Source organism: Rhamphochromis longiceps, linkage group LG23 (assembly GCF_057381845.1).
Source record: "Rhamphochromis longiceps isolate RC_006_pf linkage group LG23, R_longiceps_female_GT1.1, whole genome shotgun sequence".
Taxonomy (NCBI): domain Eukaryota; kingdom Metazoa; phylum Chordata; class Actinopteri; order Cichliformes; family Cichlidae; genus Rhamphochromis; species Rhamphochromis longiceps.
The window spans coordinates 46,672,107-46,955,409 of NC_140578.1; the positions used below are offsets into that span (position 1 = coordinate 46,672,107).

General features: G+C 44.2%; 15 protein-coding genes, 2 long non-coding RNA genes and 1 pseudogene across 31 annotated transcripts in view; 8 read left to right on the forward strand and 10 right to left on the reverse strand.

Annotated features, from left to right (window-relative positions):
• Positions 1–25,030: 25,030 nt before the first annotated feature.
• Positions 25,031–117,797, reverse strand: LOC146642922 (diacylglycerol kinase zeta-like). Of its 6 annotated transcripts, XM_085399124.1 has the most exons (37): positions 98,080–98,181; positions 89,392–90,534; positions 79,001–79,109; positions 78,486–78,581; positions 75,667–75,744; positions 75,129–75,191; positions 74,310–74,366; positions 74,101–74,169; positions 73,901–73,972; positions 73,705–73,821; positions 73,424–73,489; positions 71,754–71,852; positions 71,289–71,371; positions 69,807–69,867; positions 66,909–67,022; positions 66,210–66,347; positions 65,837–65,915; positions 65,689–65,744; positions 65,433–65,495; positions 64,575–64,648; positions 64,074–64,185; positions 62,797–62,883; positions 62,428–62,540; positions 62,199–62,299; positions 59,301–59,380; positions 59,050–59,088; positions 47,658–47,724; positions 45,911–45,951; positions 45,674–45,816; positions 37,829–37,918; positions 36,726–36,782; positions 33,956–34,005; positions 31,437–31,477; positions 31,071–31,191; positions 30,741–30,777; positions 30,310–30,409; positions 25,031–27,645 (listed from the first exon to the last, which is right to left on the reverse strand). In XM_085399124.1, exons 2-37 carry the CDS (start codon positions 90,315–90,317, stop codon positions 27,529–27,531), a joined length of 3,816 nt encoding a protein of 1,271 aa, XP_085255250.1. In that variant the 5' UTR covers positions 90,318–90,534; positions 98,080–98,181; the 3' UTR covers positions 25,031–27,528. The 6 variants fall into 6 exon arrangements, with proteins under 6 accessions (XP_085255250.1, XP_085255249.1, XP_085255248.1 ...); XM_085399123.1 differs by lacking the exons at positions 59,050–59,088; positions 89,392–90,534; positions 98,080–98,181 and adding exons at positions 116,951–117,054; positions 117,171–117,797; XM_085399122.1 differs by lacking the exons at positions 59,050–59,088; positions 89,392–90,534; positions 98,080–98,181 and adding exons at positions 99,598–100,138; positions 100,488–100,922.
• A 9,965-nt stretch (positions 117,798–127,762) lies between these two features.
• Positions 127,763–129,897, forward strand: cryaa (crystallin, alpha A). Its single transcript, XM_085398343.1, has 3 exons — positions 127,763–128,285; positions 128,502–128,624; positions 129,216–129,897. Exons 1-3 carry the CDS (start codon positions 128,088–128,090, stop codon positions 129,423–129,425), a joined length of 531 nt encoding a protein of 176 aa, XP_085254469.1. The 5' UTR covers positions 127,763–128,087; the 3' UTR covers positions 129,426–129,897.
• A 255-nt stretch (positions 129,898–130,152) lies between these two features.
• hsf2bp (heat shock transcription factor 2 binding protein) lies at positions 130,153–143,129 on the reverse strand. Of its 2 annotated transcripts, XM_085397997.1 has the most exons (10): positions 142,999–143,129; positions 142,773–142,843; positions 141,861–141,996; positions 138,956–139,053; positions 138,625–138,774; positions 137,838–137,982; positions 137,600–137,717; positions 131,169–131,272; positions 130,780–130,979; positions 130,153–130,369 (listed from the first exon to the last, which is right to left on the reverse strand). In XM_085397997.1, exons 2-10 carry the CDS (start codon positions 142,815–142,817, stop codon positions 130,340–130,342), a joined length of 1,026 nt encoding a protein of 341 aa, XP_085254123.1. In that variant the 5' UTR covers positions 142,818–142,843; positions 142,999–143,129; the 3' UTR covers positions 130,153–130,339. The 2 variants fall into 2 exon arrangements, with proteins under 2 accessions (XP_085254123.1, XP_085254122.1); XM_085397996.1 differs by lacking the exon at positions 142,999–143,129 and having other exon boundaries at positions 130,154–130,369; positions 141,861–142,859.
• On the forward strand, positions 143,043–153,670 carry ankrd10a (ankyrin repeat domain 10a). Its single transcript, XM_085397995.1, has 6 exons — positions 143,043–143,415; positions 144,263–144,415; positions 144,991–145,082; positions 152,266–152,492; positions 152,566–152,628; positions 152,726–153,670. The coding sequence occupies exons 1-6, from the start codon at positions 143,218–143,220 to the stop codon at positions 153,040–153,042; spliced, it is 1,050 nt and encodes a 349-aa protein (XP_085254121.1). The 5' UTR covers positions 143,043–143,217; the 3' UTR covers positions 153,043–153,670.
• A 317-nt stretch (positions 153,671–153,987) lies between these two features.
• Positions 153,988–154,869, forward strand: LOC146642926 (uncharacterized). The gene is made up of 3 exons (XR_014909681.1): positions 153,988–154,365; positions 154,452–154,569; positions 154,701–154,869. It is a non-coding gene; the product is annotated as an uncharacterized LOC146642926 (long non-coding RNA).
• A 617-nt stretch (positions 154,870–155,486) lies between these two features.
• On the reverse strand, positions 155,487–159,650 carry ccdc14 (coiled-coil domain containing 14). 2 transcript variants are annotated; one of them, XM_085399040.1, is made up of 11 exons: positions 159,504–159,650; positions 159,377–159,420; positions 159,216–159,291; positions 158,800–158,872; positions 158,523–158,624; positions 157,301–157,798; positions 156,912–157,014; positions 156,724–156,785; positions 156,381–156,524; positions 156,134–156,236; positions 155,487–156,031 (listed from the first exon to the last, which is right to left on the reverse strand). In XM_085399040.1, the coding sequence occupies exons 1-11, from the start codon at positions 159,525–159,527 to the stop codon at positions 155,587–155,589; spliced, it is 1,674 nt and encodes a 557-aa protein (XP_085255166.1). In that variant the 5' UTR covers positions 159,528–159,650; the 3' UTR covers positions 155,487–155,586. The 2 variants fall into 2 exon arrangements, with proteins under 2 accessions (XP_085255166.1, XP_085255165.1); XM_085399039.1 differs by having other exon boundaries at positions 156,718–156,785.
• A 3,764-nt stretch (positions 159,651–163,414) lies between these two features.
• LOC146642928 (uncharacterized) lies at positions 163,415–171,026 on the reverse strand (annotated as a pseudogene). The gene is made up of 2 exons (XR_014909790.1): positions 170,675–171,026; positions 163,415–166,192 (listed from the first exon to the last, which is right to left on the reverse strand). The product of XR_014909790.1 is annotated as an uncharacterized LOC146642928 (transcript).
• Positions 171,027–171,052: 26 nt separating this feature from the next.
• ddx4 (DEAD (Asp-Glu-Ala-Asp) box polypeptide 4) lies at positions 171,053–180,191 on the reverse strand. Of its 4 annotated transcripts, none has more exons than XM_085399645.1 (23): positions 180,083–180,191; positions 179,430–179,460; positions 179,290–179,341; positions 179,126–179,173; positions 178,992–179,045; positions 177,818–177,838; positions 177,680–177,739; positions 177,378–177,422; positions 177,268–177,297; positions 177,141–177,185; positions 176,775–176,810; positions 176,664–176,699; positions 176,536–176,577; positions 176,310–176,452; positions 174,373–174,525; positions 174,143–174,297; positions 173,923–174,052; positions 173,677–173,843; positions 173,428–173,573; positions 173,227–173,326; positions 172,626–172,896; positions 172,424–172,531; positions 171,053–172,350 (listed from the first exon to the last, which is right to left on the reverse strand). In XM_085399645.1, the coding sequence occupies exons 2-23, from the start codon at positions 179,448–179,450 to the stop codon at positions 172,264–172,266; spliced, it is 1,950 nt and encodes a 649-aa protein (XP_085255771.1). In that variant the 5' UTR covers positions 179,451–179,460; positions 180,083–180,191; the 3' UTR covers positions 171,053–172,263. The 4 variants fall into 4 exon arrangements, with proteins under 4 accessions (XP_085255771.1, XP_085255769.1, XP_085255770.1 ...); XM_085399643.1 differs by having other exon boundaries at positions 177,674–177,739; XM_085399644.1 differs by lacking the exon at positions 180,083–180,191 and adding an exon at positions 179,657–179,762 and having other exon boundaries at positions 177,674–177,739.
• A 5,741-nt stretch (positions 180,192–185,932) lies between these two features.
• On the forward strand, positions 185,933–197,527 carry LOC146642930 (ubiquitin-protein ligase E3A-like). The gene is made up of 11 exons (XM_085397506.1): positions 185,933–186,223; positions 186,827–186,871; positions 187,585–187,889; positions 187,969–189,218; positions 189,369–189,513; positions 190,247–190,452; positions 190,614–190,778; positions 191,743–191,898; positions 191,980–192,053; positions 194,472–194,615; positions 195,195–197,527. Exons 1-11 carry the CDS (start codon positions 186,147–186,149, stop codon positions 195,313–195,315), a joined length of 2,688 nt encoding a protein of 895 aa, XP_085253632.1. The 5' UTR covers positions 185,933–186,146; the 3' UTR covers positions 195,316–197,527.
• A 2,905-nt stretch (positions 197,528–200,432) lies between these two features.
• On the reverse strand, positions 200,433–206,057 carry LOC146642931 (cyclic nucleotide-gated channel alpha-3-like). The gene is made up of 6 exons (XM_085397507.1): positions 205,831–206,057; positions 205,187–205,243; positions 204,146–204,338; positions 202,389–202,492; positions 202,203–202,309; positions 200,433–202,108 (listed from the first exon to the last, which is right to left on the reverse strand). The coding sequence occupies exons 1-6, from the start codon at positions 205,902–205,904 to the stop codon at positions 200,754–200,756; spliced, it is 1,890 nt and encodes a 629-aa protein (XP_085253633.1). The 5' UTR covers positions 205,905–206,057; the 3' UTR covers positions 200,433–200,753.
• Positions 206,058–212,367: 6,310 nt separating this feature from the next.
• On the reverse strand, positions 212,368–219,277 carry atp1b1b (ATPase Na+/K+ transporting subunit beta 1b). Its single transcript, XM_085397874.1, has 6 exons — positions 219,080–219,277; positions 217,087–217,215; positions 215,578–215,733; positions 214,115–214,299; positions 213,892–213,975; positions 212,368–213,802 (listed from the first exon to the last, which is right to left on the reverse strand). Exons 1-6 carry the CDS (start codon positions 219,171–219,173, stop codon positions 213,542–213,544), a joined length of 909 nt encoding a protein of 302 aa, XP_085254000.1. The 5' UTR covers positions 219,174–219,277; the 3' UTR covers positions 212,368–213,541.
• A 15,679-nt stretch (positions 219,278–234,956) lies between these two features.
• On the reverse strand, positions 234,957–239,148 carry LOC146642933 (uncharacterized). The gene is made up of 3 exons (XR_014909683.1): positions 237,880–239,148; positions 235,154–235,281; positions 234,957–235,067 (listed from the first exon to the last, which is right to left on the reverse strand). It is a non-coding gene; the product is annotated as an uncharacterized LOC146642933 (long non-coding RNA).
• A 1,551-nt stretch (positions 239,149–240,699) lies between these two features.
• ddrgk1 (DDRGK domain containing 1) lies at positions 240,700–244,842 on the forward strand. Its single transcript, XM_085399068.1, has 8 exons — positions 240,700–241,461; positions 242,003–242,152; positions 242,492–242,610; positions 242,721–242,822; positions 242,903–243,025; positions 243,096–243,134; positions 243,210–243,315; positions 244,520–244,842. The coding sequence occupies exons 1-8, from the start codon at positions 241,374–241,376 to the stop codon at positions 244,678–244,680; spliced, it is 888 nt and encodes a 295-aa protein (XP_085255194.1). The 5' UTR covers positions 240,700–241,373; the 3' UTR covers positions 244,681–244,842.
• Positions 244,843–245,713: 871 nt separating this feature from the next.
• On the reverse strand, positions 245,714–250,730 carry cars2 (cysteinyl-tRNA synthetase 2, mitochondrial). 2 transcript variants are annotated; one of them, XM_085399064.1, is made up of 15 exons: positions 250,376–250,730; positions 250,250–250,300; positions 250,050–250,167; positions 249,902–249,973; positions 249,629–249,734; positions 249,463–249,543; positions 249,231–249,360; positions 248,291–248,424; positions 248,075–248,142; positions 247,902–247,968; positions 247,653–247,791; positions 247,309–247,432; positions 246,631–246,726; positions 246,294–246,509; positions 245,714–246,218 (listed from the first exon to the last, which is right to left on the reverse strand). In XM_085399064.1, the coding sequence occupies exons 1-15, from the start codon at positions 250,588–250,590 to the stop codon at positions 246,132–246,134; spliced, it is 1,704 nt and encodes a 567-aa protein (XP_085255190.1). In that variant the 5' UTR covers positions 250,591–250,730; the 3' UTR covers positions 245,714–246,131. The 2 variants fall into 2 exon arrangements, with proteins under 2 accessions (XP_085255190.1, XP_085255189.1); XM_085399063.1 differs by having other exon boundaries at positions 249,451–249,543.
• A 4-nt stretch (positions 250,731–250,734) lies between these two features.
• atg3 (autophagy related 3) lies at positions 250,735–257,097 on the forward strand. Its single transcript, XM_085399067.1, has 12 exons — positions 250,735–250,942; positions 251,090–251,131; positions 251,221–251,270; positions 252,935–253,005; positions 253,236–253,343; positions 253,544–253,596; positions 253,856–253,934; positions 254,005–254,039; positions 254,114–254,266; positions 254,404–254,531; positions 255,028–255,096; positions 255,581–257,097. The coding sequence occupies exons 1-12, from the start codon at positions 250,871–250,873 to the stop codon at positions 255,660–255,662; spliced, it is 942 nt and encodes a 313-aa protein (XP_085255193.1). The 5' UTR covers positions 250,735–250,870; the 3' UTR covers positions 255,663–257,097.
• A 1,127-nt stretch (positions 257,098–258,224) lies between these two features.
• slc19a2 (solute carrier family 19 member 2) lies at positions 258,225–263,177 on the forward strand. The gene is made up of 6 exons (XM_085399066.1): positions 258,225–258,408; positions 259,843–260,409; positions 260,507–260,753; positions 260,864–261,053; positions 261,504–261,645; positions 261,735–263,177. The coding sequence occupies exons 1-6, from the start codon at positions 258,286–258,288 to the stop codon at positions 261,936–261,938; spliced, it is 1,473 nt and encodes a 490-aa protein (XP_085255192.1). The 5' UTR covers positions 258,225–258,285; the 3' UTR covers positions 261,939–263,177.
• A 10,525-nt stretch (positions 263,178–273,702) lies between these two features.
• On the reverse strand, positions 273,703–276,735 carry LOC146642938 (ADP-ribosylation factor-like protein 6-interacting protein 6). Of its 2 annotated transcripts, none has more exons than XM_085399397.1 (5): positions 276,670–276,735; positions 276,157–276,304; positions 275,618–275,671; positions 274,972–275,104; positions 273,703–273,877 (listed from the first exon to the last, which is right to left on the reverse strand). In XM_085399397.1, the coding sequence occupies exons 2-5, from the start codon at positions 276,296–276,298 to the stop codon at positions 273,784–273,786; spliced, it is 423 nt and encodes a 140-aa protein (XP_085255523.1). In that variant the 5' UTR covers positions 276,299–276,304; positions 276,670–276,735; the 3' UTR covers positions 273,703–273,783. The 2 variants fall into 2 exon arrangements, with proteins under 2 accessions (XP_085255523.1, XP_085255522.1); XM_085399396.1 differs by lacking the exon at positions 276,670–276,735 and adding an exon at positions 276,418–276,595.
• A 1,330-nt stretch (positions 276,736–278,065) lies between these two features.
• The window catches only part of arhgap1 (Rho GTPase activating protein 1), a 17,150-nt gene continuing 11,912 nt past the window's right edge, over positions 278,066–283,303 (forward strand). For both annotated transcript variants that reach the window (XM_085397579.1, XM_085397580.1), the window contains exon 1: positions 278,066–278,194. The gene's annotated coding sequence lies outside the window, so the exon portion shown is untranslated. The remainder of the gene's footprint in view (positions 278,195–283,303) is intronic.

The window sequence follows — 283,303 nt, forward strand, 5'->3', positions numbered from 1 at the left end:
GGGGAAAAGATTAATATTCAAATAGTTGGCAAGGACAGCTCACCTGCAGAAAGTACTGGCATAAAGGACTGCGGGTGGTTATCTGACATATCTACAGTGGAGTTATACTGAAAGCCTGACTGCTTCACTGAGCATCCTTTATGACAACCTAAATGACACAATTAGGCTATAATAGTGCCAAACATTGACCTTATTTAGTTAAATGCTTTTGTTGTGGCCATAAATACAACTCAGACATTTGTCTTTAATCATATTTACCCTGTTTATGCCATCTCCTATTCTCTCCTGTCAGGTATTTCTCCATCCAGGTGACTGCAATATATATATATATATATATATATATATATATATATATATATATGTATATATATATATATATATATATATATATATATATATATATATATATATATATATATATATGAACCAATCAGCTTCTCTGATTTAGTGTTGAGGACAGTTCAGAGTTGCATTTGTGAAAGCAGTTTACCCCATATAAAGAAATGAGGTCCTCTCTCTCATACTTCATGGGCTAAAAGCACAACAACATGTGTAATATCAAAGTCTGTAATTTAACAACATTACAGTCTTTTTCAAGCAACCACAGTGAGGATAAAAGGAACTTTGTGTGTGTTTACAGCTTGTGCTGTCTGTACTTTCACCTTCGCTCTCCATCTTATCTGATCTGCAGTCAAATGCTTTGTAATGATTTTAGTTTATCAGCCATTAGCCAATAAATAGCCAAAGAAAGACTCAGGTAGTAGCCCCGTGTGGCCTGTCTCATGTTTAAGTTTAACTTCATGACTAATGAGTTTTTGTGTGGTGACTGTTTCTTTCCTCTGAATTAGAAAAATTCACCAAAAGCATTTTTTTTCCAAACAAGACAGAAAAATTGTGCCATGACAGTTAAAGATCATATTCTCTGTTTTACACTTCACGAAGAATCCTGTACAATGTAACTACAACTACCTGAAGGCTAAACAACTTAATGTAATACTTTGTTTAATTTCACACATTTCAGAGATCTACATATATACATACAAATAACATATAAATGTACTATATAATATAAACGTAGTAAAAGGTGACTACAATAAAACAGTGCATTGCTGTAAATACACAACGTACTCACATACTGAATCATTCCAAAGAGACATGATCTTAATGTTAAAATATATTAACTGTATTTAGCTCCTAATGTACAGAGCATGTACCTATGTAATCTATATAGGCATTGTGAATTGTTGTCCTATCTTTGTTAAATTAATGCTATAAAACTTCTACTCTGTGGCATCAGTTAAGTGACAGCAGACATTCTATCATTTTGAAGATCAACAAATACATTTGTTTTTTAATGTAATAAAAATAGATAAATGAATAAATACATACCTGCATTAAGACAGCCAGTGTTACGTTTTTAGCTGAGCATGTAATATAGACGCCAAAGCAAAGGAAACACGCAGGTGCAAATTCTTAGTATGATGTTTCCTTTGTGCTGGTAACCATCTGTATATGTACTGTACATGCTTTCAATCTGCAAACAGTATAAAAGATGGATGTGGAAACACTGATGTTAGTCACCAGTTTGTGAAGAGCTTGAACTGAGTGATGAAACTGGACATGATGGGTGAGGGGTGTATCTGACTGTGATGCTCACAGTCCTGTGAGTCTCTGAACATAATTTACCAGCTGAATTTCTTGTGTTTTTCACTGTCACCTGGAACCCATGATGATGTCATCATAAAAGTATTTACAGCCAGGAAGCTGAGATGTTGACGTCATGTCCATCGTTTATATTCTCTATGTCTGCAGCTAAACTAGAACCGTGTTCCCAAAAACACTGTTAACATAATGACTCTTAAAGGGACGATGGAACTGACCACGAGTCACGCTGTGTTTCCAGTAATGACGTTTTTCTCCCAGTAAGCTTAAACCAGATACAGAAACATCTTCTTTTTTAAAGATCGTGCTGCGTCAGGTAGTTGATTCTCTCTGATTTTTCACTTCACCTCTTTGCCTGAGATTCAAGAGACAATCAAGCACCCAGCTTTTTACAGTAAGGAGAAGGAGAGAGACTGAAGGACAGACTGTCACCAGGGTTGGCTAGTCTCATCATGTTCTCTATTACGTGCTACTTCCATCTGTTAATCTGGATGTTTTTACGTGTAAACGTTTTGCGTTCTTGCACTGCTACAGTGACCTACTTTTGCCTTTTTGGTTTTTGAAATCCTTTGAACCTATAGAAATGTATTTCCTTTTGTAATTGGTACCAGGTAAGTATGTGGTCCTGAAAATGAAAGCACTTCATAATGTAATGGCACACTGAACATGTATGTACAGTACTTTGGTTACCTTGGTTTCTAGTGGTGATGGGAAAACCTTTGTCTGCACAATGCTTTATGGCTGTGTGTAATTTCTCTTACTACTTTTTCATGTACAACTCTATTTAAACAGCCATATCATTTTCAAAGCAGTCGAGTAACATCTGGCAAAAAACACAGTTGGCATTATTTTTTTTTAATGTACTGTAATATATGTGGAAAAGAATTTGTGCTGATACAGAACTGTAATGCAAATAAACATTTGGTGTGGAAAAGCTTGTATTATGTGTACTGTCTGAGGTGAAGCTTGTCATGAGAAGGAAAAAGAGAGAAAAGTGGAATCCGTCAGTTTGTGTGTGAGGTGTGTTTGTTTTTTCAAGTGTTCCTCCAGACTACAAAACACACACACACACACAGGTGTGTATTCATATCCTTGTGGGGACATCTCATTGACATAATGCTTTTCCTAGTCGCTTACCTTTACCCTAACCATCAGAACTGTATGCGTAACCCTTACCATAACCCAACTGTCAGCCTGACACTAAAACCAAATTTTGAGTCTCAAAAATGCCTTCAGACTTGTGGGGACCTGGATTTTGATCCCCATAGGTATAGTAAACTTCCAATTTTTTGTGGTCCCCACAAAGATGTCTAAACAGGCACACGCACACACACACACAGGGAGAAGAACATTAGTCAAAGAACATTTGCAAACGTTGTCTGACTAAAAACCTGTTTCACTGATGCAATCATAATGTCATTTCTTATTGAACAATGGAAAACCACTGATCCAAACTAGTTGTGCAAAATCCTGCAAAATCCTGCAAAATCCTGCATTACTCAGCTGAGAAAAACAGGGGTACTTATAAGCTGCAATGACGAAAAAGAAATCAGAGACAAAGGAAAACAAAGATGTTACAAACGTGTCATTTTTCTTACACGCGTAAATGGCATTGTGATATTTTAATGCAATTTTCTTTCCTCCATTTTAAGCAAGCATCTAGGATGGAGACAAGCACTAGCCCCTCCCACTGGCACTAAAATGCCAACGTCAAACTGTAGCCATGGCAACACACATATAAAACTGCACACATAATTTATTCCAGTGCTGTTTTCAATGAAATGGAGCACAGAGATCAGAACATGAGAGCTGACCTAGATCGGGAGGAGCAGGTTGTTAACAGAAGGAAAACAGTGAATCCAATGGACATAAAGTTGATTGTTACCCATAAAGTCATTTAACATTCACAAATCATCATAAAGCATGTAAACATTCAGGGACACACTGAAACTGTATGGCTTTTATTTTTCTGCTACTTCTTGTGTTTATGGACAACAAAAGTATAAAACAAAGATGATTTTATTTAGTGGTCACAGACACTAATACTGAGGAGAAAACTGATGCACATGGGCTTCTGATGTGCTCATTGGTCTGCACTAGAAATGAGAGCAATATATTCAGTGGAACATCATCTTACTGTTGGACTTATTGCTACTGCTTAATGGCTGATTTTAAAACGTGCTCCCTGAGGCTTTAGTTGTATGTAAATGCAGTCAGCCCAAACCATTCACTTTATTTCACCGCAGCACTAAATAACAACAACAATCGCCTGAAGTTACTTTATATTGTAAGGTAGACCCTACAAGTCACGACAGTCACGAAAAGTCGACTCGTATTTTCTTTCTATTATGTCAATGCCTTGAAAGATGACAGGTGTGATCTAGTATATTAGTGTTGTGTCTCACAGAATAATTGCAGTGTCACAAAAAACAAAAGAAAACAAAAAACGCCGGTCACTCAACCACTGATGACAACATTTATATTGGCGGAGAACGTCCCCAACAAAAGATCTTAACAATACTGAAAAAGCTTTGTTTGTTTGTTTGTTTTTTCAATCTAAACCACGATTTATCAAAAATGAATCCGGGCTGTGGATTGAAAAAGCAAACAAAATAAAGGGGAAAGAAGATTTTATTAAAACGTTATGAAGCAGAGACAGCTAAGCTATTAGGTTCATCAAAGCCATCACCAAAGGAAAGTTGACAGTAAATCCTCAGGCGGAAAGAAGCAAAACTGTAGAAAAACATCATAATTACAAAATGTAAAACTATATAAATAAATACTTTTCATCATAAAGAGACACTTAAAACTGCCAGAGAAGACTCACTGGGGCTGGGCAGTGCTTCTCCCCAGCTTTTCCTTTTTGCTGAGTGGAGCCAGCTGACACCAAAGGAGACAGGAGTGTCACCTGAGTAGGGGGGAAGGGAGGGGTACACCATTCAGGGAAAAACCACAAACAAAGCTCTAGGAAAAAAGCCTTTTTAGCCAAAAACCCTGAACTGCTACACTTGCACTGCCATTGAGTGCATTAGGTACCACATGGTCAGCTCCACTTCAGCTCAATTTCAAGGGTAGCTATAGGTTAAAACTGTGCCATGGTATTTTCTGGTTGTGTATATACATCAGGGAAGTGGTGTTCCATCATCAAAAACCGACATTAATTAAAACGTACCAAAACAAAAGCGATCTCTCTCTCTCTGTCATACCAGACAGCAGTCATAGCATTAGCAAGTAAACCAATTGAAACACATGAGTTTCCTCTTGCTAACCACCCTTGGTCAAAATGTGTGATGTACCGACGTTTGAAAAAGCTGTTAATAACTCGTTTAATGCATTAGTAAGGAAAGCAGTGACGACTATGGACAGGGGACGATTCCATTCATTTCACTAGGTATGACTGTGCAATTACAATAAAGAGTCTGCATAACACACACCTCAACCCTTTTATTTCAGATGATTGTTATTAATATTTGAATATGCTTTTTGAAAAATCGAGATGTAGGCCTGTGTTTCTCAGCTCATGAACAATTAGTGTTCAGGGGACATTCACTACAAACATGTGACTTATACAATTTGATGCTGGGCATTAAACAGTAATAAGTAAAGCTCAATAAAATGAGCTCAGACTTAAATTCTATTCCAGTGGTCCAAATCTTGCTTTAGCCTTGACAGCAGATGCTGATAATTGGCCTTATAAAGCTACCCTTGTACCTACATATTTTCATTTTCCATGGCTAATCTTGAAAAGGTTAGATACAATATGTGCCTCGTATGCAGAGATGGGCATTCACTCACTTTTCTGAATATTAACTTTATGACCCAATATTTCTCCAAATTTCAAAACAATAATCAACAATTTAGGGGCGCTCAAACAAGGGTCTGATATAAAACAACATGTGATCTGCATGCTTCCTTCTGCTCTGTCTATTGCAAGTGGCTCAATTGCTCAAACTTAAATACGTACTTAAGATCATTTCCGGAGCCACCGTTTCTAGATGACGTGCCAACACCTTTGCAAGGATTTTGACATCTGTGTCAGAAGAGAAACGGGGCATTCAAGAGGGTCCGTATCCTTTTTAGGCAACGGAGAAATAACAGACGGGGGAATCATTTTTGCAGTGAGGGATTTTACAAACACAGACAGCAACAAAGGAGAGTAGACCTGGAAATATTTTGAAAAATTCTGCCTGAAAGCAGCAATTTTCCATTATGCATGTCTCTGATCGCTGATGTTATTTCTGTGTTTGAGCGGTCCCACTCCAACTTAGTACCCAAGTCAACATCCACAGAGGGACTTTTCATTTAAAAGAATTTCTACCTCAGACTTGTTGGTCGATGAATCTGAGGTATAATAATGACTAAAAGAAATCTCTAAATTATAAAACATAAATGAATCTCCTTATTATCTGAATGCTCTACAGGGTGGGCCATTTATATGGATACACCGTAATAACATGGGAATGGTTGGTGATATTAAAGTCCTGTTTGTGGCACATTAGTATATGTGAGGGGCAAACTCATCAAGATGGGTGGTGACCATGGTGGCCATTTAGAAGTCGGCCATCTTGGATACAACTTTTGTTTTTTCAATAGGAAGAGGGCCATGTGACACATCAAACTTATTGGTAATGTCACAAGAAAAACAATGGTGTGCTTGGTTTCAATGTAACTTTTTTCTTTTTTTGGAATTCTAGAAACAGTCGATCATGTTTGTTTGTCAAAGCTGAATTAGCGTTTTTAGCTAACAGCTACAGTAAGCATAAAAGTTACCGTACGGCTATCATTTGTTAACATGACGCTTGTTCTTATACATGTAATACATTTATTACCAACCTGAGAGTTCATCCGCTGGTCATTCGACATGACGAATGACTTCTGAAGTCTTAATTCAGCTCAAGACGCTGTAGATTCCCGCCAGTCCGCCAGTAAAATGTAGTTCTATTAATCTGCCCTCGATTACTCTTGAACCGGAACCGGATGTAAGTCCCAAAAAACTGAATTTTGGAACTGAAACTGAACGGTGAGAAGTGAATCTGAAATTATTCGAGAGCTAAATTTTTAAAGGATAAAATACGGTTTCAAAGTAAATGAATTCATTTTCAAAATATAAAATTCAATTTCAATTCAGTGATGATCATTTTCAAACCAATAAATTGAATTTCAAATTAGGCTAATTCATATTCAGTTTGTAAAAGCATTTATTCAAGTTACAATTCAGATTCAATCTGAGCAATTCAAATTCAAATTTAACTTATTCAAATTCAGTTTCTGATGGCACAGATTTCTGCACATAGAAACTCTTCAAATAAGATACTGTCATGGTTCTCAAGACCTGGAGAGGTCGTGGTGTGTGTTTTGGTCTTCGCCTCTCCCACCTGGGCAGAACTGGACCTTGATTCCTCGCCTCTGAACCCGCCCTGAAAACACACCTATGGCTCATTCACACTGATGCTGGCAGACTACTTATGATGGTAAGAGAGGCTGCTTCCTCGCTGGATCGTCACACTACCTAGTCCAGTGTAGCCTAGCCTTTTGAGCATTCCTTGTGATTTCCTAGAGTTTCCTCCTAACGTTGTTTTCCTGTGTACAGGCCTTCTAGATTCCCTGCCCGTCTTCCCTGCTGTCTGGATTCCTGTGGATGTGTGAGTGAGCATGAGCATTTTGGAGTGGACTATCTGAGTGAGTTGTGGATTGAGTTGGTCGGTGTTTACATCCCTCCTCAGGCCAACGCGAACTGAAGTCAAAACTGTGAAGAAGTGGACCAACGCAGCAAAGCAGGAACTGCAGGACTGTTTTGACTGCACTGATTGGACTGTTTTTGAAGCTGCATCTGAGATCCTGGATGAGCTCACGGACACTGTGACATCATACATCAGTTTTTGTGAAGACGTGTGTGTGCCAACAAAGACCTTTTGCACATACAACAACAACAAACCATGGTACACTAACTCTACACTAACGACTGTACCTCCAAGAACTCGGCTGTTAAACTCCTAAAGTTTGCAGACGACACCACCGTCATTGGACTCATTCAGGATGGTGATGAGTCTGCATACCGGCAGGAAGTTGAGGTATAGAAGCCTGCAGACCAGGACCACCCGACACAGGACCCTCGCCATCTCCCTCCTATACTGCTGAACTGTCACACTGCTCCCACTGCCAGACTGAAACTGACCTTATGTACATTCTGTGGTATTCATTTCACTTCATTTCATTTCTGTCATCCTGTATTTTCTGTATATAAGATTTAGATTGGTTATTTGTGGTTGGTTTACACAACTTGTGTATGTTTGTGTATGTACGTGTATGCATTTGTAACTGTATATATCCACACGTGTGTGTGTGTGTGTGTGTGTGTGTGTGTGTGTGTGTGTGTGTGTGTGTGTGTGTGTGTGTGTGTGTGTGTGTGGGTGAATTGTGTTGATTACATTGTTGAGATTTACATTGCTGTGCCAAGGAACCAAATTCCTTGTATGTGTCTGTGCATATACATGGCCAACAAACGCGATTCTGATTCTGATTTGAAGAGGAGCGTGTGTGCACCTGCCTTGGACCTTCCCTCCACTTCTGACACCCCTCCACTCCCTGGAGCCCCGTGTTATCTGTCTCACTGTATATATGTATATATCCTCACTTGGTGCCACATTGTAAATAAACCCTTACCTTCTCTCTAAAACTTCAGAGTCCTGCGAGTGAGTCTTCTACCTAATAATCTGTGACAGATGATCTGTTAGCTGTTTGACTCTTTCAAGGATGTTTGATATGAAAGGAAGGTTGGAGATTGGCCTATAATTAGCTGAGACTGCTGGGTCTAGAGATGCTTTTTGAGTAAAGGTTTAACTACAGCCAGCTTGAAGGCCTGTGGTACATAGCTGATCATTAGAGATAGGTTGATCATATTTAAGATCGAAGCATTAATTAATGGCAGGACTTCTTTGAGCAGTTTTGTAGGAATGGGGTCTAAAAGACACGTTGATGGTTTGGAGGAAGTAATTATTGAAGTTAACTCAGAAAGATCAATTGGAGAAAAAGAGATGATTTTGAGTAATTTTTTCTCTAATGATAAGAATTTTATTTGTGAAGAACTTCATGAAGTCATTACTAGTTAACGTTGAAGGAATGGTTGGCTCAACAGAGCTCTGACTTTTTGTCAGCCGTCAATCAGTGATGAGTAGTAAGATGTTCTGGCTTTCTTATAAAGCCCCAACAGGTAACACTTTATAATAAGTGCACACTATTAAGCATTAGTTAATCATCTGTTAAGCAGTAGTTAATCATCTGTTAAGCAGTAGTTAATGGTTACTTAATTATCCCTACAGTATCTACAAAGTATTTCTCATAATCAGTTAATAGTTTACAAGCACTGCTATTAACACTTTATTCATGATGATTAAGCTAATGTACAACACTTTTTATTAATCATGTTTTCATGTTCTAAAAATCATTGATTAATCATTTATAAATACTACTTTGCATCAGTTACAAACCAGTCATTTCAGGATGTTCAGTGGTATACAAAATCATTGGTAAAAGGTAAGTAGATGGTTAACACACCCTATATAACACTAAAAACTCTACATGTACCACACAAACTAGTTTCATACTAGACTTTTTATAAATACTGGATATCAGGGTTACATCAGTCAGCTGCTATATCTTAACAGATGTCTTACAATTTATTTATAACTGTCACTTAAAGGCTGCCAAAGCTGTAACTCACTATCGACCAACTTCTTTTTCGATAGATTATCTATAAATACTCATAAATACCTTAATAAACTTTAGGAAGTTACAAACCATTGGCTACTTGTTAGTAAAGTATTTTGAGTGAGCTCATCTAAAGTGGGGACCATATATACCTTACAGCCTATTTATAGATGTGAAAGTTTCTAAAATATATTGTAACAAAAAATAAATGACAACACACAGGGTAGATCCAGAAAACACTGTATTTTAAAGATGCCAGTCACAAAAACATCAGAACAATGCTTACAGATTGGACACACAAATACAAAAATGAAAACAGTGTAATAAACTATCAGCCAATATTTGAAGTAATACAGAACATGGCTGAATGCAAACTATATGACCTGTAGCTCTTTACATGAAGTGTTCAAATAACATTTTCAAAAAGGTGAAAAAAATAGCAGTAGCAACATTAACTTTTATAATTATCTGTATTTTTTGGAAATGTCAGTCTCACCAATGTACCATTATTGTGCTTTTTTGCGAGCCACTCGTTCCACTCAATAACTGTGAGGTGATCTGACAGTAGTCTGTTACCCCTGAGTCTCCAGATTTGCTCTTTGTAAGGCCTCTAGGCTCTCTCCAGATGTTGGGTGTGGGCACCTGTACGATGGTCAACATGCCACCTGCTGTGGTTAACAGTATGGTGTTCATACCCTAAATTTGGGAGTACACGATAGGCCCGCCATTCATCACTTATCACTGAGGAACCAATCCGGACATGAAGGGTAATCACAGGAACAAGATGTCTTCAAGATCTTTTCTCCAAAAGTTGCAAGATAGGTCTTGTTTTCCCTCGATGTTATTTTCTTCCTCTCCCCTACTGATGCAGAAACAAAGAAAAAGAACACAAGAAAATCTTCAGAGAACAAAAAATCCTTACAAAGAGTAATTTAAATCTATTTCTGTTGTATTCCCTCCTATGGTGTCGGCACACTAATTAGGGCTTATAGTCAGACTGATACACACGGTAGCTTGTTTATATTTCGACTTCATCTCTTTATTAACATAACACAGAAATTACACACACACATATAACGGGGGGTGGTGCCCACTACTGGTGATAGCTTGTATAGCACACCATATATTTTGGTAACATCTCCTCCCCACTAAGCTATGCGACTGTGGCACCGCGCACAGAAACATTTCCCTTAACTAAAGGGTTACTTTTTTTTCTTTATTTTTCTTATTCTTTCTTCTTCTTTTTTTGGTTTTTACAACATTCATGAAAACTGGAACTAATGTTGCTTCCTGTATTAAATTGAGAATAATGTCTCTGAACCCAACATTCTCACAGAACTACTTCAATATACTCACCCATCACGATAACGAGTGGGCGGCTTAGTGACTCTCACTGGGTAAGGTCTCCTCTGTAACCTGTGTACAGTCAGACGGTGGTGGTTTAACAGACTGGGGTGTTTCTGGAGGTATTCTGGTCCCCAGAACTTGTTCAACAGTCTCTTCCTGCGGGGATGTACAAGGGTGAAGCATGGTGTCACTACCACTCTGGGCTGGTGACATTTGAGAGCTTGTCGGAGGATCCACTGCAACCTGCTGAGATACTGGCTCAGGTCGTGTCAGCATCTGATCCACATGATGTTTCCACACTCCTTGTGCTCCCACATTCACCTTGTATGACACTGGCCCAGTCTTTTCCAGTACGACACCGTGCATCCACTTGTCCTTGTCCTAACAGAACTAAGGAGCTAGGACTACTAGAGACAGAAATCAAAACCAAGAGAATCAAAACACATCATGAAATCAAGGATAACTAATACAAACAGAAAAACACTGAGTCCACAGACTGAGGACCGTGACAGTGGAGATACTGGTGAAACTTGCACACTCCAAAAATTATCGCAAACCCCTCCCACTCGATCTGAGCATAGTTTCATTCTGCTTTGCTGAGAGTCCGTGAAGCATAAGCAATTAGCCGTTCTTGGCCATCAGACATGACATGTGAGAGCACGGCTCCAACTACATATGGTGAAGCATCACACGCCAAGCAGAGAGGCAGTTCAGGATTGTAGTGGGTGAGTATTTCTGGTGAGGCCAGATGTTCTTTAGCTTTCTGGAAAGCTGACTCACAGGCTGATGTCCATTTCTTCTCTTTACTGAGCAGCTCATTCAGCGGCTTCAGGACTGTAGCTAAATCAGGTATGAAAGGTCCAAAATAGTTGAGCATTCCCAGAAAAGAACGTAACTGGCTGACATCAGCTGGTGCTGGAGCTTCCATAACGGCACGCACCTTTTCTGGTGATTTGTGTAACCCTGCCGCATCAATTATGTGGCCCAGGTATTCCACTGATTCTTGGAAAAACAGGCACTTCTGTTTGAGACGCAGGCCATACTCCTCCAGCCTGCTCAAAACTGCCTCAAGGGTTGTCTGTTTGTCAGGACCACTGACGAGGATGTCATCCAGATAACAATGGGTGTATGGCAGGCTGAGAAGCGCTTGATCCATAGCCTTCTGAAACAACGCAGGTGAAGACGCCACTCCAAAAGGTAAATGATTGAAACAGAACAGCCCTTTTTGAGTCAAATTCAAATTTTATTTGTCACGTACACAGTCATACACAGTACGATATGCAGTGAAATGCTTAGACAACTGCTCGTGACCTAAAGAAAAAAAAAGGAAAAGGCTATGAATAAGATAGGAAATAAATATGAAAAATTTAAAAGGGTAAAAAGGGTAAGGGTGAGTTGAAACAGTCAGCAGCTTCTTAGACTGCTCTTCTACCTCCATCTGTAGATAGGCATTTGCTAAGTCCAGCTTACTGAATGCTGACCCCCTGCTAGAGAAGCAAACAGGTCCTCGATGCGTGGAAGTGGGTACTTATCCGCACAGAGCTGTGAATTGAGAGTGACCTTGAAATCGCCACAGAGTCTCACGGAGCCATCCTTCTTGTTGACAGGGACCACAGGCATAGCCCAGTCACTATGCTCCACTGGTGTGATCACCCCAAGCTCAGTCAGGCGTTTCAGTTTCACCTCCACCCATCATTCGATCTCATATTCACCTCCAGTCAGTCCCAAACCATCTGAGAGTATCTTCTGTACATAATCAGATAGATCGCGCCCGGCCTCTCTTCCTTCTTTTAATCCGACCAGTCTAAGGTTCTTTCGACGAGCCCTGTTTTCTTGATCATCAATCTGGGCACATAGTTGATCAACTTTGTTAATTGGCTTGGCATTATCTTTAGCCAAGACAGCCACCTGTTCCTCTGAGATACGACTTTCAGCTTCTGTTCGCCTCGTTTGGATAGCAGCTACAGAATTTTTAAGTTCTGTAGTGTCAGTTTTAATCAACGTCACATCAGCTGCAACCCCGTTCAGCGTCACTCCGATCTTAGCAATCTCAGCAAACAGGGCCTCTATATCGCTTCTTCCAACCTTCTTCTTGGTTAACAGGTCTGGCAGAGCTAGCTTCTCCAATGGCGACAGTTGGTAGGCACAACTGCACAATACACTTTTTTTGACTGGATGCCATATTTCATCCCAAATTTACTTTAAATCTTTTCCAGTTTAGTTAGAGTGCTCCCCAACGTCGAGTGGTATCATAGTAGGAGTTGTTTCAGAATTTAATTTTCATTATAATATCGGCTGGGGTTCAGAGCTTTTCTACGACGCAGCCATTCCCAATACCTCACCATGTGACTGGTTTCTGAGTTTTACAGCTGGGGTGGACAAGGCTAAGCATCAGGCTTTCAAATGAATTAAAAGTCTGTCTGGGTCTTTGGTTGATTAATAGGCTGGTGTGAAAAATTGCTGCCACACCGCCCCCTCGGCCTGTGCTTCGAGGTTTCTGGTAGTTAGAATGACTCGGGGGTGTTGATTCATTTAAACTAACATAATCATCCTGCTGCAACCAGGTTTCTGTAAGGCAGAGTAAATCAATTTGTTGATCAATTATTAAGTCATGTACTAACAGAGACCCTTGATTGACCTTTGACATAGTTCACTCCTGACTGCATGCAAGTGATGCAATGAAGATAATACAGCATGGGCCAAAGGAGAGCAAGGCTCATGTCAGCTGATATTTTCTTTACCAAAACGTCAAACAATGTTAAGAAAATTATCATTCTCTTTTTTTAATTATTTTGGTAGGCTATTAAATCCTTTGCTTAACATAAAACGGGCATAAAATTTACCCAATGCATCAAGAAATTTCTCATGAACCAGATAGTGTTGTTTTTTTAACAAGCGTTACATTGCACCAGTTTCCTTTAAAGCTTTTAATACTATTCATAAGAATTATCCATGCTGCCTACTGATCATTCTGTGATAAATCATTAGTTTATTTCTAATCCAGTGAAAGTGTCAGAGGTGCATAAAGCTGCTAACTTTAATCTGGCATATCCTGATCTTTAAATATCTTTATTTTGAAAGCTAATTATTTTATTTCATGATTCTTCTTGCCTAATTTGAACCTTTTAATTAATTATTATTATTATTATTTTGGATTGACTCTTATTTCAAAAATTTACAGCCCCATGACCAGATTATTAGTTCTGGTTAATGTCCTGGAAAGTGGCAAGTGAAAACAGAGCTACAGTGAGCCAACTTTCAGTGTGGGAGTTTTATAAAGCCCACTTTATTTGTGAGATAAATGAAATAACACTTCTCACTTCCCTGTAACTTCTATTGTTGACAAGTTCCATAGTCTCCTCAGTATAACTAACATCTGTCTGTTGCTCAGGGATCTTCTGCTGGGCTGCTTTTGTTTCACTGCTCACAGTCTGTGTCCCTTACTATTTCCCCCTCCTATCACCATCAGATTCATCTGTACTGAATAGCACAAAAAAGTCATAAAGTCACAGCAGAGATATGAGATAAGATGGTCATAGATGCCATTACCTAATATTGTCACAGAAATTCTAAACTATTATTTGATCATTTACCTTCTGTAGTAATGTAGGGCTGTGTAAAATGTGCTGTACAAATAAAACATGGCACCCTGATTGTCATCTCTACAGTCTTGTGCTCCACTTGGCCCCACCTTATCTTTGCTATTATCACTCTCAGAAGAGAACTTCATTATTTGGTATTAGTGGCAACAGACTTATTTATAAAGGAAAGTAGCCCCATAATAATAATAGGAATAATAATAATAACAATAGCTTATTGTTGGACCTTAACCAGTTGTTGTGCAAGCATTTTATTTTCTTGACAAAGTATGAGGAGGTGACATCCATCCAATTTGTTTTATACTTTTCAAAGTTAGTTATGTAGCCTATTATTAGGATAGATTAGCTCCTGACGGCCACCCTAACCTTGGACTTTAAGATATCCTATCAACTCACAACATGTAGTGACCTTCAGTGAGGCTCCAAAAATAAAAACAACAAAAATAGACACAGCAGGCTTGTAAGCGATCAGCGGTTTTATGTATGCTCTGCAACACTACGTAAGTGGCCAAAGGCTGGATCACACAATATTTAAACAAAGACTTGTCTGAGTAGTGTTGTCAAAAAACAAAAGCTGTTGGGTGCTTTCAAAATGATCTGTTGTGCAGAATGAACTTTAGGCTTTGAAACCACTTCTAGGACCACTTCTGTTTATTTTCCATACTAACAATCTTGGTCGAGATTTCAGAGCAAATGTTTATTTTTATGCTGACTGCACAGTGTTCTGCTCTTCACAAGCCTCTAATTACACTATTAAACTCTTTGTTAAGGTTTTGCAGAACAGACTCAAGAATGCCAGGCAGAATAAAAGTTCAATAGGTTGTGTACAAGTTCACTTAGCAGGTGCAGTGTGTGTGTGTGTGTGTGTGTGTGTGTGTGTGTGTGTGTGTGTGTGTGTGTGTGTGTGCGTGTGTGTGTGTGTGTGTGTGTGTGTGTGTGTGCGTGTGTGCGTGTGTGTGTGTGTGTGTGTGTGTGTAAGAACACAAGGAAGTAAGTCAACAATTTTCAAATAGGTTTCTTTGCTATCCTAGTCTGAGCCCCAGACATCTGAGGTGATCCAGGCGGTAAGATCCACTGAGGCCCTTTAGGCACGTGTTGTGATTTGGTGCTTTGTAAATAAAACTGAATTGAATTAGGAGGTGGAGTGTATGCTACTGCACCATAACACAGAGGTATATCCCGTTCACTGTTCCATGCTGATATTAGAAATGGTTTATCTCATATTTGGTCAATGATAAATGGACTGGTGCCTTTATGGTGCTTTTTTACTCTGAGCACTAAAAGTACTTTACATTCACCAACTGGCACAAGCACTCTTTTCTATGTTCTTTCTATCTGATATTCACACACATTCATACTTTGATGGATGCATCGGAGAGCAGCTTGGGATTAATATCTTGTCCAAGGATATTTTGCACGCAGACTCTGAGCAGAACCATCAACCTTCTGATTAGTAGGTGACCTGCTATACCACCTGAGCTACAGCGACCCCACCATTGTTCAACTGCTGTAAAAAAATTATTTTGCTACAGCAGTTGAAATGACGAGGTATAAACAAACCTGCTCAGAAAACTTGATGAAAGAGAGCTCAACGAGTGAAAGGAGTGCAGCTTGCCGTTCTTGTTAACAGCCAGTGGTGTAAACCTGCTCACATCTCTATCAAAGATATTGAACTGTATTATTTGCCCAATGAATTTACCCATGTGGTCTTGGTGACTGTCTATGTTCCTCGCTCTGTTAACCCCACACCTGGTAGGTCTGATCATAAACTGTCCCAATGCCGTGGAAGACGTCATGCCTCATTCCTGTACCAAAGGTGCTTTGTTCCAGTGGCTTCCACGATTACAGACCTATTGCACTGACTTCCTACATCGTAGATGGCCTGTAACTGTATAGCACTTTTACTTAGTCCCTAAGGACCCCAAAGCGCTCTACACTACATTCAGTCATCCACCCATTCACACACTGGTGATTGTATCCACAGCTGCCCTGGGGCGCACTGACAGAGGCGAGGCTGCCGGACACCACCGGGCCCTCTGACCACCACCAGTAGGCAACGGGTGAAGTGTCTTGCCCAAGGACACAACGACCGAGACTGTCGGAGCTGGGCTCGAACCGGCAACCTTCCGATTACAAGGCGAACTGCCAACTCTTGAGCCACGATCGCCCTAAGTGAAGACTGTGGAAAGGGTCATCGTAGATCAGCTCTGACCCAGGCCAGATCTGGACCCCTTCAGTTTGCTGAAGGCGTCTCCCCTTGTGATAATCACCCTCGTGTGTATGTGTTATGTGAGTTCTCCGTTGTTCCTTGCCGGAACATCTGTTCTCCCTCCTAGTTTCTCATCCATGTTCATGACCTTAGGTTTCAGGTTTCATGTTCTTGGTGTTTAGTTGTACCCAGTTTAGTTTATTGTCAGCGATAGCTTCCTTTTGCCTTTGTTTTGCATTCATGTTTCCTCCTAGCTTAATAAGCCCCACTCTTACTTAAGTCCAGTCCTGCCACCATTGTCTGCATTTAGGTCGTCTCTCTCAAAACACAATCTGCACGTGCAGCTCTTGTGTAGCTGAGCCTTAAGATGCTTAAAGTGAAGTACCTTAAGGCAGTTGTTGTTTGATTTGGCAACAACAGTTTTTAGATTGTATAAATAAATGAAATTAAACATAACTAAATATTTTGAACAAACCGCAGTAATAACTGTATATAGGCTTCATGATAGGCTTGTTGATAAATCTTTGTTGTTCATATATATACACGTTAAATCTGGTAGTTTTTTATATTTATTTTCACATTTTTACAGCTCTTTATTTTTCATTTATTCAAAAAGTTTCTGTGACTCATGCTCCCACTCACTACCTGTGGTTTCTTCAGTAGAGACACAGACAGAAACCAGGCTGAGCATTAAACAGACTTTCATGTGTCACTGTTCACACACACTGCAAGCAAAAAAACGAATTAAAAAGTGTCCTCTGCTGTGGTGACTCACACTTCATTCTAGACAACATTTTGGTGAACATCTCAGCATCACCTGTAACATCCCTGTGTGTGTCCCTTCCAGTCCAAGCATACTACTGCAAAGCAAAAGCCAGTTTGCAAACTTGCACCAGATGTGCCAATAATGCCACCTGGCACTGTTGTTCCTACAGCTGGAGGACAGAAAAAAAAAGACACCCCACTGATTTGTAACTCAATCACCTGTAGTCAGATCAAAACCCAAGGGAACGCATGTTCTGTGGATCAGAGCCCAGATTTACTTGGGCAACCTTCATGAGCAGACAAGCATTGCAAAAGTGTTTGCATCTCCAGCACTCGTACTCTAATGTGTGATGAGCCTCCTAATTTTGAAAGTAGTTGGAGCTTGAAGCTTGGAATATGTTGAGGCCTGGACAGGAGAGGAGACAAGAAAGTATTGCTGCTGGTGTTCAGAGCTGCTGACTCTGGGTTAACTGGCTAAACAGTTAGATGTTCCTAAACCAGAATGACAGTCACTGACAGATTCACAGACCTGCAACCAACTATTCCACCATGCTCTTTTCCCTAGTCCAATCAACCAGACTAGGCTGGGAAACGCTGTTGCTGGGGAAAAGGAGAGTTGGATGGCCTGAAACTGGTGTTCCAGAACAGTGGAAACAGTCCTCAGGGGAGAAATCCATCCTGCCCAGAATACCTTGAAGTTTCCCCAGCAGCAGATAGACTGATTGCTGCAACTTGAGGTTCTCTAGTTTGTACAAATTATCTAAAAATAAAAGGTATCCGTACCAAAGCTATCTTCTATATCCCTAACAATAAATCTCCTGACTGTGGTAACTAGCCTGTAGAATTTTAGACAGCTGTTAACAGGACACTTCTTTTGGATTTTCCTCTGGGTACTTTGATGTCTGCTACGAATATGGGTTTCTCAAGAGCAGACATACATATGGTGTGACCTAGAGAAGAATGAACAGTAGGAGGAAGTCAATTACAAGGATCAATTTTCACTCACTAGCTTGCAGTTAAAAGTGAGTAGAGTTAAACAAATATGATATTCCAATAAAGTTTATTATTTCAAGTAAGAATGGATGGATGGACAAATGACTATTTAAGACGATATGGTGTTTGTAAGGTTGCCCTTATTCTAGTCTGTTTTAACTTTAACTTGCAACATCTTCCAAATTCAAATGCAATAAAAAATACACACATCGGTCTCCCTGTGGAAAGCACATACATTTTTTTCTTTTTCTCTTTTTGTGTCAGAAACTCACAGTGGAGGCGAAGCTGGTGATGCATGGTGGAGTGAAAGATTCAGACACCAGTTGCAATTATGCGTTGCTGCTCTAATAACCTGTCCAGGGACTGGAGTTGCTGCAGCATCCCATGAGGATTCCCTCCAGTCGTTTGCAGGATTAACTGAAGTAAATCTTCATCAAGACATTGGGCAGTTAAACTCTCCTCTGTGTGTTATCCTGAAGATAATGATTTTTAAATGACAAGGCTGATTATGATGGGATCAAACAAATGAGGAATGATGGCAAACTGTAATATTGTTACTTTTATGAACAATATAATTCAACCTTTTTCCCCATTGAAACAAGCTAGTAACTAAGTGTCATGCATCTTTTCTGTTTTGAGGAAGAAAACAGAAGAATTCATGCGATATATCATTATTTATATTATTTTATTATATTTTGTGTAATTGTTATCCTATGAGTTACTTAACTATTCATTTACTGGGGCAACCCCCACAATTTGTCAAAGTAAGAGCTCCAATTAAACAAACACAGCTACATGTCTATTTACTGTCAGCCACGTTAAAGGCCTCGTTTTGCTGTCACTTGTAAGAGAGCCTAAAGTGTGCTTTCTGGAGCCAAAAATAACAGGCATGTATAAAAGTGCTTCCAGCACCAACATGACATTTGGCTACTTATTGCTGCTGCTGCAGTGAAGCTGTCCAATACGATGTGCATTACGATGAATGTTTTCATCCTATTACAGTATTGTTTGAGGCTTGCTCTCACCTGCAAATGACAGGCATCATGTGGACATACAGTATTTGGCTTATTGAAGAACTAGTTCATTTTCTTGATCAATCCATCATTTAAAAAGTATAAAATATTGTGTTGTATCAAGACAAAATTACATATAATACCTGACTAATGCTTAATGGTGTGTAGTTATTATGATGTGTTATCAAAAACAGCGAGAACAGAAAAACACCAACAGAAAATGGAAGTCAGAACGACAAAAGGGGAAGTAGTCTGTCTCAAACCGGTTTGACCATAACGCACAATCTTGTCTTTAGCCCACTGAGCGAGAAACACACTGCAATCACATACACCGCAGGGCATGCAAGTGGGTGAGTCTAAGTGCACAAAAAGCAGAATGTAGTGACCAGTTGCATTTATATCAACCCATAAATATAATGTTTCATGTTTTCTTGCATATATTTACTTTTCAGATCATAAATAAATCAACAGAATTATTTAACCATGTTTAAAGCATGAATTTGGTACAATCCTCGCCCGTGTACTAGGCTGTAGCTTCTTCTGGTTGGCTTACATATTTACCCAATCCAGTTTTTAGATTTATTTTTAGGTTTGCAGAAAACCCGTGCATTTGAGTTACGTTTCAGTATCTAAACATATGTCAGCATAGTTGTATATCATCTAGCAACATTTGAATTGTTGCTTATGTGGCAAGAATTGTTAGTGAAAATCACACCCACCGAATAATTCGATATCAGTTCATTTGCACCATCCATTAACACAGACATCATCAGGAGCAGGTTTGAAGGAGTGATAATATCAGCTGACAGAAAGAAAAGGAAGCAGAATGAAAAAATCCTGCTCAATGAGCACTTGGGTGACTTTGTTCTCTCTGCTCTCATTATCTGTGTCAGCGCCCAGAGCTACATCTGCCATAAGACATAAAAACATAGTAAGAAAAAGAGTCTTGAAACCCCATTCTGACTTTTTGCTTGAAACAAAAGCAGATTCCTGCTTTTTTCTTGGCAGATTTCTTTGGGGTCGTGATGAAAAGTGTTTTCAAATGCCGTGAGTGTGTCAGAGAAAGGAAATGCAAAAAGGCTTTGCTTTTCTTTTTCGGTGGCTGTAGTGTTTTATTCATGGATGTGCGGTCCTCCTCCATGACAGAGATTAAACTAAGATGTAGCCAGGAGCGATTTAAAATTCCTTTACTGTGTCATTTGAGAGTCAGTCAACTGTACCTTTCAGATTTTCTAAAAGTCATCAGAACATACTCCATTGAGTGAAAAGTAAGGAAATGGAAAATGATTAACTTTCACCCTAATAGACACAGCTGCACCTGTTTAGTACATACATGCATTTTAAAATGTTTGCCTCAGTGTAGTTGTAGCTCAGGCGGTCGAGCAGCTTTGTGGTTCGATCCCTAGTTCACTGGTATCTTTGCACATACCTCATGTTTCCATTTTTATCTGTACAAATGTCTTCAGTGACTCGTTTATTTGAGGCCTTCTTGTCTTTTCAACACAACACTGCGTTGGGGCTCCTAATGACAATTTTGTTTATTTATACAACACATTTTATTACATGTAAACTGATTGTGCTTAAGACAGAAAATAAAGACATACCAACCTGTGTAATTTGAAAAGTGCCAAAAGACTGAAAATGGGAAGACACCAAACAGGAACACCTATCAAGCGTCAGCCTGTGTGAACAGAAAGGTCTTAAATGTCATGGTCCTGGGTCATTGAGAGTTTTTGAGTTTGTTCTGGACTTCTGATTCACTTTCTTGGATTCAAGCTTGTGTAACTTAGAAACACTAGTGAAATAATGAGTTTATTTTTAGTCCCTGGCTCTTGTTTGTTTGTTTGTTCCCTTTGGTCTCCAGTCTGTCTCTGTCCCATCTCCTGCGTCTCCCCAGGCACGTCCTCGTGTCTGCCTGCTCTCCCTGTATTATCTAGTTAGGATGTCTGTATTCCTGGTTCCTGTGTCTTTCCCTTTCTGTTCTCATGTCTCCCTGTCTGTTTGTCCCCAGTCCCAGTGTCAAGTTCACACCTGAGTCTGAGTGTTTGTCTTGTATCTGCGATGTTCAGTTTTGCTTCCCGTCTTGTCAGTTAGACATTGTTCAGCTGTGTCCCCCGGGTGTTTACACTCTGCCCAAACTGGAATTGGTACCAGGTTGTAGTGGCCGTGAAAAGTTGTATCACATGTGCTACATGTGATACATGGCAGGGGATCAAGACACTCACTGGCTACAAAGACAGTCGCACACAAACAAACTCCCTGGACATCACCTTACCTGATACCCTAAACCAGTTCTTCGCCAGCTGGTCCTGATGGTGTAGCAGGAAGAGCTCTTAAAACATGTGCAGACCAACTGGCAGCTGTTGCTGCACAACTGTAGATAAGATGGGGCCTGATTATTTAAGAGCTTGTATGTGAGGAGGAGGATTTTGAATTCAATATGAGTGCAGCCCCACCAAGGCTGAAGACGGAGCAATGGAAGAACACATAAGAGAAGGACGCAACACACAAACTCAATGCTCAGTGGATCTAAGAGCATACCATTGCAACTTCCCTGAACAGGATCCAGTAACAATCACAGTGACAAACATCCAAGACGGATCCCAAAATGTCGACTGGGGAGAAACGTTTCGTCACTCATTCAAGTGACTTCAGTGTCAGCTGACTGCAGGTCAGCCTTATAAACAGGACACTTGCATGACTGAAACTAGCACGACTGACGAACAATGGGCTGCCAGGTCTGTCTCATGATCATTAATATGAAAATTGTCATGACCACCCAGTGTTGGGGAGTGTTGTACCACCACATGTATTCCATTAATACATGTACCGCCGTTACGTATTTAAAATACAAAATATGAGTAACTGTATTCCGTTACAGTCAAAGGAGCTTGCAAAGAAAAGCGTCTGGACTTCTTTAAGTTGCTTGAAGACGTTTCACCTCTCATCCGAGAAGCTTCTTCAGTTCTAAGGTCAAATGGTGGAGAGTCCCAGATTTCTCACAACAACAGTCGCCTCAAGGCGCTTTATATTTTAAGGTCGACCCTACAATAATACATACAGAGAAAAACCCAACAATCAAATGACCCCCTATGAGCAAGCACTTTGGCGACAGTGGGAAGGAAAAACTCCCTTTTAACAGGAAGAAACCTCCGGCAGAACCAGGCTCAGGGAGGGGCGGGGCCATCTGCTGCGATTGGTTGGGGTGAGAGAAGCAAGACAGGATAAAGACATGCTGTGGAAGAGAGACAGAGGTTAATAACAAGTATTATTCAGCAGAGAGGTCTGTTAATACATAGTGAGTGAAGTAGAAACTCCCATAGCATCATGGGAATCCCCGGCAGCCTACGTCTATTGCAGCATAACTAAGGGAGGATTCAGGGTCACCTGGTCCAGCCCTAACTATATGCTTTAGCAAAAAAGGAAAGTTTGAAGCCTGATCTTGAAAGTAGAGATAGTGTCTGTCTCCTGAATCCAAACTGGAAGCTGGTTCCACAGAAGAGGGGCCTGAAAACTGAAGGCTCTGCCTCCCATTCTACTTTTAAATACTCTAGGAACAACAAGTAGGCCTGCAGAGCGAGAGCGAAGTGCTCTAATAGGGTGATATGGTACTACAAGGTCATTAAGATCAGATGGGTGAAAGATGGTGGTGGATTGGGCAGCTCGGTGGTTAGCACTGTTGCCGCACAGCAAGAAGGTCCTGAGTTCAATTCCACCATCACGCCGGGGTCTTTCTGTGTGGAGTTTGCATGTTCTCCCCGTGTTTGCGTGGGTTCCCTCCGGGTACTCCGGCTTCCTCCCACCGTCCAAAGACATGCAGCTTGTGGGGATAGGTTAATTGGATAATCCAAATTGTCACTAGGTTTGAATGTGCGAGTGAATGTGAGTGTGAATGGTCGTCTGTCCCTGTGTGTTGGCCCTGCGACAGACTGGCGACCTGTCCAGGGTGTACCCCGCCTCTCGCCCTATGACAGCTGGGATAGGCTCCAGCGCCCCAAGTCCAGCACTCTGAGACTGTAAACGGAAGGGAGGAGGCCAGAACCACTATCCAGGATGAGACCATGAACATCCATCTTCCATAAGGAAGATGGCCACAACTGACCACATGCTTAGTGAATACTTCAGGCAGCGCAACCCTGAAAAAGAAGACCAGCAATGAGAGGAATCATCATAGAAGAACAGGCCCCTGCACAGCATGTGCCACCGGCAAATAGAAGAAGTGACATCCAGAGAACCTACCAGTGGCTGGATAAAGTTGGACTGAAAGATAGTACAGAGGCACTAATCATGGCAATACTGGAACAAGGTCTACCATACCAGGCAAGACCCCAGGTGTAGGCTGTGCAAAGATGCTCCAAACCGGGGGTCTTGTCCCTAGATGCGGGGCGATCGTGGCTCAAGATCGCCCCGCATCTAGGGACAAGACCCCCGGTGCGGGGCGATCTTGAGCCACGATCGCCCCGCATCTAGGGGGCAATCGTGGCTCAAGAGTTGGGAGCCTTGTAATTGGTTCGAGCCCCGGCTTGGACAGTCTCGGTCATTGTGTCCTTGTGCAAGACACTTCACCCGTTGCCTACTGGTGGTGGTCAGAGGGCCCGGTGGCGCCTGTGTCCGGCAGTCTCGCCTCTGTCAGTGCGCCCCAGGGTGGCTACAATGTAGCTGCCATCACCGGTGTGAATGGTGATGGCATGGGTAGATGTGTGAATGGGTGGATGACTGGTTGTGCAAAGCGCTTTGGGGTCCTTATGGACTAGAAAAGCGCTGTACAAATACAGGTCATTTACAAACCAACCAGACATAGAAGCGCTGCACAAGCAGAAGACAACGGCTGCAGTGATAGCTGTAGCTATACTGCGTGAGGAAGAGGGAGCTCTAGAACATTCTGAGAGAGGAGCTCTGAAAGACACGGAGGGTCAACAACAGTGACCCCCATGCTGGGCATGCCAGGATTAACATTTGACAACTCCTGTTAAACGATATCACAGCAAAGCATGTAATCGACACGCTGGTCCACAGTGTCCAGTGTGAAATGGACATGCAATCTAGTTTTGTTTGCACCCTTTTCTGTTTATTTAATGTTGTGTATGTAACGGTGACTTCAGTAACAGCAACCAGGGAAACTGGTAAAAAAGAGAAAGTTGACTTGTTGCTTACTGGACTCTGACATCTCCAGTCCAACAGCTGAAACCAGAAACGATGCAAATCAAATTTCAAGTGAATCTTTCAGATATTTGAATTATTGTGTGCTTACAAACTGAATGAGTTTGACTCCTTCACAAAATAAATAACATCTCTGCATCAGAGAGTCAAGTATCACACGAGCAGGCTGGCATGCAGGGACTGCATTTGTATTCACCTGGCAGAGCGCATCCTTCTATCCTAGCGTCTGAAAATCAGATCGTAGGAGCAATGGTAGAGTTAGAAAGCATGTGGAGAGGCCATTAAACTTGGCAACAAACAATACATTTTTGTCAGTCCACAGCTTCAAGGCATTCGCAATCTGATATTTACATGCATTTATAATAAAAGTGCTGTTTGAATATGAAATGTTTTTGTGTAAATATCATCACTCGTGAGCAGGAAGAAATTGAAAAACTTTAATGGCTTTTTGGGTGTACTTTTACATGCATAAAAAGCAAAAGACACCATGAAAAAACAAACTACCTCTTTGTTTTATTATCTTTACATTCCTCTCAAAAACAAACTGGAGTTAAAACCAATTAGTACATGCGGAGATAATGAAAGATAAAAACACATAATTGTTGATAATTGCGATTTAAACTATTTCATACAAATGTTTGAACAAAGAATTGCCTTGAAAAAAAACAACATTGGCAACAGATGATTGAAAAACAAATCCTAACTTTACATCACAAGAATTCCAATGCAAAGAAACCTTAAGACATCAAAAAAGCTCAAATGCTGGAAGTTACAGGCAAAACAAAAAAGTCCGTAAACTTGGGCACAGACTTTTGGTTTGAAAGGATTCAGTAGGTGCTGCGCTCGGGTCTAAACTTTGTACAGTAAATTCTATCATACACTTTGACAAAGTCACTGAAATCCCCCAAAAGTAAACTAACATTAAAATAGACAGGTTTCTGCACATATTTACTTCATGTCAAAGCAGTGTGAAAAACTTTATTTTGTAATTCTTCCTGTTTCCTGTTCAAATATTTTAGTATTGCTGGAAAGTCTGGACATAAAACTAAAATCAATCAAAGAGCCATGTAATGAGTGGTGACATGTTTATTTGTTGCTTGTAGATGTCCTCACCACGTTTAGAGTCATTTTAAATTTTGATCTTTTGTCTTCATACATAAACAAAAAACACGAATTTTCTTGATCTCTATGCTGCTCCCGTGCTGACTACTGCATCACTGTGCCAACGTGTAATTACTCATTCATTTAAAACATTTAAAAACAACACCTTCTTTTCTTTGTTAGGGGACGGCCTAATAGTTACTGCACTTTAAAATACACAGAAACAATAATAAAGATGAAACTAAGGAAGCTCTCGATGAGCTACGTCTTCATTTGCAGTCGCAAACCGCTGATGAAATCAATGTTACAGATGTAAATATTCCAAAATATATTTCTTAATTGCTCCATCTGTTATATCTAATTAGATTTGTTTAACTTAAATCGATTTGATCTAATTTGACATTATTATACTTTAATATAACACCTCCCCCACAGTCACTGAATGAAAAACCACTCTAATCACAGTTTTTTCAGTCAATGGTTTTGGCAGACATGCAGGTGGTGAATCAACTTTATTAACAGGAATGATCAAAGACGTGAAGGCTTTAATTCTAGATGTGTTGAATATTTAGGGCCTTATGATCCATGTCTTATAATAACAGTCAGTGTTGTGTGTTCTACCAAACCACGATCACAGCAGTGGTGACAATGTGCAAACAACACACATCAGTTCTGCGCGTTAAACCTGGAAAGGACTGCGTCTCCAGTAAAGCCTCGACTCATTGGTGGTTTCCTGCAGGTTCTGTTGGGGTACTGACGTCTGCGACACGCACAGCACTTCCTGTGCCACCTACTACAGCAGCAGCATGCGTCTGCCAATCCACTGTTACGTCCATTCAATACGTGTGGTTATTTGTGCTGAAATTATTCAAGAGGAATCACGAGGGTAGTGCCACCAGTTTGAGTTTTGTGGCTATAAATGAACATATCACCATCATTTATGAAACAAAAGCACAGAACTGGAAAATATTTTAAGGCTTAGTTCAAGTATTAATCTAACAGCATTTATACTGATGACGCCAATAACCTTGATAAAATGAACTGGAGGTATTCATGGTCCCAAGAGGATGAACACTTGTGGTTTTGACCAACTCTTCTTTTCACCAGTATCCAGCCCTGCGAGGCCGAGGCTGCTCTGCTCTCAGTGTCCTTGTTGGACATTCAATAAATGTTAAAGCGGAGGATGTTGGACATGTTGAACGTGCCGTCCTAACACACATCTGTGAATTTGGTAGATGTAAAAGTTTTCTGTGTCTTTCAATATTCAAATCCAAATGAATTTTTAAAAAATGAAAGAATTCGACACTGGAAAATGTTTAATTTCTTCATGCTTTGTATCCTGTTAACATCAGGTCACAATATGCGTCTACAAAGTGTGTGTGGTTTTTATCCAGCTAGTGATTCGGATGTTTATTAGTCACATGTGTATTTTACTACAAAGAACTTTGGCCTTGAACACATCAGCAGGACATTTAACTTTTTAATCATCAGTCTGCATCCTGTGTGATCTATACACATACAGTGTCTGTAGCTTCTGACAGTTTTAGGTTTTGTGTTTGCTGTGTATTTAATAATCATAAGAAATAAAGTAAATCATTACCATATGAACATGACTCTTCAAAGCCCCACCCACCCCGCAATCCCCCAAACTGATGTTCCAAGTCAGAGAATTTCACAAAATTTCTAAATCAATATTATTATTCTTACTAAGCTATTTAACATCAAAATATCAAAACGACTTAATAAACTTCTGAAAATGTGCGTCGCTTCACCGCAGTTAACGCCAGCCCTGCTATTTAAACCACGTTTGGCACAGCTTCACTCTCCACCTGTTTTTGAGGGCTGTCAGCAGTAAACTGGGACCTGTGTCCAGTTCAGCTCGCACAAAGGCATTAAACACGTTGTGTCTGGTCAATATGAGGAAGGAGAAAAAACCTTCATCCATGTCCAGTTCAAGGAGAGTTCCAATATCTTAGACAGCCGTCTCCTGATCCTCTCTCTGTATCATCTGGTAATGCTGTCTGTTCTCCAGGTACGCTGCCAGTTCAGCATCTTCAGCCTTCTCCGCCCTGTTCTTAGGAGTATCACCCTGAAAAAGAGACATTACACTCAAAAATGAATATTTTTGCATGACAAAGAGCTTTGTGTTAGCCCACTAAACTTGGTTTGCATTAAACTGTTTACATGATCAAAACAAACAAACAAAACTGTGTGTTTAATGCTGCTCAGTAATGCTGCCTTCACTGTACAGGTTCCTCCCAGTTTCTGAAATGTTGCATTGCATACAAAGAAATGTAAACGCAGAAAACGAAGCTTTTTAGGAACGTTTCTCATTTGCTTCCCTGTGTCGGAGGCGGCCCAACACAGAGCAACCAGCTCACCAATCAAGACTCGGCAGTGCACTGAAAACCAAAGAACTGAGGATAGAAGCTGCTTTACAGTGTGGGTGCTTCATTTGTGTCGTATTCATGTTGTTGGGACATAAATCTATTTACTTAATTACAATATATGGTAAAAAAATATGACCGCAACTAGGGCTGGGCGATATGGCCCAAATTCATATCTCGATCTTTAGCTGGATATACGATATATATCTCAATATTTATTTAAAACCATAAAGTACGAACAAAACGAGAGTTTAGTCAAAGCTGTGTCCCAGATCTCACATAGGCAGTTTTATTAACATGCAGCGCAGATGTACGTGCAAAACTTATATAAATGATCAGCATTTGTTAAATAATAATGCTCCATAAATAAAATAAAACTATGTTGTTTTTGTGCACAACAAAAACATCACAATCGTGCAGTCAAAATGTAAACTAACAGACGCTGAGTGTAATGAGCTGCTGTTCTACTGCGTGACTGACAGCCTGGAGTTTGAAACCCTCTTTGTAACCGTGTCTCTTACAGCTGCCATTTGTGGCCCTTATACGCACACAGTACGGTAACATTACGCTGAAGCACAGTACGTATCACTCCGCTCCTGACTACGGTATCTGTAATGCTCCAACAATCCATCAAGCGCTGCAGCTTCGTAGCAAAGTCGTACCAAAACATTTTTGACAGATTGCTGAGCGCCGTGTACATAAAATCGGTTTGCGGTCAGTAAGCACAACCAGAACTCATGCATAAGGCGCGCTGATGATTTTTGAGAAAATGAAAGGATTTTAGTGTGAGGTTATAGTCCGAAAAATACGGTATACGAGTTTTGTAAGGTGGTTTGTTTCGGGGCAGGATGCTGGGAGACGGTCTGGGATGCAGCTTGTTTCACACACTCTTCATTTTGCACTTTTGTTGCTGTTGTAAATGGTGAAAATACTGGTAGTGCTACCTGCACGGCCGTGCAGCCCCACGCACGGGCGACCTGCGGTAACTCGTTAACGGAGATTTGTCGGGTTAATGCAGTTACGGCGTTAACGTCATTTTAGAGTAGCACTGCAGCACTAAAATAATAATCTTCAAATGTTTTCTGTTTGCCGAGCAGCTCCTCTGTGATAGCTGCCGTGTCCGTCCTGTCGCTGCCTGCAGGTGAAGCGATGGGGGGGGAGAGGCAGAGTAACGCAGCGTGGAGACAAAAGTGGACGAAAGAGGCAAACTTGCAGCTCCACAAGTATAATTATAACGTAACAGACTACATCGACATAAACAATATTGTCACATCTCATATAAAAAGATATCGATATATTTAAAAACTCGATGCACCGCCCAGTCCTAACCACAACCATAACAGTGGTCGAGCCATGGGTAGGGTTTACGCTCCAGGAAGAGCCAGAGCCAAGCGGGAGAGAGTCCAAGTGCAGAGACGTTTTAAGATGAAACAAAGTACTTTATGGTGAATGTTAAAACTTCTCGTGTTTCCTCTCTCTACATCCTCCCCCTCTCCTCCCCTCAGTATCTAGGTCATTGCTGAGTCCAGTGAGTTAAGAGCTTTTCCTATGCAGTTAAAACCTCCATAGAAAAACTAAAAGAGAAACATTTGAGACCAGAACACAAACATGTGCTAAAGCCACTGCAATAGTGCCATTTTTGCACTGCATTCACCAAAACGTGCAGTCGTTCATCAGCTCCCCTCTGAAATGCTTCCTGAGCGAGTGTTTCCGACACATGTTCTCCACATACGTGTTGTTCACTACACATTTGTGTTGGTGCTTTATTCTCTGAAAAGGCAAATTCTAGCTGTGTGGATTGTGCTCCTTCGCTGAAACGATTAAAGTAAAGAAGACTCGACGTACTCCGGGGCTGAGAAAGACAAAATGGAACAAAATGTGTGTGAAGCTTTGAAAGGATTTCTGCACAGATTGGTCACAACATGCAGTTTTCTTCCTTTTAAACCACTTCGTTGTACATTCACCTGTGTGCTTCAGCACCGTCTTCTTGCATCACCCGACCTCTCTTAAGCTTTAGTCATGCCTAAAGCTTAAGAGAGGGGTGAGTCACTTATTTACCCAGAAGAGCAGACTGTGCCAGTATACGTCTTTATGGGAAAATCTACAACCCACTAATTTTATCTCTGTGACTGAAACATCGTCAAGTAACTTTTGGACATCTCCATTTTGCAGCCAGCATCGGTGATACTCAGTATATCCAGTAACGAGGGCAGAAATACTGTTTGTATGTAGTTCTGTCATTGTGAGCCACATGAATCAGGAGTCCGTCTGCAAGTATAAAAAGCAATTTGACACTGACAAAGAAGGAGGGCGTTTCCTTTTTGTTTAACAGAGTCGTGGAGAACTGTAAATACTACTGAACCTACCAGCAGGTCTGTTTTCATGAGTGAGGCTCCTGCTTCCACCAGATAATGACAGATAGTCCTGTGACACAGCGACGCAGCCTGATGAAGAACCGTTTCCCCACTGGTGGTCCACGATGCAGCACCAGAGAGAAAAGAAGAGAGCGAGCTGTATTTCATGTATGCTGGGAGTGAAACACAGCTGATGAAGAGGCACCCAGCTGATTCTGTTTGGCTTTTATGTTTATTTTCTACACTTGTTGGAATGCCAGGCAACAGAAAGAGACCAGAGCTAATTGGCATCATCATCAAAGCTTGAATACAGTCAGTTTATTGCAGATAGAGAACACACAAACCTCGTTATTATTCTAAGATTAGTGTTAACATGCAGCCCAAAACAAATCGCCTCAAGTTATTTGTTCCTACTGTAACATCTAAATGTTTCACATACTCACTGTAGCTTTTCAGTGACATCAATCAGCTCACTTGGTGCTGGAAAACAGAGAAGGAGGAGTGACTGTAGAGACACGGGGTTCATCCAACTATGCAAACTGGTTTTTTAACCTTCAGTTTGCAGTATCATCTCATTATTAGCAACAGTGGTGGCAGTATTTTCACAGTCATAGCGCTGTGAGCTGATCCCACCGACTTGACAAATAGAAAAAGACGGACGGACGGACGGACGGATGGATGGAGCTCTGCCACAGCCTGACAGAACTGCACCAGCATGTTTTTCATTACTGTAAATACTAGATCTTCATCTCCACTCGATGCTTTTCTGTTACCATTGTCAAGGATGTAGCGCACCATGTCCTTGCTTCCTGTACTAACAGCATGGTGTAGCAAGCTCCACCCTGACTGGTCCAGGACCGTGAGGTCTGCTCCCCTCAGGTGCAGCTCCTGCAGCTGCAGGTGATATACAGGCGAGATAAACGTTAACAGAAAGGCTTTTTTAACACGATGACAAACTAAATTTGTAATTAAAGTCTAAATGCATCACAGTGAGATGTTAATCCTACTGTTAGCTGTTAACACATGGAAAGGATGCGAAAGGTGTGAGAGAGGTGTCTCAGAGGAACGTGTTTCCATGCAACTTCCTTAAGTTAGCTAGGAACTAATAAATAAATCTGCAAGCACTTATCAGTACTTACCTTCTTCAAGTCCTTGTTCTTCACACAATCCATTAACATTTCTATGAGACAGAGAGAGAACGCAAACACAAAATCACAGCTTCATTGTCACGCTACAGAAAGCATCTGCATAAACAACCAAACATCGTATCATCGTGTCCGTACAAAAAACATGTACGGGCAGTAAATTACATCCACGAGGGTCAGAATATTAGAAACACCTGAGCAGCATCACAAACAACAGCTTCAGTGCTGTGACACAATAATTATTTTATTACATGGATAATTGGTATATTTACTGAGTCATGTTTGTAGTGATAGCTGGCATTTTCTGTTCTAATGGAAATTATGAAGCAAACAGGGATCAGCCACTCTGTGGCTACAGTGCAGTAGCTGAGTGATTAGATAACGCCACAAAGGATCATCATTATATTGAACATCCCCATGAAAACTGTTCAGAGTTGTTACTGGGTGAAACAGTTGGTTGGTGTGTGTCTGTCTAAGCCGAGATATGAGATGAATGTTTATTAGGTTGACCTCAATACTTGCTTTCACTCCCTCTCTCTTTAGTAGCTGAGTCTTAATCCAGTTATGTTAGGCTTAGTGTGTGTGTGTGTGTGTGTGTGTGTGTGTGTGTGTGTGTGTGTGTGTGTGTGTGTGTGTGTGTGTGTGTGTGAGAGAGAGAGTGAGACAGAAAGAGAGAGAGGGGTGCAAAGAGTGAGTGAAAGGAGGGGGAGAGAAAGCGAGCAGACTTCAAAAACCTCTAAGAGCGTTTGTAGCTGTAAGACAAATCAAAAACAACACACACACAGTCGCACACACACAACAAAACCAAACACACACTGTGAATTAAATGAATTTAGCCGAGGGAAAGAATTAAGTAAACCAGAGAAAATAAGATTCAGTCTTACGACACAAGAGAGGAGAAAAGGTAGAAAGAGGACACACAAACACACAAACACTCGCACACGTCACTTGGTCCATTGAACTCTTCAGTTTGATGCAGTCAGCCTGTCTGACCCTTATGGGAGCTGCGTGTGTGCGTGTGGATGAAAGCAGATGTATGCATGTACGCAAGAAAGAAAGCCTGGAGTCACATTTCATTAAAACAAACGGAACGACAACAGGACAAAGCCGAGCCTCACATGTTGAACATCCACTCGCAATCACGCACACAGTGCTGCACCTGAAACTGAGGCTAGTGTTTTACAGTCTGCAGCAGCCATAGAGTCACATTCACTGATGGTTACTGTTTTGCATCACATTAAACTAAATGTGTTCATTTCAGAGTAAAACGCTGGGACATGTTTGCAGAGTGCTGGATTCCTCTTAATCACAGAGGAGTTGTGACAAATTTGGAATCGTCAGACTGCAGAGCAGAGTCACACTCTTCCTGGTGAAGATGCTGGGATTTCCTGCCTTTGTTTACAGTAAATGGATTTTTGTCTTCCTGGCTGAACTATGAACAGCGACAGAGGGTTGGATGTGGAAGCGTTGCTAACCCCACAACATCATTCCTTTTAATCACATGGTTCGCTGTGGCTCATGAAAGAGAACTTATTTGTAGAATAACTGTTGGGATGCATTATTTTTTCATTACTGAACGTGAGTAATCCCTCCCTATTTTTATTTGTTGTCCAGTCTTTTTACAGGAAATCCTCTTCCTGACCTTTTGTCAGTGTGACATTCTTCTTCAGGTGTTTTTGGAACTACACAATTTGTACAGACTTTTGTTGCCTCTGTTTTTTCTGAAGCAGATGCTGAGCATATGGTTGATGTAAAAATACCACAAACAATGGGATACATGATATCCAAATTTCTGGCAATTCAGTAGGTGTAGCGGCGTAGCTGTAGGTCAGGAGGTCGATTAGAAGGTTGGTGGTTCGATCCCTGGCTCCCTCAGTCTGCATGAGCACGACCCCCCTCTGTGATGCGTCCATCCACAGTGTGTGAATGTTAGCTAGAAGCACTTAAAGCGTAGAAGACGGTGCTTGTGTGGCTGAATGTGGCGTGTTGTATAAAGCTCTGAGTGCAGAATAAGAATCAGTCCATTTTAAAACACGTGACCAGTGGAAATATGAATGTGTCCCTATGCAGCAGCTCACTCTCAACTGGCATTTTTCATGAATAACACTCCTGTATTAGCAGTTATTATTGTTATTAATGATGGGACTAATAAAGGTTATCTTATCTTATCTTTAATAACTGACAGCAACAACTGGGTCGTATTCATCTAACACACAAACCTGCTGCCAAGTGAAAACATGCAACATCCCAAAGAAACACAAGCACAGAGGTGCTGACAGAAGAGGAAGCCACGGCCACGACTCCCAGCATGCTAGAACGAGTGCAGGCAGAGCGAGTCGGAGGAAATGTGTCAGAGAAGAAAAGAGTCTTTTTGAGTCTCTTATCTGTCTTTCACACAGACTTGTCAGGTACACGTTCAGCTCTGTGTGGAGCGAAATGTTTGAGTGAAGGAATCAGACATCATTCAGTCAGGTCCTACAAGTTAAGCCCTCGATACTGTGTGTGTGCATTACCTTTTTCTCTCTCCTTTTCTGTTTCGCTCATCTTTTGGCTCTTTTCCCATCTGGAGAAACAATGACAGCAAACACGATGATCACCTGTTCAAAATAACTACTGTGTTCTTTCATGGTTCAGTCACACTGTAGTAAAAACAGCACAGCAACCTGCTTTCAGCCAGGAAACATCAGTGGCTGCACTGAATCTTTTTGGATTCGGTGATTCAAGTAGTTATGGCAACAATTTCATTACCAAGAGTCTGAGCATGCAACCATCACAAGATGACTGCACAAGTCGCCTGGTCAGAGGCAAAAGTGTCTCCAAACAATCACGGCCTGACTCGGACTGCCTACAAATACACAGACTGCAGCCAGACTAGCAGCAGCGTTCTGGTTTCTGCCTCCAGTCTGAATGTTACTGCTCAGTCAGGTATGAATAGGCTGCATGCCAATAATCATCTGTCAGAGAGCAGGGGATGGGTTATATCTGCTTTAATGCAACCTTGAAACCTTTGTCTGAAAACAGTTCAGTTGCTTTGTTAGCTCTTTGTGGAGAGCGATCAGCTGGCCTGGATATTCCATCGTAATTTCATTGTTTTCAGTGAAATCAAAATCGAGGTTTTGGCAGAAAGTGAAGGAATCTTGTTGCTGCCGTTTGGTGTTTAACACTTTCAGTACATATGAATATGAAAAAATAAGGATAAATTATAACAAAGAACAGATTGGGTGGGTCAGTTCAAGCCGGCAGTGTTTCCAGAGTAAACGTTCAGTCTGCAGAAGGTCAGTCTCTGTGAAGTTTGAGCAGACTCTACATGCCATCCCTCCGTCTCCTCACCTGCTCTGTGCAGCTTCATGTATCTTTAATTCAAAAATAACCCCATGTTATTTCTGGGACACTTTTGAAACCCTCTACTTCCACTTCTGCTGGAACTGTCGTATGATGCAAGCAGTGCTTTGTGTGGGATCAGCTCCAGAGGCAGCATCAAAGCAGGAATGTGATATAACCGCGCCCATTGTCTTCGCAGGGTGAAGCATCCTTCAGTATGTTACAGGGCCTTTGGCAGGTGACACAGCTGGATGGCGCTGGAGACTGCGCTCAGGGTAGAACCAGCCAGCGTCGTGTCAGTGATGACGCCTGATTCCCAAACCTGACTTAACAAGAAATGTCTAAAAATGGAGTCCAATAACAAACTCATTCACACTATTGAGATCCTGTTTCTCTTTCTTCTACCTTATTCTAGCTGCTCGGACCTTTGCTGGTTAACTCCTCCCTCAGTTTTCAGCCGATTTTCACCATTCAAACTTTAAACTGTTCTTCTCCTTCCGCTAATTCCTGCTATATCTTTTGGTGCTCATAACTGTTATACTTTTTGTGCCATTTTCTGGCCCATTTTGCTGAATAGGACCATATTATCAGTGTGATCACTAGTTTGGCTTGCCGGGCTGAGCCGTGTTTTAGCTCAGTGAGATGAGCAGCCGTTCTCAGAGCGGGAGGCCCGGGTTCGAATCCCGCTTATGGCAACAATTTCTTCAACTTTTTTTTAAACTGTTTTCAGCAGAATTTTCAGTTTCTTCACCTGTTATCAGTTACCTGAGAACCAGTTTGGCTCAGTGAGATGAGTAGCTGTGACACCAGGAGGCCCGGGTTCGAATCCCGCTCATGGCAACATTTCCTTCCAGCAGACAGTTTAACTTTTTCACCTCTTTTCAGTACAAATTTCTGCTTCTTCACCTGCAGAATTTTCAGTTTCTTCACCTCCTCTCAGCACATAGTTTTACTTCTGCTGTTTCCAGCAGATTCCACTACGAGGCATTCACACTGCATTTTCGCAGGAAATGCAACTTTTTCTAGTTGAATTTATGTTTTTCAACTGATGCCACACATGTTACACCAGTCTGTTAGGAAAGACTTTTTATACTTCCTCATCCAGAAATAAACTGCTCTACTGCAAATTTGTGCGTGTACAAAAATGTTTTTTTTCCCAGACTGAGAGCCAGTGTGCTGTGTAAACAGAGACTATAGCCTAAGATCACAAGTACAGCAAGTGATCTCTCACACAGCTGTTTAGGGTGCAAAACCACTTGTACTCATTACTCAGTGCAAAAACGTTTTAATGAGCACGTTACTTTGTCGCTTTAATGAGTACTATTATGTTTTAATGAGCAGAGATATGTGACTTGACTCAAACTGACTGGTTTCATCATTAATGGATGAAAACTATTAGCAAAACATTAACTCACATCACACCGTCAAGAACAGTCTTCCTCAAATCACATCACACTCCTGAGTGCCCATCATGTCTCCTAGTGCAGCTTAAGTAGAGTTACATGAGGGTTAGAGGAGGACAGCCATTTGTGACCGAGCTACCAAATCAGAAACCTGCCTCATACATATACATGAGAAACTGTAAATGCATCGCTCACAGTTTCTAACGTATATAAAGATAAAGGAGGCAGGCTTCAGAGACACAGAGATATCCTGTATATGATCGACAGGGTTTGTCTGTATTATTGATCTCAGAGTTGTTCTGATTTGGCGCTATACAAATAAAAGTGACCTGAACTGAATAAAGTGTATTTGTGGACAGCATCACACACACACACACTCGGGAGGCTTGGTTTCAACATCAATTATATAAAATCATTTAATACCAAGCTAATCTGGTCCTAACCAAGGAGTCAGTGTGCTATGAGGCGTTCACAGCCTGATGAAAGGTAGAAAAAACTGTTTGTGTAGAGGTATTGTGTACTGATGAAGTGGTTTAAAAGTGTTTTTAAGCATACTTACTTTTGCCTTTGGTTGGTATCCGCAGCTGTTGTGTTGGAACGATGGATACAGCCCGCTCTGCAGAATACATTTAAAAGGTTTCACTGATGCTAAATAGTAAAATCAATACTCTTTGCTGTAAATAGATGAACACTGTTAAAGCTATATGGCCGGCTTCGATGTGTGTGCATTTTATGTTTTATATTTGGAGTAATGGTGTTTGCTGATCGCGTTCCTTCATTTCAAGCATCTTGTTAGTAGTTTGAATTTTTATTACATATTTATTTTTTACATGGGTATATGTGTTTATTCTTTTATTATTGACAAAAGCTTAGAAGAAAATTACATTTTCAAGACTTCGAGATGATGAACTGAACATAATACATGCAGAAATCCAAACATGTGGAAGTTATAATAAATCATTTAAAAAAATATAGATGTTCGTATTCTTTGCACAAACATCATCACACAGACAAAGTTTGGTTAAGCTGAGGAGACGATACAGACATTTATACATCCATATACTCTGATCATCATCGCTGTTATCTTCAAGATCAGTGTTTATCTCGGCATCGTTGGCTGGATGCACCAACAGGGCTTCACAACGTCTGAGGGTTGACGTCAGCATCAGTGATAAACCCAACCTGCTGCTAGCAGAATAGATCAGTTGTTCTTTCATGTCTTGGCAGTCGGTGGACGAGGAAAATATTCACCGACACGAACCAGAAAGATTTATTTATTTTCCAAGTCAAAACTTAGGGTTAGGATTTGTTTGGGGTTATCACTGATGATGACTTAGACCTCCAACGGTTAGCTTCAACAGTTACATTACCATCCACGCTGTTCTGCTGTGCAGTAACACAACACATGGCCAGATTGATAGAAAAACAACTTTAAGAGGATAAAAAGAGCCACAGAGCTGAAGGGTCTTAGACTGCTTAGACCCTCCTCCTCTTTCTCACTGATTCCTCTGTGGTCATTAACCTGACTATCCCTCATCTCTAGTTCTGGAGAGAGACACTGTTAAAAATATAACCCAGCAAGCTGCAGGCTGGAAGCCAAACAGACGAGAGCTGCGACACCAAACACGTAAAAAACACGGTGCATATTTAAGAGTCACTAACCGGCTGAGTTTGCTGGTCACAGGTTCTTTGTTGTGCATCAAAACTTCTGCTTCTGTGCTGTCACTGTTCATGTGCTGCCTTGGGGAAGAACTACAGCAGAACACAAAGGAAACAAAGGTAGAGTGAGCATGCAGCCAGGACTTCGTGTTGCCTGGACAGAAGAAAGAGGCACAGTTCACAGATCCACTGAGCTCTGAAGCTTCACGTATGCATGAAAACACCTGCATGTGAGATCTCAACAACATCCCTGTGAATATTTGACACAGAGAGAGAAATGATGAACCAGTCATGACTTTACAGAGAGACGTGTTTCAGACAGATCTGAGATTCACAGGGACGTTATGAGGAACAAAACATCTTCAGCCTGTCTGCAGCGTCTTGGTCGGTGTGGTTAAAGAAGTAAACGGTGTGATAATGAGCATGATTGAGGTAAAGGCATGGGTAGAGAACAGAGGAAGGAAGTATAAAGCATTTTAAGGGCTGTGAAAGTAGGACAAGCTTAGGGCAAAGCAAGAAGAAACAGCCGCTATGTGAAATTCTCTGAATTTTCAAAACATATGAAACTGGTAGCAGCCGAGGGAGTCTCACAAAGTCCCAAATCTATGGCACCAAGAGAAAATAGAGAGCACACATAGTGCTTTATCCCAGCACTGATGTGGTTGCTCTACCATTGTTCCCATTTTCCTGAAAAGCAAACCTTTGTGGTCATCTGTGTAATACCAGTTCTCTGAGGTGGGAGCAGCATCATGTTGCTGTATCTGCACAAACTCTCAGCCTGCCTTAAAAACACATTGTTGTGATGTGTTAACATTGTTTTTACTCTACCTCACTGTTAACACCAGTATGATGGCACGGTATCCATCAGTGGCATCCAAGCAGGAATCAGTTTAAGCACAGAAGTGTGAGTAAGAGGACTTAACTGACTGTTCATTGATGCAGCAGATTCCTGATGGTTTGCTTCTTCATCAGGTTACATTTGGATATGTTGAGTTGTTGTGTTATTTTTAGTTATCATCAAGCTCCCTTTAGTTTTGAGTCTTTGTCTGTGCAGTCTGTCTTGTCCTCTATGGACTGTTCTCATGTGTCTCTTGTGTTTCATGTCTCCCCAGTCTGTCACATGTTTCATGTCTGTGTGTTCCATGTTGTCAAGCGTGTGTTGTCATGTCATGTCCCATTATGTTGCCTGTGGTCCATGTTCAGTGTGTTTAGTTTTGCTCCCCCTGTGGCGTCATGTTCATGTGTGTCAGCTGTGTTTCCACTTCCCTCATTACCCTTCAGTGTATTTAAGTCCTCTGTCTGTTTTACGTTTGTATGCAGAGTTTTCCACGTCTTCGTTTTCGCCATTGTGTTTCTGTTTTTCTAACAGAATAAAAGGCTGACTCATCTCACCAGGATAAAGAAGCTTTAGGTTTGTCTGAGGTTAACCAGCTGGTTACTACACTGTGTACCCTGCTTGAACCTACCAAACACAATAACATCTGATCATGGATGATACTGCAAAGTAAAAATCTATGTCAGCAGAATCTTCTGTATGTGTGATCAACAGCTGCATATATAAGTTTTGGTCATTTAGGTGAAATGTCTTGTGTAGCAGCCACAGCTCCAAAGCTGCTGCTCCCAGCACAAAACAGAGACTAAAGTCAAGGATTTGTACTGCTCAGCTGTCTTTGTTTATGTTGTTAAGCTCAGCATCATCTTTGTGTCTGTGTCAGTCTACACAAAATAGAAACTTTCTTACAACGGTTTTAAGTTTTTCCCACAAAACAGACTCCAATTTTCCAAAGATTTCCAATTCTTGAGCTCCTGATTATGTCAGTCTTGATGCCAAACTGACAGTAAGTGAAGCTTTCAGGTCAAAATTCATTTAAAAAACTAAATGTTTTGTGTGTAGGTGTCCTTCAGTGTGTTTGCCAGAGAGACAGGAACGGAGAGAAATAGAACAGAGAAAAGTAATTGTAGTGGGAGGAATAACGCTCACCTCTGGCCCTGCGTGGGCAAACCGCTGTGCTGCGTGTGTGTGTGTGTGTGTGTGCTGCGTGTGTGTGTGTGTGTGTGCTGCGTGTGTGTGCTGCGTGTGTGTGCTGCGTGTGTGTGCTGCGTGTGTGTGTGTGTGTGCTGCGTGTGTGTGCGTGTGTGTGTGTGTTGCGTGTGTGTGTTGCGTGTGTGTGTGTGTGTGTCTAAATACAGTAGATTGGTGCGACTCTGGAGTGCTCTGACATGCATTACGTTTCTCTCTCCATCCACTGTTTTCCTGACTATCTTCCTCCTGAACCTCTCTCTCCCTCACTCTGCCCCTCGATCTCATCTCTCCTCCTCATCCTCCCACTCGGTGCACTCAGCATTGCAAATCAACCCGCCAACACTCACACACGCACACACAGCCAAAGGGATTTACTGTCAGGATCAGCAGGTTGTGTTGCTATGCTTATACTCATGTTGTACCTGTTACTTTATTTACTGCCTCTTTCTGTTCCACATGCAAATGTGTGTTCACAGTTTGTAGCTCACATGGCCACAGCCGCTCAGCTGCCAGGAGAAACAGTAAACAGGTTTTTTGTAACATTTTTTGTAACATTTGTTACTTGATGGTCATAGTTTGTGACTGGGACACATCAGATCACACAAAAGACAAGAAATAGAATTCAGGCTCTAAGCTGCCTTCTAACAGTTTGTTAAAACTAACATTAGTAATGAAATCAGTTCTTTATTAACTAACTAATTATGAGAATCTTCATGGGAGCTCATGCTGCTTTAGCTGCATTTTTGTGGCATTTATGATACTGTACGGACGAGAATGTCAATCCAGGATAAAAATGAGTGAAAACCTAAAGTGCTTAGAGTGCATACCACAAGAACTAAATGAATCCCCGGGCGAATCCCTTGCCAGGCCGCCCCTGCTAACCCTCCCCACATTTCTTGGCTGTTTCTATACCGCTGGGGTAAAATGCCAAAAAAGCTTTTTTGATACATCATGGCCATCAGAGGAACTGGTAACAGGAAGTAATAGGCCACAAATCCCAGGCCTACTTAGACAAATGGCAAAAGTCATTTTACAGGCATTTTCCTTCCTTTCATCCAGTACAGAGTCGCAGCAGAGCTGAAGCCAGTCACAGCTGTCACAGGGTCCCAGGGAGGAAGCTGAACTACCCGGGAAGAACATGCAAACTCCACACAGAGGAGAAGCAGCCTGGCGTCAAACCCAGGACCACCTTGTGTGAAGTGACGACCCACTGTACCAGTTTGCACACTGTGCTACACAAAACTGATGTAATCTGTGCAAAGACTGTAAAAACATACAGTGGGTGTGAAACTAGTGAAAAGATGATGAAAGAAACATTGCAATACATGCTTGTATAATAATAATAATAATTAGTGTTCTAAACATACTGATGTGTATTTGTGCAACACTTGATGAGCAGAAAAACATGACAAGTGCACTGCTCTGTAGAGAATGGATAATAGTCTGAGAGTGAGCATCATATTATATTTGATGGCTAGACATTTATAAAATTAGTTATTTGGATTTTGGAGTGATAGCAAATGCAATTACGCCCACAGTGCTCTACAAAACATTGTGTTGTTTGTGGCAATTGTTAGGAGTCTAAGTGTTTTAAAGCCCTAGATATGGATTCATCTACTGTCAGCTGGCTTTAACTGGTTATAGTTGCTGTAACTGAAATAATAAATATCTGAGATACTAACCACAGATGTGGCTGTCACAGATGCCTCAAATGAATCTGCATGCAAGGACATCTCAGACATCTCTGTTGTTTAGCCAGTGAAGCTTAGTTCAGACCAGTGAAACAGGCAGCACGAAAGGGTTAAAGCATTCCAGTATTCAGTAAACTGGTTAATTATTTATTATTCATTAGCAGTTTGTTTCTTTGTTAAGTGACTCCAGTAATTATATTTATACATTTTAATTTGAGATATAAATTAAGTTTCATTTGAAATAATCTTTTCCTTTAAAGAGCAACCAATCCTTCAGAGTCAACCCAACACGGTTCCAACACTCTTCTGTTGTCTAAAAACATTAGAAACACTTCATAAAGCCACAGTCTTGCACTGGGTGTCAAGTTACTTCATGATGATGACCATTTATAAGCACTGTATTTCAGCACAATCTGATGAATTTCATGGTTAGAGGGCTTCCTCATACACAACAACCACAGCCAGGTTTGGAGAGGCATCCTCAAGAACTTCAAAGGCCATGGCTCCAACAGTAGCCTCACACTAGCAGAGGAGCTCAACAACTTCTTTGCTCAGTTTGAGACCAAAGAAGTTGATTATCATATAAATGGCGGTAAAAAACGGCACGATCGTAGACTCATGTTTTCAACCCAGCTGCGACAGTCGCGGCACAGCTCGCCATCTTAAAAAAAGTACAGAGCTGCACGACCACCCGATGTGCCACAAAGATTGTGTCTTGTGAAACAGGATGTGATGTGAAAATTATCACCAGATACCCGCAACACAAGCGACGCGGCAAGAACAAAAATGGCTGGAGAGAGTTCAACCCCAGGAGAGCTGCTGACCTTGACGGCATCCCAGCGACTGTGGACAAAGCCTGTGCGGATCAACTGGCAGGTATCCTTACCAGGCTGTTCAGCCTCTGACTCATGCCACTGTTCCCACCTGTCTGAAGGCCTCCACCATCATTCCCATTCAAAAGACTGAAATATACACCGTCAATGACTACAGACCTACAGCCCTCACATCAAGTCATCAAGTGTTTTGAGTGGATGGTGTCAACCGGTTTGCTTACTGAGCAAAAACGGTCCATGGAAGATGCCATCACCACTAAACTGCCCCGATCAGTCAGACTCGGCCACCACCTCGCCACTCTACTGTGACTCAGCACCGGATCTCTACAGGGCTGCCTTCTAAGCCTCCTACTGTACAGCCTGTCCACACATGACTGTACACCACCCACCCAACGTCATCAAACGTATGTCGACAACACCTCCGTGGTTACACTCATGTCTGACGGAGATTAGACAGCCTACAGGGCGGAGGTAGAGAACTTGTCCCACTGCTGCTCAGAAAATAACCTGAAACTGAACGAGCTTAAAGCAAAAGAACTCAACATGAAGTTCAGGAGGCACAGACAGGTCCACTACCCTCCCATTAGAGGGAGAACGAGTGGAATCGGGCTCCACCTTCAGGTTCTGGACACCTAAATCTCCGCTCATCTCATTTGGAGCCACAACACCATAAACTCTGGTAAAGAAGACCCAGCAGTTGCAGCACTTCCTCTGTGTCATGAGGAAGAGTAACTGGGACCAGAGGCTGCTACTGGGTTTCTACCACTCCTCAGTGTTTGGTATGCAGGGGTCACAATTGAGAACAAGAAGGCTGCGCAGCCACCAATCGGAGACTGGGTAACCTTCATCACTCAGGCCACTCACACCGACTCTACTCAGACCGAGTCCTTTACACTACTCCCCAGCACTTTGCAACCTGCTCTCTATTTGTGCTTCTCTCTTATTTTGTATATTTTTTCTACTCTTTCTATTTGTATATAATTTTCTTGATGTCCTACTATTCATATTTTATTACTGCACAGTTGGTGTGGAGCACCCATAATTTTACTGTACATGTACAATGACAATAAAGAGCTATTCTATTCTGTTCTATTCTAAGTGCAAAAAAACACATTTAAGGAAGACCAATAGGAAGACCAGAACTGCTTAAATTCCATTAAAAGGGATGGAAGTTAGACCATTAGAAACTTCGACTTTGTTCTGATGAACACTAATTTGAAATGGTGTAAAACATGGAGCTGGAGGTAGGATGGATTTGGGAGTCTTTCTCACTGACATATTCAGAATTCAAGACAGCACTTAACCAACATCTTAAAGAGACATAACATGCCATGTGGTTTCTGCTTTGTACCTCAACAGGAAAACGAGCAATAATCCCACCTCTGCCTCTGTAAGACCTGCGTGACCAAGAAGTACCATCAACCAAGCAACTACTTTCAGCTTTCCTACCCTTACAAGCTCTGGGTAGTGTGTGTCTGGGTAGAAATGAGCTTCCTCCAAAAAGTGTCTGGGCTCTTAGTGGTAGGATGGAGAGTAGAGCTGCTACTCCTCTACACTGAAAGGAGAAGGTTGTGATGGTTTGAGGATCTGATTAGGATGCCTTGTGTATGCTGACCATGTCCTACAAGGAAGAGGCCTCTTGCAGGTCCCAGACACACTGGGGAGATTACCTTTGTTACCTTGCTTGGGAACACTTTGTTGCCCCCCCGGGCTGGCAGGGTGATCTGAACTCAGGTGAGTGACAGATGGATGAGTGAACTACAAAGTTTGAGGATTTTCATGTTTTAGAAAATTCAAATGTGTTATTCAATTATTTTGATCTTTTTACTCTATAATGCAAAACATGAGTAAAAAACAGTGGAAAGTCTTATAATAAATAGATGTGCTGAAACCTTTCACTGGTGCTGTATTTGAGGAATGTTTTTCAAGATTTTCATCCTTAGATCAAACCAATGAAGCCGAGTGCCACAGGCAAACACAGAGATGTCAGGAAGATGAAAACACATCTTTGGCTTGGTTCTTTTCATGGGATTTCTTTACTGTAAGAAAATATTGAATAAAACCAGTTTTCTCCCCAGAAATTCTTGATCCTCTCACTCATAATCTGCTTACCCTCTTCTCATTTTGCCTCACGAGAATTGTTTATGGAGCATCAACAGACAGCTGTAGGTAAGGAATTAACCTTCACGAGTCTATGGTACATGGTTAATAATATGAAAATACGAGTAGAATACAAACGTGTTGTCTACAGATCTCAAGACCCACAGACACAAACATATGCAAACACAAGCTAACATAATGATGACAGATTTTCTCAGTAGGAAAAGAAACTGAACTCATCCATTTATGCACGATTAGATTTTATAGGCACTAAAACACAAAGTGCCACACTGAACTAGGAACTTCCAATCCCCCAAATCTACATTTTTATATATTTAACTAAAATTATGAAATAAAATAATAATTAAAACTTTAAAAAGGACCCAGGTTTTTGACATCAATCTATACTTTTTCCCCAGGTCTGGCCTGGCCCACTGCTTTAGTCTTTGAAACAACAGACTGACTTTCATTACTGGACCACAACACAACATTGGCTTCCTTGTTTTGTTTCATTTTTTAGAACCAGAAACATAGAAGCAGGGTGAGAGCAACAGACACACATTAAGGACGCATTTGTGTTTAATGTGCGTCTTTACCTGGGAACAGAGCATGAAGGTGAGTCGGAGGAGGAAGCAGCAGTGTAGACTAAAGCATCAGTGGAGCTCTGACTAGAAGTGTTGTCCCTGGAGAAGCTTTTAGGTCATGAAATAGGCCCTACAGAGTATTTCGTTTGACAGCAATACGAGATGACTCTTGGAATCAGCTTATTTTGTGTATAATAATAGAGGGTTTCTTGTTGGTTATTTAACTTTTACAGAGAGTGAGTGGGGGAGACTCACAGCCAGAGCACGTAGGTCGGACTCGAGCCCAGGTGGCTGCATTTCAGCCGCATGGTATCATTGTAAACATCTATATTTATGGACTGTCGTGGTTGTTGTCCAACTACAGAATTCGCCACAGAATTATTTAAAAGGCTGTAATAAGAAAATTATCAAAGGAAGAATAATTAATACTTTTCTCATGTAAATTTTGGTTGTAAGTAACTGTAATTGGCAGACTATTTCTATTGATTTATTGATTACTTCAAGGAGTCAAAGTAAGGCCACGCTTTTCCTTCTCCTCCTCCAGCGTTATGCACTGCAATGTATGGAACAAAGAAAAAATGTTTAATGAAAATTCAGCTTAGTCACAACTGATTTACCTGCTGTTTACTGGGCTAGGGGCGGGGTTAACCAGGTCGGCCATGGCTGAGGGGGAGGTGCCTACAGTTGTCATGACAACAAGTTCAGGGTCCAGGATGAAGATCTCTTCCTGGGAGATTTCTGATACGTAGTTGAGATGTTCCTGAAGGTTTTAGCAAAGAATCAAACGAGAAGGCATCATTAAGGTCACGGAGTGAAAATGACTAAAAACTAGAACACAGGTGGTGAAACCTTACCTGTGCTCGGTCGATCCTGTAGAAACGATCGGCTGTCGTGGCTGAGGAGACACAAAAGACGGTTTTAGCCAAATAAAGACAACGTGGGAAAATTACTATTCCTGTAAGCATGTCTCAAACTCAGCTCATTTAAAGCAGATTGCTGCAGGCGGTCATTAAGGTTCAGGTCAGCAAATAACTTTGAACATTGTTAATCTGTACATATGCTAGCTCCCACCTCCTGTGCCAATTACTGTGGGAAACCAATAGCCTGCAGAGTAACAAGATGAGACGCTGCCCCCACAGGGTGAGAAACTGCTGTTTCTTACACCATAAAATAATTGTATTTTATTTCAGTGTAATAGGGAACTCGCATTCATTTTGTGAAGACCAAATCAATGACTACTGTGATGCAACAATGACTTTCTAACCAGACTGCATTTTTGTCCCATTGCACCGAGTTCACCTTTGTTCTGCATCATTATAATGAACATGGACCAGTTTAATTCATGGTCCAGCACAGCCCAGCAGCTGGTAACACAACTCCTTTCACACCATTCTAGGAATGTTATTCTAAAGCCAGATTCTGTGCAGTTTGTCCATCTGAGCAGCTGGTGGAGGAAATATAGTCTAATATAGGAAGAACTGATGAAATTCTTTGATGTCATGAATACAGTCATACAGTGAAATAACTTAATAACAAACAAATGTGAAAAGTACAAACAAACAATGTAGTTTTTCAAAAGCACTTAAACATATCAGCCATGTGTGTAAATCCTCTGTTGGGTTAGAGCAGAAGTAGCACTGATCACATGCGCCCTCCTCAAACACATCCTCCTTATCTCTCTGTCAGGTAGATGCTGCATCTTTTTAAATCCAGTTTTCTGCTCAATGCCAACAGGACACAACCCAGGCAGAGGTGTGTGTGTGTGTGGGGGGGTTGTGTTAATGTGCATGCACATTTAGCATTGTGTAGGAAGCCTGGTCTTTCTCTATGATATTTTTGGCAAGTTGCTCTGAGAGATAAATATTCATGACATTCTCCAAAACCCAGGATCTGATGGGACTATGTTTTATGTTATTTTGAGGAAGTGCTAACACAGAAACCTGTTTACATTAGAGAACTGTGTCAGCATTTGTCCTGCTCACACTGCCTGTGATAATGCTGCATGGACCTACGATACGATTTTCTAACAATTTGAACATTTGAAATCTACACAAAACAAAAGCAGAGTACAGATCTTGATTGTAGGTCACTGACTGCGTTCTTACAATCAGATACACATTTCACAGCAACATGTGGTGCGAGAGATCTGGTATTGCTTGCACAAGATTGAAAAGGGGCACTCAAAATGTAACAAGTTGTGTGTTTGTCCATTTCTCCCAGTGGAACACAAAAAAACACCAGTAATGTGACTTCATCACTGCCTTAGAACAGAAGACAGTAAACTTAATCTGCAACATTTGTAAATGACTATAAACATGATTCCTCTGCCATTATGCTTATGAATGCATGCATTCATTATATGACACATCCATAGCAGCAAAAACATGCATGACTGATCTGAGCTTCATTAAGTTAATTAAAGACCAACAGGCAGCTGATCAAAACTGAACTGGTAACTGCCATTTCAAACAGGCAAGATGAGTGTTGATAAGAGTATTTATGTATAAGTCATACTCATGAAACAGGATGTCACCATAATATCATCATACTGGGTAAAGATTAGCATAAAGGTAAAAACTACCATTATTAAGTAATACTTACAGTCGAGGAAACACCACTTTGGAGACAATCTCTGTGAGCAAAGATTCTTCGGCTTGGCTGCCTCCTCCTGAATGACAAACAGACACCTGATTACAGGTCAGTGGACGAGAGAGTAAACAGAAGCTGAGCCGACGCGAGGACGAGATCCTCTGGTAATACTGAGTCTTGTTTTTCAAGCAGTCATGGCTTCTTGTTCAGCTCAAAAGTAGTCGTTGCAAATAATCTCCTCCAAATTTACTGCATGATGAATATCTGTTTCGGGCCACATATAAAGCCATGAAAATATAACACGATTACCAGACATCACAACATTGTTGGGATTTGGTTTTAAAATGAATAAATAGAGTCATTTTTACACATTCTCCTACTGTTGAATCTGGAGAAACACCTGCGAGACCTAACAAGCTGCATTCACATTTAAAGTAGATTAAAGTAGATTACTGACCCTCATCAGGTCTGACTGTTAGCTATTTAGATTTAATAAAGACTAACACAATATACATGAACAGAAACATGCACCAACAAAACACTCAGGGACTATCACACCTGACCATCAATACATCATTCAATTCAGTTTTATTTATACAGCGCCAAATCACAACAACAGTCGCCTCGAGGTGCTTTATACTGTAAGGTCGACCCTACAATAACACACAGAGAGAAAAACCCAACAATCATATGACCCCTATGAGCAAGCACTATGGCAACAGTGGGAAGGAAAAACTCCCTTTTAACAGGAAGAAACCTCCGGCAGAACCAGGCTCAGGGAGGGGCGGGGCCATCTGCTGTGATTGGTTGGCGTGAGAGAAGGAAGACAGGATAAAGACATGCTGTGGAAGAGAGACAGAGGTTAATAACAAGTATTATTCACTGCAGAGAGGTCTGTTAAGACATAGTGAGTGAAGTAGAAACTCCCATAGCATCATGGGAATCCCCAGCAGCCTACACCTATTGCAGCATAACTAAGGGAGGATTCAGGGTCACCTGGTCCAGCCCTAACTATATGCTTTAGCAAAAAGGAAAGTTTGAAGCCTAATCTTGAAAGTAGAGATAGTGTCTGTCTCCCCAATCCAAACTGGAAGCTGGTTCCACAGAAGAGGGGCCTGAAAACTGAAGGCTCTGCCTCCCATTCTACTTTTAAATACTCTAGGAACAACAAGTAGGCCTGCAGAGCGAGAGCGAAGTGCTCTAATAGGGTGATATGGTACTACAAGGTCATTAAGATAAGATGAATGATGTCATCGCACATTAGGGCCAAGTCCCATGGATGGACATGCATTCAAGAAGTTGTAGCTTACTTTTCACTTCACATCCAGCTTTAGTTGTAAGGGGTCTCTGCAACAGCAGGTTGTCTTTTTAATGAGCCTTTACTGAGTGGGCACATCCTGCCTACTGAAGACCTTTAAATTGTCTTTGGCAATTTAAAAAATAAAGAGCTGTGACAGGTTTAATCCTCACATCCTACAGCAAACAACGTACAATAAAAATACAAAATCGTCTACAAAGCAAACCAGTTTAGTTTTAGTCATAAAAATAGATTTCAGTTTGCAAACAACAAACGTCGCATCAGGATAAAGCAGACGTAATCGCTGTTCCCTGTGAGCAGGTGCGATACAGCAGGCCCTGGATGTGTCCTGTACACATCCACTCACATTATCTTCTCGAGTCATAATGTCAAAAACTTGTGACAAGAAGAAAGTTGCACTTCTTTATACAGCCTCATTACTGCAACTTTTTGTATGTTGATATGGCGCAGCCTTTTTTACATCCAGTCTCCAATTAGTTTAGAATGCAGCAGCAGGACTTTTTAACTAGATCAAAACACAGACAGCACATTACTGAGATTCCTGCCTCCCTGCTCAGTTTCCCTGTTAGCTGTAGACTGAAGTTTGAACGCTTGTTCTCTGTTTACAGAGAAGCAAATGGTCTGAGCCTGGTATCTGTGAACTCCTGCCCCCGTACAACACAGTCAGACACCTAAGATCTCCAGACCAAAGCCTGCGTCTGTCCCACAGATACACCGGATTATGAGTGAAACAGCAGAATCAATCATTATTTTTCACTGACTAAAAACACACCATCAGTTCTGGCTGACTTTGTCTGACTTCTCAAACAAACGACTCAACCCCACAGGAAATCCTTTGCTGTGTTTTCAATCCACACCACCTTTGAAAGTATTTGAGGGTCAGGAATATTTGTATATTATAGGTTTATCTTCATTTATGGCAAATGAACATAATCTAATTACAATCTGTGCAGAAGTTTATTATAGAGCTCGTGACCTCCCATCAGTATTTCATTGGAAACTTGTCAAAATATAGATATATACTGAGTGACCACCTGTAGGTTTACAGATGTGCTGCTTATAAGGTTGGAAATCTGCAGTCAGCTGGATGAGGGACGAAACATTTCTCTCACAACGCTGCGTCCAGATGAACTTCCTGGGATTTCCTTACCCGCAGGATTTAAAGTCACTTGTTGCATGCTCCGTTTGTTTATAGATGTATTTAAAGTACTTCTAAGTTTCTGATTCCAGGTTTCTACGTGTAACAAGAAGATATGAGAGATGGGGTGGACGCGAGCTTCAGGGCCATTATGTTGTCCCCCTGTAACATTTCCAGAGTCGTTTGAAGTATAAGGAATCCTACAATCAGAAGAAAGCAAATAAAACTGCTGTTACTTTATGGGGTTTTTTTGAATATCACTCAATAAACTCAGTTTGTTTGTTTGTTGTTTATGTTTCAAGCTTTAATGTGTTTGAGAGCATTTCTCTGTACAACTATGGGAGTGTGCGCCAGATTTCAGCCCCTAGCTTTGAAAAATGTATTTTTAAATGCCAAAGATGGTGGTGCCAAACTATTGATTTTTTAAGTGTAGCTGAAGTTAAGCTTGACTTTTGAAATCCCATCTTTCTGAGGTCATATTTGACCTAAAACTATCTGCCTGACATGGATTAAATAGTCCTCTGGCTCCACTGAAAATTGTACTTTGAAAATATTTGTATGTGCACATTACAAAGAGCTCAAATTTATAAAGAAATGTATCATCATCCTACATGTTTTTCAGGGAGATCAGAGAGGACCTGGTATGGAGTGGCCCAGCTGAATGTAGACTGTGACTTGTGTGGCTCCTAGTAAATGAAACCATTTAATGATTTGCCAGGTAACCCATTTGAGTTCAGCACTGCAGAAAGAAAAAGTCACCTTCCAGTAGAAGTGGCAGGAAGAGGACAGCTAAAGAAAGTTGTGGTTTTCTCCTCTCAAACGGTAACAGAAAGGTTCGCTGGAGTAAACACTCCTGCTCTCCGCTGTTTGTCTTTACTTGCCTAATCCTGCTGTCATGTTCGGTACCAGTCTCAGGCTGAGTAAAATGCCTGCAGGCTTTGAAAGAAAACCTACAAACGCTTCTAAAAAGTTTGACTTATCTGAGTGACTGCGTCTTCTTTGCTTTCTCCGTCTTCACTGTCCTACTTAACCCTTATTCTGCAGCAAGTTCAAAGAAAGCAGACAAAGAATGAGTGAAGTAAAATGCCGACAGTACTGTAGGAACAGATACCGGAGTGAATAATAAGCAGACTTCGCTCAAGTGAAATGCTGGTTTTAATTGTCACTGCTTCAAGATGCCTCGTCTCTCATTTTCTCCTGAGATGAGACAGGATCAGCCAATCGCTGCAAACGATGTAACACATGGCAGCAGCTTTACCGGCACACAGCAACAATAAACTGCCTTACTGTAACACAGTCCTTTTCTAGTCAAATTAGATGACAGGTTGCCAAGAAAGGTTCGCCGAGATACACAGAGAGATGCGACTGCCAACCAGAACAGCTCCTCAATATGTTTTCATTTTGTGGACACTGAATGAATGCAGAGGGCATTACTAATATATTTTGTGAGGTTTTTAGCTGTGGTATCAGCTGTAGCAGCAACAGCCTAACCAAGGTGATCCTTCTCCAATAATATGTTCCAGCTCTTCCTCGGTGGATCCTGAGGTACTCCCACAGTTCAGACTGGATATATAACCCCTTCAACGTGTACTAGGTGTACTCAGCAGGTGAGAGCCTGCAAAAGCTCCACTTAAAGAACAGATTGGATGGACTGGCAGAAGCCAAGCTCTGTTTTACAGCTGTTATGTGGGCGTATGCATATTATAGAGCTCTGCTTTGCAAAGAAAAACATTCAAAATACTGAATATCCTGCAACACACAAAAAGTTTACTCGGTAGGTGGTTGTAGAAGCTATTTTTTCTCCCGCTCCATCACAAACTGCACCAGTGAGCATCAACAGTCACCAGAGAGCAGGAGATCAAACTGCGAAACAGGCGTTCATTATTCTGGTTGCTACGCAACACAAAGTCTGACAGCAACTCCCAAATTCTCTCCTATTAATGATCTCGCCTATTTAAAATTAGGATGTTGTTAAAAATAACATTTACAGTTAGTGCTGCTCTGATTTCACCTAATGAGGAAGATGAAGAGCTTGTGATGTGGATACATGGTGTCCGACAGGCTGAGTTCATCCAGTGTTTGTCTAAATACAGCATTCACTAGATTCACACTCAAGTAATGGACTTTATCTGCTTTTCAGCAGAGCACAGAAAACTGTTTTTCTTTATCAAGTGAATGAGCTCTCTGCACGCTCTGTGAAACCTGCCTGAAAACTGGGTTTCACCTTTGATCAACAACTGCACAGCTTCTAAATGGCGAATGATGCCGTTTATATTGAGTAGGAAATGACTTCTTCTTCTTTGCTTCATAAATTTTGGACTTTATACTCAGAGTCAGACAGACAGACTCATTTACCAAAGCACTAATTATTGTGATGCCGTCTGTCTCTAAAGTCTGTTAATATAAACCACAGGAAAAGAGAAGCCGCACGCTTATGAACACAACTCAGATTGCACTGGCTAGCGTTCAATAAAAGCGCAGCAGCTACATCCCATACAACACACATATCAGGGTGACAGAACATGACAGTGTGGCATCTCATCAGCAAATCCCCCTCGGCTAGCACAAGCACAGGAAGAGCAGAGAGGGAGGAAGAACAGAGGATCCTTGATACAGACTCGCTGGAGCGCTGAGCAGGTGAGCTCGCCGAGTCCTGAGACTTGTCATTAAGCTTTGTGATTCAGACTAACCTGTTACAGTCGTAAAAAAATGTGTTGAAATGCTCGTGCATCTTCAAAAATGCTGAATATAAAAAAGTTCACATTGTTCTTAATTCAATTTTAAAAGTTTCATATATTCTATATATTTATTACAAGCATAGTCATTTTCATTTGATGGCTGTGGTTTATACCCCCTGAATATCAAAATCCTGTAATACTAATGAAAACAATCAATTACTCGTTTTTAATGAAGGCTGGCTCCATCGCTCTGGATGAGAGATGTGGTCAGAGGTTGACTCATGGTGGGCATGAACGTCGCGGTAATGTCTGGCTTTCTTTGAACTGTTTCCAGCCTGGTATGATTGTACAGCATCTTTAACGACTTTAAAAAACAATAATTGGGTGCAGTTTGAATTTATTTTGGATTTTCTCTAATATGCACAAGGTGAACAGCACTTATACAGTACAGGCTCAAATATATATATATATATATACACACCGCTGCTAATATTTGGTTAAATATTCACCCCAACCAATCACAGCAGATGGCCCCGCCCCTCCCTGAGCCTGGTTCTGTTGGAGGTTTCTTCCTGTAAAAAGGGAGTTTTTCCTTCCCACTGTCGCCAAAGTGCTGCTCATAGGGGGTCATATGATTGTTGGGTTTTCCTCTGTATGTATTATTGTAGGGTCGACCTTACAGTATAAAGCACCTTGAGGCGACTTGTTTGGCGCTGTATAAATAACATTGAATTGAATTGAAATGTCCCTTTAACTACACTTTCGGTGGCCATCAACAAGCTTCGGGCATAATTAACGTTGGATATTCAGCAATTCTTCCGAAGAGTTGACAGGTTAATTTAACCAAGTTTCCTGGCACAAATTTGCAACAGTTTTGAGATCAGCGCTTTGGGACCATCGTCCCAGGAACTTAATGTTAGCCTACTTTAGTCCAAAATGGCAGTTTCACAATGTGAAACTAGCTTCACTGTGCAGAGTCACACTGGAGTTAAAACAGTTCATTACGGGTTCAGGTGTTGCTGATGCACACTGTAACCATTTCCCTCTGATTTCAAGGTGACGATACGGATCTTCTTCCAGACTTCCAGGCAAAACTGTGACATATCTGAGTGTAACACATGTGTAGTGTACATTTGTTTGAAATGATGAATTTAGAAATGTCTCCAAGAAACATTCCCAACTTGTGTAAATCTACACTTGACAAGGAGAATTGTCCATGAGGTGTAGTCAAACTTCTGACTACAACTAGAGTTTTTGTGTAGATTTCTTAAGTAATGGGTAAAGCTGGAATTGCAGTAGCCCAGCAACCTCACTAGTTGTTCAAACTACTCTAACTTCAGTTTCATTGATTACCTAAGATGCCCATTGGAAACCTAGTTCAGAGTGATTCACTCCTAGAACCTGAGCAATTACCTGTTGGCTTTGCTTTGTGACTAGTCCTTCTGGAGCTTCAGGTAGTTTAAAGGTTTTCTAAAGCACAAGTAACTAGAATTAGCTGTGCAGATTTAATGGTTTTAATCTTTGCTCAACAACCCTTGATATCTGAATACAGCTATAAATAGACCTCTCAAATCAGAACTGTACTGTGTAACTGTTTGATTGAGTCAGAAGAACAAAATCATCGACTTGAAGAGACCGTGAGCAGGCAGTGCAGTTTAGTACACGAATGAACGAAAAACATCTACCATTCCAGGTAACTGAGTATTCATGCTAACTTTTTTAATAATTTGGGGATTATATGACAAACCCAACATACTTTGCACACCAGGTCAAACTCAACTATTAACTTTGCTGCACACAAACGACACCACAGATACCACACGGAAATACACAAGTAATCAGAATACTTCAAGGTTACCAACACATGAAGAAACTCAAACCGAGTCAGATACAGCACAGCATGCATCATGCAGTCACACTGAGACACATGGGGAAAGTCTCCTTGAAAACAAAACGCTATCAGGAATCAAAGATTACATTATGTCACCTCACGGTGCGTTTTAGTTCCCCATCTCTCAGATTCTGTTTGTTTTGAGAGTACTTTTATTCATGTAGGTGCAGCCAGTGTATAAACACAGAGACGTGTGGTAATTCATTCTCTGACAGTGTTAGGGGTTACATGGAGAATAAAGTGTAGTGAAGACGTGTCCGGATGGTATGAATGGAAATAGCGCTCAGCAATTTGCAGCCATGCTGACGTAAACTGTCATTTGAGGAGAGACTGGAAAGTTGGTTTTGTTTTCTATGTATAATGTTGCCTTGTTTTGTTTTGCTAAACAGCCATTTTTATAAAAGCCACTTTCCTGAATCGGTTGCTGGCAACAATACTGCTCAGAAAGCAGCGGTGGATGACAGAAAAGCTAACAAGAATTAGCTCTGCAGAGTGTTATTAGCGGTTGTCACCGAGCTTAGAAGCGTCTGTGAGGCACCGGAAGAGACCTGGTTGTGTTGACATCACACATGAGTTGGGGAATATATAGTACGGGATATAATCTGGGAGCTAACGGCTGCACTCATTTCTGAAACAAGATGAATGCTGCAGTTTCTTGAAAAGGGGGATTTTCGCTGGATGTCCCAATTGAGTCAATCTTATTTAAGTAGAACTGGAGTGATAAGGCCAACACTGACTATGACAACAACATTAACACAGATAGCTCTACCAGAGTTGTTAACAAAATGCTGCATTAGGTCTGAATGAGTGAAGAAAGTCACAGCTTTCAACACCTGGTGTAAAGAAGATTACCGATCGTGGCTAAAAGAGACATTTGGTTGGTTGATGGTGGTAGACGGGGAGGCCAGATTATTCTAGTTTTATGTTTTGCGTGAGAGAACGGCCTCTGGAAGTAAGAGAGCTATATACAGACAGCCTGTCAACCACAGATGGAACTAGGTTGGTTTCAAGGCTGGTGGTTGATCTGCTAAAACTGGAACACCTGTGTAAGACTCTCACACCTAAAATGCTGATAAGAATCTGCAGTCATAGTTTTGCAGACTCGGTGCAAGACCTCGTTTTTTCCCACAGTAACACCTGACTTGATGCTGACTCATTAAAAATCCATTTCATCTATTGTGCTCATCCAACATCTGTAAAAGTGTCACGTCTGACTTTTTAAAGCAAGAAAACAACATCTAACATCTCAGCCTGGCTTTCATATACTGTGTGGCAGTATATGTTGTTTGTTTGAATCATTAAGCCTTTCATTAACAAGATGGATTCAGGATGTAGTAAACAGATCCCAGAGTTTGGCAGACTAAAAGCTGGTCAGACAGGAAATCTGTAAGGTCACTGGCTTCATTTCTTTGGTAGCATAACTCCTTTTCTCTTTCACACATACAGTACAGCAGGTTTCCATAGAAACTATGTGCACATTACGCAACCATAATGGACACTGCTCGTGCTCATGTGATATTTAGCATCTGACACAAAGAGGAAGGTCTACAGACATTTTTTCCATCCTGGCCGAACTGAAAACTGAGCTGGAAACGTGGTGAGAAGAATATCATGAAAGAAGATGCTGCAGCACATAATGAAACTTCTCTGCAGTTTCCAGGAGAGTCTGTACTTAAACATGTATGTGTGTATGTTTCAATGTTGGCTTCCTTTATCGTGTAAACTCATGTGCTCGTCTCCTTGTACTGATTGATTGATTATACTAATATATCGTTAGCTTCATAGCATAATTGCCTAAGTCATTTGACTAAGTCAATGACTTAGGCACTTATGCTATGAAGCTAACGATATGACTCACAAATATTCTCCAGTTAATTAGTTTCAATCTAAAGTTGTGCTTCTCATTTACGAAATGAAATCTTGAAAGCAAAAAAGTAGAGCAGCTGAGTGTAACTGACTTTAACAGAACGTATTTAGCTCATCTTCTGTTATAGATGGGAGGATATAATACAACACTCGCTTTAATAACTGTGTCCACGTGCCTTCGAATAAACAGCAAGAATGAGCAGCAAATATCGATCAGACTTTATGTGGAAGAGAAACTAAGTCCACGTGAAATGTCTGAAGCTCATTGTTAAGACACACCACGTGGAAGTGACTGTGTCACGGAGCCCATACTGTCTTCTTATTCTTATATCTGTGTGCTGTGTCTGGTGCTTGTGTGATGGAGTAAATATTCCATCAGGGACGGAGGACGACTGATGCCTTCAGCAACCCTGCTGTCAGACGTTACCGCTGCTCTGGCTCTGCTCTGCGGAAACCTAAAAATGAATGTTGTTGTATTAACTGATATTTCCTAAGGTCAGACTTTGCATAGAAATGTTTCTACTGAAGGCTGAACCCACACTCGTTCACATTTTTACCACAGTTGTCTAGTGTAGAGCAAAACCTACATATGGTACAAACAGATTTTTTATTTTGAGATAACAAATCTTCATCAGCTAGAATGATGCGATTTGCTCGATTATGTTATTTGTCTAACCTTCCATCTTTTTCTAACACGTTTACCTTTTACCAAGTAGGCCTGCAATGTGAGAGCGAAGCGCTCTAATAGGGTGATATGGTACTACAAGGTCATTAAGATAAGATGGGGCCTGATTATTTAAGACCTTGTATGTGAGGAGCAGGATTTTGAATTCTGGATTTAACAGGAAGCCAAAACAGGAGAAATCTGCTCTCTCTTTCTAGTCCCTGTCAGGACTCTTGCTGCAGCATTTTGGATTAGCTGAAGGCTTTCAGTGAGTTTTTAGGACTTCCTGATAATAATGAATTACAGTCGTCCAGCCTGGAAGTAATAAATGCATGAACTAGTTTTTCAGCGTCACTCTGAGACAGGATATTTCTAACTTTAGAGATGTTGCACAAATGGAAGAAGCAGTCTTACATATTTGTTTAATATGTGCATTGAAGGACATGTCCTGGTCAAAAATGACTCCAAGGTTCCTCACAGTGTTACTGGAGGCCAAGGTAATGCCATCCAGAGTAAGAATCTGCTTAGATACCATATTTCTAAGATTTTCAGGGCCGAGTACAATAACCTCAGTTTGATCTGAATTAAGAAGCAGAAAGTTAGCGGCCATCCAGGTCTTTATGTCTTTAAGACATTCCTGCAGTTTAACTCATTGGTGTGTGCTATCTGGCTTCATGGACAGATAGAGCTGGGTGTCATCTGCATAGCAGTGTAAATGTATGCTATGTCTTCTAATGATGCTGCCTAAGGGAAGCATGTATAATGTAAACAGAATTGGTCCTAGCACTGAACCCTGTGGAACTCCATAATTAACCTCAGTGTGTGAAGAGGACTCTCCATTTACATGCACAAACTGGAGTCTGTTAGATAGATATGATACAAACCACTGCAGCACAGTACCTGTAATACCTACAGCATGTTCTAATCGCTCTAATAGGATATTATGGTCGACAGTATCGAACGCTGCACTGAGGTCTAGCAGGACAAGCACAGAGATGAGTCCACTGTCAGAGGCCATAAGAAGATCATTTGTAACCTTCACTAAAGCTGTTTCTGTGCTGTGATGAGCTCTGAAACCTGACTGAAACTCTTCAAATAAACCTCTGCAGATGATCTGTTAGCTGTTTGACAACTACTCTTTCAAGGATGTTTGATATAAAGGAAGGTTGGAGATTGGCCTATAATTAGCTAAGACTGCTGGGTCTAGAGATGCTTTTTGAGTAAAGGTTTAACTACAGCCAGCTTGAAGGCCTGTGGTACATAGCCGATCATTAGAGATAGGTTGATCATATTTAAGATCGAAGCATTAATTAATGGCAGGACTTCTTTGAGCAGTTTTGTAGGAATGGGGTCTAAAAGACGTTGAGGATTATTCTGGATGCTTCTATCAGTAGTAGTCAATAACCCAACTATGGTATTCTAGTTTTTCTATAAAGTTAAATAAAACTGCACTCAAAGATAATAGAACAACAGAACAAGTCAGTAATATTTTGGCCAATAGTCACACTTTTTACTGCAGATGTCTTTGTAGACACACTCACTCTGGATGCTCTCATATTCAGGCTATGCACACCATAGAAATCAATATTACCAAGATGAACCTCTCAGGGGGATTCTTAACCAACCAAAACGTTCAAGCTAATAAAAAAATAATCAGTTTCATTAACAACAAAAGGAAAAACTAAATTTTTAAATGTTCTTGATTACTGTGAACATTCGGCTTTCGTTGCTACAGGAGTCCGTTTTCCGATTAAAACTAGAATACAAAAGTGTTGAGCAAGCTTTTATTTCCCATGTGTCTCTGAGCCAAACAAGTGTAGAACATAAAGCCCGACATTTTACTACCAACCTGCAGTCCCACAGGTATAGGATGAAGAGAGCAGAAGTCCTAAAGGTAAAGATAAGAGCAGGAATGTAGAAGGAAACGCACTCACACACAGACACGGAGCTTAATTAGCTTTACTCCAACTTTTAAAAAGAGTTTTCGTGCTTCTTCACGATTTTGTGTCACTGCACTTTTCTATTTAATAACACAGAACAATGACCCTTTCATCTCAACGTATCTCCTCTGCCACTCTTGTTCTCTCTTCTTCTTCTTACCTCTTGTAATCGCTGGATGTGTTCTCTGCAGGTCTCTAAGTCACTGTCACCAGGAACCACGATCAGTCCCAGAGGAATGGCTGGAGATACAGAGGAACAGGACAATTATCCACCAGCACTTTGATATCTACTTATACACTCTGCAGTCCTCAGGACCCTGAGAGTCTAATTCTGGTCATGTAGCAGCGTGACTCAGAGCTGGGATCGCACTTAAATGGTACAAAGTATACATGTGAGCGGTCGGCAGTACTGTGGTTCCTATGGGCCAAACTGGGAACTGCAAACTGTTTCCCCCACTGTAAGTAAACACCTTCATTCAGTTAACGTAAGAATTTAATTTCCCTGTGACAAAACGAGCAGCACAAGCAGGAGCAGAAGACGTTTTCTTTAAAATGAGTCATTGAGTCCGTAAAATGACAACATATTGGACAACTGCACATCAGATGGTTTTCATCCAGGGCCAGAATTTAGTATTTAGTGCCAAATTGATAATGGCACCAGTAACTTTTATTTTAATAAATAAGCCTGACCAAGCTGGCTTCCCATCAGTAAGCCGATGTGGATGCTGAAAGAAAAAAAAGTGCCCCACGAGGCAGCCCAGGCCAGCAGCCTGCACCAGCACAGCACTGCTGGCTGAACATCACACAGCTCATTGTGCTGGAAAAGCTGTCAGACTGCGTGAAGACTTGAACACACACACACACACACACACACACACACACACACACACACACACACACACACACACACACACACACACACACACACACACACACACCTCAGCGAGGGAGACAAAGTCGACGGTTGCTTCACTAACAGCAGCCCAGTGAAAGCTTGACAGGTTCAAGAAAAGTGTGGCTTGTTTACTTTTTTGCTAATTGACTTCTCTCACAATATTTCTTGAAAGCAGGCGCGGACAGCGGTCTATTAGCCAGACACACCTTCAAACAGTCACCACAGCGCTGCTTTCAAAGGCAGCTGCTGCATTTGTAGCCGCACACACTGACCTTTTCAAGTAACAGACAAGGCAAAAACATGTAGAACCAGTAAAACAGGCAGATTGTTTTCCAGGGAAACTGTGAACCTTCAGACAAAGAGAAGAACGCCTTCGTTCTCAGACTGCAGTGTTTACCTCCAGTTAGCCATAATTCCAACACTTCTAAAGATCCCTGCTAGTGTTTGGAAGTGTTAGTGCAAACAGTACTACAGCACTGCTAACTTTACGTTTCTATTCTCTTTCTATTGTGCTGTTTTCAGTGGTTTCGATTCAGCAGCTTGCACATTCGCAATTTCTCTTCTCTTTTATTTCCTATTGACTCGGCGCCTGACTGGAAACACAGTCACAGCTTACAGATAATAAGCTACAACTAAAAGTGAGCTGCTGTTTTCACATTTCACAGATGGTAGTAACAATAAATGTAATGAAACCGTATAGTTATTAAACATCCTTCAACCTTTATTAAGAGTCTCTATTCTGTGCTTAGCATGCACACAGAGCCACAGGAGTGGCATTGAGATGATACACTGAGCCTCTGGCTATGAAATGTTTTTCTTTTTTGAATCGTCTCCCTGAGTGTGACACATCTACAAGCTGAGAGCAGTGATGGACTTACATAATGAAAACTTCTGCAAGCGAGAACAGAGAACGAGGCATAAAATATGACGCTAATTATCTGAAACCAAAACATGCTGGAAATATATTGAAAACAAAGCAATGAGGTAATGCCACTATGAATTCTTAATAAGCAATGAAAAACATTAATATCGATGTTTCCACTTTGGGCAAAGACCTGCAATCATATGTTGTCTTTGCAAATGAAACACATAAAATTTACCATTATTACCAGTTTACAGTGTTATGAAACGTGCTGTTTGTAACAACAAAGGTAACAGCGCCACCATGTGGTCTGACATAGCACTGCATGTGCACGCCTGCAAAGCCCACTGACTGTAATTGTCTCTAATGAGGAAGATCATAGAGCCGTCCCTTTCTATATTCCTGAAACATCGGAGACGTGCGCTGTTCTCTGCTGTCTGTGCAGCATGAACTGAAACGAGGAGGTCTGACGCGAGCACAGCGATGAGGAACGACTGAGATGGCTGAAAATGAGCATGTTGACCTTCACGCCTCTTCTCCACCTTTCAATCATCGAGCAGTTTTTATTTCCTTGTCAGCCTGAAGATGCTGCTGTCATTCAGCTACGCTACATAAGCCGACGGTTTATTGAATCTCCAAGCCAACTTTTCATTTAATTACATATTTTTAAAAAGTTGGTGTGTGGCAGGTTCATCACTATGTACTCCTGTCTCTACTTCTTTGAGCTGATGTTATCAAATTCAGTTACTTGCATCCCAGCCAGCAGGAAATTCAGCCAAATTCCAGGTGTTTGAGTGTTGTGTTGGCCAATCAGCAACACTTTACTTGATAAGTGACAATACAGCCACGAGACCAGAACCCATACATGAGATCCAACAGTACTCTTGGTACAGTGTCCTCAGCTGAGTCCCTGGATGTTGACTGAGACGGATGAAAATATTTGTTTGGCAAACAGCTACAGAAAGCATGTGGCAGGCTGGGCTGTCCCGCATGTTAAACTGAAGGGATCCTCAGTTATCTGGCAGCCTCATAATAGTGATATAAATATTATTGTCCTAATAACTTAGACATACATGTCTGTGCGGATCAACCCAAACTGAGTAACTTCATCATGTTATAAACTTCCAGTAAGGAAGCCACGGCATATTCTTGCTAAGTACAGGTCATATGATTAAAAACATAGGAATATTTGTGACATTATGAGTGAAGCGTGCATATGAAGACAGAAGCAGAATGCGTTCACAGCGTCAGCAATGTGACCGAGTGGACACACAGATGTTAGTGAGGGTGTCTCTCCTTACATGCTTGCCGTAGTTTGTCCTTGTCGTAGTGCAGAGCCTCGTAGTCACTCATGCTGATCCGGCTGACTCTGATCCTCAGCCTCTCCGGGACCGGCTGCTGACTGAGACACAAACACGGCCCAAAGACTTTTAGCAAATGCTCAGTGAAACCCGCACGTGTCATATAACGCACGCTGCTCACAGGGTTGGATTTGGCTGCTGCTGCAGTGAGTGACTAAAAAGAACGTACTCGTTGAGGTGTGGTATAGAGGTTCGCCGTTTGGTTTTCTGAACCATATTGGCCTGGTTTCTGAGGCTGATATGGATGACTGATGGAGCAAGTCTGCAAGGTTCACCGTCCACCTAAAAGCAATACAAAAGCAATAGCCTCAATCAAAAATGCAATCAGCTAAGCAGCCCACAGATTGATACCCAAATGTACTTAGACATCAGCAGAAGACCGAGGTGTTACTTGAGAGCCAGTCAGTGGGAACGATGGGTACAAGTGTAAACAGGAAGCAGGTTCAGTGACAGTGCTGGATGTTACCTCAGCCCAAAGGTGTACATTCAATATTAAAAAGCACATGGCTACAGAACGAGGCTCATGTGCACCATTTACCTGCACCGGGAGAGGTTTAGTAGTGGTGAGGATCACTTCTCTGCACTGGTTCAACCTCTCACCATGACCTCCAACCTGAAGAGTAGCCTACACACACACACACACACACACACACACACACACACACACACACACACACACACACACACACCAACTTGAGTTCAGACTGCTTGGAATACAGTGCTTTTACACAACACTCCCACTTATGGGGGAAGTTTCAAATCACTAAGTCCAATTAAAGCTCCTATTAAAGAGCTCTGCATCAAAGGACTTCAGCTGTACAACATAATAATAATAATAATTATGTAATAATTAGGACAGATCCTTGCTTCTATCAGAAAACGTAAACAGAAAAAGCTAAATGTAGACCTGTCCCATCGAAGTGAAACTCTAAGTTCAACCAGGAGGTTCCACCTGAAACATCTGCAGCCCACAACAAACATTACCAGCTGGTTAACTAGTGAGTTTAAATTGGCCATAGAGCTGAATTCAAGCGTGAATAGCAGCCTCTGATAATAAAATAACCTGACGTTGACGTATCAGGTCAGGAGAATGTGCTTCGAGCTGATTGGTAAATGACCACATGTTACAACCAAGGATACAGAAGAGCATCTCTGAATGCACAACACACTGAACCTCGAAGCAGCCGGGCTATAGTAGCAGAACACAGCTTTTGCCCCTCTATCAACCAAGAACAGGAAGTTGAGTGTACAGTTTGCAAAGGCTCACACTGGACAGCCAGACTGGAAGACGATGCCCGGCGTGATGATTGATGACACAGTGTGGTGTAAAGAACAAAGAGCACAGTTCCATCCTGCCTGGTTTAAACCGTTCGAGCTGCTGCTGGTACATATCCCCTCGCCACCCTTTGGGTCCCAAGTTCCAAACGAGCATTGTTTAAACTCCACAGCCTGCCAGAGTATTGTTGCTGACCACGGGGTCCTCAAACATGAAGGTGGGTTCACTGTACTCATCAGCCCCACAGCACCTTTGTGATGTACTGAATGGGGTTTGGGATCAAGAACAGGCAGCTGACAGATCTGCAGCAGCCATGTGATGCTATCATGTGAATATGATGATGTTTCCATCTCTTTGCTGTATCTATGTGGTAGTAGCAAGGTGTACCTAATAATCTGTCATAATTCTGTAATTATGACAGATTATTAGATGCGTTCTAAATCAAAAACAAAACTGAACACAAGACAAAGGCTCTCAGGTGGGAGCTGGTCATCCTCCTTTGTAACCATGGTTACCAGGACACAGAGAGAACGCCATACCAGTGAAGTCATCGTGAATCCGATAACTTCGATGTATCCGTCGTCATGGCGTTGAGGTTCAAAGTCATGATGCTCACTGGGGTTACCCCACGGTGTGGTGCCTGCACAATACCTGGGAACACAACAAGTACCATCACGAACACAGAAACACCTGCTTCAACGTGAGTGTCCAACGCTCTGTATTTGTTTGAATGAACGTTGCTCAAACACCACAGCTGCAGTTCTCTTATGATATTTACAGCTGCTCTGCTTCTCTTTAATCTGAGTAGGAAATGTGCCTTTGGACTCTCGCCATTAATGTAACAACACATGACAAACACAACATGCTTTTGTAACCAAAGCTCTCCTGATAGGGCTGACTTAGGATCTAGCACCCTTTACATTTGTTAATGCTGCACACCCGGCAGCCTGACTGGCATGTATGTCTTTGTGTTACTAGTCACAGCTTACATAGATGGTAATGTGTACAACTAGCAGTTTTCTGTCAGTACACTGACTGACCTGGGGATGTTGAGGAAGACCAGGCACTGTAGCTTCAAGTCCTGAACCTTTGATGTTAAATCTGTCCCATCACACTGCAGAGGGAGACAAAGAGAGGAAGAGAGATACAGATGGACTTAAACTCATCACTTTGGCATCATCGTGGAAAAAGTCCTAAAATGCCAAAGAGAAGCACAAAGACTAACCGCCTCACTCAGCTGATCCTTACTCACACTTCTCCACATAGCAAAACTGGTATGGCCCGGATCCAGCCCACACAATGTGCTTACACATGGCCCACATACTGCAAAGAATGACGGCCCTTTGGTGGCCCAGATCAGGTTTGCCAGAGGTGGCCCACACATAGGCCAGCACAAGGCCAGTTGCAGACACACTGGTGGTCCTGAGCTGGCCCATGTGTGGATTACCTCTGGCAAACCTGATCTGGGCCACCAAAGGCAGTATGTGGGCCATCTGTAGGTGGTGTGCAGCCACGGGCCAGTTGCAGACTCACTGCTGGCCCAGATGGCAGCCTAATCTGTGCCTTAATCAAGCCCTGTAATAACAACATGCGCCAGAACATGCATAACAGTGCAAACGTAACATGACGAAACTCTGTTCAGACAGTGAATGGACTGATTCTTATATAGAGCTTTTTTACTCTCCCAATTACTCAAAGTGCTCTATACAACATGCCACACTCACCCAATCACACACTTCCTCTTATCTGAGTGCTCCATAAACCTCTGACTGGGTGTGTGCACACACTGCAGTTACCAATGATAAGTACTCTCTTGCTTGGGCCATACTCTACTGTATCTGAATACGGTGTATAAGATCTGAATCGGACAGACAGAGGTTTGGCTGACAGCTACTCACCACCACCTTGATGTGCTTTGACAGGTCTTTGGAGCTTCCCATCAGGAAATCTGAGAATGCCGTCTGTGTGAGACAAGCAGGAGTGCATCATGAAATCAAAGCAGGCCCTTATTCTTTGCTTATTGGTTGCACCAGTCACACAGACATGATTGACTTATTGGAACAGAGTTTGAAAAACGAGCAGTGGTCCTTTAAGTTGGATCATTATTAAAGACACATGCTTCCAACATGATTTTAAACTTGAGGGTAAACTCACCCCAGCGTAGAACATCTTATTCCTGAAACGACTGTTAAACTTCTCTGGGTTGGCCTCTGAAACAGTCACAGACAGTAAATGAAGCACATGCAGAGCCACCAAACAACAAGTCAGAATGTGAATCTTTGTGTCACAGTGGTGTTTGTACCTCTCGACTCGTGAAATTCAAGAGTCACATGGGCATCAAATCCAAGGCTGAAGTAATTGTTGAAAACATCCAAAGGAAGCTGAGACCATGCAGACACACACACACAGGTTAGCTGAGGTCACATTGGTAAAGCCATTGCTTGAGAGTGTGTGTGTGTGTGTGTGTGTGTGTGTGTGTGTGTGTGTGTGTGTGTGTGTGTGTGTGTGTGTGTGTGTGTGTGTGTTGTAAGGAGCTTGGAAAGAAAGCATCTGGAGTTCTTTACATTTCTTGAAGATGTTTCACTTGTCATCTGAGAAGCTACTTCAGTTCCAAAACCAAATGGTAGAGAGTCCCAGGTTTGTGTGCGTGTCCATGTGCGTGCGTATGCACTGACCTTATCAGTTTGCTGTTCATCTGGCTCAGCCCCTGCACTGTGGTTTGGTTCAACCAGGAGGTTCCACCTGTCTAGCTGGACAACTGTTCCCTCCTCCACATGAGACAGGATCTTAGACAGAGGTTCATCTGTGTAGCCCTGAATGCATTCACATACAGAAATGCACGCACAAATATACAGATATGTGACACATTTAAGGAAAGTTCTGAGGGTTCACCTTCATCATAGCATGCTTTCCAGCGTGCAAACATCCGCAGAGCACAAAATTAAAATACATCAAAATAAATAAAAAGCTATGGCCCCTCCTGTGGCTGATTATGTGCCTATGTTTAAGGCACCACCACAAACCAAAATAAATTTGGGGAGAATGTTGTTCCATCCATCCAGCACTTTGCAGACACTTGTAGAATTCATGCCAAGTCAAAGGCTCACTAAAACACTTTGCATTTTTACTTCATTCTTTACTTTTAAAAAAACTGTCACTTCCAAAATCAAACGCTACAGGAGGTGAAACTCAGGGTTAATCCAAACCTATAAACAGACTGGAGGTAAATCTAAACGTAAAAACATGGCACACACACAAGAGTTAGAAGACATGATAAATGTTGATACAAAGGAGTTTGACTTCCAGCAGCCAGCGACTGGAGTCTGGATTTATTCATGTTAGATGTGTGTGTGTGTTTCTTAGTTTGTACCCACCCCTCCCCAGTTAAGGGTCCTAGCGAGGTCATTTCCTGTCCCAAGTGGTAACACAGCAACCGGAGGCTGGGGGGTTAATGCCAGTTCATCAAGACAGGATAGGATCCAACCCACCTGGTTCAATGCACACACACACACACACACACACACACACACACACACACACAAAATGACTTTAACACCACAACCGCATTAATATGGCAAATCTCCGTTAGCGAGTTAACGCAGTCTGTCCTGTGCGTGGGCTGTACAGCGCTAACACGTTAACGAGCTAACCACGCTAACGGTTGTTTAGCCGCTTGTTTAGCCGCTTGTTTAGCTTGTCAACATGAGGGGGGAGACAAAGAGTGATTCAAAAGACCACTATGAGTAGAACATTGAGGAAACAGTTCACACTGCACGGGATAGGGTTACCGGGGCCCCACCCTGGAGCCAGTCCTCGGGAGGATCCTCGAGACAAGCGTCTGGTGGTCGGGCCTTAGTCCATGGGGCAGGTGCAGCTCGACAAAGGACATGGGCCCATCCTCCTGTAGGCCCACTACCCGCACGAGGCACTGTTGGAGTCGGGTGCAATGTGTGTCGGGTGGCAGCCAGGAGCAGGCCCTGGCAGACCGATCCCTGACTACCAAAACTAGTGACTGGGACATGAAATGTCACCTCCCTGGTGGGGAAGGTATAGTCGGGCTCACCTCAATGCACATCTTGGGCTCTGGAACCAGTCTCCTGGAGAGGGGTTGGACTCTGTCTTAGTCTGGAGTTGCCCCTGGTGAAAGGCAGCTTGTATCCCCTTGGCTTGCTGCCTCTACGTTGGGGTTTCTCCCGGTGGACGAGAGAGTTTGCTCCCTGCGCCTACGGGTCGGGGAATGGGTCCTGACTGTGGTCTGCACTTATGGGCCAAACAACGGTTCAGAAACGCAGCCTTCTTGGAATCCCTGGGTGAAGTGCTTGAGGGTGCTCCACCTGGAGACTCTGTTGTCCTACGCGGAGGACGTCCAAAAGTGCACGTGGCACCAAGACACCCTAGGCCGCAGGTCGATGATTGATTTTAGAATCGTATCACCAGACCTGCGGGATATCTTCTGGTCAGTCGGGTGAAGAGAGGGGCAGAGTTGTCAACTGATCACCACCTGGTGGTGAGTTGGATCAGGTGGCGGGGGAGGATACTGGACAGACCTGGTGTAGCAGAGGCCCTGGACCACAAGATCTTCAACTCACACCTCCGGCAGAGCTTCAATAAGTCTGAATGGGCCATGTTCAGCACCTCCATTGCCCAAGCTGCTGCACTGAGCTGCAGACACAAGGCAGTTGGTGCATAGTACGGGTGGAGTACTGATGACTGCAACTGAGAACATTGTTGGGCGGTAGAAGGAATACTTCTACCGCCCGACGAGGGGGACGAGTCGTTTATCTCTGGGGGTGATGTCACTGAGGCAGTGAAACTGCTCCTTGGTGGCAGGGCGATGTGGTGGATGAGGTTCGCCCTGAGTTCCTGAAGGCTCTGGATCTTGTAGGGCTGTCCTGGTTGACACGCCTCTACAATGTTGCATGGAGGTCAGGGGCAGTACCTCTAGATTGGCAGACTGGGGTGGTTGTTCCAACTATAGGGGGATCACACTCCTCAGCCTGGGAATGTCTATGCCAGGGTGCTGGAAAGTAGAGTCATTCCGTTAGTTGAATCTCGGATACAGGAGGAACAAGGTAATGTTCCTGGTCATGGAACACTGGACCAGCTCTTTATCGGCTCAAGGATACTTGAGGGTGAATGGGAGTTTGCCCAACCAGTCTACATGTGCTTTGAGGACTTGGAGAAGGCATGTGACCATGTCCCTCGGGCCATGCAATCCTTATACAACCGTTGCAGCTCCGCAATAAGCTGGACTTGTTTCCGGTTGGTGATGTACTCTGCCAGAGCCACCCTCTGCTCTGCATCTCTAGGTGTAGCCAAGTGGCACAAGGCTTTCACTTTGGAGGTCTCAGAATCTCATCTCCGCTTTTCGCGGATGATGTGGTTCTGTTGCCCTCATCAGGCGAATGGAACAGTTCGCAGCAGAGTGTGTTATAGGATATGAATGACATATTTATTGTTTGATTGTTTAGTCCTGTTGGATTATAAATAAAGACACTGCTCAGAAACGGACTGTTCTGTACTACCTGTCTAAACCAATCAAATGGAAGCTAATTAGTGGCTTTGAACATTTTAACTCCTTAGTACAAAAAGTAAGGTTTTCTTGAAGCAGTGCTCAGATGACACTCATGCATTTATTCTGCCAGTCAGAGGTTCATTCAACTAAATCAACCTGCAGCTAGTGTAGCCTGCAGGGACAGCCCTCTAAAGCGCTCTGCAGAAAGTTGGGCTCTTTATGCTCAAAATCTCTAGTGATCAAGTCTCCAGTCAGCAAAGGTCTGAGACTTTGTGATGTCAGAGGAAGAACAGCATCACTAAACCAGATCTCATGAGGGGAAGCCGAGCCAAAAGCTTGAAACTGGAAATCTATCCATCCATCTATCAACTTCTAAATAATATGCAAATTAAATACACATTATAATTCATTTGATTTGTAGTTTTACACCCTGATTAAAAGCAAGAACGGTATAAGCAGGGCTCTGTACTACTATTACAGTACTGTTTTGTCCAAGCATGAGCTCAGACAAGAAGCAAATGTGCACATTTAAAAAGCTTGGTCCAGCAGGTCCTGGGAGTGCAAAAACACTCGTAGCTAATGATCAGCAATTTACCATATTTTCTTATATCTGAGACTATTTTCAAATAGAGGTAAGAGAAATCATTCCACCTAGTAAATAATTTATTCCCAGGCGGCAGCTGAATGCAAATGCACATGACTTTTGCAAAGTGAACATATTAATGGTACATGTCTGTGTGCATGTGGTCATTCTTACAGTGCCGTCTCCTCCACAGGCCAGTATCCTTAGGTTATGGACTTTACGATACAGTTCCAAACTACAAGACAAAGGTCGATGGTTAATTCAGTTCATTCTAACACAGCAGATATACAGTGGTGTGAAAAAGTGTCCGATTTCCTGAGTTTTTTGGTATGTTTGTCACACTTAAATGTTTCAGATCATCAAACAAATTCAAATATTAGACAAGGACAACACAAGTATCATCTTTGTAGAATTGTTGTAATTCAACCTCATTTGAGGGTTTTTGAGGATGAACAGCCTTTTAGATCGGATGCAGGTCAGGACTCCAAAGTCTTCATTTTGTTTTTCTTAAGCCACTCAGAGGTGGACTCGCTGGTGTGTTTTCGATCATTATCCTGCTGCAGAACAGAAGCGTCTTCGAGGTCACAAACAGATGGCCGGACATTCTGCTTCAGAAAGCTTCAGCAGAACTGATGCTTCCATTTGCTGCAGCCAGGCTCCCAGGTCCTGCCCCAGACCATCACACAACCACCACCAGCCAATTTTACTGTTGGTATGATGTTCCTTTTTCTGAAATGCTGTGCTAGTTTTACGCCAGATGTGATGAGGCACACTGAAAAAATTAAACTTCTGTCTCTTCAGTCCACAGAACACTTTTCAAACTGGGGGTCATCAAGATGTTTTTTTGGCAACACTGAGACGAACCTTTATGTTCCTTTTTGCTCAGCAGTGGGTTTCATCTCAGAACTCTTGCAGGCCAGTTGTGCCCTGCGTCTGTCTTATGGTGGAGTCAAAGTGAGGCCTGCAGTTCTTTGGATGCTTCTCTCTTAGATAAATCGTTACTGTGCTCTTGGGGTAATTTTGGCCAGCTGGCCACTTCTGGGAAGGTTCGCCGCCGTTCCTTGTCTTTGCCTTCTGTGGATAATGGCTCTCATTCTGGTCTCGGTCTACTTCCCTTTGTCAGGCTGGTCATAGTTAAGTGACTTCTTGACTAAGAACAGGTGGTGGCAGTAATCAGGCCTGGGTTTAAGCTTCACCACAGTAAACCACATATACCACAGTTAATTTACGTTAAACGAGGGTGGGGTGGAATTTTTTCCCTTTAATAATAAACAATGATAAACAGCTTCATTTAGTAACTGTATTTAGTGTTTACTCATATTATCTTCTGTTTATCTAATATTTAACTTTGTTTGATGATCTGAAACATTAAGGGTGACTAACCTTGAACAACAAATAGGAAATCAGGAAGGTGGAAAACATTATTTCACACAACTGTACATGTGTATGTGCATGTATATGTGCATGTATATGTGCATGTATATGTGCATGTATATGTATATGTGCATGTATATGTATATGTGTATGTGCATGTACATGTGCATGTATATGTGCATGTATATGTGTATGTATATGTGCATGTATATGTGCATGTATATGTATATGTGCATGTACAGTACATGTGCATGTATATGTGTATGTGTGTGAGACACTAACCCCTCCTTTGGTCCTCCTTGGCTCAGGTCAAACACCTGTCTGGGGTTCAGATACCACATGAAGGACTGCAAAATCTTAGTGCCCTGACCAACAGAGAAGCAGTCAGTCAGACACACTTCGTCACAGTTTTTGTTCCTGTGAGTCCACAGATATGTTCATGTTTGTTTCATTGTGGCCTCAAACATCAACAGTGACACAATTGATCACTAATGTTCTCTCTTTGGTAATGAGTTAGTTAACTACACCAAGTTATTATTTTACTTTTGTTTAGAATTGACTTTGTTTTAGTTTATATTTTAGTTATTTTTCCAGCTTTTGTCCTGTGGTTTACTGTTTTTATTTAAAATGTAAAACTTTCTGTTGCCAAAAACACTAGATCTAAATCATTTTGGACAAAAAGAGGACTACTACGAGGCCACTGACTGCATGCCTGCACTGGTGTGGATCTGTTTCAAATCTGAGTACCTGGTTTCCTCCACTCTTGGGATTGACAAACACAAGCAGGGGTTTCATAAGTGGTGATGGGATGGGTCGGATTATGAATGGCTTCCACTGCCGCCCGTCCTGTCAGAGAAAAAACAGGATCTGCTCAGATGGTCAAAAGCACAGCAGCTGTTGTTCACTGCAGTATTTAAAAAATAGAATTAAGGACCGAAAACTAAAAGCTATTTTAGCTTCTCATTAGAAGACATCTGAAGGTTTCCTGTGCCAAACTAAAAGCAAGTCATGTCCTAAAAAACAGGCTTTATTAACCAGTCATCATCACAGAAACAATATTTAATGTGTGACTGTAGAACAGTGCAGACTGTTCCCGATTTGCTGCCTCCTCATAAACGTCCTGTTACACATGAAGTGAACATGGAAGAAGCTCTGCTTTGACTTTATGAGAATTCAATAAACTGAGTGCATCTTACGCACACTCACATCAACCTTTTACTAAAACAAAAAACTAAAATAAAAATAGAAGAAAATAGAACTAGAGTTAGAAAACAGACTGATTGTGGTATTACAATCAATTACAATCATCTATAGCTATTCGTAAAAACATCCATCCATTCATCCTCTTATCATTTTCAGGGTCACGGGGGGGCTGGAGCCTCTCCCAGCTGTGGCTGTGAAGGTCCTCAGCCTCCAGGTCATCGAAGTTTGAAGGAGGAGTGAAAGAAGCATCTATGTCCGCTGTGACGGAACGACCATCTTTGAACAGAGGGCGGGGCTTATCACACCAACTGTCTGCCATCTATGATACAGCTTTGAGATCCTTCCCAGACGCCTTAACGCCCACTCACATCCTGGGCCACTTGACCTCAGGAGATCACATGATAGGGTGGGGCCAGGTTTCACAATGGGCCTTGGGGACACGCATAGGGCTTAAATCTGGGACTCTCCACCAATTGTCTCTTAGAACTGAGAAGTTTCTTCGGCTCTAAGAAACGTCTTCAAGAAACTCGAACGTCCAGACGCTTTTCTTTCCAAGCTCCTCAGACTACGATGGCCTGGATGACCGAGAAGCTTCACAGACGCTGGCTGTGTCTGTCCCAGCTGGGATAGGCTCCTCCCTATATCAGCTGTCTTAGGGGGAGGGGCAGGGTACACCCTGGACAGGTCGCCAGTCTGTCGCAGAGCTAACACGTAGAGACAAACAACAACTCACACTCACATTCACACCAGTGGGCAATTTAGAATGACCAATTAACCTGACCCCACTAACGTCATGGAGAGTGGACGGAGGAACCCACGCAAACCTGGCCAGGTGGTGGAACTGAACTCAGGACCTTCTTGCTGTGAGGCAACAGTGCTCACCACCGCACCACTGTACTGCCTTTAATGGCGTCATATAGCATCTTTACAACGTGTATAAATGTAGGTAAGGCACTAACGTTGATGCATGGACTGTACAAAGATGTCAGCATGTGAACCGGGGCTGAGCTTGCCCTCCGTGTTTGGATGATATCATCGGAAACGTGCTGTTCAAAGGTTCTTTTTCCAAAAATAAAATATATAAAGTGTTCGTGTGTTGATTTAAGATGACAAAGACTCACAAACACTAGACAGGCTTCGCTGTTTGCTTAAGACGCCAGAGTTCAAGCTTCCTCTGCAGTGTGCCTTAGCCCACCCTGTAGCACAAGACTAACCTCTTTTTTGCTGCTTTTCCTCTTGAACGATGTTCTCTTTTTCTTTTTGCTGGACTTCATCGATGACTGTGAGATGGAGAAAAAGCAGCTGATTTCACATCATTTCATCATTTGTACTGCCATCACTACTCCCCACAGTTCCTTTTATTCTATCCACACACCACTTAAAGGACCTGCAGTAACATGAAACCACTGATCTGACTGATGGCTGCCTGAATGACAGCAGACAACAAAATGACCTCATAATTGAAGCAGGATGGAAGCACTAAGAACAGCGTTACCTGATGGCGTTTGACCCGAATTATCCATGTTGGTGGAACTATGAGGGCAGCATGAGCACCCATTGGACAAGCTTCCTCAATTTGCTGCAGCATGAAGCAAGAAACCTTGTTGTGGTACTAATGGAAGAGATGCATGGTTATAATATGTGCATTTATTGAGCTCTGGAGACATGAACGGCATCAGTTTGATACCCACAGCCTGTTTGCACCACGAGCAGCTGATGGCAACAATCTCTTTACTGTGGAACGCAAACTTCTGCTGGAAGCCCTGAAAGCACAGAAGGAGAAACTGCTATAACAATTAAACTTGTTTCCACTCCTGTTCAGTTAAAGATGCAAAGCAGATGTTTAGGACAACAGCGCTACTGCTCGTCAGTAAGACAATCATTTCCACACCTTCCCACACTGTCTGCATTTGCCTTCTTGTCGTCTCCGATGCACCCAGTGATGGCGAACCACAATGGGCTGAGCACACACAAAAAACACAGCAGAAATTTACAACACTCAGAATTCAACGAACATGAGTGATTATAGCTGTGACTGTACGATGATCCAGCTGCAGCAGCAGGTTTGAACCCCAGAGAAAGAAAGAAACCAGAACTCACCTCTCGAATATTTCTGGATCCTGATTCTCTGAATGATGGTTTACACCTGAAATTAATCTGGAGCAGAGAAGAAGAAGAGGGTTACCGGGGTCTAACGGCACAGCTGAACACTGGGCCTCTGACTGGCACACTTCCTGGGTAAGCAGCACTGACACGCCTGTGGGACCAGGCCAATTAGGTGTCATGTGTCTTACAGTTAAGGGTCATGACTTCCTCAACAGGACTCGCTGACAGAAAGGAACAAGCAGACGGGACCCCCCAAGCAAGAATTACGTCACACAGGTGTGACGACACACATCTTTAGTTAGCACTGTGTAGCGCTACCTCCATCCTGGCATTGTGTCTGCAACCAATCGTGGCCCTTTTTGATAGTTTCCTACACCAGAACACTTTCAGAAAGCAGCTTCAGATCAATGACCTCCTTGTGTTTTCAGATCAAAGCACCCAAACCGTCAAGATTATCAGATTGTCACACCACAAGAAAAACGAGAGGACCAAATTTGAAGGATTTCAGAAAAAAGGACCCTGACAGAAGAAGAATTTTCAGAGGACGAGTCTGCCCTGGATTAGCTTCCACGTTGATTCACTCAGTGTCTAAATACCTACACCTGTTCCCAGTGGAAATGACATCTCCATCAACAATAATTATTTTTGAGTGGCATATGCCACCCCTCATCCCATGCTGCTGTGCAGTGATTCATTATAATAGACTGATGTAAGGTTCAGAGCACCCACGATCAACCTGTGCATCAGGCCGAGGATCAGAGAGGAGGACAGAGGACAGAGAAAGAAGACAAGGACGAGTTCTGTGTATCTCACTCTAAAGCTGGGGTCACTGACGGGTAGCGTGGCATCCATAAGAATAGCTTTAGAGCCGGGAAACTGCAAATCAGACAGGACGCTCAGTCAAACACAACCTGTTGTCCTCTGCTTACAAATGATGAATTCGACTGCACTGACATACAGAATCATCACCAGCTGCAATCAACACTGGATCCATGTTAGACTTCCAGGTGTGTCCAACTCCAGTCCTGGAGAGCTGCGCTCCTGCAGCTTTTAGATGCATCCTTGTTCCGACACACCTGAATCTAATGAATGGTTTGTTATCAGGCCAAACGTGATGGCTGCTGAAGAGGGAATCCAACCATCGGATTCAGCTGTGTTGGAGTAGGGATGCATCTAAAAACTGCAGGACTGGAGCTGCACACCCCTGCTCTAGGGAGCGTTCAGTTTGCTTCACACTTCTCTGCGATAATAAAGGCACAGAGTCTCTGGGACAGAGACTCACCTTACTGGTAGTCATAAGGACTAATATACACCTCTGTGTCTTCATGTATCCTCACAGGCAGCGTTATACCTTCTCCAGTTGTTCTATGCAGACGGTGTGAGCGACGATCTTACAGGCAGCACACTTCCTTCGACTGACAGACTTTTGCTACAAAGAAAAAAGGGAAAAGGTGATCAGCTCTGAATAGAAACATTGATTAACAATTAAATCACATGAACAGGAGAAAAAAAAACAGGGTTCTTGTGTTGTAGTCGTTCATTTGCTTTATGAGCCTCAAAGAACAGCAGTCACTATGAAGCCTTAATTCCATCTATGACCACTGGGAGACAGTCCTGCACCACGTGAGTGAAACCACCACAGATACACAACATAGCAATGATATGACTTGACAGTATCTAAAAATATGACGGCTTTGTGCGTGTGATACAGCCAGCATGTGTCTGACAGTGATATGAGCTGACACGGTGCTGCAGGAGAGCAGCTTCAGTGTGCATGTTATTATTATAGAAACACAGCGTTTATTATCCCAGATGAATCAAAGCACTCAGGGGTTCAGGCCTCATACAGCTGGCAAATGGAAATAATAACTTTTCAGTCCAGTGGCTCAGGAGGTGGGCAGGTCTCACTCATATGCACACATTACAAGAACTATATTATCTATTGATTTACTTGTCGCTATGTCACTGAATGATAAGACAGAATACAGGAGAACCTGGGACGAGTTCATGGTTCAAACACAGAACGGCTATTTTCAACAGAACCCTGTTATTTCCTTGTGATCGGACACTGAAGGCAGCCTGTAACCAGCACAGCTCTCCCCCACAGCCTGTGGCACTGACTCGGCTGCATCTTTTTACAAACCTTTGGACTTTTCACATATTTACAGATGTTTACAAAAGCAGCACTGCACTGATTTTTTTAAAACACAGTAGTGAAAATGCTCTCCCATCACCAACTGAAAAGGTCAAAGGTCATTTGCATCTGATTAGTCAACATTTTTATGAGTGAGGTCGACGGGAATTAGGATACAGACAGAAACAAATATACGTCATGCAGGTTTCTCCAGCCACCAAACATGAATGAGTGCATGAGTTTACAGATGTACTGTAAATGTGGTGGAACAGCCTGTGGGAGATATTGGTTTGCTATCCCTGAACGCTAACGGCTCACATTAAAAAGAGAGACTGATGCAGAATGTAAAGTTTTTAATAAGAGCTGCACTTAAGTGTTTATGTGGTAGTGTCAGAGGTGGAGCTGTGTGCTTAGTTTGTGGAGAGCACGCTGCTGTGTTTAAACTACCATTACAAGACTGAACATGCAGAGAAACACAAGAACTCCACTGATCCAGAGCAGAACGAGCCAAGCAGACAATGTGGACGGTTTCTCCTGGAGACAAAAGCTGGCATGCTTGGATAGGCTAGGTGTGCTAGCTTGTTCTAGTCTGAAGGAGGATCTTGTTGTCACTAATGCAAATGTCCTTCACATCTGCATCTCAGAACTTGGATGCACGTGTTCGAGCCCAAACACCCTAGATATCGCTCGCCAATCAAGAAAAACAACTGAAAAACTTCAGATGAAGTCATTAAACTACAGGCAACATAACAATCTCACTCTATAGAAAGTTAAACCCTGAAATAAATGGGAATTCTGTCAAAGGCTTTTTGGGAATGTTGACTAAACCGTGATAAAATGTTGGAGCTCTTACTGTGCAAGTCTCACATGTGAAGATTGTAACGTCTCTTCTTACCAGCAGCACTTTATAAAGACACCGAGTGCAGCTCATTGCTCATTCAGGGTGTCCCATTAGGACTAGGGATGGGTACCGATATCCGGTGCCATTATGGCATGAACGGTAGTAACCTGAGCTGTGATACACTTTGGATTCCAGCCAATCATTTTACCTTTCCAAGGATAGTAGGCGGGCCCAGGTTCTTTTAGAGCAGAGCTACAGATTAAAAATGCCCAAGGCGAAGCGGTCAAAGTCTGGCTGTACTTCACAACAAAAGGTGCAAACTCAGCAGCAACAAGTGCTTTAAGCTGATACTCTGCAAAAGAGGTAAGACCTCGAATCTGACGAAACACCTGGCGACGCATAGCGTTGTTTTAAAAGCCGAGAAATGCGCCGTATTTGATAGCTTGCTGCGAGACCTCACACCGAGCGCATCTACTGCGGGTGTGGTAAATCTCCATTAGTGAGTTAGCGCGGATCGCCCGGTGCGTGGGGCTGGACGGTGGTTATCATTTTGCAGAAAAAAAGAGACTGCTAAAAATAAAAACATGAGAGGTTTGTGTTCTCCATTCTTTAAGCACCGGTTCGAGCACCGTTTAAGCACCGGCACCGTTTCAAAAGTACCGATTTGGCACCGGTATCGGATAAAACCTAAACGATACCCATCCCTAATTGGGACTGGGAGTGTGATGCACACCTGCTAACTGGTGGTGCTAGCTGGTGGTGCTCATAGCTGTTTCACTGCGTCCACAGAAGCTGGAGGGGTTGACCAGTCTAAATTCTGCTTCTTGTTGCTTCCAGTAACTTGTCATTTGTTTAAAGCTGTTGCCAAGAAAACTTAACAGTATGTTTGCTGAGCAGCCAGTACACACTGTGCAAGGAGATGCTTTCACACTGATCTCCTCCAGATTGTTATGCGTGTTCTCCGTAAGTCGGTTGCTTATTTGTTGATGTTAATGCAAGGACTTGTAGAAAGCAGCAGACATTGAGCAGGTGCACGTGGAAGCATGCGACTGTATAAACATTCAGTGTAACACAGTAAAGAAAACCTGGAGCCATGTATAAATCACACTCTACCCCAAACAGAACAAAGCGCAGTGTGAGTGCAGGCGGCTGCACAGAACTCGGCCGGGCTGGAAACACACAGGCAGATACTAACCAGTAATCTGGCAATACAGTGCTGTTCTCCCACATAGCAGTAGTCTCCAGACACGTTTGTTTCAAACCAGATATGATCTCCATACACAGCTACCTCCTACAGAGACAAACATGGAGAGAGACAAAGAAGAGCTAAGAAAAGGACAGAAGCTGAAAGAAGAGCTGCGGTTCCTACGGACCGTCAATGAAAGATCTGAAGTATCAGCTCACTGATGAAATGTGCACAGTGTTTGACAGAAGACATTTCAAATCACTGTGAAAATTCCTGTGCGTGAACCACGATCAGCTAGCAAGAAAAAAACCCCATACCCAAGTGTTAATATTTCATACAGTATGATTCAGTCTAATGTGCTTCTCATTGGCAGACACAAGATGGACTGAAGACCCACTGAAATGCATGATTGATTCCTAAGCCTATGAAAGCCGTAGCTTTCCCTCTCCTGATAATCCAGCAGTTCTGCTGAGCAGTCTGACATGGCATAAAGAGCCGACCCTGTACGTCTCCGTCACACTCACAGTCCAGTCCACAGTGCTGGAGATGTTTGCTTCTGGGTCGGTCCTGGTCACAGAGGATGTGCTGGGCTGACAGGGGAGATGGTGCAGACCGGACTTGGCTATGGCTTTTCTGGAAACACAAAGACCAGGAAAACTGTCAGCGTCCGAGAAAACAGAGAAAACGCAAAGTCGTCAAGGTAACAAAAGGTGACAGGAACATATGTGGAGGTCTATGCACACACGCACACACACATGTGCAAGCAGTCGTGTGAATGCTGAGGCATTTACACTATTGTCAATGGAAAATTGTACTTAGCAGTCAGTATAAGCTTTTAGTGATATAAGTTTGCATGTGGTAGAATACTGCATGTTGACCTTTTGATGACTTAGGCTGTTGTGTGCATTCCAGAGCGCTCTGGCATGCACACCCTGGGGGCGTGGGAGAGGTCGGAGCTTCTCTTATTGTTTTGTGGCAGGATAAACGTAACTATGTCTGTTTTAGTCTAAGTGCCTTTTGTTTAGATGAACTGCTGGACGTCCAGACCAGCAGGTTTAGGGGAGTCTTTATGGGGTCACATTGACCACACACACACACACACACACACACACACCAATGTAAGGAACAAACACCTGCTGATGTATAAAGACCAGGGCAGAGTCCCGGAGCCCTCACTCCGTGCGAGCGCTCTGTGGCTGCTCTTGCTGCAAGTAAAACTGTGTTTCTCCTCTCTGACTCTCAGCTGAAGAAGTGTCTTAGAATACATCTCTGGACATCTCTTGAGTTCCTAATCTTCAAGTCACTCCTGTTTTCTGCTGTTAAACCACTTCCACAGTTTCTGTGCTACTTTCATGGTTCAATTTTAAAATATTCTGCTATTTCTGCTTATGAAGGCTATATCTGTTGGTATTTATTACTTTTACACATTTTAAATTATTAAGCTTTTTATGAGTTTTTTCTCCTATTGAAATGAATGGCAAACATCCCAAATTGCACTCAAACTTGCTTCTTTTCAAGCTCAACTCCTTCCTCACACTTTCACGTACAAACACCACTCCAACGTTAAAATGCACTCAAATTATTGGGCTACTACCAAATAATTCAGCTGTTTCGTGTCTCTTACCGTTTTCGTAAAATCCCTGTTGAAGTTTTCAGTGACACCGTGAAGATTTTTCAGAAAATACATGCGTCGCTATGGTTGCTATGCAGCTCAGCTACAGCGCACCACTCTAGTTTTCTGAATCTGTTCTTCACGTCTGACCAAATTCTTCTTCCTCGCTCAATTTTCACCCTACCCTACACAAATCATACATCGAAACGTAGGTATTTTTGTTAGGATTCAGAAAATGTGACTTATTATTGTGGGAATTACAGATTTCTGCCAAATGGCCTCAAAGCAACACAGTCTTCAGACTCCGCATTCACAGTCTCAAAGTCTCTGACGGGACGCGTTTTCAAATGGTCATAAATGATGTCATGTACAGACGGAGCCCAACATATCTCCAGACAGCCCTGCTCACGATTCAGTCATGTTTTTGATACCTTTTACCATTAACTGTGTTTGTTTCAGGGTACCAATCTGTTTGTGGAAAACACCAGACACACTAACACAAAGAAGGTCGATGAAGGTTGCACAGCAGCGTGGGGAGTTTGGGCCTTTCTCATTTTTCCCTTTTCATTTTCAATAAATATGAAGACACTGACTATTCAAAGTCATTCACATTTGGAAAAGAAATGTTTATTATTTATTTGCATAAAGCACGAGCTACGTGTGAGTCAGAAGCTGCTCTGCATATTTCATACTGCTGTGATTCTGGCTGACACGGTGGTGCGTGGGTGTAACACAGCGCACGTACAGCAAGTGTGTGGGCAGTTACGGCTGTGCTGGTGACTGCATGTTATGTATTACTGGTAACAAGAAGTCACGTAAGCGTCCCAGTTTGGGCAGATGTACAGCACCACACATCAGAGCATAACTGGAGTAGACTGAGTATTAAAATACGATGCACCGTTTTAGACATTTATCACAGGCTAATAAAAAGAGGTTGTATTAAAGCATCATTGATCACCAACACCCATCCAAACAGGGTGCCCTCCACGCCAATACTTAGCATTTCTAAGATCTGATTGGTGCCTGCAGCTCACTGCACACATCCTGAACATGCCACAGACACACAAACATACTGCTGTGACGTCCCAACTGTTTGACCACGTCTGACATGTAGTGACGGATCATCATGAAGGGTCGGTTGGTAGAAATGGACGTTACTTCTGCTAAAACCATCAGACATTTTCCCTAATTTGCATCTTTTTTGACTGCAGGGCTCTGAACACGCTGCTGTGTGTGATACAAACATTCCCACAGCTCTATGTTATGGTGTCATTTCAACATTTCCACAGACTTCTTTAATATTCAATATGCAGCTCAGTTTTATTTAGTGCTTTATGAAGCACGGCAGCCTGAAAGAAAGCTCTTTTTCTTAGATTATATTTGTACGTGAAGCAGAAGGCGCGACGGTTAGTGAAGAAGCTGCAGTTTGTTTCAGGGAACACAAACTTTACTGTGAGGGTTTGAGAGAATTAGCCTGTGTGTGTGATAACTGTGCAGATGTTGTTCCCACAGCTGCCACAAGAAGACTGAAGCAGGTATTTGTAACTATAGTGAAGTCAAGTGGTTTCTCGTTCTTATTTCTGTCGGGTATCTCAGAAAGGAAACGCCAGCATTGTTCAGGGTCTCGAACCAGCTACTCGCGCTTTGCTAGTCAGCTGCTCTAACCTCCAGTCTTCATCTCACCAAGGAGCTCAAAGTTTGATTTGAGTTGCCAGTGAAAAACACAGCAGCATAGATCAGCCCTCAGATCCTGCAACGGTAACGCCAGTGTCATGTGATCACTGACATTCAAATATTCATTAGTGTAGAGCATAGGTGTCAAACTCTGGCCCGCGGGCCAAATTTGGCCCGCAGCCTAATTATATTTGGCCCGCAAGGCCATACCAAATTACTATTAGAGCTGGCCCGCCGGTCTTATACAGCGCATGTACTGCTAATACTACAACTCCCAGAATGCTCTGTTGGCGTTTTGGCGCGTCAGTCAGGACAGGACCCATTAACGCCCTCTCCTCTGTTGACTGTAGTCATAGCAACCGCGCGAATACTGCCGCGCTACCTCTCCCAAAATGGCGAAAAGAAAGAACGAAAACAGGAGCTCTCTGGACAGGTGGGAGACAGAATATCTGTTTACCTATGTAAAAGACAGACCTGTTTGTCTTGTATGTGGAGCTCATGTGGCTTTAACCAAGGAGTACAACATTAGACGACACTATGAAACGAAACACCAAGAGAAGTACAAGGACCTGGACATGACTCAAAGGCGCCGGAAAGCAGAAGAGATGAAAAGAAGTTTTGTTTCACAACAGACTATGTTCAAAAAAGCCATATCACAAAGTGAGGCTGCTGTAAAGGCTAGTTTTGTTGTGGCAGCAGAGATTGCAAAATCAGCCCAGCCCTTCAGTGAGGGAGAGTTTGTGAAAAGTTGTATGATGAAAGTTTGCGACGTTGTGTGCCCAGAGAAAAAGCAAGCATTTTTAAATGTTAGCCTGAGCAGAAACAGTAGCTGATCACACGTGAACTTGCCAACAATCTAAATAACCAGCTGATGGAGAAGGGAAACAGTTTCGTTGCATTCTCCCTCGCTGTGGATGAGAGCAGCGACGCCTCTGATACTGCCCAGCTTTCAGTCTTCATCTGTGGTGTGGACTCAACTCTCTGTGTTACGGAAGAACTTTTAGGATTAAAATCAATGCATGGAACAACCACAGGGAAGGAAATATTTGAAGAGGTTTCCAAATGTCTAACTTAAATGAAGTTGCCATGGGAAAAACTTGTGGGGTTAACGACAGATGGTGCACCAGCGATGTGTGGTCAAAGGAGCGGACTGGTGGGCAGGGTACGGGAGAAGATGCGAGCGGAGAACTGTGCAGGTGAGCTGACTGTTTATCACTGCATCATACATCAAGAATCACTTTGTGGCAAAGCCCTAAAGATGGAACATGTTATGACCGCAGTAACACGAGTAGTTAACTTTATAAGAGCCAAAGGCCTGAATCACCGCCAATTCAAATCTTTTCTTGAGGATAGAGCTGGGCGATGTAAGATTTTTTCATATCACGATATGTTTTTTTCATTTCAGGCGATAACGATATCTATCACGATATAAGCCAAATAACTATATTTGTAAGATTTAAATGTGCCGTTGCTCACAAGTAAAATGTGAAATAATCAGCAGCTTGTTTTTATTTAAATATTTATTTCCCATAATAAGTTCAACAGGGTAGATGTACTTAAGGAACATGAGACTTTTTCAGATAAATAAAGGCAAATATTGCAAACTACACAAAAGGCAGCCGCTAAAGCGTTTAAGTTTCAAAATAGAACAAACGAAACAGACTAAACTGTCAATTCCACTTAGAAACAAAATATTAATTCTAAAAATAAATCTTAGTTTGTTTTACAGAAGAACAGACAAAACTGACTAACTTTTGTCAATATCAAATAAACTGAGAACTAAAAGGAAATTCTCAATCTCTCCTTGTTGTATAGCTTAGCTTTTCAAACAGTTTTAACAGTTACTTTAGTCTGACAAAAGCCGAATGACGAATTAGCGCTTCCAGTCAGAGACTGAGGCTACGTCCACACGTACACGGGTATTTTTGAAAACGGAGATTTTCCGTTTTCGTTTTAAAAAATAATCCCGTCCACACATAAAGGCAGAAATGAAGGAAAACGCTGCTATGAACATGCCAAAGCAGCAGGTGGCGCTAGATTCCTAACCGTGCAGAAATATTGGCCAATCAGAAGTCTAGAAGCCTCGGTGGGAAAAAGTAAACAAAGCTGCGGCATAGAAGCAGAACCGAGTCGTATGTGTGGACGGACAGTAACTGTGTGTATATGTAAGCATTTAAACACTGCAGAGAGTACAATTAACAATTAACAGTAACAGTATTGTAGAAATTCATTTCACTGAAACAATAACGTGGCGCACACCTTTGACGCTGCGTTTTCTCCGTTTTTCTGGTCCACACGTAAATGCAAAAACGGAGTTTTCAAAAATCTTCGTTTTCAGTGACCAAAAACGCCGTTTACGTGTGGATGAAAGGTGCAAAAGCATAGAAAAATCTGCGTTTTCAAAAATACCCGGGTACGTGTGGACGTAGCGCATGCACCAGTTTATTGTATTTCCAGACTTGCTTTCGACACAATTTACAGTGCACGCTACTCTGTTTTTTGTCAGACTTGAAATAGCCGAAATACCTTCACACTACGGAACTTCTATGGCTCTTCCGTTCGACAATCTCTCCGGCGTTGGAACCATCATCTGTTTTCTCTTCGGTCACGCTCGGTTGATTTTTCTAGTCGGCACACTCATTTCCTCCATTACCCGCTGGCTGCTTCCCAAACAAATACACATGTGCGGCTTGGCACTTGTGCTGTATGTAACAAGTCACGTGACGTGACGCTGCGGCTGTGATTGGTTCGGCTCTGCGCTACTTAATTTGGATTGGCTGTTTTTTGTTTTTTTAAGAGGACAAGAGCGGCGAGGTCTATCGCGATAGTTTAATTTTTCTATCGAGAAAAAGTTATATCGCGATAGATATCGTTATATCGCCCAGCTCTACTTGAGGAGTGTGGTTCGGAATACGGAGACGTGCCGTATCACACGGAGGTGAGGTGGTTAAGCCGAGGGAAAGTACTGAACAGATGTTTCGAGCTACGCGAGGAAATATTTCAGTTTCTGGAAAGCAAAGGGCAAGACACAGCTGAGCTCAGGGAGCAAGAGTTTCTGTGTGAACTGGCCTTTATGTGTGATATCACGAGCCATCTCGATGCGCTGAACCTGCAGCTTCAGGGACGGGGGCGTATCATCACAGATATGTACGCTGCAGTGAGAGCTTTTAAAACGAAATTGTGCCTGTGGCAGAATCAGATGCTACAAGGAAACCTGGGCCATTTTCCCTGCTGCCAAACGATGAACATGCAAATCTCTACTGCTGTGTTCCCATGCGTACAGTTTGCTGAAAAACTCTGTGTACTCAGTACTGAGTTTACCCGGCGGTTTGCCGACTTTGACGCCCAGAAATGTCGATTTGAACTGCTCAGTAATCCTTTTGCAGTTGACGTGGCAAAAGCTCCAACAAACCTCCAAATGGAGCTGATTGAACTCCAGTGTAGTGACACGCTGAAATCAAAGTATGATGCTGTGGGCGCTTCACAATTTCCACATTTCATCCCTGACACAATGCCTGGGCTCCGCACCCACGCTGCTCAGATGCTCTCCATGTTCGGCAGCACTTACCTATGTGAGCAACTATTCTCCTCAATGAAGATGGCCAAAACATCTCACAGGAGACGTCTGACCGATGAACACCTTCACTCGATCCTGAGGATTTCCTCAGCTCAGAGCCTGAGCCCAGACATTGAGGAACTAGCATCCAAGAAGAGATGCCAGGTATCTGGCTTGGACGCATCAGAGTAGATCAGTGTGTAGCAAACTGAGCTATAATTACCATTTTCCTTGTGCAATTTGTCTTGCTACTCCCAGACATGGGCTTGAATGGTTTCACGTTTAATGATATTTTTATTAGTTAAGTGGTTTATTATTGTTATTTTATTTTTACATTTATTATTAGCCTGGGGAAAAAGTTTACTGCTAAAATTTAAATCAGAAGGCTGCAAATACAATTTTTATTTAAGAAATGCATTCCAGTGATATGTTATTTAATTGGAATTTCAATTTTGCATGTGTGCAATATTAAGTTATATATGTTTATATAAGTTATATAAGTTATATATCGTTCAGTTTTAAGCGTTGCTTATTCCATATTCAGTTTTTCAGCAAAACTTATTTGAGTCTGTAAGAAAAGGTTCCTTGTTATATCTGGAGGAAGATTTTTTTCAATAAATATTAATGTTAGCCCGCGACTTTGTTCCAGTTTTGAATTTTGGCCCACTGTGTATTTGAGTTTGACACCCCTGGTGTAGAGCTAAAGGTCATAGCTCTCTCTGTTGCATTATGAGGTGTCTTTAAGCTGATGGGTCTGCTCAGCTATCTTCAAAGAAACACTGTCTCGCATTAAGCAGAAAAATGATCTACAGTGGCTTTGAAAAGTATTCGGCCCCCTTGAACTTTCCCACATTTTGTCACATTACAGCCACAAACATGAATCAATGTTATTGGAATTCCACGTGAAAGACCAACACAAAGTGGTGCACAAGTGGGAAGTGGAACGAAAATCATACATGATTCCAAACATTTTTTACAAATCAATAACTGCAAAGTGGGGTGTGCGTAATTATTCAGCCCCCTTTGGTCTGAGTGCAGTCAGTTGCACATAGACGTTGCCTGATGAGTGCTAATGACTAAACAGAGAGCACCTGTGTGTAATCTAATGTCAGTACAGATACAGCTGCTCTGTGACGGCCTCAGAGGTTGTCTAAGAGAATATTGGGAGCAACAACACCATGAAGTCCAAAGAACACACCAGACAGGTCAGGGATAAAGTTATTGAGAAATTTAAAGCAGGCTTAGGCTACAAAAAGATTTCCCAAGCCTTGAACATCCCACGGAGCACTGTTCAAGCCATCATTCAGAAATGGAAGGAGTATGGCACAACTGTAAACCTACCAAGACAAGGTCGTCCTCCTAAACTCACAGGCCGAACAAGGAGAGCGCTGATCAGAAATGCAGCCAAGAGGCCCATGGTGACTCTGGACGAGCTGCAGAGATCTACAGCTCAGGTGGGGGAATCTGTCCATAGGACAACTATTAGTCGTGCACTGCACAAAGTTGGCCTTTATGGAAGAGTGGCAAGAAGAAAGCCATTGTTAACAGAAAACCAGAAGAAGTCCCGTTTGCAGTTTGCCACAAGCCATGTGGGGACACAGCAAACATGTGGAAGAAGCTGCTCTGGTCAGATGAGACCAAAATGCAAAACGCTATGTGTGGAAAACTAACACTGCACATCACTCTGAACACACCATCCCCACTGTCAGATATGGTGGTGGCAGCATCGTGCTCTGGGGGGGCTTCTCTTCAGCAGGGACAGGGAAGCTGGTCAGAGTTGATGGGAAGATGGATGGAGCCAAATACAGGGCAGTCTTGGAAGAAAACCTCTTGGAGTCTGCAAAAGACTTGAGAGCGGGGCGGAGCTTCACCTTCCAGCAGGACAACGACCCTGAACATAAAGCCAGGGCAACAATGGGATGGTTTAAAACAAAACATATCCATGTGTTAGACTGGCCCAGTCAAAGTCCAGATCTAAATCCAATCAAGAGTCTGTGGCAAGATCTGAAAACTGCTGTTCACAAACGCTGTCCATCTAATCTGCCTGAGCTGGAGCTGTTTTGCAAAGAAGAATGAGCAAAGATTTCAGTCTGTAGATGTGCAAAGCTGGTAGAGACAGACCCTAAAAGACTGGCAGCTGGAACTGCAGCAAAAGCTGGTTCTACAAAGTATTGACTCAGGGGGCTGAATAATTACACACACCCCACTTTGCAGTTATTTATTTGTAACAAATGTTTGGAATTAGGGCTGGGCCATATTATACCGTTCACGGTAATACCGGTATAATGTTAGGCAACGATAGGAAAATGAAATATCGCGATAGAATATGAGTAAAACGCGCATGCGCAGTGCCTTTGCTTTCATACGCACATGGCCGATTGTTGAGTGAAACAGATGAACCAGAATTGGTTTGTAAAAATGGTGCAACTTCAGTGATGTGGAACTGGTTTGGTGTTTGTCCGGCAGATACACAACAAAGCACATTTTTTTGCAGAACATGCAAGCGGCCGTCGTTATTGTCGTATTTGTCGGACTAAGATGCTCTTAAATCTGGGAGTAATCTGGGTCCTAAACTCCGTATGCTTCAGGTCAAACAACACTGCAGCATCACTGAGAGTTAAAAACTGTCTAAATTCTTTCATCTTTAATAAAATGATCAGCATTGCTGCTTTACCAGGTGTAACTATAAAGTTTAACTTCCAGGCATCCATGAAAACAAAAGTTATTACATTTAACGGAGTTAGAAGTTAGCAGGAAGCTAGCGGAAGTTAGCTCGCTAGTTTCGCTAGTTGCCTAAGCATGATATAGCATGTTCTGACTGAGAGATTTCTGAAAAAATTCAAACGTACAGCTCTGCTATCACTTCCAACATAAATGAAGACAGGAAACTAAACAGCAGTGACGTTTGTAGGGTTACTGAAGTTGGGCTAGCTGGTATATAATGATGTGCTACGTGATCGCTAGCGACACAGCTATGTTAGCATAAACAGTGAAGCTGGAGGACGAACACTAACACTTTTCCACTTATAAAAGTTAATGTGAAGGTTCCTGATGGTTAGAGACAAATACAGTCGCATGGCAGGATGCTGTAAACGGACCAAACTTCAGTCAGGAGAACAACTGAGATAATCCATCCACAATACGAGGTTAGTCATTAATATACTGCAACAACATGGGAATAGAGCAGCTGCCAGAGAATTCAACATTAATGAATCAATGGTACAGAAGTGGAGGAAGCAAGAAGAATGAGTTTAATAAAGTTTGATTTATCTGACTGCTTTGTTTCACTTAATGTGCCTTATAATCCCGTGCACCTTATGGTCCGAAAAATACGTACTGCACACTGCAGTTTAATGTTGCAAAGCACCTCTTTTTAACTTCAGTGGATATTATACATGGTTATGCTCAGGATATGTCAGCCCATTTCTACTGGAAATGCCTTTTGGTTAAACTTTCAGCAAGGAATTTGCATTTGCACTGTTAAATTTTTATAAAGCTTTAATGTACATAAAAACCAGCTTCTTGTTTAAGTGAAAATAAATGGAAGGTTGTCTTTTTGCGCTAGTAATGTTGTGGAGTTGTATTTTGTCTCGCATCAATTATATCGTCAGTTATATCGTTATCGCAAATTTTCAAATATATATCGTGATAAATATTTTTGGCCATATCGCCCTGCTCTATTTGGAATCATGTCTGATGTTCGTTCCACTTCTCACGTGTGCACCACTTTGTGTTGGTCTTTCATGTGGAATTCCAATAAAACTGATTCATGTTTGTGGCTGTAATGTGACAACATGTGGAAAAGTTCAAGGGGCCGAATACTTTTGCAAACCACTGTATGCTGCCAGTAAATTAGTCTGACTATAGAATCAAACTGAACCAGCACAATAATACACTGCTGCTTAGTTATTATTTAGTTACATGTCACTGTATATTTTTAACATCTGAAGAAAAAAAATGTATGTCTGCAAAACATAAAACACCAGTTCTGTCAGGTCTATGTTAGGTGTGTGTGTGTGTGTGTGTGTGTGTGTGTGTGTGTGTGTGTGTGTGACAGAGAGAGAGAGACATACGAGAGGAAGTTGTCCCATGTATCCTGGTAAGGATTGTAATAAATGCTTTGCTGGGGTCCATCTAGTGGAGAGGAACAGCCTTTATGGAGCATGGAGCCACATGAGGTAGCATCTGCTGCAGCCGCCCCAACATCAAAGCTCAGGCCTGCTGGAGCCGGCTGGCCAAGGCTGGGACTGGTCACGGAAGTCGACATTGCGTTCGTCAACTTCGCTGTACTGAGACTCGACTCTAATGGATTATATCGGCCGAAGACGCCAAACCCTGCTTCGTTGTCCTGAAACACGGAGTCTGCCGGAAGCAAGTGTGAGGAATTTCGTCTCAGACAGCGAGGAGGCCAGAGCAAGGGCCGGGCTTTGATGTTCTCCGTAACCACAGCCTGCGTTAGGTGCCTGTGAGCTGCCAGGGTGAAGCTTTCTTCATCAGCTTCATCATCGCTTTCTTCTTCTTCACCCGACTCAGAACAGGAGCACGGGGAGACATCCATGCCCTCTTCATCCTCTTCTTCCTTTTGCAGTCCTGTGCCCATATGCACTACACTTGCCAGTAACATAGAGGATCCCAGTAAATGAGGTTCGATAGATTTCACTTTCGAACGACGTGCACAGGAGACTGAGCAGCAGGGACGATGTCTTCCTCTTCCTGTTCCTTCACTTGCATTTGTTAGCCCAAGCTCGATGATAGACTGTCGCTTCTGTCCACTAGCCACTAGTAGGCCAACACTCGGGCGCCTGCGCTGGTCAGTGCAAACCAGAGGCAAACCGACAGAGGAGCGTCTGGACTGTACTAATGCTACAGAGGGCAGACCGACGCTGGAGCGCCTCCTGGCTTTACTGGCCTGAACAGAGGGACATTTGTGACGCACTGCAGCAAAATGCTTTTGTCTTTTTTGGCGTCGACCAAAGTGTCGCTGGAAAAACAAATCCATCTCGTGTTGGAGAGCGATATAGTACACTGCTACTCAAAATGCATCTGATGAGATACGGTTGGGTAAAGAACACACAGTGCCCTTTCCTTGTCTTCATTGACTGCGGGTTAGCAGTCAGATATCAGATATCCATGCGACCGAAGATTGGTTTCCTCCACTCGAAGCTGGTACAGCTACTGCTGGACATCTCTGACTCTCCAGCCCTCCTTTGGAAATGCTGCAGAGGCAAACAGGCCGTTACAGAAATCTGTCATTTCTCATTAACAGAGAAAAATGTTCCCACCAAGGAGTTTACTGAGGTTAACGACTAAAAGAATCTCCAAACAAATCAGACTCAATCAGCTGTTCTCAGGTTGGATGATCTAACTTGCTGTTTCATGATGCAGTGCTGCTTTCTTCAAAGTCAATCAAATTATGACCAAAACTTTATTGATACCAAAACATCTGACACCCCACACACACACACACACGGGTATGTATTCATGTCCTTGTGGGAACTTCTCATTGACATAATGCTTTCCCTGGCCGCTCACCCTAACCTTAAAAAATGAATGTCTAACCATAACCCTGATACTAAAACCACATTTTGAGTCTCAAACTTGTGAGGACGGGGATTTTGGTCCCCACAAAGACATCTAAACAGGTACACACACACACACACACACACACACACAGACCTACTAAGACCTACTGTATCATAAATATAAACTAAAGCTCATACAGGGTCACATCATTATTGTAGGATCGTTACAATATAAAGTGAAAAGTTTAACTGATAAGTTGCTTTACTAGCAGCTACACTGTTCACTGCAGCTGTGAAGCTGCTTCCAATGAAAAGGCTCATGTGTGAGCACAGGGACCGTAGTGTGTCGCAGCACAGCAGGGTGGACTGTAGTGTCACGTATCTTAATAAAACACGCAGCTTCACTTTCCAGTCAGAAGAATCACTCAAATTAGAGTTAGAGTTACTAAATAAAGGTAACATTCGATCAGTCAATCTAATCTTTGTGGTTCTTCAGAAGAAGTCAAATGTAAATATAAAAGTGCTAAAATAAATTTCAGTTCCTGATTCTGAGAAGTATCAATTTATGCCCTCAGAGATGACAAAGCATGAAACCAAAGCTCAGCTCTGAAATCTGACCATAGCCACATACTTAGCAACTGAAAAATGTTGCATCAATTTGACCTCCAACCACTGACTGAAGTGTGCGAGTGGTTAAAATTAGATTGCTGTGGATGTGTGGCACATAGGCCAGCTATTCAGTATTTGTATAAACTTCATCTTCTGTGGTCTTTGAAATATGAATTTGGGCCCTGCGGCTGCCGACGCTGTCTAAACAATACGATCCTCGAGAGTCAGCAAGACCAGAAAAGTCCTCAGTAGACGAAGCTGTGACCAAACGCAGCGTTTTCTTTGCTTTTTAACTAGAAAAATCAATTCTACGTGGAGCTTCCCGCGGCGTGAACAGGCAGATTGTTTAAAAGGCTCTTCATCCTTAAATAAGTGAAGTGAGGAAGCATGCTTCGTAGCGTTGGCTTGGTGGGTAGCAAACAGGAAATGAGTGTAGATATTTAATCAGGAGATTATGAGACTCAGCATATAGACAGTTTGTACGAGTCACACGTCTGAACAACACGGTTAAGCGGTGAACGACCAGCTCATTTTACCATCCGTGGCTTTGTTCTGTGTTCGCCCATCAGCAACCCAACAGTTTGTTAATGCTCACACTATTATACTCAGCAATAAGCTCCAGCTTCAGCCGCTCGCTCGGCTGCTGGCAAACCAGTTAACCTGAGATGAACACCAACACGTCACATTTTTAAATATTCTCTAAGATCACTGCTGATGTCTTTCCTCCTCCTCCTCCTCCTCAACACCTGAATGCTCCAGACCAGCAAACTACGGATCTATGAAACCTTAAAGCTGTGCTTTAATTCACCATGACTGTACAAAGATATTTGTTTGTGTTTCTCGTCTTAATAAATAACAGAAAACATTTTCTATAAATGAAAGTCAGCCAAGATGACTGGATGGAACTTAAGACGGTTTTGAACCGTTTCTGTTCTAGTTCCGTTTTTCTAACACTGAATTTACAAGAAACAGAGCGAAGCACACACCACCACAAACGAACCTCGATACGACAGATGAGATGATAACAGTGGGGCAGAACATTTGACATGTGGTGTGACTAACTGAACGTATAAGAGCAAACTGAAGATCACGCAGCGCATCGGATGAGGACAGTAAAGCGAGAAAAAGGCGTTTTAGAACCGTGAAGCTGAAACCTCGGGTATCACAGGAAGTCCCATCACAGACTCATTAGCCCACCGAAACCTCCTCTGTTCGCTTACAGTAATCAGCTTGACATTCAGCAGCAAACGGCTCTGCCACTCACTACGTTCAGAGATCATCACACTGACATACATTTCTTCTATTCTGAATCTTGAATGTGGGCACATTTGATCCTTACGGTTACGTAACCACAATCAGAACCAGAGTGACTTACTGCAGGCTGATGTGACGCGGATGATTAATCTACAACTTCTTAGTTTCCAACACAACAGTTGTTTTTTAACTGGGATAAGCTCAAAAGAGTCACACACAAGTTATATGACAGTAACAGGCTGGATATGTCTACAGTTCCTTCTAATCGAGTTCTAATATTTTCCTCCGCGATGTGTTTTCTGTTACATAACGGCTTCTTTCTCCGGCTCTAATCCCACAATGGGCCAAAGTGAGGCAGCGATGGGATGAAAGTACTCAGTAATAACCCATCAGACATCCCCGCAGTCGAACTGTCAACAAATACTTTTGTTATATATTATGTAAACGTGCATTTTTCAAGCAGCCAAACCAGTTGCTGTCGCTCTACAAAGCCAAGCTTCCCACAGAGCAGTTGCAGTTTCCCAGCACTAACTGGGTGCTTAGCAGAACACCGTGCAACCACACCACACAGCTGGAACAGTTGTGTGTCACAGGTGCGGTCTCACTGCAGTGCATGTTCCTTCAGTTATTAGCACCGTTACCATTTTTCTGCTTTATTTCAAACCTTAAGGCTCTTTTCATACTTAGAAGAAAAATCGAATTGTTGTGTTTCTGGTAAAACTCTCGCGGCGTGCTTGCCAAACTTTAACTGTGCTGAATGAATAATCAGCAGGGCTGTGGAAAAGCAGACTGATGGATGCATCAGGGGCCAACCACAGTCCACCATCTTTAATGTAAAACACACTAAAACAGACAGTTGGACTCTTTGGAAAACGCTCAAAGAACTTTGAAGTTGGGCGCGAGTACGCGCAGCCACACCGCCGCACGTACTCACGCATCAACACGTTGCTGCTCGGAGCTGGGCTCAAGTGATGCCCTGCAACACAACTTTGCATGCTGGGATAATTTACTAGTATGTGCAGCTTTAGTACAAACTTGTGAACACCAGCAGGGTTTTTGACTGCTTACATACAGATGTTCCAAATGTTCAGACCAATGCACACTCCCAGTAACTTTCACTGGTCAAGTGAGGGACTCTGGGATGCAGAGAGATCACACAATATGTGCTCTAAATGTTTTCCAACACTTTACTTCTTCAAGTTAAATGACACAGCTCAGTGACAGTTATCCTGCAGCAGGTCACAGAGTGCTCAGCTGGATGTTAAGTCTTCTCCCTCGAGTGTCATTCAACATACATACAATGCTGACATCGTGGTGCTCCGAGGCATCCACTGTGGACGAGCTCTGCACTCATTTCCATTAACAACAGTCATTTCAAATTCTCTCACTGACACTGTGGGATGAAATTACCAAAGTGTGCCAGAAAAATGTTGTGAAATTAATCACAAGAACAACAAGTCTGCTTTAAAGTGTGCTTGGGGTTGATTTAGACTATTCTCAATAACCGACCAAGTATTCACATGATTATCATCATGGGACGATAACAGTCATTGCAAACAGGAAACAAACGTGGTCTCCGTCCAAGAATTTGATACAGCACGTCATCGTTTGACTGGCTAAGTGCATGCAGCTAAAAATACTTCTTATTGGCTGGTGGAACCCACAATGAGACATTAATAAGGCTCCACCATCCCATCTTGGTAAGCTAGCCTTGACATTTCAAGATGTGCCGCTCTCACTAAGCAGTGCAATAAATAATATGTGCAGCGTTCAGTCTGTGGCATGGTCTGGTGGTATAAATGCCTGAGGTACAAGGGAAGAGGACACTAAGAACAGGTCTGCCTTGAAAGCATCTTTACAATGAGCAGCTACTTTAGGAAACTATTTTTACACTTCACCAAAAATTAAAGATTTTTAGTCCGTAAGTGTGCCAAAGGGTGTGAGGCGTTGCAGAGCTCTGATCTGTTGGCTTAAATATTTACATGAAAAGCAGTGGTCTGCAACGCAAGCACACAAAGAGTGCTCTAGATAAATGTGGTTTTCCTCTATTGGAGTGAAACAACGCCTCAGAGCTATGTGGCAATCACCTCTATACACCAACACTTCATTATTAGAGGGGCTTTGCAGCTATCACACACAGCAATCAGATTATTTTACATCCTGATGGCAGATTTTTGGGGTCTTTTCTGGCTTTATTTGATAGAAACAGTGAAGACTGACGGGGAGGGCCGCAGGTCGGATTCGAACCCGGGCCGGCCGCTCTCAGCCATACTGTATAGCATGTGGTCGCCTGCTGCCCCAGTGAGCTATGATGGTAGATTTACCTCAGCCTGTTTCTTCTACCTCCACTGCAGGCAGCGTCTGAATCAACATCCTGGTGATTAATCCACCAATAGGACTCTGTCATGTGTTACTGTTTAAACTGGTTTCATCTTTGAAGGCGTGCAGTGACGGGAAACAATAACTTGCTTTCTCACCAAAAGTAACAAGAACGTTCTCAAAATGTTGTTTGTTTGTAACATTTGTTACAAACAAACAGAAATGCAGCAATAACTGAGACTAACGTTTGTCAGATCAATGGCTGAATTTTACAATATGTAATATTGACCTTAATAAATGCCTTCCAGACTTTATGTGAAGAAAAAGCATAAAGTGCAATGAGTGCGCTTATGCCTGCGACAAAGTAAAGGTAACTTTAGAACGCCGTCATGCTCTGCACGCCACCTGAGCCATCAGATGAACCACAGGTGGGACTTTCAGTCATTTCTGCCGCTTCAGGCTTGTTTGCTTTGCACCACAATCTGCGTTTTTCCATCACTGAAGAGCTATTTCTGATTTCAAGAGACGGTCAAACGCAAGACTACAAGAACTGTAATTTAACTATAGCTCATGTTCTTAATAAGATGCTTGCAAAAACAATCCGTTTATAAAACTGCATCAATGTACACGTGCAGCAGGAAGGTGAAACAGGTGGAACACATGTGGATCTGCCTCACATCCATATACAACCACAGATACTGAATGCAAGGCAGCTCACAAAGTTCTTCAGCCATCCAGCTGCATCCAGCTGCATCCAGCTGCATCCAGCAAGAACAGTGCCACATCCTGCCGTCACTGCAACGCTCACCGTGTGTTACACAGCCGAACAGCAGCGCAGTCTGGCACTGAGGAAACACTGACTGGAATGTGATGTGGTTGATTAAGTGGTTATATGTAAAGTGCATGTAAAGGGCTCCTTACATTTCATTTTTAGCCCCCAGCCCCCCTCATGTTCTGATGCATAGATCAGACTTTTCCCACAGAAGCACAGACAGGTTCGTCTTTATTGATCCCAAAGTTTTGGTCTGCAGTGGTGCAAAACAACACCTACACACCGAGTTACTGGGAAAACGTTTCCTGGAAACAGAGTCAAAATTAATAATAGCAATAATAATAATGGCAACAACAACAAAGTGAGACAGCTAGCAAAGAGGTTTTTTCTTAAATGAATGCAAATAACCTCTGCCTCTCTGCCCCCACCCTCACATGCACCCAAAGCCTGGTGGGGGGGGGCGGGACTAAGCCAACCACAGGAAACCTTCACAGCGCACTGGGAGACATTCAGGATCCAGAGCAGCAAAACAGTCAGGCTGAGATGTTTACGTTGGACTGATGATGTTGGCGTCGAGGGACGTCTAATAATACAGGAACAACGGCCCACAGAGCTGATACACGGACTCTCTGACATTGTCCCTCTGTCTGGTAGCTGCGCCCTGCTCTTATTACCACTCTGCACCATTGTCAGGCTAAACAGTGACACGCTTCCATTCTAAACCACAGCGAGGCAAAGTCACTAAAATCACACTAACAAACACACGTAGACGTGCGTAAGTAATGGTGCTAACATACCTCTAATCACAAGCATTTGAACAGCAGGGCAGTCAGAGGACGTGTCACAGTGTCATCTGAAAGCAGACTACAGACACTCCGTCAACCTTTCAGTTCTAGTCTCTCTTCTGGTTCCATCTGACATCACCGATGCTTTCATTGTCATGACGATACAAGAGTCACGATCCAAAGGGAGCAGCTAATTTCCACAGCATGCTGGCCTTTGGCTCTCTGAACAGCACTCTGACACATTTCAGTTTCAGGGTGTGCCCCTGACCTGGGTACCACCCACTCTGTGTGGAGCTGGTGCAGCTGCACACAGCCGACAGGATATTTATGTGTCAAGGAAGGTGGCTTTGATCCACTTGACGAGTGACAAGTTTGTCGTTTTACTTTCAATTGCTGAATAAAATCTTCTTTTGGTTCCGAGTGCACTTCCCCCACAACACTCGGACAGCTACACCCCTTCGTCGCTTGGACTCTGTGGGGCACAGAAAGTCTATGTGCTGCTTGCCTCTGGACAGATGTTCTAGCTGTGTGATACTGAGATGGAGGCAAAGCACTGAAGCTGAAGAAGCTAAAACACAGAGTGCTGCACAGTCTGCAATAAACTCGTCACTCCACTGTGGACAGTCGTATATAATAGTAATCAGAACTGTCACCTCACAGCAAGACGGTTCTGGGTCTGTCAGCGTTTGTACGTATTAATATTAATCGAATGCGGACCAAAATTACTTGAAACAGACATCCAAAAAGAAGAAAGCTTTTCAGAGTTTCTGACTGCTCTAAAGTAAACGACGGAGTTCCTGTCAGAGCTACGCTGCCTGTCGTCCACTGTGTGTAGCCTCCTACTGTCGTACATGCACCGCAGCACTGGATGTTCCTGCACATTCTTCAACTCGGAGAAAATGTCACAGATTTTCCAAAATGAGCGCATGAGCAACACAGGATGAACAAATGAATGTAGCCATTACATGTTTAGGATTACCAGATGAACTACTGGGTTTCTCACACACACACACACACACACACACACACACACACACACACACACACACACACACACACACACACACACACACACACACACACACACACACGTACGTTACAGGACAGCGACTGTGGCCTCCTGCTACACTGGAGTCTAAACTCTTTATATGAACAAAACCTACAGCTGTGCAAAGATGTCAGCTCATCTTGCAAGTGCCCCTGTATGCCTGCTAGACTCATCATTACTGTTCTGCTCTCTGCTTGAAGTCACAAGAACAAGGAAGAACACAGCACTGCATCAGCCTGCAAGAACACAGACTCAGTGTGAGTGGATTCAGCCTCATGTTCAACACTTTCTTTCACTATCAAACCCTCCAGCTGAGACATTATTATTATTGTTAAGACTGTGTGGAAATAATGTTCACTCAACTCAACACTGACTTCATCTTAAGTTAGCATGTAGCAAACTTTTTAACCTAACAAATATTCAAAAATCAAAAGGAGAAATTAAAAGCCAACCTGTCAAAGAAAGCAGAAAACTATCCATCCGTGAGTCCACGCCTCTTATTTGTCGAGCTTAGACTAAACCCTGGTGTACGGTGACGGCTATTAGGAACAGAGGGGAGGGAAGTGTGTGTGTGTGTGTGTGTGTGTGTGCACATAGGGGGGTTAGGGGCGTGTGCTAAGAGGAAGAGAGAGTGGGCGTGGCCCTGAGACACGGAGAGCCTGAGAGAGGACTAAAATAACTACTGTATTTCCTTGACAAGCCGAGTGCAGAGCTGTTTGATAAATGCTCACACACTGACACACACACAGACACACACATACAACCAGCCTCTGTGAGAAAGAGGAAACTGAAGTAACACACAGCGAGTGATTATGACACCGCAGTCTTTCAAAGGCACACCGAGCTATTCAGAGTAGGTGTACAGTGAGGATAGACGAAACACAAAGCACCCACTCAAACACAAAGTCTATGACTCAGAGCTGCAAAGGACGTCTTTACAACAGCGCAGGAGGGAACAATGAAGAGCACTGAACAGCGAACAGATGACCATCAGACCTAAAAATACATCCCCAATTCCAGCCGGGACGCCGCGTTAAATACTAATAAAAGTCAGAAAGTCCTAAACTTTGATTTGATTCACAACAGAAAACATGTTCAATGTTTAACTTAAAACCAACCATGTGACAGTGAGGTCATTATGAATGTGATGACAGCAACAAAGGTGGACGGGGCCACGCTTCTCGCTGTGCAGCATCCTGCCTTCTTTTAACTACAGGCTGTGAACTGGACGTTTGAGAGGGGACTGGTCCCGACGGGTCAGACTATTTAACATCAGCTAAACGTGAAAAGGTTCCAACCTGAGCCTGGCTTTTTTGGTTTGTTTTTCCACAATAACTCCAGCACATTGGATAAAGCTTGCTGTGGTTTTACCTTGAAAGTGGGAATATTTCGGGCCCACGCGGTACTTCAGGTACTCGTCACCATGTAGCACAGGTGGCTGCTCAAAACAAGCTACAACCTAACATCTACACGTTGATGCCAGGTTCATCTTCATAATCAGTGTCATCATTTAACATGTAGATTATTTAGTCTATTCACACACACAGCAACCCAGATTATCCACTAGTTGCACACCACGCTCAGCGACTCACTGACACTTTCTAACCAAGCTGGAAGCACAGCTGTCATCTTTATTTCTGTTGACCTGACAACTACAGCCCCCGTTGCCGTGGGAATTGTGTTCCCAGTCCACAGGATCACTAGTAAACCACTGGCAAGGTTATACACACAGACACATATGCACATTTGCACACAAACAATCCTGCTGTGAGTGCCAGCGTGAGCAGGAAATAACAGTGCAGAGACTTACAGCCTGTGTGTGTGTTGCCTCTGAGCATGTTTCAGGCATATCTGCCCTGCCAAGGTCTCTGAAGCACAGAAGGCAATAGCTCCACCTACTGGTCATTAACAGATGTTACACCAACAAAGTGCAACTCTCTCTTAAGGTCTTGTCGCTCTTTCAGCCTTACCTCCTGGTGAACAGCTTGAATCCAGTGAAGGACTTGGAGCAGCCACTGTGGATCTCCTCTTCCTCCACACAGAAAAGAGGCAACAAGGCTGGACCGGGGGCAAAGGAAGAAGGCAAAGAGGAACTGGATGAGGATGCAGAGTTGCAGTCTCCATCATCTACGTTAACATTTTGTAAGCACGTTCCTTCCCCTTCTGCGTTTGTGTCCACACTGGTTTCTTCAAGCTCACCACTGCAGGCCTCCGGGTCAGTGTCGTGCTCCAGATCTGTACCTGCTCCCGGTTCCGAATCCATGAGAGAGTCTGTTCAGGTCCTGTGATCTCACATTGTGTTAGAACGACCTGCAACGCTCCTGGATTTCTGGGTAGTCTTTGAAAAGCATGACGTTAAAGACGAGTCCACTTATGACGTCAGTCCAGCTCCTGTGTTACAAAGGAACTCCCACAGGACCACTTTAATTATTCCTCCTGCCTGCAAGTCCTTTACACTCTACCTCTCAATGACACCAGCTTCACTCAACTTATACAGATGTGAGATATGACCTGAAATCACGAGACAGAGAGTGAGTGTACATTGTGTCCACAGAGATATCATTAAAGGACCACACCAGCAATCACAACATGTCAGTAACTGAAGTGTGTCCTTACACAAGACACTACATGGTTCTCCTGCAGTTACTTAAGAACACTACTCTAAGTACTAAAGCACAGCTCAACTAAACGTATTGTGCCTCAGTTACAGTGACCCATACACTAAAAGAGTTCTAGCAGTAATGACAAAAGTTACCTGTTACTAGAGTGTCTAAAGAATTGTGATGTAACAAACACAACTCTAGTAAAGCCTTAAAGTGCAGTTCAACTACTGTTAGCCTGAATAATAATCAACACTTACGAGCTGGTCAAGGACTTCAAACATGGCTACCCAGCAGAAGCTACAAAGTCAATAATCCACAAGCCAAAGGTCGTTCACAAGAGAGACAAGGTGTGTGTGTGAGTCTACAGACGGATTAGTGCGTCTTGAGGGAGAGTTAATCCTTCCCAGCCGTCCACATGTACGCCTGCAGTAAGCAGCAGCAGCTCACAGCCACTCACTCTGCATCTCACCCTCCACACTTCTTCCTCTGACAAAGTTTACACTCAGTCTTCTTCGCCTCCTCCTTTTGGATTCGTGTTGAGTTTAATGACACTTCATGTAACGTGGATACTGACGCGCGTGCGCAAACACTATAACTACTGTAGCGAACTGCTGCACGCGCAGTTTGGTAAATACACACTGATCCTGTGTAGTACTACTCGGCCGGCTAAACCCAGGAAGTGGATAATGAAAACAATCAGGGCCTCGGCGCGAGTTGCCTTGTCACGTGCCTGACTGAATGTCTGCAAATGAATTAATGCTGCTGTTCACTATACAAACGTTTTATACACACAAGAAAGAAAGAAAGAAAGAAAGAAAGAAAGAAAGAAAGAAAGAAAGAAAGAAAGAAAGAGTAAAAAGTTTGCTGGTGAGAGATTTTTCAAATTGACTGTTCTCTGCTGCACTTCGCTCTCTCTGCAGGTCATTACTATAAACCAGGTTGCGCACGCAGCCTGCTGTGAGTCTACCTTGAACATTTGCGTTGGCTCTATACTTCAGCGTCACTGAAACACATTCACGCACAGACTTTGGCGACACTGATCAGCCGTTGTCTCTGCCCTGCTGTAAATGCCCACATGAGGGTGCTGTGTAACGGACAGCCACTCGGTCCGTGACAGGATTTTACTTTCTGCTATATTTGTTTTAGATTAGTTTCTTTAACCCGGGATTACCAGACAGTCGTTAGTGTGGTTTCAGCAGTGCTCGGATGTTGCAACACTAATACAAGCTACACCATCACCGAAGAGGCCGTGACTCCTGCTTCCGTTTTGTAGGGTTACACTTTCTAACATCAGCTCATTGACAGGTTTAATACGCGGGAAAAATCTCAATTTTTCAGATTTCACTGTCTCGTCGGGGCGTTTTCACGCCGGTAGTGGGTTTACTGTGGTCTGAATCCGTTCTTGATTTTGTAAACTTGTACCGTTTTCCGTGGTTTTCGTTTCTTTTCACAGACAACATTTCAAGCAAACAAAAAGGCGTGTCTACAAACCACGTGAGAATATTCAGTCCGCTCATTGGCCAGAAGTATCTGGGGCGGGAGCCACAAAGGTAAATACAGGAAGAAGGTGCTGTGTTCTGGTTCTGGACGCGGGCAGTTAACGTTCATTTCACGGTGTGTTGCTAGCTTGTACAGAGCTTTGCACCTTCCCACATCGAGACGGAAGACCGCACGTCACTACGGGCCGTTTAGCTCTCACGTGGTGGTTGGTTAGGATCACGTGCACACCATAAACTCACCGCTCGATCGATGTGGAAACGAACACAGCTTTAAGGCATCCGATCAGAAATGCCGTTCACATTTTTTAATAAGCAAATATTAATACCTCACTTATCACATGTCCACTGCCTCTTACACAGCACGTGCACCTTGATGTCTGCCTCAAACAAAGTGAGACAGAGTCAGAATTAGTGAGTGAGCGCAGAATTAAATGTGGAGAAGAATTACTGTGAAAAGCAGACATATTCGCAGCTTTTGCCCAACCCTGAACTCTGAGGAAACTCGGAGTTTTGAGAACAGCTGATCATTTAGAGCAGCGGTCCCCAACCCCCGGGCCTCGGACCGGTACCGGTGCGTGAGTCGTTTGGTACCGGGCCGCGAGAGTTGAGGCTCAGGTGTGAAATGTCTGGTTTTCAGCGTTATTTTGTTATCATTTTTATCGTTTACTCGGTTTTCCTGGGTCTTTTCACGTGTGTTATGAATAAATTTTCTTTTTTCGGTACCGGTACTAGTTTTATTTTGTTGTATTTATCCGCGACACCTTAAAGGCCGGTCCGTGAAAATATTGTCGGGCATAAACCGGTCCGTGGTGCAAAAAAGGTTGGAGACCGCTGATTTAGAGTCCACACCAGACCAGGATTGTTCTGTGCAAACATTTTGCAATGAATCTTAAATTTCATTTTGTGATACTTTTTACAAGAACTGGTCTGCATGCAACAAGCGGAGGACGTGTGAATTAGCATCCAGGCAGCATTCACACTGCTTGTGTATACACACACATATTGATATATTATATATATAGATACACACACACCTGCTCTTCTCCTTTCTATTTCACTGTTCTCTCGTCCTTCGCCCACTCCATATTTCCATGACAAATAAAAAGCCACTCAGCAGCATGACACACAATTCAGAGAAATCCTTTTAACTTCCAAACACCCACAGCTGACCCATTTTCTGTGTTTCTATGTAAAGAAGGGCTCAGGTTCTGAATCGTAACCATAACCCTATACAGCCCGATCATCTCATTTCTTCTCTACAGATGATATTTACGGAGTCAGAGGGACACTGACAACTGATAACACAGTGGAAAAGTGGAAGTGTTGTGTTCACAGTTCATTTGTTCCGTTTGTTCATAAACACACACAGTCCAGAGTAATCGATCACTGGGACATGCTCAGTCCTGACTCTTCTGCTTATACTATTATAAGCAAATGTTTCACTTATGTGTCAACGTATGTTTCAGTTACAGTAATACGTGTGCAGCAACATGGGTTTTCAATTAGGACAACATGGTGCAGTGGTTAGCACTGTGCCCTCACAGGAAGAAGGTTCCTGGTTTAACTCTCCTCAAGCACAGGTTTCCTCTGGGTACTCCAGCTTCTTTCCACAGACCAAATACATTAGGTGCATAGAATACGGTGCTATATGAAAATGAAGACTGTCTATGTAAGATCAGAGAAGCACTCTGTAAATGCCGCTTTGCTGCAGCAGTGAAGGCAGAGCCAGCTGATCCTGGTTCTGTTTACAGATTTGAAAATTCTGCACTGGTCTGAAGACTTCGACCACCAGTGTGTGGATGTGTGTGTGGATGTGTGTGTGGATGTGTGTGTGGATGTGTGTGTGAATGTGTGGATGACCGAATGTAGTAAAGCGCTTTGGGGTCCTTAGGGACTGAGTAAAGCGCTATACAAATGCAGGCCATTTACCATTTCGACAACAGTGAATGTTGTCACTAGTTGTTATTATTGCCATTAAAATGAGTGTCTAATATTGTAGGCTATTTATCTTACAGTGTGAAGCTCCGTGAGTGGCAGCTGTTGTGAACTGGAGCATGTATTTGGTCTGTGGAAGGAAGCTGTGAGTGTTTGGAAGCAGCATGTCTTTATCCTGTCTTCCTTCTCTCTCCCTGACCAATCACAGCATATGGCCCCGCCCCTCCCTGAGCCTGGTTCTGTCTTCCTGTTAAAAGGGAGTTTTTCCTTCCCACTGTCACCAAAGTGCTTGCTCATAGGGGATTGTTGGGTTTTTCTCTCTGTGTATTATTGTAGGGTCGACCTTACAGTATAAAGCACACTGAGGAGACTGTTTTTCTGATTTGTCGCTGTATAAATAACATTGAATTGAAAACTGCTGCTGCATGCAGAGTGGACTGTGGACCCATCCCATTTAAAGGTCACACCCAGGACACTGGACCAGTCAAATGCCACAACTTTGATTCTCTTTAAGCCAACATGGTCACCATAACTACATATTTAAGGAAAAGCATTTCATTGTGAAGCTTGTTTGTTTTAACAAATTATATGCTGGGACATATTGCACTGGAGCAGGTAACTGATTACACAGTTAGAGGTTTGATCTGCAATAAAACTGTAAAGCTCTTTATACAAGACTGAGATATTTTCATTTTGCATGTAGCCACACTTCACTACACCTATGCACACCTTGCATACAGCTGTATTGTAATAACACGTGAGTTCCCAGAATTAGAGTTACACTAAGTATTCAGCGTGATGTGAGACGCTGACGAGTCACGAGTATAGATCTGCACCATCGTCCTGCTGACTGTCAGCTCCATGTCTTACTGTTGGTGTTGTCACAGAGCGACAGTGCTGAACAGACTTCATGGGGCCTGATCCACTGCTGATTATTCATCACAAAACAATCACATCATTGTTTGTCATACTTTTCTTACTTTCAGTCAGATGATAGAGTTTAGTTTTAAGTGATCTTCTGTCCATTGTGGGGGACAGTACTGATCAGAGACATTGATTGACCTACTTTCTGAATGAGGGCGTGCAGACTGATAGCTAATGCTAACTAGTCCTCTCCTTGTTGAATGTAGCAAAGTAATCATGACAGAAATGAGGAGGAATGGTAACAAAACTGTGATGAGTTATTGCTCTCTGCAAAAACATCCCATTCCAGTATAATGCAGCTGACCCATGACAGCATTTATTGTTGTCAGTCATCACAGCGTGTCCCAACAGCACAGACCTGTCAGATCAGCCCATGGCATGTATATCCATGGAATGAAAACCATCTGCTTCCTGGCTAATGCAGATAAAATATTTGAATGCATGCTTGCCAAGTGTTTGGCTCCGATGTCAGCTTGTTTGTATCACGTGTCCACAAAGTTTTAATAAATGCATGTGTCCTTACACATGAGCAAACTGATGTTAACTAGGCTTAATTTCAGTTGATAAGAGGCACATAAAACTATTTCCTTCACCGTAGAAAGAGAACTTCAGTCTGATAGGCCGCTTTTCACTTCCCAGTGTGTTCATCAGTGTGTAATTTATGACAGATACATGAAGAGCAACATTAGTGAAATCAGAGAAAGATATGATAACTACAGCACAACATTTTATGTGTTTATGTACATAAAAAAACACTTATGGATTATTCGCTCCCAGCAATCTTCAGCCAGGAGTGAAAGTCATGCTTGTGTTTTTCCTCCTTCATCTGCAAAGTTCTCACACAGTTTATCAAGCTTACAGATACTTGAGCCTCTGGCTACTGAGCAGGATTAGATCATATCTGCTACTCATGTGTGTTAGGGGACATACAGACTGAACAGAAAGGATATTTCAAAATGGGAAATGGTTATATCCTCTTTCTTGTTAAAGGCACATCCTTCATGTATGGACTGGAATGATTCTTATATAGTGCTTTTCTACTCTGAGCAAATTCATTCACACAAGCACGTTTTCTAGGTAAATGGTAAATGGCCTGCATTTGTATAGCGCTTTTCTAGTCCATAGGACCCCAAAGCGCTTCACACTACATTCAGTCATCCACCCATTCACACACACATTCACACACTGGTGACGGCAGCTACATTGTAGCCACAGCTGCCCTGGGGCGCACTGACAGAGGCGAGGCTGCCGGACACAGGCGCCACCGGGCCCTCTGACCACCACCAGTAGGCAAACACGGGGTTAGTATCTTGCCCAAGGATATTTGGCATGCAGCCAGGATGCAGCCTGGGATCGAACCACCGACCTTCTGATTAGTGGCTGACCACTAGGTTGTTAAGTGCTCAGTATCTAACATTTACACACATTCACACTTCGATGGATGCATCAGAGAGCAACATGGGGTTAGTATCTTACCCAAGGATATTTGGCATGCCAGGAATCAAACCACCAACCTTCCAGTTAGTAGCTGACCTGCTCTACCTCCTGAGCTGCAGCCATCCTGTAGCTGCTGTTTAGACTTTGGCAGTTCTAAGTTTTATTGGCTTTAATCCATCAAGTTCTGTTCTGTTTGTTTAAAAAACATGATGCCACTTAACTCAGGATGGACGCTCAGTCCTTACAGCTGCTGAATTCAAACTACAGGCTGGATCCGATGACACGCAGAGCTACAAATCAATAGAAAACAGCCAAGCATGAGCTGTGAGGTGTTCGGTGTTTGAAAGCCAAGTGCATCGTGCTGTTTATAGCATCAGCTGCACCTCTTCCCTGCCTGTAGGCAAACCGTAGTGGATTTAATCTGCAGTTTCAGTACCCATGAAACCAAAGCATCACAACAGTTGTATGTGATACTGGTCATTAAAATCAGCTGGATGAGCCTTCTTTGGAGCAGGAATGATAACAAACATCAGGAACAGTGTGAGTATCTACGGACTGCTGAAATACAGACACCAAGCTGCTGCCGGCTGCTCCGTCTTTAGAAGAAAAGCTGAAATTCTGTCAGAAGAATTCTTAGAGCTGACGTGTTGAGACAGAGACGGATGGATCAGGTGACAGGCCGTCATAATCTCCACTCAGTGATAAGGACTCCAGCTGGTGAAACCACCAGCCAAAGCCTAACCCACACTTTTGGAGTTATAGAAGTGTTCCTCTAAAATATCCATCTGTGGCTTCCTAGCTACACTCGAAAGCTGATTCGCTTCTCCTTGCACAGATCGAAGTGCTACACGATCAGGATTTAGGGAAATTTCCTTCCTGTCGATGCATGATTTTCAGCACTGATTTTCAGTCTGTGCAGAAATGAATGATCTGTTATTGGTTTTACAGCCTCATTTATGTCAGAACGATGAAAAATATTCAGTCAGTACCACAAAACCAGCTCTCTGTGGGGCAGCGCTGTGCTTGTCCACAGTTACTGTTTTGGTCTTTCATTTGCAGGTAGCACTTGCAGCACTCGCCTATCCCGTGTTGAACATCCGAATCAGGCAGTGACAGGTGCAGCTTACAGTGGATAAAATCACCAAGAACAAAAACGGTGCTATCAGAGTAGCTGGTGTTGACTACAGTGATGTGTCGGTCGCGAACGAAACGGCTCTTAGAGCCGACTCTTTCAAGTGAACGACGCGAGCCGACTCCTTATTGGGATCCGTGGGCGTTTTTTTCTCTCTCTCTCTCTCTCTCTCTCTCTCTCTCGCACTTTTTCCCGCTTCACTCCGCACGCCAGCCTTGTGCTTTGCGCTGGGCAGAGGGGGGAGGGGCGGTAGTTACACTCAGTAGCACAGGAACAGAGCGGGAGAGAGAGAGCAGGGACAACAACGTCACATTAGAAAGGTATAGTAATCACCCACAACTATTTTCAGTTGCAGATGATAAAGGATTCAGAAAGTTTATTCATGCAGGTCCATATGACAGAGAATATGCATGTTCTTTTAGTTTTCATATTTTCATTTATATTTAATTGTGTTGTGGTTTGTAGTGTTTTGTGTTGTTTCACTTTAAATTTGTTTAAAAGGAAAAAGCTGAAAATTTAATTAGTTAAAAGTTGAAATGTGTATAGTTGGTTTTTGTATTATATGATTTATTTATTACATTTTATGTGGAGTGAATAAATAAAAGTATATTTACAGTGGCGCCTAGAGACAAAGCACATACAAACTTCAAAACACGTACAACACACAACAGAAGTGCTCCAGGATGCTAGGGGGCAGTGTTGAGTTTTTGTTAACTCGTGGCTACACAAGCCAGCAAGTACCAACGACCGGATTTGGTGTGTGGTAGTAACAGGTAAATGAACTTTATTTAAATTATTTGAATATATATATGAGTGCCTGTGTATAAATACACAAACAATACACACATGCTTTCAATTGTGTAATTTAAGTGATCTTGTAGCTCTGTTTGGAAGTTCAGTTCATGCTAGAAATGTGTTTTGGAGTAGGGCTGGGTATCGTCACTGATTTCTAGAATCACGTCTCTAGAATCGATCCACGATTCGATTCGATTCGATTCAATTGAATTTGAATCTGGGAAATCATCAGTACATTTACATATTTTTGTATCTATAAAAAGGAAGCTGACACACGCAAGGCTTTATCAAAGGTGTGAGCATCACAGCAGAGGCCTTTGTGTCAAAGTAGCTGAAGATAAAACACAGAAAAACATGAAGGTTTTCCTGGCCTGGATTTTATAAAAATATTCTGCAGTACATCAAAAACGAAAGAAAACATTTAATCAAGTTATTAACATCACCTCTGAAGTTACAGCGGTTTTATTAGAGACACAGCGTTTTGCATTTTGCATAATTTTAAAAAGTTTCAATTTGTTCAGAAGCCTGTTGAACTGCAGAAATTAGGTTTTCTTTTCAGAAGTAAAAGGAAAAAAAAACATCGGCAACAGCCTGTAAATAACGGTAGTCTTGTGCGTAACAAACAAGCGAATAATGCAGAAAACAGATTTCAGGGATAGACGGGAAACTGTTCTTGAAGTACACAGAGAGAGAGAGAGCTGTGCATGAAGTGTGATTTCATCCTGGTGGAAGCAAAACAGCAAAAGTCAGAGAAAGTCCATGACGATGTTTATGTGAAGCGTAGTTTGGATCTTCTTTTGCTGCTGGTTCGGTCAATACTGTTTGAAGGTAGATCAAACTAACAGCTTTAGAATCAGCGCAAAAAGGGCGTGAACACAAAGCGCGGACCTGCCGAAACATCAGAATCAGCGAGCTGTCGGCTTTCAGCCCCGACCGTGTCCGTGCCGTCGGTGAGAAAGTCACATCTCAGTGATTCTGATCTGCAGGTCGCGCTGTGTGTTTACGTCTTTGTACAGAAGCCTGTACTTGCTCTCATTTACTGTTTTAAATGTTTGGTGGTTGTCAAAATTTTGTGACGTTTCACCTGAGATTCTGGCAAAATACATTTATATTAAACATCGATTCAGGCCCTACTTTGGAGTTTGTACGTGCTTTGTCTCTAGGGGCCACCGCATATATTTATATATAAACATATATAAATAAAACCACTTTTTTTACATTAGTAATTCCTTTTGTGTATAATTTTATATTGTTGTTAATAATAAATTAATTAAAGCAACAAAACAACCTGAAGAGCCGGTTCTCTAAAAAGAGCCAGAAATCCTATCACTACTGCAACGAGTTATTTGGTTTGCAGCTGTTGCTTCATTACCAAACGGAGGGACACAAACTGCATAAAACAACATCTGCTTTTGCTTTGTGAACACAAAGCACATAAAACAGGAAACACGACACTGAGACAGACAAAAAGCTAAACTAAAGAGACAGGACTGACTGGGGAGACACAACTAAACAGAAGAACCAGCCAACCACAGGCAGACACAGGGAACAGACAGGGATTACAAAAGGGAACTAACAAACCTATAATGAACCAAAGCTATGCAAGGGCATTAAACTCAAAGGCACAAAGGAACAAATGACCAAAGCACTATGAGCTCACTATACAGCTAGTCATAAAGCCTCTCTAAAAACTAAAGCAAATCATGAATTGCCAAAAGACCCCGGGGCCAAGGCCGAGGGAAATCCTGACGTTAGCACGGGACAGAAAGCTCACTCTTCAAACACAAACATGAGCTCCTCTCGCACGTTGACAGGAGAGAGTTTTACATTGATCGTGCCAATTTAATCAATTGTGTCAAAGGTCACCAACCAGGAAGCTCTTCTGTCGCCACAGTTACCCGCTGACCATCTATGGCTCACATCACCTGTATATGCTGCTGGTTTGGTGTTTTGAAGCGTTTTTAGCCACTTGGCCCCATGTTAGCACATCGCACGTCATTTGCTTACAGTTAGAATTAAGCACCTTGAGGTGACTCTTGTTGTGAGTTGGTGCTATATACAGAAAATTGAACTGAAATTGATTGCAACACAAATATAACACAGCTTTGACGTGAGGTAAGATGAACCACTGGCTGAGTTTTCCCCCAAGCTTCCACCTGCCTTTGCCCTTCAGTCTCCGTTTAACAGCATATCCTTTATGTAGCTGCCAGTTCTCAAAACACCTGATCTAACTTAATCTGAACTAAGATTACTTACTCTGCCACTCTTCTCTGCTTATAGGTAGTGCCAGAGCTATAATAAATAAGGAGGCCACAGATCTCTAGTCACCATGCTAGAGCTGGTGCCTTATGGATTATTATTGCACGCTTACAAAGAAGAGTTTTTGTTTTATGCAGCCAATGACGCGAGACGAGAGAGGAGTGGCTGTTTTCTGCAACTGCTTCAGCAGGTTCAGCTGATGCACCAATGCGTGCCGCTCACAAACATCAGCGTGAACATCAGTATGCTGCCACACCGTTGTATGCCAGTGATGACGAGAAGATTTACGAACTAAAGGCGTAGCTGCAGCTACTGGCTGGAACAATAAAAACTGACCAGACTAAGGCAAAAAAATAGTCCCAGAGCAACGTTCCCTCTAAGCTGCGCTGTGCACAATTGTGCACTGCTGGCACGTCTCTGCGCACAGAAAATCTGCGTTGCGCACAAAACAAATCTAACCTGAATTGAAATTAAAATTAAAACTTCAACAATCCTGTTCTGCAGTGTGAGTCAGTGACTGGCTGCTCCCGTATGAGATTAGAACGATGCCACCTTATCCCACAGTCCAGCCAATGATGCGATTCACATTCGTATATACGCAGCTGATCAACGTCGCTGACAGGCTATGACAGCGTCCTTATGTGCGACACCGGTGTTTTAGCAAAGCGGCTGATGTGGAGTGAAGCCACGTTAATGACAACGTGTACAACCATTGGAGACGTGAGCAGGACAGACAAACAACTGACGGACAAAGTGTGGACTTTATACCAGTTTTTAAATTGTGTTGATCGGCCACGTAAAACCAGAGTTATGATAAAATATCTGCAATGTTTGGTTTTCTTCCTGAATACTGTCGTTGTTTATATTTACTGCAGGAAGAAACGGTAAAAACGGCGTTTTATAAGGAAAACGCTCGAAAGCCTGTGAGCAAAAACAAAACTCCCAGCCTTTCCTATTGGTGGAAAAATGTACCATGTGGACCAATCAAAGAATGATATGGCAACATGGCCTTTAGTTGTTTAGGACGGGGGAAGTTTTAGGAGTGACGGCGTGTTTGAGATGTGAGAGATTTGAGACGTTTAGCGCAAATCTTGTGTAGTTAGTGTGTAGTTAGCGTGTAGTGAGCGTGTAGTTAGTGTGTAGTTAGCGTGTAGTGAGCGTGTAGTTAGCGTGTAGTGAGCGTGTAGTGAGCGTGTAGTGAGCGTGTAGTTAGCGTGTAGTTAGCGTGTAGTTAGCGTGTAGTTAGCGTGTAGTGAGCGTGTAGTGAGCGTGTAGTTAGCGTGTAGTTAGCGTGTAGTTAGTGTGTAGTGAGCGTGTAGTGAGCGTGTAGTTAGCGTGTAGTTAGTGTGTAGTGAGCGTGTAGTGAGCGTGTAGTTAGCGTGTAGTTAGCGTGTAGTTAGTGTGTAGTGAGCGTGTAGTGAGCGTGTAGTGAGCGTGTAGTTAGTGTGTAGTGAGCGTGTAGTGAGCGTGTAGTTAGCGTGTAGTTAGTGTGTAGTGAGCGTGTAGTGAGCGTGTAGTGAGCGTGTAGTTAGCGTGTAGTGAGTGTGTAGTTAGTGTGTAGTTAGCGTGTAGTTAGCGTGTAGTGAGCGTGTAGTGAGCGTGTAGTTAGTGTGTAGTTAGCGTGTAGTTAGCGTGTAGTGAGCGTGTAGTTAGTGTGTAGTTAGCGTGTAGTTAGCGTGTAGTGAGCGTGTAGTGAGCGTGTAGTTAGTGTGTAGTTAGCGTGTAGTTAGCGTGTAGTGAGCGTGTAGTTAGTGTGTAGTTAGCGTGTAGTTAGCGTGTAGTTAGTGTGTGTAGTCAGTGTGTAGTTAATGCGTAGTGAGTGTGTAGTGTAGTCAGTAGTGTTGTTGTGTGTCAGAACAATGAGGCGCCTGCTGAGTGTTACAGGTGTTACAGCAGTGATACATCTGCTGCTGTCAGGCCTGCAGGTATCAGGCTGTTGTTCTCCTTCATCTCATAGTGGACACAAATTATTTTTGGAGCGACACAAATAATTTGTGTGGCATCAGATTTGATGCAGAACAGCTGATTGTTCTGTAAATAGTTTGAAATGTTTGTTTAAAAAACACCTTGGCTGAATTTTTAGGTAAACAGTTGCAAAAAACTTTGTTGTTTGCAAAACTCAGTTACTTTTTTGAAGAAGTAACTAAATAATTAATTACCCAACATTGGTCATTATTTACTGTATTTGCAGACAGAGTTACAGACTCTCTCCCAGACCACAGACTCATCATACAGTCAGAGCTTTATTAAAAAATAAAGAAAGTTGTGTTTTCAAAATTGGAGTTGAAGTTATTTTTACTTCCAATAGTGTTAACATGCTGCAGGTCAGGAACAAGATTTTTTAAATATTCATTGTAAGTGGGCTAAAGCAGTTAATTAAAAGTCGTCTAACATAAATGTAAATGCTGTAATTGGATTATTTTAATAAACATGTGACTTGGATGGATTTGATGCTGGCGTGACCACAGTGCACACGCCTGCTGCTGCTCACAGTGGTCCAAACTCAGGGAGTTTGTGTGTTCGCTCAGACACATGAAACATTAGAGGGAACATTGTCCCAGAGTACACTCTGCTCATTCAGTCAGTCCCATTTCCTGAACTTTAACTATTTTCTCCGTCTGTTTTTAACAACTTTTTTTTGTTGTTCTGACTTGGACGAACCAACCAGATTTCCTTCATCAGCTCAGTATTCTTCTCCACCTGCCTGGAATAGCCTCCGCTCCATGTTTGTAGCTAACAGAGTGAGCCACAGCTCAGTTTGTCTTCTCTGTCTCTGAAATCTTCTGTTGGATCGTCCCTTCTCCTCCAGGCTCGCACACCCACCAGCTTCTGTTCAGATTGTAAACAGAGCTCTACAGCATATCAAAGATAACAACTGTGCTATATTAGGCCACTGATACACACATTCAAAAATAACTTACAGGGAACGGGAATTTGCATTCACGTTCCCTGTTCTGTGGAAATGCTGCTCCAGCTTTAGCATGAGCCCTTCTGTTCCCCCTTCAGTAAACACTGGGCTGAATTTCACTGGAAGGAATCACGATGCTGGTCTTCTTTTGTCGTTTGTCCACGCACGGCTGTTTGTCCTTTATGAACACAGCCCCAGGTTATTAGCTTGTGTAAGAAGAAAGCATTTCGCATAATGGTGCTACAAAAGAGCTACAGCACCGACAAAAAAGGGGGGGTGGCAGGAGCATGAGTGTCCTAATTAAAATCCATAATTATATTTACTTTCTTGTGTACAGAAAAGCAATATTTCCTCCTGAAGGTTTCACAAGATAAGGACATAAAACACGTGTGACTAGCTAGTCAGACGCACAGCACGAGTGAGCTGTCAAGCTGGACGCCGTCAGCAGAGCTGTGGAGGTGGCACCAATCTGCCCGTCTTTGTCTGTTTCACCATCGAGCCTTTAAACAGAATAAGTTCATCTAATTACAGAACAGACGCAGTTTATTCCAGTTACTATTACTATCATCATCACAAGGGAAGCAGCGTCTAATGTCTGATTGTTATCAGCCTCTGCTCCATATGTGCAGGCCTTTCCTTCCAGCTGCTTCTGTATGTTTGCAGCTGCGTGGAGTGCACGGGCCTGTTGTCACTGACTGCCATTGTCAGCGTGTGGTTAGAAATACAAACACGACAGCAAGCCTGTTTTATGCAAACACAGACACACACATCTGACATGTTCCTGACTGTTGTAACAGTTTTTGTCATCATGCAAAACACAGCGCCAAGGTTTTGTTCTTCTCTGCAATTTTTACACCCTGCAAAACCATTTGATTATAAGAAATGCAAATAATTAAAATGTCTACATGTAACATAATTGCATCAGGCTATTCAACATGAAGCTACAGGCTACGTGCTCGGCTGAGGCTTCGTATGATGCAGCAGCACTACTGTAATAGCTGTGAGGCACCGAGCATGAACAGTGTCTCTGCTGCCACACAGACACTAAAAACAACAACATAACAACAGACGCTTTGGACAAACACATTTTAATCAATAGCACCAAAAATGAAACGCGCTGCCTCGAGCTCGAATCGCTGAAGCCTTTCAGGAGCTGCAGCTGCAAACTGTATCCGATCGTTCTTGCTTCATGTGGACTTCATTCATGTCACACACTTGTGTTGATGCTAATGGAATTCCGGCTGACCTCGAATCTTATGTAGATTATCTCACAGCATGAAATATACACGCAGCAACACACACTTTTGTAGGCAACAGCTACAGATGATCCTTACATAACTCGTCTGAGTCAGGAGAGCTGAAAGCCAGGCAGCCCGCCCCACACACACAATCCCATGTGGATTACAGACCATACTAAATTATGCTGAGATTATGCCTCATGGTGGCAGTGACATAAGAAACTAGTTGATGAACAGTTCCACTGAGAACGTCAGTGCAGGGATGGAGAACATCAAAGCTTTTCTCTGAAGTGTTCCACCTGAACACTTCAGAGAAAGTGCTGAGGACCTCAGGCAGATTCAACAGGGAACACAAGGAAATCTGAAGGAAGACAGGTGGGTGTTTGTCATGATTTAGTTCAGTTTATCAATCGCCTCTAACATGAGAGACCAGCACAGCTGGAGGAAATGTTTCAGGCGTAATACTGCCTGCAGATGATGTTTGTGCAGTACAGCTAACACATCTGGTAAAGGTTTCACATCCCATGTGAGCTAACAATGCTCTACCATCTATTAATAGCAGGAGTAAAGTGCAGCACAGCATCATACATCCAACCACACATGCAGGTGAAGCCAGAACAGAAGCTACATCCACAGCCACAGCTTCAGTCAGCACACGCAGCTGCAGCTGCGCTCAAAGCCACTCCATATGCATGTCCCACTTCTTTCTTTTGAAAAGAGTAAGAAGCACATCACTCATCGGGTACATCTCGAGTCCCACAAGACAAACAAAAACCTTCGTACTAAACAGACAATCAGTGTAAGTAAGAAGAGAGGGGAGAAAAAAGAATCAGGAGAAACAGGCTAAAAACTGTCCAATAAAGTCCCTGCAAGTACTTTAATCATTGCTATTTGCAGTCCTGCTCAAAATACATCAACAGCAAGTCCGTCAGTAGCTGAAGGAAGTTGGAGAGCATTCATATCTGACAGCAGAGCTCGTGAGGAAAACAGACGCCTGCCCACCGCCTCAGATCGTCGCTCCGTATTAGCTTTGGTTCACCGGCAACAGGCCGAGAATCATATCAGGAAAATTAGGTCAGACATGTCTGCAGTCACCTTTTCACGCGTGTAGCTCACAGCATGCCCCGCTATTTATTATCAGGCTGTAGTGATGCAGAGAGCATGAAGGAGGCAGCACACGTGACTTCACTGTGCTTTATCATGACACTGATGTAAAAGTACTTTCACTTCCTGTATCTGAAGATCTGACTTTGTTCTCCTCACCCAGACCTGCTCAGTGCATCTCGGGCACGTGGAGCGCTTGCTGTTTATCCTCCCTGAGTACAAGCGGCATGTGTCGGCGAGGCCTGATCGGGAGGTGGAAAAACTAAAACACAACCTGACACCAGTGAAACACTGGACACCAGCGCAGCGTTTAATAGAAGTGCACGTTTTTAGCTGCAGTAGTGACAGGAGAGCTGGAGACGAGGACCAATAATCAGATTAAAGACAAACAGATCGTAACTGCAGTTTCTAAGGCAACAGACTCATTTCTTTCTTTCATTGATGAGAAAACAAAAAGGACAATCCAGTTTACAGTGCCAGCCCAGTGTGGTGCCGTTTCTGTAAACACAGAAGGATCAGATGGTAAAATGGATTTTAGATTACAAGCTTCACTTATTACTTTGCTCCTGTTGCTCCTTTTCAGGAGACCAATCACATTAGCTGTGTTAGAGGGCGTCACCCTGGTAACCCAGGAAATGGATTCGAACATTGATCCTAAACACAGCGAGTTAAACTAATGGAGCCCTTACGGTCACCTTTCTCTGGCTGTGAACAGGCTGAGTGACTGAATGAGGCACACATACATGCACAGCAGTCACCTGCAGCAGCGCTCTCCAGACCAATCAACTCGTCAGTTTCACTGCTTCTCTTTCTGATTCCTCCAATTTTTCAAGCCAGTTTGTAAACACGCCTGTTATGTCTGTACATCGTCTTCTTTCAGCCTCCATAGTGTCCTCTTCTGTCACACCAGTCGGTGCATGCGCCAGTTTCGTATGCAGCAAAGTCGTGCACATGCTTTTATTGTCTTAATAGTTTCAGTTGGGAAATCTGTTGGAGGTGGTTGTAGCTCCGAGGCACAACAGGTCATCTGTTAATTGGAAGGTTGGTGGTTTCGTCTCGTTCAGCCATTCAGAGTGTGAATGTTGGAAAGCACAGAAAAGAGTGCGTCTATGAATGAGAACCAGTCCATGTACCTGATGATGGCTGCCATCACGTCTATACTGAGAACACACCAGGTCACATTCATGGTCATAATCATCAGGATTTGTGGTGAAAGTGCAAGGAAGAGAATCACTAAGCTCACCTCAGCCTCTTACTCAGTGTGCACTACCACTGATTACCTCGCACCTTACAGCATATATAACCTCATCTTAAGCTGGAACAGTGTGCGTGTCAGTGTCAGGTGACCACTTCACTGTGGGTAACAATTCACCTCCTGTTAAAGTGTAACTGTGCCTTTCCACAGCAAGTCCCAGCACGCAGACAACGTGGGGACTATCAGTGTTTCGTTGCCACGTTCACTCCTCCGGTCTGTTTGGAGACTTCCTACCTGTAAGACACCTGCTTCCTGAAGGTCAGCTGCACGAACTCTGCCTCCATCTGGGATACCGCCAGCTGCTGCTCAGCCCCCTTCAGCTCTTTCTGTTTGGGTACCTGAAATCAAAACACATCTGTTGTTTCCGATGAAAGCTTGCTGCCTCACACGGGCGCCGGCAGCCTGCAGCAGCGGCTCCTGTACGCGGTAAGCATGGAAGGAGAGCAGCACACACCTGAGAGACACCGGACTCCTGTGCGCTCCTGGAGTGTTCCAGCCCAGCAAGCACGTCCTCCTCCTCGGCCACGTCTTCCAGCTCGGGCCGCTCCGAGTCTCTCATCATCGCTGCGATCAGCGCGGCCTGCGTGCTTTTACCCGGATTAATGCTCCTGTCCTCGGCACGGTGTCGCTGATCCCGGTGCTGCTGCTGTGTTTATTTTGGTGCGCGTTTCCACGAAACTACAGTCCCATCCTCCACGCTGCGTGACACTCTAACCCGGCGCGGACCGTAACTGTCCTTGAGACGCACACGATAAAAGTTGCGTGCGGCAGGTGAGAGCTGTCCTCCTGTCCCCTCCCGCACCGTCCACTCACGCAACGTGTTGCCGGAAATCAGCTGTGAGCGCTCGCGTCCTCCCCCCACCCCTCCCACTCTCTCTCTCGCTCTCTATTGAATGACTTGTGTTGAGGGTAAGAAATAAAACACGTCTCGTGTTTTATTATATCATTGACGGTGGTCCTTGGTTTTACGCAGTTCTGGCATTTAGAACAGCGAGTGTGTGTGAAGAGTTTGCTTGGAGCTTAGAGGGAGGCTGCGAGTGTTTGATCGGAGCGCTGCCTGTTTCTGCGCAGCTTCTAATGTTAGTAAACGACTGGCCTTTCAGAGAGCACACACATGTTCACAAACTCAGGGGTTTCTGCGCACACGTCAGGTCTGGTCTGGAAAATGTCGGTATTTTATTGGTTCGGGACGTGGAAGTTTAAATGGCTCTAGAGCGCCACCTATACAGGCAGTACTGCAAGTGCATAATTTGACCTACATGAATTACACGCGTGTAACGACCAGTGTGTCCCAAACTTCACGTCCTTGACAGGAGTCCGACCTGGGAGACATGTATGCGCCAATATTACGTCACACATATGGCGCCAAGTAGGTTCTAATCGTCATCCAACCTCGTGGAATTTGACTTGTTGCAGAAAACAATAGAAAGTATTTTAAATACATTTCATTGAGTCAACACTGTCACTGATTTTTGATCATTTTTGAAATAATAAGATAAAATTGTGTTGCTCTTGAGTCTGTGTCTTAACTATGTGTTAGCTCTACAAATGACTATTCTTGGTGTTACAGTGTTTCTCACACTGAAGCATTTTTCTCACGCATCAACTGTGATGCTTATTACCGTGAAACATGCTCATTTTAAAAGTGAGACTGAGCAATAATATGAGACAGTTTGGTATCAACCGCAGAAACTAAAGGTAGCTTAACATTCTCGGTCCTATCTGTTGGAAGACTTGAGCAAGCATGTGAAATAGCACAGATGTAAAGTTAGGGTTAAATGTCCCCAGGTTAGACATAATTTTGTCTAAAATACAGGAATGTTTATATATATATAGTTACATAGTTATTTATACTTATTAGAACTATATTGTTATATTTTGTAACTTTGAGATACATTGTGTTATTTCATTTAGTTTAGTGACAGGAAGATGGCGACACGTCCGTCTGCTAGCTTTGCTTTGGCTTGGCTGGTCTTATCCTTTTCTATTTTATCCCAAAATGCCCTCGCTCTGCGAGTGTACAATCACCAGTTACTCTTAGAAATCAAAGCATCGTATGACCTGGCTCTTAAACAAACAGAGACAGGAGATGATTATGGGCCTCCTCCACCACTTTTTTATGTATAACCCTGTATTCAGATTTATCTGTGCCAACACTCCTACACCACTTCCTGGAAGAAGCGCCGAGGAAAGCGGGCTGGTACACTCATCAAAGTCCGAGCTCTTCTCCGTGCTTCTCGTGGAGCTACTGGACCAGCAGAGTGCATCTTTAGATGGATCCTGCCTGTTGTCCCTGGAGCTCCCACGACACTTGATCCGCGCTCTCAGCATTCTATTTCCCTAAGCGGCCTCGGACCCGTGGATGCGGCGTGGACCACGGAAATCTTCACACACTTAACCAAGCTGGACCATCTGATGCTAGGATCTACACACTCCAAATGGCTCTGCTAAATGTAAGATCATTAGCAAACAAGACGTTTGTATTAAACGACTTCCTAAAGTCACAACAGCTGGACTTTCTGTTTCTGACAGAAACATGGCTTCAACCTGGTGAGTCTGAACTGGTTCTTCAGCCTCCCTCGGTCCTCTGGCGGGGGGGAGGCTTAGCCACCGCGTTCAACGCTCGATTTCATTGCCATCAAACATTACAGCACGACTCATTTTCTAGTTTTGAACTCCAGCTGTTTGAGTTACACCTGAACTCTGCTGTGCCTTTGCTGTGTGTCCTCATATACCGTCCTCCAGAGTTTAATAAGGATTTTATCAAAGAGTGTTCCGGTTTTATGGCTGGAATTGTTCTTACAGTTTTTCTCAAATGCTAAAACACAAAAGACAATCCTCTAAACCAAATGACCAGTTGTCTAAACACATCTAAATCTAGCCATCATTTACCAATATCATAAACACATGTCACATGAAGACACGAGTCACAGAACACAATCCTCCGTTGTCATAAATCTAAACACATCTTTCCTAAAACACAAGTTGCAAAAGAACTCTGCTCATATTCTCAAATGAAAGCTCATGTGATGCAACATGCTTGCCACAGTCAGCAAGATTTGAACACAATGAACACACCTGGCGTCATTCATTACACACAATGACTCAAAATTGAAGACACCTGTTGCTAATGCTGTGACCACATGTATAAAAGCAAGTTCAGAGTGCACAGTATGCTGAAGATGCCTGAACACCATGGATGAAGGCAGAGTCAGGGGAGGAGGAAGTCGATGCAGAGGAGGGAGAAGAGCTGGCCCTGGAAGAAGAGGAGCAGGCCAACATGAGAGAGGAGAAGGTCCAGGAGGGAGAGCAAGACAACCTCGCACCATCATTACGGACGAGATGCGAGCAGCAGTCATTGACCGTGTCATGACAAAGGCTGAAGCAGGACTGAGTCCGTCCAAACCTGAGTAGGGTCACTGTGGCCACTATCAGAGCATTCAGACAACACAACAGGTACTCGATCGCTTTCTTTGTCACAATACAGTTTTACAAACCTGTGAAAGTAGGCTATTGGTTTCAAATCAGACTGTATTGTAACACATGTGACAACACATGTTTCTTTAGAGCTGAAAGAAAGCCACAGAGGTGGGAGGGTTGCCATATTCACAGCGGCACAAGAAACCCTCATTGTGGATATGGTTCGTGGGAACAACCTCATCAGACTCCAGCAGATCAGAGACAAAGTCATTGCTGATAATGTCAACTTTGAGAACACTGACGATGTCAGCTTGGCCACAATAGACCGAGTTCTCCGGCGCCAAAAGACGCGGATGAAACAGGTTTATGGGGTTCCCTTTGAGCGCCACTCTGCGCGACACAAAGACCTGCGTTACAAGTAAGTATACATGTTCACAGTACAGTCAGTGGACATACTGTGTTGCTCAGTGGCCTACATTACTTCTGGACAATCCTGCGCTACCTGATTGACTGTTCTTCTGAACACCTGTGCACTTTCACATTGTCACAGAGGATATTACAGTTGGACGCGATGGCCAGACCTCATGAGTTCCTCTTCCTGGATGAGGCTGGCTTCAACCTGCAGAAACGAAGGCAAAGAGGCCGTAACGTCATTGGCCAAAGAGCCATCACTGAGGTCCCTGGCAAACAGGGAGGGGGGTAATATTACCCTTTGTGTGGCCATGGGTTCAGAGGGGCTTGTCCACCGGCATGCTGTCCTTGGGTCTTACAACACTCACAGTCTCCTCACCTTCCTAGAGGAGCTAAGACATCCTCCTGGACCGCCAACAACACCATCCTGGGCCCGCACATCACATTTATGTGATCATCTGGGACAATGTTGGCTTCCACAGAACAAGCCAAATCAGAGAGCGGTTCACCGCCAACAGTGACCACTTTTTAAACGTCTGTCTGACACTCTACTCCCCTTTCCTGAACCCTATAGAGGAGTTCTTCTCATCGTGGAGATGGAAGGTTTATGACAGACACAAGAGAGAACCTCCTCAGGGCAATGGAGCTGGCCTGTGCTGACATCCCAGCGGAGGCCTTCCAAGGATGGATTCGCCATTCCAGGGCGTTTTCCCGCGGTGCCTGGCAAGAGACAATATATCCTGCGATGTGGATGAGGTGATGTGGCCCGATGCAGCTCAGCGACATGATGCCGCACAGTGGTGTGAATGACGTAAATAAAAAAAACTTCACACCCTGATGTTTTCAGGAGTACTGCTGTGTGCAATAGATTCCTTTTTTGCATTGAGTTGTGTTACAGCAGTGTACGTACATGCAGGATTTTCTATAGATTTATACTCTTCATATGAAACTCACAAATCTAAACGCCTCTGCAGAGATCTATGGCGATCCGTTACTGTGTGGTTTCTAAAATATGCACTGGCAGTTATGAAACAAAGAACCGTCTCACAAACTGAGCATTGTGTTTTCAGTTGTTTTGCTGTAGTGTGTAATGATGTGTTCACATTTTTGAAAGCTGCTCTTTTGGTGTGAAAGTTTGATTTTAGCAGTGGGACGGTGTGGTTGTGTTTAGACACTGGGGAACATGTTTGTGAAATGTGTTTTAGCATTTGAGAAAAACTGATTTTAACATCCATGTCTGCTGTGACTCTAAACTTCTGGTCAAGGACTTTTTAAATATTGTTGACTCTTTTAACTTGACCCAGTGGGTTACTGGTCCCACGCATGAAAAAGGTCACACACTGGACTTGGTGCTCTCCCACGGGCTGGATGTGTGCATCACGGAAATATCAGAGTTGCGCATCTCCGATCATCTTCCTGTGTTGTTCACTCTAATGCTGCTCGGTAGATAAGCCGTACGTCCCAGGGCGCAAATCCAGCACCCTTCATTTATACCGTTAAGAAGAGAAACTTAGTAACCCAAGATCATCACACTGCCCCTCTGACTGTCTCCCCCCGAGCTTGCTTAAAAGCACTTTTAATACTGTTGGGCCTTTCATCCTGAGATTAATTAATACGTCCCTGCGTCCCATCATGCTTTAAACAAGCTGTAGTTCAGCCTCTTCTTAAAAAAACAAAACCTGGACCCACCTGTTCTGTCCAACTACAGGCCTATCTCAAAGCTTCCTTTTCTATCTGAAGTCTTGGAGAAAGTGGTCTACCTACAGTTGCAGGCCCACCTTGATTTTAATATGATCTCTGAAAAACTTCAATCTGGTTTTAAATCACTACATAGCACTGAGACGGCACTTTTAAGGGTTTTTAACGATATTCTTTTAACTCTGGCAGCACTGCTGCCCTTTTATTGTTGGACTTGTCAGCAGCTTTTGACACGGTCAACCGTGACATCCTGTTATCACGGCTAGAATTTCATGCTGGCCTAAAAGGATCTGCCCTACAGTGGTTTCGGTCCTATTTGTCAGAAAGGTTTTTTTGTCAATATGGGCCCCCACAACTCCAAAATAGCCCCTCTTAAATACGGTGTACCTCAAGGCTCTATTTTGGGTCCTGCCCTGTTCGCACTCTATTTGTTGCCATTGGGCTCCATCTTCTCGCGGTACAGCATTTCATTTCACTGTTTTGCTGATGATTTGCAGATTTATCTACCTTTAAAAGCAGGGTCAGACCATCCGCAGCTCTTATTACGCTGCCTTGATGATGTCAAACAGTGGTGGTCATTTAATTTTTTAAAGCTAAATGAAAATAAAACTGAGGTTGTCATTTTTGGCAACGTTAATCATATCGACAGCACTCTGGGCGCCTTTTCCTCGTATTGTAAACGCATGTAAAAAACCTCGGTGTCTACATTGATGGTTCTTTTAAATTGAATAAGCAGGTGAGTGCAGTAGTTCAGTCCTGCTTCTTTCAGTTAACGCAGCTAGCCAAGGTAAAGCCATCCCTCCCGGCTAACATCTTTGAGCGTGTTATTCACCTTTTCCTTACTTGCAGGTTGGACTACTGCAATTTGTTGTGTTATGGTCTAGATCATGCCACCATCCACCGTCTTCAGCTGGTTCAAAATGCAGCTGCTCGCCTGCTAACTGGTACCAAACGGAGAGAGCATATAACCCCAGTTTTAGCTTCTTTACACTGGCTTCCTGTCTCCTACAGGATCCAATTTAAACTTTTACTTTTTGTTTTTAAGTCACTTAACGCCCGAGCCCCTCCTTACCTGTCTGAGCTCCTCTCTGCCTATGCTCCAGGAAAAACCACGAGGTCTAGCTCAAAACTAATGCTGTCCATCCCACGGACTAACCTCAAATCCCGTGGTGATAGATCCTTCTCTGTGGCAGGTCCCAGACTTTGGAATAGTCTCCCCTTAAATATTAGATCTGCACAAACACTTGAGCAATTTAAATCTTTACTAAAGACACATTTCTATGCCCTGGCTTTTAACACACTATGACCCAGGCATTCTGGTCTTATTTGAATTAGTTTTAGTTATTGTTTTAATTCTTTTATTGTCCTATTATTGTTTTTATTGTTATTATTGTTTTACATTGTTGCTTTTTAATGCCACTTTCATATTGTTAAGCACTTTGTGCAGCCTCGGCTGTTTGAAAAGTGCTATATAAATAAATTTGACCATGACTTACTGTTTAGGAGCAACTGTGACCACATAATTTCCTCTGGGAACAACAAATTATTCAGATTCTGATTCAAGCCTAAAAAGGCTCCTAACACAAGGAACGAACCAGTATTCCCTGACTAATAGTGAGTGGCTGTTGGAGGATGATGGCAGTCACCAGGAAATGGTTTGCAACAATATTTTTTAGTCTTTAATTTGAAAAACAAACAAACAAACAAACCAGAAACTAAACAGTTTTCGTCCAAAAAAATCCTCATTCACAGTTATTGGTGTTTCTTGTCATTTTATGTTAGACGTGTTAATTCTGCTTTGGTAATTGTGTTGATATCTATTTAAAATAATAGGAAAATTCTGTGAAAGGGAAAAAAAGTATTAAAATGTGTAGCTAATAATAATAATAATAATAATAATAGATACCTATTCGTATATTAAAGTAATACTTTCTGACAGTATATAAGTAAGAAAATATTCTGAAAGTCCAGTAGGGGGCAGCAGAGCACACGGTGTTGTTGAAGAACCTTACCCTTACAATATAACTGTTGTAATGTGGTACTGTACGGATTAGATGAAATACTTGTGACACAGTGAGAGTGAGAAAAAATGTTCTCAGGTTGAAACATGGAAAATGTTAAAGACAAGAAGTTAATGTGCACTGTGTGTGTTTAAAGGTTTAATTTCGTTTTTAAAGACCTGTCATCAAATCATTTTATTTGCTGTAAATGTTTTTATGTCTGGGAAGAGAGTATGTAACTTAAATATCTATTAATCTAATTTTTAATATTTCTAATAATCCTTTCACCCACTCGACGGCGTACAAAGATCCTGCGTGATGAACCGTAGGTTTCAGATTTTGATTCATCAGTCCATAAAACCTTCTTGCAGTCTTCAGTAGTCCAGTGTCGGTGTTTCATGGCCCAGACGAGCCTCTTTGTCTTATTCTGGCTTTCTTGCTGCCACTCGTCCTGTCAAACCTGCAGCTTGAAGTTTTCTCTTCACAGCTGAAACTGAGACTTTCTCACTACGACCACTATGAAGCTGCTTGAAGCTGCTGTCCTGTGAGCTGCTGATCACACAGCTGTTAACTCTCAGAAACTTGTCCTCTGATTCAGTCGTGTCTTTGGGTCTGCAGACCTCCTGCTGTCACAGTTTCTGAGCCTTTGATGCTGAAGGAAACTGGACTCACTGACACCTTGACTTTCTTTGCAGTTTCTCTGTAGGACAGACCGACATTTATAAGTGTTATGATGGTCTGTGTCTCTTCCACTGTTAATTGCCTCTTTCTCACCATGTTTGTAGCAACACATTACTTTCTGCAGGACAATATTGTTCAGCTGATGCTCACGAGGGTACATCAGTGTGTCCCAGCACTGCTTTTATGCAGACAGAGGGGGAAGTAATCCAGAAAGGTTGGAACAGCTGTAAGAATTAGTAGCAGCAGCTTTCAAGGCTTGATCAACCTCCATTGCTGCAGAACAGATTTAAACTGTTAACCCATGTTGTCCCTGAAAAAGGCCTTTTTGTATAATTCTGAAATGCACATTATTCTTCAGTTTTGGCCAACCTTACCTTTCATAACCTTTGGCAGTTCAGCACTTACCTTTGTACCTTAAACTGTTCATTGGACTTGAATGACTTGAAGAGCTGGAAAGATTGGGGCATTCTGAAACTCTTGACCAGTATATATTGTAGTGTATATGGCAGGTTGACTTTGGGATGCTTTTAACTAAATGTAAACATTTATGTTACCATTAGTGTTTGCCCTGATCAACCTACTTTATTTTCTTATGAAAAACTCTTGAATATGGGCATGAGTCGCCAGTTTGTGGACCAAAACAGCTTTTCAGAGCTGTGAAAACATGGAGAACACGGGCATTATCTGAACCATTGAAAAAACCCTCAGAATGCTGACTTTGCTGAAATGCAGCCAGTGCAAGTACATCTGCATCCGGTAGCAACCCTGAACCCTAACAAGCTGCCTAAACTGCCCCCAAAACATCCCAACCCAGCTACCCAGCCCAGTTGCTCTTGGCCTGTGGGTGCATGGAGCGGCTAAGCCCCCGTGTTCGCTGGCCAAAGCCCTGTGGGATTAGACCCATTCAGGCAGCGGGAAGCCACTGGTGGAGAAACAACAGACATGGGAAGTGACCCTTAGCTATAAATTAGAATTCTGAAGCTATGCCTTACTGTGATAAAATGTATATTTCTGTGTAAAGGCTTCTGTCACATCACAACTTTATCTATTACAGTAGAACAACTGAAAGTGTGTGAGGACATTGGGACCAGACCCCTTTATGTTTTTAAGTCATTTGTGTCTCTGTTTGTGTGAGTCTCACTTTCTTTCACCGTCGCTCTGCCAAAACTGATCTTATGCTGCACAAGACCAGGCCTCTTGTTTATGAGCGCTGTGCTTGATCCTTGAATATCACCTCGTGCAGAATAGACCCAGTATGAGGAACTTCATCTGCCATTTATATATAAGGCTCTGCAACATCGCAACAACACCACAAATGGTTTATTTGTATGAAACTACTTTATTTGTTATGTACGGAGACATGGTCCAAAAAATCAATAAATCGTGCCCACAAAATACTGCTTCGTGCCCACAGATAAGCATTTTGTGCGCACGTTATACATATTTCATGCCCACGAAGTAGTATTTTGTGGGCACAATGTTTTGATTTTTGGGACCATGTCATCAGAGGGGCTCCGAGTTATGCGCCGTACAAAACAGAAAGAAATTAAATCAAATAGCAAAAAAGAAAACTTACTGACCAGCCCTTTGAAAGTTAACCATCACTCATGGTGCTGCATCATAATGACGTTGGTCTAGGACTGACCAATCCCTGGTCTGGTCATTCAGTTAGCATTAGCCAAGAAGTCGGCTAATGCTAATCAACATGAGTAACCCAAATATGGCTGACAAAAAACCGAACTTGGTCATATAGTTGTTCTACTGCATAATTTAAACAGTTTCTCCGTCTTCAACACCAACACTGAGACATCAGACAGACCCGCTGTCCTTTGGTCATTGCTGTCCACGCTTTAGTTGTTGGACAGGTTGTGTGGCTGCAAACATTCACCACGCTGACAGGTGCTTGTGTTGGTGCATCGCAGCCAAACATCTACACTTGCACAGACCAAACACACCATATTTCCCCAGTCTTGGCTCATTTAAACTGGCTTCCAGTACGTTGTTGAATTGATTTTAATGCTTGTTTTTAAATCTCTAACTGGATTATCTCCATCATACCTCTCTGATCTGATAACTAATAATACTCCAAAGAGAACTCTCAGGCCAGCTGACAGGAAACAGGAAACACAGATCGGGCCTCTGCTGCACCCAAACGTCTCTCCAACACTTTTTAAAACCCGTTTGAAAACACATTTTTACTCTCTAGCTTTTGATTGTGACTGAGTTTTGTTTTGTTCTTTGTGCGTGTTCGAGCTACTTTTTTACTATCTACAGCACTTTGGTCAACCTGTTGTTTTTAAATGTGCTTATCAATAAATGGATTGATTGTTCCTCAGGATTTTGCTGTGCTGCCATGCTCTTTATAGAAAGAAGAGGCTTTCTCCTAGAAGCCCTTCAAGCCATACTTGTTCAGTCCTACTCTTGTGAACTTTAACCTGCTAATTGAGGACTGTAGAGTATGACATGCAGCTTCTCTCAGTACTGATGGTCCGACCTTGGGAAGAATTTGCGAGGCCTGCTGAGGTCCAGACCGGTTTTATTTCCCCCTCATTGTAAAATGCTGGAATTGAAGGGCACACTTCCTTTCTCACATTTCTCTGTCAGCTGTTGTTCCATTGACTCTGGACTGCATTGTTACTAAATCTGCCCGTCATCCAAACACACAGGCAGAACAATACCACAGCATTATGTCACCGACTGACTGACAGAACAGATCTACGTGTATGTGTGTGATGCTTTGTCACACAGGTGAAATCCCTGTGTGTCTTTAGTTGGCTTCCTGAGCTCATTGTCTCTCCCCTCCTCCTCTCCGTCTAGCACAGTTTGTTTTGGCAGCCCCGGGTGTCTGATGTGACTACCGCTGCGTCCCAGCAGGGACTGGACCTAGTGGTGCCCCCCCATCCTCAACCCTGATTCTGCTGACAGGGCCCAACCCACCATGCTGAGATAATGCCATTCCAGAGGGATCGTGGCTAAAGCCTCTCTTTCTGGCTCTCAGGTATATAAAGAGGAGGCAGCTGTAGAGAGGGGAGCAAAGCACTCTGAAAGCCTTCTTCAGCCACTGCTTTACTGCCACCGTTCTCCCATTCTTACCTCATCTCCATTTTTCCTCTGCTGGATTCCCCACCAAGCCAAAGTAGACCAGACTGTCTTCAGTTGCCATGGATATTGCCATCCAGCACCCCTGGTTCAGACGTGCCCTGGGCTCTGTCTACCCTGCCAGACTCTTTGACCAGTTTTTTGGAGAGGGCATGTTTGATTACGACCTCTTCCCTTACGCCGCCTCCACCATCAGCCCCTATTACAGACAGTCACTCTTCCGCAACGTTTTGGATTTTTCCAACTCTGGGATCTCAGAGGTAAAAAATATGGATTTAGTCTCATATTCTGTGGTTATTAGAGGATAGACGGCGTACATCTTTTGTTTAATACATACTTGTATTTTGTCTTGAGTTTAGTTAGACTGAAAGCTAACATCTACTGTGCTCCATACAACGTAGAGTCAAGAAATGAAGTTGTTGACCTAAAGTTTCAGAAGTTAAGGTCGAGATGTTCTCTGTGTCTGTCTCCCTCAGGTGAGATCTGACAGGGATAAGTTCACAGTCTACTTGGACGTCAAGCACTTCTCTCCCGATGAGCTCAGTGTGAAGGTCGCTGACGACTATGTGGAGATCCAGGGCAAGCATGGAGAAAGACAGGTAGTCCTCCTCTCTGATGCACACACCACGAGTGAGTGAGTTAGACTCATAGGACGTAAAGGCTTCCTGAGGGATTTTCCAACACGAGTCAGATCACTGATCAGAGATGTAGCAACAAACCACACGTACGTACGTAACCACGGTGCTTAGACATACAAACCTGTTTATGTTAGACTGTGAGAAAGTTCCCTGTAATATGTAGGAAAGGTAAAAGGATGTATTTGATCACATGAAGATGCCTTCTGTGTTGTTATGGGGTGTAATAGGTGTGTAGCTAGGTGTCCTCTAGCCTGGACATTATCATTTTATTTTGTGTTATTAGTGGAAATGAAAAGAGGAAAAACAGGTCATGTTGGACTGAAAAGACTAAATATACATTTAACACACAATACTAACGTATCCTGGCTCACAACAACTCCACTCAGTTTGTCACCCGTCTTAATAGACCTGGGTTGGTCTCTTACTTTGAAGGCTGAAACCCTCAGCAGTTAGCAGGAAGCAGTGTGTGCTCGCTCTCTCGTGAGAGTGAGCTGAGTGACGCTTTCCCTGGACTGACAACGGCTTCATGGCATCAATACTGCTGTTTTTCAGGACGACCACGGTTACATCTCCCGTGAGTTTCATCGCCGTTACCGCCTCCCCTCTAGCGTTGAGCAATCATCCATCAACTGCACCTTGTCAGCTGACGGTCTGCTGACTCTGACCGGACCAAAGGTCAGCGGGGGGAGCGAGTCTGGCCGCAGCGAGCGCAGCATCCCCGTGACTCGTGACGATAAGCCCAACGCTGCCGCCTCCTCCTAGAGGCCAAGTGCTGGTGGGTGACCCGGGGCACTGAAGGAGCTCAGCCCCGTGAATAACCAGCATCAACTGGGATGGACGACTCCAGAATTCTTCTTTCCCCCTTTCCTTAGAGGATATCTGTGTCTTCCCTGCTTCTCTTTCTATAGTTACTTCTTAACTCATTAGTATCACTGTTTAAAGTATAACAAAAATCGGCCCGCCAAGGCAGTCGAGTAAGAGGCGCTGGAGTTTTTAAAGAGAGAAGTCATCTGGAGACACTCACATGGCCCAGCATGTTTCAGAGCAGTCCTCTGACAGGCTTTGAGCTTGAAACAAACATGTTCTGTACCAGCCCTGGTTTCTCCCATTCATGTTCTTCCTCTGAAGCCTTTGTCTCACATATATCCTGTACTGAAGTCTAAGCTTTGTTCAGTGGATATCTGCTCACTATTCAAGTCCATACTAAAGAAGCAATAAAGCTGTACAATTAACAAAATGCAACCCCTGTGTGGTCTTACTCCTTTTGCCCTTCTTCTTATCAGCTCAGACTTTGTTTTGATGAATCAGGAAGAACAGAGAGAGTTTCTATAAGATAACAATGATTTCAGTGAAGCGATTTTAGCAGAGTATACAGAGGGTGAGTGACGTCTGCTCGTGCCTTTAGTCCATGGATACAGCTCAGTGTGTGCAGCGTGGGGGTGACTGCACAGAGAACAGATCAGTGCAGAAGACCTTCAGAGCAGTTCAGTCCTGTGCTTCTGCTGTACTGACACGACACAGACACACTGCAAACATCTTTACTAGGACAGGTTTAACAATGCAGATCTACATGCACTTTAAGCACTAACAATGCACAGCAGTGTGAACATACATAGAAGCTGAACGGTGAACAATGCAGTGAGAAAGGCTCTTCTTTCACTTCAAGTCCTCCCTCGTCACACACGGCTCTGTTTGCAGGCCCGGCCCTGGAAACACACCATGTCACAGTCTGTGCTCAGAAAGGTCAGGGATGGATCTCACGGTGATGTGAGGAAGGGACAAGTGTCTACATTTGCATGCAGTGCACAATCACACCAGCTTTAGACTTTAGATCTGCCCGTGTGAGACATCAGTGCAGTTGCTTCTCTATTCAGCAAAACAGAGACTAACAGCCGAACCTAAAACACACTAACTAGTGCTTTCACTAACTGTTATGTGATAAATTACCAGGTGTGAAGAAAAGTAGCAGTGAAAGACTCAGATGCTAACAAAAGAAGCAAAACAGGTGAAGTTAACCTGAACACATACCAAGTCCTCATTTCTGTCCTGACAGAGTTAGTGTGGTAAACACAATGACTGCAAGAGCAGGGAAGCAGGGTTCATCATACTGCGGTACCTGTTGGAGGGCCTGGAGGTCCTCCAAGGTCTGCAGAGCAGTCAGTCTCAGGCTTGGCTGCGTGCTGGCAGCGAGCCTGCTGACGCGAGCACACAGGTCTGGATCCAGGAGCGAGGAGCCCAACAGGAGCAACACATCGTCCTCTAACAACATGGACTGCAGGAGACGCAGGGAGTGGAGACACACCTCCCAGTGTCCGTCTACAGACACACAAATTAGATCCTGGAATACACAGTCTGTGACACTGACAGTTTATTCAATTAACTATATCAGTGTCATTGAAGGTTAGACTTGAGACGGGTTGTAGGCCAGAGCTAGAGCACAGTGTCTGCACAGTGTCTGTGAGTGATGGGCAGACACTGTTGTTGTTGGAGCATGCAGCAGCTTACCATCAAGCAGGCTCCAGATGAGAGGGAGGATTCCTTGGTTCTCACTCAGGTACTTCAGTCCTTTGAGACTGATGCTCACGTTATAGAGCGCCATCAGCATCAACCTGCAGCAAAGCATCACCGTAGTGAACAGCAGTCCACACTGCAGAGAAACACTGACATCTAGTGGCCACAACATATCAACACATTCAGATCCCTTTTAAGAGCTTTTAAAAAAGAAGTTTAATAAAATTCCAGTGAGTGAGTGGTGGTTGGTCAGCACTGTGAAACTATGATGTTCGTCAAGTTTGTGGGTTTCATTGTGGTCGTATGAGCTCTGCACACTGTTGCAATTACAGGTATTTACTTTAGTAGGTCCCTTTTTACTAACACATACCACACACAAACATTACAAACTCTTGGTCGCTATAATAATAATAATAATAATAATAATAATAATAACTCTATTTATAAAGTGCTTTCAAACAAAGTGCTGTGCAGCAATTTGAAACTAAAAAGATGAATAAATAAAAGCGATGAATAGCAGTACAAGTAAAACACAATACAAGTTAAAAACAGTAAGAATTTAAAAACTAAAAGCCACAGAATTAAGACCTGTACACAAATGTGTGTTCAACACATGGAGCACGGGGTGGAACATAAAGGTGTAAAAGGTCGGAGAGGTATGAAGGTGCCAGTCCGTTTAAAGCCTTGTAGGTGAGCAGCAGGACCTTAAAATCTGCTCGAACCTGACGAGGTAGCCAGAGATCTCAGAACAGGGGTAATGTGCTCAAATTTCCCAGTTCTTGTTAAAATGCGAGCAGCTGCATTTTGCACCATCTGTAGACCTCTGAAACTTTTCTTTGGAAGCCCAGAAAGAAGAGCGTTACAATAATCAATACATGAAGACACAAATACATGGACAAGAACCTCTGCAGTGTCGCTTGACATAACCTGTCTGATTCTGGCTATGATCACTTTAACTTTCTACTAATATGTCAATGAAAACAGAATCTGCATCTTTCTATCCATGTGCTGCTGATGATCAGGGTGCAGCCAGCATGGGCAACAGTGTGAGCAGACATGCCCAAACCTCCATCTCCCACTGAACATCCTTCAGCTCTTATCATAGGACACCGAGGCATTCCCAATTGAGAGACATCCCAGCTGGACATCTCTGAAATATCTCACATATGAAGGGTACCAGTGAGGTGGCTGCACCGTATCAAATGGCTCCAATCCTCGTGGAGAAGCAGCAGCTTTAATCCGTGTTGGAACTACTTATGTTGTTTGTCTTAATAAAATGTTAGAACTTCAATGCTAGAAGGAAGCTCAGGAAACAAGGAGAGACATCAGAACACAGATCAAGTTTTTAGACACGCCTTTGTATCAGTTTGAAAAGCTTATGTTACGTCAAAGTGTCCATGTTGCCCAGCAGGGCGACAACAATACTCAGCCTTTTATAGCTGAGGGATAAGAATGATGACAAAGGAGGCACAAAACCTGCAGCCCAAACTCTTCTACAAACTGTTACATGGATTTTATATTGTACAGAATGAGAAGCCAATAGTCACTCACAATTACAGCAGCTGGAACTGCATGGAAACCTGGACCTACAACCCTCTGGAAACCAGATTCCAGCTGTTATCAGCTTTTTAATAAACATTGTTGACCTTACTGGTTATAAATGGGATCATTCATCTTGGCAGACTTAGACTGATGAACTGATGAGTATATAATTATACTATACTGATGTTTATACCAGAGAAGATCTTAAAATGGAGCGAGTACGTTTAGCTCATAGCATTACCGTTAACTGTCACACTACAAAATCTAACTCAAATAAAGTCCAAACCTCTGTGAACACTCTTTAAATGGAGAGTCCTCTTCACACACTGAGGTTAATTATGGAGTTCCACAGGGTTCAGTGCTAGGACCAATTCTGTTTACATTATACATGCTTCCCTTAGGCAGCATCATTAGAAGACATAGCATACATTTACACTGCTATGCAGATGACACCCAGCTCTATCTCAAATTCAAATTCAAATTTTATTTGTCACACACACACAACCATACACAGTATGACATGGGGGTGAAATGCTTGTAGCTGTACAATGCCCGACCATTAAATGACAGAAGAAATGTTTTACAATATTTACAATTTACTACAAAAATTTACAAATTAACTTAGGAATTTACAGTAACGAATGTGCAAATAGCAGAAGAGATTATAAAGATAAGGATTATAAATTATAGGAATTATAATTTATAATCGATCGCAAAGGTAGTATTGGTAGATCGCATGGCATTAAAAAAATAGATGCCAGCCTATCATCCATCCCGTCACTTGATTGATACAGGGAAGCCAGTCAGATGACATCAGATTTTTTCTGACGCTTAGGTCGCTGCGCATGCGCAAACAGCGGCGCGAAGTGTAGTAAAACTGACAAGCTAGTCAGCGAGTTAACTCCAATTTTTAGCTCTCGGTTTTTTCTCTTAAACCTAGCCGTCAGCAGCTACTGTCCGGACTATGCATCCCTGGCTGATTCAATTCAGTGCAAGTCATCAGAGTAAACTCAGGTAATGACAAAAAATTTACATAGTTAATTGTGTTGTGAAATATTGGATATTGCGGTTATGCATGTATATACATTGTAGATATAAAGAATCCTCAATATATTTATAAATAAGTATATGTTTTGGATTTTTGTAGTGGGTAGATTATTTTGACTTGGTCATTTTATAAGTAGCTCACATGCGGAAAAAGTGTGAGCACCCCTGGTGTAGATGGACAGCAGGTCAGGGAGCTCTGATTGAATGATGCGTTCTGCCGAGCGCACCACCCTTTGCAGATCTCGTCTGTCCTGCTTGGTGCTGTTCCCAAACCAGGTGCAGATGTTTGACGTCAGGACGCTCTCGATGGTGCAGGAGTAGAAGTTCTTGAGCACCTTCAGTGGCAGATGGAAGTCTCTAAGTCTTCTGAGGAAGAAGAGACGCTGACGGGCTTTCTTAACCAGGGTGTTGATGTGACAGGACCATGACAGGTCCTGAGTGATGTGGACACCCAGGTATCGGAAACTGTCCACTCTCTCCACTGGCGTGCCACTGATGATGAGGGGTTTGTAATTCCTCGCCTGCTTTGTAGTGAAGTCCACGATCAGCTCCTTAGTCTTGCTGACGTTTAGGAGGAGGTTATTCTCCTGGCACCAGGTCTCCAGGTTCCTAATCTCCTCCAGGTAGGCCGTCTCGATGTTGTCGGAGATCAGGCCCACAACAGCAGTGTCGTCAGCAAACTTGACAATGGAGGTGGTGTCGGATGTGGCAACACAGTCATAAGTGTACAGTGAGTACAGCAGGGGGCTTAAAACACAGCCCTGAGGCACTCCAGTGCTGAGTGAGATGGAGGGGGAGACTTCCTCACCCTCACTGATTGGGGTCTGTCTGTGAGGAAGTTGAGGATCCACTGACACAGTGATGAGCTGAGTCCTAGATCCGTCAACTTGGTGAAAAGCTTAGAGGGAATTATTGTGTTGAATGCTGAACTGTAGTCCACGAACAGCATCCTAACATAATTCCCTCTGCCAGTGTCCAGGTGACTCAGGGATGTGTGGAGCAGGTGAGATATGGCATCGTCTGTGGAACGATTAGTCCGGTAAGCAAACTGAAGTGAGTCGATGGTGGGAGGAAGTGAAGAAGTGATGTGATCTCTCATCAGTCTTTCAAAACACTTCATCACAATTGAAGTCAGTGCTACTGGACGGTAGTCATTGTGGCAAGCGGGCTGTTGTTTCTTTGGAACAGGGACAATAATGGACCGTTTGAAGCACGTGGGAACCACAGCTTGGGCCAGGGAGAGGTTGAAGATCTCCGTGAACACCGGTGCTAGTTGATCAGCGCAGGCTCTAAGGACCCGGCCAGGGATTGCATCTGGTCCTGCTGCCTTCCTGGTGTTCACCCTCCTGAAGGTGTTCCTCACGGCATGCTCTGTGATGACGAATGCATTTTCTTCACTGGTGCACTCCGAGCGCGCGCAGCCGTTTGTTGTTTTAATTGCTGCGGCGTCGAAGCGAGCATAAAACGTGTTCAGCTCATCAGCCAGTGAAGCATCTGCATTCATCATTGAAGAAGCTGGTCGTTTATAGTCCGTTATAGTCCGCAGTCCTTTCCACAGGCTCCTAGAGTCGCACTGTCGTAGCTGTGACTCTAGTTTTTCCCCGTAGCTCCGCTTTGCCTTTCGGACCGCGCTGCGCACGTTGTAGGACGCAGCCTTGTATAGGTCCATATTACCGGAGACGAGCCCTTCATTGTAGGCAGCGGTGCGTGATCTCAGAGCGTCGCGGATGTTTTTATCCACCCACGGCTTCTGGTTGGGAAACGTTCGGATGATAGTTCTTTCTGCTGTGTCGTCCGCTAGTTTCCCGATAAATCCCACAACCGCTTCCGTAAACATGTTGATGTCATCAGAGCTGCGCCGAAACATGTCCCAGTCTGCGTCATCCATGAAGCCAGATAACACGCACCAATGAGTTAAACTGCAGGAATGTCTTAAAGACATAAAGACCTGGATGGCCGCTAACTTTCTGCTTCTTAATTCAGATCAAACTGAGGTTATTGTACTCGGCCCTGAAAATCTTAGAAATATGGTATCTAAGCAGATTCTTACTCTGGATGGCATTACCTTGGCCTCCAGTAACACTGTGAGGAACCTTGGAGTCATTTTTGACCAGGACATGTCCTTCAATGCACATATTAAACAAATATGTAGGACTGCTTTCTTCCATTTGTGCAACATCTCTAAAGTTAGAAATATCCTGTCTCAGAGTGACGCTGAAAAACTAGTTCATGCATTTATTACTTCCAGGCTGGACTACTGTAATTCATTATTATCAGGATGTCCAAAAAACTCGCTGAAAAGCCTTCAGCTGATCCAAAATGCTGCAGCAAGAGTCCTGACAGGGACTAGAAAGATGGTAAATGGACTGATTCTTATATAGTGCTTTTCTACTCTCCCGGAGTGCTCAAAGTGCTGTATACAACATGCCTCATTCACTCAATCTCCCAACTGCCCACACTGACTCTAAACTGAGCGCTTTTATAACAAAACTCACACTCCGATGGATGCATCGGAGAGCAACTTGGGGTTAGTATCTTGCCCAAGGATACTTGGCATGCAGACTGGAGGAGCCAGGGATCGAACCACCAACGTTCCAATCAGTAGGTGACCTGTTCTACCTCCTGAGCTACAGCCACCCCGAGAGAAAGAGAGAGCATATTTCTCCTGTTTTGGCTTCCCTTCATTGGCTTCCTGTTAAATCCAGAATTGAATTCAAAATCCTGCTCCTCACATACAAGGTCTTCAATAATCAGGCCCCATCTTATCTTAATGACCTTGTAGTACCATATCACCCTATTAGAGCACTTCGCTCTCGCTCTGCAGGCCTACTTGTTGTTCCTAGAGTATTTAAAAGTAGAATGGGAGGCAGAGCCTTCAGTTTTCAGGCCCCTCTTCTGTGGAACCAGTTTCCAGTTTGGATTCAGGCTCAATCAGGTGACACTGAATCCCTGAGGCTGGTGGGGATTCCCATGATGCACTGGGTGTTTCTTCTTCACTCACTATGTGTTAACAGACCTCTCTGAATTGAATCATGCTTGTTATTAACCTCTGTCTCTCTTCCACAGCATGTCTTTATCTTGTTTTCCTTCTCTCACCCCAACCAATCACAGCAGATGGCCCCGCCCCTCCCTGAGCCTGGTTCTGCCGGACGTTTCTTCCTGTTAAAAGGGAGTTTTTCCTTCCCACTGTCGCCAACGTGCTGCTCATTGGGGTTTTCTCTGCATGTATTATAGTAGGGTATAATATATAATAATATTAGATTATATAATATAAATATATAAAGCACCTTGAGGCAGCCGTTGTTGTTATTTAGCACTGTATAAACAAAACTGAATTGAAAATTTAATTCAATTTAACCTGAACCGCTGAAGTGCTCCCAGTGATGCTTACAAAGGAGTGCAGCATAGTGGAAACACACCCTGTCACAGGCTAACTAAAAATGTGTGGCTGCCATCAAAGTCTGCACAAGCCTATTCTTAAAAAGACCCGGATGTTCTCCTGTTACTGTTTCATTCTAATAAAGTGTTTCAATGGTGTGGACCTGACTCTGATCCGTTTTCACTTACATTTCACACAGTGTGCAGACTTTTTGAAAACTATGTTGTGAATAAAGTCAGTACAGCTGACCAACACTGAGGCTCACTGATGGTTTCAAATTAAAATCTATATTACTGAATGAAAAATGTAGGAATTTTACTTTGCAAATGACTGCTTTAGAGGAAAGTAAAAGTAGGTTTGATCCTGTTATGATTCATGGATCAAACATTGTGTCACGTTCTTGTTAACTCTATTCAATCCTGATACATATTAATGACAAAGAGGTTGATCCACATACACTTTCAGTCTGGGGAAGACACCAGGCTTCATCAACTTGAGAAGTTTCATCAAAGTGTCCAGCAAGACATGCGCTGAGCTTGACAGGAAGTCCCGCCCCTGCGTTACTGCTGCTACATCTGATTGATAAGAAACAAAGAAAAGTCAGCTGACAATCGAGCAGTTATTCGTGTTGATGGAGGTTCTAAGAAAATGTGCTTCGACACATCCTTTCTGACTGCTAGAAGCTTCAGACTCACTAGTAATGGTCCCAGCCACTGCCAGCACAAACTGGTGCTCGTGGGAGTTGTAGTCCTCAGTTTGACTTTTCTCCTCTTCATCCAAAGACGTGACAAAGCTCTCGAGAGTCTGAGCAGCTACAGCAAGGAAGGCCTGCAGCTTCCCCTGAAGTGTGCGCACGCACACGCAACACACACACACACACACACACACAATCCAGCAGCATTAACATCTGCTGTTACAAATACTGTTAGATCATGTCTCAGTGACCGACAAAACATGGAGCCAATTTAATTTGGAGAGAGAAGAGAAGGAGCAGAGAGGATGCTCTTTTGTTTGCACTGCATAAAATTATTATGTGGAACGACCAAAATATATGGAGCCATGTTTCTTTTGCATCAAACACTTTAAACAACATATTTTATTGTTTCAGCTAAAGATGTACAACACAGTGGTCAGAAGGTCATTTTGTAATTATACTGTGTTGGTTTGATCAAGCAAGTCAAACTAATTATTGTGCATGCTGGGACAAGTTTGTTACTGTGGAAATGATTTTTGATTTTTTAAAGGCAGATATTTGTTCCGGCTGCAGCCCATTCCCAAAACACTTGTGTCTCCTCCTACTGGGATTAAACTGGGATCTGATGTTCATGTATTGAATACTGTTTCACTTTCAGCTGTGGCTGCACTTTATACAAACGCTACTGACCACTAACATGTATCCCTGTAGCCATATTTGGGGTTTTTGTTACAGGGAAACAAGTCCAAGTCCACACACAGAGACAGAAAAGACTGAACATGACTCACATCAGCCAGCCAAAGTGAGACGGTGTCCTCCTTGGCAGAGCAGCTCCACAGCAGACTGCAGGCAGCAGATCCCAGACCAGAGCAGAAGTCTGCCTGCTGCTGCAGCTCCACTCTGCTCTGCCACAGTTGCTCACGTAACAGCAGCTTTTCCTGAACATCCATTCACGTGGATTCAGTGCAGTGTCACATACAACAAGTAATAAATGACAGCATGGCTTAAAGCAAGACAAGCCCAAATTCATCAAGCAAGTCCAGTTTCCTCAGTGGGATACCAGAAATATTTTCATGTTATTGTTATGAGTCCATTTTCAGGTCTGACTGTCGCTCTCACCTCTTTCTCTTTTTGACTCTCAGTTTGCACAGCATCCAGTCGAGACTGCAGGTGCAGACACTCCTGCCTCATCTGCTCCTTCACAATCTGCTCCTTCACTAAACACACACACAGTTTGAGAGCAGATATTCTTATGTAATGTTTCTAACACTAGTTTTCCACAACATGAAACTTTGTCAGCTTTAAGGTAGAGTTTTGGTCCCATTTTGATTATGTCATAATCTCCCAGTCCTGTAAGAGGCCGGCAACCTCTCCGGAGTATAACCGCCTCTAATTCCAACCCCTGAGACCCTAAACTGAATAAGTGGCTGAGAATCGTGATTTATGACACGGTCTCCATGGTGGCGGTGAGTGTTTACCATGAGAAAGCAGAGACAGGGTTTCACTGCGGTGGTCCTGGGTTTCTGGACCTTCTATGGGTTTGTAATTCTTTTCATTTTCACAGGGACAAAACAACCAGTTAATAGTTAACAAACTTTCTTTAGTGGGGGACACTGAGGCCTGAGCCCTTCATGGAGTGTAGCACACAGGTGAACCAGGGGGAGGACATGATATTAGGGGCCATGGAGTCTAAGCAGTGAATGGCAGTATGCAACTTAAAAGTCCGCGTCTTACACACAGCACACTGTGTGGTCTGTGTGTGCATCTCCCACAGATGTGAACTAGGTTTCATGTAGTAACAGACTTGATGTTCCTGTAAAGGAAGAGGAAAAAGGATAGCATAGTGCTCAGAGATGGACAGGTCAATACAGGGCACATCTCAGGTCCAGTGTGGGACCTCTTAGATGATATGCTGCGTGCTGCTGGAGCAGTCTAACAGTGGCATACATTCTGCAGTAAAGGGGCAGCTGTGAGAGTCAGTATGGGTAAGGAGGCGTGTGGAGGAGGACAAGCTGGGGCTTCTGGGGGTGGTAAACAGGGTCGAGTGGGCAGAAGAATCCGAAATGCTGTCGTGCCAAAAAGTGATTTCTGATTTTTCCCTGCGTTTTTTTATGTCTCTTTGCTTAGACAAAGATATTAAAGGAAATTTAAAGAAGTTCAGGCGCCTTCTTCCAGGCTCCTTAGACCACCATGAGCTGGATGACTGAGCACCTACACAGATAATCAGACCAGTCCTTTGGGTCACTTCAAATACCTTTATAGAGCTGTCACGTTATATTTGGCGCAGTGCTAGAGCCCTCCTGAAAAGGACATTTTTAATGTCAATGACGGTTTTTACCCAGATAAATGGGTGAAAAACCTTAAGTGCAGCGTCTATCATGCAGGCAGGTCAGTGAGAAAAATAAATGACATCTCGGGGGTTTTCAGCCTCAGCACAACCTTTATCATCCCCGTGATGCATTCACGGTGGTGCTGATATTTCAGCATCTCTGCAGCGCTATCGAGGAGGAGCGACGGGAAAAAAACGCGTGTGACAGATGGAGGAAGATGTCACAAAGAGAGGAAACGGAAAAACCTTACATGTGATGACTGATTCGTTTTAGACTTTTAAATCACACGTGATGTTTTGCTGAGCTGGCTTTTTGTTCGTGTTTTTCAAAGGTTGCATGGAAACAGCAGGCGGCTGGTTAGAGTACGGCGGGGTTCGTAAAGAGCGCTTCTCAGCTTTGTCGCGATGACGTCTGCGCCTGTCAGAGGACATCAAGGAGCATGCTCAGTGTCACGAGAGATTTGATGACATCATCATCCAGGAGCGAGGTGACGGCATAGATCCAGCAGAGCCGACGGGACATATTTCATGGTCGCCATGTCGGAGCACAAGCAGCTAGTTAGCAAGTTAGCCTCTGTGCCAGAGCCAGAGAGACGGGGAGCACCACCCTAAAGCCAGGCCGTGGCAGGCGGAGGCCAGGATGCTGGCAGATCGGGCTGCTCTCAGAAGAATGGTCCAGTGGAAAGCAGCGGGGGTGACAAACAGCCGGACACAGCAGCAGGTGAGGACACCAGGCACCTAACAGCACCCAAGATACTGTCTCCATGTCTTTAGGAGAATTTGTGGAAATACCACATATTCACTAGTTTGACAGGCAGGAAATACTATTTTTGTACCCCCACCCCAAACTGCTGAAAGCTGGGAACCTGGCATAGCTCGGCGTGGTGTGCAATGTCTTCCAAAAAAAGACACGACCCAATTCTTCTTATATTACCACAACATACTGTGATGAGACAACATCCTTCGTGAATAGCAGTGCTAAATGCCTGTGCAGGTCATGGTAACCTAAGGAGCTTGGAAAGAAAAGCAACTGGACTTCTTTAAGGTTCTTGAAGATGTTTGAAGAAACTGGTGGAGAGTCCCAGGTGGCTCACAATACCAGTTGTCTGCCACCTACAATCCAGTTTGGAGATCCCTTCCCAGGCACCTTAACAACCACTCACATCTTGCCAGTTGACCTCAACAGGTCAGGTGAATTGGTGAAGCAAGGTCTCACGATGGTCTCACCCGAAACCTCTGCTGATAATGACCCACACCCTTTTTCACACCTTGACTCATGTGGTGAGACACATGATCAGCAGTGGGTCAACTCCCACTAGGGTCCCACCGGGGACTCTCTTAGAACCGAAGAAGCTTCTCGGATGAGAGGTGAAATGTCTTCAAGAAACTTAAAGTCCAGATGCTTTTCTTTCCAAGCTTCTTAGATCAACAGTGCTGTATATTTACTGGGTCAGGCCCAGGTCAGAGTAGAAGATAAAATGAGGCTAATGAGAAAGCAGGTGCACCTGGCTTTCCTTATCACCTGTGAGGGCTGTTAAACAGACCTGGCTCCACTGACATTAGACAACTCTGTCTCTCTGTAGCTGGATGTCTTCAACAAGCCTTCAGGTTTATACATTAACTGTATATGTTCTGCTCTGTGATACACACAACACCCTCGTGTTTACAGCAGGATCAGAGTGGAGTTCAGCATACTTGTCTGAGCTGCTTGGGCTTTATGCAGCATCTCCATCAGATCCCCATTCACAACTCTGGGCAGGAACTCTCTAAGCTGCATGACTTCTGTGGTCAACTTCTCTAAATCTCTCTTCCTCACTCGGATAAAGCCACCCTGGAAGAAAAAAAGATAGAAAAAGACTGCATCCTTCTTTGCCACAGATGCGCTCATTTAATTGTGCTTTTTTAGATTCTAAGTAATCCATAGACAGACAAGGAAACTATTAAATATGCACTCGAGACCAGGCAGAGTGTGATAAGGGCTCAGTGTAAACTGCTATCACAATGAAGCATGTCTGTAGGATGGCCTAGAAATAAGCAATGGGGACAAATGAATAGAAAACACAGAAGGAAAGTCTTAGGTATGTGTTGGCCGACCATGTTCTGCAATATCAGCTTCAGTGCACTGATTCTCTGAGTTTTAAATCATCACCATCATTTAAGAGGTCTCTGCTGAGTTACTGGTTTAACTTAATTAAGTTCAGACAGACTTTACAGTGTCTCCAGAACAGAGACACTTCCTGTAGTTTCTTCATTGAAATTATGCACAGCCCACATTTTTAGTTTTATAATGTAATGTAAGTCTACAGTGTCATCTCAGGGTTTGAGCACACTGCCTAAAGATGGCTCTGTCACTCAGATAGTTGTATTTGAATTATAACAAGGTTAAAGGTTTAGCTGCTGGCTTGAAAAAGTCCCACTTTTATTAGCCAGGTACGCGTTTTAACTCTGTACTTGTAGTAACCACTATCACAGATTCATCGAACACTGAGAGGCCCAGTCTTTGGACTCCAGCCGGTCTGACGAGGACAAAGCTAAAGATGCCGTCTTTGTTCTCCTGATTAGCAGGAACAGCAGGCAGGTTCGTCCGGGGCTGGCTGGGTGTCTTACCTTTGCCTTTTGGCTCGTCTTTTTCCCGCCTGATAAGGCTGCCATGTTACTGCTGGTTGGTGAGTCTGCTTCTGGGGTCACAGAGACCAGCACTCAGTTTATTACACAGCTAGCAAAGCTAGCACGTTAGCTAAGAAATGTTTCTGAATCCACAGACAGAGGTTTGAGTTGTTTAGTGCCACATCACCAATGTTTTTGAATATATTGGACACATAAAGATGCTCACCAGTGGTGTGAGTCAAAGGACTGAGGACCTGTTCCTGGCCGCTTTTTAGCGCAGACCGCCCCAAACACACGGGACGTAGCTGTGAGGCGGGCTCCAGTCCGGGTTTTACGGCCTGCGAGAGAGCTGGGCTCTTCCTTTGTGTTTGAACTTCTTCAGTGTGCTCCGTGGGACCGGTGCGGTGGAGACAAGCGCTTCCGTTTGCCCTCTCTCAGCTCACTCATGTCTGGGGGACTAGAAGCCCGCTTCTCCGGGGATGACGTGTTTGTGAGCCGCTTCCCAGTGCACCGTGCCTGCCGGGATGGAGATGTTGGGGCTCTGGTCCTTCTGTTACAGCAGCTGTCAAACCACATCCATCTAACTGCCGAGGACTCCTTCTATGGATGGACTCCCATTCACTGGGCTGCTCACTATGGACAGGTTAGCATGCAATCACTGGGTATTCAATAGTGGTGTCCATGAAACACGAAAGAGGGTTAAAATAGGTGTGCACTTTTGCCTGCTGCTGTGAACTGTAACCACACTGTGTGTATTATATGTTTAAACTCCAACATGGCGGCGGACAGCGCTCATAATCAAGCTAAAAGATTTTTTCCTCTTTAATATTTCGCCGCGCTCCTTTACTGTGTTTGATTGGCCCAAACAGTTATGTCTGAGTACCGGCGTACAACAAAGGTTTTTTAAAGACAAAAAAAAAAAAACTTGACGTGTTTGGAGGTTTTCATTGGTTCAGTAGGAGCCAATCGCTTTTTAGGCGCCAAAATCGGCTCAAAACAAACACGAAGCCTGCGACGCCGCAACAGCCTCTGTTCTCTAGAAATATAAAAACTTGCTCTCTGTTTTTTTTATTTTATTTTATTAGATGATTAATTACTTCTCGTACGATTCTGATCTTCTTCATTTTATATCACTGTCTTTACCAAAGCTCTGCTAGAAGCGTCTCTTCAGCCACCTTGAAATATCTCCAAACACTTACTGGGCACATGTTTTAAGCAGTGTCTGGATGTACTTAAACTTTTTGCTTATACGTCCCTGTAAGCGGACCTTAAGTGGGATTTTTAAATATGTCTAACAACCAAAGTCAGCTGAAGCCTGCTTTGAGAACAGCACGCTGTACAATACTCAGGTGATATACAAGGAGAACTGTTGGAGATTTCTTACAATGAAAGTGCGTCAGTGCAGAGGTCTCCTCTGAGATCTGCAGCAGTGACATACATGAGCAGTGTGTCACTGTGATTCTTGTATTTGTTACTGGCATGTGGCACAGCTGGAGTGCGTGATGCACCTGGTGGAGATGGGCTGCGAGGTGAACAGGGTGACCAGCCGATTCAATCAGACTCCAACACACACTGCAGCATTCGGAGGACATCCTCACTGCGTGGTGTGGCTCACTCAGGCTGGGGCTGACGTCAACAAGCAGGTCAGTGTGTGGAAACTCACCTATTGTGTAGTATTTAATGCTTAATGTGGTGCTGTTTGCATCTATGAGTGTTATCACTGAATATTTGAATCTAGGGACCTCTGGTTTATGCATCTGCTGTACATAAGTTAGATGAAGTTCATTTTATTGACAGTGTCTCCAGCGTTGTTCACACTAAATATGTACTTGTAGTCATGGTAAGGTTTTGGGACTGAACTTGTACTTGCAGCAAAGCTGAAAAGATAATTAGAAATGGATGCAGAGTTCACAGTGCCAGCAGTACTCATGAACCCGAGCTCTTCCATTAGTGGCCCAGGCGTGGGCCGGCAGGGCAGGAGCTTTCACTGCTGCTGGTCACCTTTTATTTCAAAAGAGCAGTGCACAATAATCTGAGCAGTGTCACCACAGCTGCAGTCCTGTGACTGTGAACATTTTCATATTATGATATTGTCTCCTAGAGTTCGATTGGTCAGTAATATTAGTGTCATTTTTGCATGTCTATAACACAGTTGGCTTGTGCTATTCTAACAGCTTCATTCATATCTCAAACCTTACAGTTTACGTTGTGTTTTCAGGACTTTGTTGGTGAGGCTCCCATTCATAAGGCAGCTCGGTCAGGTAGCTTGGAGTGTATCCAGGTCCTTTTGATAGCAGGCGCTAAACCGCAGTAAGTATCCTCCAGTCTTCGGTTTAGTAGTAATATCCAGTGTAAAGCACCACAGAAGCTCTGGCACACAGAGTGTGAACCACAGCAGCTGCTACACGTCTTAGATTTGAGTCATGTAGGCCACACATGCTCAGCAGGTCTGGTCAGAATAACTACAGCTTTTATTTTTACTGTGAAATTTACTTTAGTGGGAAATCCTGCAGCTCAGTGCTGTGCTTCAGATATCCCGCCTGAGGTAAACCCAGAGGAGGAGGAGGATGTGGCATCAGCCAGCATAATTTCTGCTGACTTGTTTTTGTTTTCCTGATTAACAGGCTGCGTTTGGCGTTCTTTAGTGCTGCGTGTTTCCTCATGCTAACAAAGATCAGCTGCTGTGGTTCTGCCGTGTTTTCTGTGGTTCTGCCGTGTTTTCTGTTGTCCTGAAATCTTATTCTTAGTGTCTCATCAGCTGTTGGGAGGGAACAAGCCACAGTGGTCTACTGTTAACATCCTCGCAATCATTTTCCATCTGTCATCACCAAGATGAAGATGTAGTGAAGTTCTGGTACAAACAGGTGACATGAAATAGTCTCAAGATCCTTGATTCAAAAAAAAAAAAAAAGTAATTGTCCTTAACTGTCCATAGGGCTGGGCGATATGACCCAAAATTCATATCTCGATATTTTTTAGCTGGATGGAGATATAAGATATATATCTCGATATATATATTTTTAAGCCATAAAGTAAGAACAAAAAGAGAGTTCTTAGTCAAAGCTGTGTCCCAGATGTCACACAGGCACTTTTATTAACATACAGCACAGATGTACATGAAAAATTACTCAAAATTAAATTATGAGCATTCATTAAATAATCATGCTCCATAAATAAAAGAAAACAAGGTTGTTTTTGTGCTAAACAAAGAGCTCACAATTGTGCAGTCAAAATGTAAACTAAAAGACGCTGAGCGTAATAACAAAGACAGACAGATTTCACAGCTGCTCTGTTCCCAACTTGTACTGCGTGACTGACAGCCTGGAGTTTGAAATCCGCTTCATAACCACGTCTCTTACAGGTGCCATTTATGGTCCTTATACACACACAATACGGTAATATTACGTTGATGCACAGTACGTATCACTCCGCGAAGCTCTTCGGTAGCCGTAATGCGCCGACAATCTATCAAGCGGTGCAGCTCCGTAGCTTACCAAAGTCGTACTCAAACATTTTTGACAGATTGCTGAGCGCCGTGTACCACATAAAATCGGTTCGCGGCCATCAAGCACAACCAGAATTCATACATAAGGCGCGCTGTCAACTTTTGAGAGAATGAAAGGATTTTAGGGTTAGCGCTGTTAGCTCGTTAGCGCGGTTAGCTCGTTAGCACGTTGACGCCGTCTAGCCCCACGCATGGGGCGATGCGCAGTAACTCGTTAACGGAGATTTGCCGTGTCCGTCTTGTCGCTGCCTGCACGTGAAGCGATGGGGGAGGAGGGGGAGTTGTCTTCAGTGAAGGCGAGGCGGAGTAACGTTGCGTAGAGACAAAAGTGGACGAAAGAGAGGCAAACTTGCGGCTCCACAACTATAATTATAACGTAACATAGACTATATCGATATAAAGGATATTGTCACATCTTATATCTCGTATAAAAATATATCGATATGTTTTAAAAACTCGATATATCGCCCAGCTCTAACTGTCCATAAGGAAGTTACAGCAGAAAATCCATTCTGTGGCGGTGTAGTAAATAATGGCCTCAGGTTCTATTAATACTTAACTTAGTGAGAACATAATGATAAAGACCAGTTAAAATCTGTGCCAAAGCTTGCTTTATTGGACAAATCCAACTCATAATGCCATATGTTTTACAAATCTTTGAACTGAGATAATCTATCATTTTAAGAAAAATACGAGCTGATTTTGGGTGTGACGGCAGCAACACTTCACAAAGAGTTGGGATGTTGGATTGGAGCGATCAGAGGTTCAAAGCAGAAACAGCTGGAGGAAGAATTTACAGTTAATCAGCTGGTAACAGAGAGGGACACGTTCAAAGAGGCGAGTTCCTCAGAAGTAAAGGTGGACAGAGTCCATCAGTCTGCAGAAAACTGCAGGTTCAGAATAATGTTCCTCACTGTGAACATGTCATCACGGACAGTAATGATGGAGCTGATTCACAGCTCTGCGTGTCATCCACACATGCAGGATAAAGCTCCATTATGCAGAGAAGAAGCCAGATGTGGAGTGGGGTTGCATCAGTGCCTGTGGACAGCCTTTCCAGATATGCAGCTGGCACATCTGGAAAGGCTCCATCAGTGTGTGAAAGTACATACAGGTTTTAGAGCTGTAGAGGTGTTCCATCCACGTGTTTCAGGGAAGCAGACGGCATCTACTCCAGCATCATGGCTCATTGTAGAGGAGTCCGTCTGCAGAGCTGGCCTGCCTGCAGCCCAAACTGTTCACCAACTGAGAACATCTAGTGTGTCATGAAAGCAGAGCCAGGACTGACCAGAGCGGGACACCGGTCCTCTCCCAAACGTGCAGCAGCCGCTCTCCTCAGCTCACACGTGTTTACAGACTATAGTTAAAAGAAGGCAGGAGGCTGCACAGTGATGAACGTGGCCCTGTCCACCTTTGTTGCTGCCAGCACATTCATAATGACCTTACTGTTTTTCAGACGGTTCATTTTAGTTTAAAAAATGTTTTCTGTGAATCAGAGTTTACGACGTTCTGCGTCGTACAAAGTGTCCCACTATTAAAACGTGTTTCAGTGGCCGTTCCCTCCAGTCAGCTCATTTGAGTGCCATTTGCTTTAAAGAGTGATAGTAATGTTGTGTGTGTTGTGTTTTGTTCAGCAGCGGCTCAGGTAAAAATCCTCTGGCATGTTTGTCATGATGCACAGCGGAGAAAAGTAGTGAGTGTAAAAGCAGAAAAGCTCATGTTTTTATGCCTGCATGTGGCACAGCAACAGCAGTTGAACATGTAAATATGCTGTGCTGTAATATAAATGGAGACAGTTACACCACCTGAGACTCCATAATAAGAGGAAAACACAAGAACAGTGATCAGACTGTGGCCTTTGTCTTTGCTTTCTCCTGAAAACTACACTCATTTATCATTTAGGCTTTTACCTTAACCTACTGTTGTAATGAAAGCAGAAAGTTCTCAAGAGACCGTTAATAAAATTATAAAATATTTAATAAAAATGATAAAGTAGCTGGGGCAGTAAAGCAAGGAAACATGGCTCTCCATTTACTGAGCAAAAATATTGAGAGACTGTTTAGTCCATCGGTGTCAATACCTGTAGACCATTTTTTAAATTATTTTTATTAAATATTTAGTCTCAGAAATGTTCTGCTTTTATTGAGTTTTTCCTTTTGATCTCTTTTCTGATGACCCACTGATGGGACGTGATTCTTGACCAACACAGAGCGCCTACAGGGGGCGCTGTAGCGTTCTGTGTTGAAGTCTGGCTGCTGTGAATGTTTTAAATGGAGAGAGGAGCTGTACCTGTCAGTACCAGCAGAGTTTCTGATCTCACTCACTGAGCTCTGCAGTGCGTGATCCTGTCAGCTCGGCTGCTTTTCCTTCTCAGCTCCCACTAGATGACACTGAGCTTCCAGGCTGGACGACTGTATTCCAGGAAGTCCTACAAACTCACTGAAAAGCCTTCAGCTGATCCAAAATGCTGCAGCAAGAGTCCTGACAGGGACTAGAAGGAGAGAGCAGATTTCTCCTGTATTGGCTTCCTGTTAAACCCAGAATTCAAAATCCTGCTCCTCTAAATAAAACTGAAAATGAGAGCAACAGCAACCTCTGCACTCACGTTATGGTGGTTACAACCTGACGCAGCTGCTCTCTGTGTGTTACTCTCACTTTCTGGATTTGGTCTAACGTCGTAGCGTGCTTGACCCCACTTCCTCAACCTCTTCTCTATATCTGCCTTACCAGCCGGTGAGAGAGATGGAGCGCGGCTGAGGACGACTGACGAGTAGTGACTGATTTCATTCTCATGCAAAGAGTTTTTTTGATGGTTTAAATGAATTTTATTAGGCCAGTTTCCAGGGAAACCATTAACTGTCTAATGACTTGAATGTCCTGTAGAAATAATACGACTACTTTACAGAATCCTTGACAAAACTGATACAGATTGAAATGTTTCTGCTGTTATTAGCAACTGTAAACTGATTCATGCGTCCACTAACCTACCAAATAACCACTGAACACAGTATTATTAATGTATTTAATACTCACTTGAATGTCTTTGTAACTTTTCCCAAGAGAAATCAGAGCTTTGAGACTCAAACGTGAGTACTCACATGAGCTTTTCTGCTCAAGGCATTTGTACACTCGTTGAAGGACATTTTAACTGTTTTGAAATCAATATAAAGATGTGTTTTTGCAAAATGTTATATATTATGTTAAAAAACAAACAGCTGTGATCTTGATTGTCAAATTGTGCTGGCAGAAACAAACACCCTGCACGTTGTGATGTTTTTCAGCCTTTGAGTTTGAACTTGATTTTCTGAAGTTGTCCCAGAAAGATGGAGCAATCCAAATAGGCACTGCAGAATCTGCCACACGTGCATCTGCGAGCAGCTTGCAGTTGTGCCACTGAGTGCTCACTATCGCTTCCCACAGTTTCTGCAGCTGGCAAACTGGCGAGGTATTTCCTGCAGTGATTGGTTTCAATGCTAACAAAGCACTCACGATGACTGTCATGTTTAGGCATGCATGCTTAGCTCTCACCTCACTGTTTACATACTGTGTGCTAATGGGACACGCCTCAGCCTCACTAATGATTGGAAGCTTAGTCTCAGGAGTACGTCAGAGTGCAGTGCTGTGCAGCGCTGTGCTGTGCAGCGCTGTGCTGTGCAGCGCTGTGCTGTGCAGCGCTGTGCTGTGCAGCGCTGTGCTGTGCAGCGCTGTGCTGTGCAGCGCTGTGCTGTGCAGCGCTGTGCTGTGCAGCGCTGCGCTGTGCAGCGCTGTGCTGTGCAGCGCTGCACAGCACAGCGCTGTGCTGTATGTTACAAAGACAACGGAGCAAATTGGACAGAAAAAAATAGATTTGTGTCAGAATTTGCAGCAGGTAAACATACCTGTAAAATGAAATGTCTATTTTTGTAGGTTTTTAACCAAATTACATCTGCACTCACTGGCCACTTTATTAGGTACTCCAGAGGAAAGAAAAGCTTAGACTTGATCTCAGCATGTTTGAGAGGTTATGTGGAAACATCTGTGGATAATCAGAACTTGATCTGTGGTTTTCTACAAAGCACAGCTCATTTCCTAACGATGACTCACTTCTCCTTCTGTTCAGGGCTTTCAAACCCAAACCACCCCAGCATTACAGAACAAAAGCTTCAGCGCTGTGAGCTTACTTTAGAACATAATCGAAGCTTAGAAATCACAAAAGCATGATCGTTTTCATGACAGCACAGATGTACTGTGTAGGATATCGGAGCAAAATGTTGGCGATTCCTGTGTCCTGATTGGTCCTCCAGTTTCAACCTGATGTTGTTCTTTTTCATTTAGGACCATGCATAGACCACATCTCAGACGGTTAGAATATTAGGGGAAACCGCCTCTGTTCTTCATCATTTCATTCAAAAACCTAAACTTTCATATCTTCTACACTCCTTGTATCCATTCTCAGCCGAGCCGAATGTTCACAGCGGTGCAGACGCTGCTCAGCATCACCCATCAAAGTGAAAAAGTGCAGCGGAAGATCAGTCAGAAAAGTCCAGCTTCACGAGTGTGGAGGGGAGGTGTTACTGCTCTCCAGGTTGCTCTGATGGCCTTTCTGGGTTTTTGGGTCGGCTGGTTCTTGTTTTCCTCTTCACATAATCTCTATAGCTCAGGTCAGGTGAGTCGGCTGCACATCACTCGCTGGGCCCACGTCCTCATTTTAGGTTTGACAGCATTTTAGCAGGTAAAGGTGATGCTTGGACATGAACTGAGCTGCGGTTTGGGGAAGGCCTCGAAGGGGACTGGTGACGGCTCCCGGGCCTGGCAGATCCCCGTGTACTAAATAGAAGTGAAGAAGTTAAGGAATTGAGAACAAGGAAGGAGGGAGGGAGGGCACGTAAAGGAGAATGAGCAGTTTGCAGAACTGGGGGAACCTCTGTAGATGACAACTAGAACGAGCGTGTTTGGAGGCGTGGTCCCACTCCTGAAATACCGAAACATGATGTCGATAAATGAGTGTCTTCACAAAGCTAATGAGAGAAGCATGAAGAGCTCCAACGTCTGCTGGTAGATGTCTGTGTTGACTTTGGAGCAGCACCAGGAGGTGACATGTGAGCAGGGATCTCAAACTATTGACGTGAAGAAATATAATGCAACTTGGCATTGGAAATGTTTGTTGTTGTTGTTCTGTGCTACTTGAACACTAGCGTGAGATGGCAGTGGCCCACAGCTCATTTCAGTTTGAAAAGAAGACTCTGGACCTTCTCCTCCTCCTCCTGAGATGCGCTGCTCTGTTATCTCTGGTTCAGGCTTGATCTGACCTCAGCCCACTCCTGTCAGGCTCTCCCAGGTTCTTGAGATGACTTTTCTTGACACTGATTTCGAGGCTGAGGTCATGTCTGCTGCACCTTTTCCTGCCGTGCTTTTCCCTTCCGGTCCACTTCCATGGAGATGCTCCAGTACGGCTGTGAGCAGCCTTCTGTGGCTGCTCATGGATCCTTCTCAAACGTGACGTCAGCAGTCAGACGGTGTACGTCCTCGAGACTGTCTGAACCGTAACTTCCTCAAACTCGACATGAAATATTCTAATAATCTGAGATGCTGGAGTGCAAATTTTATGATCCAGCATCAGAATGAAAACAAACAGGTTGAAATGTTTCATTTTGCATGAAATGAATGTAGAATATTAACAATACAAAAAGAACATTATTGATAATATCCAGATTGTATTATATCCAGTTTTGGGAGGCATGCACACGGCTTTCACATCTGTGTGATAGACAGGAAAATAAACAGTTTGAAACACGGCCTGTCGTCTTTAGCTGAAACGTGGCGGTGATCGCGGTCCTGCTGTGTGTGAGTGGGCAGGTTAGTCACAGCACGTGTTGCAGGGTGAGACCATCAAGACTCGGACTGGTTTTCTTCGATCGTGATGGTTTCTTCTTGCAACATTAGAGCTCTGATGGTTTGAGGTGCTGTTACCCAGGATGCACTTTGTCTGACTTCATTCTTATTGTTTAGTTTAGAGAATGCAAGCGGGCAGACGGCAGCAGATCTGGCCCACGCTCAAGGCTTCCACGACTGTTTCTGCTTCATCTCCAACGCCCAGAAGCACCTGCAGCAGCGTAACGAGGGGAACATAGTGCAGAATGGAGGCGGCGCCCCCTGTGGTCTGGGCGCGCTCAGCAGAAAGAGGCAGCTAGCCGCCCTGGACGCGGGCCACCTGAAAAAAGCCAAAAGGGCTGATGGTAAGAAATGTTTACGTGTCAGGCGTGTGCGCGGTGCTTGCTTGTTTGCTCTTCTCATCGTGCTGTGCTGCAGGTATGCTGGTGCAGAGCAGCGCGCTCGAGGAGCTGGAAGCCATGAGCCTGGAGCTCAGCGCAGGTGGGTTTGCTCTGCGTGGCAAAGCAGCAAATGGCTACAACAATATCACATGATCTACCTCTGATCCCATTTTCTCTGCTGCTGTGTTTAAAAGCAGATTTCAACAACGGGCATCTCCACGCTGCGCCTCCTCCTCCGCTCTCTCCAAACTCTCACTCTCCGCCACGTTGTCGGCGGGCTTCAGCCGAGATGTGCGGCTCGCTGCACCTGAGCAGCAGCCCGGGTGGCTGCGTCTCTAACTGGCCCGCGTGCCTGGGGCCAACCGGGGTGGACTGTGGGGATTTCTTGCATTATGGACACTACCATGGCTTTGGCGACACGGCCGAGGAGCTGAGTGACAGCAGCTGCATCCGGGCGGAGCATCCATCCAAGCAGGCTGTGGATGGCAGCATCCACCTATACCACGGCTCATAAACCGGAGGCTTCGTCTGCAGGCAGATGTGCTTCCACTAAACTTTAAAGGATTACCCTGGCGATCAGAAGTAATCCTCCTGTGCCTACAGCCCACAGCCAGGACGAGTCAGGCTCACACTGACTCAGCTGGGTGGTGAAAAAGCTGCTTCCAAAAATAATCTTCAGGGATGGATTTCTGTGACATCACACTGTAGGGCAACACTATTCTCATAACTCGAGTTAACTTGGTTCTCTTGGTTTAATCAGCAGCGTCTCTGCAGCCCTGTCCTCACAGTGGCCTTTCAACCACGGACAGCTGGTGGGAATACTTCACTCGTCTTTGTGCTAAGCTGGTTCAGAGCACGGTGCTGTGTGGGTGTGGAACTCGTCCCGTCTGCTGGGGCCTTCATTAACCCAGGTGTTTACTGCTCTGGGCTCAGGAGTGACCTCCTGCTCACCGTGTTACGTCAGGAGTGTCGCTGAACTGCACGGAGGCTGAAAACTGTTTTAGATCTCACTGTAATTTCATGAGGCTTAAACCATTTGTTTTGTACGACGGTTGTAGAGGCGCCGATTTTCCACTGTGTGTGACACACGACCTTACACTGACCTGCATTTGTACTCAATAAAACCTGTTTTACATATAAGACAGTATTTGTGCATGTTTTGATTTTTATCACACAAATACATTAACGTAGTTTAAACATGTTTGAGTTAAATGTCAGACGGTTTTCTACAAGGTGCCATCAGGCCACCTGAAGAGAAACCCAAAGACTGCCTGGACTCAGAGATGACATCACTACGTGGGACAGAGCGCCGCTGTGTATAAAGAGCTGTGCTCCACATTCGTGGACGACACAGTGCACTCAAACTTGTGGCTGCTGGATTTATTTTGCCCGTCTACATTTATATTGACCCCAGAGATAATGCACCTGCACTGCCTCTGGGATCATCTCAATAGTGATGGGACGTTCTGTATCGAGGCTTCGGAGCGTGTGTCGAGTAATGGAGGGGGCGTTTCCGCGAAGCGCGTATCGAGGCTTGCTTCATTTATGGGAGGAGCTGAAAATGATGACGTCCGAAGCCTCGCTGCCCGGCTGTACCACGTGACTGGTTCATGAAGTGGTTCGAACTTTGCCGCGAGCTATGACAGCGATATAAACCCCTCAGACTTCATTCAAAAATGTGGGTGTTTGATGGAGAGTTGCGGTTAGTGAGAGTTTGGAGACCGTTTGGAGGTTTATGAGAGTGAGGAGAGAAAGTCAGGAGAGAATGGAGCCAGCTAAGAAGAGGAGGATGTCCTCCCCTGTGTGGGAACATTTTGATCTTATTCCTCCCAACAAGGTATGTAAATTTCTACAGAAGATGTATTTCCATGATACTGATGGTGCAATACAATTTATGTTGAGCTGTCTTGACTTTTGTACAAGGTGAAGTGTTTTCTATGTGCCAGGGAGCTGGGATATAACAACAACACCTCATCCATGCTTAGGCACTACAGAGCTTTGCATGAGAATAAGGGGGACACCGATTGTGGAGCAAGACCAGGTGAGCCATCAAATGCAATGATAATATAGCATGCAGTAATGTTACTAAATGATATAACAATATTATACAACTGTTATAAGTTACGTATGTGATATTTATATTTGTGCTTTGTCTTTATTGTCTTTCCTCAGGAGAACAATCTCAAATAGATGAAGACCTGGTCAGCATGGTGATTGAGGACTCCCAGCCATTTAGCATTGTGGAGGACAAAGGATTCAAAAGATTTGTTAAATCATTAAATCCCAGCTATGTTCTCCCCACTAAAGGTTATAGAAGCAGTGAAAATTTAGTTTTTACAGAATAAAATGTGAACAGGCAGTGTGTAGCTGTCCATACCTCAACGTTACAAAAGCACAACTACTGTCCACACCCCAACCACACCTCACCTCACAGTAAATGATCATTTCCATTTCAAGCATTTCCAAATAATCATTTTCCATACTGCCACTATAAATATACACAGTATACTGCCATCACTACAATATACATGTTTTACACACTCCTTTTGTTGTTGACATTTACAGGCTGTGTGCAAAATGCCACACTCTTCAAATTCATGCCAGCTATTATTTTTACATCCAGTAGGTGTCCTGCTAGAGCAAATGAAGCTTCATGAAGCTTCGCGTTGGGGTGAACCAATTGGATGAAAAGCTTCAGTGCTTCATGGGGCTTCATCTGCCCATCACTACATCTCAATACTTTCCCTGCAGTCCAGGTTTCTTCTCTCAGACGGCACTTTGGGTTCATGCTGATCATTTTCTGCTTTCTTGTGCAAATTCACTAACCTGAGGAGTTTGAGTGTCCCGGCCGCCAGAATGAAGGATCATTTTTGGTGTATGTTCTGTCTGTATGTTATGACTTGTTAGAAAGTTGTAAACCTCCACGAGCAGCAGAACAAAGCAGTGTCTGTCCATGAAGACATTCATAAAAACAGCTTTATTCCCAATCTTAAACAACACTTTACAGAACAGTTCATCAGCACGGCCCAAACATGGATGAATACAAAGACCAGCACGGTCACTGCCTCAGGTCCAGCTTAATAGTCTTCTGCAGACTGGCTATGCTAGCGTCCAAAGCTGCCAGGCCGTCTCTGAACGCTGCTTCGTCTCTGGTGTCAAAGGTCAAATCAGACCACACAGACTCCGTTTCACTCTGGGACAGCGTGGAGTTAAACAGCTGCCTGCGAGCGTCCTCTGGCCGCAGGGCTTCACCTGGACCAGCGGACCGCTCACGATCAGACTCGGGCCGAGTCCCTGCACGATCTTCTCTCCTCTGAGCTGTGACGTCTAGATGTGCCGAGTCTGAATCTCTCTCTGCATCCACACACTGCACAGGCGCTATCTGGCTAAGAGACTTCAGGTATTGGGCGATGTGGTCAGTAGGGGGCGCTGGCATCCGTCTGTGCTGGTGTTGGCTCGTCTCTGACACAGAGCTGTCAACAGCATGATCTGCTGAGAGGAGACTGAAGCAGAAGACGACATGAGTGAGGAACAGTTCTGAATCGTGTCACACTTTCAGCTGTAGGGCTCATTGTGGGGGGTGACGCCCACCCACACAGGCCCACCTGTGGAGGTGCTCCATCTCCTTCAGCCTTTGTTGTGCCAGCGAGGCCAGCTTACTCCTCTCCCGCTCACTGTCCAGTAACCTACTCTTACTGGCCTCCAGCTCTGCGCGCGCACACACACACACACACACACACACACACACACGATGTTGTTCATGGCAGTGTCTTTCACTTTGATAATGGAGGTGATTTCATCACAAAGAGCCCACAGCTCAGATCATCAGCAGGACTCACTGCGAGTGCGTACCCATCTTAACGAGTGCAGTTTCAGCCTCTCGGTCTCTCAGCTGGCTCTGTGTGTCCTGCAGGGTTTGCCGTAGGTCCGTCAGGTCATCTTGGAGTTCCTGCAGCCTGGACTGAGCAGCAGTGAGCTCTTCCTGAAGTCTCTGCCCTGTGGAGACCTTTTCAATTACTCCCCAGTCAGTTAAAGCTTTTTACCCTGACTGACCAAACTGAACCCAACAGTAAAATCACAGTGTGTCTGTTGTTGGGTTTACCTTAGTGTGACGCAGCTCGAGCTGACTGTGTTATTTTAATACAAATGAAATAAATACACAACTATTTATGACTGTCACACAATTTACAGTTACAGAGCATCGCCTGGTTCTGATGTCTCTCCATCTCTGGCTGCTGGTCCAGGTTCCTCACACACCTAGGACACACACACACACACACACACACACACACACACACACACACACACACACACACACACACACACGTACGTTATACCAAAAACGTCAGAGTCCAGTGAAGTGAAGGACGTCGTGTGTCTCACCTGTGCAGGTCTGACACACTCTGGATGTTTGAAGCACTATTATTCATCTGTGCTGTGGACACCATCTGCTCCAGATGACTGAGTAGGCTCTCTGCTACACTGCCTGACACACACACACACACACACACACACACACACACACACACACACACACACACACACACACACACACACACAGTGTGACATCTCTAACATCGTCAGCACGTGTGACACAGAGGCTCACGTCCTGTGTGTGACTACAGCAGAAGTCCACGTCAGCAGAACTTTGCTGAGCTCCCACATCAGTGACATGTAGCTTAGTGTTCGATGCATTCAGGTATCACAGAGGTTGTGTTTGTGTGAGTGATGTCTGGCAGGGTCCAGGGGTGAGATGCACACAGTCACTTTACCTTGTCCAGCAATCAGAGGCTTGAGTTGTGCGAACAGATGCTGAAGCTTGTGAGCTTTTGTTTGTGCCTCAGTGTTGCTCCCCTCAGCCTGTCCAGGCTCCAGCTGGAAGTGTGCCATCTTCATACTGCAGCTGTCTCCGTGTGCATGTGTGAGAGTGTGTGTGCTGGGGCTCTGGGTGTGCGTGTCTCTCACAGGAACAAACTCTGGTGCTTCATCACACGCAGTGCGAGGCGTCTCAGAGTCAGGCCGGCAGGCAGTCCGATGGCTCGAGAGAGAGGAGGACTGACGCACAGACAGAAGGACGGACGCCTCGTGCCGGGGCGGACTGACGGTGCGAGGAAGAAGCCGAGGTGAAAGTAAGTGAGACTGCAGCTGGGTGGGACATGGTTTCTGAGGTGGATGTAGCTTCACTCCTGAATGTGGTGCAGGACGGGCAGACGGGTGTCCTCGTGGAGTTCTGCTGTCCGATCCATGCCGGCCTGACGCGCTCTTCTGGCCTGGAAGGTGGAGGAATGATTAACATTAGACTTTCTACACGTGTTTTCTCACATATTTATAAAGCTGCATCTGCAATCCTGCCTGATGTGTGCATCAGCCAATCAGTTTGTTGGTGCTCATGTCCTGATTGATTGTTAGTGATTGATTAAAAGAATGAGCTTCCTCCAAAGGGTGGCCGGGCTCTCCTCTAGTGTGAGAGTAGAATTTCAGTCGTTCAGGAGGGACTCGCAGTGGAACTGCTGCAGTTCCACATCAAAGGGAGGAACCTGAGGTGGCTCATTATGATGCCTCCTGGGTGTTTGGGCATGTCCCACGAGAAGGCGGCCCTGGCACATCACACACTGGAAAGACGATATCTCTAAGCTGGCCTGGAAATGTCTTAGTGTTCCCCCAGATGAGCTGCAGGAGGTGGCTGGGGAGGGACGTCGGGGGTCCGTTCTTAGTCTCTGCCCCATGTGACCAACAGGACATGGATGGTTCAGCTCTACTTTTGAGGGGCTCCTAGAGGCGGCTCTAAGCAACTGTTGCTAAGTTATAAGCCTTGAATCCATTTTCCAGAACAAATGAACGAAAATCCTAAAAGCTTTTGGACACCATCAATGTAATCCTGTCCTCTGCAGTTTATAGTCCCACAGTGGAATTAACACGAGACCTTTATGTCATTTAGTTCTCAGCGACTGTCTTGTAAGAGTGTGCAGTAAAGCAAACCTCGAACACGCCCACCTGCCTTTGGAGGCCCTTTCTTCAAGCTCTTTTTCCCCGTTGATGTGGAAAGCCTTGGTTTGGCTGCTGCACTGCTTACTGTTCTGTGAAGCCTCGGAGACACTTACACACACACAGAGTACTATTATGTTGCATTCAACCAGTAAGTGTTGGACAGATCTAACTTATACAGAAAATCCTCAGTGTAACCACACAGGAACAGGTTGATACTTTAAGCTTTTGTACTGTGACTTGTAACAAACTGAGCTGATCTACAGCATTAGGAAGCTCCTCTGACCTGCCTTATCAGCCTGAAGGATCCCACTGAGCAGGGCAGCACAGCGGTCCAGGCCCTTGTGCAGACTGATGACCTGGGGGCAGACACGTCCGGTTTATTGACATGTGTTCAGACACCGAGCCGATGATGCGGTAGTGTGGGTTAGTGGTTTGTCTGTCAAGCCTTCTGACTTTGTGGAAGTGCTAGATTTCCTCTGTTCACCTCCCCATGTTTACTACCCTGAGGTGTGTGTTGTGGCAAAGACTCGGTCATGCCTGGATGTGATACCCGTCCTAGATGACACTGTTAATATTTAGTACTGCTACACAACCAGGTGAATAAATCCTGAGAACTCATAATAAAAGTGTTAGCTTCACATGTCGCCACCCGTGGTCTGCGTATACATAATGTGGGCGGGGCGTGAACGGTCTCATCACCTGGCCCTCGGAGTCGGTGGAGTACAGGGAGTAGGCGGGCTCAGGGCAGGCAGCTGTTCCTGGATTTAAGCTGGCTCTGAAAACAACAGTGAGGAGAGCGCTAACAGGCACACGTACACATGCAGACACAGAAAACGCTACATGAAGGCGGGTGTACTCACAGACCCCCTCTGGCTGCTCCCGTCAGCCTTCCTGACGTCACCACCTGCCGGTCACAGAAACCACGCGTGAAGCCTCACACCTGTCTCTGACAGTGGAAGCTCTGACTGCGTGTTCATTCAGTCCTACCTTGCGCTGAGCTCTTCCTCTCATGGTCTCCGCCAGCCTGAGCGCTGCCGCCGTTACTCGGATTCAAGCACTGCGCGCTGCAAGTTCTCGGCTCGTTTAGAGCTTCCGGTTCAGAGCGCGTTTGAAAGGGAAAACATTAAAACCGTCCAATCAAATTGCTCCCTTCACAAACGACAGGCTCAACTGCCCCGCCCCGTAGGTCCCGGATGAAGGCGGCTGCGGGGCTGCCGTTTTTTGTTTTAACAAAAACTTGGCGCAGCAAATCCTTCAGACTCAGCAGCGCTACAAACAGACACGAGCAGAAAGGAAAGGACCAGCAGTACATGGTGACAAGAATCAAATTACATATATTGAAATAATAATTCAAAAAAGTAAATTACAAAACAAAATTAGATGAAATGTGCGGTTGGCTTAACATTTTTGGACATTTTATGAATTTCAAGGGCGAGTTTTTAAATAACGGCATTTGTGTATAAAAAATTGACCACAGATTATTCTAACATTTAATTTAAAGGTCGATATTCTGGTTTTGCTGTGAAACAACCAATCAATACAGTGTCTTTAGATGAAGCCAAACAACAGTGTAGCTGCATCTTCGTTACAGAAAAAGCAGCCAGCAGGGTCTTGATGGTTAAACACTATCAATCAGTTCATTCACAACTTGTCTAGATTGGAGGTGAGGAGCTGATCTGTTAGCTAAGAATGAACGCAGCTCTCGGATAAATAATGTTCTTATTGGACAACTTTCTATCATTAACAGAAAGTCCATTAAGCAGAAGTTCAGGAAACCTTGGACTCCTATAGTTATGATGCAGATTTTAAGAGGTGGACACAACAGGTTCTGGATTTGCTTTAATAACTTTGATATTGTTCCTTGATATCTAAATTAAATTTGGAGCTGAAGGGTTCATAAGGCATCAGATTACCAGAATAACCAAATGTTATTGCAGCTTACGAGACATTTACTGTTTTCCAAGTGTGAGTGGTGAGTGCTGCATCATCATCAGCCATTGTTGTTTCACTTACAAAACACAGAAGCTCATTTGCACATGTGTGCGCAATGGGCAGATGTTTGCTTTCATCATGAATGAATGTTATTTTAGGAGCTGCTTGAAAACCTATGGCTGCAACTTTGCTGCTCCTAGTAGCAAAAGCCTTCACAAATGCCTCTTCATCCTTTCTCCAAGTGTCTGTCAGCTCCTTATCTCAAATCAAAGGAAAACCACCGTTAACCTGGTGGCTCAAAAATAGAGCTATATGACGACTAATGTATTTATAAAAACACAGAGGTTCTGTCTGTGCTTTGCTCGTCAGTTGTAAGCTTTCATACATCTGTGTGTCACGTAGTCCTGGATTGACTCACGGACATGTGAGTTTCTGCTTACTTTCCACACACTGGAGAAATTTACAACCATCATTTCCTCCATAACTCTTCATTCATGAAATAAAAGTATAATCATCTTTGTTCATGAAACATTGTTTTGGTGAAATATTATTAAAACGTGTTGTCATCCAGAATGTGCTGTAGGGCAAAAGCTTCAGCCTAGAAATGTTCAGTTATTCGTGTTCTTCCCTTTTTCTGTTCCCAGCACTCGTTTCATGGCGATGTCTTGGTAAGAAAATGGACTGAAATCAAAATCACCATAATGATCTTTAAATTCCACTCAAATAAAGTAGTGAAAGTTGGGCACATGTCCCCGCTTGGCTGTGATGATCTGTAAACATTAAAATCAGACACATTAATGATGTCCTTGTGAATCAAACAAACACCACAGGAATTCTGTTCATACTCACTGCAGTCACAAAATCAAACTGGTCATCGAGCTTACAGTTTCAATACGTTTCCATTCAGCATGTTCACCGCTTCCATTTTTCAGATGTACCTTGTATGAATCAGAAAGTAAATATCTCTGCACTGCAATATCAGATGTTTTCCTGTGCAGCTTTCTGAAGATTGTTGTGCTTCAGACCAGTGAGATCTTCCCAATAAGGCATCTTGTGCTGGTTTTGCTCTTAAATCTCCTCTCGGTATGCGTAACGTTGATGCTGAAGACAAGGGCGAGCACACAACATCTTTTGTATTGTGTTTGCAGGTCTTGTTTTTCCTACACAAAACATGAGTGTGGAGCACGAGCTTGAGGAACTGATGGAAGAGGAACCTGAAATGCAAACACAGATACATCCCTAAGGCTTCTGTTACCCTTTCATGGAACGTGTAGACTCAGACTATGATACTATGGTCTACCCATTACACAGAGCACTGAACCATTTTTATCGTGTAGATTAGCACTTCACTCATGTGTGTCAAATCAAAATGTTGATGTCTTAAATACTGATAATTAAAGGAGACATTACACCACAAAACGTGTGGCGTGGCTAGAGCGGGTTTGTCTACTAAGTTGGCGATTTGATCTGCGGGTGCTCTACAGCTCCCAGTGGGTTTATCTGACTGTGACTGTGTGTGAATGTTGGACAGAAAAAGCACTAATGTGTTTGCTGTGAATGTGTAACTGAGATGTGTCGTACAAAGTGCTCTGAGCACTCAGAGTAGAAAAGGCCTGCAGCTAGGTCCGTGTATATTTGGACACTGACGAGTTTCGTTTACTGAAACATATTCCGCTTATAGTTATATCATGGACATGATGTGCAGACTCAGCTTTGATTATCCATGTTGGAATTGGATGAAGCATTTAGGAGTTTCTTCGTCTTACCCTCTTTTTGAAGGCAACAAAGGTAATTGGACAAGGGACTCGAAGGCTCATAGGCAGGTATGGACAATTCCTTCGTTATGTTGTTATCAATTAAGCGGATAAATGGCCTGGAGATGATTTAAGGTGTAGTGTTCGCATTTGGAAATTTTACTGTGAACAGGCAACATGTGGTCCAACAGAACTGAACAGAACAACCAATCAGAGAAATTGCTACATGAATCATTTCCATGGTGAAGAGAAACCCCATGACAACAGTGAACCAAGTGAACAACACTCTCCAGCAGGCAGGCGTATCAATTTCAAAGTCTACCATAAAGAGAAGACTATATGAAGGTAAATACAGAGGGTTCGCTGCAGCCTCACGAATAGGAAGGCTAGATTGGACTTCGTTAAAAAAAAAACATGTAAAAAAGCCGGCACAGTTTTGGACAAACGTGCTTTGGACACATGAAACCTCTACCAGAATGATGGAAAAGAAAAAAAAATTGGAGGTGTGGAACAACTCACATCATCTGTAAAACACTGCGGAGGCAGTGTGATGGTTTGGGCGGGCTCAGCTGCCACTGGGACACTAGTGTTTATTGATGACGTGACACAGGACAGAAGCAGCTGGATGAACTGAGGTGTTTAGAGACAGTCAGCCCACATCCAGCTAAATGTAGTCACAGTGATTGGGCAGCGTTTGAATAAAGTAATAGAAATGAACATTCCACTTAAAGTTCATTTGTCCAAATACTAATGAGTCTCTGAAATGAAGGGATTCTGTTGAAAAGGAGCTTTAGTTCCTCACATCTTTATGCAGTCTTTTTGTCCAACCCACTGAATTAAAGATGAAAGTCTGCCCTTCACCTTCATTCGAGTCTTTTCATTTTTAATTTGTTCTAGTAATGTACAGAACAGCTGCTGAAGGGCACTGCTGCTGAACCAAAACGGCTCTGCCCATGTTTTCAGCTAAATTGCTGGACATCCTGGTGAGAAGTGACCATCAAGGCAGAGCAGTCACAACCTGACCACTACAGCTACTTTAGAGCAGGGCTTTTATTTCAGTATTTCCATTGACCAGTAGAATAAATGTGCTAAATATTTAGCTTCCTGTAACAAATGTAAATGTTGGAAAAAGTGACTAAAAAAAAAAAACAAACAAAACCCAAACATGTTTTTTTATAAGGTTTTGTCAGTGGTGTGTGACATTTTTAAATACGATGAAGGAATACAAGACAGTCATAAGGAGTTTCATAGAGCTACGTGCACGGGTGAGTGATCGAGTGATACTCACACCCGAGGCATTGCAGTCAGATTTATTTATACCAAGAGACAGTTGCATAGCATTTCCTGTTTTTCAAGCTTACTTATTAGCGTGTGTGTGTGTGTGTGTGTGTGTGTGTGTGTGTGTGTGTGTGACAGGATGTAATGGCATGTGATACAAAAATATATGAACATTTTAATACATTTGAAAGCTTTATAACGGAGGTATCTTTTAATAATAGACATCTGCAGTTTAAACTTAAAAGTTACTTCTATCATTCCCTGCTGTTGTTCAAATATTTTGCATCTTATCAACTTCTAGTCACTTGCGGGTACATTTTCAACTAGAGTGTCATTTAGCAAAGTTAAATGTTCAACATTATAAATTATTTTTCCTTATTTATATGTCGTCCTCTTCTTCCTCAGAGTCTGTGTCACTTTCATTGTTTTCAAGGAGCATCATAGTCTCTGGTGGGGATGTGACATGGGGAGTTATGGCTGTTGCGATAAGTCTGTTTATCAGTGCTCTGATACAAGGTATGCAACAGCATCCGCACAAGGTGAGTATGGCTGCGAATACTGCTACGGATACCAGGATTGATGACACCAAACTCCGATATTTCCCAAACATGTCCATCCAGTTGTCCCACGTAGAAGTGTCAACTCCAGAATGCTCCTTCATTTTCTCGTTCAGAGTCTTCAGGCCTTCTAGGGCTCTGGTCAGACTTCCATCAGCTGCGGTGTTGTTAGGGATGAAGGTACAACATTGCTCTCCGAACATCGAACACACCCCATTCTTCTCGCTCAGTAGCATGTCCAATGCAATTCTGTTCTGGAAAGACATCAGTGATGTAGCTCTCAGTTGCTCAGCTACTGCATGGAGGCCCGATTGTGTCAGGTTTCCTAGGCGTTGCACATTGTAATGGACGTAGTTTATGCGGTCCACGTTCTTGTTGATTGTGCACCACCAACATATTGAAGATTCAAAACCGGCAGCCACTTGGTCCACCAGTTTGTATTCATCTGGTACTCCTACGGGAATTCCTATGGCGTCGACGTAAGTTGGATCTGGTCCAGGTTGTACTGGTGCCGATCTCTTCTTTCGGCCCTCCAGTTTCAGTTGTCCTGCTGTTATGGTGATGTCAGTGGCTGAGAGTTTGATGACTTGGACGGGCAGCAACAGTGACACCAGTCCAGTTTCTGGGCAGGCGGTCGTACAGTTGTGGGTCCCCGCACCACCACCAGACATCGGCTCTGCTCTCTGGTTTGAATGAGGGGTCCACTTCTGTAATGGTTAGACAGCTTGATGCATTAAGGCTTCCCAGCCTCTCTCCTGGACCTGTCATATTTATGCAGGTGTGGTTTGTTGCTGTCACGTCTCGTGAGAAGATGGGTTTTCTCTTTTCTTGTTTGGTGATGGGGAAAATTCTGTCCCATTTTGTGCAGTTTGAGTTTCCAATGTTGGTACAGTTCATGACAGCTGTCAGGCAATCTTCTCCTATAGGTGCAGGTACCACTCTCAGTATTGGTCTTGGTCCTAGGCAGACCATGCAGTCATCACTAGCATCTTGAGCTGCTTGTTCTGCCAGCAACAGCCAGTTGTTTGTGTGTCCTGTGATACCTGTGGTTATTCGGAACCAGTCGTCTGATTTCAGTTTTGGTCCTACTATCATCACTGCTGTCATGGTTGTTGATAGTGGGCCTTTGGTCAAAACAGGAGTTATGTCTGTAGAAGAGGGGCTCGTTGAGGTGTTTACTTCCTTCGTTATGTTGTTACATATTGACAGGAAATGATGTGGGTCTTTTCCACTCTTGTATATGAACAGGGTTAGATGATAGCAACTTGAGTCTCCTGCCAGCGTTCCACTGAGCGTGCTGGATTTTTTAGTTGTTGGAACCAGGTGGGTTCTTTTCTGTGAACTTGGTGGTTTCTCCAGCAGTGGGTTGCTTTCTGTGTTGAAGTTCAGTATCAAATGATCATTTGCTTGAGTCAAGTCCAGTTGTTTTGAAAGATTTTTTGCAGACCCTTGTAGTTTATCTTCTTTGCATGGTATCCAATCGTTTCCAGTATAAGTGAAAACGGTGTCCCAGCCTGGGTTATTGCCATCCGAACTGGATAGGTACCAGTTGTAGCCTTTCCAGTCACTGGCTTTGTATCCTCCAATGTAAAATGAGTTCAGGGGTATCCATACTGTGGAGGTGAAGCTTGTTTTGTTGTAACATAGGTAGAGGTCTGTTATTGTCTTCGCTTTGGTTGCTGCGGTTTCATTGCAGGGGTTGAATCCTTGTGTGTGGTGGATAGCCAACAGGCCCAAAAGTATGGGCAGCATCATGTCGGTCGTCCTAGGTTTCTAGAGTTACAATGGTTGACGTGAGCATTCCTCTTCTCGACCCCTGGCCACCCCTAAAATCTCCAATGAGTAGACCTTGGCCAGAGAGGTGGGTTCTCAAGTATTGCTACCTGATCGCCCTACCCCCCACCAAGCGAACACCAGAGATCTAGTGGAGGCTGGAGTCTATGCTTATGCTCACTGGTCTTGGGTAGGTGCCTTTAGATGGGCTCCACCCTCTTTGTGTGGCTTTGATGGATCCACGAAGGTCGTTCAGCAATCTTGCATGCCGTGGGCGTGGTGAGTAGGACCTGGTAGGGGCCTTCCCACCTGGGAGAACTCCAGTTTTTCCTTTGGAGTACTTTGATCAGGATCCAATCACCTGGCTTCAAACTGGAAGAGACTGGAGAAGAATCACTCGGCAGTTGATTGTTCAGTATTATTTCTTTATTCTCTAACAGCTTTGTCATCCACTCTGCTAATGTTGTTTCTCTTATAGATTTGTCTATTGGTTCACTAGTAATAGGAAGGGGAAAGGGTCGCCCATGCACTATTTCAAAGGGTGTTAGTTTGTTTGAGCCCTGTGTTAGTCTCATCCACATTTTAACCAACCCTATGCATTCGGGCCATGGGCGGCCGGTTTCCTCCATACATTTTCTCAATCTTTGTTTTATAGTGCCATTTGTCCTTTCCACCAATCCTGCGCTCTGTGGGTGGTAGGAACAGTGGTGTTTTATGCTGAAACCTAACGCTTCAGATACCTTTGATATGACTTCATTCACAAAGTGTGTGCCATTATCAGATCTTATTAGACTTGGTATTCCGTATGTTGGAATATAGTGATTGCACAGACATTTTGCTACTGTTATTGCATCAGCCTTTTTCACTGAATAGATCTCAGGCCATTTTGAAAATACATCTATTATTACTAGTGCGTACTCTAGTTGCTGGTGTTTGTTTAGTTGGATGAAATCCATATGTATGGTATGAAATGGGTGAGGTGGAGTGGGGAAATGACCTCTTTTAGGCCTGCGGTTTCCCTGTGCATTATGTTTCTGGCAAATCATGCATGTTCTGATAAACTCTTGTGCTGAAGCTTCAAAATTTTGAGTATAGAAGTGTTTGGGGAGGATACTCATCATTCCACCCCTTGACAAATGCTTTAAGCTATGTGTCACTAATGCTGCTGTCTTGTGTAGCAATTTTGTAGCCGTGCTCCACACTTTAACCATTTCTTTTGCTCCGGTATAGGAGCGGCTTCCTATTCATTTTGAAGTACATCAAGTGGTATTAGCTGTAAAGTTTCAGACATTAAAGTTCATATTGGTTGCTGTGCGGCCTTCTTTGCGGCTTGGCCTGCGAAGTTATTGCCTTCAGTAATTTCTGAATTATCGTTTTTGGTGTGCAACGCATATTGACTGTCAGTGTGAATATATATATATCTTGACCTTTGCGCAGCATGCACGTATGATAGCCGCTAGTTCTGCACTCTGTGCTGAAAAAGAGGAAGCTAAAGGTTTCGCTTCTAAAACAGTAGGCTGCAGTGTACTAAAAATGTCTGGTTGGGGTTTCATTTTTTTTCAGTTAGCTTCAGCATACAGCTGTGTTCGGCACCATCTACTTCTGCAGGAAGGAGAGTGCTTGTCACAGTCAGGCAAAGCTAAAACTGTGCTTGTTTGCAGGGCAAGTTTTAAGTCAATAAATGCTTTGTCTGCCTCTGGTGTCCATTCTATTTCATCTTTCAGAGCTAAGTGTTCGCCATAGATCAAGTTTTGCAAAGGTTGGGCAGTGCATATTCAGGTATCCAACATCTGCAAAAGTTGCAAAGACCTAAATAACTCATCATTTGTTGTTTGGCGACAGGCTTAGAAGCGTATTGTTCAGCTACTTTTCTGCTGTCTAACAGCTGTCTGCCTTGTCCTGTCAGTCTGTGGCCAAGGTACGTGACCTCTTTGCTCTAAGGTCATGTACTAGCCGATATTTCCCCGTGTTTGCTTTTTTTTTTTTTTTTTTTTTACTGGGAAAATCGGAGTATTACATGTTGCTTCAGTTGTTTTTATTAAAAGGCCTATTGTTAAAATACTGCACGCTTTTTCTTCTCTATAGATGCAACATTACATTTTCACTTAAAGCATGTTTAAATAATTTCTTGTTTCTCAAAGAATTCACACATTTCACTCATCTTACATATTTCAACTTTGAAGTTAAAGTTTTCTTATTTCATCTCTCTCTCTCTATATATATATATATATAAGATAAGATAAGATAACCTTTATTAGTCCCACACGTGGGAAATTTGTTTTGTCACAGCAGGAAGTGGACAGTGCAAAAGTTATGAGGCAAAAATTAGAATACAATAAGAATAAATACAGTACACAGCTGTACAGAATAGAATAAAATACTATATACAGTAGAATAAAATAAAATAAATATACAATAAGATAAAAATAGAATACAAATACTATATACAACTGAGTAAAAATACAACGATGACAGAAAGGATTATTGCACTTAGTATTATTGCATATGTATGGATGTGTGTGCTTGATCAGTTAAAGTCTTTATTATGGAGTCTGACAGCAGTGGGGAGGAAAGACCTGCGAAATCTCTCCGTCCCACACCGTGGGTGCCGCAGTCTCCCACTGAAGGAGCTGCTCAGTGCTGTCACAGTCTGCTGCATGGGGTGGGAGACGTTGTCCATCAGGGATGACAGCTTAGCCGCCGTTCTCCTGTCACTCACCACCTCCACTGGGTCCAGAGGGCATCCTAGAACAGAGCTGGCCCTTCGGATCACCCTGTTCAGTCTCTTCCTGTCCCCAGCAGAGATGCTGCCGCCCCAGCAGACCACGCCATAAAAGATAGCAGAAGCCACAACAGAGTCATAGAAGGTCTTCAGGAGTGGGCCCTCCACTCCAAACGACCTGAGTCTCCGCAGCAGGTATATATATATATTTAAACTTTGAATTGCTCACAGTTTACAGCTCTAAAACTGGGCAAATCATATGCCTAATCACTATGTGTCACTGTGATCCACAAGTATTGCCACAAATTTGTTTCCAAACCAACAAAATAAAATAATCAAATAAAACAAAAAACAAACAAAAAAAACATACATGAGTCAGGACACAAAAAGAAAAATGCTGCTACTGAAACAGAGCAGAAGTGCGAGGGAAAACTGAGCTCACATTCTATCACTCATACAAATAGCAAGCTGTTCTTCATTGCCTCTGCATGTTATAATCAGGTGTAATTCATGCATCTTTTCACTGATTTCTTAATTCAAAACCATCCCACTTCTGATTCTTTCCAAAAATAATCTCACATGTAACACTTTGTGTATGTGTGTTTTCTATTCATTGATAGACTGCTCCCTGTGCAGCTTCCGCTCGGAAACAAATAAATAAAAATGTTTAACTCGCTCATTAGCTTAGTAGTGTCCACATATTTAAATCAGCTTCTCAATCTTGTAGCTTTAGCTGTTATCTACAGGGTTTGGCTTATTAGTTGTCATTATAAATGTGCTCTACATCTCAGTAATATTTATCTAGGATAAATGACAAGTTTTCAAGCAGGTTAAGTGCCTCTATGCACCTAATTGGTTTAGATATTGCCTTTATTTTCTTCATCTCATATGCCATTATACTGAGTTCGAGCAAATCTTAAACTTGATGCAGACTACATCATAACAATTGTCCATCTCACATCATAGTGACTAGGATACTTCTTGTCATTAATATTATATTTTTATTAATATTATCATCTTTTTCTTTCTATATAATGACAACAGTATATTACAACATTTTATCAGTGTAAATCACTATACTACTACTGAGCCAATTTAATAGTTTAGGATCATCTTACTCAGCAAACAGATAATTTAGAATTCATCCAATCTGTACAAATTTGCTTTTTCTCTGAACAGGTTTGTGCCTACTTTTTAGACTGGTCTTCTGTTTGCCTCATCTCAGATCCAACCTTCAGTCACATTCATTCTCTCTGTTGCCTGTCGAACCAAGTAATTTATTATTATTTTTATTTCTATATTTTATTTTGTATCCATCAAGGGCTCTGGGTGGGCTGCAGTCCCACCCGTCATCCAGGCTGGAGACATTTACCTTTTCACACACTTTCCTTGGCTGAACAATGAGACAGCCTTAATCTACCTTATGCATCTCTCTTTTTATAGAAAAGGTTTTCATGTGAATGATTTCCTTTTATTTATTTTATACAATCTGGGCATGATCGTCATGCCAACTATATTTCATTGTTTAGTTCTGTTTGTAAGGTTCCTCTTAAAACAGTTACTGCAGAGGGACTGCAAACCATTTGGTTTCAGCGGGTGGCTTCTTAGCCTGTTTGTTCTGCTTTTCTTTTCTTTTTTTTTTATTTCTATATTTTATTTTATTTTATTAATACTGCCACACACACTGTGGGGCTTGGTGGTACTAGGGTTGGAGGAGGTTATTGAGGCAGCTTTCTACCCTGAGCTAAACTCAGGGCGGCCTCAATTTTATGCGATGAAGCGCAACCTTTCCTCTTTCCCACCACTCAATACCTCACAGGAAAACAGAAGAGTAGTACAGAGACCTGGAGTCTCTATTCAAATATGTACTTACTCTTTACACACACATACATTGCGCGTTTAAACGAAAACCTGCTTTTAATCGACACTCTTTTTTGTAGTCAAGTTTTTAGCGGGGGCGGGTCCACACAGGACATGCAATCCCGTCTTATAGGTTACTTTCTAACCTTCGGTCCACACAGGACCTCTCTTAGTATCCACACAGGATTCTCTTATTATCCACACAGGATTCTACGGTCATGAGTGTCGTTCTAAAGTCGATTTATTCTATACGCATGATGTTCATGACTGTGTTATATTCACCTTCAAAGTAGCGCTGTGTTCTTTCCCGGTGTAATCGAGTCCTGCCGCTGTGAAGCCTGTGTAAAACACTGGCCAGTAGACGAATTTACGACTCTGGGCTTTCCTCGTCTTCCTGGAAGCGAGCGTTTGCAGTGCAGGCGATCACGACGTCAGGATCCGATGACTCCGTCTGTGGACAGTTAGATGATATAATAATATCAGTCAACTATCCGGCTCGGAGGACCAATTAAATGTCAGTGGTGTGTGACATTTTTAAATACGATGAAGGAATACAAGACAGTCATAAGGAGTTTCATAGAGCTACGTGCACGGGTGAGTGATCGAGTGATACTCACACCCGAGGCATTGCAGTCAGATTTATTTATACCGAGACAGTTGCATAGCATTTCCTGTTTTTCAAGCTTACTTATTAGTGTGTGTGTGTGTGTGTGTGTGTGTGTGTGTGACAGGATGTAATGGCATGTGATACAAAAATATATGAACATTTTAATACATTTGAAAGCTTTATAACGGAGGTATCTTTTAATAATAGACATCTGCAGTTTAAACTTAAAAGTTACTTCTATCAGGTTTGGAGCTAAATGTAGAAAAATGTTGCCATTAATTTCAGCATGTTTCAGTTTACAAACAGCGCCCTCTATGGCTGCGTTAAGAAAAATAAAGAGCAGTACTTGATCAATTTTGTTGCAGGTAGTTGTACACCTTGGTGCTCTTGATGTTGACCTAGAGAACACTGGGCCATAGTTTTACATCATCAGTCCGTGGGAGGTGATGGGTGAGGCACTGCTAATGTATTGTCCTCGCCACTTATTAAAACATACCTAGTGTATCCACAACGTGTTGCTATTTCAGCCAAGTGAAAGAAACTGCAGTGAGAGAAACTTATGAACACTGAAGGTGTAACCCTGCAAGCATCAACAGTGCAAGCAGGAAAAAAAAAAATTAATCTTCCGCTTTCAATCAGGTGTAATTGCACGAACTCAGGAATACTGTGGATATTAAAGGCCTTCAGCCCAGCAACCTCCATGGAAACGCCCCTTCTGGGTCCCAGTGCTCAGTGATTGAATACATCGTGAGAGGTGCTGGGTCCTCCTGATCCACATCAACCATCTCTGGGACTGGAAGCAGACCACTGCGCACTGAGACTCGGCACCTGTCTGGAAATGGATTGAATGTGAATGAATGAATTTAATCGATTTCCAGGCAGCAGCTGGGTTTTCCAGGTGTGTTTGAATCATTCCTGAAGGACCTACTGAGCTGGCTGTAATAAATGAAAGTGTTGCTTTAAACATTTATTCAGATAAGAAACAGAACTACAATGAGATTGGCTTTGAGTAAGACACGCTGTTTACACAAAAACTGTTTAACTCCAAAAAAGTAATAATACTAAAAAAAAAAAACTATAAAAAAAAAAAACTAAGAAAACCCCAAAACAAACAGACTTTACAACATATTGATGACAGTACTTTATCTGTACTAACATTTTAACTCTCTGGCCTGTGACAAACTATTCTTCCAACAAAACTAAAAACACCAACAAGCTCAACAATTTAGAAAATTGGGATCATTGCTTTGCGACTGCGCCGCTCTCACTCCCATTCTTCATCGTCAGCAGCCGTCTGTGCTGCCAGCTGGCTCGTTACACTGCTGTCCTGGAAAAGGCCTCCCTGTGGACCCTGAAGAAGGACCACAATGTGAAACACTACAACATCTCAGAGAATTCAGTGCAAAACAACTTGAACCAGTTACCTTCCTCAAGTCTGTGGAGGCAAAATGTTTCCTGGGTGGGTTAAAGCCAGAGGGGCCATGGCCGCTGAACGCAGCCGCCTCTAACCACGAGGGAACCTCCTGCTGGGCCTGCCAATCCCAAACATCTCGCTTAAAGCACTCAGGTCTCACCTTACGCACTTGTGGTGATGCACATTGTGTAGTTGTAGTGCAGCGTTCTCACCTTGGACAGGATTGTGACCAGTGATTGAGCCAACTCACTGTTAGCTTCTGGATCATAGAAGGACACTGCCCTCCCGGTGTTGCCACAGCGGCCGGTTCTACCGATACGATGGACATACTCGTCGATATTGTTTGGTAGGTCAAAGTTCACCACGAGCTGCACATCTGGAATATCGAGTCCACGGGCACCTACAGAGGTTGCCACCAGGACAGGACATTTGCCAGAGCGGAAGTCTCCAAGGGCCTGCTCTCGCTGCCACTGCTCACGGTCACTGGCAGCCAGCACAGCACATAGAATAGAATAGATGTACAGTGAGATCTAGAGCATCTCCAGACATGTGGGGGAAGAAAGGTGAGGTGCACAGTTTCTGCAGCACTATATACATATGAACAGTATTTAGAACAAAGAAAACTATGTATATACATATATACACACAATTTATTTACAGTTTGGGTTATTGCACAAAATTAAGTATAGCACAGTGGTAGTTTACAGAGGCAAGTGTGGGGGTGGAACTGTGTTATCAGTGCATGTGTGAGTACGTCACACAAAGGACAACCATCTCCATGAAAGCCACAGTAAACACACAAACACCACTTACCCGTGAATGCTGGTAGTTGGAAACTTCTCCTGACACAAGATTACGGCAATAAAATCAGCCTGTCTCTTGGTCTCTACAAACACCATGGTGCGCGCCGATCCTGCAGCACAAACCCACAACACACAGTTCGGTTACACTGAGCTATCGTTTGTTTTGACCTTTAGTTCTTCTCAACACTGGAAACCCAGAAGCTTGAAATACCTGTTGATTTCAGGAGGTCTAAAAGCTGATCCCTCTTAGCGAACTTGGTGACCTGCACAAATGTCTGCTCCACATCACTGCAGGCTCCACCCACAATTCCCACGGCCAAGAACAAATAGTCAGTCTTTAGAAAGTCAGCTGCCAGCCTATATCACACACACACACACACACACACACACACACACACTGAGATGAGCTGGCAGGCATTCAGACCTGGTTGTATGTCAGGAGTACAAACTGGCAGCAGACCTCTGGATGTCCTCGGGGAAAGTAGCACTGAACATCAGAGTCTGACGGTTCTCTTTCGATGGCATCCCAGGAGAGCCCACCAGGCGGCGCATGTCAGGCTCAAAGCCCATATCCAACATGCGGTCAGCCTCATCCAGCACCAAGTAACGCACTTTGGTCAAGCCAACCTGGAACACACATTTATTAGCATCTGAAAGCGCTGCACAATTTTGTCATCCAATCGATGGTACCTTTAAACGGCCTTACCTTTCCTCTTCCAATCATGTCCAGCAGTCGTCCTGGTGTTCCACACAACACATTGCAGCCCCTGGAGAGGTCTCTTATTTGGTGTCCAGTGCTGACCCCACCATACACTACAACAGGTCGCACACATGTGCTGCAGAGTGGAGACAAACATCTTGAATTTACCTTCTATCTGCATGTTGGTGGAGTTCACTTATTCTTTGGCTTTGACAAAGAAACACACCCATAGGCAAACTTCCTGGCCTCCAGGTAAATCTGGTTGATGAGCTCCCTAGTTGGCGCCACAATGATGGCTTCAGGCTCCTGCGTCTCACTGAAGCAACTGGCCGCCGCGCCATCTGCCATCAGCTGTTGAAGGATTGGTAGCAGGAAGGCAGCCTGGTGGAGGGAGACCACATTTAACCTCTGTCCACAAGCAGGTCTACACCCAGGTTCAACTCTCCCAAACCGTACCGTTTTACCAGAGCCAGTCTGGGCGCAGGCCATGAGATCCCTGCCAGCAGAAACGATGGGGATGCCGTGCTTCTGCACAGGGGTGGGCTTCACATAACCAGACTTGCTGACGTTTCTCTTTAGGGACTCGCACAGCGCTGCTTCATCAAATGTCTGAGAGAAAGCAGAAGAAATGTACACCAGCATGGAGGGCAAGTCAATATTGCTGTGACACCATGCTTTAAATTACTTCAGGTTTCACGCAGCTGTTTGAACTCAGCCTTAGAGCTGCTTCCAAACAGCTCCAACTATAACAGAGACGGCTCCTTCAACCAGTGCGGGAAGTCACCAGAAATCTGACCAGAATGGTGTCCGTCTGCACGGTTATACTAGAAACTAGGGCTGTTCACTATAACCACATATATCAGATGACGATATAAAACCGTCTGTCGTTTCCTATTATGCTGTCGTTTGTTTCGTGGTGTCGTAAAATAAACTGTTTACAGCAATATTTTTTCATGGTTTTGATGGTCACTGTAGTGGCTGTATTAATTTCTTACAGTTCTCTCTTTCTCTTATATTTAATGTAACCACACTACAGACGAATAGCGCCTGTTTTTATATGTTTTTGTTAGCAACGGTAAAATCATCGCGTGGCTCTGCTGTCCGCTTGTTTGTTTTCCACATAAACCTTTCACAATAAAGCTCAAGATCCTGTTGAGACTTTTCAAAATAAACTGAATCACATCAAAGAGTATGCAGAGTTTACGGATGAGAAGCAAAAAAAAGAGCCGTCAGGTGCTAAAAAATAAAGCTTAGACTCAAAGTTTGAGAGAAAACGGCGGCCGTTACAGCTTATGTCTAAAAATGTATCGTTTCATGCATCGGTTAAAATACTTGAATTCAGGTAAAGGACGCGCAGCTGGAAACACTAAACGCAAGTCGAGCTGCCCGAGATTCACAGAATTTACAGAAAATGTTACATTTTTGTGATTTATATCGTTGTCAGGACGATAAATGTCTTCTATCTGATATGAGATTTTTGTCATATCGCACAGCCCTACTAGAAACTAACGCAAGTGTTGCAAGTCTTGTGTATTAACTTGCTCCTGTGTGCCGTCCTACAAGTTAACAGCCATCTTACAGGCTGCAGAAAGTCTCGCCTTTCTGTCAACTCAACGTTTGCATCGTTAAATGGCTCACAGCTGTCCCTGAAATGCATACAAACATCAACTTCAAATAATAAAACTCAATTCTACAAGACAGTCTCACCACTTGGCAGCCATCTTGGTTTAACATGAAAAATAATACGTTATTTTTCTTGAGTAAATGTAGGCTCTAACATGCCACAGCAGGCAATTACATTCACACAAACATAACGTCTTTGATAAGCTGCTTACTTTCAAAGCGGAGCCAAGGAGAAATAAGTGATGGAATCGCAATCACAACGTGTGCTCCTTTGGCTTTAAAAATAAGATCTTAACAGGTTTTTTCCAGTAGACTGAACTAGTTACACAAAATCTTTCATGAACAGCTGATCTGACCACTTGAAAAGAAATTACACGCCAGCTCCATTTCCTTATGGTATACAGCGATCCCTCGTTTATCGCGGTAGTTACGTCCTAAAAATAACCTGCGATAGGTGAAATCCGAAGTACCCAACTTTATTTCTTTTACAATTATTATAGATGTTTTAATGCTGTAAAACCCCTCACTACACACTTTCCTCAGACAGGCATGAAAATGTTCACTTTGCATACATCAGTGTCACACACTGATGTATGCATGCAGTACAGGTGCATGCATACATCAGTGTCACACACTGATGTATGCATGCACCTGTACTGCATGCATACATCGGTGTGTGACACTGATGTAACCAGTTTTGTACCAAGCCAGCAAAGAACTGCTGATAACAGATTTGTGTACCTACTGGATTGCCCCCTAACATTTCTTACCATTATAGCTGGTGGTGGGTTGGTTCCACTGACATCCACCAAGATCTCATCGTACTTGTCAAAGTTGACACCGGACTCATAATGGGAAAAAATGGACTCCTCATCTTCAGAGGGTGGTGGGGGAACGTAGGTAACCCTGGGTCCTGCAGTGAGAAACAGAAATGCTGCACATAATGGAAGATAAAGCTGGCATGCTGCAGATCTGTGAACAGGAAGTTTAACTTACTATCACTCTCATCTTTCTTCTCTGCAGGTGTATCCTGGTTCCCTGTGTTACACACAGATTCCAGCCACATCAGTAAATCTTTCAAACCTATGTGCACTGAATCATTGAGGTCAATAATGAAAAACAACCTTGAGCAAAGACCTCTTCATCTTTCCCACGGTAGCCTGCAGCACAACACAAATTACACTTCTGACACCTCTGACAGATTTGCACATGATCAGAACTGCTCGTTCACTCACCTCCTCCAAACCCGCCTCTGCCACCCTGCTCACCACCTTTAAAACACAAGTCAATTAACTGCTATTCTTACTCAAAATCCACACTGACTGCAATCAAATTTATCAGGAGGTCTGCAGAGCCACAGCAGTCTACTAATCGACCCTCAGCTTTTCCAACCCAGGTGAAGCCCGACGTGCACCCACTGGAGTGCGAGTGTGTGAACATTTAGTTTACACAGTGCTTAGGCCATAGGAAAAACAATACATGTATGAATGCATGTGAATGTGTGATTAAGGCTTGTAGTAAAAAAGCACTAACAAGTACGAGTCAATGTGGCATTTGCATGCAGTGGAAAAAACCCACCACGAGTGGAATCAGACTCGTACCTTGCCTATAGCTTCCTCCTCTGCCCCCTCTTCTTCCTCTCGACACTGAAAAGCAGAAAATGCTCACACTGTAAACAAGCATTTCTTTCAGTCTACTTTTGTGTCTTAATGGGAATATTAACACTACCATTTGTATGGTCACCATTCTCTTCATTGGCTGTAAAAATAAGAACATCAAGTCAGATGCGTTCCAGCTCAAAGCCAAACAGACGTACACGTCAATATTCCAGTTATTACCGTCAAAATCACCGTGATCCGTTCTGCCGAATCCTCTGCCACGCCCTGATAACACAACTTATATTACATCCATCAACAGCTCTATTCACTACAGCATAAACATGCATACTGGCACAGCATTACCACTGCTTTACTGACTGAACGAGCTTGTTAATCCTCTTTCACACTGCTAGTTGAGGGTTTTTCTTTCAGCATTTGTAATTTGAAGAGTTTTCATAATCTGTGAAACTGTATTACAAATGCCTAACATTCCACTGAGATGACCAACAGTATATATCCCCCCCACACACACACACCCCCACCACGGCCTCCTCTTCGGCTGAAGCTACTCCTTTCTGCTGTATTATTCTGGCTGTCACCATCTGAAAGGAAGAAACGCAACGCTCAGGAAACACAATGAGGAAAACTACAACAGCTCATGTAATACTCTTCATGCTTACCGTTTGCACTGTCCTCAGCACCTTAAAAAAAAAAAATCAAAAAAAAAATCAGATAACTAAAATTAGATACCTTCGACAATCGTCTAAATGCACCTACTACAACGTGATAACCATTTCTCCCACCACCTGCATGCTCCTCCATTGGCACCTCCGCGATAAGTACTGTGTGTGACAGTATCAAGCAAACCTTGTGGTGTGAAAACTAGAGCCAAGTGCCATAACGCAACATTCTTTAAACGAGCAGCGGGGGGCAACTGTTCTAGCTGCAAACATTGTCATTTTGAAATAAGAGCTGGGTCTGACTGAAAGCACACACTGATGGAGTAATGTCTTGAGCACAGTGCATAAATCTGACACAGAATGATCAAAATGAACAAGAACGGACACGTTTTATTCAGTAGTGAGCCAAATTGAGACATTAGGGCCATGAAGTCATCAGGAAAACCTCCAAAAGTTCATCAGGAAAAGTATTTTCTGAGCTCAGGACTGTCTGTGCAACAACAGCTTTAACCCCATGGAGGCTGATAAACAGGTTTAATGCACTATTACACTGCCTCCACTTTTCATCTTTTACACTGTATGGGCCGGTGTCCTGCAGGTCTTAGATGTGTCCATGATCCAGCACAGCTGATTTGAATGGATAAATTACATCCTGAACATGTCCTCCAGAAGCCTGCTAAGGAACTAATCATTTGATTCAGGTGTGTTGACCCAAGGTGAGATCTAAAACCTGCAGGGCACAGGCACTAGAGGCCTGAAATTGGACACCCCTGCTGTATGCAATCCCAAAAAGCATTCTTCCACATCAAATCTACTCTAATTTGTCATCCAGAAATGAGGATTATCCAGGACAATTTCACCACTAAAATGCCAAACAGTGTCAGTTTCAGTGTTTAGATGCAGCCCTTGCATGTCATATCCAGTTTCCCTTGCTCACATGGGTCTTCACCAGTCACCAAAAAAAGAAACTTAATTGCTGCAGGTGAAACTCCAGAGGTTGGTGGATATTTTTTATTTAAAGCTATGATTGCTTGCCAAATGACGGGCATACACACACACACACACGCGCCTACTGGCTTTTCACCTCACAGCTCATACATAATGCTAATTTTCATACGTTTACTTGCTCAAAGGACAATTATACTACTTCTTAAACAGAGTGTTAAATGCGCACCTGAGAAGGATGAGTTTTTAAATCCTCCTCTTCCTCTGCCCCGTCCACCACGACCTGGAAGAACACATTTAAATCACTCCTCAGTGTCACGCAAGACGCTTCCTGTAAGGGCTCCATCGTCTTTCTACACTCACCTCTTTGAAATTCACCACAATCAGAGCTCCAGAAATCTCCTTGTGTACCTAAAAACATGTTTTAAAATACAGAATAAAACCAAAATAAATCTTAACCTGCCTCCAATCTTTATTTTAACCCTTGGAAGAAAGAATTAAAGCAGACAATCTGAAGTGGAACATACCTGCATTTGAGGTGTGGCTGGTGAGTGCACAAGTACCAGAGGTAGCGGTTTCCTGTAAACATGGGCAATTTCAGTCGGACGCTGCCTGACTGGCTCAGCGAAGTGCGTACGCGTGGCCTTCGGATATTACACTAGCTTACCTGTTCTTCCCACTCGTCCATTCTTGCACACCTGAGGAAAAAAGTACCACAAGAAATTTTGTAAATCACGTACGATAACAAAGACACCCCCCCCCCCTTTTTTTTTTTTTGTCGCTTTCATTCCGACATTAAAAGCTAAACTTTTCCTGAGAATCTGGCACGTGACGACTACCACGCGAGAAGTGAAATGCACTTAAAACAATACAATTGTTTTAACAAACACTTACAATGCGCAAGTGTCTTTAATCAAAACGTCGACTGTTGCAAAGCAAATGTGGCTCTAAATGCTCACTCTGAAGTACAGAAAATGACTTCGCGCTTCTTCTAGCTAATCAAGACACATCGAGCACGCGGGAGCAGGGCGGCGGCTAACTTCCGCCCTCAATTTAGACGCAAACACGAAATAACGCTTTAAGTCATGTGTTTGCACAGTTAAAATTAGTCATTTTTAAAGCGCTGTTTCGAGAATACACTCAAAACCAAAAAAAACTACAAGTGGACGTCAAAGGCGATACCTGTTAGCATTGGAAGCGCTAACTAAAAACAGCACGACGGGATTAATAAAACTGATAATAACTACATCTTGTTCTTCGAAAATTGGTTTCACAAGTGACAGTAATGTAGTAAAACTAGCCCAGGTAGAATAACCGTACTTTGAGTGTCTTCACAGATGAGATTCTTCCTCGAGGTGCAGCCTGCTCGTGCGCTCACAGAATGGGGCGCGCGCATGCACAGCGCACAACCCGCAAACTTGCAACTTCCGCCATTTTCCCGCCCAACTGGATTTTTGAAAATACAAGAAATAAATACGAAGAATTATAAACTTTCCCCCTGTAAATAGCTTCTAATAGAACATTTTTAAATATAGTTCTGTTGGCAAAATTGTAGAACTTGAAGGCTGTTGCACAACTACTGGAAAATGTCATTCTGCTTTCTTTCAGTTTTTAATATTCTTTTATAATAATAAAAGAATATTAAAAACTTTTTAAAAAGTTGTTGGTTCGAAAAGTTTAAAAAGCTGTGTAAAAAGTAACCCTTTACTGTGGATGTGATATATAAAAGCTTTATTAAACTACCACTAAATCCTTTACTCTAAATTCAACCTATTGGCTATTATTTTCAGTGCAATAAAATAAATCTGATAGTGTTTACCGATTTTCTATCTCCAAATAATACCATTCACAATAAATTAGAAACCATTCACCTGCTCAATCTCGTTGCGCATAGAGTCTGCACTGCCATCTGCTGGAAAACTATACAATTGCACGTTCACTGCTAAATGTGATTGTAACATTGCACACGCTCATACTTGTATTGATATAACTTTGACGAGGCAAAAATAAAAAATAGAGCAAATAATAATTGCTGTGTATTCCTATTATTGTTCCCAAGCTCCCCAAGACAAATGCTGAGGACAGAACAGTGTAAAATCAGTGCCAGATCAAAAATGCAGATTATTAGGAATGAGATTTCCATATCAGTTGGGACCCAAGTTAACAACACTTATCAAACACTGACTCTCTGATGATTGTATTGGAGAGCAGCTCATTGTTCACTATTTTATGTGTGCTGAAGCAGCCAGCGGCTGAACTGCCAACCCTCCAACTAGCAGATGAGCTGGTCTACCTGAGCTACAGCCTGCTGACAAGACAAGGGGAAGGGGGGAAGGTGTGTTAGGAGGCAGTGAGGGTGACAAAAAAGCAGGAGTGTGGAGGTGAGAGGTGGGACTATGACTGATAAAGGGAGATGGCAGATGGTATGTAGAGAAGGAAGGCAGATATAGTGTGTTTGTGTGTGTACAGGAGACCAGGTGGAAGGGAAGCAAAGCCAGGAGCACTGGAGGTGGATTCAAACTATTCTACCATGGAGAAGGAAAAATAGAGTAGTGGACAGGAAGAGTATGGGAATAGTGTTGTGCAGGTGAAGAGAGGGTCAGACAGGGTTGAGTTTGAAGCTGTAAATCAAAGGAGTGATGTGCAATGTTGTCAGCGTGTATGTCCAATGGGCGGATGTTAGCTAGAAGAGAGCTAGATGAAGTGGAGGAGGGTCTCCCCAGGGTGGAGAGCATTGTGAGGGGGATGTAGGTGAAGGCTGCAGAGGCGATGGGGAGGTGTTTAGGAGGCATGGTGTTAAGGAGAGAAATGCAGAGCGTCAGATGGTGTAGATTTTCTGAAATGAATGGAAATGGCTGTGGTGAACATGAACTTTAAGAAGGGGGAGGCAGATAGGAGGACGTCAGAATTGAAGAAAGCGAACACAGGTGGACTCGTGCTGAAAATGCAACATGAAAGTGGTAGGAGACTGTAAGGTGGTGGCAGGGGAGGATGTAGGTAGGGAGCATCAGATGGTAGTCTGTAGGATGGCTTTGGACATCAAGAAGAGTAATCAAGTGAAGGCAGAGCCAAGGATTAAATGATGGGAGCTGAAGAAGGAGGAACGTCGCACAGAGTTCAAGAGGGAGTTGAGATGCTAGGGAAGAGTTACCAGCTGGGAAACTACAGCTGAATTAGTGAGGAACCTGTCAGGAAGGTGTTTGGTGTATCCTCTGGACTAAGGAAAGAGGACAAGGACACTTGTTGGTGAAATGACAGCGTAAAGGAAAGTATTTAAAGGAAGAGGTTGAAACAGTCAAGGAGAGATGGGAGTACAAAGACTGGCAAAAAGGAAAATGCTTCACTGAGGAGGGAGACTCAATTAGTTAGCTCCAGATGTCACATCAAATACATCAGAACTGCGTGACTATAAACAGATCTATAGACTAATGTACACTTATACTTGTCATCTGTGTGAGCTAGCTGAAGCAGTTTATGTAAGCCATCTTTTATATGCTATGCCTTGTCCTTAACACTTATATATTCTTTATATATGCTAAGATCTTTCAACTTAAACTCCTTGATCCATGTACTTAAGCAATAAGATAAAATGATATAATCTATATTTATAATATAATATATCTTTTTTCCAAATTGTTTGACACAAGCAATAACAAAATGGGTTATCCATCCATTAATCCATTTTGTCCGCTCATCCAGGGCCGAGTTGCAGGAGCAACAGCCTAAGCCCAGACTTCCCTCTCCATAGGCATCACGTCTAGCTTGTTCCCAGGCCAGCCGAGAGATATAATCTCTCCAGTGTGTCGCGGGTCTCCCCCAGCGCCTCGTCCCAGTGGGACATGCCCTTAGAGATAGGATGAGGGGCTCAGAGTAGAGCAGCTACTCCACCACATTGAAAGGAGCCAGCTGGGGTGGTTTGGGTATCTGACAAGGATGCCTCTCCCAGGAAATGCCCAGGAGGGCTTCCTGAAAGAGGCCAGCCACCCTTCCAAGAGAGCTTCTGTCCACTGCTATGATGTCATTCTTTTGGACACCTTGAGCTTGTAAACATAAGTGAGGGCGGGGATGTCCTGACCAGTAAATGGAGAGCTTCGCTTTTAGACTGGTACAGCATCCTCATCACTGCAGCCACAGTACCATCTGTCAATCTTCTGCTCGCCTCTCCCATCACTCATGAAAAAGACCCTGAGTGGGCACTCCACCCCTTTTCCAGCTGAGGACCATGGCCTCAGACTTGGAGGTGCTGACTGTCATTCCCACCACTTCACACTCGGCTGCAAACCACTCCAGTATGAGCTGGAGTCCACCATAGGATGAAGCCAACAAATCCACATCATCTTATCTGACTTGCTGAAGCCACATGTTCCTCCTCGCTCGCTCCGTTCAGCTGAGCAGCTGCTGCTGTCGGTCCCTAAGTCGCGGCTGAAATGCAGAGGAGACCGTGCCTTTTCAATTGCGGCTCCGATGCTCTGGAATAACCTTCCCCTCCAAATTAGACAAGCGTCATCAGTGCAGGTCTTTAAGTCCAGATTGAAAACTTATTTTTATTCCCTGGCTTTTAACTCTGTAGGAAACTGACACCTTCTTATTTATTTTATTGTGTGTAATGATTTTATGGTATTTTTAATTTGGTTGTTGTTTTGATCTGTGTTGTTCAGCACTTTGGTCTGCCTGGTGTGTTCTTAAAGTGCTATACAAATAAACGATGATGATGATGATGATGATCTGTGAAAAGCAAAGATGAGATTCTGGACCACCCAAGTAGAAGCCCTCGTGCATACAAATTCTGAACACAATCGGTGATAAAGGGCAGCCCTGATGGAGTCCAACACCTACCAGGAACGAGGGTTAGGGTTATGTTCAATAAAGCCAAATAAATGCATTGTTCTATAAATAAGAAAGGAAAGGAGGACCATTAAACAGAAAAAACATACAATAATAAAATAAAAGCTCAATCTAAATCAAATACAATAAAAGGTAAAAATTGCAATCACAATAACTAAATACAGAAAGAATCTAGACAATATACCAAGTGGCTGACGTTCAGTTAATAAACACTAAACAGACTCCAAATTTTGAATGACCAGAGCATCAAGACTCTTGTGAAACCTTTATGTGACTGTATGTGCACGACTATATTTTGAATGTTTGTGTTTTTGGTCAAGATTTAGAAAATGACCAGTGATCGTATCCAGAACTGTTAGAAGCGTAAATTTCCACTGCAGCTGACGCTCTTTATTATCCAACCCAGATGAAACAATGATGGTTTGGTGTGGTATATGGGGAACAACGATAGTGGGTCCATTCTTCATCAATGGAAACCTCAAGGCCTCTGGATATTTGAAATGGCTACATGATGATGTGTTTCCCTCTTTGTGCACTGAAGCTGGCACGTTCCCTGAGTTTTTCCAGCAAGATGGTGCACCACCACATTATGGGTGCAGGTCCGAGCATTCCTAGATGAACACTTTCCTGGAAAGTGGATTGGTCGTCGTGGGCCAGTTGAATGGCCCCCAAGGTCTCCCGATCTGACCCCCTTAGACTTTTATCTTTGGGGTCATCTGAAGGCAATTGTCTATGGTGTGAAGATACGAGATGTGCAGCACCTGAAACTACGGATACTGGATGCCTGTGCTGGCATTTCTCCTGCGGTGTTGCTATCAGTGTGTGAAGAGTGGGAGAAGAGGGTTGCATTGACAATCCAACACAATGGGCAGCACATTGAACATGTTTTACAAGTGGTCAGAAACTTGTAAATAACTCATGAAAGAATAAAGTTACGTTGAAACCAAGCACACCATTGTTTTTCTTGTGACATTACCAATAAGTTTGATGTGTCACATGACCCTCTTCCTGTTGGAAAAACAAAAGCGGTATCCAAGATGGCCGACTCCTAAATGGCCACCATGGTCACCACCCATCTTGAGGAGTTTGCCCCCTCACATTTACTAATGTGCCACAAACAGGACTTAATATCACCAACCATTCCCATGTTGTTACGGTGTATCCATATAAATGGCCCACCCTGTACTTTGAAGTCAGGTTGACCTGAAAATCCTTGTCTTTGTTACTTCCAGCACATCCATCCATCCATCTTCATCCGCTTTGTCCGGGGCCGGGTCGCGGGGGCAGCAGCCTAAGCAAAGAGGCCCAGACCTCCCTCTCCCCAGCCACCAGCTTATCCGGGGGAATACCAAGGCGTTCCCAGGCCAGCCGAGAGATATAATCTCTCCAGCGTGTCCTGGGTCTGCCCCGGGGCCTCCTCCCGGTGGGACATGCCTGGAACACCTCACCCAGGAGGCGCCCAGGGGGCATCCTTGTCAGATGCCCGAACCACCTCAGCTGGCTCCTTTCGATGTGGAGCAGCAGCTGCTCTACTCTGAGCCCCTCCCGGATGGCCGAACTTCTCACCCTATCTCTAAGGGAGAGGCCAGCCACCCTTCGGAGGAAGCTCATTTCTGCCGCTTGTATCCGCGATCTCGTTCTTTCGGTCACTACCCACAGCTCGTGGCCATAGGTGGCCTCACTTCCAGCACAGACAACTGTAATTACTTATTAGAATGTCCCCATAGGTGTCTGAAAAGCCTCCAGCTGATTCAAAATACTGCAGAGAGTACACTGATGGGGACTGGGAAGAGTCATGTTTCTCTTATTAGCATTTCTTCTCTGGTTTCTTGTTAAAGCCAAACCAAGATTTCAAAAGCTTTGCCTTACATGCAGAAACCTCAAAACCAACCTTCATAAATACCTTAATTACAAAATGAATTAAATAGAGGGCTTTGCTGTCAGGCTGCAGGCGGTTTTTCAAAAGTAGAATGGGCGGTAAAGCCTTTAGCTGTCAGAGTGCTCTCCTGGAAAATCAGCTCTCCGGTGGGTTTTGTTTTAGGCGTACTGCCTTGACCTTTTAAAATGAAGCTTCAAACTGTCCATTTTCATGAAAGCTGAAGCTGTAACTGTGGATGGAGGCTGAGAGTTGATGAGGGAACTCCTGTTTTTCCTCTCTGCCCTCCCTTTACCTTTCTACAAGTGCTTCTAGGTGTTTACTCTTTTTACTTATTATTACTTTATAAAAACAACAACACTTGTATATAATATAATAATGATGCAGTCCAGTTCCTTGTGATCCATTCCAGTAGCTCTTGGAGCTAGAACGCAGTGCATTGTGGGACGTAGTATGATGGTGAAGTCAAGATGGCTGCGAAGCTCAGGCAGAGGAGAGAGCCTGTAGTAGGAAGGCCGTGAATGAAGTTTTCTATAGAAAATCCTTCGTCGGTGTCCGATCGGACTTAAAGCAGTGTGCTGTTTACGTTGGAGAGAAGCCGCGCAGGACCTACAACACCCACAAACAGCAACAGGATAACAAACTGCTGGCATAAAGTCTCGTATGAATTCCGACGAGAAGGAGGACTGTGAGTGTGCGCCACCACAGGCCGAGACGAGCTCCGCCGGAGGAGCCGATAGGTGGGGATGCTCAGAGGAAAGGCTCGGGATGCTAGGACGATCAATCAGAGCGGGGGCTAGTTAGCTGTTGTTGGAGGCTGTGTGGACGTCAGTGCTCCTTTGTTTCAGGCAACATATTGGGGCAAAGTTTATAGCAAGCACTGGTTAAATGAAAACGAAAGAAATCTGCCCGCGGGTCACTTTGAAGACATTACTTTTGTATGAGTAACAAAGTAGGCTAACTAGCATTTGCTGTGTTAGCTTGCTAAAGTGAGCGACAGATTGTCCCAGTGGCAACATTTTTGGGCTTTACCAGCCCGTCCAGACTGGACTACAGGGTTTAGGTTAATGCTACATTTTACAAAAGAGATAAAATGAATTATCTACATAGATGATTACATTTGCTGCGACCCCGGTCACTAAGTGGAAGCCAGTGCTTAGCTTTAAAAAGAGCGAATGTGGGTTTGCTGGTTAGACTGTTGTCCTCTTCTACACAGCTCGACCAATTTCCTGAGCAGGACTCTGACTTTGTTACCCCACAGCAGAGCCAGCAGTACTCTGAAATGTCAGTGTAGTCATCATGACCTGTGCCGTGGTTCTTATCCTTGTTTGTTGTTCATTTAGAGAACACGAGGAGCCTGAAATAGAAAACCCAGAAGCAAGCCGAATGTAAGTCAAACTCATTACCTTCCATGTGTGCAGTTCAGGAGCTTGGTGTTAGGGTCTGTCCTCGCTTCTTTCTTTCTTGTCTTCATCTTGTGCCTTGACTAAATGTTGTCAGCTGTATTGTTAGTGTGATACACACCCAGTTCATCTCAGCAGCTGTCACACTGTTTGCTCATGATGTGAACATTTGAAGGACCGTTGGCTTAAATAAAACATAATTAAAGTACTTCAGGTTAAAGTGCTTTAATTATGCATGGAATTTATGGAGCTTTGAGTTTACATTATCAGTTGTATCTGTACCTGTGAATGAATAATACTGCTGTTCTATTAGTATTGCTTCAGTGTTTACCAATACGACTGCAGCTGGAATGCTGCTGTCTTCTGGACAGTGGTGTAATTAGCAGAATCAGAAGGTTTTTGTCAAGTTTGAATTTATTCTAAACACTGATAATAAATCTGTCGTGACACTTGACCTGAAAGTGGCTGGAAATGCAACACGTCCAAAGCTCCATAAGCCCGAGCTCAGCATCCAGCCTGAGACCAAGCTCAGCTCTTGTGTTGTCTGTTGACAGAAACTCTTAGTGATTCTCAAGTGGGAAAAGCATTGCAGTCAATCTCGCGTCTCCCATTATTTCACATTGCACTCAGTGCTTTATGAGGATCACAGTGGATTCGCGCAGTGCTTTTACCGCCTTGTGTTTTACCTCTGATCACAGGAAGCGAGCAGCTGCCAAGCATCTAATAGAGCGCTATTACCACCAGTTAACGGAGGGCTGTGGGAATGAGTCTTGCTCCAACTCGTGGTGTGCCTCATCAGTTGGCTTCAGCCGCATGGATAACAACGAGGCAGCGGTCAAAGCCCTGGAGCTCTACAAAGTCAATGCCAAGCTATGCGACCCACACCCTTCAAAGAAAGGCACCGCTTCCACCTACCAGGAGAGCAGCGCTCACAGCAACTCTGCGTGCAGCAACAAGAAGATGAACCATAAGGACAGCCACTCTGTGCGAGACAATTTTAAAGGTGAGCAGATTGCGCTGTTTCACTCGTGCAGTTTGTGTTTTTGTTTTTCTCTGGTAACAACATTTGTGTCTGTGTGTAGATGTAAATTACCTGACAGAGGAGAAGGTGTATGAGATCCTGGACACCTGTGGTGAAAAGGAGGATTACTCCCCTCTCATCCGAGTGATAGGCCGAGTTTTCTCCAGTGCTGAGGGACTGGTGCAGAGCTTTCGGAGGTCCAAACCGCACACCAAGGAGGAGCTCAAGTCTCTCCAAGGTAAGGACGAGGACAAGGATGAAGATGAAAAGGAGGCAGCTGCGAGTTCAACTACAGCTATGGAGGAGGATTCCCCCACCTCCTCATCATCGAGGCTCGGCGAGTGCTCGTCGGGAGAAAACGACGTCCAAAAGCTGGCTCCCGATGAGGTTTCGGTCGATATCGAAGCTGTGCGAAGGGTCTACGAGCGCCTCCTGTCCAATGATAAAATCGAAGCCGCCTTCTTGAATGCGCTGGTCTACCTCTCGCCTAATGTGGAGTGTGACCTGACGTACCATAACGTGTATTCACGAGACCCAAACTACCTGAACCTTTTTGTAATAGTGATGGAAAACAGCAACCTCCACAGCCCCGAGTACCTTGAGATCGCTCTCCCACAGTTCTGTAAGGCCATGAGCAAACTCCCGCTGGCAGCTCAGGCCAAGCTGGCGCGTTTGTGGTCGCATTACAGCGCTGAGCAGATCCGGCGCATGGTGGAGACCTTCCAGCAGCTCATTACCTACAAGGTGATCAGTAACGAGTTCAACAGCCGCAACCTGGTCAACGACGACGACGCTGTGGTGGCGGCCACTAAGTGCTTGAAGATCGTCTATTATGCAAATGTGCTGGGTGGCGACCTTGACATGGAGCACAACGAGGAAGAAGACGAGGAGCCCATTCCAGAGTCCAGTGACCTCACCCTGCAGGAGCTCCTGGGTGAAGAGCGCAGGAACAAAAAGGGCCCTCGAGTAGACCCGCTGGAGACAGAGTTGGGAATCCGTACAAGCGATTGCCGGCGGCCGCTCATTCCCTTTGAGGAGTTTGTCAACGAGCCTCTGAACGAGGTGTTAGAGATGGACAAGGACTATACTTTCTTTAAAGTTGAAACTGAAAACAAATTCTCCTTCATGACCTGTCCGTTCATCCTGAACGCCGTCACCAAGAACCTGGGTCTGTACTACGACAACCGCATCCGCATGTACAGCGAGCGGCGGATCACGGTGCTCTACAGCTTGGTGCAGGGTCAGCAGCTCAACCCTTACCTGAGGCTCAAAGTGCGCAGAGACCACATCATTGACGATGCTCTGGTCAGGGTATGTGCATTCAAACCGACTTCAGTGTCCCTTTGATTAGTTGGGTTTTGGATGGGTTCAATTCAATTTTATTTATATAGCACCAAATCACAACTACAGTCGCCTCAAGGCGCTAATGTTTGTGAACGTTTCTTCTGTGTGTGTCTGCAGCTGGAAATGATAGCAATGGAAAATCCTGCAGACTTGAAGAAGCAGCTGTATGTGGAGTTTGAAGGAGAGCAAGGTGTCGATGAAGGAGGTGTTTCCAAAGAATTCTTTCAGCTGGTGGTGGAGGAGATCTTCAACCCAGATATTGGTAAGAAAGCATCGCGAGCAGTTTAGTTTCAGGTGGCTTTAAACAAGCGTCGCACATACACGTTGAACTGCTGATGCTGGCTTAATAATTCACCTTGAACTTGGACCTGAGTGTGAAGCTGCGGCAGTACGTGTCTGCTGTTTGGACTTTACCACAGTTCAGTCCAGCTGCTGTCACGGTCCAGCTCTGTGGGCGATACGCAGCAGCGTGGCACTAACACAGCATGCAGGGCTGGATTTGAGAGCGTTCACTGTCGGCCCATCAGAATCCATTCAGATCCTTGGTCGGAGTGATCTGGTCTTTCTTAGAATTGTTTCCGGTCAGCCCCCCTTTCAGGATTTCATAGATATCGCTGCTGCACTGCTAACTGAATCCGGATCTCTGACTGGCTTTTCAAAGCCTAGTTTTAGGAAACTGGAAAGTAAAGTTTGTGGGGGTTTTGCGTCCTGCTTTCTTCCACCTAAAGTGTGTCAGCTGTCATGTTATCGAACTGTCTCTGGTCAAAGTTGTCTGAAAGACGTCCTTCCAGACCTGAGAGGGTTCTCATGTTCCCAGTGAGGTCTAATGGAAACGAGCTGAGTAGTTTTTAGCTAACTTGACAACAGACAAACACAGTGATAGAGAGCAGGGAAAACCGATGTGTTGCTTTTTCCGTGTGCACATGGAGCGTCTCTCGCGTGGCTGCTTCGTATCCCAGGATTCACGGGCGTGTGCTCTGTTTTTCTTGCTGCAGGCATGTTCACGTATGATGAGCACACCAAACTGTTCTGGTTCAACCCGTCGTCGTTTGAAAATGAGGGCCAGTACACACTGATTGGCATCGTTCTCGGTTTGGCCATCTATAACAACTGTATCCTGGATGTCCACTTTCCCATGGTGGTCTACAGGAAGTTAATGGGCAAGAAAGGAACTTTCAGGGACTTGGCTGATGCCAACCCGGTAAGCATCACCTAAGCAGCTGTTTGTGCTGTGTTTTTGTTGTTTTTTCTGTCTAATTGATTTAGTTTGGGAGGAAAAGCAGCCATGTCTGTCATATGATGTATGCTAATGCTGATGTTATGCTAATTATAACGTGTTGATTGTCCTGAACCGCTGGACAGGTTTTATACCAGAGTCTGAAGGAGCTCCTGGAGTATGAGGGCAGCGTGGAGGAGGACATGATGATCACGTTCCAGATTTCTCATACGGACCTGTTTGGGAATGCACTTATGTACGATTTAAGGGAAAATGGGGACAAGATTCCCGTCACCAATGAAAACAGAAAGGTGAGCTGAAGAGAACCGTGGAGCCGTTTGTCCTCCTACGATACACACAGGCAAAGTGTGCTTTTCCACTTCATTCAGCTTATCTGACCCAAACCTTTCTGCTGATTGTGATTTATTAAGAGGGCGGAGCTTTAGGGTTGCATGATCCTGTGGTAGCACCTGGGCAGGTCATTGTGTGCAGGTCCTGAAACTGTTACCATGGGAAGTTATTGAGCTGGTTAGTGCACAGTCCCAGTTAGGAGCAGTCTCCCAGACATGGCTGCACCATGTTTACGTCTGGACTCCTCCTGGGATCAATGAAGTTTCTGTCTATGTCAGCCTGTAAAAAGATGGCAGTGACATTTTTTCAGCCTTCTAAACCTGAAGTTTGGCCACATTTTCAATATTAGAAGAGAACCTGAGGAAAGCTGCTTCGCTGCCACCACTCGAAGGTAAGCTGACTTTCAGCTCACTGTCACAAACCGTCATAGCTTCTCAAAATCTGATTGGAAGAGATTTGATGGCACTGATGCTGTTTAATGTTTACTATTTACAGCTGTCATCGGTGCTTTCTGGTAAAGCTTGATGCCTCTTTTCACTGGTTCCCACTCAGCTAGACTCCATCTGGATGTCTTCCATTCAAATTGAGTAGCTCCTCAGCGTGCATGGGCTAGTTACAGCAACACGGCTAAAAGTCCCATTGTATGCGGCACAAACGCAACACAACAATGGAGGTTGCCGAGGCGATGGGGACTCGGGGTGCACGGTGTTGCCATGTCCTTATAAAATATTGACTGTGCACTATCCAGCTCTCATTGATTACAACACTGTACTTCTTGTTGTTTCCAGCTGCTGGTGGTTTGTTATTGATAAAAATGGAAATGTTAAAAGTAACACAAATATAAGGGATGACATGGTGTTCAAGGCCGGCCGCCCCTCAGGGCTCGCGCTTGTTAAATGTTCTCATTGATGTGTGTTCATATAGGAGTTTGTTGCACAGTATTCAGAGTACATTCTGAACAAAAGCGTGGAGAAGCAGTTCAAGGCGTTCAGGAGAGGCTTCCACATGGTCACCAACGAGTCTCCGCTCAAGTACCTGTTCAGACCAGAGGAGATCGAGCTCCTGATTTGTGGAAGCAGGGTGAGAGTTTTTTTTAATGGATGTTTGTATATGCTAGTGATGTCATTCAGTCATTCATTCATGTTTTGTCTCCCACTGTAGAACCTGGACTTCCTAGCACTTGAAGAAACAACAGAATACGACGGAGGTTATAACAGAGATTCTCGGATAATCAAGTAAGAATCTGACCTGAAAACCAAGCTCAGCGCGCTGTGTCTAATTTTTATAACCCAGCTCAAAGTCCACACTAATCAAAGGCATTTTTATATCATCATAACGTCACGGCCCACAATCAAAAGCAGTGGAGACCAGTTCTCACCATGTGGCCCCCCAGCAGACGGTTACTCAGTGCTTCACAGTAGGGCTGGGTATCCTCACTGATTCCATTTGAATCGGGGAACTTTTGCCGCAGTCAGAAATATTATAATTCTTATCATTTATCAGTATGTATCCATATTTTTATATCTATAAAAAGAAAACTGACACTTGTGAGACTTTATCAAAGGTGTGAGCATCACAGCAGAGGCCTTTGTGTCAAAGTAGCTGAAGATAAAACACAGAAAAACATGAAGGTGATTTTCCTGGTCTGGATTTTATACAAATATTCTGCAGTAGATCAAAAACGAAAGAAAACCATTAATCAACATATGAACATGACCTGATGCTGCTGAAGTGAAGCAGAGCAAAGTCGCAGAGGTTTGATTAGAAACACAGCGTTTTTCAATTTTGCATAATTTTAAAAAGTTTTAATTTGTTCAGTATTGAACAGCAGAAATGAGGCTTTCTTTTCAGAAGTAAGTAAAAGGAAAAACAGCGTCCGACAGGCTGCAAACAACGGTAGACTGGTGCGTAACAGCGCTTTGTGTTTACGTCTCCGTGCAGAGTCCGTGTTCCTGCTCTCATTCACTGTTTCAGCTGTTTGGTGGTTGTAGAAATTTTGTGAGGTTTAACCTGAGATTCTGGCGTTTCAGCCAAAATAAATTTATATTTAAATATCGATTCAGGATTTTGATGAATCGATATCACGTTATCCAAGCCAGAATCTATTTTCATCGATAATCAAAACCCAGCCCCACTTCACAGGACTGCAGTGTGGGGAAAAGCTCCCCACACTGCGTGTGTGGATTTAAACCTTCAAAACCAGCTCTGCTTGGAATGGTTCTTCCAGTAGTGACGTGTGAGGCCGCTTGTTTCCTCGCCGATCCGATAAATGGGATTGTGTAGTTTTAAGGCTGCTGTGAATTCCTCTCAAACATCAACACAAACAGCTGAGCCTAAATGTAAGTCACTGTCCTAAATTCAGCAGCAGTGCTGCAGGTTGCCACCAGCGCCACACCTGCAGCACCGAAGGACGCCAGGGGCAGCGTTTGTCTCGCCCTAGCAACACCCGTCCCGCTGCTCCTTCAGTTCGCCTCATCATAAACTCATCATCTTATTCTGTGTTATAATTGACTTTTGTGTTTGACAAGGTTTGTGGCCTCGCCACACATGACTCTGCTTACGAACATCCACTGAGCGAGCGAGCACACGTGAGGCGTGATGCATTTTTACAGCCATAATTTGCATGTCACTGTGACAGGCGGAAGAAGAAGTAGTTCCTACCAGTCATTTATATGATCCTAACGATAAAGTCCACTGTGTTCCTGTTAATGATGGACTACAGATGTCGATACTTTAATCTGAGAACCAATTGTAGAACATAAGAATCAATATTTCAGTAACACGTTAGCTTCAGTAAAGTGTTAGCTGGGTTCACTGAGGCTGTGTATCTGTGGCTGACTGTGGAGGCGCTCCCAGGAGAGCCCCAACAAACACCTGGAGCAGGTGAGACGGCAGAAGCGTGAGCTGATGTGATCACAACATGTTTCCTGCTTTGCTCAAAGTTCGTCTCCATCACGCTGCTCGTCTCTGTTCCTGCACAGAGTGCAGCTACACAGCCTCTCAGCTTTTAACAGACCATAACTAGCAATTCCCAGCATGCAAGTGGGAACGTGTTAATTGACAGTTATTATTGTGAAGTTGATGAAGGAGGAGGAAACAGTATGCCATGTTGGCCCATTATCAGCTCCAGTCAGTGCTACACAGCTCGGCCCAGTCTGCAGGTGCATTTCCTCTGCATGCACTCCTGCACCCGAGACTGCGAACAGACCAGAATAGGCCTTTATTGTCACTGTACATGTGCAACGATGATGTGAGTGCTCCACACCAACTGTGCAGTTATAAAAAGTATGAATAGTAGATGCAGGAAGAAATGACAAACATGAGAAATATATCCAAACGAGGAGGAGTGCAGCGGGCGCGGTGCGGGCGCGGTCCGTGTGTGACGTTCCTGACACTCACTGGGCCTCAGCGCCTGACATCAGCACTGCCTCCTCCTCACTGTGCAGCTGCAGCCTCGTCACCAGGCACAGACTCCACCTGAGAAACCATGAGAGTTTACTTTGGAAGACCAAAAATATGCAAAGACTGAAACCTCGCTCACCGTTAACTTGTATGTTTAAACGGAGCACATACGTCTGTGCATCCACTGGCTATGTTTTGAAACTGAATTCATATATATTTGATGAAGGCGTTTCCTCGTGTTTGTGTCGTAGGGAGTTTTGGGAGACGTTGCACTCATTTGGCGAGGAGCAGAAATGCCTCTTCCTACAGTTCACCACCGGCACCGACAGAGCGCCTGTGGGTGGGCTGGGCAAGCTGAAGATGATTATCGCCAAGAACGGCCCCGACACAGACAGGTGAGCCACAGCCGTTCCGTTTCCTGTCCCTCTTCTGTTGTGGTGCACGGGCTGCGTGCGCTCTGCTTCCTGCTAGTGACTGAAGCTCGAAAGTCTTTATGCACAGCTGACTGTGTCCTTGTTTCAGCAGCACGCTCTTAGCAAACATTAAGGAGTCCAGTACACAGTGTTTAAAATGTACGTGCTTATCAGTAAGTAGACATGAGAGAACGTGGCTTATTACGAGTGGTAGCGTTGTCTTTAAATTCAGCTTATTTATCCAACAATATCCTTTTTCTTCATCACATGTTGTAAAAACGATGAGGAAACTGATCAGTCATCACACCAGTGCAGGTATCTCGAGAAACTGGCATGACTGTTATGAAGTGTGAACACTGGAAGGATGAACCAGTTAAAGCCAGTCTGTTTTTGTTGGACATAAAGGAGACAGATTGTGACAGCAGCAGGCATCACAGCCCTTTGTGGAGCTGTCGGCCTGTATACTTCATGTATTTTGTCTCTGCATACACTCGGTGTTGCTGTGTGACGATTTGCTTTGTTCCTGACGTGTTGTCTGTGTGATGTGTGGTTTCTCGACAGGTTACCGACTTCTCACACTTGCTTTAACGTGCTGCTGCTGCCCGAGTACAACAGCAAGGAGAAGCTGAGGGAGAGACTGCTGAAAGCCATCACCTATGCCAAAGGGTTTGGCATGCTCTGAACCCCTGCTCCCAACAGACTCCTTCTCAGAAAGCCCATAAACCCTGCCCTGCCCTTCCTGTATCAGACACAATCTCAAAGGTGACCAGACAGGCCAGAGTATGTTCGAGGAAAAGCAAGTGAATAATGAAAGTGGATACGTGGTTCTAATAAATCTCTCTAATAGATCCGCTGCTGTGCCTGCATCATCACACATCAGTCAGTGTAAACGTAGAGACCTCCTCGAGTACCCGCTCCCACATCCACACATGTGAATGTGCTTTCTGTGTACAGAAAGGATCATTTTCCTCGTTATTTATTTGAAGGTTCACGTTTTTCATGCCTGCCTGTTGTGATAAATGTAAAAGAAATAATGCAAATACGGGACGATGCGTTTCCAACTCGATAAACTCGGCGACAAAGTACCCCTGAACTCTTGCCCACAGCTCCCACAGAGATTTAGTTTAGTGTTCGCTACTGCATCGTATTCCCCACTGACCATTCCACTCTAGCGTAGTCATTGCTTGTTGTTTCCACCCAGTCTGTTTTGAGGTGAGCGCGTGGAAAGAGATTGGGTCCAGGACGGCACATCACATAGCTTGTTCTCCTTCTCAGTTTCGGGCCTTCTTCCTTTGGGGGACATGCAGAGATGTGTAAGTGCACTTAGACATTTTCAGAATGTTTGTTCTTTGGTCACAGGTTGCCATTATTGTTCGTTTTATTTCCTTGTCTGCCTGTGTTGAGGATTCTAAATAAAATCAGTGTTTATATATCAGTGCATACCGTACCCACGCTGTGGAGGATGTACACATGTAGACTGAGTCTCAGATGCTCTCCTTGTGCCAACCTGTACAGCGGACAGGTAGAAGCCCAGCACGTACTCTGTGTCGTCTGCTTTGGGTTCAGTCTCGTAGAAACCGCTCACGCTGCATAGCCCCCCCCCCCGTCTGCAGACCTGATAAAGCTTTGTCTGTTGCTGTGGTTACACCTGGAACCTAACGAGACCATCCTAGTTCATGGTGACGTGAGTAGTTTCCTTTGCCGTTGGAGTGTAAAGCTGGACTTTGATCTGGTCATCTCCCGCTGATGAAACATCTCCCTAATATGTCTTCTCGTTTGCATCCAGGAGCCGTGAGGCGAGCTCTCCTCAGTTTGTGTCTCTGAGGGTGAAAGAGGCCGTGCTCGCCGTGCGCCTGCTGCCGCTTTGTTTTGTAAGCTTGGCCTGACTTGCTGTGGACCTTCATACCTCTCTGTTTACAGCACAGATAACACAGGTGTGTCTGCTGTGACTGTGTGGACACGTCGCTGTGACCTGATCAGTGAAACAGGTGTAACCACTGTTGAAAAAGTGCTTTGTCTCTAATAAGGACTGTGAAATCATTTCCCCTCACAACAGGCAACGCGTCCCGTTTTGAATGCTTTTCCTCCTCATCGGTCAATAGGCTGCGTAATGTTCTCGGACACAGAATCGTCTCGCTGCTTCAAAGTTCGGTTGTCTTTTTAAACATCCCGCTGCTGTTGTGTAGTCTGCAATATCCATCCTCTGACACAGTCGGCAGACGTCCTCGGGTCAGGCAGCACGGCCGTCACACAGAGGCAGGCTTACAGCAACGCTTTGCCCAAATCGCTGACATCACTCACTTGGAAGTGAAAACGCCACTTTGGCAACAGCTCATGTAACCATGGTAATAAGGGTACCATGTAAAATAGCTGCTCCATCAGCAGACAGTTGTTTTAAATGCTTGATGGTCATCGAGTTGCATTTGTAAAATGGAACACGAGCCTGTGGCTGTTGGAAGACACTGAGATACGCTCCCCCGCATCTATATCCATGTCTGTAGGAACATGGAGAGAGGGCGAAGGAGTTGCTAAACCTGCAAACTACCTGGATGTCTTACTTACAAATGAGTGGTTGTGATCATTTGGACAAACTGGACATAAACATGCACGTGAAGCTTGCTGTCATTGAAAGCTTTCCTTTGTGTGACCTCACAGCTCCTACACGCAGCAGGCTCAGGTGTCCACGTGCGTACTTCCTTATGAGGTACTGGGTGGTATCGTTCTGTGTACAGAGACCGTTTGTGGCGTGTAACGTGACCTCACTCCTCCAGTCGCTGTGGTTAAAGGTCTGAGAACAGATGATGGCATGGAAGAGGTCACAGAACATGGACCCGAGTGTGTGGACTGCATCACGGCTATTGCCAGAAACCATCTTTGAACAGAGAGCTCTTAACGTCATATAACCCTGCCTTGTGTCATGTGACTGTACCTGCAGTCTGGTAAAGCCGTTCAGGGCAAACGTGTACGTTTGTGGCGGTTGGCTGGAGGTGGGGGGTCAGTGGTTTGTCCCTGAGACGCTGAAGTCGTTGCTGCATGGCTGACGTACCTTATAGAGGAGCGCGTGGAGCGCCACGATGCCCACAACATACCACTGAGAGCACAGTGCTCAGCACTGCCATCCACCAACCTGAGCCAGTCTTTATCTCCTCTTCTTTTTCTCCTCCCTCATCAGCTACTCCTAACACTAGTTTAGCCTTCGTCTGAGTCACAGTACTAGTAGTGCCTAAAAATGTGGACAGCACTGGACTGTGCTGGGAAGTCACTACAGTGCACAGTGTGCGTGCATTGTTCTACGTACTGCAGTAGTGCTCACTCATGTGGAAGGCTAAGCAGTACAGCCAGGTGTAGTTTCAGCTGTGTAACCTTACCCGTACCTCCATGTTTGAATGCTGAAGATGCTGCTTGCTGCACACGTGAGCCGACTCAAGGTTAAGGGGTGGACCTGTCTGGGAACGGGAGGCAGATTTCCTCAATTGGTTCAATCAACAGTTAAATTCTCCCACATAGAAACAGGTGAAAGGCTCAAAGTATTCATTGTTGTGAAACATGCTAAATAAAGACGACTGCTTTTTTCCAACAAGCCTGATTTGACTCCACAGGTTTCTTGGTGTCCCGATTTCAGAGCAGGCCCAAACATCACGCCACAGATGCAATAAGGCAAAGTGTGTGGGATAAAATCTTTTTTACTTTCGATGAGCAGGACGTGGATCCTGTTAGGTAATGTTTCCTGTGGCACTCGATGCGACATGCCTCGTTCGCCTGCTCACGTGGATCGGAGACTCGGGGTAAGGATCTTGTCCAAGGATATTTGTACCTCCTGAGCTGCTCTCTGGGTGACGTTGAAGGGTGGACATTCTTAAATTTGGGTGGGTCAATGAAATGGTCATTTTGGTTGGTTCTAATGATGGGTTATACACAGAAATGTGCTTGTTGCATTCTTTTGAAAGCTTATTCGCGCTGTGTGCTGGACTGTGTTTGGAAACAAGAAGCAGGCAGACAGCAGTAACATTCTTGTAATTATTACAAATAAATGCCAGCTGTAGTTGTTTGTATAGACTGGCATCGATTTAAAAGACTGCATGTGTAAGTATGACTTTATTCCTCACTCCAAAAAGTTCAGAGAAGAATCAGGATGACATGAAGAGCCAGAAGATGATGACACAGCCAGCAGAAGAACTGTGGCAAGCTCATCATATTCAGTTCCTTTATTATGAGTTAATTTTTTTTATAGTAGGAAAAACAAAAGAATACAATTCTCAAGAGAATGAGGAAATCCATCAGCAGACAGCTAAAGATCTCACATGACTAATGTCCATCCATCCATCTTCTTCTGCTTATCCGGGGCCGGGTCGTGGGGGCAGCAGCCTAAGCAGAGAAGCCCAGGCCTCCCTCTCCACAGCCACCTCCTCCAGCTTATCCGGGGGAACACCGAGGCGTTCCCAGGCCAGCTGAGATATAATCTCTCCAGCGTGTCCTGGGTCTGCCCCGGGGCCGCCTCCTGCCCCGAACACCTCACCCAGGAGGCATCCATGTCAACTAATGTCAACACTGTTAATCATACATACGACATTAAAAGAAATCATTCTTTGTTTTGCACTTTAATATTTTGGAACAACACAACTTATTTTCTTTGAAATAAAGCGTGCAAACTCTTTTTGCTTACTAAACTAAAATTGCTCATGCTTGCAGTAGATGCTTCCTCAGTGACACCTGCAGAGCTCTGGAATCTAAGCTTTCACTGCCTCGTGCACATTCGTGTTCCTTCATGCTGACTAAGATCGTTCACAGGAGCCTAACTGATCAAATGTTGAATGTAAAAGCAGAAATGGAAATCATAAACCCTGGACTTCAAACCGAAGCCTGCGTGAAAGTGCCAACAACTGCAGTTCCTGTAGTCATTCCCCACAGACTCAAATTTCAGATGTGAAAATGACTTGTAAAAAACAGTTTTGGTGTCTATTGTTTGTTGTTGAGGCTTAAAGTTAGGGCAGATGTACCAACATCTGCAGTCTGCATGGCCCTACTTCTGCTAACATGGTGAAATTGAAGTCTCTGCTCGGATTGAGGCTTTAGAGCATGTTTCAGGGGAAAGGATACACCACTTTTCAAGAGTTTATTGTCACTTTATTATTTTTAAATTTATTTACAGAAAGCACATTTCTTTATATTTAAAATAAAAATTTGATGATACATATTTTGAAATGCTTTTATAATATTTGTGTAGGTGTACAGAGGCCCATTCAGCAGATATGTTCCAGTGGAACCTCCTGATCTATGTTCATCATGGTAAAGACTGCCTGAGCTTTAGAAAAAAACTGTTGTCAAAAATATCAGAACAGCAGTTTGCAGCTGTGCTGAAGGATGAGGCGGTCAGTTAAGAGCAAGAAAACCGTTACTAGTTTGATTCCAGCTGCAGACACGAATCCGTTCAAGGTTGCGTCTGGCATAAAACTGTCAGTCATCTCAGAACACGCAGAGGCGAAGCAGCAACAAAGAGCAGCTGTTAAATCTCCAGATCTGGTTGCAGTTTCAAATCTCTCTCTCTCACTTTAATGACCAGAACTGAAACTTGTCGGTGTGGTCCTGTTCTTCTAAATGAATGTAGAAAATATTCATAAAAGGTCCTTTTTAGAATTCTTTTGACTAATTGCGTCCTTCAGAAGAGTTATTCTGATCACAATAAAAGGAGAAGGTCCTGTATGTGCAAAGCCCAGGTCATGGTGTCGTTGCTGAACGAGCCGCTCTGGGATTCTGGGCAGAGTAGTAAAGAAAACGTTTCCCACCAGTATTGGTTGGATGCTCACACCGATGCTAAAGTAGTGCTCCTTTAGAACCTGCTTGACTGCTGCTGTTGATTGGTGGCAGCTTTGTCTTTGCTTTTATTCCAGGTTTGTCCCTCCACATGTTTCTGATCATCGCGTGCAGCCTGTTATTGTTATCACTAACACAAGAAAAGACATAATGATCCACATGGTGGTACGACCCGTTGTTGTTGTCTATGTGTGGAAACATTGTTTGAGGGCAGTCTTATTATTTTTGCATCTTTGGAAGTACTGAGCGGATGCAGTGTACTAGTCCCTGTAAAGAAGACACTCCCTATGTAGTACTGATGGCCAACCTCTACTCATCTACTCTGAGGCTTCTGAACTGGTTTGATAAATTACTGAGGCGCTGCTTGAGTTTACGCTGAGAGGAATCGTATTGATTTGTCAGCTTTCGAAATTTTGCTGACATGATTTCGAAACTGGCTTCAATCTGATCGACTTTGTTCTCCAAGTCTTTAGCATCGGTAGCAGCGACAAGCGACTCATCTATGAGATTGTCTTTCATCAGAATGGCCCTTCCTTTCTCCTCCAGAGCATTCTTAGCATCAGGATACTCTGTTAGTGCCTCCATGAGATCATCTTTGGACAGGGCAAAGAGATCAGAATAGCCCACGCTTCGAATGTTAGCTGTTCTTCGGTTACCTGCCTTACTACCTTTGATCCCAAGGATGCTGATTTCTCCAAAATAAGCTCCGTCACTAAGGACCACAAACTGGGTAACACCATCATCTGCTACTACAGCGAGCTTTCCTTCTTTGATGATATACATTTCCCTACCAATATCCCCTTTCTTACAGATGTAATCCCCAGGACTGAAAACTTGAGGCTGAAGCTTCAGGACCAACTCAATAAGCAAACCAGCTTCACAGTCTTGAAAGATGCGCACTTTTCTTAGGGTTTCCAGATGTACGTTAATGGCTATCTCTGCCTTCAGCTTGTCTGGCAGATTTTTTAACACTTGCTTTTCATCGCAGGTTTTCCCCTCAGTCCACAGGTAGTCAAACCACTTCACCACCCTCGCCTCCAAGTCTTTAGTGACCTTTCGAAATTGCATGTACTGCTTGATAGAGTCAATCTTCGCCTGGAACTCTACACGTGCAGCATTCATGTTGGAGATCATGGCTCCAACATTTCCAACAATTGTTGCAAAGATCAAAACCCCAGTAAGAAAGTCAACCACGACAAAAAAGTATTCAACGTCTCGGACCGGCGGTGGTGTCTCACCAATAGTGGTCAAGGTAAGAGTGGACCAGTAAAAGGAATAAATGTACTGTCTGGACAGCTGAGAAAACTCTGGTTTTTTCGGCCCGGGGTAGACCCATGTGTCTGACCCAAAACCAAGTATTTTTGAGATGGCAAAGTACAGGCACCCATTCCAGTGGATGATGATGATGATGTAAAGTACAAGATTAGCGATTCGGAAGATGTTTGGAAAATTGGTTCGCGTTTCAGTCCGGTCGAAGAACTCAAAGAGACGGCCTAACCTAAACAGCCGGTTGAACCTCCACTCTGGGTTGTTGATTCCAATATAGAAGAAAACAATGTCAGTAGGAATCACTGATAACATGTCTAACTTGAACTGGGGTGTCTTCATGTACTTTTCCTTCAGGATCTTTGCATCCTTTACAACAAGTCCTTGCTCCAGAAAACCTATTGACAAAGAAGAAAACGATAATCATTATCATATACTGTATTGAAGATTTTATATAATGACAAACTGAAAATCTTAGGTTTCCATCAGTACCTGTCCTGGCTCTCACAAAGATGTCCATGCAGTAGAGGGCATCTGACACATAGTCCAAAACCAGCCAGAGTGTTGAATTTTGATACTGTAGCTCATTAAAACAAGCTCTGTATGGAAACAAACCATGACTGAGACCCATGAACACTAACAACGATAAGAGAAAATACTAAATACATGAATTCAAACCTTGCCACCAGGAACATCAGATTGTAGAACACTGGGACAGCTATTGTGAGCAACCAGTAGTAATACATATCCGTGGCTGGGTCCATGATCCACACCTCCTTCCTAAATGAGAAGAAGTTCCCTTTTAATAAAAGTATGTATTTTTTTTTTAATTAAAAAAAGTTAGAAATGCAATGTGAGCTTAATTTTGGCAGTAGTCACAGCCGATCTGCAGCCTGGTCATGGATAAAGTGTATATTACCTAACTGATTGCAGAGTAGTTTCTGGAGGTTTCAAGGAGGTAATGTGCACATGCAAAAAAAGCAGTCCTACATATTTGTTTAATATGTGCGTTGAAGGACATGTCCTGGTCAAAAATGACTCCAAGGTTCCTCACAGTGTTACTGGAGGCCAAGGTAATGCCATCCAGAGTAGGAATCTGGTTAGAGACCATATTTCTAAGCTTTTCAGGGCCGAGTACAATAACCTCAGTTTGATCTGAATTAAGAAGTAGAAAGTTAGCGGCCATCCAGGTCTTTATGTCTTTAAGACATTCCTGCAGTTTAACTCATTGGTGTGTGTTATCTGGCTTCATGGACAGATAGAGCTGGGTGTCATCTGCATAGCAGTGTAAATGTATGCTATGTCTTCTAATGATGCTGCCTAAGGGAAGCATGTATAATGTAAACAGAATTGGTCCTAGCACTGAACCCTGTGGAACTCCATAACTAACCTCAGTGTGTGAAGAGGACTCTCCATTTACATGCACAAACTGGAGTCTATTAGATAGATATGATACAAACCACTGCAGTGCAGTACCTGTAATACCTACAGCATGTTCTAATCGCTCTAATAGGATATTATGGTCGACAGTATCGAACGCTGCACTGAGGTCTAGCAGGACAAGCACAGAGATGAGTCCACTGTCAGAGGCCATAAGAAGATCATTTGTAACCTTCACTAAAGCTGTTTCTGTGCTGTGATGAGCTCTGAAACCTGACTGAAACTCTTCAAATAAACCTCTGCAGATGATCTGTTAGCTGTTTGACAACTACTCTTTCCAGGATGTTTGATATAAAGGAAGGTTGGAGATTGGCCTATAATTAGCTAAGACTGCTGGGTCTAGAGATGCTTTTTGAGTAAAGGTTTAACTACAGCCAGCTTGAAGGCCTGTGGTACATAGCCGATCATTAGAGATAGGTTGATCATATTTAAGATCGAAGCATTAATTAATGGCAGGACTTCTTTGAGCAGTTTTGTAGGAATGGGGTCTAAAAGACAAAACTTTACTTTGAAGGCAAACAGCCTCTGTTTCCATTTTGTGCACCATTCTTCAAAATCTGTACATAAAATAAAATAAATAGATAAACTTTTTGAATGCTAGATTTGAAATTACACCCAAAAGCAAAGATAAAATTGTCTGGATGTTCCTTTAACATAACATTAAGTTTTGAGCAGTATGATTAAAATGGTATCATGAGCGGTAGTCTCTTTTTTTGTAAACTGTATATTGAACCATTGGTGGACTCTGCAAACTCTTACGTGGATAACCTTTGCTCATATCCACGCAACCTTTTCTCTAATAGAGATTTAATTATTTCAGGCGTAATATTATGAAATTCACAATATTCCTGTTTGTTACATCCCCAAAAAGTATGGTGTACTTACAGTTCTTCCTTTTTATCATCCTTTTTGGCGTCCTTTTTATCATCCTTCTTTTCGTCCTTCTTTTCGTCCTTTTTGTCGTCCTTTTTGTCGTCCTTTTTGTCGTCCTTCTTTTCATCCTTTTTGTCGTCTTTCTTTTCATCCTTTTTGTCGTCTTTCTTTTCATCCTTTTTGTCGTCTTTCTTTTCATCCTTTTTGTCGTCTTTCTTTTCATCCTTTTTGTCGTCTTTCTTTTCATCCTTTTTGTCGTCTTTCTTTTCATCCTTTTTGTCGTCTTTCTTTTCATCCTTTTTGTCATCCTTCTTTCTGTAATGTTCATAAACAGGTAGGGGATGTACTCTTAATATCCTCTGTATTCCTGACATTTTCATCATCTTCTATCTCCTCCTGTGTCAGAATCATCCTCTTCAACCTTATTTATATAGCATCAAATCACAACAACAGTTGTGGCACTTGGGCTACTGTTGACACAGTAGCCCAAAAAGCTTCTAATAACTGGCGGAAGCTGCTAGAAGGTGGATCGCAAGACTTTCATTTTTACAAGCTCTAGCTCAGAAATGATGTGCTTGTCGAGGGATGCGTCCTGTCTTTAACCCCAGTGATCACCAGACACCATGACGCCTGAATGACAGTTAACGGTTTGAAAGTCTACTAGTATAAAAAGTCAATGCATGAGAATAAAAGAGCATTAAATTCACCTGAGCTCCTTTAATACAGTCTCAGTATATTGAGAGTAAATGTCATTAACGAGGGAGCTGAGAAGGTCACATTGACATGCTAAATGCTTCTTGACACACTTCTAGTTTTTGTCCCACATTTAGTTTGTTTGATCTCTCTAAATAAAGTCCTAAACTCAGCCCTTACACTCCACCTGAGGGCGGCCTCTAGTCTAACTCAAGAATAACACACATCTCTGTCACAAACATCCTACGCTGCCTTCGATGGCGACGATACGTTTAGCGATGAGACCTCTGCTCACTGATTGCTCAGCCCCAAATCAGACCCTCATCTGAACCACAGGTTTGACACAGCACTGATTCAGCTGCCTGAACTGAAAGGTTTGTGGACAGCTGTAGAATCTGTACACGGACGTGGAGAATGTCTGACTCATCAGTGAGATGAGAATAAAGACGTGTGAGAGGACGTCATCTTACCCGTCATTGTTGTTGCAGTTGTTTGTGTTCTTTGCGGCGAGGACCCGTTGAACATCGCTGCAAGATCGATAAATCATTGCATGGATTTGCGACCAAGGAACAATTTAAGAATAAGCGCGGTCATAACGGGCAGCAGGAAACCAACCATGAGAAGATAAACACATCACACACAAAGGCACACACACACAGGTTAATTATGAGACTGTAACTGGGGTTTGAACACATGTGAATAATACAAGATCATCTGTAAATACATGCAACACGTGTCAGCGTGTCCACAGTGGGTACATGAGTGGCACAACACAGGAAACCACTTCACTTGTGTTTCCTGACATAAAGACGGTAGCAGTGCCACCCTGCTCTCTTCTCTTTTGTATTGCATGTGCTCTTCACTGGGACAGCTCCACTAATTCCTTCACACTCTGCTCCACGCTGCTTCGTTTTATTCAGCTTTGTTGTGTCAGAGCCTGGAATCAGATTCCTTCGTCCTCTGCTGTGTTGGCTGTGTCTGACTGAGTACGTGGAAATCTAATTGTCAAACAACTGAAGCTAGTTGTGTTTTTATCACTTTTGAAAACAGCATATTGATGTTGAGTCCATTCAGTATAATAATGTTCTGTTGCAGCTTCGGGTTGAAAGCTCACCTGTTCCCCACGGCGCCGTCTCGTCTGCTGAGGACGGGCTCCGCAGGGCCGACGCTGCTTCTTCCAAAGTGCATCCTTGAAGACTACCTCGAATGAAAAATCCAAGTGACATACTGGATTACAGGAAAACACGACCTGCACTGAGCCTGTTTCACCGGGTCCAAAGCTGCATACAGGCTCTGAGGTCAAAGGACACTTTGCTCATGTGCTGTCGTAATTAAAGTGTGAGCACAATGAGCACTTTAAATAGAAGTAAATAACTTGAAAAACTGAAGGCTCTGCCTCCCATTCTACTTTTAAATACTCTAGGAACAACAAGTAGGCCTGCAGAGCGAGAGCGAAGTGCTCTAATAGGGTGATATGGTACTACAAGGTCATTAAGATCAGATGGGGCCTTAGTTAGGTGTGTGATGTGATTTTATGTGATTTTCAAATGCAGTTTGATATGACTGCAGCACAGACGTGGTGGTGATTGCATAGAGATTGCTTGGTTTTGGGGTCTTTCTAAGAGTCACATAGTTAGTAGTTAGCGGTTACAGTTAGCAGTAAGTGTATTTCATACTCTTCAGTTGAATGTGCTTCTTTCAACATTAAATCATCCGTTGTAAAAACAAATGTGGACTTGTGTACTAAACATGTCAAACAGACAGAAATTATATCGGAGCATCTGAGACACATTTTCTCTAAACACCGGGTCTCTGTGGCTTTTAAACCCCAAAACACGCTGCGCCAAAAACTGGTCAGGCCCAAGGATCGGGTCCCCGACACAAACAGAGTAACATAGTGTACGCTGTTAAGTGCAGGAGGAGTGCCAGGATTTATACATCGAGGAAACCAAACAAGCTCTGGTGAAGAGGATGGACCAACACAGCAGAGCCACCTCGTCAGGCCTGGACTCTGCAGTCTATCTACACCTACAGGCCAGTGGACTCTTTCAATGATGAGGATGTAACATCCTGGACAGGGAGGAACGCTGGTTTGAGGGCGGAGTCAAGGAGGCCATTTACGTGAAAAGGAAAAGACCATCTCTGAATGGAGGAGGGGCCTAAGGGTACATCTGTCACCATCTTACAATGCTGTGATTGCAGCCATTCCCCAACTCTCTGTGAATGGTGCTCATGGTTATTGATCAGTGGTTGTTGATCAATGGTCATGAGAATTTGCGCAATTATGATGAAGGAGCTGACCTCCCAGCCCATTGTTGCTTCAGTGGGCTGGTTTCAGTCATTATGCAAATGTCCTGTTTATAAGTCTCAGCAGTCAGCTGAGACTGAAGACGTCACCTGATGATGACGAAACGTTTCTCCCACTGAAAACATCCAGATGAACAGAATCAACTTCTGGCAGAAATGAGTACAAACTGCATAAAGAGATAAATGCACCACAACTCCCACAGCAGGGCTGTGATCCCAATCACACCACCAAAGTCACCACAGAGGTTTGAGGATGAATAAGTGGAAGATATGTGTGTGAATGGGTAAATGAGGCATGCTGTGATACAAATCATCCATAGCCAGTACCTGTTGCCAAGGATGTTCAGCAGCATATTCTGTTTTATGTGACTTGTTTCTGTCTGGAAACTATAAATAATGTTTTCTATCTATTCTGTATCCACCGCCCCAAACGTGTCAAAGCAAATGGTTGGATGTTATTTCCTGTTAAAAATGTTTTTTCTTCTCACTGTAACCAAGTGCTTGCTCAAAAGGAAGCTGTCCGATTGTTGGGGTTTTCTCTGTGCTGTGATTTACAGGACAGATAAAGACAGCCTGTGGAAAAGACTCACAGACTAATAATAACGATTATGTAAGTAGTGGTATATAAATAAAACTGAACCAAATGTTGAAATGTGAAATTATAAACTGTGGCGTAGTTTCATTGTTTCATTTCAAACCTAAGAAGCAGAAACGTCCGAACACATCTGACCTCAGCTCTAGAAGCTACTCTGTGCCTGCAGTTATTAGAGAGCATGGTGATGAAGTCTGTGGCTGATGACACACTAAAAGGTCTGATAAACAGAAACATTTGCAGCCTGGGCTTCTACATATTTCATTTCATCCTTTTTTCTGTAGAAAATCTGTTGCATTCACATGAAATCAGAAGAGGATTCAGCAACAATGTTGTGACCAGAGTCTGCGTTTAGTTTACGGAGCAGCAGATAAAGAGCTCCTCTCTTTATTTAGCCTCGTTGGCTCTGCATGGTTCTTCTTTAGCACCGTTGACTCAAATCCCTTCACTCCCAGATCACAGCAGCTAAAATTAGAGTTTCAACCTGACATTTAAGCTCTAACTCTGGGCAGTTCTGCAGTTGTCTTTGTGCGATCACAGCCACTTCTTATTGTGTAAACTTACCTGAATGTGAGAGATGATGATGCTGAGCAGCTTCCACCTGTGAAGGGAATTGAAGATGAGCGTGGAATAAATCCCACGTCGCTCAGGTTTGTTTTCTCCTTCAAGAACCGAGCCGAGGACACCTGCTCACATACTTCTAATGCAAGTCACTGCAGAAAACCAGAGTCATGCTTTATGGTGGATGAGCTTTTCCTGTGGTGTGGGAGACTTTCTGCTTCTTGTGCACTCCGCACCACCTCCCTGCAGAAGACGGAGGGAGGGGGAGGAGGCGGAGGGAGGGGAGACATGAAGGAGTCGTTTTCCCTGCATACAAGAATCACCAGACAAAGAGCTGGCGACACCGTCTGTGACAAACCATCGTTTTTGTGGACTTTGTGAGTCCTGACTTCACAGAACTCGCACTGATCGTTTTACTGAAAGCCTTGAACAGGCGTCACTCCAGCAGTGTGACATGAACAGTGTGTGTTAGTGCAGCGGAGGCTTCAGTGTGTACTTACAGTTTGCTTATGAAGCCAATCCCACTGTGACTGTAGCTTGTGCTGGTGTAATCTTCATACATTCAAATGTTTTGACAGCATTTCCTGCAGGTAGAGAGTAGAGGCATATCAAAATAAAGACTTACTCTTTATTTTTATCCCTTCCAGTCTGAGTAAATCCTCTTACTGCGTGGACGGCTAAAGTAAAACATCAGACTCCACCTGCAGCCGACGGAGGAGCAGGACCTCCTGCAGCCTGCTCTAATCTGAGCTGGACCGCGAGCTCGCTCACCGTCTGTGCTGCTCGAGTGAGAGCAGCTGCAGAGTGGATGTGATGGCTGCACAGGACAGTCAGTCATCATCTGACTGAGGTCTCCATCAGTGAGGTAGTGGCTGTGTCTGTGGCTTCACATGAGGAGATGCAGCTGTCACTGAAAGACGTGCTCGTGTGTGTGTGTGTGTGTGCTTAGCTGCAGCCACTCAGATTAGGAGCTGTAAATGAGATTGGAGTTAAGCTGTTGATGCCTTCTGGCAGACGAAGAAGAAGAAGTGATGATCAGAGTTCATGTGTCTAGTGCGGAACAAAATCTGTAAAAGCTCAGGCAGAAAACGCTTCATGGCCGACCAACAGCTCACCACGACACACTGCTATAGAGGCCGTGTCTGTGCCATATGCACACTGATGTGCTGGGTACCAATAAACAAAGCGCTGCAGCTCAAATGAAACTAAGTGTGAGGCCTGGTGCAACTATCAACAGCTGGTTTGTACAAGCAGACAGGGCTCACTGTCATCTCTCTGCTAATTCCCAGACCTGCTGATGTGTTAACAAGCTGCTGACAGCCACTCATCTCACTCACCAATTAAATTCATTACAGCCTCAGTGGCAGCTCTACCTGCGTCCCCAGAGGAGCATCCTGCAGCATCATCATGTGCCTTCATACGAGACCTTCCAGCTTTACAGAAACAAGAAAACATAGTCTAAATAATCAGCACAGCTGAACACACACAGTCTGTGCTGCCAAGAACACAGGTTCAACCTGGTTCCCAGAGCACTCCTTTAAATAATCAGCCAAGTTCTCCTGTAGCATTAACAGACAAAAATCCCACTGATCGAGTCCTGAGTCTTCTGTTTCCTGTAGCTGCTGAAGTCTTTGCACACATCAGTTATTTGTCGGCGCAGACTGAATCTGTGTTGATGCTTTTATGTGTGAATCTTCCTGATTATGTACCAGCGCGTCACAGGCACGGACTCACGGAGCGCTGCTGCCCTCTTGTGTTCAGAAATAATCAGCAATACATCAGTGGTTCCCAAACTGTTTGCTGCCCCCCCCCCCCCCCCCCCCCCTTTGTTTTACAAGAAAAATGACTGTCTGCAGCTTTACACGCAGTTACTGTCCCTCCATTTACAAAGGCAGAGGCGTCATTTTACATGTAGTTGTTTTTTCCTCAACATTGCTGTCAATACCATCCATCCATCTTCATCCGCTTTATCCGAGGCCCGGTCGCGGGGGCAGCAGCCTAAGCATGCTGTCAATACATTTTTCAAAAATGCTTCTCTGTGCAAAATGGGTTCAAAAACATAAACAGCTGTGGGATCCTGTTAGTCCGTGATTTGAAGAGCCCAGCGCTGCTCCTGACGAAGGAAAACCAACCCTGCAGGGAGACCTACCTCGGCACCCGTGCAGGTGAAGCCAAAGGGCAGATTTGCTTCACAATACTTTCTAGTCTTTGGCTTAGAATGAAGTTGGTTTGGAAACATATTCAGCGATGCTTCATCTCCTGCTGCGCGTTTGTGTGGGCGCCCTGCTAGCCGTGTCCAAGCTTTGTTTTTTTCCTTTTCATACCGTGCCCCCCCTGCCATGGCTCTGCGGCCCCGTAGGGGCGGGCCCCACACTTTGGGAAGGTCTGCATTAGGCCCACCATTATTACTTATTATTTAGACTGTGAGCACGATACGAACCCCTGGGTTTCTCCTGATGTCTTTATTGGAGTGTGACTCGTGTATGAACCCTTGGCTGCTCGGATAGAGAAGAAAAGCACGGTGCATTTACCAAACGTGCTTCGGTGTTTTCCACACATGCATCAATGCCCCTCCTGTAGTAAGGCACCTGCTCACTGGTGTTGGCTGGTGGGCCTTGCTTGTTGCTGTGGATTGATTCTTTTTGTTTGGCACACAGGTGTGCTGATGCAAACAGATCGTATCTACCTGCATGCGGTGACAGGCGAGCAGGTTGATTTATGCAGAAGGAAAGTGAGCTGATTAACAAGGAAAACCAAGCGGCAGAGAACATGTAAAGATGAACAGTGAAACCAGGACACACGTGTCCAGGGGCCAAGAGGACCTCAGTTTGAAGCAGCTGTTATAAACATGTCCTGTTAAAAATCATCTCATCCTCTACATAAAGAGAAAATCATTTCTTTATTTTCTTTGGGCCAGTGCACAGCGCTTTACACACCCAGTCACACACTGTAGATACAATCATTTTGCTGCTGTATAATCAGCCTTTCTTATATACATCATCTCATCATATTTGGAATAATCTCTAATAGAGTCTGTTTCTTAATAGATTTTCTTTAAAATACAGTGAGGTTTTTTAATATTGTAATAATCCATATTCATGCAGATATGCATAACAGATCACTTTTAGTGATGCTTTTAGTGCAAAAGCTGCTTGTCCCCCTGGCGAGCTCGTTCCTGCTCATAGCCAGCGCGCTGTGGCGTCACGGGCGATCGCTGGTTAACGGTCATCATGTGACGCATGAAAGCCAGATCGTTTCATTAAGGAGAAGTGGTGATGAATAATTTTACACACACACATTAAAACAAAAAAAGCCTCAAGTAAAGGGCGCTTTGCCCCCCAGCGCCTGAAACAACATCCCTGTGTTAGCTGCACACAGCAGCTTCCTCCTGTAATTACAGAAACTCAACACTGGACACTCAATAACTGAACAGGAACAGAAATCGTCCAGTCACGGTGCCCTGCCCTCAGCCAACAACAGTTCATTCATCACTGAGGCCAAACGGGACGAGGGGGAGGGCCCTGTCCTCTGTCACACAGACAGGAGAGCCGACAGAGTTAGCAGACACTCTACTTTCAGTGTTGAGAAAGACTTTGTTCCACTGAAAGCAGCTTCAGACCTGTTTCCATGAAGCGTGAGATGAAGCTGTGTGAGCATCTGGAAGCTCTGAAAGAGCTCGAAAAGGAGTTAAACATGAAGTTCAGCCTGGATGTACACAAGCACGCTTAAAGCTTCCTTTGTAGTCTTTTTGTCATGTGACTGCACATGAAAGGTCCTGCACACATGCACTCTGAAAACAGGATGGCTCCCAGTTCACCAGTGCCGAATGTCTACTTAGACGCAGAGTTGAAGTGAATAACAGAGTTTCCTGTTTTATAGAGCCTATAGCTCGAGCTGGACCAGGCGACCCTGGATCCTCTCTTAGCTAGCTGCAATAGCTCTGCATCCCATGATGCACTGGGTGTTTCTCCTTCACTCTGTTTAATCATTAACTATCAGTCTGTCCCCTGTAGTATGTAAACGCTCTACTGCATTACGAGCATGACACGAAGTATAAAGGGTTTTATACTGAGCTGCAGGATGTGGCCTCCAGGCAGGAAGGACGGAGCCCCTCGTTGGGGATGGCGGGCAAACACATGATGCAAATGTGACGCCGACACGAGAACAGACAAAAAGAGCACGACACCAGAGGAAGGTCCAGTCGGACTTTATTGGTTTCTATCTGATTAAATGAACAGATGAAAAGTTGACTGGAGGTAAATTTATGGTCGAATGTTTTACATCAACATGAGATCCTACAGAATATTAAAGCCAACATCGTCATTCATCTAAGCCACAGAGCTCTGCGTGAACTCCGTGTTTTTGGACAAATGCATGGACATCAGGCCTGTGGAAGTTAGCCGCCTGTCAGCTCTTCGTTACACACTCGCCTACATTCACGGCCAGAACATAAACTCAGAGTTGACCGTTAAAGGTCGCAAGGCAAGACGCTGACAGCCTACAAAGGCGTACTGCATTGCTTCTGATAAAGACTCTCTTACACTCATCACTTTGGTATTGCATTATACATTACAATATTTTGCAAAGAAATAAAATGTACAACTGCATAAATATAAAAGTCTTCCAACATGTTTCATGGTTGCAAACATTCAGAGAGTTGCCAACAAAACAAAAACAAACCCTTTAGTTAGCACCGTCGCCCTTATAACAGGCCAGGGTCTAACACACTGGACACGAGTCTACATTCAAGGCAGAATCAAAAGTTAAAGGCATGAAACAAATAAAACCCAATCACACAATTGAACGATTTAAGGAGGTCTCCCACGATCAGCTGTAAAAGAAATAAAGAGGAGAGGTTTCCTGGAGTGCAGCGTTTTCCTTACATAGATCACAGCGAGGAACCATTTTATTATTAATGTTATTATTAAGGACATGTCTGAGGCTCATGGCTGGCACTGCTGAAGCTTGCTCATACAGTAAGATGAGGTTGAAGGACCCGATCTGTACACTCCAAAGAACTAGCTGCTAAAACCACACAGGCAGCGATACAGAGGGGACAGACAGCTCGCTATGCCGCGCACACAGACTCCGTGGAAGTGTCCCATGGCTTGTTTAGAGGTATCGTTTACAGCACACTAAATATTATCATTGGCCCTATTGCTACGTTCCCCTAAATTTGATTCTAAGGCTAAGACAGAAATACAGAAGCAAGTGATGAAAGCAGATTACACAACAGTCCCTAACAGCGTTTCCCCTTCACTCAGCCAACACGAGCTAATAGCTACAGCCTTGCCCCTCTCATCTCATACAACTGACTGATACTACAGGGGGGTGGGGCGGGGGAGTGCTATGGGCCTGATGGCGGTCATGATTCTTCAACCTGGATCTTGATCTCAAAGCGTCCCTGGTAGCGGTCCTTCTCGCTGTAGTCGATGTTATCTCCGAACACTTTGCACTCGATGCGGAGGTCAGTGTTCCGGGTCAGGTTGGTGAACTGCAGCGCCACCAGCGGCTGCAGGTACTGCGGGTGCAGCTTCTTGCCGTAATAGGGGTAATACTGCAGGGGGAACCCTTCACCGATGCCGTAGTACTTAATCTCTCCGATCTTATCAGCGTCCTCCTCTTTCTGGAAGAGAGAACGTGCATACATGAATTCGTTGTCAGAGGACAGCGGGAGCGAGGCCATGCTACATGCTGCGTGCGGGCTGTGCGTACCTTGCTGGTGCAGTAAATGGGGATCACGTTGGGCTGCACCTTGGGTTGAGCCTCCTCAGGAATACTCTCATTAGAGGTAGGAGGCTAAAGAAAGAAGACGAGTTAGCCAAACCGTATGAGCGCCGACCGCTGCTGGGCTTTAACAACTAAGGTGACATTTTCATTTTCTACCAAGCATTGCACTGCTTTGGTCTCCAAGTAAACAAAAGAAGGCTAAAGTTACCCGCGGGCGGTAGTTGACAATTCTGTTCAGCTTCACAATCAGACAGGGTTTGCCCTCCTTGAAACCAAACTCCGTGTCCTCCAAGCCAGAGCAGGGTCCCAGCAAGGCCCTGGAGAAGCGACAGGCCTTTCGGACACCCACATCACTGTCCAAGTCACCCCTGTTCTTGTAGTCTGCAGGTTGATCTAGAGAACAAGTAAAGGGTTACGTTTCCTAAAGTTGGGTTCTTCCAGGTCCAACATGGCATCTATCATAGTGATGGAAAGGATCCCAAACTAGGGCTGGGCGATATGACCCAAAATTCATATCTCGATATTTTTTAGCTGGATGGAGATATAAGATATATATATTTTTTTAAGCCATAAAGTAAGAACAAAAAGAGAGTTCTTAGTCAAAGCTGTGTCCCAGATGTCACACAGGCACTTTTATTAACATAGAACAGATGTACATGAAAAATTACTCAAAATTAAATTATGAGCATTCATTAAATAATCATGCTCCATAAATAAAAGAAAACAATGTTGTTTTTGTGCATAACAAAAAGCTCACAATTGTGCAGTCAAAATGTAAACTAATAGACGCTGAGCGTAATAACAAAGACAGATTTCACAGCTGCTCTGTTCCCAACTTGTACTGCGTGACTGACAGCCTGGAGTTTGAAATCCGCTTCGTAACCACGTCTCTTAACAGGTGCCATTTATGGTCCTTATACACAGTAGGGTAATATTACGTTGAAGCACAGTACGTATCACTCCGCGAGGCTCAGCCGTAATGCTCCGACAATCCATCAAGCGGTGCAGCTCCGTAGCTTACCAAAGTCGTACTAAAACATTTTTTGACAGATTGCTGAGCGCCGTGTTCCACATAAAATCGGTTCGCGGCCATCAAACACAACCAGAATTCATACATAAGGCGCGCTGTCAACTTTTGAGAAAATGAAAGGATTTTAGTCCGTGCAGCACCTCTGGGCTGCATGGCGTTAGCGCGGTTAGCTCGTTAGCGTGGTTAGCTAGCTAACACGTTGACGCCGTCCAGCCCCACGCATGGGGCGATGCGCAGTAACTCGTTAACGGAGATTTGCCGTGTCCATCTTGTCGCTTCCTGCAGGTGAAGCGATGGGGGAGGAGGGGGAGTTGTGTTCAGTGAAGGAGGGGCGAGGCCGAGTAACGTTGCGTAGAGACGGAAGTGGACGAAAGAGAGGCAAACTTGCGGCTCCACAAGTATAATTATAACGTAACATAGACTATATCGATATAAAGGATATGGTCACATCTTATATCTCGTATAAAAATATATCGATATGTTTTAAAAACTCGATATATCGCCCAGCTCTATCCCAAACCATCACGTACAAGCTCAGCCGAGCGGAGCGGTAATGCACAGATGTGTCGGACAACAGCACTTCCTGTTTGCAATCACATTTCTGTTATTTTCCAGTAGAAACTAGTTCAAGTGATGCTTACCTCCACAGTCTTCAAACTTCATCTGGTCTTTCTGTTTACTCTCATCGTACTTGTCCAGGAACTCCCTCAGAGCCTTCGTGTGAGGCAGGAAGGTCTCCACGGCTCGGGGGTTGAAGGCTATCTCAGCTTTATCTGACCGTGGGGTGTGTGTGAGGCCTGCAGGTGCACAATCACAGCCCTTTGTTATCGCCAACATTAACAACTATTGTGATGTCACCCAGTGCGGTTTTCAAATCCAATCATTTTGGAGGCAGACGCCATATTTGCATAATACTTAGATCAGGTGAGTGCGGAGACGAGTGGCTCAACAGGTGGAGCTGTCTAACCGGACTAATGGCACTGAAGCCAAAGCTGCCCTGCCTGGTGCCTCCACTGCTGTATGAGACTGTGTGCACAGACTGTACATGTTTATAGCACTGACTTGCTTTTACAGCCTCAGGTGGCCATTGAAGGAACTGCAGTTTGGCACTTTCAGTGCTGCTCATCAACACCAGATCTACCAACACAATAAACTCTTGTTATACAGACAGTCCTGTCACAGAAGCTCACAGGCATCCTGGCAGTAGCACCACCTTTAAAGCTACCAGACATTCAGAGTTACAGTGAAAACACACACTGCTGCCAACGTGCAGAATCAGTGCAACATCGATCTCACGGCAGCATCCGAGGGACAGATACACTTTTCCCTCGGCTTTCAGTCATTGTGCTAAGATGGGCCGAATACAGTCTGAACTGGGACTCGGATGAAAGCGATGATGACTGGATATGAAAGCTGATAAGTGACTTTAAAGATAAACAGGGCCGCACTGCAGTGTGTGCTTCGTGTGTAACATTAACGATCGCTACACGACTTTAGCTGAAGACAGATGAGGATGCAAAGACGCCAACTGCCCCCAGCCTTCAGTCTGTCAGTCTCACACACAGCCGGCCCTCTGTCATGGAAACAGAGCCGTGGTGTGTACACAGCAGAGGCAGCGGGGCCATTATACGGCGAGTTCTTCTCCACAACAACGTCAGGCAGGCCAGACTGAGCACAGGTGCTTTAAAGGCTACTTTCAGGTTTGGAAAAGTCTTTTTATGTGTGCCACAAGCAGTCAAACAAGTGATGCCCAGCTTTGTGGTTACTGTATGTGAATGTGCTTCACGTCTGCACCTCAGACGCCCTAGATATCGCTCGCTGATCAAGAAAACAACTGAAAAACTTCAGATGACGTCATTAAACTACAAGCAACATAACAATCTCTCTATTCAAAGTTAAACCCTGAAATGTTGGAATAATAAGTGGGAATTTTGTCAAAGGGTTTTTGGGAATGTTGACTAAATCGTGATAAAATGTTGGCGTTCTTACTGTGCAAACTGTAACATCTCCTCTTACCAGCAGCACTTTATAAAGACAGCGAGTTCAGCTCATTGCTGCTGCCTCCACAACAGTCCCAGTTTATCATGTGACCCCTAATAAAGATTAACTGGCCATCCTGTGAAGAAGATCAGCAGACTTCCATCTCTTACCAGGGGGTGCAACTCTGTCCTGCCAGGTGGGCTTGTATTCACTCAGAGTGAGCAGCATTGCTTGGATGGTGCCAATGAAGATCCCAGCCAGGCAGCCGTAGAATATAACATAGAACAGCGTAATTTTGACTGTGGGGGGAAAAGGAAAGAGTGTGTCAGCACAGAGAAAGTTAAAACTGCTGAGAACATGGAGGAAATGGTGTTAGTTACTGCTGACTGGAATCAATATTTTAGAGGTGGTGCAGATGATATGTTACATGATCTTCAGACTAATCATATGGACCGTACAGCTGTGACTCAGAATGAAACTACAGCGCTAATGAGGAAACAGAAACAAGGTCGCCAAAAAGGAAACGGTCAGAAGCTGAGTCAGCACAGGCGACTGGTTTCCACGGTTGGTAGAACGAATGAGACGCTGCACATAATGAATAAGCAACACAACAAGAACAGCCTCAAACCTGCAGGACAGACGAGTGCTGTGAGGAAGGTCACAGTAAGACAGCGCGCGAATGCCTCACTGTCACGTGGTAACAGCAGAGCTACTGCGTTAGACACTTTGTCTCCGTCTCCTAAGGAGACTTTCACAAGACTTCACGAAAATTAGCCGTTATAAAAAACTCAGTTAAGCCGAGTGACAGCAGAACCTCAGCTTCAAGCGCACCTTTGACCTGACAGAGCTGCAGTAAGCCGGCTGATAATAGAGTCTCCAGATTCATTTAGATTAATGAGTGGCTGGAGCTGCTGTGTGTGCACAGAGCAGACAAAATGACTGCAGAGCCATGCGTCACTCTGAGGGGGAAACACTTCCCAGCCATGAGTGCTTTAAACCTGACATGCCAACACTTCTATAGAAACAGTGGAAAACACACTTTTAAGGAGTTTGAGTGAACTCGGAATGAGGCTCACAAAAGACTCCCAACTACATCCCTGTATCAGTAACACAGAAACACGATCCTGTAAAGTCGGTCCTCACAGGACTTCAGCCTTCTCATCAGCACACTGCAACTCAAACCCCGAATGAATCCGGTTATGCTACTGTGAAGTTTATTCCCAGCAGCTCAAAGTCATCCAAACCCCACAGCCACGATTCACCTCGCTGCTTGCAGGGTGTAGGTGCACGCGCCTGTCCTCACGGTGTCACAAGGTCACCTGAACCAGTTATGTGACATTTTACCGGAAGTCGTTACCGGCAAGGGCATCTTAAACTCCAGCATCCCCCGGGCACTACGGCCCTCACAGTGCCAGGACATCTGTAGGACACACACTTCAGTTACCACACACACACACACACACACACACACACACAGGAAAACTCTGATTCTAGCGATTTAAACTCCTTAATTAAAGCGTGCACGCTCACGTGCACGCTCACGTGTACCGCTATCGCAGCACTGCGCATGACACACTGAAACGCATCTGCACTTTGCGATGACCTGAGAAGGGCGAACCGTAGTCCCCGCTCAGCTCGGGTCCAAACCGAGCACACGCCGGACTGAACCGGGAGTCCACAGAGATGAAGCGGTGACATTCACACGAGGGCAAGGACATGCGCACTGCCGAGAAACGGGAGAAGAAAGGTCGAGCAACTTAATGACCGCATTGTTCCTCGGACTACAGCGACACCTGAGCCTGGCTCCTTCACCTTGGCTCACCTTGGACTCTGATGCAGTTTTAACCCTTTGCCTGCCCGCTTCGCACCTGCCGAAAGACACCTTGACCGTTTTACCCGACAACAATCAGCCAGCGCGGACGACTCTAAGCTCCAATCAGCGCGCGCAGCACCGGCTCTTCGCACTGCAGCGCGCACGCGCTCCCTGCACGGACAGCACGAGCACAAACATCACGAGCCTGCTTCACTGAACGAGCTCAGCGGCAGCTCGGGAGTTGTGTGTCGTGTGTTAGTTACAGACACCCAGAGAAAGTCGGCTCAAACAGGTGCTTGGAAACACAGACGGCCGTGAACGCGCGTTTGCCCAGTCTGCCCAATACTCACACCAGCTGCCCCCGGTACGGCCGAGCAGCTCCCCTGTCTCCGAATTCCACAGGAACTTCTTCCATCCGCCATCGTCCTTCTTATCGGAGGGCATGTTGCTATAGTTCCTTTAGTCGTCCCGGGGAAGAACAGTCCGCGTGCTGTAACCAATTCCCAGCCTGTCCGAGAGGCACCCAGCGCAGTCCTCCCTCAGGCTCCCCAATATAAGCGTTCGCCCCTGACTCCGCCCGAAACTCCAGCAGTTCACCTAGGAGGAGGGAGGAGCAGCGCTGACCAATTAAAGGCCGCACACCGAGCGTGCGTAACTCTGACGTGAGACAGACCGACAGAAAGCGGCGCAAGTGGGCTCAAAGTTAAAAAAAAGTGGACATATAGTTCTGTACATACTCTACAAAAACCATAGCCTGCTTAGCCCCTCCCTCACTCACTCACACACACACACACACACACACACACACACACACACACACACACACACACACACACACACACACACACACACACTCAACACTTCAGCGATGTTCTGAGGATTTCACCGTGTTCACATGAAGTCACTGCATGGGAACAAGTCACATCCTTAATGCGAGATTACAGTGCAGCAACCTGCAATTCTCAAACACGCCGGCTCCTCTAAACAGTCATTATGGTGCAAACAATACAGTCATTTCATCCCCTTCACCAGTGAAACAGAGCGCATTCAGGGGAAGCTTGTGGGCCTCGCTCTCAGACCTGTTCCCACTTTAACTTGGTGGGTGTCCTGTGCTGCTGTGTGCAGTGAACCCCTTCTCACACACACCTCGGGGATAATAGGCTCTAGTAACTTAGTACATACCATATCCTGCCTTCTAGAGCCCGTGTCCCTCCTCTGAGGCTGCCTTCAAGGGCGTTTCAGAGCCAGGGTCATAGTAAGCTGATGTTCTACCTAAGATCAAAGTATGAAGCATTCATTTCAGACCTTTTAGAATAATACAGCATGGATGTGAATTCAGTTAGGAAACAATAAAAACACGAGTCCGTTGGAACCTGAAACCATCAGCTCACCAGCCTTCTGCACATTTATGTTGTGTGTGTGTGAAATCACTCAGCAGTGTGCTGCCCTCTGGCTTTCTTCAGCTATGTGCATTTGTTTGAATATAAACATTTGTGTGTAGGTATGATTGGTCAGGATTGTGCACATGCTGGTTTTGACCTTTAAATATCACCTCAAGGACAAGATGAGTCATACTGAGCCACCAACACTGTCCGGCTCTGTGACACTATCATGATGGAAAGACCTGCCTGACCTCTTGCTCAAAGTCAGGTCCCTTACTCTTTCTCCTTGTCCCGACACTATCACCCTGCCCACACACTGATGTTTATGGAGGGCTGATGGGGAGGTAAGCCTGCTTTGGACAACAAAACCTCCTCATGGTTAATCAATGCTAACCACCGCGTACAGAGATGATCAGGGCTTTAACAAACTCTGGCTTTAAGCCTAAACTTTGATGTAGAAAACCCAAAGTAATCAGAGTTCAGAGTTCAACCACCTCTGAAACAATAATACAAACTAATAAAAAGCCACGATCAATGGATCAAGGAAATATGGGAAGAGGAGAGCTTTGGTCTGAGTCCACTGGAGCAAAGAAATCTGAATGCCTGCCAATGCTGAGCGTGATATTTATCTTAAGAGGAGTGGAGAAAGAAGTCGTTGCTATCTAACTCTTTCATCATTTAGCCTATTTTCCTTAAGAGATGATAAAGCCACAGTCTTGCTGGACTCCTCCTTATATTAGATTTGTTTTTAAAATCTGCTCAATCAGCTGTAACCTGGCAGGAACTGGTGATGCTCGCTGACAAATATGTATAAACAATATGAGCCAGTCCTAAAAAGTAGGACTTCAATTTTAATTATCAGTCATTACCTTGTGTATTTATAAAAGACTCTACAATAATACAGAGAAACACCAACAATTAGTGTGCACTTGGTGACAGTGCATGATGCTAGCTAGTGAAAGAGTTGCTTCAGTGCATCCTGTCACAAGACAAGAAGAAAAATATTTGCTTTTAATCAGTCTCGTGTGTCTAAAGCTCGACGTTTTTTCTGTGCAGTGATTATCAGATTGATGTGGAGTCACAGACTGCACGGACACTGTAACGTTATAGAACAACAGATCTTTGATGCTGCTATGAGGACATCTCGGTCCCAGATTTGTATGTCATAATTGTATGAAACATTTAGCAGATGTGCAGGGAGCCATCAGGAGGAGATGTTACCAATGTGCTGCACCAGCCAGGTTCTATTTGTAAGGGAAAAGCTACTAAAAGCTTGCATGTGCAAAAGGACTTGGCCTGGGTACAGAGTCTGTGTGATGAGGGTTACTCAGACCGTGGCTCACACTGGTGAGGTGGGTGGGGTTGTGGAGTGTTTGTTGGCAGTCCGAATGGTCCAGGGGAAGAAGCTGTCAGTGAGTCTGGAGGTGTGGGACCTAACTGATCTGAGAGGGCAACCAGAGGGCAGCGGATCAAGGGGTCAGCTCGGATGGTCCTGGTTTTTCTGAGAATGGAGGATCTGGCGATGGCCTCCAGGGATGGCAAATTACCCTCTGTGCAGCCTTCCTGTTCTCAGCAGTGGCGCCTGCATACCAAACACCCGGGCAGAAGGAGAGCCGCTCTCCACTGAGGAGCGGTAGAAAGCCAGCAGCTGCTGCTGGTAAAGGTTGTTCTTCCTCAGGACACAGAGGAAGTGCAGTAACTGCTGTGCCCTCTTTCCCAGGACGGTGTTGTGGGTCCAGGTGAGATTGATGGAGATCTGGGTGCCCAGAAACCTGAAGGTGGAGACAGATTCCAGCCTTTTCCACTTATAAAAAGAGGGGAGTGGAGCTGTCTGTGCCTCCTGAAGTCCGTCATGAGGTCTCTTGTTTTAAGAACGTTCAACTTCAGGTCCAGTGGGACAAGTTCTCCACCTCTGCTCTGTTTCATCTCCATCACAGATGAGCCCGACCACGGTGGAGCTATGGGCTTGGCGATGATGTTGGTTGCATGGGTTGGTGTACAGTCATGTGTGTTCAGGGTGTAAAGTAGGGGCTGAGAACGCAGCCTGTGGGGCTCTGGTGCCAGTGGGGGAGGGAGGTGGGGGCTGAGTCAGGCTGATGAGCCTCTGTGTCGTCACCTCACAGAATATTCTTGTTTTGGGGATCATCTAGAATGTGAGAAAAGCCCTTTGGTCAGCAGTGGTTTCTCCTTGAGGTTATTTTTGCCCAGTCTCTTTCTTATTGTTCAATCATGACCTCTGACCTTTACATGTGAACCTGCACTTCTTTAGATGCTGTTCTGGGCTTTTTCTTGACCTCCTGGGTGAGTGATTGATGTGCTCTTGGAGTCATTTTGGTAGGTCGGCCAATCCTGGGAAGGTTCACCACTGTTCCAAGTTTTCCCCATTTGTGAATTATGGCTCTCAAGTGTCAATATCTGCTGATATCAGCCTTCCAACAGTTCATTCATGATTTGCTGAGCTTTTCTCCCTTTATCAATAAATCATCATTTAAACTGCTTTTTGTGTTTACTCCGGTTACACCTTTTTGCACCACTGTAAAAGCCTTTGGTGATTTTGGGTGACCATGAGCTGAAGGCACATGTGATGTTCACACTGGGCACAGTAAGCCGGGCACCACAAGGTGCACGAGAGACACACCCAGTCACGTCCCGTGCAGGCCTATTCATTCATGTGTGGACTTGAGTGGTGGCGGAAGCCAAACAAACGTTACCTGGTTCGTCTCAGTATGACTGCGGTCGAGACTTTGGTGCGACGTGTTGCTGGCTGTTTAAGAGTGAGCACAGCGAACGTCTTTATGACAGCTGAGAGCTAAGCAGGAAGAAGTCAGAACAATCTAAAAGAAAGCCGACACGTCCACATCCCCTCAGATTAACAGAAAGCAGCAACGAACACAAGAGTCCAAACAAAGGAGGAGGTGGAAATGTCGTTGGGCTTGAAGCTGGTATTTGTGCAGCGTGCTATCATGACATCAGGTCCTCCTGAATCCTGCTTTACGTGCTTCATCTGAACCCTGACCCGAACCTCTTAGTCTGATCATGGAAACGAGTTCACATGTGTAGGTTTGACATGTAGCAGGTGCCTCACGTCTTATGGTGCTTTCATGCATATCACAGAAACGGGACCAGTGTGGGCTCGAGTCAGAAAGACTCGCTTCACCTTGATTCCACCCTTCCGACTACTACACCACATGTTTACTGTGTACACAAGCTGACAGAAATCTAGGCGTGGTCGCTGTCAGACAGCAGGCTCCATCATTAGAAAACCGCCAAGCCCGGCTTCTCTGATTTCAGCCTCACTCACACACCAGCTCCACCGCATAAACACAGGAAATGAGCATCACTGTCGAGCAAATTATGAGCATGTCCTCAGCTTATTTGCTGAGGCTAAAGTTTTAAATGACAAAGTAAAAACCAAGAAAATGTGTTGGTGATTGCTGTTCATCGTGAAGCCTAACGGAGGACAAACAGACACCGTCGTTGTCAGGCGTGATTTTGTAGGATTCACCTGAAAGCCTCACACATGATCCTGTCTGCTGTCTGTCATGCTTATAACGTAGTTGTAGTTACCTGCGACTGCTCAGCACATCCAAACAGTAATGACGCATGAAGGCTTCCTACATACACGAGAAGATTAAGGCAGTGAATGTCGGATATGAGGCCAAATATGACCTGTTGCTTTGCCTGACATGCTCAGAGAGGTTCATTACTGACTCGTTGAGTCAGCGCTGTGGATTACTGCTGTCTGTGTTTTCTACTCCTGCCTTCTTCGTGTTTCATAAGCAAATGAAAGGAGTGGGACTGACTGAGGTAGAGTGTGACGAGGCAGAAGTCGGTCTCCTTCTCAATAATTAGCAGTTAAATGCTGCCGGAGCTGCAGACGTCCTGGGCAGACAGATACTTCTAAAAGCAACAGCTTCTTGTTTTAGCTTCATTTGTGTCTGAAAGTGGATCTTACCACCAGGATACAAAATAATAATTAGTCAGCTTCAGAAGCAGTGGGAATATGTTTGTTCTAGTCTCTGTGAGGGGCCGAGCTGCAGGCAGTGTGGGCTTTATTTACCCCCAAATAAGAAAGAATATTTTACAAAACATCTGTGAGGCTCTGGTCCCAAAAGGTCAGAGGTCACAGTAACTTCACAAACAAACCAAACTGCAAGCACGGAACCAAAGGGTGCTGATGTGTGACTGACCAGACCACAGACAACAGCACACCAACCACCTCCAAAATAAAACCAAATCTATGCTGTGGCAACACAGAAATACCCACAACATGAGATCAATACCACATGTTACCATGGCGCCTGTTAAAGGTATGAATATATTTGGATGAGAGCAGAGGTTGAAAATATGCAGGACAGCTGGCAAACTGGTGTGAGGGTCAAGGGTCAAGGCTCCCCGAGGGAGCAAAGGCCTCCTTGCAGCCAACGGAGATTAGCTGCAGCACAACGTGAACACTTTGCTGCTACACAGAGCGTCGCTCTGCGCTCAGGACGATGTTCCTCACAGACCCTGTCAATCACAGCGGCAGCGTTCCCTGTTTGCAGTGGCACCTTCATCGGCATAATGTGTCCTGTTCTGAGGAACACGGCAGGAAGTAACCGTGTTTCAGGACAGGGTGGTGCTGCAGGGGTTAGCGCTGGTGCCTCGCAGCAACAACATATAAAGTTGAACCTTGCCTGGGCCCTTTCTGTCCTCTCTTGTGTGGCTCTCCTCGGGGGCTTGTGGGAGGACTACATTATCTGTGAGTGTATAAGGCAAGTATAGTTACTATGCACCTCATCAGTAAGACAGGAAATACAAGCACATTACTGGTGGTGGTCAGAGGGGCCGATGGCGCGATATGGCAGCCTCGCCTCGCCTTGAGGCGACTTGTTTGGCGCTGTGTAAGTAAAACTGAACTGCTGAGCTGTCTCCCGGTGCCTCGGTCTTTCGTTTCTGCCGTACGCTGATGCAGAGCAGATACTAACGAGCGCACTAAAGGTTTTTCAGGCCATCACTGTCCATAGGCAGAGCTCCTGACCTTGATCGCACTATGCTGCTGTTTACAGGCCAAACACTGACAGGAATGTTCCTTTCTCTCTTTACTTTCATTCACCGTATGGAACTGGATTTACTCACAGTGTTTTCAGTTAACTGGAGCATGGAAGTCCCTGACAGTGCTGCACTATTGTGTTCTACCTTGTAAGTTGCAGTACAACACTCATCTGAGAATCCTTGTATCTCAGTTAATCTGATTTAATCTAATATCTATACTTGCTTAAAGAAGTCGTGTCACAACCTCACACACCTTCGATAACTACACCAGAGCCTGCCGCTGAAAGGGTATTGTGTTCAGACAGCAGAACAGAACAAAGGCTATTGTTCTGTCGATGAGCAGCTGTTCTGGTTTGGCTAAATTATATCTGAAAAAGGACATCATTGTTTTGCATTTTCATATGAAGCTGATGTGGGTTTGAAATGACAACGGTTTAAGTACAGGACTTGATGGACTGCAGGGAGTCAGATAATAGCCCTCCTGTGTTTTTCTCTTCGCTGTCTAATATCCTGGAGTTGACTCATTCTCAGTCTAACAGTATAAACTCCTTTTCATAGCTTTTGTCCTCCTTTGAACAGAATGTCACACAAATGTAGAATTTGTTTTTATAAAGCTCACAGTGACTTATTTAAACTTCTTTGGCTTAGTTCAGTAAGACGGTCAGTTTATATGGTAGATACTGCAGCACGATCACTGAATGCATTTCACGTTAAAGGCAAGTGTAGCACAGTAGCAAAGATTCTTGATGAAATATGATGGAAGCTAGTTCTTACTGTCCTACTGAGCATTTTATTCAGTGCGCTTTTATTAGCATAGCACCAAATCACAACAACAGTTCCCTCACGGTTCTTAAAGAGATATGTACGTTGTAGCAGCCGTCCGTTCCAGTGACCACGCTGCATCGGAGGGTTGGTGCAACATGCCTCTTTCACACAAGCACTTTCTCTGTGCCTACGTGCTTTTTGTGGAACAACTTGGGGTTTAGTTTGTTGCTTACGGACACGTTTGCACACAGATCGGAGCGGCGAGCGATCAAACCACCAACCTTCTGATTAACAGATGTTCTACCTGCTCTACCTCCTGACCTACAGCTGCAATATCAGTGTGATTACTTTTTAGTTTCCAACCACTTAAAGGGACGGTGTTTCTCGCATCCTTTTACGCAGATGGCCGCCCCTCCCTCAGCCCGGCTCTGCTGGAGGTTTTTCCTTTCCACTGTCGCCAAGTGCATGCTCAGAGGGACTCGTCTGATTGATGGGTTTCTCTGTGTCATTGTAGGGTCTGTATCCTACAACACAAAGCACTGATTGTTGCTGTGATTTGATGCTAAATCTACACATTAGATGCTTTTCCCTGTAACAGGAAGTGGAAGTGATCTGGATGTGTATGTGTGAGTGTCACTGGCTGCGTGTGCAGCGGGGTGAGATGTGATGGTAAACCTCGCTGTGCTTCTCCTTAACTTTGCCATGTCTGAAGTCCTTTTGTTAGTCACCACCCAAGGCCACACAGTTATGGTTCAGAGGTCAATAATTGACAGAGGATCATAGTGGAAAGTTTAAACGTCCTCTGGGTTAATGTGTGGTGGAGCGTTGTAAAAAGAACCTGCAGTTAGGTCTCACTTGTTCATCCTCAGCAGCTATGCTCTCACCATCCATAAACCCAGTTCTGCACTTCTGAGAACATTCCCATGCAAATGTCAGTGCACCGAGTGCTGCTTCCTGGGAATGTGAAACTGCTGGTTTAGCCGAAGCTATATAACACTGGAATAACAGGAAAGGGATACGAGATGGTGGGAATAATGAAAGTGTAGGACTACAAAGCACTGCTGTGGATGTGGCACGTTTGTGTGTGAGGTTCAGTAAAACCTGCAACTCTGATGCTTTTCACTGAGAGAGGCTGAAGCTGAGATGCTGCTGGTGAAACGATCCCTGGTGGCAGGTTAACAAGCACCCGTGTGGTCATACTGCACGTTGGCTCGTCGCACACAGAGTACACAATAAATAAAAACATAATGTGTGCAGTATTTGATTTTTTCTGTTGGTAAACACATCAGTAACCACGGTGAAACCAGATGCCCACGCTCGTGTGTTTTACACCTGTTTGTGTTTGGAAGTGTCCTGTCTCTGTTAAACCATCTGCAAGGTCTGGTTTGGAACGCACATCAGAAATCTCTCTTGGCTCGATGTTGGATTGCTACGATTCTCTACTTAAGGACTTTGTCTAACATTCATGCACACGCTCACAGGACGCATGAAGGACACCTCAGGCTGGGGGTGAAGCTGCTGCTGCTTCTGCTTGTCATAGGACCCAGTCTGAGCCCGGCAGGAGCAGGAGCAGGGGCAGGAGCAGGGGCAGGAGCAGGAGCAGGGGCAGGAGCAGGGGCAGGAGCAGGGGCAGGGGCAGGAGCAGGAGCAGGGGCAGGAGCAGGGGCAGGGGCAGGGGCAGGAGCAGGGGCAGGAGCAGGGGCAGGAGCAGGAGCAGGGGCAGGGGCAGGGGCAGGAGCAGGGGCAGGAGCATGGGGCAGGAGCAGGAGCAGGGGCAGGGGCAGGGGCAGGGGCAGGAGCAGGAGCAGGAGCAGGGGCAGGAGCAGGGGCAGGAGCAGGAGCAGGGGCAGGGGCAGGAGCAGGAGCAGGGGCAGGGGCAGGAGCAGGGGCAGGAGCAGGGGCAGGAGCAGGGGCAGGGGCAGGGGCAGGAGCAGGAGCAGGAGCAGGAGCAGGAGCAGGGGCAGGAGCAGGGCCAACCTGCTGTGCGGTCTTAGAATAGAGACACCTGTGACTCTGTTAGCACGGGGGAAACCAGGGTTTTAGGCTGCTCTGTCACTTTTAAGAGGCTGCTTTTCACAAGTGCTGAGAAAATAACCTTCACTTTCATCCCACCCCTGCAAGTCGATCATGTTTGGAGCTTCGACATGCTCAGTTTGTTCAGAAACACACTTATGTGACTTTCAGTTAGGCTGTAAGCAGCCTTGGCTGAAATATGTCATCAATGTACACTGTAGCACAGACGATGCCTCCCTACAAACACACGTTTTATTTAGGCACTGGGCTCTTTGTTAAGGACACTGCATCAGATATTGTTCTGTTTATCTCACATGTTGTGATTAAAACAGGTCTGTTTGTGCCTTATCCATCAAAACAGCGTAAAAAAGTATTTTGACTGGACTGATGAAGCAGTACTGGACTGCTCCAAACGTGTGAGCCTCTCAGTAACAGCACTGTGCTCTCTGAGTGGAGTCGAGTCAATGTTTTACTTTGTGCGACTTTGATACCCAATCCCTTCAAACCAGGAAATGATGTCACGACATAGCGGAGGTGGGAATTGGATATGGCTGCTTACGTTTCACTGGTTCCTTCGGTTCACTATTTTAAGGATACTTGGAAACAAATGAGATGTGGAGCAACGACTGCGTATGCAAACACTGCCATCAAGAAGTCAGTTAGTGCTGCCCATAAAGGAGCTGCTGTGTAACAAACACCCTCTCCATTAAACTTTGATTGCGTTCCCCTCTGTCCCTTCCCAACCACTCTTTAGACGCCGTGGTGAAACATACACTCTTGCGAAACTTTGAACTGGTTACAAATTAATCTACGTCTCACAATATTTAGTTGCTGCTTACCCCAGTACAAAGTTTAGCTCTCATTCCTTCCAATAATTCATGAGCTGGTTAATATTTGAGCCGAATAGATAACCTGATGTCCAGAATTAGACTGTAGCTCTTTGAGCTGGGAACAATTCAGCGTTAAGCAGGCACATACAGAAGTTATGCTTAACCTCAGCTCAGTGCTGGTTTTCAAGGAACGCTGCAGCATTTTGGAAAATCTGCATGCATGCGATCTGGTCTAATGTCCCCTAACTGTGGATTAGCACAGACAGGAGCTCCTGCAGGAAGCATCCTGATAGTGTTTGTCAGGTTTTATCTCCACCTTCTAATGTTTGTTCCCTCGACAGGCTGAGACGTGCTGAAAAATAAGTTGTTCTCAACTAAACAGAACTTCTTAAAGTGCATTAGAGTAAAAAATGTGCAGACTTTTCAGATCTCCGTTAAAGTTCAGAATCAGAGAGCTTATTAAACTCTCCACTCTGCTAACTTTCTTCCTGTGGCCACACCGCCATAACTAACTGACAAACAGCCTATAAATGGTAATGTGTGACTGAGGACCGAGAGCTGCACGTGTGGGCCGACGCATAAAGAAGCGAGAGGGCTGAGCGCGCTCACGTGTCCTAAGCTCATTGCTCGTTTCCTCGCACACAGGTAAAGGCTCCACCTGTGAGCGCTGCGGCCTCAGATTAACACCTGCTGAAAGGCACAGAATATCCGGCCAAACATGAGAGACAAAGGAAGCAGCGAGTGAAGCCATAATGCCCTTGAAGAGAAAGGTGAACTAACACAGCACACCCTGCTCCGAGCTGCAGTCATATAAAACACACAACCATTAACAGACTGCCCGGCGGCTTGATAAGGAAGATTATGCTGTAAATCACTCTGGCACCAGTTTACTCATTTTACCGACTCACTGCTATTTAGCTCAGGGAAGAACAGGTTGCGAGGATTTCCTTCCATAGCAGTGTGATCCTGTCAAAGTCAAGTCCCAAGAACGGGACGTGGTTTTTATCCACTTTATAAACTCCAACAGCGATGATGAAATGTAGCACGCGCTGGATCTGTTTGACCAACAGAGGACTGCAACATGAATCAGAGGCGACGCAGACGTCATCAGTTTCTATTGTGACGACAACAAACTCACTGTCATGGATCACAACTCAGTCGCACATAGTGTCAACAAAGAGTGTTTTTAGAGGTGGACAATCTGGCTGCGGCCTGCCCTTCACCCGCGGGACGCTCAGAAGCCTTAGACGGGCACAGTGGTTCGGTCTTTTTACTGCAGCCTTCAGAGAAATGAATTCAGAATTATTTTACACAAACAAAAGGAGGAAAATGCAAAATTCGATAGAACAGTAAAGTTAATGATCCAGCGGAGCTCCGCCCATCAGCGGATGCTCTGACGTCCTCCCTGTAAGGTGCAGGACTGAAACGCTGCTGCACTCATTGCTGCACAAGGGTTCAAACACTCTCCTGCTTCAATGTTCATCTCTAAACGATGGATCGATATCAGTATAATTTACTACGTCGGCTTTAAATCCCAGAAGGCTGATTCTGTTCATCAGGACGTTTTCAGTGGGAGAAACGTTTCGTCATCATCAGGTGACGTCTTCAGCCTCAGCTGACTGCAGCTTTCCAACCTCATAAACATGACTGACACCAGCCCACTGAAGGAACACTGGGCTGGGAGGTCTCTTTCTTGATCGTTAATATCCAGTTTGTCATGAGCACTGATCAATGCCTTAAATGCTCTGTAGTGTTCAGGTGCAGTTTGCTCCAGTGCAGACATCTTGGCTGCGTTTGCACTAGAGCAGGCAGCAGCAGCCACTTACATGCTGTCCTGTTCAGGTCCGATAATGATTGTGGGACTTTAATAGGCTGTGCTGCATGAGGACAAGATGCTATTTAGGGATTTAAATAGAAACCAATAAAAGACGTCGCAGAGGCTGCGATGTCATAACGTCTGTTACCTGGCGTGAGGTCAAAAAGCACGAATTTATCATCTCCCATAATGCAACTGGATGCTGTCTTCAGTTAGAGCATCCATCAGCATGTGGAACACGTGCAGTCCACAGCACACTGCTAGGCTGTAAACAAATACGCAACATGAGGCTGGACGACCCGTTAGTTACAGCACGCCAACACAACAATGTGCTGCAGCAGTCGGCAGAATACTGACACACATCAGAGGGTCAGCCGTCTCTGCAAAACCTTGCAGAGTGCGACCGACGGAGATGTTTGCGTTAGTCTACACATGCACCACACATACATAACAGTCTTCATACTGTGTGCAGATTTCTCCATCACACTGCAGCAACCTTCAGCCTCGAGCCTGTGCTCGAGAGGCAGCGTGACACTGAGAGATACGACACAGCAGAAACAGACACAGGACTGTCTGCCTCCAAGTTTGGACCTACCAGCTTGAAATGAGCAAAATGCACAGAGCATATATATCAGAGGTCTGTTGGAGAGGCAGGAGTTTAAAGTTTAGTCTGTGCTTCCACTGAGTGAAGCTCATAAAGAGCCTTTACTGCTCAGCTTTTTATTGATGCTTTTATTTGTCATTTTCACTGCTCGTGCTTCACCTCGCAGTGAGAACTGTGTTTGGCAGGTTGTGTTACTGCTTTCCAGCAGACTGCTCTGGTTAGCGAGTCAGTGACCCCAGCTGTGGCCGCCTGCTCATGCATAAGTCTGTGCCATTGCATTTAAAAGGAAAACTACAGCAGGCGGTTCAGCAGCTCTCTGCAGCGCTAACAGTAAGTGAGACTGCAGGCCTACACAAATGTGTCATCACAGCTGTGTGTTATCTGAGCAACTTGTGTTGCTTCGGTTTGTAACACCTGTCAGTGACAGGACACGCAGCTGCATCCACATCACAGCAGGTGATCCTCCGTTCAGTGCTAAAGCATCACATCGGCGCCTCTGGACTCTTTCCTTTAGCTGCCCACAGCTCTGTTATTCATGGGAGACATGAGAAATGCAAAGTGTGTTTTTGAGTGAATGCAAATAGTCCCATTCGATTCGATTCGCACTACAACCTGCTTTGCCTCTTATCTGTAGCTATTTCTATGTAATTGAATAACTGTACAGTACTCTCTGTATATAGTAGCCACTGTCCTTGATGTAAATATGTAAGAAAGGTTGTGTATGTTTCTGTCCTGTGTCCTGTTTGTTGTATATGTGTCTTTCTGGCTGCTGTTACAACCAAATTTCCCCTTGTGGGACAATTAAAGGATTCTTCTTCTTCTATTATTTGTTTCTGTCTGCTCAGTCAGAAGTGGAAGTCATGAATGTGCATCAAGCCAGTGAGTGTCTGCTTAGCCCAGCTGTGCGAGGCTGCTGGGCTCTGTGTGTGTCCAGAATTCAGAAACACCACAAAGGCTCCGCGTACACTTAATCACAGCGTGTTAATCAGCAAACTTCTTTAGGTTCACTTTTGAACTTTGGACCCGCTCAGTCTCCTTGGTCTTTATGCTAAACTGTGCTAACTTTGCCCTTGAATCCAAAGGTAATGACATCCTTGGTGGATTTCTGACCTTCCCGGCCTGTCTGTAACTCCGCTCATTCCCACTGTGTAAGCATGGGATTAATCTGATTTGGTGCTCTGCAGTGTTTTCTCACAGCTAAATAAAGCGTAGTGTGAGCACGCCCTCTGACTGAGGTGGTGTTTCCTCATAGTAACCCGTGCTGCACAGGAGTCACCTTGGGCCTGCAGGACATTGCATCTCTTCCTGTCTTCCTCTTCCTGTCTCTCTCTGTCCGGCCCCTTCTTACTACTACCTCCTTGTTACATCACGCACACACAGAGCTGCTACACCTGCACCGTCTGCTGACTGGCTCAACTCCTCTTGGCTCAGCACTTTCCATGTAGGTTGCACTGACCTCTGGAGGTTAGACGTACCGTGGAACATCAGCCACGAGCCACTTTTCCCTGCCGGTCTTACCAGAAGTGGAGCTGCAGTAAACCCCGCCCCCTCAGATCACCTGAGCAGTGAAACAGGAAATAAAGACTGCAGCAAGTCAAGTGTCCTTCCATCACCTTCAACTTTAGATCGTCTCAGCTCTGTGACACGACATTCTTTGCAGATCACAGGAGAGCGTCTGATAGGTCGATTCTCTGCCAAACGCAGTGTTGTTTGTGTGCGAGCAGACGCACAACTGAGAGAGAGCACAGAGCACAACGCAGTGGAGTGAAATTCATCATCTGCTGTGGCATTAAGTCTGAGTACAGTGTGTACTATCAGTGTAATCACTGTAGTAAAGACACACACGGGCCATTTTTTACCAGCATCAGCAGTGTTGTTAGTAGCAACAAAACATTTCCGTGTACAGATGGAGCACACACAGTGCTAAGGCAGGTAAGAGACACAATATCACATTGCAGTGGGCGTTCAAGAAAGAGGATGTGCCCTCCAGATGTCACCGGCGATGGAAAAGTAGAGTCGCGCCCGGCCGAGCCTCACATCCTTCTGCGGGAGAAGGGATTAAACGATGAACCTGTCCTCATTTCACTTTGCTATCTGCTCTCCTGTTCTCTGCTCTCTCTGCCCAGAGGAAAAAGTGCTGACAGTGTTTCAGCTGCTGTGTACCCGGCGCTGTGTTTGCAGGCTTGTTCCTTCAGTCACGCTGGCTGCCAGAGGCGCCGTCTCATCAAACGCACCAGGACCATTTGTCTCTCCTGAGACATCGCTTTAATTAAACTGCAAGCACTGTGATTCAGACATCCTCCACGATGCTACAGCTCTCATCATGCAGCTCACACCGGCCAAGTCTTTCTGTTGTCACGTCCACACAGACTGTGTGTTGTGGTCTGAAGCAGAGCTGAGCTGCTAACATCACAGTGACATTGTCAGGGTTGTTTAGCAGAGCTTCCCTGGAGAAGAACCAAAACTGCTCATGTCAAACTGGTTCAGTCTAAAGTGAACATCTGAAGAGTCCATACTCAGCACCCACACCTCTCAGTTTGTGCTGGTTAACCAGGGTTTTGGTCCCATCAGATAGAGCTGAACTCTCACAGGGGAATGTCAAGAATCCAGAGGCTCAGAAACCTCCCATTTACACAACTGTTCATCAGTGCAGTGTATGACTGCTTCTTGATAACAGTGGGTAAAATATTTCTTTATTGAATTGTGACAGCTCTCTGCACCAAATACTAGAGACACAGTCCAGTATCAGCTGTCAGGGAGGGATTCACTGAGACCTATCAGCACTCGAGTCTCCTCCGTCTGCAACCTTCACTCATCATAAAAGCTGAAGGCTTCTTCATTTCAAGGTCTACAACAGAGCCTGTGGACTGATTGTGTAACACAATCAAAGGCCACAATGTTTCCACAATCTCAGTTTCCAGGTGTGACTCGAGCAACCAGTCCAATAGTAGATGATGATGCTTTCAGGTGCACTTTATTACCGACAGTTCATCAGATAAGCAAGGGCTGCTTGTGTGCATGTGTGTGTGCATGTGTGTGTGCATGTGTGCCTTCAAAGTGATCTAGTCCGCAGTGTTTCTGCCACCTAGTGGTGATCAGCAGGCTCTGCATGTTACACCTGTACAGCTGCTGCCGAGGTGCTGCAGGCTGGTTTAATCCGACCACAGCGCAGTTTTCAGTACCAGGAGCTTCATATAAATGCTTGTGTAGAACCAAAATGCACTTCCTATGTTTTTGCACCCATGCTTGTATGTAAAACGCTTCCTCACTGTACTCTAAAACATCATGTAGGCATGAATGTGTGTGTGTGTGTGTGTGTGTGTGTGTGTGTGTGTGTGTGTGTGTGTGTGTGTGTGTGTGTGTGTGTGTGTGTGTGTATTTCAGTCCGGCTGAGAAGTATTGAAGTTTTTGAAGTTTTGCTCTAAGCACTGAAGAATAAACACACAAGTCACCCAGCTTTTTAATTGGCTGTCTTCTAACATGTGACTTTTGCTAACCTTCTGCTGTGACAGATCAACAAATGCAGGAATGGATTCACCATCCACTGACCAATCAAGTCTTCAGAATCAGCCTCGTCTCTGAGCTCTGTGTGTAGACAGGAAGATGAGCATCAGGAAGAAATGCAGGTTCCTAAACACGCTTTTTAGCAGCAAAACATTTTATAGCAGTTTCGTTTTCAAGCATTAATATATAAATTAGAAGAGCTATTTGTGGACAATCAGTGGCAGGTTGATTACACCATGAAACAGTATCCTGTGACACCAGGTGCTGACAGTCAGGTACCTGATCAGCATCATCTGTGAGCATGGACCCTGCTGCAGCAGTCAGTAGTGTGTAGTATGTGTCTGACACATGCTTGGGGCACGTACCACAGGACAACTTCAGTGTGGTGTTCTGTGACACATATAACAGAGGACGTCAGAGACAGGCCATGAGGTGGGCTTCAAGGAGATGATGCCACAAGGAGACCGTCCCCTCACCTCAGCACTGAGTATGTCTGTGAAGGTTCACAGTCATCCAGGTCATCGTAGTCAAAGGAGCTTGCAAAGAAAAGCGTCTGGACTTCTTTAAGTTGCTTGAAGACGTTTCACCTCTCATCAGAGAAGCACTGAGTACACAAGTCACAAGTAAACAGAGACCACACACGTTTAAACAAGAAAGGTTTGTTCATCGAAATTATTTACCATTCACCCCTAAAACACACACAAGTCACATGTTTATTAAAATAATCAAATTACAGCATTTATGTTAGACGACTTTTAATTAACTGCTTTAGCCCACTTACAATGAAAATTAAAAAGAATCTTGTTCCTGACCTGCAGCATGTTAACACTACTGGAAGTAAAAATAACTTCAACTCCAATTTTGAAAACACAACTTTCTTTATTTTTTAATAAAGCTCTGACTGTATGATGAGTCTGTGGTCTGGGAGAGAGTCTGTAACTCTGTCTGCAAATACAGTAAATAATGACCAATGTTGGGTAATTAATTATTTAGTTACTTCTTCAAAAAAGTAACTGAGTTTTGCAAACAACAAAGTTTTGCAGCTGTTTACCTAAAAATGCAGCCAAGGTGTTTTTTAAACAAACATTTCAAACTATTTACAGAACAATCAGCTGTTCTGCATCAAATCTGATGCCACACAAATTATTTGTTTCACTCCAAAAATAATTCCTGTCCACTATGAGATGAAGGAGAACAACAGCCTGATACCTGCAGGCCTGACAGCAGCAGATGTGTCACTGCTGTAACACCTGTAACACTCAGCAGGCGCCTCATTGTTCTGACACACACAACACTACTGACTACACTACACACTGACTACACACTAACTACACACTGACTACACACTGACTACACACTAACTACACACTGACTACACACTAACTACACACTAACTACACACTGACTACACACTAACTACACGCTCACTACACACTGACTACACACTAACTACACGCTCACTACACACTAACTACACACTAACTACACACTAACCAGGGCCGTGCAGAGAGGTTTAAAGGGGCGGGTGCTCAAAGTTAAAAAGGGGCACATTGAACCAGGCTGAATAACAACAACACACATTCATCAAGAATCTAATATGGGAAGGGCAGGGCTGTGCTGATCTGAGACTGTAGACATTAAAAAGTCCACAGGAGAGATGGTAGCTGATTCAACAAGTGTCATGAGATAATAACAAAATGCAAAGATTGGTGACAGCGCTTGGAACCATAAGGCAACGAAAAACTGTGAGAAATAAATTAGGCTCTGCCTGTGAATCACTCTTTGCTTCTCTTCTTCCTTCCTTCCATCATTTCATATATCACTCTCCACTTGCTATGTGAGAACAAGGCACAACTTGCTATTGCAATAAACTATAATCTAATTATCCACACCTAACAACTCCAGCACTTAATCTATAATAAAATGATGACAGAAAAATGTTATAGCACTGCCTTTAGTAGCCTCACACAGCTCCTGCTGTTTCCTCCTCATGTCCTTACCAGGCATGTCTGCACAATGTTATATCATGAGTAATATTTTTTTTAAAAATCCATCTAAATAAAACACACACATGCACACACAGTGACATGTTAGACCTTCTTCAGAATACTGTATATACTATGGGCATCACGGTGCTGATCCAGAATCCTTACATTATTATTTATTACTAGAGCTACAATAATAAAGCAAAGAAGAGGGGGAAGTAATAAATATGAAATAATGTATTTATGATGATTCCATTTGTTTCACTATCCACTCTGTGCAGGGCAAAGCTTATTACATGTTTAAACTGTAGAGATACAATCATTTTACTGCTGTAAAATCCAACTTTTGTCTTATTTAAAATATAAATCTAATATAATCTGCTTCTTAATGTATGTTCTTTAAAATACAGCGTGTGTTTTTAATATATTATAATTATAATAATGCATAATTATGTGGACATGCATATTAGATCATTTTTAGTGAAATATAATCCCTCCAGAAAGGCAGGAAAAGCCCGGAAACTTCCTTTAAAACTAAATATGTTCCCTGAAACGGTGACAGAGCTACAGACCCATGACAACTATATGCTAAAGCATATAGTTAGGGCTGGAGCAGGTGACCCTGAATCCTCCCTTAGTTATGCTGCAATAGACGTAGGCTGCCGGGGGATTCCCATGATGCTCTGGGAGTTTCTACTTCACTCACTATGTGTTAATAGACCTCTCTGCATTGAATCATATCTGTTATTAACCTCTGTCTCTCTTCCACAGCATGTCTTTATCCTGTCTTCCTTCTCTCACCCCAACCAATCACAGCAGATGGCCCCGCCCCTCCCTGAGCCTGGTTCTGCCGGAGGTTTCTTCCTGTTAAAAGGGAGTTTTTCCTTCCCACTGTCGCCAAAGTGCTGCTCATAGGGGGTCATATGATTGTTGGGTTTTTCTCTGTACCAATGAAGCGCCTTGAGGCGACTTTTGTTGTGATTTGGCGCTATATAAATAAAAGTGAATTGAATTGAAAGCCAGGTAGCCAGCAGCTGTGACCAGCACTACTTGTGCAGTTAATAAAAGCACAGGTAATGTTTGTCGCGCTGTTGCACACACAGCACGCTCGTTTGTTTCAGTTCGTCAGCTGCAACAAGACAGCTTACCAACGTGTACGTAATAAGCTAATACTCCTGGGTGCTACACACTACAGTGTGCGCTGTACACCTACTTACTGGTTGTGTCGCATCAGTCTGTGTCTCTGAGTTAACTTGTGTTTCTCCTGCAGCTCCGGACCGCTAAAAATGCGCGTGCTCTTTGTGAGCTCGTTCCCGGCTCGTAACCAGCGCGTTCTGCCGTCAAGGGCGATCATTGGTTAAATGTGATCATGTGACTGATGCAAGCCAGATCCTTTTATTTAGCAAAACTGTGATTAATAGTTAAATATTATTGTTGAGGGGCACAGACAGGACTCCGCACGCACACATTAAAAAATAAATAATTTTTTTTTTTTAAAAGTTGCCTCAACAAAAGGGCACTTTGGGCACCCATCAGGAAAGGGGCGGGTGCTCAAGCCCCTCTAGCCCCCCCCTCTGCACGTGCCTGGTGATTGGTTGGGGTGAGAGAAGGAAGACAGGATAAAGACATGCTGTGGAAGAGAGACAGAGGTTAATAACAGACATGATTCAATGCAGAGAGGTCTATTAACACATAGTGAGTGAAGTAGAAACTCCCAGAGCATCATGGGAATCCCCCGGCAGCCTACGTCTATTGCAGCATAACTAAGGGAGGATTCAGGGTCACCTGCTCCAGCCCTAACTATATGCTTTAGCATATAGTTGTCATGGGTCTGTAGCTCTGTCACCGTTTCAGGGAACATATTTAGTTTTAAAGGAAGTTTCCGGGCTTTTCCTGCCTTTCTGGAGGGATTATATTTCACTAAAAACGATCTAATATGTATGTCCACATAATTATGCATTATTATAATTATAATATATTAAAAACACACGCTGTATTTTAAAGAACATACATTAAGAAGCAGATTATATTAGATTTATATTTTAAATAAGACAAAAGTTGGATTTTACAGCAGTAAAATGATTGTATCTCTACAGTTTAAACATGTAATAAGCTTTGCCCTGCACAGAGTGGATAGTGAAACAAATGGAATCATCATAAATACATTATTTCATATTTATTACTTCCCCCTCTTCTTTGCTTTATTATTGTAGCTCTAGTAATAAATAATAATGTAAGGATTCTGGATCAGCACCATGATGCCCATAGTATATACAGTATTCTGAAGAAGGTCTAACATGTCACTGTGTGTGCGTGCATGTGTGTGTTTTATTTAGATGGATTAAAAAAAAAAAATATTACTCATGATATAACATTGTGCAGACATGGCTGGTAAGGACATGAGGAGGAAACAGCAGGAGCTGTGTGAGGCTACTAAAGGCAGGGCTATAACATTTTTCTGTCATCATTTTATTATAGATTAAGTGCTGGAGTTGTTAGGTGTGGATAATTAGATTATAGTTTATTGCAATAGCAAGTTGTGCCTTGTTCTCACATAGCAAGTGGAGAGTGATATATGAAATGATGGGATGGAAGGAAGAAGAGAAGCAAAGAGTGATTCACAGGCAGAGCCTAATTTATTTCTCACAGTTTTTCGTTGCCTTATGGTTCCAAGCGCTGTCACCAATCTTTGCATTTTGTTATTATCTCATGACACTTGTTTAATCAGCTACCATCTCTCCTGTGGACTTTTTAATGTCTACAGTCTCAGATCAGCACAGCCCTGCCCTTCCCATATTAGATTCTTGATGAATGTGTGTTGTTGTTATTCAGCCTGGTTCAATGTGCCCCTTTTTAACTTTGAGCACCCGCCCCTTTAAACCTCTGCACGGCCCTGCCAATCACAGCAGATGGCCCCGCCCCTCCCTGAGCCTGGTTCTGCCGGAGGTTTCTTCCTGTTAAAAGGGAGTTTTTCCTTCCCACTGTCGCCAAAGTGCTGCTCATAGGGGGTCATATGATTGTTGGGTTTTTCTCTGTACCAATGAAGCGCCTTGAGGCGACTTTTGTTGTGATTTGGCGCTATATAAATAAAAGTGAATTGAATTGAATTGAAAGCCAGGTAGCCAGCAGCTGTGACCAGCACTACCTGTGCAGTTAATAAAAGGACAGGTAATGTTTGTCGCGCTGTTGCACACACAGCACGCTCGTTTGTTTCAGTTCGTCAGCTGCAACAAGACAACTTACCAACGTGTACGTAATAAGCTAATACTCCTGTGTGCTACACACTACAGTGTACGCTGTACACCTACTTACTGGTTGTGTCGCATCAGTCTGTGTCTCTGAGTTAACTTGTGTTTCTCCTACAGCTCCGGACCGCTAAAAATGCGCGTGCTCTTTGTGAGCTCGTTCCCGGCTCGTAACCAGCGCGTTCTGCCGTCAAGGGCGATCATTGGTTAAATGTGATCATGTGACTGATGCAAGCCAGATCCTTTTATTTAGCAAAACTGTGATTAATAGTTAAATATTATTGTTGAGGGGCACAGACAGGACTCCGCACACACATTAAAAAATAAATAAATATTTTTTTTTTTAAGTTGCCTCAACAAAAGGGCACTTTGGGCACCCATCAGGAAAGGGGCGGGTGCTCAAGCCCCTCTAGCCCCCCCCCTCTGCACGTGCCTGACACTAACTACACAAGATTTGTGCTAAACGTCGCAAATCTGTCACATCTCAAACACGCCGTCACTCCTAAAACTTTTAAACTCTAATTTAAAAACTGGTATAAAGTCCACACTTTGTCCGTCAGTTGTTTGTCTGTCCTGCTCACGTCTCCAATGGTTGTACACGTTGTCATTAACGTGGCTTCACTCCACATCAGCCGCTTTGCTAAAACACCGGTGTCGCACATAATGACGCTGTCAGAGCCTGTCAGCGACGTTGATCAGCTGCGTATATACGAATGTGAATCGCATCATTGGCTGGACTGTGGGATAAGGTGGCATCGTTCTGATCCCATACGGGAGCAGCCAGTCACTGACTCACACTGCAGAACAGGATTGTTGAAGTTTTAATTTTAATTTCAATTCAGGTTAGATTTGTTTTGTGGGCAACGCAGATTTTCTGTGCGCAGAGACGTGCCAGCAGTGCGCAATTGCGCACGCGCGCAGCTTGGAGCGAACATTGGTGGGCAATCATAATGACCAGTTTATCTCAACCCTGAGGATAAGCGGAGCATGGACGCGTGGATTTAAGCTGCTCTTCATATGTCGCTACCAAAGAGGACAGTGTTGAAAACCTCTTTTCAATACAAGCTTCAGTGCGCTTCATGTATCCATCACTAACTTGTGGGATCGGCTCGGGTGTGCTGTTCATGCCAGAGTGACCAGTACGACCAGTGCCATCCCTTTCGTGTGAACACAGTTCAGATCTGATCTCCGGTGTTCAGGTTGGTGGATACCGGATAAAGAGGACGACAGCAGAGGCTGCAAACAGATTTCCAGAAAACCAAATTAATGAATTGACTTCATTGTTTTCTGTGGTCATCACACAGCAGCTGTACTGAGAACTCCAACACAGCAGGTGGCGCTATGTCCCTTTTCTATCGGTTCACCAAAACACGCGAAGAAGAAGCAGAAGAAGGAAGAAGAAGAAGAAGGAGCGTTAGTACTGAGCTGTCGGAACAGATTCCGTTCAGAGTATTTCCCGGGCAGCTATGGATGTAGCGCTGTATGTGATAGCTGCCGCTGTCCTCGTCGTTCTCATACTGTTTGCCGTGAAGGTGCGGAGGCAGACACGGGCAGGTAGGACCGCCTCACTGCGCTCGGCTGCAGCGGTGGGCCGCTGCCTGGATGCCGACATGCCGCAGTCCAGGCTGCTCGTTTCAGACGCTGTTTGGTAGATGAGCAGCTCGCACACGCTGAGCAGCACCTGTAGCTCTGACTGCTCGGATCTGTGCCGTGTTTTGGTGAAGCCCTAAACGTGTCGATCCGGCTCATAGCGCGCTGACAGCCGGTTGTAAATAATGAGTTCATCAGATGTTGGTGTTAAAGCTCGTCGGGCAGTGGGAATGGAAACGTCACGCGTGGTAACGACGTGCTGTCAGCGTGCAGCTGTGCAGAGCTGATGTGGGCCTGAACGTGTCATCAGCCCGTGGCTGAAGCCAGGACATGAGGACACGGCAGACTTACACCAGCTTTGGCCTGAATCTGTTTCTGATGGCGTTTAAACTCACCGAAACAGACACAAAACCCCAGCTTTATGTGGTCACCCCCCCAGTTTAAATATTTACTTAATTGACAAAGTGTGTGCATGGCTCATAGTTTCCTTGTGCTGTGTGCTCAGCCGACGAGGACCAGCGCAGGGATGTTGTGCGTGCAGCGGGGCCCCCTCAGCGAGCAGCAGAGGAGCGAGGAGCCGGCATGCCTCGCAGGAGAAGGAACCTGGCCAGTGTGATGGCAAACAGACGACCTCAGAGAGAAGCTGTGGAACGCGGTAAAGCCCCTGAAACAAACACGTTAGTGTGCTGGAAGAGTCTGCTCGGCTCGTGGTTGAGCTCTCGGAGCGTATGTTTCATGAGGGCCTCTCCGAGCAGAAGCACAGGCTTCCTGTGGGACAAATGTCCCTCATAATGTCCCTGCATGTTCATCACACAAAGATGAATTTCAACATTAAACTTTGGCTTTTCCCACAGTTTTTGCTGAGCATTTATAACGTGTCACATTATTTGATTTCACCCCCCTTTTTTCTGTTTCCACTTCTGCTGATCAAATGCAAAACACACAGTAAAGGTGCTGTTTATACATGAGAATGAGTGTGTCCTGCTGCTTTCAGAGGAGGAGCCTGTGGAGGAAGACGAGGCGGAGCAGCAGAGCTTCCAGCCGACTGCAAAGGTCGGAGCCAAGAAGCAGCGGAAGTTGGAGGAGAAACAAGCCAAGAAAGCCCAGAGGGAGGTGAGACACGCTCCACTGTCCACTCAGGGCTCGTTTCGATCTACTGGTTTTTAATGAACTCTGTTCTACTGCAGTGTCTTCAAAGTCACTTTACAGTTTACTATTTTCAGGCTGAGATGGAAGAAAGGGAGGAAAGGAGGAGGATGCAGGAGCTCAGAGAACAGGAGAGGCAGCAGGCAGAGGAGAAGGAGCGGCTGCTGGAACAGAAACAGGTCTCACCGAGTCTCCTCGGCAGCTTTCCTCGGGTGCTCACGTGATCAGATGCTGATGCTCTGTGCTGCTCTCCACTCAGGAGGAGCAGGAGCGCCGAGCTAAAGAGGAGCAGGAAAAGCGCGAGGAGGAAGAGTACCTGAGACTCAAGGCTTCCTTTATCGTAGAAGAGCAGGGAGAGGAGGAGCAGCTCTCTGAGGACCAGGTCAGACCGGAGACATTATGGTAAACATTCCTGTTTTATTTGGAGTAAACCTCTGCTTGTGTATTCTCAGTCACGCAACCTGCTGCAAGAATTCATCCAGTACATCGAGGTAAGGCCGCCCACTCCGCCGCTGCTCCCCTGCTGACATCAGTCGGCGTCTTTCTAACGGTCTCCTCTGCTGCAGACCTCTAAGGTGGTTCTCCTGGAGGATCTGGCTTCTCATTTTGGGATGAGGACACAAGATGCCATCAGCAGACTGCAGGACCTGCTGGCTGAAGGCTCCCTCACAGGTTAGCGCGTCAAGACCGTTCAAATACACTGAACATGTCAGATCCAATATGCCAGGAGGCCAGAAGATGAATTAATTACATAATTAATGAGGAAAATCAGGCTGACAGTTGCTGTTGTGAAGGATCATTCGTCCTGAGTGAGCCCGACTGCACATCCTCCCACATGTTCATGGACGACTTCAGCTCGTTCCTGGCAGTAAGCACAGAGCTTCTGTGCTCGATGCTGCCACCAGATGTCCACGTAACTGTCTGAGCATTGGTTCTGGTTGCTATTATGAAGTGCTGATGCAGTATCTAGGAGGCAGATCCTACGGTGACCTGTGGGGTGGCTTTAGCTCAGGTGGTAGAGCAGGTCACCTAACCAGAAGGTTGGTGGTTCATTCCCAGTCTGCTGAGTGAACGTGAAGCTACGTTCACTCTGCAGGTCTTAATGCTCGATTCTGAGTTTTTTGTCTGCTCGTTCACACTACAAATAAAATGCGACAGCAAAGGCGCTCTAGTGTGAACGCTCAAAGCAGCTGCATGCGCAAAAGAAGACGTCACGCACGACGCGCTCTGTTTAGACCCAGAGCAACAGTATTGTTTGACTGATGGCCTTAATATAAAGACTTCGGACTTCACGTTTCCCAATTTTTGCTTTAAGTTATTTTGTTATTCACATAATAATGTAAATAACCTAATAATGATCCTTATTGCTGTTTTAGAGCAGCGCTGCTTCAAAGGATAGCTGCAGGTTTCTGTCAGATAAAATGTTCACGTTTCTCCAACGTTGTCTTCCCAACAGTTTCACGGGATGACCAGGAAGCGTTCGATGTCTTCTCCGGCGCTGATAATGGCGTCTGTCTTGTGTCAGTGACGTAAAAGACGGATTTAATGCGACATGACCATCAAACAGCAGTCGCTTTCTGAAACATCAGATGTGTGTCGGATTCAGAACCACATACGAAAGTGACCCAGGTCGGATTTGAAAATATCGGATTTGTGCCGTTCACACTGTCACACCATGATCGGATAGATGGTCGCAGAGGGTTGAAAAATCTGATTTGATGCGCTTTCGCCTGCAGTGTGAATGTAGCCATAAATGGGAAGTGCTTAGAAAAAAGCCCTTGAATGTGTGAATGTGCAGAGCGCTTTGAGTGCTCAGACTGAGGAGAACGGTGCTGTATAAGAAACGATGCATTCACTGTTTACTTGTTGTCTGCAGGTGTGATTGATGACAGAGGGAAGTTTATCTCCATCACTCCAGGAGAGCTGGACTCTGTGGCTCAGTTCATCAGGCAGCGAGGCCGAGTGTCCATCACAGAGCTGGCTCAGGCCAGCAACTCTCTGATCAACCTGATGCCTGAGAGTCGCAGTGCTGCCTGACACTCTGTGGACACATCCTTGAGTGGCTGTTGACACACAGCTGGACTCTTCACTGCCATCCTGTGTGGCTCAGTACTCTTAATCACAGCAGACGTCAGGTTACAGTTGACCTCCCAGTATGAGGATTTCAGCCAAACTGGAATAAACAAATCCTGAGTTTTATCAATGACTTGTGTATTTTTGCATTTGCACAACGGCGTTTCTTCTTTACTGGAGTCGTGAAGCAACTCAGTGGCTCAAAGTAACACCCCACACTCATGTCTGTGAAGGTTCTCAGTCATCCAGGTCATCGTAGTCTAAGGAGCTTGCAAAGAAAAGCGTCTGGACTTCTTTAAGTTGCTTGAAGACGTTTCACCTCTCATCCGAGAAGCTTCTTCAGTTCTGAGGTCAAATGGTGGAGAGTCCCAGATTTAAGCCTGGTGGGAGTTTCCCCCCACAGAGGGACAAAAGGACCCCCTGATGATCGATCCTCCATCTAATCACATGAGCCGAGGTGTGAAAACAGGTGTGGGTCACAATCAGCCAGGGTTTCAGGTGAGCTCATTGTGAAACCTGGCCCCACCCTGTCATGTGATGTCCTGAGGTCAGATGGCCCAGGATGTGAGTGGGCGTTAAGGCGTCTGGGAAGGATCTCAGAACTGGATTATAGATGGCAGACAGTTGTTGTGTTAAGCCCCGCCCTCTGTTCAAAGATGGTCGCTCACAGTGGACATAGATGGCTTCTTTTACTCCTCTTTGACCTTAGAGCTGAAGGAGCTTCTCTGATGAGAGGTGAAACGTCTTCAAGCAACTCAAAGAGGTCCAGACGCTTTTCTTTGCAAGCTCCTTAGACCCACACTTGGGTATATTTATGGTGGGCTTTCTACGTGTGCTGCATTCAGTTTGTTCCACACATTTGTGTCAGCTCTGATTGGTAATGGTTAAACTACCCAGAAGCTTCGTGTGCTACTCATGAAGGAAGTTCTCGTTATTCTCAGACCGTGTACTCAGAGATGAATCCATAAAGAGACTGCGCAGTTTAAGGACCAATGCAGTACTTTCAGCAAAACTTTAATGTATCAATGCCAAATACAGTGGTGGTGGGGTATGCTGCCAGACCTCTGCAGCTCCTGGTGCTGTAGGATGGTGAGCATCAGCCTTGTGGGGTGAATTAAGGTGAGGTGGGTATCAAACCTTGATGATACTGCAGGTACAGCCAACTGTGAGCATTACAGCAGCTCAGACTTAGTCCAGTACTGGATAACCACCGGGTTTTAAAAATAAAGGAGGCCTGTAACATGACTGAGAGGTGGAGCCACAGTGACAGGCAGGTACAGCACGTGGCTCAGGAAACAAACTAAGAGTCCAGCACCCTGAGCTTCTGTTTTATGGCATCGTGCTGTTTTCTTGTTATTCCAAGTCTTTCCGTCGAGTCCACAAAGCTCAAATCATTGTTAGAAATGAAAAAACCTTCAGCTGGACGTCTCCTCGCCTTTGTCCTCCGGTCCTTGTCCTCTCGCGCTCATTTTGATCTCCCACGTGGAGGTGGCTCCTCTATCCTGAAAACACAAGACAATCCCACCAGTGTAGCCCGAAACAGGAAATGCACTGAGCTAACCTTCTGTGCGTCGTACCTTTATCAGCACACCCAGGGGCGCCAGGTCCTCTCTGAGGGCATCGCAGGCTTTAAGCAGAGGGAGTCTGTCAGGGTGCAGTCCAGCTCTGCTCGGGGATCCTGTGGATGAACCGTCCCGCCGAGCGAGCGCGAACTCTCGAACTTTGCTCCTGAACTGAGTCAGCTGTTCCACAACCGGCTGCAGACTGCCTCGGCTGCTCAGCACCTCAGCCTCCTTCAGAGGACAGAGACACACGGGAGACCTCTTCAATCAAGGATTATTATCATGATTCACTGACAGACGCCTCAGTGTCATGCTGCCCGCTGAAGGGACATCACAGTGAAAAAGTGCTGACCTTAGTGTGCAGGTCGATGCCAAACACATCCAAGACATCTCTGACGTAGGTGACCATTGCTCCGAACACGGCGGGGCTGCGGGCCGCCCCAGCAGGCTGAACAGAAACAGGCTCGTGTCTGAATGTGCAATACGCTTAGAACAAGTATCGCTGCTGCTCACTGACCACACTGTTGTCATAGCTCCTGTTCCTGATCTCTAGTGCAGGGGTGGGCCACTCCAGGCCTCCAGGGCCGCTGTCCTGCAGGTTTTAGATCTCACCCTGGATCAACACAGCTGAATCACATGACCAGTTCATTACCAGGCCTCTGGAGAACTTAAAGACATGTTGAGGAGGATTTATCCATTTAAATCAGCTGTGCTGGATCAAGGACACGTCTAAAACCTGCAGGAGCCCAGCCTTCAAGGCCCGGAGCTCCCCACCCCTGACCTAACCCGACGTCTGCTGGCAGAAGTTCAGATTTCACAACAGTGGGACTGTCCAGCTGTTGTGACAGAGGTGGAACTGAAGCTTGTCTATTCTGACCACTCAAAGCTCTTCAGACCAACATGTAACCCAACATACGACAGCATGATCCCAGAGCGCCAATACTGCCAGACCTGGTGGAGACCCAGCTGCTAACTGGGACTTTCCACCAACATCACTGACACACTGACATCAAACCTGTCAGACAGTTACCGTAGAAACAGGCTGAAGCTGGCAGTTTCCGTGATAAACCAGATTCATCAGAGCACTTATGGCTCTCGGTGTATCAAAGTCATCTGCTAGAGTGGACATCACAGTGGATTTAGTCTCAGCCAGCCTGAAAAGTACAAAAACACAGGAAGACAGTTTGTAGACGGAGCAGAACCTCTCAGGCATCAGCTGAATGTAGCAGGCAAGCGTCTCAGAATGCATGACTGCTGCCGGCACTAGCATCTGTCCTGTCCTCACTGCTTCAGCTAATTACAGCTGTGCGAGGAACAGGAGAGACAGAAATATGAGGAGGACACTCGGCCATGGGCGGAGGAGAAAGTGGGCACCTGCTCCAGAGCAAATCCTCCTGCACGTGTGAACACTGCAGCTGACCCTTCATGTAGGCCTGAGCATCGTGGCAGAAGGTGGAGATGGTGTCCAGAGTGCTGCGAGCCTCCAGCACGCTGCTGTCGCTGTAGTCGATAGCTGTGGAGACATTACAGGAAGTGCAGTTTAACATCGCAGCTATGCGACTCGAACTCCAATAACGAATGCATTCATGTATCAGACTGGGAAAACCTAATCGTGTGCCTCACCTGATCTGTATTTGCTCAAAAGACAAAACATCCGGAATTCATTGGCAGAATAAGACCGCAGAAAATCCTGACGAGGACGAAGACGTGATCATTTTCACCCACTCCACACAGCATAGCGCATTCAGGTATTAATGCAATAACACAAATAAGACAAGGAGTCAGCAGGACTGTACCTTGATGCTGATGTAGTTCTTTAAAGATTTAGACATTTTCTCTGGACTGCCCTTCAGGTGTAAGTGCCCTAAAAACAGCAACAACACGCTGAACAGAGCACGACACACAGCTGCTCCCAAACTCAGCTCTGCAACACGAATGACCCCCAAACACTTTCAGACAGCGTCTGCTTTCCAGAGAGCGTGCACGAGGCACGAGCCACGTCTGGCTTTTACCTGAGTGCAGGAAGTAGTTTGCCCATTGTCCACACTGGTGATACGCCTCACTCTGAGCGATCTCATTCTCGTGGTGAGGAAAAGCCAGGTCAATCCCTCCAGAGTGGACATCCAACTGTCCCCCAAACATGGAGCTGAAAGCACACGAACAGGAAACTCATCAGCGCTCAAACTCAGGCTAATTAAATCCTGCATTCAACTGTTCGACTGAAGAAACAAACATCACTGCTGGACTAACATGAAGTCAGTGTTGCTAACAGTTGCTAACACTGGGGTCTATTTTTTCACAGTATAACCTTTCATTTCACTTTTGCAGGTTTTCCTTTTAAAGCAGGCGCAGACTCATCTCAGCTGTTAGTACATCCCCTGAGGACAGCAGATATCCTTACAGTTGTAAGGATTTAAATTTGCTGTGGGTCCTTTATCCTGACATTGTAAGACAAGTGTTAAAACCTTGTTGTGTACCTTATTCTGTCCTTTACACTGTAGGCAGGTGAGCACACAAGTTCAATCTGACTTGTTCCATCTGAGACAGCTGGCCGAGGGAAAGCCAAACCTTCCAGCTAAAGTCTGAACGTGTTGTTCATCTGTTCAGTACTTGCAGACGGGACTGCTGCAGTTCTTTGGTTTGGACCAGGCCTCTCTTTACTGCAGCTGCTCGTCTGCTGGCCGGTACGAAACAGAAGGAGCACACGTCCCTGCTGTTGGCCGCTCTACACTGGCTTCCAATTTAGAATTGTAATCAACCCACAACAAGAAAACGTGTCTACAAACTGAGGAAATGCAGAAACCACAGGTTGTTCAGTCGCCCACTTCACGATGCCACGGAGGAAACAAATCACCGCAGTAAAAGTCGCCTCATTTACTGAGGTCTGTCTGTAACTGGGCAAAGATAAGAATTCCCAAGCGTTAATGGGATTCATGACCAAACAGAACAAACCTAGCAATGGTAGAACATTCAATATGCCAGCCCGGTCTTCCTCTGCCCCACGGGGACTCCCAGTATGGTTCTCGAGGTTTCGACGGTTTCCACAGAGCAAAGTCCCTCGGGTCCCGTTTGTTTGAGGAGCCTGCAGAGCCGTAGAGTTTGCGGTCAGTAAACTCGGGCGTCTCACTAACATCGACATGGAAACAGAAATAATAAGAAAGGATTAACTCACACCAACACTCACCGGGCTCTCCCTGAGGATCCACAGCTCCCACAAACCTGCCGTACCTGCCACCAATGGACTGAATGTCAAAATACACATCGCCTGCAACCAAAGCAGTGCACAAGTGACACCTCCAGCATTTCAGACGACCAAAAACACCAAACAAAACAAGCTCCTCGATATTTACCTTCTTTCGTGGCATAAGCGTGTCCATTTCTGATGATCTTCTCAATAAAGGCAACGATATGATGCACATTCTCTGTGACCCTTAAATACACTGCAGGAGGAACCACCTCAACACAACAACATGAAGACGTGTTTATACATGAACAGGATGGTTTTACAAACGCTGAAACTCAGAGTGGAGGTAAAATTGTGCAGTGCTTCATGAAATAGATCTATCCTTTTATCCTGTGCATGCTGTAACGCAGGCTGATCTGCTGCAGGTCTAAGCTCACACCTTAAGCGACAGCATGTCCCTCTTGAACTCGTCCTCGTACACTGCGCTGACGGCGGCTGGGGAAACGTTTTCCTGTTGGACCACATGAAACACATGACGTCAGCAGGTGAGAACAGAGCAGCAGCCAGCAGGTGCAGGACGGCCTCACCTCCCAGCTTCTTCTGATGATCTTGTCATCGATGTCAGTGATGACCATGGCATGGATCACGGTGATCCCAAACAGTCTGCTGAGGATCCTCTGCAGGATGTCAAACCTCACGTATGAGCTGTGACGGAACAAACCCACAGAGCTCACACACACACAGTTTACCTGCACGCCATAGCCTCACCTACTGTTGCCATAGTTACCTTGCATGACCCAGGTGAGCGTGATCGTACACGGTGGGTCCACAGCTGTACCTGAGATGTAACACATAAGTGGGTTATTAGGCCGCCGTGTGCCGGCATGAGCAGCACAGTGGTCAGAGTCCGTACCAGGTCGCGACCCCCTCTCTTGTCAGGATCAGGGGCTCCTTCTGTTTGCTCAGGCTGTTAAAAGTCTTCAAGCCCGTATCAAAGCCGCTAGGCCTCACCCACTCCCTCCCGGACACACTGCAGCTGGGTCCGTGGGACGTGGATCGGACCGTGACCGCCGGTGAAAGTCCGGGGACCGGTGCCCTCCACAGCAGCGAGCTCACCTGTTTCCACATAGCGCGAGCCGCCGTGGTTTGAAGGCGAAGTCTGCGGTGTGACCGCACCGGAGCTCACGCACAGCTCACCGCAGCGGTTCCGACGCTGAAACAAACCGATCTAAACGCGGTTGTTTCGCTCTTCACGCACGTTTAAGCCACTCCTACACTTCTCGCGAGAGTTGTATAGCGGAAGTTTATAGGCGAATCATGTGACTCGGTGTAGCTGGCAGTGTGAACAGCTATGCCAAAATAGTCGGAGCTCTGACAGGAAGGTTCAGATCCCAGAGGATTCTCCGATATGCAGAACGTGATCAACACGGTGAAGGGCACGGCCCTCGGGGTGGCCGAGTTATTCACCCCGGTATTAAAGGTAAGCGCGGCAGCTAGCTGCTGGTAGCTGTAGCCGCTCGGACGTCGGGGCTTCATTTGTGCTCTCGGTGTGAAATGTTTGACACGCAGCTGCTTCACCGGAAGTGAAGCGGAGCACTAACAGCTTTCGCTTTGTTGTTAATGACAGGAATCGAGATTCAAAGAGACGGGAGTCCTCACGCCGGAGGAGGTGAGACCGACACAGCCCCGCATACACTGTTCCTCCGCGGCTCTGCTCAGGGCCTCACCTGTCCGCTCCTCTGTCTGTCTGTCTTTCAGTTTGTAGCAGCTGGAGATCACCTGGTTCATCACTGCCCCACATGGAAATGGTGAGAGGCTTAATTCATGTCAAACACGACGAGTCCGTGTCATTAAAAAAGAAACGCACGAAAGACGAAACTAGACGCTTGGTGCAGTGTTTCTGGAAGCGCGCGTCTCCGTGTGCTCCGACGGTCAAAGCTCAGTTTCTCCACTCATTCAGACGCCACATTTATACACGTCGTTCCTGTGACAAACGTTTGACCTGCAGATGGAAAATGTAAAAAAAACCTGCACTTTTTTTTACTGTAGTAACACCACAAATGAGCCGTTTATACAAAGAGCTTGAAAAGGGGCCGCTTTCCCATCATCTGTGCTCATGCTTACATGCTTCATCATCATCATCACCACAAAGGGTTAAAGGAAATATACTGGGCACCATAACTAACTCAAACTCCAAGTAACTGCTGCAAACCAGCACTGTAGGGGGACAGAATGACCAAACCATCAGCGTACGTTAAAAAAGGAAAGATCATACAAAGAACACGTATGTGCGATATCCTTACATGTGCGGGCTCGATTGTTAGAGCTCCTGGAAACTGTGGTACACGGTCCCATTCAGTCCATCGAGCAGTTGTCAAAGAGCGCAGAGTTGGCAGTCTTTATCAATCTGTCCAAACAAGTTTTCGATGCACAGAGTGGAGCTGAAACTGTGAGATTGCACCACACAGTGCAACGTCACCCCCACCCTCCACTAAGACAATGAAACCCAGGTGCTGCTGTGATGGGGGGCGCTGTCATAACCTTGTTTACAGCTGTGCAGCTTGGCTGCAGTCCTCGTCTTCAGTAGTAATGACAGAGCTTTCTGCCCCTTTGCTTTAGTCACAAAGTGTTGATCATCTGTGGACTTGCTCTGCTGATGAAATGTTGCTCCGCCTCTCTGACTCAGTCTTTATTAGCCACCAGCTGGCAGGTTCAAACCCAGAGCTTCTTGATGGGAGGCAGCAGTGTTACCGCTGCACCAGTGTGTCGCCAACATTGTCCGTCCTGCTGCAGTGTGGTGACGATTAATGTTGCCTGTGCTGACAGCTTTCACAGGAACGTTTGTGTGGAAAATGAGGATGCGGCCTCAGAGCTTGCATGAGTGTTGAATGTGTCCGAGCGATTTCACAGCACAATGGAAGAAGCTGTTGTGATGCAACACGGAGAAACCCAGCTTGTGTCATTATGGCACATCATCACACACTGAAACCTGCTGCCACAGAACAGAGGTCGTTTTTTATGTTTTGCATGTCAAATGCAGGACAAATGTAAAAGCTGGATGTAGTTACTGTGACCTCCCCTGTTGGAGGCTTGATTTGAAGCCATGAAGTTGATATCGGTTAACGGTCAGTGATAATGGCTTGTGATTGACAGCTTGTTAGTTAATGTGAGTTCATGCCACAGATAATCTTCCATTGTGAAATGCAGCATCGCCACGAGCTAGACCCAAACTGAGGACACAAAGCCGTTTCACTCAAGAGCCAAAGCCACAGCTGGTCCACATCTAGTGCTCTTTAGACTGAAGGACCTCGTTAGACTTCATGTTTCCAAACCAGAAGCTCAGTCCATGTTCTTCACTGTCAGAAAGATGAGAACAACTGTAATAAACTGTGGTTTGTAACCAGGGTGGAGGTCTCAGGACCTGAGCCGGGCTAAAACGGCAGCAAATGATCTGTTTTTTCTCTCCCGTCAGGGCCACTGGAGAAGAAGCAAAGGTGAAGCCATATCTGCCACAGGACAAACAGTTTCTCCTGACACGCAATGGTGAGAGGCAGACTTCAGGAATTTCAGTCAGCAAGTCTGACTCACTGCTTCAGTGTTTAGTGACACAAGACTGAACCTCAAGTGCCTTAAAGTTCAGGACAGGACTGAAGTTTTTAAAGATGATATTGTGAACAAATAATTTTGTGTGTTTCAAAGTGTCATTGCTGTGTGTGTGTGTGTGTGTGTGTGTGTGTGTGTGTGTGTGTGTGTGTGTGTGTGTGTGTGTGCAGTGCCCTGTTACAAGCGCTGTAAGCAGATGGAGTATTCAGATGAGCTGGAGGCCATCATCGAGGAGGACGATGGAGACGGGGGCTGGGTGGACACCTACCACAACACAGGTGTGATGCTGGTGGTACCCACGCACAGCTAACTGTTCGTCGTGGTTCACTGTCACATACTGGAGTGGGCTACATGCTTCACATACGATCACACTGATCAATCTCATTCTGATGACGTGGCCGTGATATCAGACGTGTGCTGAGTATTTCCTGATGACTGTGCAGGTGTCAGTAAAGATCCCCTGAATGTGTCTGTGCAGGTGTGTTAGGAGTCACAGATGCTGTGCAGGAAATCTCACTGGACAACAACAAGGTTTGATTTCTAATTAATATGAATGTAAAATCCTCCACCGCTCTAATAGTTCCATCCCTCGGCTGAAGGACCGAGGGCGTGCGTGACGGAGGGATGTTTCCTCCCAGATTACTGCTCAGATGTGAATGAAACGGTTCGTTTGCTCAGTTTCGCTCCTTGCGATTGGTGGACCATCATAAAAGCCTCGATGCCATCGATTGCGTCTCCGGTGTCTGATTGTGCGGTTACATATCTGTGCTCTTAATCTGAACTCTTCTAGGATAAGAACATGAATGCCCCGTCTGCAGCATGCTGTGATGATGAGGATGATGAAGACGGAGAAGCGGCAGATATGGAAGGTATTGATCGTGTCTTTCTGTGGTTTGGATGTGCTCCCAGATCGGCCCTCACACTCTGCTGTCTTTTCAGAATATGAAGAAAGCGGGCTGTTGGAAACAGACGAGGTACGCTCGCAGCGCTGTCTGACCTCGGCCATCATCCGCCCGACTCCGGCCTGACTCTTGTTTTCTGTCTCTAGGCAACCCTGGACACCAGCAAAATAGCAGAAACTAAAACCAAAGCAGAACCTGGCAGCGAAGACGCCATTCTTCAGACGAGAACATATGACCTGTACATCACATACGATAAATACTACCAGACCCCTCGACTCTGGCTCTTTGGATATGATGAAGTATGAACTTTATTCTTCGTGGTATAGAGATGATAAGCAGTCGATAGACTCCGAGCGTGAACATCTGCAGTCTGCTGCTTCTTGTTGAGAAGGAGCGCAACCAAAACTGAGACCAGCTTTGTTGCTTTGTCTCCCAGGACAGGCAGCCGCTCACTGTAGAGCAGATGTACGAGGACATCAGTCAGGACCACGTGAAGAAGACGGTCACCATCGAGAACCACCCCCACCTTCCTCCACCTGCCATGTGCTCGGTTCACCCCTGCAGGTGAGAGTTTCGTTTGTCGCGTTGAAAGATGCAGACCCACCACACAGCTGCACCTGTGATGGTGTCGAGGCTTATTGTGCTGAATGAATGAATCGGGAAAAGATGGATGACACTGTGGTGGGTTCGGTGATGCTGATTTGCACTGTGACTTCTTCACTGCGCTCTAAGAAGCCAAACGTTGTCACACACTAACTTCCTGTTTTCACTAGAAGCTGCTGCTCCAGCCCAAAACCTGTTTCACACGTTCAACTCACTTCTGTGTTCAGTTCAACTTGATTTCTATACCGACCGCAGATGTTATTGTAAGGCAGAGCCCCTGCAACAGTACTGAGTGATCACATGACCATTAATAGCGAGTCAGCTGGTGCTGGTATCGAGTCGCATTCTTCTGCGTCTCCGCTGAGATAAAGGAACCGTGGTCGTGTTTAAGGATGTCTGTGTCGCAAACCTTTTGACAAGAACCTTTAACCTTTGAACTCGTGACCTTTGCTTTCAGGCATGCTGAAGTGATGAAAAAGATCATTGAGACTGTGGCAGAAGGAGGAGGAGAGCTGGGAGTGCATATGTATCCTTTGATGATGTCACGCGTCACCACAGCGACGCAATGAAAGGAAAGTGGCTCCGTTGAGAAGCTTAACTTTGGGCATGTTGTGTATTTTCGGCTATTTGCAAAAGGAAAGTGTCAGAGCTGTTGGAGGTGTGGGCGCTGCAGCAGCACCCAGCAGGGGAAGCTCCGGTCAGCAGCAGAGCCAAAGGGCAGGCAGCACAGAGAGCCTGTGTCGCTCTGCTGGCTCCTAACAGCATCTCTCCAGACCAGCCAAGAAGCTGCCTGAGGAGGTGCCAGGCTTACCAGGATAAGCAGCAGGGATGGATGTTTTCACCTCTGTACACCAGCAGTTCATTGACGTATCAGCACTTCGATGTTTTATAGGAGCCGGCTGCAGCCAGGCAGGAAGAGCAGCACTCGGCGGCTGGCCTGCAGCGAGTGTTCGTGGTCAGGCAGGTGGTCGCTCTACCCCCACCTCTGTTTCCTTAACTGATGCTTTCAGGTATCTTCTGATTTTCCTCAAGTTTGTGCAGGCCGTCATTCCCACGATAGAATACGACTACACGAGACATTTTACCATGTAGGTGCCTCTGCTGCAACACCACGTGCACACGGGAAATACCAGAGATGGTCTCCGCTCTCAATACAACTGGTCTGCTGAATGTTTGTGCTACTCTAAGATGCTTTGTGTGGAAGTGTCAAGGATATGAAACGCTGTCTCTTAAAAGAACGGGCTGACGTATTAGGACACGTGCTTGTTTTCTGCTGAACCCAGAGAAACCCGATCAGCATCAGTTTGATCTGTGTGTATGCAGCACAGAGTAGGATGCTGTCATGCAAACGGCACAGCTACCCTGCTCTGTTGCATAAATTCAGATACATTGTGTGTAGTTCTGTCTCTGTGATAAGCTGGCTAAACACATCAGAGGTGAGGTCTAACCCTCGGTAACCAAGGTCCTCATCACCCAAGAGCTGGACTGCACCTGCAATGTCTCTGCGGGACAGTGAAGCTTATTGATGGTTAGTGTGATTAGGAGTGTTTAAACAGAAGCTAAGCAATGTCCTGCTGCAGGGAAGGATTGATGTGTGCTGCTTTAGTTCCCAGTCTGACACTCATTCATGTGTTGGTGTAAGATCAGGTTTGCTCCTCCCACAGCGCTGCGCTGCTTAGCCCCGACCTTAGAGAAACTAAACGAATCCTCCTCTTCATCATGGAGGCGATCCTGCAGTTAGGAACTTAAAACTGTCACATTCAAGCTTGAAATCACTGCTGCTTGGTGCGAGTTTGTGGTAGACGATTCCATCAGTCCAGCACTCACTCTGCTCTCTGGCTGCACCAGCCTGTGGAAACAACTCTGTGTTTAGCAGCTTCGGCTGCATCCACTCGTGCTCATGTCTGCCCACTTGTGTCTCAGCTCAGTGGGTGCTGAGACACAGGAAAACTGAAGCAGGAGCCCAACAACTTCTGGATGGCTACAAATAATAAAGCAGCCTTGTCTCGACGGCGGCGTCGAGGGAAGCTCGTGGAGCACGGATGTTTCCCGTCAGCTGTCCTCGCTTCCATCCCAACGCTCTCTGCGGGAATCGAGGCTGAACCTCAGTTTGTTGAGAATGTGCTGATCCCGTTTCTGTGTCGGTCTTCAGTTGTGAGCAGGTTTCTAATTGATGCTTCAGAGGATTTGTTGTCAGATGTAACTCTGTGTCTAATGTATTACTGACCTTTGAAGAGGTTTGCTGTGACCTCTGCAGAGCAGCCTCACTGATGCAGTTTAACTACACGTCCATTTTTCCTGTAACCTGTCATGTTTGGCTCATTACAGTGGCAGCACTCATCCATACAAAGCATCTGCTTCAGTAATCCACAGCTTGCTTCCTCGTGTGTTGGTTGATCAAATATTCTCTTTGTATCTGTGCCTGTTGGCCCAGTCTTCTAATTTAAGTTGCTTGGTGGTGAGGCTTCACCGTTTCAGAAAGATGTACATTTATCAATAAAGAGTTTCCCAAATATTGCAAGAAAAATGCTGTTTATGGATGTATTTATTGGTGCTGGGGAGGGGCGGTGGTAAGTAAAACATCTCAAACCTAAAAATGTTCCTTCATGATACACGTTATGCTGCAGGTGGCAAGGTTACAGGTGAAGGAAAAGCCAGCACAAAGTGTCCTGGTCGTAGTTCTGAGGCCTAACAGCTGATGGCGTTCCCTCCCTACAGCTTGTACGTTTGCTCTCTGCATGACCTCAACGTGCTTAAGCCACTCCTTTGTTGCCATAGCAGCATCTGACTGATAACTGTCTCCAGCCTCCTGGCTGAGGGAGAAAGATTAGCATCTAAGATTTTCCATCACTGGCCCGTCTGCGCCTCACTGTGGTGAAGTCACAGTCAGAATATTACATGAGATCAATAAAACAAGGATTTTAAATAGAGAAATGTCAGACTTCTGGAAAGTCTAATCCTGCATGTGTACTCAGTACTGCCTCAGTGCAGCGTGGCATGGATGCTGTCAGCCTGGGGCACTGCTGAGGTGTTGTTTTGTTCCGTCTCATGTCGCTCATCTTTCTCTTTTCAGTGGAAGTTTTTCTTCCACAAGCTTTCTATTAGTGTTCTTTGTACAGCGCTTTGGGGACACCAATGATGGTTTTCTGCGGAACTGTCATGTCAGCAGTCAGGATTGTGATTCCTACTGAACCAGACTGAGAGACCATTTAAAGGCTCAGCAACTCTTTGCAGGTGTTATGGATTAATTGGCTGATTAAAGAATGACCCTTTAAGCCTACAATATTGAACCTTTTCACCATATTCTAATTTTCTGAGCTCTTGAATTTGGGCTTTTCATAATCTTTAAGCCACAATCATCAAAATGATAACAAATAAAGGCTTGAAATATCTCACTTTGCATGTAACGAGTCTCATATCATATATAAGTTTGGCCTTTTAAGTTGGATTACTGAAATAAATGAAAGTTTGCGCGATATTCTGATTTTCTGAGTTTCACCTGCATCTTTAGCGTTCGTCACACAACTGTGTGAAAAGCCTGTTTCAGGCCGGCAGGGGGCAGTAGCTGTCCATATAAACGCGGCGTTGCGATTCACACTCCAGTCCAGAAGGTGGCGGTAATGTACCTGAAGTTGTTTGGCACCGCCATAAAAAGATAGAAGAAGAAGAAGAAAGAAGTAGAAGAAGGACCGGCGTAGGTCATGCTGCTTCAGACATGTCGGTGTTTTTCCCCACTGTGCTGCTCTGTGTCTACGGCTTCTTCACCAGCATGCGGCCATGCGAGCCCTTCATCACCGCCTACCTGATGGGACCAGACAAGAACCTGACGGAGACTCAGGTGAGCTAGCTCGCTGTTAGCAACAGCGACTCTGAGGCGCGTCTTAGTTGTGTCGTCACGCTCTGTAGCATCAGCGTGCGTTTACACTCTGTTAATGTTCACGTGAAGTAAGTTGGAGCTAAGCTGTGGACAGGCGGTGCCGGGCACGCGCAGAGGACCCCCAAAACCTCCTCACTCAGCAACCCGCTTAATCAGGATTCCGTCATTTAGTGTCATTTGGCTGATAAACAGCAAAGATCAGCAAAGCAGAAACTAAAGTTTATGAGAGCAGCAGAGATACAAAGGGCGTCCCGGACCAGCTCACCCCAGTCTGCGGCCGGGGGCTGCTGGCGTGGGGCTCAAGACATGTGATGTAACATGCTTTTAATCAGCTGCTCAGCCTGCCTGTGTGTCTCTGTCTGAAGGATGGAGTCACGTAGCTGCTTCATCCCGCTGTTACACACTCTGACTCCCTCATCAAATATCAGGATCACATCAAATGTCCTGGAGAGCAGAACAAAGACCACTGGCTCCTCCTAGATGGTGGAGCTGGGGTCAGCCCAGCAGGAGAGAGCCTGGGCTGGTTGTTGGCAGCAACTGGACCTTTAAATAATAAGAAACGACTTACTTTTAGCATTGTTTTGAAGGTTTTTTGAGACTGATTCTGAAAGTTTACCATGTCCTGGTGTCATATCAAAGTGAAAATACTTTGTTTTATTGCATGTACGTGTGGTTTATTGTCAAAGGAGCTTGCAAAGAAAAGCGTCTGGACTTTGCAAGCTCCTTTGACTACGATGACCTGGATGACTGAGAACCTTCAGACATACGTGTGGTTTATGTTTCGCAGTTTGTTTTTCGTAAGAACTGTTGCATTTGCAGTATGACAGTTATTACAAAATGTGCTGTCGCAGGGATGTTGCATGGTGCCGCAGTGTACAGCGTCAGGCAGGAAAGACTGAAAATGGCGATCTCAGTGTTGGAGCAGTAATCCCAGAGACCCTCGCTGTAGACGGAGTAATCTCCCTGAAAAATAACCAGAATTTCTGGCTAATCCTTAAATAATTACTTGTACAATGCTGAGGCTCTCAGCAGGCCTTCAGAAAGCAAACCTTGAATCTGCTTGGATGTGCCCACTGTTGCGCTGTCCAAAGGCTGGGACGACCGTGTCGTACCCCGAGCCTGGCTTAGCTATTTAAGTAACGCCGATTAATGAGCAGACTTTTTTGTTTTTGCAAGGTAAGTTTACCTCTCTGTAATTCCTCAACTAAAACGTTAACGTTAGGTTTAATGTTCACAAAACGGAGCCACACGTCCGTACGGTGCTGAGCAGGATAGCTGCACAGGAGATCAGCAAGATCACTGACAGGTTTCAAATGCACAGCATCCTTGTCATTTATTGATGCAAAGGAAAGTGAAAGGAGCTCTAATCCATGCGGTGACTGTTTCTGTCTGCAGGTTGTCAATGAAATCTTTCCAGTATGGACGTATTCCTATCTGTTCCTGCTGTTCCCCATCTTCCTGGCCACTGACTTCCTCTGTTATAAGCCGGTGTTGGTGCTCCAGGCCAGCAGCTTAGTGGTCACCTATGTCATGCTGTGGAGGGCACAGGGCATGCTGGCCATGCAGCTGCTGGAGTTTTTCTACGGTCTGTCCACAGCTTCAGAGGTGGCCTACTATTCCTACATCTACAGCGTGGTGGAGCCGGAGCACTACCAGAGAGTGACTGCTTACTGCCGCAGCGTGACTTTGTTCGGATCAGCGGCTGGGTCTTTGACCGGTCAGTTGCTGGTATCCGTGGCCGAAGTTGACAAGGTCTACCTCGTCATCATTACACTGGCGTCAGCCTCTGTGGCTTTTCTGGTGCCCTGCTTTCTCCCCATGCCCAAGAGGAGCTTGTTCTTCCACAGGCGTGCAGGAGCAGAGGAGGCTAGGCCCCGCAGCAGCAGCAGAACCGCCACCAGGATGGAGAAGGCGGAGGATTCGGACAGCAGGGTGCCGCTGAACAGGCCGGATATCTCCAGGGTGAGTGAAGCTGCCGTATCTGGCCACGGCTGTGATGAGAGATTCTGAGTTTGTACGATTGTGTGAAGAGGTCACACGTCTGCATTTGTCTGTGCAGGCATCCAGGTCCTCTGAGGCAGGAAGTGGCAGCAGGGGGCTCGTGGCGGTCCTGCGGATGCTGTTTGATGACTTTGTGCAGTGCTACAGGTGTCGCACCCTGCTGGCCTGGTCGCTGTGGTGGGCTCTGGCCACCTGTGGCTACTTCCAGATCATCAACTATTCTCAGCCACTGTGGGAGCACATTCTTCCATCCAAGGAAAACATCATCTACAACGGCTATGTAGAGACCCTGTCCACGCTCCTCGGTGAGGCTGCTCTGGTTGCGTCACAGCAGACTGTGTAAAGCTGTGACGTGAGCACACTCTCCCAGCGTGACTGACCTTTGACAGCAGCTCTGTGTTCCTCTCGTCCACAGGGGCTCTGGCGGCGCTGCTGGTGGGCTGCCTGCCTGTGACCTGGGCTCTGTGGGGGGAGTTGGCTCTGTGTGTGCTCTCCCTGCTCATGGCTGTGTGTGTGTTTGTCATGAACACGGAGCACATCTGGCTGTCATACAGCTTCTACATTCTCTTTAGAACCACGTACATGCTGCTCATCACTGTGGCCACGTGAGTACCCAATCACCAGCCACATATGATATCCTGTATCATGATATCCTGTATCATGATATCCTGTATCATGATATCCTGTATCATGATATCCTGTATCGACGTCCAGTGCACGCGCGGCGATGATCCAGAAGTCAAACCAGGCCGAGACGGCAGCACTTCCATGGCTCGTTTCAGGCAGAAGTGCAAACATTAGTGTTATTCCATGAAGCAGTTCTGGCACAGCTTACTGGAAATTTAAAAGCAGAAATTGAATCCATGTGAGGGATTAACAGGACATGGGAAGATTGTTGTTTGGAATAAGGAGCACATTGAGCTGAATGCGTGGGAGCACTGCTGACTGTAGAAGTGCATGTGTGCAAACACGAGGAGACTGTTCTCCATCTGACTTCCTGTTACTGCTCACACGCTGCGACTGCTTGTCTGTTCAAACTCATCTGTCTCCCTCAGGTATCAGGTTGTGGCCAGCCTGAACATGCAGCGGTATGCGCTGGTGTTTGGAGTGAACACCTTTGTGGCTCTGCTGCTGCAGTCTCTGCTCACGCTGGTGGTGGTGGACTCCTCTGTCCTGGGCCTTAAAGTCTTCACTCAGGTGAGGAAGTATAACAAATGTAGAACTTGTGTTGTGCTTATTTAGCTTCCACGATGTAGATGTGATAACTTCTTTGTTTCCTTCCTTAGTTCTTCATCTACGGTGCCTACTTTGCTGTCATTTCTGCGATCTTCCTCTTTGCTGGGCTTTATAAACTGGTCTCCAGGCGGCACTCTGAGCAGAAGGCTCTGCCCGGCAGCCGAGCGCAATCGGAGACGGACTCTCCACCGATCGGTGGCACAGACTCCAGGACATGTGTCGGTGAAGGTTCTCAGTCATCCAGGTCATCGTAGTCAAAGGAGCTTGCAAAGAAAAGCGTCTGGACTTCTTTAAGTTGCTTGAAGACGTTTCACCTCTCATCTGAGAAGCTTCTTCAGTTCTAAGGTCAAATGGTGGAGAGTCCCAGATATAAACCTAGTGGGAGTTTCCCCCCACAGAGGGACAAAAGGACCCCCTGATGATCCTCTAATCGCCTGAGCCAAGGTGGGAAACTGGGTGTGGGTCCCAATCAGCCAGAGTTTCGGGTGTGTTCATTGTGAAACCTGGCCCCACCTTATCATGCGAATTCCTGAGGTCAGATGGCCCAGGATGTGAGTGGGCGTTAAGGCGTCTGGGGAGGATCTCAAAACTGGATTATAGATGGCAGAGAGTTGGTGTCATAAGCCCCGCCTCTGTTCAAAGATGGTCGCTCACAGTGGACATAGATGCTTCTTTCACTCCTCTTTCAAACCATCTGTCCTCTCTGTCCAAACTGTGAACGTTGGCATCCTCAAAGAGTGACCTTTGACCTTTAGATGCAGATGGACTGCTGAGTCTTGTCCTGTGGAGGTGGCTCTTCTGTGTTGTGCCATGCGCTTGTGAAGTGGCTGTTTGGTCTCTCCAATGTAGAGGTCTGGGCATTCCTCGCTGCACTACACAGCATACACCACATTGTTAAGTCTGTGTTTTGGGGTTTTGTCTTTGTGATGAACCAGTTTCTGTCTGAGCATGTTGCTGGGTCTGAAATACACCGGGATGTCGTGCTTGGAGAAAACTCTCCTGAGTTTCTCTGATACGCCGGCTACATAGGGGATGACAATGTTGTTGCGTCTGTCCTTCTTATCCTCCCTCGCTGAAGAAGCTTCTCTGATGAGAGGTGAAACGTCTTCAAGCAACTCAAAGAGGTCCAGACGCTTTTCTTTCCAAGCTCCTTAGACTCCAGGACACACCACAGCGATTAGAGCCTCACACGCAGGCGTGTGGATCCACAGGCTGAGCTCAGTAATGTCCACTCGCTTTTTTATGCGCCAGAGTAGACTGTAAGTAGAAGGTAGATGTCAGACTGCCTGCACTCGCCTCGCACAATGACTTATTACTGAAGAGCTCTGACAAGCAGACACACAGCTGATGTTTGTTCCTATAAATGTACAATACGCACACAGGCTGCTCCTTAGACTTGATATAAACTGCTGAACAATCAGTAGCAATGGTACGTTATTAGCCCTCCTCCCTCTGTGCTGCAGAGCAAGTATTAAATGTGTTTGTGTGTCTGAGCTTGATTGGTTGGCACAAATTCCTAACAAATCAAATTTGAGAATTTTTTGTGTGTGTGTGTGTGTGTGTGTGTGTGTGATTGGAGGTTTACTACACTTGTGGGGTCCCCACACGTTTGAGGGCATGTTTCACACTCAATTTAGGAGTTACGACTCAGTTCTTCCTTAAAACTTAGGCGCACCGTCCTGGGATCGGCTGCAGCATCCTGATTCCCACCGGTTCTTCTTCCTCCTGTTAACATGCTCCTCTTCTTCGTCGTTGTTTCTTATGAATGCCATTCTTATATATTGCTGATATTTTCCATCACCCCCATTTTTCTTCATATAAGACCTGCTGTGGTCTCTAATCAAAGTATGCTACAACAAACAGTCGACTCTCACCCGCTTATATTCTACCTTTATTTTTCTATTTTCTCCTCGAAAGTCAGGTCTCCCAACACCACTCTGGAGGGGATTCAGCCTCCAGGGGATCATTTCTATAGTGTCAATTTGACTTTTTCATATCAGTGTACAATTTTAAGACTGTGCAACTAGTAAATTACCAGAAATTGCAACATACGATTAGTATTCATAACCGTATTTGCCAATCCCATGCTGCCTTGCAGTTTCCGTGGCGAAAGCCTGTTTACTTTCTTTCACTTATGCTAACCTTTAACCTTTTATTTATTTATTTATTTGGGATGACATTCAACATGTCTGTTTAGGGCTCTCTTAGTGTTTATTTTCAGACTTTACAATACCTTAGGCAACCAAACAAGAGACAACTACAAAGAACCACACTCGACCCATATATGATGTCCTCTAAACCAAGGAGAAAAGGATGTCCAGTCCGCATCTCACATTAAGGCCTAACGGAGCATTCAATCTATCCACCCCCTCTCCATCCTTTTCAACTGACCGACCGACCAACCAACCAGGATTCGCCTCCAATCCCATGATTACCGATGCCCCCTCTGTGCTCCTTAGAATGAGGGCCCAGTAAAATACGCGGTCCATCCGGACGGCATACAGGTGCTGTTGCAGAGGCGCTCTCAAGTGGGCCCCAGTCTGCCCCACATACATCAACCCACACTTGTTACACTGAATAGTTTTTTCTTTGTTTTCTGAACAATATGGCAGCTGCCTCCCTGCTATATATTCTATAGAACCTCAATATCTGAGATTTTACTATTCCCTGAAATGTGTGTGGCGGATGATGGCTTAATTTGTGTAGGAGCGCATGTGTATCCGTGGGTTTAAAATGTGCCCTAGTCCACAACCTCTTACAATCCTTTTCATTTTCAAAAAAGACCGTAGTGTCTAGGAAGTTTATTTCCGACTCGCCGTGTTCCTGTTTGAGCTTTTATAGACTGATGGCGTGTGTTGTCTACAACTTGTTTAAACATGTCCTCGCCATGCGCCTATGATGTCATCTAAAAACCGAAAATAAAAGGGCGGTTGTAGCGGGCATTTGGTCAGCGCCTCCCACTCACTCATATCGGTGTTAGCATCAGATGGTGCATGTCTTTGGTCCAGGGCTGTTCAGTCTGTAAATGATACGTATCGTCAGTAAGGCAGATCTCCAGAAGTTGGAGGATTTCAGGACGCACAGCGTTTGGGTAACGCCGAAAGATGTTCGTCACGCCTCTCAAACGCATCCGTGTGTTTACGTTAGTGAACAAGCTTTCGATATCTATTGTATATACGTGTTATCTGCTATGGAGCGAATCATTTGCAGAAAATAGTTCGTGTCCTTTAGCAGATAATCGTGCTGTTTCGCAGCGATGTATTTCTTGTGTAATGAATGGACAGTCTCCCTGTTGTTAAATCCTCCCAATTCTTTCGATCTTTGGGCTGAAGGAAGGACACTACTCGGTGTATAAATGCTCCTTCAACAGTGCTTTATTCCATACAATTCAACACTTTTGAGCATAAACCATCCGGATGGGGAGACATGCATGCAGAGGGTCACAGCAAATCTCAAACTGGTGGAGGGTGACTCAAACTCTTCTAGCCTCTGTTGGCCCCCACCTAGTCGTAAAAACCCAAACATTCACATTCTCTCTAACTCCTAGCGAGCCTGACTTATGGCCTTGGCTGCTCCCTATTTTGTCTGCCTTCAACAACGGTGGGGGTGAAGCTCCCGTGGAATGTGCTCTGTCTCCTCTGCTATCAGAACAGCAGGTCCTGACTCTGAAACCAGGATTTCTTATGACTCAGCAGTATAAACGATATCATTCATTCACACTGAAGCAGCAGTCTAATGTAATACAAATCAGTCTAATAACTGTAATAGTTACCACCTTCTTCTAATTCAGGAGAATAATACGAACTAAAACTACATAATTTCACAATCTTTAATTAGGGGTATATCATGGCTCCCCACTCCAGCTCCCAAACCGATGGTAAGACAACGGGCTCGCTACGAAAGTCATCGTCTGCAAAGTAGTCTTGTAATTTAAAGCGTCTATGATACCAGTGTAAAGGGTTAGGCTATACAGCTAGGAAAAGCATTATGTCAATGGGATGTCCCCACGAGGATAGCAAAGTGTGTGTGTGTGTGTGTGTGTGTGTGTGTGTGTGTGTGTGTGTGTGTGTGCGCGCTGACGAGCAGACTGAGAGATGGAGAAACTAAGTGTTCAGTCCGAGCAGCTGAGCGATTAGTTCACCCTGAGTGGAGCTTGTATGTGTGATTGAGCAGAGAGTCGTTCAGCAGAGACTGGAGCTAAACATCTGAATCCAGCAGATCAGATGTTTCATTGTCAGTCTGCTTCACATTTAAACTAAACATGTGTTGAAAACTTATTTCATATTTGCATATTTCACTATCATCCATCAGCACTTGGACGGTTTTTTGAGATGAGCATTTATTTTGTGTCAGTATCAGTGTGACTGATTATACCGTGTGCGTGTGCGTGCGCGCGCCTTCATACAGATAATTGACAAAGATGTTTGAGTACAGAGGAGCTGGCTGACCTGATGGCTGCCTTTTTACCCACTGAATGAAATCATCACACAGACTACAGAGTCCCACCAGCCCAGGCTTTGAAACACATTCCTGCTGCTTTCCTCCAACAGCAGAAAGCTTTGTCTAAATGTGGCCACCAAATTGTGTTGCACCAACCAAAATGAATCGTGAGCAAATCGATACATAAGACATAAATGCCCGGGTGACACCCTGTTCTTCCAAGGCTGTCTGCAGTAGCTGTGAGCGGATGCAGCAAGCAAACGAGCACACTGCCGCCTCCACAGGCAGCTGTGTGCTGTAACTCAAGCTCTCACATTAAATTAATATTCATTCCACTGCTTTGGGGGGGGGGGGGTATAAATGTGGATGGACATTATAAAGGATTTATGTATTTATTTTTAAAGTATGAAATAATTTGAAACATTGCAGTTACTCTGTCATGCAGACGAGTAGAGAACACGTCTACCTTACAGACGGCTGCAAACCGGAGGAGCCAATCAGTGACTTGAAACATTGGTCTGGATGAACTGTGCCTTTTTCCTGTGACCGTTTCCCATGGAGACGGTCAGTGTTACACAAGCTGGAGATCCTCCAACATCTGACATGAAGTGATCAGTGTGCACTCAACGATTCATGAATGTTTGTCTACATGTGATGTGTGCGTTCGCCTGCCTAAACTGAAGGTGTCCGACTCGACTGCTTCTCCCCCACAAAGACACGGGGGATTCTTATCTGGTCTATGCAATAATAACAACATTTTATTGGTGTTTCTCTGATTCATGTTCAGACTAAAATAAACTTTAACTGTACTGTTATTTCTTTCTTTTCCAGTCTTTTTGTTCAGAATAAGGGCCTACAGCCATACTAGTCACATACACAACAGCAGAAGTCCATGGTTGGTTATGCTGTGAAACCCTCTCTGTGTGTCATACATGTCTAAAGATGTATTTTTTAATACGTCTACCTTGTACATATACAACATTGGAACACGCCTCAGCCTGGGGCTGCTGGGATTGGGTCCCTGAAGTTTGGGATGGATGGCTTTTTGTTGTTTTTGGGATCTTGTTCAGGCTTCACACAGGCTCGTCTTTGCATCACTGGAAGCTGGCCCAATCACCTAACTTAACAACAACAACAGGATAGTTAAGTTGCCAAGTTCCTGTTTAACGAGTGAACTATGTCTAGGCAGGTGGAAAGACGGTGCTCCAGCTCAACAGGACAGACAGGTTATATGACTCGCTCAAACAGAGGAGCTCCTATAACTCCTGTTTTAACCCTTGTATGGTGTTCGGGTCTGTGAGACCCGTTTTCAGTTTTTTTCAAAAGAACAATTAAACAATAATTTTTTCAACCTGAAACTCATTGGCTTTGGCTTATTTTCTGTGAAGAACATAAATCCAAACTAATTTTCAATGACCGCATACTGTACCTCCCCCCACGCATTTACATTACATACAAGGTGTTCGGGTCCACTGGACCCAGGTCTAATAAAAGTGTTGAAAGTGTAGGTCCTGTGTTCCCACACTCTGTCTTCCTCCTTTCTGGTGCTGCTGATAGTGTTTTCTTCCCCTCCTGCTCCCGCACAAAGTTGCAACATTGTTGAAAATTCAACTATCAACACCGTCTGCTCTGACATCTCACACATTTTACCCTCTTTCTTGAGGGATCCAAATTTTATTTTCTCATACCCTGTCCCACCTGCAAATTAGGGGCATAATACTATAAATAAGACTTTGCCATCCAATTGATTTTGGAAGAGAGAGGGGCTTCGGATGATGATGTTGACAAAGAGGTTTCAGAACATTTCACATTTCTGAAAATTCAGAGTCTGACAGTGACTTTGAAGAAGAGGATGAGGTTGAGCACCATTTAGTAACAAAACGAAGACGAGCACCCCATCTGCAGCCAGCTCCAGGACCAGAACAAGCCCACCAGACAGCAAGTGAAGAAATATGGATGTCAATAACTGGTGAAATTGAATGGTCTTCTTGCCCAAGAAATGAGCCACCCTGCAGAGCTGTTACTGTGATAAGCCAGGGCCAACACGGCTGGCAGTTACTCATGTGCAGGACATCAAGTCTTCATTTGAGCTTTTCATCCCAGATTCCATCCAGAAAATTATTCTGGATTGCAGTAATCTAGAAGGTGTGTTTTTGGAGAGAGGTGGAAGGAGATGGACCAAATTCATCTAGGAACCCCAAAGGCCTACTTTGGGGTTCTTATCCTTGCAGGAGTTTTCAGGTCCAAAGGGGAATCGACAGAATCCTGTGGGATGCAGAAACCGGCAAGAACCTTTCCGTGCATCAGTGTCTCTGGAAAACTTCCACAAAATTTCCAGGATTATCCGTTTTGATAACCAAGACGACAGACCAGCTCGACGGCAGAGAGACAAGCTAGCTGCCATCAGGACAGTGTGGGATAAGTGTGGGCACCACCTCCCCCTGTTTTACATCCCTGGGCCTAATGTCACCATTGATGAGCAGCTGATCCCATTTAGTTGTGAAACATATTGCTTCACGTGTAAATGTGTTGTGTCTTTCCACTCACTCCACTTGATTATAACTTATTCATTTTTTATAACATTTTATAAAAAATAAAAAAAACCGAGAAGCACATTAATTCATACATGTGATCTAACAAAGGTAAAGGGAAAAAATTAACCATGTTTGCTGTTCATATGTCTTGTAATTGGGATGAAGTAAACATCTGTTGAGTAATTTAACATAAAATTGTTTGATAGTGTTAATTTGGAAAGCCAAAACTCTAGCGGGTCCACCAGACCCATGAACACTGGCTGAGTAACAGAAATATGAACACCACACAAGGGTTAAAGTCGCTACACTGGCTACCAATCAGATCTAGGTAACATTTTAACATTGAGGATATACATGTATATACACACACACACACACACACACACACACACACACACACATATATATATATATATATATATATATATATAGATATACATATATACGTGTGTATATATATGTTATTAAATCTCAGTTCTTTGTATTCCCTACGGCAAAGAAAGACACGGCTCAACGTGGTCTAACTTAAAAAATGATCTTTCATGTTACATATTGTGGGATTATTATATTATAATTAAATTATATCTTATGCTATGTTAGACCCCTAATTAAAGCTTGTGAATTATTATGTAGTTTTAGTTTGTATTATTCTCCTGAATTAGAAGAAGGTGGTAACTATTACATTTGTTAAATTGATTTGTATTAGATCAGACTGCTGATTCATTGTGAATGAATGATATTGTTTTATGATGCATTATACTGCTGAGTCATAAGAAATACTGTTTTCAGAGAGTCAGGACCTTGCTTGTCTGATTAGAAGAGAACAGAACAGACTGCACAGGAAGCCAAGGTCATGACTCAGGCTCACTGAGAGAGAGAAAGAATGTGGATGTTTGGGTTTTTACGATAGCCTCTGTTGGCCCCCACCAGAGGTTGAGTCTCAAGATGGTGCAGGGTTGAGTCAGCCTGCACCATCTTGAGATTTGCTGTGACCCTCTGCATGCATGTCTCCCCATCCGGATGGTTTATGCTCAAAAGTGTTGAATTGTATGGAATAAAGCACTGTTGAAGGAGCATTTATACACCGAGTAGTGTCCTTCCTTCAGCCCAAAGATCGAAAGAATTGGGAGGATTTAACAATATTCCGGAATATGGAGACCCGAACACGAGCTCAGGTCTGACGCGTTATTCATATAGACGTCACACACACTTTAAGTTTCGATCAAACACTCTGCTTAGTTTCCCTTTCTGCCTGCAGTTACCATGCTCTGCAAAAACATGCAGTTTCCTGGCCCTCTCTTATACATAATACAATGTAATCAGCAAAATAAGCATTAATATATATATTTAAATCCCAACAATGTATGCGCCCTTCTCTTAGCCTGAGGTCATCAAATCTAAACCTAGTGGTCTGCCATCACTGCTGGTGGCATCAGCGTCCTTTAAAGTTTTAAACTCAAGTACAGACTTCTCGTCTTCACATACCAGGATCATCCTCTGCCACATCCAAGGTTTTATCTGTTTAGACATCATAAGACGAATCATCTGGTTATTACCAGGTTCTAATATGAAGTAAATACAACCTCAGGTGAACAGCATGACCTCTCAGACTCTGCTATTGTTTAGTTCACAGTAACTCGTCCAAAATGCAGAAGCAGTGTGTCAAAATGTAACCCCTCCCCACCCCCACTATGCAACAGTGTGTAGAACCACCTTTGGCAACAGTAACTTATCAGCTTCAACTCACAGAAATTCAGACTCACTTTTCTGTACAAAGTTGAATGTCACCAAACGTGGTGCACACAGTTTTTGTTAAATAATTACACAATGTGAGGATTGTGCCTTCAAGCAGCTTCTTTTGTATGTATTGTTGTACTTTATAATATAAAGCACCCTGAGGCGACTGTTGTGATTTGGCGCTGTGCAAATCAAATTGAATCTTGATGAGATGCAGTGGGAATAGGAAGAAAAGCGTGAAAGGTGCATGAAAACGTTTCACAAGAACACCAGCTGTGGCACGAGTCTGTAATGCAGCGGATGTTTGGACTTGTAAAGAGCAGCTGAGAACGTCTGTTTTCAGCCACCTTTCCTGCATTATTTCCACACTGTCTTGCAGCACATTTAGGACCTTCTAGCTGATATCCCAGCATTACTGAACTTTTAGTGGATTTCCAGTGACACAAGCAGCAGACTCACTGAGAGAACGACACCTGTGCTTTCTGGTTTCTGTGATTAATAATCTGGGAGACTAAGACTGAGGTTTGTGCTGGAAAGGAGATGGACATCCTAAAAAGATTAGGCCCTGCAGTGTTCCCACTGTTATTCTGGTTTTAAACACATAAAAACTGATTTTTGTTCTATATGAATAATTTTCAAAATAAAAGTCTTTTTACTGGCAGGAAGCATATGGCAGAGGTGAGGACTAGACTTGTGATTGAAAACATGACTGGGTGGAACTGGGGATGTTTTTCACATAGTGTCCACTTCACTGTTCCTGCTTATTGCACAAGTGTTAAAGAAAGCTTCTGTTTCTTTACTGTACAGAAAAACGTGCTGAAGTGAATTTGGTTCAGCAAGGCCACGCACAGCCAACAGGAACCTGATATCTGAGTCTCCTTTGGCACAAACCAATCAGCAGGTGTCGCAATTTTATAAGGAATGTTCTGTGGTCAGCCGTCAATTCAGATTGATGGGTACTCTTAATATCAATATAAATCCCATACAGTTTATTCTGGTTCATGACTGACCTCTAACAACGTAGCAGTGACAGAGAGGATAAGGCCGGGTGGCGTTTTTCAGATCCAGAGGGAAACGGCTCGCAGAAGGAGACATTTGTTCTGCAATATTTCAAAGTATTTCCTTGAAACGATAATTAATAAGACTCCCATTAATAGTTCATCACAGTTCTTTTCCTATTTGGCCTGTTTTTTTTTTTCAAAAACCGTATTCCTCATCTAACATTTCTTTGAGAAATTCCAAGACAATATCAGGAATTCAAAGCCTGCCTGAGGGAACTCGGGTAAAAGATGACAAATGACCAGGCAATGATGAATTAGAAGGAGAGTGTGGATGTAGAGAGACTTGTCATTTTACAGCTCTGCTTCTGCCTGCTGTGTTTCAGGGATTACACGATAATGGGGAACAAGGATCAATTATATCTGGATCACTGGAGGCCAATTCATTTATTAAACAATGATGCAAAAAGTTTTTTCTCTCATCTTTGCAAAGACAATAAAAACTGGTGCGTGTTCCAAAACAACAACAACACACTGCATCAGAAGCACCGTGTGGAGGCGTGATAGCCTCACAATGAAGCAGTGCACGTTGTAGAGCTGCTCTTCATACTGTTGGCCACCAGATGTCTCCAGATGTCTTTAAGGTTTTAAATATGACTTTAGTGACTGGAAAGTGAAAGCGCCAAAAGTATTCACTCACCCGTCCAAATCAGCGAGTTCAGGTGTCACTTCTATGGCCACAGGTGTGCAAACTCAAGCACCTGTGCAGCCTGCTTCTGCAAACATTTGTGGAAGAGTGCGTTGCTCTCAGGAGCTCCGTGAATTCCAGCGTTTTACGGCGATGGGATGCACCTTCTGCAATAAGGTGAGTTTTGACATTCCCTCGTTACTAAAGACTCCACAGAGAGCTGTGAGTGGAAGCGAACAACAAAGTGGGCGCGATGGGGAAGGACAGCAACTCAGCCACCAAGCGGTAAGCAACGTAAAACACAGATGCTGAAGTACCTAGTGGCCAACTTTCAGTACAGACCTCCAAACTTCATGTGGCCTTCAGATGAAACTGGTTCTTCATCCCAGCCTTACATCACCAAGCCCAATGCAAAGCATCAGATGTAGCGGTGTAAAGCACGCCGCCACTAGACTCCAGAGCAGTGAAGGCGTGTTCTCCCTCTGGGAATCTGATGGATGAATCATCTGTTGTGACTACATCAACCTCACACACTCACTCAGGCTCTTTCAAACATCTGAGTTTCTGCGCCCCAGTGGCCGGCCTCAGCACCAGTGCATCGGACTGCTTCTGCCCTCGACATCCCATCTGACGCTTGGAGAGCCCACAGGAAGCTGGGCCCATGTTGTTTGTTCAGGCTGCACCAGGTCATCAGGCACCCTCCCTAGACTCAGTGCTGGAGCTCTGAGTGACAAATCTGTCACAGGGGCCATCTAAATGGCTCTTTGGATCAGGTGGTGGTCAGATGATCAGATCATCGTCCCATACCATGAAAATGTAAATAATATGAAAGCATTCATAAGCTCCCTTTATTAACACACTTCAGCTAGAACATAAAAACCACATATAAAGTTCTATAGGTCCCTGTCATGAAGCGGCTCTGACCCACTGGAGGGAAAACGTGAAAACTTACACTTTCTTCACAAGCTGATCATTATTAACATGTCCCAAAACCTTTAATCTAGCAAAGCATTTACAAGTGGAAAGGCCACTGAGTTTAATCTGATAAAATGAGAGTTTGGCATTTAAACCACAAATCTTATTACATATTAAAACTGCAGAATGCACGTTGCTATAAATTGTTAATGCAATTAAAACTCTTTAAAGCTTTTTAAAGACATTGAAGAATTGTTCTGTCTTTTTAACAACTTTCAAAGCTTTGTTCAGCCTTCAGGTGAAGCGAGCCGACCCGGAGAAATAAAGACGAAAACAATTCATCAGCACTAAGAAGTTTAATTCTTTTGTTTTTTCAAATTTGACCAAAGCTGCCATGTTAGACCTGAGCATGTAACATTCCTGTTTGGGTGGTTAATCAACTGTTCACAGTCTCATCTGAAGACATGCAGTGTGTCAGAGTTTGAACTGCTTACAGCCCCACATACAGAGCTTTAATCCAAGGCTGCAGCCTGGAAGCTGCTGTGTCCATCCACCTGCAGGTAAACACAGGCTGTGTGTGAAAGCTGCAGCTTCATCACCAGTGTTACAGAAGGTGTCTTCAGTTAGTGCACAGCTGTGTGATCACGTTTTAGCAGCAATAACAGCACATTAAAACTACTGTGGTTATTTCCCTGGGCTTGGATGAGTGTGTGTGTGTGTGTGTGTGTGTGTGTGTGTGTGTGTGTGTGTGTGTGTGTGTGTGTGTGTGTGTGTGTGTGTGTGTGTGTCAGCAGAGACTCCAGATGATGGTGAGCATGGCCATGATGCCATTAAGAACAGCAACTCCATATCCCACGTGGAAGCCACGGTCAGAAGCGTCTCTAGAAGAAGAGAGATATTATTGATTAGTGTTATTTTAATATCAAGAAATTAAATGTACAGTACTGTAAAACTGTCTTACAGTACTGTACATTTAACTCATTCACTGCCATTGACGTCTATAGACGTCAATTACGTTTCCAATGGAAGGGGCTAGAATACAACCTCGGGCAGCTTGTCAGTGAACATCAGACTGCTTGAAATGTATTTTTCACAAAAAGCTCGTTTTCTCCCTTTTTGTGGTCAAAACAGGCATTTTTGGTGGAACCCACCTCTCTTCTACAGCTGATTACTAAAGAATGGAAAATGGTAGAAACAAGCTTTTTTTTTTTGGATGGAAGAAGAGAGTCTGTTCTTCATTTTGGTAGGTTCAGCGTTTATATGATCATAACACACAGTTTTCTGTGGCTCTTCAAAAATGAGTAAAAATGCTCAAAAACCCTGGCAGTGAATGAGTTAAGTATAATATAGGGTATAAAAGTATTTCCCTTTTTTTCACATTTGTTAGACTTAAATGTTTCTTAAATAACCAATCGAATAAATACAAATGCAGGTTTTAAATCATTATTTCATTCATTAAGGGGACGAAAGAACACAAAGGCTCGCTGCTTCGGGAACAGCGGATGTCTGTAACTCAGGAGGTTGGTGGTTTGATTCCTCACTGTTTAGATCTACGTGTGAAATATCTCGGGCGAAATACTGAACCCCAGGTTCCTCTCTAATGCATCTGTTGGAGTGTGAAGTCTCCAAAAACAGCAGCAAGTCCACCTCTGAATGGCTCAATAACTAAATGAAGGTTTGGCAGTGACCCAGTCAAAGTCCAGACTGAAACCAGATTGAGACTGTTTGGCCTTAAACAGGCTGTTCATGCTGGAACAAGGGCCAGTTACTTTAGAAGAGTTCAGGGACCAGGTAGATTAGGATAGATTGTCTTAATAAATGAAAACTACACTTGGTATTCACTCAGGTTTTCTTTGTGTAATATTCAAATTTGTTTGATGTGAAGAACAGAAGAGAAAAAACGTGTAAGAAATCAGCATTATAAGGGAGAATTCCTGATTCTTCTGCTCATACAAAGCGTATCCCAGCGTGTTACCTGACGTGGGCCACTGTCCGCAGTGTCGGGAAATCCATACCAGGCTGGAACGAGTCAAGGTAGGTGAGCATCCACGAGAAGACGCAGCAGATGCATCCTACTAATACTGACAGGACCAGGAGACTCCAGAAGCCTGATTACACACAGTGCAGGATCAGGGTTTACAGTTTCTACAGCCTGGATCTCTTCCCTTGTTTTACACAATAAGGGAGAAACCACTGTTGGAGCAACAGCATCGTCCTTGTCACACTGAGTTTGACTGCTTCCACTCCGTACTGATAAAACATGTTTTTGTTTTGGTGTTACAATAAAAACAATATATACAGAAACACAGAACTTTTGGACAGCAGGTGACCCACAGTCTAAATAAACATGTCTATGGCAAAGTTGTTGTTATGTGCATCTCTTTTGTTACTTTAGTAAAGATTAGCTGCTAAGATTTTGCAGAATAATAAGTAATGAAAGCTGCAGCCCTCAGATATTTACACCAGTTACTTTGTACAGTACTTTTCAGAAATGTTGAAACATGGTATTAGAGCTTTCTCTAAGTATATGTGCTGCACATGGAACCAAAGACAGTGTAAACCGAGCATGATGGTGAACACAAGTATCTGGACGGAGCAGTAAATACAGAGCTTATACTTACCGAGCATCTTCTCCTCAGTGCCATCCTCTCCTGTCACCCTCTCTGCCCGCAGCTCTGAAACAATCACAACTTATGCTGACCAACACTTGTTAAAAAGCCAGATCCCATCTGGTCCTGTGCCAGACGAGCACTTTAACAGAGCTCGGAAATAAAAACAAGTTATATATATATATATATATATATATATTATAATGATATAATAAATATTTGACATGTCAGCAGTTTTCTAAGTAAATATATTTCTTAACATGTTATAAGGTGTTACTGACATGAGATTCTCACCAGCTGTCGGCAACAACCCATCCAGTGCACACATGCAAAGAAATCATCCACAGATGTGCATTTATTCATTATTATGTGCAATAATGAAACATCATTGAACAAATGTATTTAATACTTAAAGCATTTGCTGGTGATGACTGTATTATAAACATGCCTTTGGACTGACCGATCATCCTACAGTAAAAACTGTTTTTTCCTTTTCTGATCCCACTGATCTGATCCTGATTTGCGCGTGCGGTACAGGGCCGCGCGCTTACCTTTGAGTATGGGGTAGATGAGGGCGCAGAGAAACCCGACCGCGGCCACTGCTCCGGCCGAGCCCAGCACCGACAGCGCGACCACGGGCCATGGTTTGGGGCCGTTCCGCCTCGCGCTCCTGGCGGGCTCCTGTCCGAACATGTAACGCTGCTCACGCAAACGAACAAATGAAAACGTCTGCAAATCAAACCTTTTCACAGCCGCGCTCAGCAGAACGAAGCGTTCTTATACACACAGGGACAGTTTGTGAATATACAGACCGATGACATGCTCACAGTGACGACCCGACTGCTTTTAACTTGTACCAGGAACTGCTGATTACATGTTTGAACTTTTCGCTTCCGCACACAAAACTGTCCCCGCGGGGGTTCCGTTGGTGTAGTTTAAACTGCCACAGTTAAATATGTGGAAACAAGCTTAGCTAGGCCACTTACAGTCCTTTAAATATTTTTTTATATATGTTTCTTTTAAATTCAGTTATGGTAAAGTATCAGGCAGAAAGAGCAGTTTACCGTGTTTCACTCTTCACAAAGATTTTGAGTGAGCCTCTCCTAAGACAGCTGGGATAGGCCCCAGCCCACCGGCGAACCTGAACTGGATAAGCGGAAGAGAATGGATGGAAATTTGTATGATTGATTGGCTGATATTAATCTGCACCAGTGACTGTAGAAAGCTCCGACAGTCATTGATCTGCACTGATTGTATGTTGATACGTGTTGGCCTGTTTTATCTGCTGAATTGCTCCAACAATCAACATTTTAATATTTTTATTCTAAACCGAATGCTTTCTCTTTTATTTAATAGAGTTTCCTCGAACAAATGTCCCAAAGATTATAAAGCTCCTCATACATCATAAGCAGTATATTTTGAAGTAGCCGCACAGTTGTATCCGTGAGTCCACAGCAACACCGTTAATCATTTTCATAATGGTCTGAAAGGTACTCTATTATAATATTAATAACAGTAATGATTGGATGCTCTTGTTTCAAGTTGCTTTCAAAAATAAAAAAGAACTGTTGAATTAGTTGTCTTTAAATAAGTACTTAATTAAAACAGTAATATTTTTTAAATTAATTTAAAAAAAAATCATAAAAAGGTGTACTCTAACCCTCTTCTGTCTCCTCCCACAATTATGTTTTCTCACGCGCTCTGAATAAATGATTTAATTGGCTGAGCGGCATCGCAGGGATTAGTTACAGTTCACGCCATTGGTCGGTGTGGAAAATAGAATATCAGAATCAGAATCAGAATCAGAATACTTTATTGATCCCTGGGGGAAATTATTTTTTGTTACAGTGCTCCATTTTAAACCAACATTAAGACAAGACAGACAATACGCTAACTAAGAATAGTACAATATATACATATATATACATACATACATACATACATACATACATACATACATACATACATACATACATACATACATACATATGTCACTTATAAATAAATATTTGGAAAAGAAACATGTGTAGCTGTAGCAGCAAACAGTGTGTTAAGTGGATGCGTTGTACAGGGAGATGGCCACAGGCAGGAATGATTTCCTGTGTCGTTCAGTGGTGCTTTTCGGTAATCTCAGTCTCTCACTGAACGAGCTCCTGTGACTGACCAACATGTCATGTCTCCTCCCACAATTATGTTTTCTCACGCGCTCTGAATAAATGATTTAATTGGCTGAGCGGCATCGCAGGGATTAGTTACAGTTCACGCCATTGGTCGGTGTGGAAAATAGAATATTATCATTAGAATAATAGATATAGATAGACACAATAGAATCAGCTTGTCATACTTTAGTAAAAGGCCTGAGTCCGCCTGTGGAGACTCAGGCCTTTTACTAAAACACCACGGGGACGCTTTCTTTTTTTAGCACTTTTATTTTGACAGGTATAGTAAACAAACACTGAATTGATAGCTTTATTTTGAAAACAACAAACCGGAAGAGGTGCTGACGCAGGGTTGTTGCTGACAACGGTCTACGTTGACTTCAGACGCCACAAAGTGAATCGGTTGTAAGAGAGCGGCTGGATTATTACGGTAAAACAAATTTCATGATGCTGTGTTTGGTAGAAACTGAACATGTTAGAAGCACGCGGGGCTCACGCGCTGTGATGCTCGTGCGTTGTTAGTCGGGTGTTGTGGGGCTAATTTGTTGTGATGAGGTCATTTGTTAACACTGCGGTGTTCTGGTTTAGCCCAGCTAAGCGTCGTTTCAGTTACTGGAGCCTCACAGCGTATGAAACGCCATAAAATGTGCATCCGTGTGCCGAATATGGTGAATGCAGCCGAGCCAGCTTGCTAGGCGGTTTGCTAATGCGTTTCGCTGTGTGATAATGACCAGCGAGTGTGGCTGCGTTAGCCTGTTCAGCTTTTCTGAATCCGCAGCTACTGACACTGAAATGTTTCTCCCGCTGAGCCGTTTGGTAAAAGTAAAAGAGGTCAGCTGCTCACTTGTTGCTTTTATCGCTGGACTGCCAGCAGTGAAGGTGTCTGCTCAGCCCGCCAAACTCCGTTCGGGTTTAATGCTCTTCTCTCCTTCCCCCAAAATCATTCGTAGCATTTCCCCAAAGATGACGTCTCACTTCAAAAATGTGCATATATCACACATTATCATGTTATGGTAGTGCATCAGTGTGTTCATAGCTTGCAGTGATGTCCCTTCCACTTACACACTACACTGTATTTTGTAGTTTATCGGTTATGATTGGATTTTACTGGAAAACTTTACATTAGACATTGAAAAATGAGACAGCCTCTGGGTGTAGTTTCATACTGACGCAGAGGTTACAGAATCAGGCTGATGGTGTCTGTGAGCTACACCCTCTGCATAAACTGCCCTGGTGGCAGGTGGAGGTTCTGAATGGCAAACAAAATGCGAAACTATTCTGTTTAAAATAGAGGTGATCAAAAAATGACGCGTTCTGCTGTCTTGTGACAGGATAAGCCAACAGTCCTTTTATGGTTGTGCCTTTCTTTCCTCCGGTTGAGCTAATTATTAGGATTGGATCATCTCTGGGCTTTAGAAAGGATTTTAGAAATATTAAAAGTAACCTCAGTACAACCCGGGACACCAGTCACTGACTGCGTGCTTCATATCTGAAAAGCATCGAGGTGATTTTCCTTAAAACTCTGGAGTGCACTGCTCCTATGCTGGACCTGATCACACTGATTGGTCTGGTACTTGTGTGCAGTCACATTAACAGACAGACACATACAGTTTTACAACGTTCAGCCACCGAATGTTTTTAAGTATAGTTGTGGCCTCAGTTATGTTATTATTACTAGCTGCAAAGTTCAGCCTCCTGTGATATTTACCAAACCTGAATGTAAAAGTGACCCTTGCCTGAATTGCCCAGTGTCATCATTTTGACTTCAAGCAGCCAGCAGTGTTAGGTGATCATGCCTGAAAAGGCCTCTAGAGTATAAACATCTTAAAATACATTTTATAAATAAATGTAACCCACCAAGAAGACTGGGGCGAAAGCTGCGTTGACATGAAAGCTGTAGCAGTGATTTCAAACATCAGTGAGTTGCATGCAGGAGATGAAATGAGCTGTTCCTTACACATATGTCATGTCAGAAACAGTGGTTGCTTTTTTGTGGGATTTTTGGTTCCCATTGTTCAGGTTCTTCTTCTTTTTGTGGCGTCCCTCAGGTAAAAAAACGTAAAATGAACTTCCCCAGCTAGAGGTGATTGGAGTTTAAGCTCAGTGTCAGTCTCTGGTCGGCATTAGAAACTGTGGAGTGTGTGTGTGTGTGTGTGTGTGTGTGTGTGTGTGTGAGAGCGAGAGAAATGGAGAGAGGGAATGTTGCTGCTGCTTGCATGTACATGCCAGTATTGTCTTTTTTTTTTCTTTTGCATATTTGATGGTGCATGCTGCTGTTAGGGATGAACCCTTTGGTAGTATTTAGACTACTGAAGCTGAAATGCCATAAAAGCATAAAATAAGTAGAGCAGTGTTTCACATGCAGAAATGCTCAGTAATAATACTGTGTCACTCCATGGCTTTTTTCTGCACTAGAGCTTTGCTAGGAATCATTTCCTGAGCCCCTGGAGCAGGCTTTGACTAAACTGCCCTCCTCAGCTGCTCTGCAGTGCTGAGAGAGAAGAGGAATAGAGGGGGCAGGGTGCTGTGCTCGCTGGATGCTTCTGTTAGATGCTCATATGTACACAAAGTGGCCTTTTCTGTGTGTGTATATATGTGTGTGTGTGTGTGTGTGTGCGTGCATGCACACATGTGGGTAGTGCAGCACGATCCACAAACAATGCCTCATGCATACATGGTGTTGTGGCTGGATGCACTGCATGGGCAAAGATACACAAGATTCAGCATTGTCATCATTTGTAACATGTGTAACAGAGATCCAAGGTTACAGAGTCACCGTACGTTCTATAGCTAGTAGTTCTTGCTAATGACCTACTAACTACTGCCTGTGGCCATCTCCCTGTACAACGCATCCACTTAACACACTGTTTGCTGCTACAACTACACATGTTTCTTTTCCAAATATTTATTTATAAGTGACTTATGTATGTATGTATGTATATATATGTATATATTGTACTATTCTTAGTTAGCGTATTGTCTGTCTTGTCTTAATGTTGGTTTAAAATGGAGCACTGTAACAAAAAATAATTTCCCCCAGGGATCAATAAAGTATTCTGATTCTGATTCTGATTCTGAATTCTTTCTCAGTTGTGGTGCAGCAGTGGCATATTAAAACGTTTCAGGGCACCAGCCCTCTAGGACTTGAGTTTGACACCCATGCCCTATCAGATCCAATCCTGAACTAACCTTGTCGACACTAAGGATGCAACTATCTGGTTAAAAAAACCAAGCAAACACAAAGAAAGCTACTTTAAACTGAGCAGAGAGGTGGAAATCAGCTTTCAAGGCTAACCCTTATACCCTGCTCACAAACCGTAGTCCTTGCAGTCCTCCCGGTTGTCTCCCAGTGAAACTCTGCATGCTTTGCGTTCTGGTTCCTCTTCTCCTGACCTCTGACTATTTACACTTGGGCGTCTCCTCCACCATCAGAGTGATGATCCTGAAACTTTAGCATTACATCTTTTCAGTGCTTCTCAGCTTAAAAAGCCAAATAGGCTCAATAAATTAGGCAAATAGCAACAGATCATCCAGTGCAGACAATAGGACTGAATGCCACGAAAGTAAACATTTTGAATCCAGAGCTGTCAGACCTGAAGTGCCTGGAGCGAGCTTACCTGTTTCAGTATGAATGTAACGTGTGAAACTTTGTCATAGAAATAAACTCACAGTCAGGTTTTGTGCCCCTGACCCACTGCTGTGACCTCCATTGGCCTGTTCAGTTTAGGAACTGAATGAAGAGAAAGGAAATGAGGAACCTGTTACTGTTCACATCATCATAAATGTTAACCAACATCCTCCCCGACAGCTGCATGGTTACTGACTGACATGCAGATAGTGTGCAAACAGTTGCTTTTCACTCAGTTTGTCTGTGTGTGTGTTTGGCTGCAGCAATTGGCCGACTGTGTCTGCTGGTTAGTAGCGATATTTATTTAAAGCTACATGCTGTCAGCTAGCATAACATCACAGCTGTGTGTGTACGTGTGTGGGCATGAGAGTAAGAGTGGAGTAAATAGGTGGGGGATGGTAGATAAAAAGGAAGCATGTAGAAAATATGGGCAGTTAATAAGAGAGGAGAGGAGTGATGCAGTCATTAAACTGAGGAAGTGGCTCATGCTGTGTTTGAACCTTATTGTTGGAGCTCCATTTGAAAGTCATCAGACTGATGAATCCTTTCTTCAGATATATCAGATATAAAGCTTTTTTTCTGTTTGCTGAAGCTAAAAAAACAAAAAGCAGGACCAAACTGTGGTGGCACTCTGAGACTAATCAGTCTCTCTGCTGCTGCACGTCTCAGGCCACTGTTCAGCGTTTCTGGTTTGTCACCAGTGAAACTGCCTGCTGGGTTAACCCTAGCCACACTAAGAAACTCTCTCAGAAGTAGAGCTGGGCGATATGAGATTTTTTCATATCACGATATGTTTTTTTCATTTCAGGCGATAACGATATCTATCACGATATAAGCCAAATAACTATATTTGTAAGATTTAAATGTGCCGTTGCTCACAAGTCAAATGTGAAATAATCAGCAGCTTGTTTTTATTTAAATATTTATTTCCCATAATAAGTTCAACAGGGTAGATGTACTTAAGGAACATGAGACTTTTTCAGATAAATAAAGGCAAATATTGCAAACTACACAAAAGGCAGCCGCTAAAGCGTTTAAGTTTCAAAATAGAACAAACGAAACAGACTAAATTGTCAATTCCACTTAGAAACAAAATATTAATTCTAAAAATAAATCTTAGTTTGTTTTACAGAAGAACAGACAAAACTGACTAACTTTTGTCAATATCAAATAAACTGAGAACTAAAAGGAAATTCTCAATCTCTCCTTGTTGTATAGCTGAGCTTTTCAAACAGTTTTAACAGTTACTTTAGTCTGACAAAAGCCGAATGACGAATTAGCGCTTCCAGTCAGAGACTGAGGCTACGTCCACACGTACACGGGTATTTTTGAAAACGGAGATTTTCCGTTTCCGTTTTAAAAAATAATCCCGTCCACACATAAAGGCAGAAATGAAGGAAAACGCTGCTATGAACATGCCAAAGCAGCAGGTGGCGCTAGATTCCTAACCGTGCAGAAATGTTGGCCAATCAGAAGTCTAGAAGCCTCGGTGGGAAAAAGTAAACAAAGCTGGGGCATAGAAGCAGAACCGAGTCGTATGTGTGGAGGGACAGTAACTGTGTGTATATGTAAGCATTTAAACACTGCAGAGAGTAGAATTAACAGTATTGTAGAAATTCATTTCACCGAAACAATAACGTGGCGCACAGTGTGACGCATGCACCAGTTTATTGTATTTCCAGTGCACGCTACTCTGTTTTTTGTCAGACTTGAAATAGCCGAAATACCTTCACACTACGGAACTTCTATGGCTCTTCCGTTCGACAATCTCTCCGGCATTGGAACCATCATCTGTTTTCTCTTCGGTCACGCTCGGTTGATTTTTCTAGTCGGCACACTCATTTCCTCCATTACGTGCTGGCTCCATTACCCGCTGGCTGCTTCCCAAACAAACACACGTGCGGCTTGGCA

What these genes read in the sequence shown, in the direction of transcription:
- cars2 (XM_085399063.1), bottom strand. Translation starts at nt 250,590, where the DNA reads ATGTGGAAACAGGTGAGCTCGCTGCTGTGGAGGGCACCGGTCCCCGGA. An exon ending in TCATCAGAAGAAGCTGGGAG is followed by an intron (nt 249,974 to 250,049) that starts GTGAGGCCGTCC and finishes GTGGTCCAACAG; the next exon opens with GAAAACGTTTCCCCAGCCGC. An exon ending in TTTGAGCAAATACAGATCAG is followed by an intron (nt 247,792 to 247,901) that starts GTGAGGCACACG and finishes ATGTCTCCACAG; the next exon opens with CTATCGACTACAGCGACAGC.
- slc19a2 (XM_085399066.1), top strand. Translation starts at nt 258,286, where the DNA reads ATGTCGGTGTTTTTCCCCACTGTGCTGCTCTGTGTCTACGGCTTCTTC. An exon ending in ACAGGCCGGATATCTCCAGG is followed by an intron (nt 260,410 to 260,506) that starts GTGAGTGAAGCT and finishes TTGTCTGTGCAG; the next exon opens with GCATCCAGGTCCTCTGAGGC. An exon ending in GCCTTAAAGTCTTCACTCAG is followed by an intron (nt 261,646 to 261,734) that starts GTGAGGAAGTAT and finishes TTCCTTCCTTAG; the next exon opens with TTCTTCATCTACGGTGCCTA.
- ankrd10a (XM_085397995.1), top strand. Translation starts at nt 143,218, where the DNA reads ATGTCTGGGGGACTAGAAGCCCGCTTCTCCGGGGATGACGTGTTTGTG. An exon ending in ATAGCAGGCGCTAAACCGCA is followed by an intron (nt 145,083 to 152,265) that starts GTAAGTATCCTC and finishes CTTATTGTTTAG; the next exon opens with TTTAGAGAATGCAAGCGGGC. An exon ending in AAAAGCCAAAAGGGCTGATG is followed by an intron (nt 152,493 to 152,565) that starts GTAAGAAATGTT and finishes GCTGTGCTGCAG; the next exon opens with GTATGCTGGTGCAGAGCAGC.
- LOC146642931 (XM_085397507.1), bottom strand. Translation starts at nt 205,904, where the DNA reads ATGCACTTTGGAAGAAGCAGCGTCGGCCCTGCGGAGCCCGTCCTCAGC. An exon ending in AACTGCAACAACAATGACGG is followed by an intron (nt 204,339 to 205,186) that starts GTAAGATGACGT and finishes TGAACATTACAG; the next exon opens with AAAGAAGGATGACAAAAAGG. An exon ending in AAGACGACAAAAAGGATGAA is followed by an intron (nt 202,493 to 204,145) that starts AAGAAGGACGAC and finishes TTCTTCTCATTT; the next exon opens with AGGAAGGAGGTGTGGATCAT.
- ddrgk1 (XM_085399068.1), top strand. Translation starts at nt 241,374, where the DNA reads ATGGATGTAGCGCTGTATGTGATAGCTGCCGCTGTCCTCGTCGTTCTC. An exon ending in GGCTGCTGGAACAGAAACAG is followed by an intron (nt 242,823 to 242,902) that starts GTCTCACCGAGT and finishes CTCTCCACTCAG; the next exon opens with GAGGAGCAGGAGCGCCGAGC. An exon ending in AATTCATCCAGTACATCGAG is followed by an intron (nt 243,135 to 243,209) that starts GTAAGGCCGCCC and finishes CCTCTGCTGCAG; the next exon opens with ACCTCTAAGGTGGTTCTCCT.
- LOC146642922 (XM_085399124.1), bottom strand. Translation starts at nt 90,317, where the DNA reads ATGGATTTGTTTTTCCAGCGACACTTTGGTCGACGCCAAAAAAGACAA. An exon ending in GCTCGTGGTGCAAACAGGCT is followed by an intron (nt 73,822 to 73,900) that starts GTGGGTATCAAA and finishes CTCTTCCATTAG; the next exon opens with TACCACAACAAGGTTTCTTG. An exon ending in CCTGTGGAGGAGACGGCACT is followed by an intron (nt 67,023 to 69,806) that starts GTAAGAATGACC and finishes GCATTGAACCAG; the next exon opens with GTGGGTTGGATCCTATCCTG.
- ddx4 (XM_085399643.1), bottom strand. Translation starts at nt 179,450, where the DNA reads ATGGACGAGTGGGAAGAACAG. An exon ending in AAGAGGAGGCCGTGGTGGGG is followed by an intron (nt 177,423 to 177,673) that starts GTGTGTGTGTGT and finishes TTGTGTTATCAG; the next exon opens with GGCGTGGCAGAGGATTCGGC. An exon ending in TGGTCACAATCCTGTCCAAG is followed by an intron (nt 172,532 to 172,625) that starts GTGAGAACGCTG and finishes TGGGATTGGCAG; the next exon opens with GCCCAGCAGGAGGTTCCCTC.
- cryaa (XM_085398343.1), top strand. Translation starts at nt 128,088, where the DNA reads ATGGATATTGCCATCCAGCACCCCTGGTTCAGACGTGCCCTGGGCTCT. An exon ending in CCAACTCTGGGATCTCAGAG is followed by an intron (nt 128,286 to 128,501) that starts GTAAAAAATATG and finishes TGTCTCCCTCAG; the next exon opens with GTGAGATCTGACAGGGATAA. An exon ending in GCAAGCATGGAGAAAGACAG is followed by an intron (nt 128,625 to 129,215) that starts GTAGTCCTCCTC and finishes GCTGTTTTTCAG; the next exon opens with GACGACCACGGTTACATCTC.
- atg3 (XM_085399067.1), top strand. Translation starts at nt 250,871, where the DNA reads ATGCAGAACGTGATCAACACGGTGAAGGGCACGGCCCTCGGGGTGGCC. An exon ending in GAGTCCTCACGCCGGAGGAG is followed by an intron (nt 251,132 to 251,220) that starts GTGAGACCGACA and finishes TCTGTCTTTCAG; the next exon opens with TTTGTAGCAGCTGGAGATCA. An exon ending in CACTGCCCCACATGGAAATG is followed by an intron (nt 251,271 to 252,934) that starts GTGAGAGGCTTA and finishes CTCTCCCGTCAG; the next exon opens with GGCCACTGGAGAAGAAGCAA.
- LOC146642930 (XM_085397506.1), top strand. Translation starts at nt 186,147, where the DNA reads ATGAATTCCGACGAGAAGGAGGACTGTGAGTGTGCGCCACCACAGGCC. An exon ending in GATCTTCAACCCAGATATTG is followed by an intron (nt 189,514 to 190,246) that starts GTAAGAAAGCAT and finishes TTCTTGCTGCAG; the next exon opens with GCATGTTCACGTATGATGAG. An exon ending in AACGGCCCCGACACAGACAG is followed by an intron (nt 194,616 to 195,194) that starts GTGAGCCACAGC and finishes GTTTCTCGACAG; the next exon opens with GTTACCGACTTCTCACACTT.
- ccdc14 (XM_085399039.1), bottom strand. Translation starts at nt 159,527, where the DNA reads ATGAGAGGAAGAGCTCAGCGCAAG. An exon ending in CCACCGACTCCGAGGGCCAG is followed by an intron (nt 158,873 to 159,215) that starts GTGATGAGACCG and finishes GTCTGCCCCCAG; the next exon opens with GTCATCAGTCTGCACAAGGG. An exon ending in AGTGTGTCAGACCTGCACAG is followed by an intron (nt 156,786 to 156,911) that starts GTGAGACACACG and finishes TGTGTGTCCTAG; the next exon opens with GTGTGTGAGGAACCTGGACC.
- LOC146642938 (XM_085399396.1), bottom strand. An exon ending in CACTGAGGAGAAGATGCTCG is followed by an intron (nt 275,105 to 275,617) that starts GTAAGTATAAGC and finishes GTGTGTAATCAG; the next exon opens with GCTTCTGGAGTCTCCTGGTC. An exon ending in CGGACAGTGGCCCACGTCAG is followed by an intron (nt 273,878 to 274,971) that starts GTAACACGCTGG and finishes CTCTTCTTCTAG; the next exon opens with AGACGCTTCTGACCGTGGCT.
- atp1b1b (XM_085397874.1), bottom strand. Translation starts at nt 219,173, where the DNA reads ATGCCCTCCGATAAGAAGGACGATGGCGGATGGAAGAAGTTCCTGTGG. An exon ending in CCGTACCGGGGGCAGCTGGT is followed by an intron (nt 217,216 to 219,079) that starts GTGAGTATTGGG and finishes TTCCCCCCACAG; the next exon opens with TCAAAATTACGCTGTTCTAT. An exon ending in TTGTCAACTACCGCCCGCGG is followed by an intron (nt 213,976 to 214,114) that starts GTAACTTTAGCC and finishes TTCTTTCTTTAG; the next exon opens with CCTCCTACCTCTAATGAGAG.
- hsf2bp (XM_085397996.1), bottom strand. Translation starts at nt 142,053, where the DNA reads ATGAGCGCATCTGTGGCAAAGAAGGATGCAGTCTTTTTCTATCTTTTT. An exon ending in AGAGTCAAAAAGAGAAAGAG is followed by an intron (nt 138,775 to 138,955) that starts GTGAGAGCGACA and finishes ATGGATGTTCAG; the next exon opens with GAAAAGCTGCTGTTACGTGA. An exon ending in ACCTCCAGGCCCTCCAACAG is followed by an intron (nt 130,370 to 130,779) that starts GTACCGCAGTAT and finishes GTGTGTTTCCAG; the next exon opens with GGCCGGGCCTGCAAACAGAG.